The following is a 283,070-nucleotide window of genomic DNA, read 5'->3' as shown; positions in this document are numbered from 1 at the left end:
TTCATTCAAATTATATAAATAATTTAATACAATTTAAACAAATGTATATCGAAAATCAACATAACAAATATTATTTTATAAATAAATTTGATAAAGTAATATAGATTATTTAAATTATATAAACACCTATATAAATAAAATATTTGTAGTAAACATGACACGTGGTGCATATGCTATGATTAATCCAGCAGAAAATAAATCTTTAATTTTGTGAAGCAGCTAAAACTAATAAAATTAAAGATAAAATTAAAAACTCTTATCTGGTTAAATCTTTTGAAAGTGAATTTAAAATTTTATTTAAATTTTATTCAATAGTTGGTCCGTTTTTGAAATGCCACAATGAATCAACCGACTGTTAATAGAAATAATTTTAGAATAATAAAATTTTATAACAATTATTTTTTTAAATAACAGACTAATAATTTTTTTCATTTAGGAGATGGGATTTCAAGTGAAATATTTGGAAGATAAGAGATTTTTTGAAATGAATTCTTATAATATCTTTTATGACGAAAGTAAACAATAGGGTTCAGTTAAGTTTCGACCATTTTAATTTTTTCAATCAAATTAGTTTCTTAATTTTTATGAAGCGTAATTTCTTTTACCATGAACGACGAAGGCTGTAATAATTTGATGTAACATCCTGTCCATATAAATAAATATGAAACGGATGTACTCCCCCGTCACAATAGAATTGTTCACTTTAAAAAATATTTTTATCCCAAAACTCTTATCCACTTTTAAAAAATAACTAACTTTTTCTACTATCAATGGATCTCACTTTCAGGCAGGAACTATAGAAAACTCTGGGAAACAATTTGTGCACCGTTTGAATTGATGGATTCTAAACAATGCATGGATTTGGACAAAATCCATCGTTTGCCTAAAAAAAATTAATAGAATCCATGAATTTATAAATTCTTTCATTTTCTACAATCCATCATTTTTAAGGGTTTTGATTTCCCACCTACTAGGTGGGAAAGTTCAAAACCACCATTTTTTTTTATAGATGATGGATTGTTATACTATTTATTATTTTTCATAGATAATATTAAAAATCCATTGATTTTTTATCTTGAGAATTATGGAAGACAAGAAACAAAAGGATATTCAACAACACTGAAATCGACTCAGTTGGTGGATTACTACAAGATTTACAATCATGATTTCTCTTATTCAGGAAACGATGTTTACAGAAATTTAAGTTTCTTTTGTAATAATTCAGACCTTGTTTAATCTTTTTTAAAGGTTTCTTTGCTAATCATGTTTTTGTGATTGAGCTAATATATCCATTATTTATCAAAAAAAAAAAACTAATTTTTATACTCAATTTTTCTATATTAGCTACTCCCTCCGTCCCATTTAAGAAGGGACATATTCCATTTTTATTTGTCCCATTTAAGAAGGTCATATCGTGTTTTTTGTGCCAATTTATATGATTTTTCCTTTTTTATCCCCTTTTCTCTTTCCATAATTAATGACTATTAGCCTTTACACAAAATACAACACTATCATAAATAGGGGTAAAATAAGAAAACACTATAATAATTAATGCTTTCTTAATACTCCCTCCGTCCCGTAAAGATAGAAAAAGTACCACCTTTTTTTGTCCCATAAAAATAGAAAAAGTGAAGTTAGTTAAGTTAAAAATTATCAAAATACCCCTACATGCTTATCATAAAACATTAAATGCATATTTTGAAAAGATAAATAAATGAGTTGTAAGTGCTATAATTAGTAAAGTGATTTTGGAAAATGTGCATAACTAATTGATTACAAAGGGTAATTTAGACAAATTATCACAAGTTACCTATAAATAACTATTTTCTTAATTCTTGTAAAATGGGTGCTTTTTCTATCTTTACGGGACGGAGGGAGTATATGTGAAAAAGTCATTTGTCCCTTCTTAAACGGGACGGAGGGAGTATTTAAAATCCACTAATAAGTAAATTAAAAATAAATTGCAAGTAAACTCTATATTAAATAGGTGTATGACAAGAAAAATAAGGAAATTTTTACAAAATCCATAAGTAATAATTGTTTTTCTTAAACTGTGTGATAAAGGCAAAGTGGACAATTTTATTGGGACGGAGGAAGTAGTATTTTTTAGTTAAATAGTACTTTTTACTTTCTTATATTATTTGAACTCAATCAGATTTAATTTAGAGAGAAAACATACCTAGAATGTCAATTTTTCTATTGAAACAAAAAGAATTCTGAGAATATAAAAAGGGTTATCAATATTAATTCCAACAGCATCGGAAAATGCTAGGGTTTAAGAAATGGGACAACAACAACAGTCGTTTTAATTAAGACATTCTCTATTTTTTTAATATTTTTAATAAAAATTTTAGGGCAAAAGTTGTAAGAAATAAAATAGAAAAAGCTGAAAAACTATTGATTATATGTTTGCTGACAGGATCTCTTCTTGTCGTTAAAATCTTCAATTTCTCTGTTTTGGCGTCTCCGCCTTAATTAATATCCCAAACATCTTCTTCTACAATTTCATTACTGATACTTTAGGGACTAAGCCTGAAGTGACTACATCAAATACTTTCTTCTTTAATTTTGTATTTTGTATTTTGCATTTCAATTATATTTTCAATCCGGCTCTCGAACTTATGTTTCAGAATCAAATAATCATTTTGATTTTTTTAGTCAATTACACCTCAATCTTTCTTAATTTAGATCTAGTAATTCATAATCTCTATATGTTAAATCCGTGACTTATTTGATCCAAGACACGAGTTTTATAATTTAATTGACTAAAAAAGGTAAAGGTGATTTAATTAATCCCGAAATAAAAAAATTAGAATTAATTTATTTAACTCTAAAATACAAATTTAAAAATGAAAATATGGATGATTAATTTAAAAAAATTGGGGTCATTTTTTTTTTGATTTTTTTAAATACATCAAAAGTTTTTAAAGTTTAAAAATCTATAGTAATTTAGAAATTTTATTATAATTCTGTTCAATGTTTTTATTAATTTAAATGTATCAATTTTCATTTTAGTACAATATTTATTCGCTTTTATTCGTCTTTTCTATTCATTTTTAGTTTTAAAATATGCTTCTTAGTTACTTCAACGTCCACCGAAACTTAGAATTTAAAATTAATTTGTGATGTTATTTATATTTTTTTAATAATAAGTTAAAATTTTGTAATTCGGAAAAATGAGTCTTACTAAATAATATAGAAATCCAACTGAAAAATGATACATATATAATTAAAAAAATATATAGAACTGTGACGAAGTTATCAAATTAGAGTAGATTTACAAATTTAAACTTTTTCGAAAAATTAATAAAAAAATAAAAAAAATTGGTTTTTGACACCATAAAATGTAAAATTAAAAAAGGACTAGTGAGTCATAAAAAAACAATTGAAATAAAACGATAACAGAAAGAAATAATACCAAAAAAATAAAGAGTAGTTGAAAATATTCAGCGACCGATGATATATTAAAATAATTGTTAATTCTTTTTTTAGTTTTGTCTTCGTGTAAAATGCTAGACTGTATAGAAATTTGTCAAATCAAAAACTTGCATGAATATTTTTCTTTTGGTTCATGGTAAATAAAATATTCTAAACGAATTTTATTTAGGAGATGACACTTTTAAGCGTTTTATATTCAAATTTTTTTTATAAAAGAAAAAACTATAATTTTAAATTATAAACAAATTATAAATTAGAAGAATGTCTATCAATTTACACGTTAGCCCTATGAAGATTCAAAAGAATACTTTTAAATACTTAAATGAAAAGTTCTATACTATGTTTAGGAAGGCAAAGATGAAATAAATTTGTTAGTTAGAATTCGAAGCTTAGTTAGAGGAACAATTTAACCTAAAAACTAAAACCCATTAAAGAAGAGCTACAATAAATCACTTTTTTGAAAAATGTTAAAGCCCTTTATGAGACAGACAACTCCATGTGATCATCAAACTCATTGTTTTCAAACCCTAACCATCAATTTATTGCCCTAAACAATAATCCATCTATAGAACTTGCACAAATATTACATGTATAAAACTATAAATACATATCCATTGACGGAAATTAAAATTAAGAAAATCCAAAGTTGGAAAAACATTTTCTGAGTGCCGCCAGTGCAATCATTCAGAATTATAATTATAAGACACAGAAGGTGTTTATATACTCTTCAACTTCCTAGAAAATTTTACAAGAAAATTTATGCTTTAAATCGAACCGGTGGTCAAACCGATATGGCCACCGGTTCATAATTTTAACCGACGATTTAATTAAAAAAATATACAACATATTTTCTTAAAATATATAGATCTAAATATTTAAAATTTAAACTTATACATAAAATTCAAACTACTATATAGCAAATGGATCATTCACCTGTATATTATTATAATTTAACCGGTTTAATAATGATCTTAATGTTTTCGATTTTTTTACGGTTTAAAAAGACTGAGCTACAAATTTGATATTTAGAGAAGAATTAAATCGAACTTACAATTTGCAATCAAATTATATGAATATTAAACAAGTATACATTTTTACTCTTAAAATTATGAAAATTAAGCTCGAGTCTTTACAACATTCTCTTGATTAAATGATTGTTTATCATTTTTAAAGCGATTTTAAAGAAATGAGTTATTCCCAAAGCACATTAAACTTTGAACCTAATAAAAGAAAAGATCAAATTAGTAAATATAATTACTACTCCTAACTGTATCATTAAAAAACTTACATCAATCATATTCTGAAGAACCCAAAAACACTCTCAAATCTCTACTAATGTTGACATTCTAAAGAACGTAGTAATATTCTCTCTACCCTTTGATTGCATCTCGGAAATAGCCTACACCCATTACTCTGATGTGTAAGCTGTCATCACTAGCAATTTACAAAAACCAGACATTTCTCATACTTGAATAGTGACAAGTAACTAATTGATACTTAATTTTATCTCGACTAAACCACATTTTGCTTCCTACTAACATTCCTCCCAATTTATGCCCATAGTAATTGGGCTGATTTTGTTTATCATCATGCCAATTATTTTTTTTTTCTTAAAGAAATATGACGTGGATATCAAAATAAACATTGTTACAACGTTCAAATCAATATTTGTTTTCAGAAAATTGCTTGGTGTAATTTAAAATTACGAAATTTCTAAAGTTGATGTCCGGTATTGCCAAACTTGAGATTTTCATGTAAAAATCGCAAAATACTCTAAAGTTCATGTTTTATTAAACAAGTAAATCTTAAAAATAATAGATTATATAGTTAGAAGATTGTTTTAGTAATACCCTTAATTATTCATAGAATATGTTTCTTTTCTATAAATAGTACTCTAATTATAAAATACGTCAAATGCATGCTTAATACCAATACAAATTAGATAAAAATTTACATCATAGTTTAAAAATTAACATTCATTTTTTTTAGAAATATTTTTTAAAAAATTTCTTTAAATATGAAACTAGAGTAGTTTTTACAAAAAACAAAAAGAAAACGATCCATGCAGTAATGGATTATTCACTTTCCAGCCCCCACAAACTTTTATTAAATTATTATATGTCAAATCCTATAAATACCATAGACAGTCCAGAGGCCATATAACCTCAACACTCTCATTCTTAAATTTAAGAAACCCTTATTTTCTTGAATTTTTTGGCCTCATTTCTTCGTAAAAATCTTGTTTCCTTTCTTCTTTCTTGAACATCTATCAACATTTTAACGTCCCATAATGGAAGAAGCACTAAGGAGGCTTAACGGAACGACCCAAATTCAAGAACCCCTATTCCCAACCATCACCGACAACCCTAGAAAAACCACAACCACACCCGTCACCACCTCCACAAACAAGCGGTCACTTAAAGAAACCGCCACCGCCGCCGCCTCCGCCACTACTATGAGGTACCGTGGAGTCCGTAGAAGACCATGGGGCCGTTACGCAGCTGAAATCAGAGACCCCCAGTCTAAAGAAAGACGTTGGCTCGGCACATTCGACACTGCAGAAGAAGCAGCCTGTGCTTACGATTGTGCAGCTCGAGCCATGCGTGGAGTCAAAGCTCGCACTAATTTTGTCTACCCGTCGGCTGATCCTCCCTCAAACCCTACAGATTACCACCATTTTCTTCCACCGTTTAAACAATCTCGTAATTCTTCTCCAAATTGGCCTTCTTTTAGCAGCAACCCTCATGAATTTTCTGCCCCTGCACCACCCAAAAATTCTTCTTTAAACATGCTTCTGTTTCGTGATTTTCTCAACCCTTCTCCCGGATCATCTTTATACGACCCGTTTCATCCAAATATAAACGGGTCTACTGCTTCTTTTCCGGTCAATCCTTCCAATATTTCCGGCAGTTTTACAGGTTCAAACTCTCTGAATTCTTTACCCCAAACTGAACACCATGGGGTTTCTGACAAGACTAATAATGTTCAAGTTGACAATTTCATGGAGTTTTTTCCTCAAGAACCTTCTGATTCAGGCCTGTTACATGAAATCATTCAAGGTTTTTTCCCAAAACCCTCCTCTGACAAGATTCATAACTCATCAGTGGTTCATAATCATACACCAGTATCTGAAATACCTTCAAATTCTGGGTTTAGAACCATCAAGAACGAGCACTTGGGTCATTATTATGATCATCACAATGGAGTAGCAGTTCCTCCTCAGTTTCAAAGCTTTCATGGAGTTAATTCACAATATGTTGATCCGTACAGAAATGATTGTCAGCTGCCACATCATCATCATCAGATTATGAATGCAGAGTCCATTATAGATGATATTTTTCAGTACCCAGATCTTATGAGTGCCTTTGCTGCTAGAGTCCAGAATGCCTGAAGACTAATTAATTAACTCTTTTTCTTAATGTTTTAATTTCATTAGCTCTGTGTTTTAATTTAGATAACCATATGATGAAATTTAGGGTTTATGAATCAAAAATTTAGTTATCTTAATGAGATTTAAGCTTGTTATGTTCTAATTACTTGATGATATATATACTAATATTTCAGTTTTTTGTTATGTATAAATATTTTGTTCATGTCCTATCAATCTTTATGTAGCTTTCCTGCATGTATATATATGTGTAAGCCCTAAAAAGCATGCTTTGTCTCTGCATGTAAATCAATTTTCATATATATATATGCTAAAGTGCTTTTCAATTTTGATCATTTTATTAAAAATGTCTCTAAAATATAATTTAAATATTTTGATCTACAAATTTTGTAAATTGAAATAAATATATTCAATTCTCAATTTAAATTCATTTTAACTTATTTTTTTAACACAATTTTCATTTTAACCCCAAATAATCTTTGTTAGACTAAATTTAATGATCATTTGTGTAAGATAGTAATTTGTAAAATCAAAAACTTGGAAAAATGAATTTTAAAAACAGTTATAATTTTTTCTCAAAAAAAAGCAGTTATAATTTAGAATTTGTATATACTTATCACAATCAAATGTCTAGATTATATTTTAAGAATATATATAAAGCTTTTTGGGTTGACATTTGAAACTGAAAAAGGTTTTATGTTTGTATTTGTTTGGCATGTACACTTAAATAGGTTCCTCTTTTCATGTAAGAAAAAAGAAGAGTACATTGGCTAAGGATCTTGTTTGTACAATTGTTTTTTTTTAAATATTTTTGTTCTGATCAGCTCAATTATCAAAGGAAGAACCCTAAAAAGGTTAAAAGTGAACCTTTTAATTTCAGTTCAAAATGCCTTTAATTTTAATTTTCTAGGGAAGTGATGATTTTGCCAGGTGGGTACTGGATATTGTCTTTAACACAAGACAAAATATTGCACCTCAATATCCAGTGGTCTCATCCATTTACAGGTTTATTCATATGTGATCGTCTGGTATTGCAAACCATTCTCTTAATAAGAAGGTTTAATCATTCAAAAGCGCCCTTTAATTTTTATTTTTTTCAATTGCATCCTAACATTGGAAAACTCTCTCAAAAACTTCCCATTTTTAACACTACTAAAATGTTTGCTTTTAGCGACGGATTTTTCCGTCGCTAAAAGCATGAAATCCGTCGGCAAAATCCTCGTCGCTAAATTTTTGGCGACGGACCAAAAAATTTGGCGACGGATTTTTCAGAAATTGCCGACGGATTTTAGCGATGGATTTAAATCCGTCGCTAATTACCGACGGATTTTAGCGACGGATTTAAATCCGTCACTAATTACCATAAAAAAAAAAATCGTAAAACAAATTATTATTATTTAATCGGTCACACACCCGTCACACTCCGTCAACCTCCGTCCCCCACCCGTCCCCCGTCGCCCTCGGTTACCCATCCGTTGCCTCCATCACCCACTCGCAATTTTTACAAACTTCCCAGTAGGTCACCCATCCTTCCCACTGCTCCCACTCATTGCTCTTTAACTTTGAAGTTCTCCCGCGCGTATCTCCACCTGAACCAGCTCAGCTTCTTGTTATATATATATATGTATTGTTATATTTAAATGTAACTAAAAATGACAAATACTTCCTCCCACATTTTAATATAATTATTTTTTATAATTAATAGTTATTTTAAATAATTATTAATGAATAAATAAATAACAATATTTTTAATATATATATTTATGTTATATTTAAATAATATTATATATAATTAAAAAAATAATAATTATTTTTTCTTTAATAATTATTTTTCTAAATAATTTTTTGATAAAAAATTTATTTAATTTAATAATTTTTTTACGATTTTTTTTATTTTTTGGTAATTAGTGACGGATTTAAATCCGTCGCTAAAATCCGTCGCTAAAAACAGATTTTGCGACGGATTTGAAATCCGTCGCTAAATACATCAAAATAATTGGCGGGAGTGTTCCCGCCAATTTAAATGACAATTTAGCGACGGATTTCAAATCCGTCGCTAAATCCGTCGGTAAAAAAAAATTAGCGACGGATTTTGAATCCGTCGCTAAAATCCGTCGGTAAAACACAGTTTTTTAGTAGTGTAAATTCTTTTTCAAGTGTACCCTAAAATATTAAAATGACCTCTTTTTCTTATGAAAAAAAATTAATTTTTATTTTATTTTTAATCTATATTCTAATTAAGCACTAATATTATTAATAATGTAAAAAATCATTCTTTCTAAAATTATATTCAATAACTTTTTAAAATTAAAACCATAAAATTGTCAATTTAGGGTACAATTAAAAAAAAAATCTAAAGGTGGGAGGATTTTGAGAGAATTTTCCTACGTCAGGGTGCAATTGGAATGAAATTTAAAGGTGTGAGGGTTTTGAGAGAGTTTTCCAACGTCAGGGTGCAATTGAAAAAAAAGTTTAAAGATGGAAGGCTTTTGAGTGATTAGGCCTAAAAAGAATTGGATTACTTATATACTTATTAAATTGAGTTTTATCTATACTATATTTAAAAGCACGGATGGGGGGAGGACAGACAAATTTACCGAATAATCATTTTCAGTTTTTACTAAATAAAGGTTTTATAGTTATTAACTAATTAGTTATTTAATTAATCACTATTATAATTAAAGTCTTAATTAGAATATGTAGCTAAATTATTTCCAATTCAGTTTTAGTATATAATAAATAACTAAATTGTCTCCAAATTATTAGCAATACCTATCTTTTAGTTTGATTTAACTAAAAAATTAAAATACTGTATTTGGTCAATATATTATTATTTAAATTTATATCTTATTATTTTTAAAGATATTATTAATAAAATTAAGTTAATTATTTAATTATGGTTATTATAAAACCAAAAGAAGAATAAATTCAGCATGGAAAAAAATTTAATAACCGAATAAATTTACTAATATGTTTATTGACGAGTTACGTTACGAGACACGTGCATAGCGCGTAACGTAACGTAATAACTCTTGTTGATTATTAGTATAGATAATTATTTTTGGATTTTATAGAGTCGGTTGTCGGAGTGATAGATATTTCAGAGGTAATTGTGTTTATTGGTTGATGTGTATTTATTTTAATTTAGTTATAGTTTTTAATTAGTTTTTAAAAATAAAAAATTTATTTGTATATTTTAAATGGAAATGAATGTAGTTTTATCTTCAGACTTAGTTTATTATTGAAAGGTTCATCCTTTAAGTAAACAAATGTCAAAAATTGAAAATTGGAGTACAATTGAAACAAAAAAAATATAAAATAGAATAAAATTTACCAGTTTTCAATGTTAGGTGAAAAAGAAATAAAAAGTCCGAATTTTTTAAGACATTAGACCATTTTTTAAATTAGTTGATGCTAAATTGTTTTGATTGCTATTATAAATTATGAAACTACAGTTTGTTGTTTTACATTTGGTAAATTTACATTTGGTTATTCTGATTTGAACTCTCATAGAGCTACATATTTATATTAATTTTGAATTCAATAAATTTTCTTTTTTCATTTAAATCTTCCATGTCTGTGGTGATTTTTTTCTTCCTAAAATTTCACAGACATCAATTGACCTATCTTTTCTGCATATTAATTGTTAACTCTACGACCATGCTTAAGTTTAATAAATTATTTTTAATTATAGAAAATTAATAATTTCATCAATTTTTTTATAGGTCATTCAAATTTTATATTGCGACCCAAAATTCAAATTATTTAAGCAATTAAAATGTTGAGTTTCTTTATAAATTTATGTCATGTTAATAAAAATCAATGTGATCGGATTTTTAAATGTAAATGAACAAAGAGAGAATATACTATTTTTACTATTGAAATCTATACATATTTGTTTGCAGAAGAATTAGTACAATGACCGCATAATTTAAAACAGTCTTTTAAAAAGAAAAACAACCATGCAATTTTTGTCTCTGCAGCAATTCAACACATATTTTACAATAAAAAGGGACTGATTTTATTGGCAATTGCCAAAGAACTAGATCGCACAAAAATATTTGATGAATATGGTAACATATAAGAAATATGGTATCCGCATTTCATTACAAGAAGTGAAATAGTTGCAGACAAATTTGTAAAGAAATAAAAAAGTTCATTAAAGAGATAAAGAAAAAATATTGGTACAAAAAATGATTAAGAAAATATAACGTAAAAATCGAATTGTGGGTATTTATTATTTGGATTATTAGAATAGACGTTAGTTCTTTTTGTTTAGTTAGTTCATAATTATAAATTAAATTTTATGACTTATTTATATTATTATTTTTAAAATTTAGTCATATTTAAAATTATATTTAAATTTGATTCCGCGCAAATGCGCGGGCTTTCGACTAGTGACTGTATACTACACAATATTTATGCCTCTTGTTTTGCACGAGAAACGAACAGTAATTTGTATAATAAAATTATTAATGATGATCATAATATATGGTCCTCAATACCAATAAATTAAGAGCATGGAAAATTATTATAACTATGACAGAAATGGAATGAAAATAATGTTTGATCGGTTTTTCATATATTTTTAATTAAGGTCAAATTTGTTTCAATTGCAAATACATTTAGCATATACATGATCAAATTCTATAAATATTAAATGAAATTAGACCCTGCACTTAAAAATAAAAATATTTAAATATACACTTATCCATAAAAACATTATATACATATATATACTTAATTAACTTTTTCTTGGATAATACTTGTCTGACCAAAAATATTTACAAAAGTACATATTTAAATTTTTGTTAAGAATTTAAATTTTTTGGATTTAGTTTTTATGGTGGTTGTGGCGGTTGTGGTCCACAGTGGCCCAAGCTGAGATCGGTGGTCAGATGGCAGAAATTGGGGGTCAATGGTGACAGACGATTTCTGCTGGTAACTATCATTGTACATAGAATAAAAATAAATCTTAAGTGGAAGAAATTTTCAACTGGTAAATAGATTAGGGAGAAAAAGTTTGAGGCCCTATGAAAATGGCTCTCTTTCACTAAAAAGACGCGGTACTCATTAGCGAGTGTCTGGTGACCAACGATTCCGGATTTTGTTGTCTTTCTTTCATAGTCTACATTTGTCCGCCCAGATGGTTGATGTTGCCATCAAGTTGGGTCACTCGATCCTTTAGGTGGCGTATTTGTCAAAGGTTAAGGTGGCAGCGGGGTAGAAATTGGGCTGGCGATCGGAAGTGGTCAGAGTTTAGAGTTGGTTTATGATCGAATTGTTTGTAGTTGTTTTAATTTTTATATATTTAATTTTTTTTATTAATTATATATTTTTCATAAAAAAAAGTCTATCTGTATTTCATAATTATATTTACATTTTTTGGAATATTCTTCAGAAAATTCCTACATTTAATTAGTATTCGGACTTTAGTATTGAAAAGCATGTCCAAACCAGATTGGGCCAAGCTTGAAATTGTATATGGAGTAGTAAAACCAGATTGGATTTTCAATTCGAATTCCTCCAAGGTCCGGCCCATGATTAAATCTAATTTTGACCAAGGATGGATGCTTTGGTCCTCCAACCAAATGTATATATTATTAATTTTTTGTTTGCAAAGTGTAATATAGTGCCTAAATTTAAAATTTCTATCTTCTAGTCCCTCTCAAATTTTGAAATATGTATTTTGCTCACTTCTAATTTAATTAAACATCCCCGATATTTTAATTAAATATTTTTGTTTATATAAAATTTATATTAATTGACATCCACGAGAATGTCTGCCATGATAATGAGGGCCCTCTTTGGTAGCTTTTTTTCCCCTTCTTCTCATGAATCATGATTTAAAGTTATAAAACAAATGAAGATAAATAGAGTTATTGAAGATATATAAAAAGAAAAGATAATAAGAGATAGAAGTAGTACCTTGTATTAATTGATGATTTCTTTTTTTTTTCTTTTCTAAAATATATAGTGGTTGAAGCATTAACAAAAGTGGTAAAGATGTAGGTAGGATGTTGATCGATGGAGCTAAGATTATTGCACCCGTGAAAGAAAGTGATATGCATAATTCATTATCCTCCACCTTTTGATATATACATATATTAATATTATTATCGTATGATATCCCGAGTCACTATCTCGGTTAACCTGATTGGAACCGAATGAATTCTGTGTGACGGTAAAATTTTAAATTTGAGAGGAAATTGTTTTTAATAGATTTAAACTTTATGGTGTCAAAAAATTAAACTTTTAGACTTTTTACAAACTTATCCAAAAAAATTAAAGTTTGCATCTATCCCAATTTGATAAGTTCATGGAAATTCTATCCAATATTTTCAAATCAATTTAATTATTTCAAACTTTTAGTTGATTTTTTATACTAACTCCTTAATTGGAAAAATATATTTTCCAAATTTGTAAAATTTAATTCCTATTCCAAAAAAAAAATCAAAAACAACGTCTAATCAAACTATAAATTCTCTAATTTTCAGTTGTTAGAAAAAGAAAATAAATTGCAAGCTAAAAATGAAAATACAAGTAAATATAGCAAATATGTATCATATTGAGACGAAAATTTAATACAACTAAATTGATTGAAATAATTGAATAAAATTACAACGAAATTGTCGAATTTATTAATTGCAAATTTTGAAATAATTTGATAAATTTACATAATGACGAAAAGATTTAATTTCTTGGCACATTATGCTAAAAATTTGAAGTTGTTCCGTATTTGATTAGTATTTATATTTAGATCTGTAATCACGATCTTTGTTAAAAGAAAAGAAAAGTCCTCGTCGCTCCATCCCAACCCGTTAGTATTATCAGTTATCACCACTATATTTAAAAGGCTTTACGTGCCTTTTTTCATGAGTAGATTTACCATTTCAATCTCTTTAATAATGTCACTATACTTATATATCTACCTTTCTAAAGGTCACAAACTTTAACAATTTTCGCCAATCTTGATATCCTATAAAATTTTTTATGAAAAGGAATGGAGAGCAAGGAGATGATGAACAACAATAACATGAAGGTAGAGATACCAATTTCTGATCAATCCGAAAGTGTTACCAAGTTTCAACTGACTCCAACTCATCAACTTACTAGACAAACAAGTGCTACCAAGAATTCCTGCCTATGTTCTCCTACTTCTCATGCCGGTTCATTCCGGTGTAGGCTTCACCGCTGTCCGAGCCTCCAACGTACGAAAAGCAACGACTGCGACTCGCTCCGAGACTCCGGTGCTAGTAAGGTTAATATTGCCATACCTGATGCTACTGCTACTAGTTGAACTTGAAACCCGACTTCACATAATTGTGTGTGAAGTTCAAATAGTGTGTGCGGGTGTGCGTGTGTATTTCGAATCCTAATTTCTACACAATTATATGCTATTTTCAAGAGAATATAAATTTTATGCTGTATGATCATAGTTTATTAATTGTTATAATAGTATTGTTGCAGAAATATTTATATTTTTGTAGTCTTTTCTGAAAATGTTATGCAATAAGATGTTAAACTTTTAAAGTAGTTGAATTCCTATATCTACTGTCTTATAAAGAAAATATTAAATTACTGAGTTACCAAACAAGTAGTGTTAAACTGATTTATCCGTGGACTTGACAATTTTTGTAGACTATAATATATAGTATAGGCTTGAATTAGTTTTTAATAATTAATGATTCCAGTAATTAATTTTGGACCCATTTCTTATTGAACTCTATGAAGGTTAGTCTTGCAATCAAATAATTAAATAAAGGCCATCAAAGGCAAATTTTAAACTCCTACCATTTGATTTATATTTGGAAAAAGAATCAACTCGTTTTCTGATAAATTGATAGCAATGGTTCAATTAGATCACAAGGGTTTGAAATCTTTATCTTGAAACTCGAAATCAGTGTTTGCACAGTCGTTGTATAATTTTTCGTTTTTCAAATGAAGCTAACACTACTAAAATCCTGTCATTTATACGTTTAGCGACGGATTACCGACGGATTAAATCCGTCGTTAAATTATTAAGCGACGGAAAAAAAATTAGCGACAAAATTTTAAACATTTAGCGACAGATTTTAGCGACGGATTTAAATCCGTCACTAAATGTTTTAAATTAAAAAAATAATAAAATAATAAAATAATTTTTTTAATTAAACCATAAAATGAAAATTATATTATTTAATCTACACACCATAATCAAACCACCCGCGCTAGGTCATCCACCGTCACTACTCCATGAATTTTAAACATTTAGCGACAGATTGACAGATTTAAATCAGACACTAAATGTTTTAAATTATGAAAAATAAAAAAAATAATTTTTTTAATTAAATCATAAAATGAAAATTATATTATTTAATCTATCACACACCATAATCCAACCACCCTCGCTAGTCATCCACCATCTCTATCGGATGATTTTTGCAAACTTCCTAATAAGTCACTCATCCTTCCATTGCTCCCACTCAATCCTTTTTAACCCATCCCTCCATTGCTCCCAGTAACTTCCCGAAGGTCTGTTCTTGAACAAACCCCCGTTGGGTCTGTTCAAGAACAAACCCCCGTTGGGTCTATTCAGATCTGAACAGACCCACCACGGTGGGTCTGTCGTCGGGCCGATTAAAATAAATTATTTTTTTCAAAAAATATTTAAAATATTTATTATGTAAAAAAATATTTTAAATATTTATTTAATTTTTGAACGGATAATTTTCCGGCAATAAATGACGGTGGCCGGAAAAAGTGGATGGTAGTGGCCGGAAATAATGAGTTGCGATTTTCGGTTGAGTAATTTGATTTAGTTGGGTGGATAAAATTATTTGATTTTGTTTAGGTTGGTTGAGGTTGATTAAATAAAATAAAAATTAATTATTTATTTAATTTTTAAACGAATTTTTTCGGCGATGGATTAGTGTTAGTGGCCGGAAAAAAGGTGGCAGTGGGTGGCGGTTTTCAGTTGAGTAGTTTGATATTGATATTTAAATTTAGAAGATGGTGAAATGTGTTAAAAAAATTGTAAATATAAAATTGATAAAGTTTTTAAACATTAAGGATTTTTATTTGCACTTTAACCTAGTATCCGCCAAGATGGCATATTATGTGGTATGCCTTGTCAGCGCCACATCAGCAAAATCAATTGAAAATTGAGAGTTGGACAAAATTGAAACGAAATCTTGCATTTCATGATAAATTGGATAAAATTGAAAGGTTTGGATTTTTTTGAAACTTTCTTCAAAGGTTTGGCCTTTTTTGGTGATTTGGCCTCTACAATGTAGCGACGGCTACAACAGCGACGCACGTGAGACGGTTATAAAAACCATCTCTAACTTTTGTAGGGGCGGTTAAACCGCCCCTACACTCAATTTATGCCGCTGCTAAAAGCCAGGTTTGTTGTAGTGGTGGTTAGAATGACTCAATTGAAAATGTTAAGTCCGTTCCACCATAATCAAGATTTAAAAAAAGCTTTCATATAGCCTACAATGCTAGTTTTTTCAAAAGGTAACCAACTTCACATTCGGCCAAACGTGCAGATAAACACTATTTTTAGTCTTTTATAGTTTCAATCAAGTTCCAACACAATTTGAACTCGAATGCTTCTAAAACATCAATATGATTCTATAAAAAAGGTAATTGCAGTCAACTAACTAAACAAATGAACCTCGAACTTTTGAAACAAAGTTGTTAATGGTTGGAAACATTGATAGCTACTGTACGAGATCTTCCTCAGCTTGCTTTTTCATACTTCTCGAAAGTGAAGTAGAGATTACAATTCGTTTCAAATGCTTAGCATTTGTGAGCATGTAGTCAAGGAGTTCGGTGGATTCTGCATTGTCTCGGTAGTACTCAAACGTGAAGGATCGAAGGGATGATCTAAAGCACTCTGGAACTAACTCTTCTGAATTAGAACCTTTTGGAACCTGACAACTGGTCTGGAGATGGAGTTTTTCTAATTTAGGCGGCATTTGAAGAATTTTAAACATGTCAAAGTGCTGCGATCCAAAACGCGCCTCCACTAATTCAGTCAGATTATCTAAACATGATATTTTCTGATTACAAGTTACAAAGCCTGCAATGAACAGTTTGAATATTGTAAGCAATAGTTATAATCACAAGATTTTATTAATTCAAACTTATTAAAGCAAATAGGCACGGAAATAGAAAATTACATGCACCGTAGGTGCTGTAAAGTGCCAAGCTTTAGCCTTGCATATCTAATTGAAAAAGTTCCACAGATTACGTCTAAAGTGATCATCAACGTTATTTTCATGCCTTCCAATATCTAGACACACAGTCCCTTGAGGTGTTAATCCGTTAACTTTAACATTAACATTACCAATATTGCTAAATTTCAATTCAAGGAATAAGAGTTATAATGAGAAATAGATCACAATGTTAGTTTTATTGTCTTCACCAAAATGACCTTTGAAATATTTAAGGAGCGGCAAGCGGACATGCAAGGTACTCACTTTAAGCCTGATTAATACTAATTCCACAAGTCTTGGACATCCGGCTAAGAGGCTCGATAAACATGCATCAGGAACAAAATGCCCCAGATTTTCCAGATTAAGCACTTCTAAATAAGGCAAACAAAATGAAGTAGGAATGTTCTTGATGTTAACTCCAATCCCTAGCTTTAAGATTCTTAAAAATCGGAGCTCAAACAAAGAAATTGGCATCTGAAAGTTTCCTGGGAAACTTATGAACTCAAAATCTTGGAATGAGTACGTGATGGATGTGAACTGAAACTGCTCAACTTAATGGGTTACATCACACAAGATCAAAGACTCCACATCAGAATGTTGATGATTTTAGAAGAGACGCAAACGAAAAGATTCAAATGTTGACCAATCGTGAACCTGCAAAGCCCTTTTTGCCATATTCATGAAACGACTCTCGAAAATCTTTCTACGTCTGGGGTTGGCAGTTGGACGAGATAAGTCAGTCAAGCTTATTGTACGAGTTTTTTTCTAGATATGTCTCCACTTTCTTGAAATTAAACTAGTTGTTATCCAGTGGCATACCTAGAAATATTTTATAAGGTGGTCAAAATTATATTGAAATTTTATAAGATAAGTAAAATTGACAACAAATAAATTTTAAGATTGGAAAACTATATAATTTAAAGTGAAAAAAATCATATTTTTCAATTCCATATCAACAGTTTTTAAAGGGACTCAAAATTATAAGGTGGGCAGTTGCCCACTATACGCTCTTCCTAGGTCCGCCCCTATTGTTCTCGCTTCTTTAGTTTTAAGAAACGATAGTATGTTGTATAAAACTAGTTCCGGTAGATTATTCAGTCTATCTTCATTTATCACTGGCAACAGTTTTGGGTTTTCTGTTTCTTCCATAGATGGCCGCTGATGAAAAAGAAAGAAAGTGAATTTTTGAAGGTAGAAGATGATGAAAAGAAAGAAAGAGAGGGTTTTGATTTTTTTGTTTCAGTTTTCTTGATCGATTTTCTGTTTATTTGCTTGTTACCGTTAGATATAAACCGTTTTTACGGTTATAGATTTGTAAACAATACGGCATCGTTCAATTTTATTTGCGATTTTTTTTTATATTATCTTCAATTCTGATTTTAATTTACAATTTTGACTTGCACTATAGTCAAACATGCTACAATTTGATTACCTCTATTTGTATCCATAAGCCCGCCTTAGGCATAGACTTTAGGGCCACAAATGTTAGAGAGCCCAATATTTATATGGGATCATATAAAATAAATACAATATTAATTTTTTTTAAAATATATTACTATTTTTTTTAATAATGGATGTTATGATTTTTATTTTAGCGATTATTTAGGCTCTTTAGTAATTAGAGAAATAAATTTCAAAAAACCCCATTTTCTAGTGATATGTATTTTAATTTTATATTTTAAAAATTAATTGACCTCCTAAATAATAACTAGTAATAAAAAAATATATAATCTATATATTTTTAATCGTTTAGGATCTGATCTCTGTCTATTTATCTATCTAATAACAAAAAGTAGATTATGTCATATGCATGTTGTTACATTTTTTTTATGAAAGTATGTTTTATTTTACAAAAAAACATTATGAAAGTCTAGCAAAAATCTATCAACGATCTACTAAAAATATACTAATATCTACCGAGAACGTGCCTTTGTAAAACAAAGCATGCAAGAAAATAGCGTATGTTTGTGAAAAAATAAAGCCAGCATATTTTTGCCAACAATTAAACGAAAATACTAAAAATTTGCCTAGAGCCTCATTTCGTCTAAGGCCGGCCCTGCGTATCCAGATGTATAGCTAAGAATCATGAGTTATGATATGTTTATGCTTTATTTTTTATTTTTAAATAATATGTATATTAAAGTCACAAGAAGTTGCAAAAAAATCGAAACTCAAAAAATTGCTCGAAAAGACTTTACTGTTTTTGCACTTTCAGATTTTCCAAATAATAAGATACCCAAGAACTTGCCAAAGCGTCCAATAGCGAGAATAAAAAGGTGTGCCTATGTTTAAACTTCGTCACAGATAAAACACAAAGAATCTTCTATCGGAATGATAGAACGTCTCAACAAGAAATCAAGCGTGGGCACTCTTCCATGAACTGCGATGCACATAAAGAATTTAATTCTCGAAGGAGCTTTCGATTTCCAAATAAGCATGAATGGATTATGGATATGAAGCCTATCACCAACTCCTCTATTATTCAGAAAAGAGGCTAAGTCATTGTTCAAACCTGCTGTTGCCGAATTGCCATTCCCCAAAACTGAGACTTGTTCATCACCCAAAATCGACAGACCCAAAGCTGGGGCAGTAGGCAGCTGGTCAGCAGCCATATCTGAAGAAGAAACGACAACCATTGCATCTGACGGAACTAGAAGTGTGCAAAAATCGATCGAAACCGAATTTCCGAACCGAACCGAACCGATTTTGAAAATTCGGTTCGGTTTTTTGGTTCGGTTCGGAAAACTAATTTAATTTAGAAGAAAACTTTAAGGATTAATTTTTTTTAAAGGGACCTAATTAAGATTTAGGGTGACCATAGCCCCCTCAGGTTCTAATATAGGTACGTCCCTGGCTAAGGCCTTCATAGTGTGTGAGGTCGGAGTTTGACCCCGACTCTCCTCCAGACTATAGTTTGTGGTCTTAATCAGAGTAATTTTTTCTAAATATTATTACCCTAATCAGTAAAGCAAAGGATTTTGATTTTATAAATTATCACTATAAAAAAATATTTAATGAAATAAATATATATTTATTAATTTCTGATGATAAATATGATAATATAATTTCTAACTTTATTATATAATTAGAATAACCATGATAATACAACCATAATTAAAAATAGAAAAAGAATTTAAAAAATTAGCATTGACTATAGTAATTTTTTAAAGTTATATTAGTTATTTGAATAAGATTACAATTTACTTTACATATCTCATATAAAAGGTAATGATTAACCAAAGATAGGATATCTATAATAAACTTTAGAAATAAATTACAGGAGAGACAATCATTGTCTAAAAAAACCATGTTATTTGTTAAATAAAAAACAAAGGAAGAAAATATCAAAAATTAACTTAATTGTATTTTTTTTAAATTAGAGGAGAGAGAAAGCAATTGAACGAATTGAATTCACGATTTAACATAGGGTTTATATCATAAAAAATTTACCAATTTTACACGTTTTCTCATTTTAATCACCCAGCTGAAATTTTCTCATTTTCATGCACGAACTAACACTTTTTCTCAAATTCATGCTCGGTGCTGAGGTGTCACGGCTTTATTGGTATAATTCGCTGATGTGGAGGTTATTTTACACCAATAAATGAGTGTCACCTCAGCACCGTGCATGAATTTGAGAAAAAGTTGCAATTCGTGCATGAAAATGAGAAAATTTAAACTGCGTGACTAAAATAAGAAAAACGTTTAAAGTTCGTAATTTTTTTTGACATTAATCCGTTAACATATTGATATTTAACGTTTATAATATTTGAACTATAATTCATTGGTTTATAATATTTATTTAAAAAGCAGAAAAAAACTATCAAATAAAATAATATTGTTGTAATTATACGTGTACAATAGTTTAAACTGAACTTTTTTTAAAATTGAAACGACTTAAATTTTAAAGAGTTAATCTTTTATATATATTGAACCTAATTTTTACAAAGAATATTTTTATAAAAAAATTATTATAAATAAATTATAAAAAGTATTTTATTGAATTTTTTTTAAATTATGACTCAAGAAAGAAAAATTGAAACGATTCTTTTTTCAAGATAGAAAGATAAATTGATATCTTGAAGGTTTACATGGTAATTAAAGTCATAAGAAAGATTTAAACATATGATCTTTTCAAATACAAACCAAACAAGATAATTATAAAAACAAATGAAACTATAGAGTACAAGCAAAAATCAATTGAAAGAGAGTGATTGAGCCGGAATTTCACCAAATTTGCCAACACGGCGCTCTTTTCCAAGAGAGTGGCGTCTTAATCCAAGAAACCCATTCGATTTTGCAATGAAATCGCTTGCTCTTAAGCTCCATTCGCTATTTCAAAGTGGATCCACAAAATTAGATCTAACAAACATCATTATTAGGCACCAACACAAACTTTTAAAGAAAGTAAACTACAACATTTTTAAATACCCAACTCAAAAAAATTAACACAAATTAAAGCTAGAAGGTTGTTTTCAACTCCCAAAGAAAAAAACCTTCTCTAAAGAAATTAAATTTCTTCAAAATCAAAAGAAACTTTAGGTTTTAGAAGAAATTTACAAGATGAAATTAGGATGGGGTTTTTTCCCTCTAAAATAATATACTTCTTCAACCTTTAAAAAAAAGAGATCTAAAAATGAAGATTTATTAAAAAGATCATCTAAATAAACTTTATTAAATAAAAAATAAAGAACAAAAAGGAGTGGAGGAGGTGGTTTTCCGGTTAAAGAGACCGGAAAGTTAATGGTTTTAGTGTATGATTTTTAGGGAGAAGGGAGAGAGATGAACTCTCGAGAGAGTGAACATGTGTATATTAACCGAATCAATCAATTTCGGTTATTATGATTTAATTATTTCAATCCGAATTACATTGAATAAACTAAATTTATTTTTTATTCAACATTTAAATAAACCACAAAATAAATATATTTTTTATAAATTTATCGATTCAATTTAATTTGATTTTTTGATTTGGTTTCGAATTTGTAAATTCCTAGTTGTAGTGGAGGAGTGCCAATATAAGAGACATGCAGGTGCTTGTAAACAGGAAATTATTTGAGGGAACTTATGATGACTATAATGACTGGCAATGATGATGACAACAATCATGGCCACACTAACAATGATGTTAACTAATGCTTTATAACTGATTAATATTTCATTTTTTTATGGTCTAAGCTCTATCTCTTAATGAAATATAATTAATTAGATTATCTAAAATTTTAAAGTTATTTATATGGTACAACTATGATAATTACGAAACCAAATAATCATTCACCAAACTCAAATTTTGATAGATTTTGAAGAAGATGCAACTCCAGTACTATTAATTGTATTGACCAAGATATATGCTTTAATTAGGGTTAAGCTAATTGCATAGTTAGTAACAATCAGAGAACCTTCATTTCTTCTTAAAATTTTGATTATATGCTTTTTAACAGGTCCTTTTTCCTGGTAATGCAGAAATTATTATTAATCGAAACGCGTTGAATTGTCTTAAGGATAGATCAAATATTATTATTGGATCGGATTGTTTTGACGTCATGAGGAAGTTTAGGGAGGTGAATAAGGGAGATAGAGAGGAGTTAGTCGAAGATTGGCTGTTTGTAAAGAAATCTGGAAATTAGTCGGTCTGTGTTCTCGCGCAAAATACCCGTTTTATGTTAAGTCATGGTCAATAAGTTTTAAACTATCCTAAATTCCTTTATATAATGTACTTCTTCCGGATTTAAATTACTGTTTTTCATGTTAATATTACACCATATAGTAATTACATATTATTGTATCAAAATTCTTTATGTGATATCAGTTATTTTAATTAAAAATTCAAGATTTGATCACATGAAGAATTTTCATGACCCAACAAGAAATCAGGCTTCATGATTTCACAACTCATATACCAAATAGAATTGTGATACAGTGGAATTTCAGTGACATCTGAAATTATTAGCTTCAAAACAAAGGCATAAGACAAGAAAATATTCCAGCATAACAGCACTGCATAATGTCAGACAAAAGTCATAATAAGAAATAAATAACAAATAATAAATAATAATAATAATAATATTACTAATTACAGTAATGAAACAAGTGAAAGAGGATCCAGGCAGATGCAACAAAGAGACAAAGGCAGGTGCTTCAGATTTCTAGACAAACACCAAAGAATACTTTTAATTTGGTCCCACAAAAAAAAACTACAAGTACCGTTTGATATCCGAAGTCATTGTTCCGACTAATCCAACTCGAATTGAATAGAACTATTAAATTTTAAAAAACCGCTTCATATTCGAACTCGAACTTCCGATTAGAGGAAGGAACTCTTGTCATTCCTTCCGGCCCTGCTGGTGGTCCCATAGTATTTTCTCTTTTCAAATTGTCCTGAAAATCTTCATTCTTATTATCTTAGATTACATCAATATTGCACATTAAGATTGTTTTTTTCTTCAGCTACAAATTACAAATTACATGTTGAAATTGAAATGACCATACAAAAATTTCAGTTCTTTTCACTGGCAGCAGAATTTCTATTGATTGACAATAGCTTACTGAACATTCGTTTAGGCTGAGCCGGAATAGCCCGAAAAGCTTTAAATTTAGAGTTTCTAGCGGTTCCATTCGATTGCAGATCGCTATCATCCAAATAATCATCCTCAGCTAACTTCATCCGTAGAGTCGAGAGCCTAGAGCGAGGCGATTTAAGTCCCGAGACGCTCCATTGATCCTCTGCCGGAATGCTAGCAGTGGTGCTTAATGCTGCTGTTGATCTTGAAGGATCAATGTTGTGTGTAGCTAAAAGTGCCTTGATGTTGCTAGGCAGATCGGCGAGTTTGCCGCCGCCCGCTGTAGCCGCTCGTGCTTGCTCGAAAAATAGAACTTGAACTACTACTCTTAATGGGAGTAACTCATTTTGTGCAGCATGCATACAGGCTTCAACAGTTAGTTTCTTGCAGTCCAAGGTTCGACACAGCCGTTTTCTTTCGGTTTTGTTTAGGTCTGGATGTGTCTGAAACATTGGAATAGTTAAAAAAAGGACTAATGCTGTTAAAAAATAAAATTAAAGTAACTAAATTATAACTAAATTTGTAAGGTCAGCCTAATCCTAACTGCCATCAATTTAAGGGTGTGATGAGTACTTAGTAGGAGTGTGCATCGAACCAAACTGACCGGAAAATCAAACTAAAAATGGTCGGTTTGGCTTATTTGACATTTTATACTATCAAAACCGAACCAAAATATCAAATGCACACCTAGTGACAAGATCCTGATGTGAAACAGAGTTGGTTATCCAACTAACAATGGTGAGCTACATCCTGGAATATGATAGTGAAACAAAAAGGTTCATTTCACCTCTCCAACTTTGCACAATAGATTAAAACAGTCGATGTTCGTAATTTTCGACAAAAACACCTGCAACTTATCAATTTTAGGTCAGTTTACAGACATGACATCAAATTAGGGTGTAAACTGACCTAAAATTGACAAGCTGAATTTGAACTCTTTTAATCTTTTATGCCTAGTTAGAGGGCCGAAATGAACCTTCCTCGGATCGTGAAATATGTAATAACATCTTAATTATGGTAAAAAAATTGTTGCAGAATCAAAATTGTATAATTTTATGTTTTTTTTACCTTGAGATAAATGTCAATAGCTCTGTATAGGTCATCATGATCAAGCCTTGCGAACTCCGGAATGGTCTCGGCAATGGTAATAAATTTCGAAAGAGGCAAATTCAAATCTTTTGCAATCTCTTGAAGATACCCATCCACTAGCTTTGCTACTTTCAACTTGGAGCTGTGGGATGCAGAAGAAGATCTTCTACTTTCTTGAAACTCCAAATCTATATTCTCGGCGGAACGAGACCTTCTTCGCCTTTCGTACCCGAACTTGGATCTCGGAGGAGTAGTCGGAGGACTTTGCCCTTGTAACATGAACTGCTCCAATATGGTCATCACCATATCTACATCATATATAGTAGCATTTGCATATGAAAAGTTGGGTATTAATAAATCACTAACAGTTGCTTCCTCTAATTGAAGCCCTACTCGTTTCGCCAATTCAATCTTCGAAGAACTCGAAGCGTTAAGAATATTTGCAGCTTTCAGTAGTTTCAGCAGGAAACTGCAAGATACAGAACCCTTATCTGCCGGTAACAAACTCACTATTGACTCTAACAGCAACCTATGCTTTGAACTCATCTCATTATTATCCGAGTCAGAATTCGAATCCGATCCTTTTGTGCCATTACTAGCATTTCCTGGTCTCGAAATGTTAGGGAGCCATCTCGCGGCATAAAGTTTCAATGCGTCACCGATGAGATTAGACGGTATCTTCCCACAAGACTTAATAGCAATCATAGTCCTCCAATACAAATCTATCCCTAATTCCGCCATATCCTCGGCCCACCAACCGTTGCTCGTCGGCTTATGCCTCCGACTCTCGGTTCCATTACACGACACATCATCTCTTACCCTTCTTGAATAACTGTGTGACAAATTTACTTTCGACGGGTGATTCACGACTTTAGAGGCAATCGCGTCGATGCATCTACTCGTAATTCCAAGGTCTTCCGACCATAACGGAAACGCTTTCGAGGTTTGTAAGGTAACAATTGTATCTTTCCAACCTTGAAGTATGCAAGAATTGAAGAAAACCTCAATCTTGTAAATAAGATTACCCTTTTCGACATCTTCCGTCATCTGCAAATACTCAGCAGCACATCTCGCAGCTATAATGTTATAAGCGCTGAGAGTAATTGTTATACCGTAGCAGAACTTTGCACAGATTTCAAATGCCTCAATTCCGCCCGGAAAATCCGGTAATTGCAGTATCTGATGCTGCGACGATTCGGGCGATTCAGAGCATAGTCTCTGTAATCTCAAACACTTCGAAAGCAGAGGAAACTGCATAATGTTAAAACCAAATTCAAGAAATCAAAATCAAGATTAAAATTAAAATTAATAATTCTTCTCTTTTTTCATTAATGACATGAAAAACAAATAAAATTTTACCTTATGTAGCAAATATCTACTTCCTTTCACTTGAATTATAAGGTCACTAGAGACTTCAGAGGAGACAGACCTGCATTCAAGTAATAATTCTGTCATCATTTCAAGAAAATATTCAAGAAACCTTAAACTTCACCAAGAAAATTTTCAAGAAATCTTTCACCAAGAAAATTCTGAACTAATAATCATACCTAACAGCTTCAGCAGTGTAGAAAGTATCCGGCCGAGATCCAAGTTTCATAAACTTCATCACTAATTCTTGAGTTTTTTTGTGCCCTTTCAAGAATTATAACTAATTTTCCAACATTCTTGAATAAATAAGCTTATTTTTTCTCCTTATCTTCAAGAAACAGCAAGAAGCAAGAAATATTTTCCTGCATAACAATTTGTTCAATATTTAGTAGAACCAACAAACCCTATTTAAAGCTGTAACTTTCACTCATTAAAGAAAAAAATATATAAAAAAAGCTATCAAATCCAATCCTTATATAAGTACAGACAGATAGAATTGGTGACATAAATTATGAAAATGAAGCAAATCCAGAAAATCAAACCACTAAAAAAATTAAAAATATGTCCTATCAGTCAAATTCCATAGGATTTGGACATGCACAAACCATCAAGATCAGATAATACCTTAACCTTATAAAACCTCCCACACCAACTCATCAATCAAACAAAAAATATTTAAAGAACATGCCTATAAAATAAAGAAAATTTTAAATACTAAAGAATGGTGATAAATAAAAGATTACAAATTACACCACCTTTAAGTCCAAGATTCTTGATATGCGTAGCAAATAAAAAGAACACTCTCTAACTGAAGTGCAAGAATCTTGCTAAGTATAGTAGTAAGGGAAATATAAAAGTAACAAGGAAATTTAATTGTTTTTTTTTAATGCATAGTTGAATAATGAAAATAAAAATGGGGGCTATAAGGGTTAAGGTTATATTTTCATTTTCATTTTGCAATATTTACATGGCAAAGTGGCAGCGTGCAATGAGAAAGGAGATGCCCACGTGCTTATCCTGCGCCCACTTGTGACCTTCACAATCATCTAGCGTTTTAAGAACCGGACTGGACTGGCCGGTTCAACCTGATATAAAAAATATTTAACTTAATCGAAAAAACTGTATGAGTCGATAAATTATTAAATCAATTGAACCGTAAAAACTGTTATTTTTATTAAAATTTGATTATTCATTTATTTTAACCATACGGCCCCAATCTAGTATTATTTAATTTTATCAATTTAAGTAGTATTATATGTAGTATATATAGATGTATATATTTCCAAACATCATTTATACTTATTGTACACAATTATAACTATGTTTGTTTTTATTTAAGAGGTTCAACCGGTGATTACCCGATAATTGGTACAGCCACTGATCCGGTTTTTAAAACACATCACTCATCATGATTACATATTGTAACTTTTTTTAATTAATTTTTAGTTTAATTTACTTTTCTATATCACATTTCAATCTTTGGATTATTTTAGTCAAACGTTATATAATACCAAACATCGTACGCCTCTCAAATTCTATATAAAAATAACAAAAGGAGAATCCTATTGAAATTTCTTTATGCAAGAAAAGCAATAAATAAAAAAAGCAAAAAGTTAAGGTGATGATCAATTATGTTTGTATTTTTAAATAAGAGCCAAAAGATTAACTAATTATATGTACAAAAAAGAGAGAAATTAAAGTAAAGGGTAGCTAAAAGAAGGAATATAAAATGTGTATCACTATCAATGTTGGCTTACATGTCAAATTTTTAATATATGGGTCTAAATCATTTAAAATATTTAAATATTTTTTTCATCCTTTTGGCTTGCATTTATAGGCATATGGTCCATGCCCTTGAAATTTTATGATAAATTATTGGTGTGAAATGATGAAAATACTATTCCATGCAAGAGGGAATATTTTTTTTCTTCTTCTTTAAATATTGAGATAATATTTAATTTTAATATAAAGAAATTATATGAATATTTCAAGCTCTTGATCTATACTTGAAATTATTACAGGTGTACCAGCTGAATTAATGATCAATTACGAGAATTATGAAAAATATGAACTAAATCTTATATGTGAACAAAATATGCTACAGTCACTTTCAACTTTTCTCATTGGATTCTAACAGCTAACTAATCTTTTTAATTTAAGAAATCCGGAATGTACCAAAGAAAAAAACTTTTGATTTTTTTAAAATACTAAGTTTTTTTAATTATTTTTCGCCATTTGTGTTCTCATAACTTTTGGACATAATAAATAAACTTCACGGTTGAATAAAAATCACATAATTAACTAATTATCAAATAAAAGGTCATGTCGAAAGATTTTTAAAAATTAAAAATGTTATATGCTCTTTTAAAAAATTTAAAGGGATTATTTTCACACGGTTTATTAAAGGTCTAACTGAAACAAAAAAAAAAACTTATAAATTCTTTCTAAAAAAAATTAAATTTGTTTTTAACCTTTGGCCATTAAAAAAATCATTATCTTATCAATTTAAGTAACATAAAATCTTGAAATACTATTTAACCCAATATTCTTATACTTTACTTTATCCCTTTTTTTTTATAATCTACTTTATTCCATTAATGATATGCAGCTCTCCAATTGACAATTTATACTAACCTAATTACCAGAAGTATATACTAATTAGTGTTTATTTATTTATTTCTATAAGCTATAAAGTTAGCAATGAACAGTGATATATTGATAGGTAAATACTTTAGATTTAATTTTAAAAAATGGATTATTTCCTAATCACTTCTCAATTGTTGGCTAAGCTAGGGCAAACCCTACATTTGTGAGAGCTAAGCTGGATTTCCAGCTAACTTAATGTGTTCAAATCACTTAACTTATTGAAATCATGATTGCTCTTTTTTGTGGCTTATTGATTTTCACTTTTTTTCCTCCTCATTTCTTTAATATTAAACTTTCTATGGGGTTCTTAATTAAATTGAAGTGATGGGTAGCATGAATTTAAAAAAATTTATATGAAATGTTTTTTAATTCATAATTTATATCGATTTTTTATTCTAATTGAATGATACTACTGTAATTTATTGTTTAAAATATATATTATAAATAAAGAAAATTCACTAATTATATACCATCATTATATAAGTACGTATAATTTTTTAGATTACCTAGCTCTTCTCATAAATTTTTTAATAGATTAAATTAAAGAAGAAAGCCCCATAATTGAAATGAATTATAAAGTATATTTATCTAAGATAATCTAGAATCTTTATCCCTTTTAAAAGCCTTGCCTATTAATCTATAACGGTCCACCCGCCAATTTCTTTTTTCATAAGAAAAAAGAAGCCGCTTAGTTTTAATAAACTACTTAATTCATCTCTTTATAAATACTTATGTGCATAATGTTGTTTATGCTCTAATCAATTCAGCCATTATTGTTACTCTCGTGAGTTGTTTGAACTATTAGATGAAATTCATGTCGGTGAGTAATTCTTTCAATAATTTTATATTAATTATAACCTCGGCCGAATTTTAAATTGAATTTGATTGAAGGCGGTAGTTGCGAATTATAACTATTTTGAATGAAAAATAATAATTTTAAGTTTAATTTTAAACTTTAAACTTTATACTTTTTATGTTAATTACTCCATTAATGAGTACTTGATTCAAAAGGAAAATACAAGCACTAAATCTAAACATTCAATATTATCAAAAAAATTAAAATGTACTAAAAGAATTGAATAAAGAAAGTGAAAAAAGCAAGCAAGAAGAAAAAGATAGAACACAAACCTAAGAATCAGAATGGCATGTTCTCCTTGGATCTTAGTGAGAGCAAAATTATATAAAAAAACTCTAAAAATTCCTCCAAAATCTTTTAAAGCTAGGCCAACTATGAATCAAAACAAAATTTAAATATTTAAAGAGAGAGAAGGAGAGAGTTAAGTTTGAGATTATAATTTGTCGCAAAGATTGTGTACCAAAATGTTAGACCAAATCTGGCAAAATCAGAAGATACTCCAAAATTACATATGTATTGGCTCAATCAATGTCCACTATAAATCAAGAACTCAAGCTTTGAGTTGGCTGGCTACATCGTTGTTTGATTACAACAAGGGTGACCAAAACGGTCCCTTAAACTAAGTTAACTCATTTATTTTTATTACATTATTATTTTTACTAAAAAAAAAAATCAATTTGGTTGCGGTTAATAGTTCTGAAATGATAAAATATATTTATCCATCAACAACTATAGCTCGTTTACTAAACATATTGTGATTTTAAAATTGCATTAGTTTAATCCATTATATTTTTAAGTGTTGCAAATACATTAATTCTAAATTATAGCTAAAGTGAAGATATGTTATATTTGTCAAGTATGGACAAATTTTTGTACATTTAGTAATGTGCTATATCAGCGCTAAACGAGCAGTTACATTGATATAAATTGAAAAAAATGATGGATCAAATTAGTAAAATTTTGAAATTATGATATATTTGACAAACGATCTCTAATTGTGGATAGATAAATATATTTTACCTTTTTAAAAGTTTAGCTAGTGGAATTAAATGTTTTATATATCTATTATTTATTTTTATTATTTTAAATGAAATAACCGATCAATCGATTTATAACCGAATATTCCTTGTTGCTCACTCATAGTTAAAATCCAAAATTGCAATAGATCTCTCGTCTCTATTAGTTAAGGAGAATGGCAAAATCTTTGATAATTTCATAAGTAAAGGGGCAAAATCTTGAAAAAAAATGAGTGGTAGTGGTGAAGTGAACATAGTTGAAAAAAGTAGGCAGCAAAGTGACAAGTGGGCATAAATTTGATGTCAACTTAACGTGAGATGATCCACAATTGCTGTAATGGTCCTTCTCAACTCTGTTACCTAACGGGGTAGCCAACAGACAATTGTTGCTTTTGTGGGTCCTATTCAAATTGGCCCACAATTTTTCTATTCTTTCTTTTGTGGGTCCATTCTGCCTCATAAATTGCAATTCAACCCTTGTTATTCTTCATATCTTGACCTAAATTTGATCATTATTTCATTTTCATCTTAATAGCAAGTTTGATTTGATTATTTTTCTTCCCATTCCATCAATAATGTGAAATACATGTTGGAAAATAAAAAAATTAAATATGAAGGAGAAAATAAAATGAAAAACTAATGATAGGGAAACAAAATAGGACTATGTCGTAAAAAATAAATGGTAATTCAATACAATCCTGATAATAACAATTTAAAAATAAAAGGTAATGTCGAAAGATATAAAAGAATATTTATGGCTGATGATAAAAAAAAATTGGCTACACACCGCATTAGGAGTGATCAAACGATCAGCTTAAATAAAATTGATTAATTTAATTAAAATTAAATTAATTTTATATTTTTAACTAAACTGATCGAATTAACTACTTTATTTAAGTATTATACAATAAAATATAACCGATCAAATTAAAGATTCATATAATTAAATAAAAATAAAAATATAATTATCAAAAAAATTATCGCTTAATCTGACTAATTTAATTAATCAAATTTTGAAGAAAAAAATTAACTACAATCGGACTAAATTTTTTATTAACTGAAATAATAGAATTAACTCAATTAATCTAAAATCTTTGACCAATTTAATTATAGTAGATGAACTAATCTGATTTAATCAATTTTTTACTCACTCCTGCCCTACACCTTGATTATACCCCCTAAAATAAGTAAATGATCAGAATTTGATCACACAACCTTTATTCAAAGAACATATTTTGTAAATCTTTATAGAAGGTTGCTATTAGTTTCCGCAGTCCGAAAAGCTAATGCCATAATGCCATTGCCAGAGTCTTTATGTGTTTCTTATTTTTTTTTTCTGTGGAACTTTTTAGTTTAAAAATAATTAACAAATTAAATAAAAAATACTCTTAAAAAAAAGAGTGAGTTTGGTATAATCAGATAAATATTTGGAGAAGACCTAATGAAAATATAATTTATGTAGTGAAGATCAAAACGGGTTCAATATGTTTTTTTTTGTTAAAACTAAAGAAGTAATGAATGCATGAACAGAAATATGATAGTTCGATTGTTTGCGATTGATACAAAAATTAAAATTGATCAATTATATACTATGGCATATGCCGATATGTGCATCCGTCCTAGGAGTTAATCGAAAACGTTAAATTATTTAAAAAATAATTATGATTCTAAGCTCCGTCGTGATTAATATTGACAAATTGTCGATTATAATTTTTATATTTACAGTTCACTGTCTTAGTAAAATTTCATGGCCAAACTATATATACAAATACATTGTAATAATTATAAAAAGGAGTATTTGTTCAAAAAAAAATTGAATTCACGATCTAGCTGATTGATGTCTAACATTTATAGTGCCATTTATACTATAATTTATTAACAATATTTATTGAAATAATTAATAATGTTATCTCATGTGATTTTTGAAGAAGAAAGCTAAATAGAATCATGTCGATCCAGATCAATCTTTTGTTCCTTGGCTTATTTCTATCTTTGTTCTAAGAGAAATAATTAAAACTTATAATTAGAGACAGCATACAAACTCAAATTATTGCACTAATGATACATATGTAGGGCCAAACCTAATCATCATAATAAAATTCAATTAGTTAAAGATCTTAATCTTCCTGTATATATATATATATATATATATATATATACATATATATATACATATATACATATATATATATATATATATATATATATATATATATATGTACATATATATATACATATATATATATATATATATATTTTTTTTTTTATATATATATATATATATATATATGTACATATATATATACATATATATACATATATACATATATATATACATATATATGTACATATATATATGTATATATATATATATATATATATATATGTATATATATGTATATATATATATGGCCTAACTATAGTAATAATCGAAACATACTTTTTATTTTATGACTAAATCTATTTATTTTTCACCCGGATGATACTTATCGAAATAATGCTACAAATGATGAAATTAAATGGTTTTATCATATATAAAAAAATATTTGGCATCTAAATTTTTTGAATAATTGGTTTTATCTAAAATATATCTATCAAAATTAGATTAAAATAAACATTTTTATTGTTTATAAATTAAAAAATTAAAAATATTTTAAAATGATCAGACCTAATTTTACTCGCACTAGAATAGAAACAAACAACTAATGAATTATAGCTAAGATAAGATAATATGTTCCTTAGACATCATTTTATCAAAATTATAGAATTAAATTCACCCACAAATGTTAAGATTCTTTCATCTTTAATTTAAAAACGGGTTAATGTCATAAAAATTCACTAAACTTACGTGTTTTTTCAATTTAATCACGTTCTTTAAACTTCTCATAACAATACATCAACTTTCATTTTTTTTTCCAAATTCATACACGGTGTTGACGTGTCACTCATTCATTGTTTAAAAATAACTTACACCTCAGCAAATTGCACCAATGAATGAGTGCCACGTCAGCACTGTGCATGAATTTGGGAAAAAATAATAAAAATTTACAATAAAAAAACTCTCTAAAACCGAAAAAATTGACAAAAATAAATAAAATGAGAGTTAATAGTATAAGAATTTTTGAATGAATTTAGCCTATTTTATATTATATATGTTTCCATTTCTCATATAATCCTCTCATTTTCTCTCTTTAGTCTTTACAGCTCAAAATTTTGTACTTATGTATGAAACATGCAAAACGCTTTTGTGGAAGGGTTACTATACCCCTTTTTTAATGAATTCATATTTTCAGGATTTTGCAATTTTTCTCTGGCCACAGATGGATGATTTTGTATAAGAAAAGTTATTTTCAGCTTTTCCAATCCAAATGTGGTACCCAAATTTATTTATCTTAACTTGCTTGCTGTGTGGGGTATTTGTGTTGCCTAATGAGTCTAAAATTCTTAAGATTAAAGTTGCTTCATTCAGCCCCACCACTTACTTCTTACACCTTCCATCTTTTTTTTAATGACCGGATTTAAACTATAAAATGACATTTTTAAATCTTTCATATTCAGACTAATTTTCATTCGAGTTGGGTAGATTTTTTGCGGGAGATAAAAATCTAACCCTAAATCCTAAATGGCTACATATATAAATACGGTTCAAATCTGACCTCACTTAAAATAAGAAATCGCCTTACCAACCCAACTGAGCATTGAGGTTTACACCTTCCATCATTTAGTTGCTCCCAACTCCACCTATATATATTTAAAAAAAAATAGACTAAACAATATTGTATTATATGTTTGAGTTACTTAAATAATAAGAATATAATTTATTATATATTGATAGTTTGGATTTTGTTTTTCTGTTTTTTGCTCTTTTAAATTAAAATCAAATTGAACTAATTTTTTTAAAATTAAAATAAATTAATTAAATCGTTCATTTTTAGTTGCATAAGATTTTATTTTTAGATAATTCAGTTTGGTTTAAACTCCAACTTCCAACTCCACCTATATGGTACCTAAACTAATTGATTTTTGACTCCATTTTGCAAAATGTCAACATTCAAAGACTTTTGCTAAATTTTGCCCAAGAAAAAGAGTTATGCTAATTAAATGAAAAAATTCTAATTGTTGCATTAGTCTGGAATATAAAGTAGTTATGCTCTTCTACTACTTGAGTATGAAAAAAATAGTGCAGCTAGAAAATGTTGAGTTGGAATTCTTGGAATTGTGATTAAAAATAGTATTCTTTTTTAAATGGAGATTATTGGTTTTTTTACTGGTTTTGAAAAACAGATTAAACATTTTTTTCATAAAAATGAAATAAATTAAATGACTTAAAAAAAACATTATTTTTACATCAAATAATAATCCCAAACATCCCCCTAGCTTCTGCAAGCATGAGCTGATGATTATGGTGTGCCCACCAACTCAAGTTAGAGATGAATTAACCCAAAAATTGATTAGACATCAACTAACTGTTGGACTGGTTTAACATTTTATTTTTAGTAATATACTTTAGTTACTATAATTATTATCTTTAATATATTTCCACATTTACCAATTGAATTTAAAGTATGAATAGCTGATCATGATAGGTGTGCCCACCAACTCAATTCAGAAGATGAATTATCCCAAAACTTGTTTAACATATTAAATCTAGTTATATTACTAATTATAATTATTTAATTTTATGTGCTCATTCATTAAAAAAAATGTGCTCACAACTCAATTTAGAAGATGAATTAAATTAGTCCAAAAGTTGATTTAGCTATCAACTAGTTGAACTTGTTTAACATAAATTCAATCTAATTATATACAGTAGTAACTAATTATGATTATGATTATAATTGTTTGTAATAGTTTTTTGTTAATTAGAGGTAATGGTAATAATTTAAGTTAATTTTGTCATTTTCCCACCTTACAAGCAAAAATGATGAAAAATTGACCGTAAAACAGTAAATTGTTTGGTTAATCATATGGAAAATCCATGCATGTCTTTTGGTATATTAATGACAAGTAACAGTGGATTTCCTAGGACAATTAGTCAAAAACTATTCTAAAAGAAGCTTAAAACCAAATAATTAAATTAACAGATGTTAATTAGTTGGTAAATGATGATCAGATAAATCAAAATCCAAAACTCATCTTCATATTTTTTTTGTCAAAGATTCGCGTGCAAAGCATGGATGGGGCACTATGAGTGTGACTCGACAAAATGTGTCTCGGCTTTACTTTATTCTTGACTCAGTAAAAAAAGAAAATTTAAAAATTGATAATTAATCAAACAAAAATATTTTAATTTCTTTAAATGGGTGATGTAGTAACAGTCTATTAGAGGTTATGCATCAATTAGTTTGTTTCAGTGTAGTAAAATGGTTTGGTTATTGAAGAAATAAAATAATATTGAATTAAATGATACAATTCATTTTGCTTCAGGTTGATTTTAATTTAACTAAAATACATGAATTGATTTTCTTGTAAATATAATAAAGATAAATTTATAAAAAAATATATATTTATGAGTCATTTAAGCTAATATAATATATCATACATCATAACCATTTAAACTTATAAAAAGTGATATTATTCTTAAAAAGATTAATTACTGATTTATTTGATTGTTCAGTTGGTTCGGTTTGATGTACTCCCATACTGAGTACTAATTATACAATTATCAAACTGGAATCTAATTTGGTTTTCTTTTATGCATGTTCAGTGATATATTTATTTTGAGATGAAGTATATACACTTTTTATGTTTTTAAAATAAAGGTATATACTCTTTTTTTTTTGTTATCTCCTTCATTCTTTGAAAGATGATGTTATGCATCATTATACTTTTTTTCTTGTATTGTGATTTGGATTTTACGCTTTAGCTGTTGTAGGCTGCAAAAAATTCTTTCACTCTACAAGAACTACTAAAAAGAATATCCCTTGGATATTTTATTCTAGTACCGAAATGGTATAATAATCTCGTATATTCTTGTTATTTTTTCAGATTAAATTCTCTTAAATTCTAATGAATTCGAGTACAAGTATTTCTAATTTATACGCTTGATAAAAAATAAATAGTAAGTATAAATTAAAAGTGCATAGAATAAAAAATAAATTTGAATTAGGATTTTTTCAAGTTTATTTCAACTTGAAAGTTCATATTTATGATCTACACCATTCATAGTAGGGATGACAATGGGGCGGGGTGGGGGTAGGGGTGTAACCGAGTCGAGCTGAGTCGAGTACCGAAAAGATTGAGATTGACTCGTTTAATTTCGAGTCGAGTTTCGAGTTAATTTATCGAGTATTTATCGAGTTTATCGAAAGCTCGCGAGCTTAACGAGTTTAATCGAGTCTTATTATTATTTAATAAATTTCAATAAAATATAAAAATTTAATAAAAGTTTAAATACGATATTTCTTTTTATATATAAATAAATTTATATTATCTATTTTATGCATATTTCTTAACGAAAGATATATGAATTAAATATTTAAGGTTTAAAATTAAAATAATATCATATCAAATTAGCATAGAAATATATAAACGAGCTTACTCGCGAGGTTTCGAGTCGAGTATCACTGAAATTGAGATTGACTCGTTTATTAAACGAGCCTTAAAAATTCGAGTTCGAGTCAGCTTTATCGAGTCGGGTTTCGAGTAGCTCGCGAGCGAGATTGACTCAGTTACACCCCTAGGTGGGGGTGGGGAAGCTATCCCCATCCCCGTCCCCACTTCTATGAGGAATCCCTGTCCCCGTCCCCATTTATTTGATGGAGTTTAATTCATCCCCATCCCCATACCCGTGGATTCCCCATCCCCATGGGGATCCCCACATCCCCGTCTAATTCTAATATAAATATTTAAATATTTTTATTATTTTTATGAAACATTTAAGAAAAAAAATGATCTGTTCAATATTAATAATAATAAAAAATTATAAATTAAATTATCCAAAAATTAATTAATCATCTAAAATATTCAGCAATTTTAAATATTAAAATAATATAATTAAAATAAAATAAAAAATCGTTAAAAATCATTACTTAATTTTCTGATAATTAAATAAAATTATTAAAAATTATGACTAATATATTAAAAAGTGTAATAAATTATATAAAACTAAATCGGGTCCCCATGGGGACGGGGATGGGGATCCTCATGGGGTGGGGACTACACTCCCCGTCCCCTCCCCATCCTCGTGGATGGGGAATAATCTTCCCCCATCCTCGTACCCATGGGGACAATTGGTGAGGATTCCCCGTCCCATTAGGAGCGGGTCTCCATGGGGATCGGGGAATCCCCTCCCCATTGCCATCCCTAATTCATAGGATGGTGTAGATAAATTTAATTAAAATTATACTTTTTTGATCTACACCATCTATTTGATAATGAGTGGTGCATATTTATTGAAAATTAGCAACTTAATTAAAGAAAAATACAGAACAATTTTTGTTAACCATTGCATCTATAAGTCAAATATATATTAGTATTGTAATTAAAAGAAGGGTTAAATGCAAATTCATACACCAACTTTGACCTAATTTGCAATTACAACATAAACTTTGAAACTTGGCAATGTCAGTAACCAACTTTACACTTTTGGCAAATCGATACACCAAACTCAAAAAACACTAACGTGGACACTGTAATAAACCGCCATTTGTCGTTTTATGATTGGTCGGTGTACCAATTTGCCAAGAAATGAAAGTTGGGTACCGACATTGTCAAGTTTAAAAGTTTATGTTGTAATTGCAAATTAGGTCAAAGTTGGTGTATGAATTTGCATTTAACCCTTAAAAGAAAAGGAGAATTTGTTCAATGAATTCATCTTTTGCAAATCCCAATGGCAATATTTAGACATATAGTCTAGTAGATTAATCTCAAACGCAAGTAAAAGAAAGATAATCATGGTGATCCAAAAGAGATTATAATTAACACCAATTAAATAAATGCCCATCAACTTTTGGTTCTACACATATAAAGATGAGGCAAATAAAGTAGAAATTCGTTTATTATTATAAACCCTAACCCTAAACCCATTCGCATGAAAAAAATTATTAATCCAGATTGATGTTTTTCTTTTTTTGTTTGGTTGATAGATGGAAATTTAACTTTTTGCAGCAGGATAACTTTTTGCTGCAGGAGTTAATTGGTAATTGGCAATTGATGTTATATTTTTAAATATTTTTATGCTATTAGTCATTTTCATTTTTTGTTTCGACTATTAGCTTCATAAGATAAAAGGATGTTTTTTTGAAAAAGAAAAAATTACTATAAAACCTCTCACATTTATCATAATTCAAACTTTACTTTCCCCTATTTAAAAATCAAATAATATAATCCCTCACTTTTATTTTCGTCAAAAATTTAGTCCCTCCATCTTAGTTAACAGAGTTAAACGACTCGGGAGTAAATTAATTTTCAAATATGAGGGACGAAATCGCTAATAAAAATAAAAATGATTGACTAAATCGTCGAGAGAAATAAAAGTGGAGGACCATATAGTTTCATTGACTTGATTGGCTAACACCAAAAATGGACGAAATAACTAAATTATTGACAGAAACAAAATTGAGAAACATATCGCTTGATTTTCAAATAAGAGGGACCATACTGTGAATTGTGATAAATACGGGAGACCTTATAATAGTTTGCTCAATTTTTTTTATTACATTCATGAATCATGTACTTTTTTTATGTAAAATCTTTTTTTAAAAGTATTGAAATTTATGTTTATACATTGCATTCAAAAATTAGTTAATTTTAACACAAACTATAATACTTATGCCCCTCCCATATTAAAAACATAAATTACACAAAATAAAATCTTTTATTTATAGTAAACTGAGTTTATATTTTTTCACAAATTCCCCCTTTTCTACTTATTAAAAACAGAAAAAGAAATTTTCTAAAATCACAATTTAAAAGGCAAAACTTAAATCACATGCTCATATAGTGACATAAAAATAGGTTGATTTCTCATTTATTACATGCTAATAAATGATGAAAATCGAACTTCATAATAAAACAATCAAGTCGTACAAGATTCACTCGCCAGAGCGAATTTAAAAACTCATACAAAGCTAGTTGTGTCCGAAATCATAAAGAACTCCCTGTGACTAAAGACTATTTAAAAGGATTCGCCCGAATTCTCAAAAAGGTCGAATTCTATATGATTCGATAAATCTCATAATCATATCCAAAGTGTGTTGCAGCAGATATGATTGCAAGAGAAACAATATAAAAAATTTAAAAGAATAGATCTTGCGGAATTATTTTTCAACTTGAAAACATATTCATAATCTTATTTAGGAAGATACTCCTAAATTCTGAATAAAAATCTTTTTCCTATTTATATTTATACAACTAATTAATAGGAATCTCTTTCCTATTACAACTTTAAAAGGTATTCATCGTAATTAGTGTATAAAGGAGTTAAGGTATGTCTACAACACGATTATATTAAATACAACTCTCTTAATTTGAAAAACTGATTTGAGCGTCTGAGCGCTAATCGAACAAACATCGTCCGATAAATCATCTACTCTTTTATACAGGTTCAAATATTATGTTGAGAAGGGAGATCCATCAATAACCATTTATAATAATTTAAAACAATTATCAAATATTAATTTAAAAAATATAGAATAAGTGAACATTTAAGTTGATTTTAAATTGACATAAAATCAATTTCAGATTAATAATGAATTAATCTTAAATTGATTTAGAATAAAATATAACAAAAATAAAAAAAATACATTAATTTTTCATGAATTATTAATATTAGTTATTTATAAAAAAAGTGAGTCATATAGTGTTTTGTTTTTAGATCCAAGAGGCAAAATGAAGCTATAAGAAAGCAAGATGGGTTGGGTAAAGTAGTTAATGGACCCTTAGTAATGGGCATAAGGACAAGACAAAACCCCACGAGACAGAGTTCAAACCCAAACATGCATGTGAGCTTTGTCTTTTTTATTAACTTTCACAAGTAACCTTTTGAGCCCAATGTTTTTGTTTTAGTATTGAGATGAACCTAGTCCGCTAATTCTGCTAGCTAGTTTGTAAATTATGGCCAGTTGGTGAGGAGACATTCATCAAATTACCGAACCCCACACTAATAATATTGAGGTCTTTTGATTGCACTTGCACACGGGCAAAACTTGTTAATAAATATTTTCCAGGTTGTCTCCATCAATCCATTTGCAGTTTGCCACCTGTACGATAAATCTAGACCAATGGTTTTCGGATTTCGATATTCGTGCAAAAAATAAATTTATTTGATAAATATCGGACTCTTAGATCCGAACTCTATCACTCGTATTGGCAGGCCAACTCTTCGAAGATTTCAAATCAAAGATTGAATTTTTGAGGGTCCGTCTATTTGAAGTGAATCGCTTAAAACTCGTCTTGAACTTTATTCTATTATTCAGATTATTCGAATAAAGCTGATCTTATCTAGACCAAGACTCCTTTTCTTAATGAGATGCATACATTAATTTAATAAATCCTCTATGAATAAAATAGGAAACCTAATCCTACTTGAACACAACCAAACAAACAAAATAGAAAACCTAATTTTATTCGGGTGCTATTGGATATTGTCCTACACTCACTCATTATGTAAAAGTCTTAAGATGTGCCTATAAAGTTATTGGGTATCATCTTTATTACTCTATGAGGTTTTAAGTTAAATTGTAAAGTTTAAATCAAATTTATCATTAGAATACTTATCCGACAACCATCGTCCAATCATCATTCTAACCATTATCCGATACCCATCATCCGATCAGCATTCTAACCAATTATATTGCATTATACTGTTGAAAAATCAGAATCCATTATCTTATTGTTTACCATTAAAACACCATACTCCATCAGAATTGTAAAAAATAGACTTAATCTTTATGGACGGAGGGAGTATTATAGTCTATGTTAATACTTTATAACAGTTTCAAGTTATTAAATCTGAATTGAAGAGTTTGATGTTTTATTTCTTATTAAATTTACCTACATTTCTGCCCACATAAATGAATTTTTAAATATTTTTAATATTATATTATAGTCTATGTCACTTTTTTAATAATATGCTTAAATTGGTATAATTACAAAGACCAAATTTCAGAATTTAATATATAAATACCTCTCTTTTTATACACATATTTTAATTTATTATTTTCAAGTCTAAGAAATTCAGAAACTTCACTTGTCTATTGGGTTGAGATTATCATGGGCTGAGCTACTTAATATTGTAAGCAAATCATATATAATAAGCCCATTTATCAATAGGTTTGATCCAAATCTAAAATTGAATGAATTCTGATGATCTGTTTTCTCATCCATCACCTATATTCAACTTGTGGCCTATTCCATTTCTTTTTGTTATTATTATTTGGAGAGAGGGGATTTTTGCCGCATGAGGAAAAATTTGATCCCACGATATAAGATTGTTACTCAGCACAAGAAGCATTTGACTTATACCTCATCGGTATTTTTTTATGTTATTCATCGTAAAAAATAGGCGTACACAAATTGAACTAAATTAAATAATCGAACAAAACTGATAAAAATTGATTCGGTTTAGTTGCACACAATAAATAAAAAATTAGTTTCCTTCGGTTTCAAAATAAAAATATATTAAGTTTTAGTAAAAATTAAGTTGAAACTATCTAACCATAGAAAAAAAATAATGTATTGATCGGTTCAATTTAACATTTTCTGTAGAAATTTAACATATTTTACATCCTTATAAATAATTTTAGTTAGTAAAAATTAATTTAATTTATTAAGTTCAATTTTAATCTGTCCTAATACTAAATGATGTATCCTTCGAATCTATTAGAAATTGCAAATGGCAAAAGGTATAAATAAGCCTTGTGATCGGAGGTTAGGGATATTTTAGTTCATGTGGTCGATGCCGGTTCACTTAGCCCCAAAATTTACTTAACCTCTATATTTTTAATTTAATCCCTTATTATTTGGTTAAAATTAGATTACCAAAATATAAAGAAATTAACTTAACGTAGACATCTATCATACTCTTATTGGTCTATAATTTGAGTGAGTATTATATTAACAGATTGACAAACTGGTTACTTTGAAAAGTTAACAGAAGGTTGAATTTGTGCCATTTTTTACAACCACAAGGACCTAAATGAACCAACATTGACTACAAAGACTTAAATATTCTTGGCCTTAAACTACAGGAGCTTACCTGTACGTTTTACCAAATGCCAACCCTTCTCCTTTAAGTATTATCATAAAGAGAAAGCAAGGAAAAAAGGCAACTTATAAAAAAGACCTTGTTCATGTATTTTTTTCTTAGTATTCCTTTAAAGTCTGTTATACATTAAATTTATATATTGGTCATCTTTTAATTTAATAAATCTTTTATGTTCGGAAATTATAAATGTATGGTTAATAATTTTCATAGATAAATAATAAAAAAGTTTATATTTTCAAATTTTTATTTTTCTAATCCTTTTTAAAGTTTTTTATTAAATAGATTTTTTATACTTAATTTCTTAGGGTTAATTTCATATAAAATCATGACATTTACAAGAAGTTTTATTTTAATCACGACTTTTAAAAGTTGGCATTTGAAAATACGGCCTTTCATTTTATTATCTATCACTAAAATAAATTCGGTGTATTTTTTCTGAACAACAATTCATAATCCTACATACTATAACTGAAAGGTAATAATATTTGTTGTTGATTTATAATTTGGGTTTTTTATTAAAGGTTTAATGAAGAATTTAATCAACGTAAATATATTGAAATGATAGATTTAAAAAATAAAATGAAAGGTCATAGTTTTATATGACAACTTTTAAAATTCGTGATTAAAATGAAAATTTGTACAAATATCGCGATTTTTTATGGAATCGACCCAATTTTTTGTTTATCCCGTCTCTCTACAATTTGACGATGTATCCCATTACGCCATCATATCGAGTTTTGGTGGACCTTTCAATCCGATGTCATGCGTGTTTAACAGCGTGTGTAATGCACGTTATTTTTCGTCCCGGAGAACCAAAAAAATTAAAAAAACTAAATATAAAAATTAAATAAAAATATATTATTTCAAAAAAAAAAGTTTAAAAATAAGAAACTTGAGTTTGGCAAAAAAAAAAAAAAGGGAATCAAATTACACATGATATGTTTTTGGAAAGCTGAGCCACAAAAAATGGTTTGTTTTTGCTTTGGAATTGGAGTCCTTCAATAACTTTGCCCACTTCCTACCACGTGGAGCCCTGAAACTTCAAGACTGCTGCCTTTTTATTCGCTCGCGGCCGGCTACATCAAAAACGTTTCCCTTTACTCATTCTACCGCCACTTCAATTTATACACAATTACTTTTTAACTCCTCAAATTTAATTTATTATACTAATCAGCCACTAACCTATTATAAATATATCAAATTGATTTTACTAATTGATATTATTGTGAGATTATGCTCAACAAAATTAAACATAAATTCATAAAAAATGATCGGTAAACATCAAAATAAAAACAATAGTCAAATGAATATAAGATATACATTGTTTGGCGAATTACGACGTCCACAAACGAAATAAATGAATACTAATATTAAAATAAGAGAATGATTATGTGTTCATTAAACAATCTACCGTCTAGTAATTAGCGACCAAGTAATTTCTAACATTAAGTTTAATTGTAAGAATTGTATTAAAAATAGATTATTATATTTTAATTAATCCATTACTCATATTGCTCATAATAATCTGGATTAAGTGAATTTATCTAAACATTAAAAAAGTAATTTGCAAAAATAAAAAGAGAAGAAAAAATATCTAATGTGATTGTGGCCGAAAATAATCCCTCGAAGAAACTTGAAAAATTCACATTTGCTTGAATAAAACTACTGAACTAATCTAAAGCAAAAAAAATTATACCAGTCTAATAATTTTTTTACATTATGAAGTCTTAAGCTAAAACTACTAAACATAAACTACAACTAATAACCTAAATCTAATGAAGAATTATATCAATAGCCTTGAATTCAGTCTTCTTTATAGAGATTGTAATATCTGAAAATCATCGCGGTGAGTTCTAAATGAATTAAGAGTAAACTTTTTATATTTGTGTGATTTAGAACAGTTTTGTTTGCTACTTTGTAGAGCTTCAACCAGATTATGAATTTATTGGTTTATTGTACGAATGACGTGGCGCAACCATTACATTGTATAATTATTTTAGGATAATCTTCCAATATTTGTGCACATTTAGAGTGATTTTTTCCTTAAGTTTTTAAGGATCGGCCCGACGAGCTAATCCGTGTCCATGAACAAATCAGCTTGAGGTGAGACTCATCTCGATGATGTTGGGTCCAGAAGTCCGAGTACATTAAGTTGTTTTTGAAAAATAGCCTCAACTCGATGAGCTGAGTGCCGATAAAAGAGAAAACAGCTCAAACACTTGGTTGGTTCATGATTAGCTTGGATGCATTTCCATTCTCTCATTGTTATATCATTTAAATGATTGATTCTTGACGCGAGACATCACATAAAAATTTCTTACAAAATCAATACCTTCACAATCATATAAATTGAGCACATCAAATACTCCACAGTTTGTCTTTAAGCAAAATATTTCAAATATCAAAAGCAAATTTGATTTTTATTTATGTATTTGACTGTAAATGGGTAAACATAAATTTTGTAATATGTATAAATTATTTTCTCTCTTAATGGATAATTATCTTTTTTTTTTCTCAAAGGCTAAAACTTCCATTGATAAAATGAAAATTACATAAAGAAATATCTTCTCAACAAATTGAAAAAACTAATATAAAATAACGATGAGAGCTGTTTGACACAGTCATCGAATAGGGCTTTTTCAACCATCAAAAAGTTACCCAAATACATAAATATTGAAACTACGATCTTGAAATCGCTTGATTCTTGAAACTTCAATCTTCAAACTTTTTAAGTCCTATCTTCAATATAGATCCAAAAATTATCTTCAATCCGCTAGATCTGTTGAAAATTCATGTTTTTCGATCTTCGTTTTCAAAGAAATACTAAAAAAAATAAATTTTTACCTCACAACACCTTCGATTATCAAGAATATTCAACAAAAACTACAACAATTCTTAATAAAATTTTAAATTTAAAAAGATTTATATTTAAAAAGACATAAATATAAAGAAAAACGTAGAGATATTAATAATTTGGGCGGAAAGAAGATGATTTTCCGATTTAGAGTCGGAAATCACCTTCTCCCACCCTTCACAAGATTAAAATGGAGAGAGTTTTTAGAGAGAAGGTAGAGCTTTTTAGAGAGAGAGTGAAAGGGTTATAGTTGAAGTAATGTTTAATGGATAATTCTCAAAATATATATTTCATAATATGATAATGTATTTCCTATTTATTCAACAAAAAGACAATATAAGACCGGGCCAAATAAAGATTAGGGCAAATGTGGCGAACCAAGGAAGGGTTCAAGCTCGACATTTTCAATTGACCGGTTGAACCCAAATCACACGTTATTTAAACCACTAGCAATGCATGATCATGACCACTTCTTTCTTCTTCTTTTATTGCTCCAAATAATTATCGCCATTAACTTTATTTATTATGGGTTTGTTGTCCACTTGAGAGTTGACCCATTCCTATAGAAATTTATAAATTTTTCAACGGCTCTTTAGTAATAAGTTTTGGAAAATTTATATAGGTGTAGAACGATCATTTCTATTTATCATTTTGGAAAAAAAACATAAATATAGGTAGACCAGAGTATCATATCTTTTCATTAAATTGAAATACATTATTAATGAAATATGGCTTAATATTTAATGTAATCCTTAAACTATACCACTTCAATCTATAACATCCTTTAACTATACTTTTTTTATAACACATTGTAATTTTTATTTTTGCTAATTTAACCTTTGGACTTGGAAACACGTGTTGGGATCCGTTGGCTTAATATATAATTTAAACCCATAAATTATACCATTTTAACCAATAATATTCTTTAAACTATAATTTTTGACCTAGTGTCTAAAAGAGCACTCTTTTTTAGCTCTTTTTCAATTATATTATGACCTTATAAAATCGCCAATTTTATCCAAATGTGCACCTTTGAGGTTCAATTGTACCGTCAAACATTAAAGTGATCTCGTTTTCATTCGGAAAAAATTTAAATAAAAATCTATAATATTTTTCATATATTTTAAATAGCCTTTGATGTAAAAAATAGAACAAAAAAGCCCTTCTTCCACAAATTAAAAAATAATTAATAATAATAATTTTTTTAAATATAAATAATGTTATTAATTTTTTATATACATTCTGACATTTGTCCGACTCTTCCGCCGCTTTTCAACCCGTCATTCGTCTTCCTCAAGACGAACACAATATGATTCGTCTGCCATGAAAAAGAAGAATTAGATTTGGTTTGTCTGTCATCCTCCATGAAAGACAAAGAAGACGAACTTTCATCTCCCATGGAGAAAGACAAAACTTCGAAGACAAACTTGGTTTGTCTTCATCTTTCAACCGGATTAGGTTCGTTTTCTTAAGAAGAACATGTTTGGCTGTTCGACGGGAGACGTGGAAAATTTTAAAAAACAATAATATATCTAATAAATCTATTCAGATTTAATTTACTTAATTAAAATTTTAAATTAGTTTTAAATTAATTAAAATTTAAAATTAGATTCTAAAAATGAATATCTTATTTGATTTTTTTTGAGTGGAAAATGATATAATTATATCATGAGATTTAGTTTTTCTTAATGAATTCATCCTTTAACTAAGAAAATCATCTCAAATTAAAAATTATGGGCACAATTAAACCTTAAAGGTGCACATTTATGTAAAATCGATAATTTATAAAAAAATCAGCGTGTAGTTGAAAAAGGACTAAAAGATGAGTGTTTTTAGAGACATTAGACCAACATTTTTTTATTAAACATCCAGATTGTTTATCTACTACCATTATAACCTCTCGAACACTGCATCAATTTAAGAAGACAAAAAATATAAATATGTCCTTCATATTTACACCAAAGAGAATATCCTTTATGCGTTGTCTGATAATTTTTTTTATTTAATATTATCAAAGTGGAACAAATTTACTGTTTTGTAAATATCGTTAAAAAAATAGATAAACTCTATTCATCATTGCTAAAATAAACAAAAATATACTTACATATATAAAAGTGGCCCATCATGAAATTAATTGCTTAATTTTAATTTTTTTTTTTATTGTTACTATTTTTCTTTCTGGTTTTACCATCAACAAAATTATAAAAAATTTGTGTATCGGAGTTTCGATACAAATTTGAAATAAATAATTCTATTTTTATTAAATACCATGTAAGTATGCATAAATTATTTACGTGCTTTTAAGCGTTTAATTGAATGTGTTTAGTCACGTTAGACACGATATGATTGTAAGTTCAGTAATTGATGTATCAAGAGATTAAATTGACAATAAATAAAAATCCAAATGTACAATAGAAATAAATAGTTAAGTGATTCTATAGGCTAATGTGGTATAGTTTATAAGTTATATTTTATATTTTTTTTCAAAATTTTATATTATGCGCTTCAGCATATTTAAATGCACACGTTTAGCCACATGGGATAAAATGGACTGGAGTTAAAGAATTGCATAGTTGATGTTAAATTGGCAAATAAAATAAAATTAGATATGCCATAGACAAAAATATAATTAAGAAGTATTATAGATAAAAGTGGTATAATTAGGGGTTAATTTTGTATATTAAGCCAATAAGATATATGTTATAATAATTACATCAATTGTATCATACATTTTTAGATATAATAGTTTAATGCCCAGATTAATTTTTAAATTTGATTCCCTTGCTAAAATATAAAATTAAATCAATTGAAATACAAGAATAATTTTATGGAACCTAATAATATCTGCATGTGGCAACTAATTTAGAAAGTTGATTAAAACATTTTAGAATTCAGTTTTATACAGTAAACTACTTTTTTTTTAGAGAATATACGTAAACTACTTGGTGAGGTTAAATATGTTTGAAATATCATTTTCTTATCATGTTTTCAAAGTTCCAGGAACTAATTGCTACAAAATAAAATAAAATTGTGCAGATAATGAATTATAGATACAAAAAAGTTCATATATTATATATACAATTCTGCAATTATTGATGCATGCACTATAAAGCAAAATTTATAATAAACACACCCATCATTTTGTTTCTTTTTTGGCCTAATCACTCAAAAACCCCTCACCTTTAAACTTTTTTTCAATTCCACCCCGACGTTGAAAATTTGTCAATTTTACCCACTTTTGAATTTTCCGTTTTCAATTGTACCCCAATATTTTAATTTTTGTTAATTTTTTTACTTAAATGATGAAATCATTCAGTTAATTAAGTCTAAACATGAAATTAAATTCTTTTTTATTCAAAAAAGTACAAATAAGTCCTTTATTTTTAAAAATTAACTACAAACCATAATCAAATTAACACTAATTTAAATTCTTAATTAATTTAACTAAATTTAAATAAATTTTAAAAATATACAATTAATATATGCGAGACATGCAGAATGTTTTAAACAAATTTCCAAACGCAAAAGACATTAATTTAATTTTTCAGGGTACAATTGAAACACAAAAATGCAAAATAGGGCAAAATTGACAAATTTTCAACGTCAGGGTATGATTGAAAACGGGCTAAAAGGTCGGGTTTTTTTTAAGACATTAGACCTTCTTTTTTCCCATTCTTTCTTTTAGTTGTTATATTGATTTTTTTTTTCCTTAAATTAGAACGTATTCATAAAAGTGAAAGTCATATAATAATAATAATTAAACATATAATCTTTTAATTTTTAATCTAATAATTATGTAAAAACAACCCAAAACGGTGGCGTTGAGTTTTGTTGAAGTTATATATTACTACTTTTGAGTCTAATTTTACTTCAAAAGAAATTTGGTTAGCCTTTATTTTCAAAACGACGCCGTTTATAATAGCATAGGCCTCTCATACATTGCCGTCCATACTGCCGTACTATTCTGCTGGCTTGTAGTTGTAGCCTAATTGTATTCCTAAGCATAACTGATTGCCCATTTTATCAGCTTTTCTACAAGCTCAATCTTCTTTCCAAACAATACGCGGTTCTTGTTATCTCATATCTACCGAGTCGGAACTCCAAAGAATACGAAATTTTCCGTAGACATAACATCGTAAGCCCGCAACATCAAACTCTGAATAGTACAACTTCTTTCCGACTGCATCGTAACATCCATGCCACATTCTAGCTCTTCCATACAAGTTTAGCTTAAGAGCAGAACCATCATAACATTCTTTCTGGCTGCATCATCAAGTTTTGCTATTCTAAATGAATGCAGCATTTCTACAACATGTAGCTTCCATAAAAGAAAACCTTCTGAAGTGTTCGTATTTAAAGCATTTTTAATGTACTTTTTAAAAATGTCAAACCCTTTAATTTAAAGAGTCTGACAATAAATTAGAGCTCCGATGAACTCTTATAATCAAATTTAGAATAAAGAGTGAATTTGATTTTTTACATAAAAAAGGGCAAATTCACTCTTAATTCATATCTAATCAACTAAACTCAAATTTCAAAATAATTTTAATTATTTTCTCTCTTAAATATATTTATATTATCCATTTTCCAATGAAAAAACATTAAAAAAAATAAACTAAAAAAGAAAACGAATTAAATTAATAATATTTAATATTAAGAAATATGAATTTAAAAACGAGTTATAAATTAAAGAATTTATTGAAATAAAATTAAAAATTCTGCTTTTTATTTTTAATATATTTTCCATTTTATTAAAATATTATTTACTATAAGAGATCATTGAAGTTACTCTTATACACTGTAGCTAGCAAAATTTCAGCATAATTCATAATTTTTCAGCCTTAGTTAGAAGGAAGCTTTTGTTTTATAGAGTTTAATTGTAGTTAATTTACAATATGTACATATGGTTGGCCATACTCTATTTTATAATTGCTTAATCTATTATTAGGTTTTTAAATTATACAATTTATGATTAACTTGTCCCTGAATTAAATTATCTTTATATGGTATATATAATTATAAAAAACATAATTTTAAGTCCTTCTATGAATTTTAATTGATTAAAAGAGGGATTCATGCTTCTCAAATGGATTACTTGTTTAGAAAATGACACAGAACTAACAAAATTTATAACGGTGATCTATCGAAGAATTCAAAGACTTTTTTTTTGAGTTTAACGATAGAAAAACAAAATTTAATTAAAGATCAGTTAAATATAAAACGTTTAATTTAAAGACCAAATAGTATGATTAAATTTAAAAAACGGTAATAGTCATATCCAGCACTATAAGCTGCCTTTTCTCCATGTTCATTGGAGAGAGAGCATAACACAATAAAATATGACCCTCTTTAAAAAGTATAAAAAGAAGATACAAAAGCTAAAATTTTAACTATCAAAAGCTAAAATTTTACTTTCTAATTCTTATTAAAGAAAAACAATAAGTCCTTTATTCATCTAATTTTTTTATATCACTATTTTTTACTAAATCAAAATTTTGCTTGTCCATGAGTTAATGTCATATTTGTTAATGGAGATCAGGGGTGAGTATTCTGTAGGTTCCGAACCAACAACTTCTTAATCGAAATAACTGAATGGCCAAACTAAACCGATTGAATAAATTTTTTTAACTGAAAATCAAACCGACCAAATAAAAAAAAATTCAAAACCGAACTAAGTGAATAGGTCGGGTAATTTAGTCGGTTCGATTAAAACCGAAAAAATGTAAGATTTTTTTAATGTTTGGTTAATATAATCGATTCGATTGATTTGAATAATTTAAATTTCAAACCAAACTGATAACCAAAACCGGGTTTTTAATATCGAAAGCCGAACCGATCGAGCCTAAACTTATAACCGAAACAAACAAAAGTCAATGGTTCTGTCGATTAATTCGGTCGTTCGATTTTTTTTGCTCATCCCCGATGGAGACATCTAATTGGAAAAAAACATTAAAGTTAAAGTTGAGATCCAAAATACATTAAGTGGTTAAATAGGATTATTTTTGTACCTTATGGTGGGGAAAAAATATCACGTCAAACAGTTTAACGGGAGTGATATTGCCGTTAATTTGCGTGTTTTTTTGTTAAAGAAAGAAATACAATGGTCCAAATTGAGATCCGAAAAACATAAAAGGGTCAAAGTGGGGTTTTAAGTAAACATTAAGGTCATTTTTGTACCTTATCCCTTAGTTAAGTAGCGTCCTAAAAACTTTCTTATTCGACTTAGCCACGAGGGACAGTTGTCTTGAGCGAGTCGTAGACGCGTAGTAACACCTAATTACCAAATCATCCAACCGCAACTTCCCTTAACCGAAACAAACTATAAGGGCAGATTAGTCAAACTAAACTATTTTGCTTAATCTATATAATATCAACGTAAACGGCTATTTCTTTCTCTCTCCTTCATCATAAGCAAAATAAAAATTTTAGAGAGAGAAACAAAGAGACCCATATGACACCACAGAGTCTTTAGTCTTTACATCTGCTACCCATTAACAATAGACTCTTTTTATTCATACCCTAATAATTTAATTCATTTTTCAGCCCTTTTTTCTCTGTTAATTTTCAAGTTTTTCAGTGATTGTTTGATAGAAATTTGTGGGTTTTTAATTAGAGTGAGAATTAACGGCTTAATTTTTCTGGGTCGGCTTAATTTTTTGGTAATTTATCTGGGTTATATTGGGACTCGTGATCTGGTTTTGATTTGGGTGAAAATTTATTTTGGGTGGGAAAATGTGGTGGATGATGAGTGAAAATGGTGGGCATTATTGCTCGAAGAAGACTGATGATATATGTGGTGATGTTTGTGGCCAGGTAATTTTTTAATTAATTTTTGGAATTTTTTTTAATGGGTTTGATTATATTTTTATCATTTGAAGCTAATTTGATCTGTTTATTAGGGATTTTAGTTTCTGAAAGTTTAGATCTTTTGATTGAATTTATGTTTTATGGTATAATGTTAGTTCATGGCTAACTGATTTTAATTTTCAGTTATAGACTTGTTTGAGATTTGAAAATCTGGACCTAATTGATCAGTAAACTCATAAATTATGATAACTAGTAATTTAACACACTCTGCTGATGACTTTAGGTTGTTTAGGATCTGTGTGTTTTTATTTGCTTGCTGAAAAACTATGATTAATCATAATCTCTAAGCATTAATTTTGTGTCGTACTGGAATTAAAGATGGGATATTGTTGTTTCTGAGGTTTATAATTTCAATTTTGAATCCTGAAAATGAATTTTCGGAATATGCAGGACTCGGGCAAGGTTTTGAGTATGAACAGACTTCGGTGTATCCTCCGCGGCATTGATTTAAAGACGTTGTTATTTCTATTTATTCTCGTGCCTACGTGCGTTTATGGTATTTATGTACATGGGCAGAAGATTTCGTATTTCCTTCGGCCACTTTGGGAGAAACCGCCTAAAAGCTTCAACGAAATCCCGCATTATTATCATGAGAATGTGTCGATGGAGAATCTTTGCAAGCTCCATGGTTGGAAGATTCGTGAGTTTCCAAGACGTGTTTATGATGCAGTGTTGTTTAGTAATGAGTTGGACATTCTTACGATGCGATGGAAGGAATTGTACCCTTATGTGACGCAGTTCATTCTTCTAGAATCTAACTCTACATTTACGGGCACTGAAAAGCTTCTTGATTTTGCCAACCATCGAGATCAGTTCAAATTTGTTGAGCCGAGATTAACTTATGGAACTATTGGAGGGAGATTTAGGAAAGGAGAGAATCCATTTATTGAGGAAGCTTATCAGCGAGTGGCGTTAGATCAGCTTATAAAAGTTGCCGGGATTTCTGATGACGACTTGCTGATAATGTCAGACGTAGATGAGATACCAAGCAGGCATACTATCAATCTCTTGAGATGGTGTGACGACACACCTCAAGTACTTCATCTTCGGCTGAAGAATTATCTCTATTCTTTTGAGTTTTTCATGGATAATAACAGCTGGAGAGCTTCAGTCCATAGATATCAGACTGGAAAGACACGCTATGCTCATTACCGCCAGGCGGATGACATTTTAGCAGACGCAGGATGGCATTGCAGCTTTTGCTTCCGACGAATTAGCGAGTTTATATTCAAGATGAAAGCTTACAGTCATTACGATAGAGTCAGATTCAAGCGTTTTTTAAACCCCGAAAGAGTTCAGAAAAAAATCTGCGAGGGTGCTGATTTATTCGACATGCTTCCAGAAGAGTACACATTCAAAGAGATCATCGGGAAAATGGGACCTATCCCGCATTCTTACTCAGCTGTTCATCTGCCAGCCTATTTATTAGAAAATGCCGATGAGTACAAATTCCTCCTGCCAGGGAATTGCATAAGAGAAAGTGGGTGACTGAATTTCTCAGACAACCTTAAATTATCTGTTTTATGTAAAGCTTACTCAGAGAGGTGAGGATCGTTTGACTCCATCTGAAGGTCCGAAGGCGTGACGGCTGCTATGCATCGTCACTTATGCATCGTCATCGGTACAGTACAATCGAATTTGAGAAAATGTCGAACTTTCTGGATTTTACGGGGTCGGATAATGTAAATAGTTTTCTTCTGGATTAGGGTTTGATTGATATCCATTTGACCTGGTGCAGAGGACTGTAGTTTTGAGGTTCCGATCATATTTCCCGACTTGGTCGGGGAAGTTTTGTTCTGAGACAAACTTATTCTTGTCATTAACACCATTATTCTTTATATTTGATTGCGTTTAGATCTGTTATTGATCACAGAATTCTTGGCTTGTGGTGTTCTTATTATGTGACATTCTGTTAAGTTGGATATTTGATGAGTACATTGTAGGAGGAGAATGGGAGGACGACACCTCCATGTCTGTCAGCCACTGATTGGAGAGAAGAAATTATTTGCAAGAACATGCTCTTAGATTCCTTATGTCTGGTTGTCAATAGCTTACTGAGTTTGTTATGTCTTTTACGATGTTGTATCTTACTATACTTCTCTGATTTTTTTGTCATTGTGGTCCAATGGCGGAATCAAGATTCCGATTAGAAGGGCGTAATTTCGATGGTCGACTATTTAAAAAGAAAAACGTCGTTCGGCTATTTTTTGAGTTCAAACGACATGTCAATTGACTATTTTAAAAAAAAGTCAAAAAGATGTGTTGTTTAGCTATTTTTTTGTAAAATTAAATGATAATGGTATGTCTATTAGAAAAGAAATAAAAGCTATGTTACTTCTGATTTTATCCCTAAAAACTTAAAAATAATCTAATACATTGGTAACTGTTGAACAAATTGGGAGGGCGACAGCAAAGGACAAGTTCATGGTCCTTGCCACCTTGCCGGCAAGGAGGGCCGGCTAACCCTCCTCAACCCCCGAGTTCCGCCATTGTAGGAATCAAATTAGAGTTGTAAAATTCGGTTTAGTTCGGTTTTTTCAAAATTTAAAAATTTGTTAAAAGATAAAGATTAGAGATCATATTTAGACGACTCTCAGTATATTATACGTTTTAATTATTTCAAGAAATATAATATTATTCTTTTAGAAAATCAAATTATATACATGTAATTGATCAATTTCTACTCGGTTTGAGTTTTCTTTTTAGTTTGTTTATGGACCATCTACTTCCATAATAAATGATTATTTTTTGTTTTTCTAAAATTGGAGAAGTAGGTAACTGTCTATCTGGCAATGAAGCTGGCAATGGATACCAAGTTATTATTCCTCTCTTTGCATGATCAACATCTTAGCTAATTAATGTTGCCATCTGGGCCATATTAATTAGTCTTATTATTAAGTTTTAATTAACTTTTTAATTACCCTAAATAAAACAAATTTTAGGCAAGAATATTTGGATCTCTATAGATATTTTTGGCTGGCAGGAATAGATTGGCTGGTTGGATTGGCATTTAACAAATACTGCCAATTGGGTCCATAGCACGTTTCACCAAAAAATCACCATATTTTTTAATTGGCGAAAAGGACTTATGTGGAAGAAATAGATGCCTTGAGGACAAAAACTGTTAAGAGAATTTACTTATCAAATGCGTTTGGACAATTATTCTTTCTGAGAAAAATATACCTTAACCTATTTAGAGTTCCATGTACTTTACACTTTTTTTTCTATAGATTTTTATACTTTATTTTTGTATTATCTGATCCTTTTACTTACCTATTTTCGATTTTCATGTCCTTTTTAAGTTCTTTCCAATCCCTCTATTTACAATTTTTTTCCCTCCAATCCCTATACTTACAATCTTTTTTTCTTTCAGTCACACAAAAGGAAAGGAAAAAACTCATAAAGGATCTGGAAAATAAAAATAGGTAAGTAGAGGGATCAGATAATACAAAAATAAAGTATAAGGACCTAAAGAAAAAAAGTGAAAAGTACAAAGGTCTTTAGATGGATTTGGCCAAAAATATATTAATATGGTGATTTTTTTCAAGTTATTTTCCGTCCAGTTATCATTATTAAATGAGATATATTTACTTTTATCAATGGTAAAATTGATAAAATATACTATAAAAAAAGCTTAACACTTTATCATAATAATTAATAACCCTAAAAATGCCTAAATAGTATCTGAAATTTTCAAATTTTTTCTATTGCGGCAGGAACTTTCTTTTGTTGAACTAAATGTTTGAATTAGTCAATTTCTTTATGTATCTGTATCTATTATCTATTTTATATGTTATTAAATCAAATGATTTAAATATGTGTTCTTTTTCATCATTTAAGTCTTTCTTATTCTTTTTTTATCCTTTAGATTTCACATCTTCTCAAATGTCTTTTTGATAAGTTAGTTGGTCTTTATAGTTAGATGGATTTATATTTTATTTTCTTAAAAAAACAGCTAACCTATTTATTTTTTTATTAAAAAATTTATTGAGTAATTTTCAACTTCTTAAAAGGTAAAATGATTAATAATGGACTTGAAATGTACATAAAAAGTTAAAGAGAAATAAATATATATTTTTGTTCCTTTATTTAAATGATACAAACAAATTATTATCAATTTTAAGTCTATCACTGTATTTATAAATACCAGCTAATAAAAAAATAAAATAAAAAATAAGATGACAATATACTTAAAGGAGAAATAAAAGAAACGAAGTAAGAATAATAAATTAGAAAATCAGGTGTATATTTATGTCATTTTAGTATTAAAATTTATTAATTACTTTAATCTATAAAATAGGTCATATACATCAAATTGTTGAATAACTGATAAATTTATACATTTGATTGAACAAAAAATAAGTTCAGATACTAAAGTAAAAATATTTAAAAGTTCAGATACCTATCTTATATTTTAAATAAGTCAGAAAATAAATAAATGAGAGGTTGAATTGTTTTATTGTTTCTGTCATGAAACTAATATATTATATATACTTTTGTTCTTCTTTACTTGAGATCCATTAACTATAAGGCTGCATAAAGAAACTGGTCTAATGTCTCTCATCCTCTAATTTTATTGTTTTAAGTGAATTAGATTGATTTCATTTTTGGTATTTAAGTTCTAAAACATCACAAAATATTAAACATTTTTTATCAATTTGCTAAGATTCGTAGTTCAAACTCGAGAGTTAACATCGTTTTAAACAATTATACCAACTTAACTTAACTTGACTTTATAGTTTATACATGCACTTTTGTCACCATTTTAAGATGAAATCGAGCGATATATTTTTTAATTCTTCGTTGCTAACGAGCTGAGCGGAGCCATGATTAAAAGTTAAGGGGGGTTATTCATACAAATATCAAAATTTTACAGCCATATTCTTTTGAAAAGAAAAGTTGGAGGGGTCAAAAAATGTTGATGCTGTTATACTATAGAATATTGATTAATATAAAATGAAGGCCTTACAACTTATATTAATCAATATTTTATAGTATTAACTGTTATATATTGATTGAAGTCATTGGACGACTAAAATACCAAGGGTGTCTTTTTAATAATTAAAAGTATATTTAAAAGTAAAAAATAGTTAAATCCATTAAAACAAATATTCCCCTTTACTGTATATGTTAATCGGCACATGGAAGAATCATAAGATACCACTGACAGCAATGGATATTCCAGAACAAGAAAAAGCATAAAGACATGTACATATATGCTATTTATAAAAATATCTCAAATAGAGCTCAAGTTGGTCTTATTTGATAGGGATGATATTATACATTAATTATATATGGTTGAACTGAAAATAAAATAAATTTAGGATTAAATGAATTTTATGTCTAATAATTAAATTATCGATGAAGTCGATTGACATAAAATCAATTAGAAGCTTGATTCCATAAACCACATTAAATTCTATTAGGAACAACTGAGTTAATTTTTTTTCAAATAAAGGCAGAATGTGTCAAACTGTCCAAATCTTTATCATGTTTGCCAATTTGTCATAATTTTTAATTTGTCATTTACCTATGTTTTTTTAATTTTTTGCCAAATATATGCACAATATGTTTGAAACTATGTGCCGTGATGTTTTATATATGATTTATTTTATACACTAAACACATAATTAACATCGCGCTACAGTATGTGAGCTCAAAATAAATAGTACACATATTTGGCAAATGTCTAAAAGATAATTGTATATATGACAAACTTTTAAGTCTTAGTATATTTGACAAGAGCTAAAGTTGTAAATATATAAATACTATATTTTATCAAAAATTAAAGTTGTTAATGAATCAAAACCTAATTTAATTGATAGTAGTAATTATTTCAAATAAATAAATGATCAAGCCTATATATTCTTCACTTTTCATATTCTTAATTTCAACAAAGCTGGCCAGCAAATTGGCATATATTTTAAATATTTGTCAAAAAGTAAAGAGAATTAGATTCACTCTTATCAAATATCAGCAACACTATTACTATAAAAACCCAACTCAAGAACCTAACAAAACCCTAAAAATCATAACATACATCTTCAAAGCAAACCAAAAATACTATCAGAAACAAGAAATTAATGTCAGGCCACCACCAAAACCACCACCATCACGCCGAGCACCGCCACTACATCTGGGAGTTTTCCGACAGCTTGCAGAGCTCATCGCTCAACAACAATGGTGCTTATGACTACTGTGTTATCGACCGTCCGATGATGATGAAGAAGAATCAAGCGGCTGTAGTAGAAGATGAAAGATCAAAGTCTATTCATGTTAGGGTTGGTGGTCAAGATATTCATAGCAAGAATGTTGATGCTGTAACTGAGGAGTTCATTAAGTTGGAACACAAGATGTTTAGATATTATTAGTACGATCATCATGCCCTAAATTAAAACATGCTTTTCTATGTATTATTAAAATTACAGTATGCATCAATATTTAAGGAAATTTTTACTTAGACCGGATTCATGATACACGAACTCGACCAATCGAATGTTAGAAAAAATGTGTACATTTTTTTAACATTAAAGTGGTTTGGTTATACATCTTTTACGAATCCGGTCTAATGAAGAACTGTTCCAGTATTTATATATTAATTCTATCCCTTAATTAGTTTATACTTCAATAAATAACAACTTTTGTTTTAGTTTTGTAATATCAATTTTACTTTTGTAAAGCGGTATGTGAATAATGCTATGCATGTTGTCTATGTTTGATTATTAAAAATGATTTTTTTTTAAAAAACAAAATTACATGTGTGATTGCTTGAAATCCATAAAAAAAAATTATATAAAAAAAATTGTGTGCAATTAGAAAGACACATTATATCCAATTATGTTGGAGACTTTTATTTGTATGGGTTATGAGAGGTTTTAAATTAAAATTTTAATATCTTATAGATACACATTTTACCTGATTTAACCTTCATCTGGGTGTTTTAAAAGACCATAATAACCTTTTGTGGAAAAGTATAAATTGCAAGTGAACAATATCGATAAAACAAGTAATAAAGTGATAAATACGAGTCGAATCCATAAAGAATTGAATTTAGTACAAAATAGTTAATTAATTATTATTTGAACTAACTAATTTTGATCGATTTGATTTTTAATTAATTAAACTAAAACTGTAAATAAAATAAGGAATACAATGATAAAAAACAAATCTAGAATATTGTTTTCATATGGCAATCCTTCAAATCTTTATTCTAATCTCTAACAATCCTAATTTTAATCATTCTTTGCAATGGCGGATAGATCTAACTTCGTTAACCCCCTATTTCGTAGACGATGCTAACCTATTGTTATAATCTGATTACTCCGAATCGTCATTACTGTCACGGCTTAGAGGATAATAGAAACTAACCCGACAATTATAAACAAAGCATTATAAAAATAGTTATCCACACATGTCACGCAACACAAACATAGCAGACGGACTCATGTTTTGTAGTTACGTTCTTGTTATCTCTTCCAATAAATTTACTTTAGTGACGTAAACATAAATCTTTTTAGTATCATATAATTGTTAGCTACTCAATTATAAGCATTAAACTTAATAACAAGAATTGCAAGAATAATGAAAGATAGAATATTAAATTTCAGATTTGAATTAAACTCATATTACTCACAATATCCTAAATTTAAAAGATTTAATAAACATAGTTGATGAAATCAATAACTCAAAAGTAATAAACATAATTAAATAATATGAAAGAAAAATACTTGAATTAAAAATCTGGAATTATTCAGAACACAAGTCTTCGAATCAAAGTTTCGAAAAATTAAATCTTTAAATAACTCTAAGGACTAAAACAAAATTAAGTTAAGATAAATTGTTTGTAAAATAGAAAATAATGAAAAACTACAATACATAATCTTAAGATGTTTTTATATGGTGGAAAAGTCCTTGAAGTAATGTAAGAGTTGTAACTGAATCCTAGTCCAAAACCGCTTTGAAAAAGAATTTTCAGCTTTTAAGCTCGTAATGCAAAAGTGCCGGATTCCTCAATAGTGCCGGATTTGGGGAATCCGGCACTTCTTTGTAACTCGGCAGGATTGCAGTTCAGTAGGCAATTCTGCCGAGTTCTCCAATGCCGAGTTCCAAGGAACTTGACAATAATGGGAAATTCGGCAATTCCTTACTGATTTCTTCAAAAACTTCCAAACTTTGTCGATTTCGCTCGGCGATGCTCCACTTCACTTCAAACGCATATACCTGCAAAACAAACACCTTTTCAAGCATAATATCCTTAAAAATATGCATTTATACTCTATTAATTACTTGGAAAAACCTATAAATAAAACGCGCATCAAAAATACATATTTCACCCATAATATACATATTTTATATAATTTATAGATAGAGACTCTAAAAAAATTAAAGATTTTTTCTGTTTGGTTCAATTTTTCAATGTTGGATGCATACTTAATATTATAAATTTTATTAAGATTTTTTTAATTTATGTTGGTGATTTTTTGTTCTATTTAGTGACCGAGTCACTTACATGAAGAGTCATGCGTTTGTCTTGGGTCAGAACTGGCCGGGGACGCAAATTTTTCTTAAAAAAAGAAAATAATTTTAAACTTTGTTCTAGTAGATATAAAAAAAATTGTTGATTAAATTTGTTTCTTTACATTTCGCACCCTTCCCCCTCTCGCCCGACTAAATTTTCTCGTTGTATCACTGATCTGATCAAATTTCTTTTAAGTTTTATTAGGTTGCATCTCAAAAAAATTCTAAATTGGCCAAAGATCCTAAAACATAATGATGCATTTTTAAAAATTATTTTGATGCTAAATTTTTTCTATCAAATAATTATTGAAGATGACAATTTGATGAACATGAATCCACATGGTTAAACGATTCAACGATCTAATTGTAAGAGATTATAATGATGATTATCGCACTAGCTAAACTTTGTCCATCGTTTGTGGTTAAGATGACACTCGAATGTTTATAACTTTCATGTGTGTATTTTATTTTATAAAAAATAACATGTTCAAAAAGGTATCAATAATAGAAGATTAGAATAAAATATTCATTTTACTTCTTTTTGAAAACAATTAATAGATAAATAAGCAAAAGTGCTTAACACATTACAATTGAATTTGAAAGGATATCCACTAAAACTAGACCTGTTGATAGGTTTGAGTATCTGTCGGGTCGTTCAAACCCGTCTACCTTGGGCCGAATATGAACAACAGTGCCAAGTCCAGCCCGAGATCTGATTGATCCCGAGAAAAATTACTATTTTATAGACGACTTTGAATTTTTATTGCTATATGAAACTCGTTTCAGGTGCAGTCGGGTTTGAACTTACATAAAAATAAGTAAGCCGGCTGGCCCGGCCCGAGCACAGCCATGAACAAGTCTATCCAAAACAAAGAGCAAGAAATGAAATTAGTGACGTAATTATGATATAAGTAATCAAATCCATTGATTACTTTCTAAAGAACAACTCTTTTTTTATATATATAAAATGTGAGATAGCCGTTGCCGATTAATTTATTAATCGGAGGGCGGGTTTTCTTTTATTACTTTTTTTTGTTTTTTTATTGATAGTTCATATTATTACTATTAAAATTTTAAATGATAGATCATTTTTTAATAAACAATTTAAAAGTTATTTTTATATATATAATTATTTTCAAAATAAATTAATTATTTTAAATTTTAATTTAAAAAATAAGACTAGCTATTTTTTTTTATCACAAATAGAGCTTTGAGAAAATCGGAAGTCGAACTCCCGAACTTGTACAACTTGGTCTTCAAGAGCTAGACTAGTTAACTTATTTGATATTACGTGTGACCATTAATTGGTTATGGCAACAAACCGAAGAATTCTTAAATGTAAAAAACAACTTTAATATTTAAATTGCAAAATTACGATCAATTTAGTGTTTTATATGTTGAAATATATCGATTAGGAATGAAAAATGTGAACTGAGAGGTGGTGGATAATCCATTTGGCAGGTTTAGGACCCATTAAACTTTTAGCCCGGTAAAGGCTTCTTCATAGCTCAATATCATTAGCTCTCTATTATAGAACAAAAACCAAACCAGATTAAAAAAACCAAACCGGTTAAGCTGCTGGTTCATCCGATTAGACACTAACCCTATCTAAAATTTATTTCTTTTACATAATTTATTCAACAAGTCAGTTTTCAGTTCAGTTCGGTTTTTAAAATACTGCTTCGATGTTCCAATTCGAGTGGAATCAGAAGTAAATGCAGTTAGCCAAACAACTCTACAAACATATGTTACAATACTTTAATCCATTCATCACTATGTACAACATTTAGACCATGAAATGCTATTATCATTACACACTCAACTCTCAAGTGGCATAATAACTATTCATAACAGTTGTACAAACAAATGTAGCAACTCATGCTCCACTGCTCCATAAAAAGCAAGATTCACATCATATTTTGCTCAAAAATCACACCCAAAATATTAAAATCTAACAAAAAAAGTATATCTATTTTTAGGACAAATTAATATCCCAACTTCCCCATAAGCCTAACTAACAACAAAATCTAAAGAACAGATCTACAAAGAGGACAAGTAGTATGCTTATAATTATCAAACCACTTGTCCAAACACTTCCTATGAAAAAAATGCTTACAATAAGACAACTCACTAATCTCCTCTTCCTCCTCAAACCCACATAAACACACACAACACTCCACTCTATTATTATTATTACAACAAGATTTGAATTGGGTAATTGAAATTCTCCTCTCTTGAGATACATTTTCTTGAAAAAACCCATTAGTTTGGTCATAATCTTCAACTTGAATCCAAGAATTAGCACCCATCAACACAAAAGCCAAAGACCTTACCATGTTCTTGAAATAAGCGACTGTTAGTAATGTGTTCATCACCAAGATTGGTAGCACCCCTTCCGCTCCACTAGGAAAACTCGAAATCCCCATCTTTAATTTCCGACGAGTTATAAACGCTCGACAGCAATCTGCTAATGCTGTAGATTCAATTTCTTCCACAAACGCTCTCGTCTGATATCCTTTTTTTTTGGTTGGGAAATGAAGGATGGGTTTTGCCTCCAAATAGTGGTACTATGAAATTTAAAGTGGGAGTGGGCTAAGGCTAAATATAGATATGATCCTATGTTGGGTTAACCATGGTTAGACCAAATGGAGGGGTACACGTGTGAGATACGTGTAGAGTTTGTAAGAGATGATTGATGGTTGTAATAATGGGAAAAAGACAAGGATGGGGACTTTATTTAAGGAAGAAAATGAAAGAAGAGGACACGTGGGAGATGTTGTATAGTGGTGGTGAAGGAGGTGCTGACTGGTGGCAACCTCCAGTTTTCAATCGAAGTTTCTTGATTTTCTTAGAGCCGCGTGAGGTGCTCACTTTTTTCAATGATTTTGTACTGCTATAATCATTTTCTTTTTCTAAGGTCGGGAACACGACAAATCGTAACGGATACATGTATGACTAGTCGGGATCACAACCTCGTCGGTCGACTGTTTTACTTTAAGATCTTTTAGTTCGTGTCAGTTTGTTTATCGCAAACTGTCGTTGGTTTTGCTAAATTTTTATGATGGTTTTAAATTTTTAAGTTGCTGTTATTTTGAAGAATTAAAATTTATATTAGTATAAAAATTTATAAGTTTAATTTACAATAAAGAGGTTTATCATTGTAATAAAAATCTTGTTTTGGCCAGACCATTAAATAATGTATCCTGAATTTGCTAATGTATAGCTTTTATTCTAGCGCTAATTTAAAGATCTTTATATTGATTTTTAAAGGATAAAAATAACAAGACCTAAATTTAGTTCCACTTTAACCCCATCTTTATATGTTATATTATGTAAACCGTTTGTAATATAGATGTATCGTGTTTGAAATTTATATATCAAACGCGATTACTAATTGTATTGTTTTTTTGTTTAGCTTAATTGTATTTGTATAAAATACAAACGATCTACATATAACCACAAATAAGAATTAACCAGGTCTAGGTTTGATGTTGTTAATTTTTCTTGAAATACATTATGATGATTATGACGATGATTATGATAAATTCAAATTCCACGGCAAGAAAACCTTAAACTAAGGTGTCTATAATGTGAATTGAAGTATGTTGCATACAATTGTACATCTTATTAGAATTTTGGATTTTCTTTCTCATAATTGGAAGCAGTGTTTTAAGAATAAGATCACTAGCCTCAATCAGTTTGATTAAAAATTAAAAATCAGACCATTTTAATTTTTCATTTAAAATACAACTAATTTTCTATGAATAAAAAAAAGCCACAAAATTATTGAATCAATTAAACAATAAAAATCATTTATTTCTTTAATTACTAATTCAAGTTATCAAGAATATAAAATTTAAACACGTAGATGTAAATTTTCCGGAGGCAATTGAATTACGAAAAGGTTGTTTCAGTAATTTGAAAGCAAAATATATAGATCACAATCATAAGGACTAAATGAAGAAACAAAAAACACAAAAATTCATTTTACAAAAAAGGATTATTTAATCTCTTCCCTATTGACAACTCTACAATGGGATTTAAAATGCATCAAGATTCATAGGTGGAAAAATTATCATCATTAGTGATTAATAACTACTAATGAGTAATTAACAGTAACAGAAATTCTACAAGATATATGTGTGAACCCTTAAGCTGTGCTGTAGCCTGTAAGGATGGTAGTGTACATCAGCTTCTGCCGTTGCTGCTTCCTCTAATGAGCTGTCGAATTTGACGAATCATTCGTCAATGCCTTAAAATACGCATTTTCCGCATACGTCATTCGGTTTTGGAAAATTGTCCACTCCTTCCTACACCTCTCCCTCACCTGCAACAACCGGAAAGAAAACTCAGCATTTTTCATCACATCAACAACTTGCGTCTGCGACTAATATCAAATTACGAAGTTTTGATGAGAAAGACGTTCTGGAATAACGGCACCAGGAGACACGCATAAGAGACACTCTCAATGTAGCATGCTATTGTTGCGGTAACTCTTAGACCATACTAAAATGAGTTGCACATAATATCTTTCCAAACACCAATCCACAAACTCTCTATATGATGCAAATGAGTGTTTGATGCAAAGCTATGTTGTACGGAAACTTGTTGAGTTCTATGTTTCGGCGTTTCAATTATGTTTCCGGAAATGATTCTCAAACTCCAAAACGTTAAAATTATAGCCTATAGTTGTAAAAAAAACTGTCAGTTTCCCCGTTTTCTATTTCAGCATTTCTCATTTCAGTATTTCTGTTTCCATGCAACATAGATGCAAAGGGAGAAGCAGGCAGAAATAAGATTCAGCGCAAATGAGGAAAAAGAAAATGTGCTTTGCATACCCCTTGCCATGGAGCCTTTCCATTATTTGATTCACCCTATCAAAAGTAGTGATATGAATATCAGTTCAGCGTGTTTTAAGAAGGAATAAAGAGGAAGAAATAATTGACTAAGGCCTCCGGTATCTACTTACCTGGTTCCCGAGCGAGGGAACAGTTTGATGAATTATCCATTGAGAATCTACAACTCCTATCTTCTCATGGGCCGGCTGTTTAGAAGACATTAACTTAGTATAAGAGTCTGATCATAAAAAAGAAACACTAAGAATGCAGTAAATCAGCGGAGGAGAAAGCGGGTCGTTTACCTCTACACATTTTCTAAGAGCAAAGTCAAGACCCCATCCATGAACCAAGTCATTCTGCAGCGTATTGCAATCAAATTTTACTATAACAGACCAAAGGGAAGAAAGAGAGCAAAAGAAAGCTAATAAGTGATGAAGAGAAACAAGTTGCACACCTGAATCATATGCCACACACAGCGCCATGCATCTCGTGAAAACACAGGAGCCATGATCTCGATAAACCTGCTCGCACAAGAGGTCATGCTCATGAGATATTAATATAACACTAACAGATGAACATCACGAGATCCAAAGTTATAAAGCAACAATAGACACAAAAATACTCAAAAATTCATACGCTGCACAGGGTGGTAGAAGTGGATCACTGCACCAGCCTGGTTTCTCTTTCGTAATTCTGACATATATTCAAAGGGAAAGATATAATTATTAATTCAAAAAACAATTACTCTTTAAAAAGAATTATACATGAACTCCAATAAATACAGTTCTTACTTGTGAACTTCACGATCACCTCTTCTCTTTGTCATCTGCCAAGTTAACCCTTTGTTAGGGTCCAAACCAGGCTGTGAAATCTCCAGGCCGTGCTTCTTCACAATTCTTACATATCTTAAATTGCATAGTAATAAATGCTTTTAGTCGAATAACTTTATATAGAAATAGTAGATGTGTGACTTTATTTACAGAACTTACTCATCAGCATTAAAATGCTCAACTCCAAGATCTTCATCCCATATAAAAATGTAGTCATATGGTGCAACAATATCAGGATGCAGAAAACGCTTGGCATACCACCTGGGAAAATGTCGCAAAGAGCTTATCTCTCAAGCATCATTCAAGGAAACCATACATAACGAAATTCACGCTAAAGTTTGCAAATGTGCTTTACCATTTGGTCTGCTTTCTAACACTCACATGAATAGCCCGCTTGGACCACTCAAATTCATCCCATTCACTCACTCGTCCATCATAATGGAATAGAAGGATGGTGAAGTCACCTGAAAACTGCAAAATAAAAACAATTAGATCCTTTCTCACACATGCTAGGCGTGCTCATTAACACAAGCGTCAATTTGCACATAGATACGTCTGGTACTTCGTGACAACTAAGGAAAACTCACCTTTTTAACATTTGCATCAATATTTTTTCTTTGATCATAACCAACAGTGAATGTTACAAGATATTTCGGTGCGCTGGTCAGGTCCTGCAGAAGCCAACATGTTCAAACATCTTAACCTATTTAATTATATATTCACTGAGTTTTTTTCAGATAAAAGACTATTTGCTATTTTGTTTCAAGTTCAACCATGGAAAGTATTCGTGAAAATAATAATAAATAAAATAGATTAAAATGAAACAGCAATCATATTTGTATTAAAATGTATGAAGAATTTTTTAAAAAAAAAGTTAATAACAGTTCTGGCCCTGTAGTATTGTCTATACGAATAAGAAATAAGCATGAAAATTACTGGCAAGTTGCATGCACACATTGACAATGTATTTTCGGATTCTGGATTCCCTCTTCATAGTTGTTTTTTTCCCTTGAAAATATCCCATGAAAAAAGAATTTTCTTTTCTTTTTTTCCTCAACTTTGCTAGAGTAGATTATCAATACTACTTAGTTTACAAGTGACCTATTTCTTGTCCCTCCTTTTCCCAAGCCAAACTGTAGCATCAAGTGCACGGGAAAGATGCCAGAAACTGTATACCAACAGGCATGTTAACTATGGTGAAGCCATATAATGCAAGTACCAGTCCACACATATTACACTAAAGCAAATCTGATAGAAATATGAGTTACGTGTATTTCAAAATCCGAGTTCTGTGCCAAGTTATCCAACATAAAAGACAAGAGACTAAATACCTCACTAGGATTTCCCCACAACCTCCGCAAATAATAATCGGACTCAGCTTCAACAATTCCTGGAGGAAGTCTTTCTGCACCACGTGGATTCATAGGGACCCAAATCTGAACAGTCATGAAAATGCATGCAAAAAGTTAGACATTTTGGTCAAACATCATATGTATTTCTCTTGGTCAGAGAGCCTTTTCTTCATTTTTTAACAAAGAGAATACTGCAACTCAGTTCATGTAAATATACACAGAAATCATTTGACCAACTTAAAGGCACATACCTTTGATGTATCATTTGATTTTTGCTCTTGATTAGTGTAGTTACTCTTCTTTGAAGTCCAACAATCTGTTTTCTGATTAATGTATGAGATATCAACAGCGGGAAGGAGACTGGATGAAATATTGAGCTACCAAATTTAGAAAGAATGCAAAATTGTATCAGATAGCTTATTTATCGAAGTAAATCAAAACTATGGGCATAACCATGTAAATACATGAGAAAGAAACTAAAATGAAATAGATTTTAAGCACAAAAATAACATGGAAAAGAGCCTCTTCATTTGCATACCCTAGAAAGTGACAATGATGGAAAAGATACCCCTATCAAGAAGCCCAAAGCTACTCCAAGAAAAGTTGTCACAATAAGCCTCATTGACTCATTTGGTTTTCTGCGAGCCGTACTGCAGGAACAATGTCTAAAAATCAATTACAGCGAATACCATATGCACAAGACAACTAGACTAGAACTATCTAAATTTTCTAAAATAGGGATAGATATTTCAAGCATAGGTAAAATGAACGAGATGTTTCGGTAAAATGGAAAAAACCACTTGAAGATTCGAACCTTTGAGGAAAGTTTCCCATTCTATTTGTAATCAACTGACTTTATATGAGCAGCAATGTAGCATGTGAGCTGTAAGTTGCTTGCTCAACACATTCTAAGTTGACACCTCTCTATAGAGCAGATAGAGAGATTCAGGTGAGCAATATCAGACCTGTTTAACAGTAAATGGAGTATCAGCATCATAAGAATTATTACTCTATTTCAGGATTCCAATGTACAACAAAATCAGAAGAGAAGTTCTAATTGAAACGATGCAGCACGGCGAATCAGCTTGCACAAAATGATCATAAGATGCACACATTATTATAGCTGAACCAGTTTTTTTTGTCACTTCTAATAAGATTGTTGTCCATGACAAAGAGAAAACGTTAGCTCCTGTATAAATGTGATGAGGAACTGAAATTAAACAAAGATGATCAATTTCTTTCGGTCTCCTTTCCAAATAAGAAAGTTGCTTATTCTCAAGCTCACAATATATCATTCCCACAGCACAAGTTCAAAACTCCGTATCAATAACAATATCTTACATTCCAATCCCGATACACGAATCCCACAGTACAAATTCAAAACACCGTATCAATAACAGTATCTTACATTCCAATCCCGATACACGAATCCCACAGCGCAAATTCAAAACTCTGTATCAATAACGGTACCTCACATTCCAACCGCGATACATGAATAACAACATTCCGAACTATACTCAATTTCATGAACTAAACATCACATCAGACACAGACATACAAACCCTCTACACGAAGTTTGGAGGATTAATCATGTAGCCCTTTCGACAAATAAATAATTCATCAACTAAGCCTATTGGCCCTCTTTGACTAACTCATAAACCTTAACATTTAATCAACCAAATAAATAAAACCCAGATCCCCAGTTAGCTAATTAAACTACTCCCCCCAAAAAAACAGCAATACAACAAAATCTGTTAACTGAATCACAAAGATTAATAATTAGAAAATGACCACAAAACAATGCAAAAACCTACACAGCTTCACCTGATTAAGAAAATTACTAGAATTACTTGTAATTGAACCTAATCTAATCACTTCAATTGCTCAATAAATAAACTCAAAGCTAAAATACACAATTTGAAGCTACTGTTCCTAACTGCAACTATAACTGAATGAAATGAAACGCACCTGAATTTAACAGATCACGAGATACCCAATTCAAATCTGGGTTCTAAAACGAGTCAAATTGAGAAAACTCGTGACCCAGTTTTCAAATTAAAAGAAAAAAACCGGTAAAATTCGATACAAAAAAGGGTATTAATTGGATTAATGGGATTTGTACTTTTTTGTTAAAATATTTCAAAACATTAAAAAGAAAGTTCCTTTTTAGTAGTTTTAAATGGAATTCTTTATAGTGAATTAAGTGAAATTTGTGATTGAACTTTAAATTAATAATTTACCAAAAAGAAAGAATCTGGTTTGAAAACTTGACAATTTTAAGAAAAATTGTCCTTGTTTTTGTTTCTTGGTTGTTTCTGTTTATTTTTTTTGTTGATTTTTGGAATTTAATATTTTAGGTCTTGAGTTGGTGGACTTTGAAATTTCAGCTTAGACTGCAGCATAGTTGAGTTATAATATGATCATGCCAATTTAATCTTTATTTACATGTTCATTAAATATGCTATTAATTTTTGATTAATTAGATTATATTAATTTGGCAAAAAAAATTAGATTATATTAATGATTTAATATTTAAAATAAAATTCTAAAAGTGGACTTTTAAAAAGTTATTATAAGATAAAAAAATATCTACGTGTAACGTGGTGAAGTATAGTTATTGAATTTATTTTCACTAAAATATCAATATAGTTCAAATGTTATAAACGTTGGATAACAAACTGTCGAGTTATGATTTTAAAGCTTTTTCCTTTTTTATTCATATACAGAAAGCATATCTTCCACTTTCCAGCTAATGAAGGAAGAAAAAGCGCAAATGTTAAGGAGAGTCTGGTAGGAGTAAGTCGAGTGAAACGTTTGGGAGGATTCTTTTCGCGAGTATCCCCCTTTTCTATTTATAAAAATATACTGAATATATTTGTCATTATTAAAGATGTGAAGTGATTAACCTTAATTTCTAAATGGTGTTTTATGAGAGACCGGCCAGGTCAATGTTTGTGTCCAAATCGACCCAGCCAAACCTGCTCGGTGGGGGATCAATCCAACCAAGCTAGGACCACAGATATTAAATCTTATGTACCCAATTCAGGGTTAGGGTTAGGGCCCAAGGCATAGGTCAAGAGTCTCAAAGCCAAGTGATGTAAAAAGTAAAACCATCAAAATTTAATTAGACTCATAAAATTATGTAGAGAATGTTTTGATGTTCAAACTCGATTCGATAGTTAACTTTAATAATTCAAACGTGATTAGTATCAAATCAACTTTAAATATTTCTCGAATCAATCACGAATAATTTGTCGACTAACTAGACTTGATTATATTCCTTATATTTCAAATTTTTGAAGTCATATGCATCGGACAAGTGTCTTAAATTTAGGTTAGCAAATTTATTTTTATAATTCAAAAACTATTACATTATGGTAGATATGAACATGTCTAAGTTCAAAACCTATTTGAGTAAAATTAGAAAAGAAAAAAATTGAGCTAAATGTAAGTTGGGCAAGTTTTGTCAAAGTTTATATTGATGATTCATTTGTTTTTTTTTTTCAATGAGAAATGGATAATTGCTAGGTATTGTTGACTTAAGTTGTAGTTGAAAGGGGCAGATGAATTTGGTGACGAGAACTCTTCTAACATTATTAACACGACGAAACCTTCTTTGACATGGCTAAGTAAGTCTGGTCGTTGGGCACTAAATTAGTAGGTTAAGGGCATCATTCAGATAGCTATGCTTAGGTAGGATTGTGCATTTGTTCAAACCGAACTGAGCCGAAACCGAACTGATCTAGTCGGTTAGATTATTTCAGTTCAATTTGTACTCAAATTTATTTGTCTAAAATTAAACCAAATCAAAAAATTAAACATTAAAGCAAACCAAATTTATCAATTAAATAACTAAGTATAAATCAGTTTTCATCATATGACCCTTAATGTCATACAATTACACCCCTACCGTCACTCGAAAAATCAAATGCTTTAGCTCATATTGTACATTGTGTTGACAGTAATTACAACATTCTATAAACAAGAGGTGCTCATACATACACTATTATGTTCTTTATCTACATTTACATAACTGCATATGCAGTGGAAATGCAATCAAACTATATAAGATTTATATTCCCGACCTCGGAGAAAGCGGAATTTGGCTTCAATGGCTCATTTGATTTTCTATCTTCACAAGCCTTGCATATTTAAAGAGCCAATTTATTCTATGCTTTAGGGCCGATGCCATTTAGGTCAGCGTCAGATAATGCATCGAAGGAAGGAAGCCAAAGTTCTATCCGTGTTCCCCCAGCTCCAAGGGCAGCATCTGCGATCCGGGGTGATATTACACGGACAACGCAGCCATAACTCTCGAGTATCTCACGAGCAACAGTCATTCCAGCGACAAAATTCCAAGTCATGTTGTCTTCAAGCATGTTGTCTGAAAGATGCGCTGCTCCAAATGGTTTGAGCGAATGCGTCTGAGTCTGCAAGTGCATTTTGTCAACATTACAAATTATTGGTAACAGAGAACATAATTGAAGTATAAAGTACTCGAAATGTTTCTACACGAGCATCACTTATCTGTATGACATGGATGTTCTTTTGCTAAGAAAAGAGTTATGGAATATTCTAAAAGGGTTAGTGCACATAAGGAATAAAAGGGCAGTCTGTCTCATTAATCATTACTAGCCAAATTTCTTGTATAGCTGAGCAATGAGTTTGCTCACTTGTGTTCTAATCCTCCAACAAGATCCAAGAAATGCATTTGAGCAATGTTTAAGTTCATAGATTAGTTTCAACAGAAAAAGGTTTATAGATTGTAAACTCAATTTCTCAGTCAGTCGCTCATTCTTGGGGCTTTTACCTCAATAAACGACAGAGAAAGAAAAATGAGTTGCCCTCACATATACAAATTTAATACCCTCAAATCATAATAAAAAAATTGTCACAAAATAAGCTAATTGAAAATGGCAACAAAAATAAGATGCTATTTCAAAAGAAGGAAAAAAAATCGTTACAAAGAAGTTACGACTTAAGAAGCAATTTGCCCCCTCAACTTGTAAGCAATGGGCAATTAACACATAAATTAACTTTGTGGGCAAATTAATCATCAACTTGCTGATTATGGGCAATTAGCCCCATTTTGAAAAATTAGCTTAAAATTTGATGGGGAAAATTGCCAATTGAGGGACAAATAACTTACAAGTTTAGGGGGTAAATTGCCAAAATGGGGCTAATTGCCCATAATATGCAAGTTCATGATTAATTTGCCCACAAAATTAATTTATGTGTTAATTGCCCATTGCTTACAAGTTGAGGGGGCAAATTGCTACTTAAGTCAAGAAGTTACTATAGTTTTCACATTGGAGCTGTACTACTGCAAATAAATACCATTTACTTTACCACAAAAGACTCGGAAGATTAAAAAAATGGAATACCGAATGATAATTAACACAAACAATGGGCTCAATAATTTAGCTAACATCAGCCAATTGCATTTAGCACTCTGTTCTCCTATTACTTCACCAAATTATGAATTTCTCACTTCTTTAAGCCTCAAACTTAAAAGATCTTCACAGATGATACCTTAGATAATATGGCCAAACAATTTATATTTTAAGCCTCGGTAGTGTCATTACCGGTCACCTTTTCTTATCAATATGGCTCCAGAATTATATGACTTCACACTTTCACAGTATTCAATTTCTCAGATAATGAAGCTATCTTATGTCAATTCTTGGCATGTCTAGGTATAACACTCTAAATATTGCACAAGGATGTGAAGAAAATTACAGAGGTCTTAAATACTAAGTTGATTAAAGAAAAGCTAGCAGAGAGAAAGACGCCATTCTTACCATATAATGCATATCAGGGCCATCATCATCAATAATTACAAGAGCCCCACCAGCAGGTGCTTCAGTACACACAATTTCAACCTTGCCACTAACATGAGAACGCAATAACGCACCTTCAATTAAGTTGCTTAAAGCTTGGCGTAGAGATGGCTCTTCTACAGCAACTTGTAAAGTTTGAGAGAGTCCACAAAGAACCACATCACGTTGCTGCATACGTGCAAGAGGTTGCACAGCCCCAACCAACTCTAACAACACTTCAGTAACATTGCACGGTCTTCCTGACATGAATACAAACATAAGCAAAAAGATATTTCACTTTTCATTTTGAATATGTGGATCAACACAAAAATGAAGAGTAAATCCAAAGAAATCTACCTTATTCCATCTTGTTGTAGGGAAGCAAGGGCCATAGGTGGCATGGGCATCTCTGAGTCGCCAGACGGAGCATTAAGAGAAAATGGTTTACCAGAATTTTGCGTATTATTGGCGTTGTCTGTGTATCTAGGAATGCTATCTGATAACTGAGATTCATGATGATAAGTCGAATTTTGCATTTTCTGTAGTGCCTCTTCATTGTAGCGCATTATATTGGCCTAAAGATAATAATATTACAAAAAAAATGTTAGGCATCTCATGCCAGATTTCAACTTAAAAGACATTATTTTTTTCTCATAGCAAGAAGTTTCAATATTCTGACTTCAGCAGAAATTCTGTGAAATTGCTAGTCTGAACAAAGTGGGTAGGGAAACAAGATAATGGTTTAATTCAGTGGGTAGAGTTGGTTTTAAACTAAAGGAAGTATAAAAAGAAAGCCTACACGACACATTAATAAGACATGACAAAGCATATATACAGATAATGCATGCATTACAAAAGAAGAGAGAGAGTGCCTTTGTCAAACGAACAGCATCCTGGAGTTCTTGAAGAGTATCTCTCAACCGATCACCCTGTACCAGTATGTCTTCCACAATGTCATAAGAAATCTGCACAAATCACATTATTCCTGCATGAATATGAACAGAAAATAAAGAGAGGAATTAGAAAATAAATCCAAAAACCTATTTCATATACCTCAGTTTTCTTTATGTGGGTAGATAACATTTTGCTCAGAGTCTGAATGCTAGAAAGAGGGCCACGAATCTGTCAACAATGGTGCAAAGGAAATTAATATATGAAAAAAAGGTCACCAATGATCAAAAGGAAAACATCCCATGTTGACTAGTTTACCTGTTCAACAAGATTACTCATTCTGACATTATTTTGCCAAGATGATTGCTGCAGTAACATTGCTTTCTGTGGAATATAACCATAATACCAAATCAGAAATTCCATTGGAAGTCCAAAAGCACCATCAACTGTTCTAAGATATCCAAACAAAAACTGCTATAAAACATAGAAAAATCAAAATAAAGCAGAATGTGCAGACCAATGGGAACAGACAGCCAAGAAGAAATTGATGAGGATAAAAACCGAGATAGCAAGTAAGAATTAGATTTTATGAGTAGGAAAGCTCATCCTGAAAACTACAAATACAATGTGAACAATGGGATTCCGTCCTTGTATTGCCACTTAATCTTTGATCCCCCAGCACGAGAAATAGAGTTAGACACATCATTTGAATAACATGCAATAACTATGCAACAAATAACAAGCATTTGAGCAAGCAACTTCTAACATTCATAAACTTATATTATGCAACTGCAGAAATAGAAATCTTAGGCATTTTAGACAAATTAACATTAACAAAAAGGCTACATCATTTTTCAATTGAATTGACAGCGTAAATATAAAAACTTAGACTACCTGATCCATGACATAAGCCATAGCTACAGAGCAAGAGATATTAATTGCATTCAGTCTTTGCTCCGAAGTAAAGTTATACATTCTCGATGGATGATCATCTAGTGTCTGAATTCCCCGAGATAAAAAATTGTTATCCGTACTTGAAAGTAAACTCGAAGGTAAAGCATAATTTTCCTCCGGAGATTGAAAGCGAATCAAACTATGTTCATCCACCTTAGTCTGCACATTCTCATGTGATGTTTCAGTTTTCAATATAGGCAACTCAGCAACCAGGAACCCGACAACAAATGGATGTTTCACCATAGGAAACACAACAGCCTTATGCTCCGGCACGAATTCTACCTACAATAATTCGAACACAGCATATTCATTAATTACCCGTCAAAAACAATCCGTTGTTCATACTGGCATGTTCGAAATATATGGCTAGAGTTACATACTTGTTGACTAGAGAGAGCAGCTTCAGCAGCACGCAATCCGGCAGGAACGTTAAAATTACCAACTAACATTACCACATCAGACGCATTCATTCCTGGAAATGATGTTACTCTCCGTAATTCCAAACGGTCCATAACATAACTCCCTGCTGGCCTAACATAAACCTGAAAAAAGCACATAGGAAATTAAAACATCAATCTCATCAAAATAAAGTAAAAATTGATCAATTTAACATTTTGTTGTAATTTTAATTATTTTTTTATCAATGTGATTTTTCAATCTTTCATACCAATATAATACCTGTATGTATACAGGTTAGTATTATTTGGCTAGTTTTATTTGGATTATGTTAATTGGCTTTTTCTGTAATTTTTAGCTTTAAATTCATTTTTTTTGCCACCGAACAAGTTAAAAATTTAGAATTAAATTCTAACATTATTTTTATTTTTAATATTAAAATTTAAGTTCTAAAAATCTGAAAAATAAATTTTGTTAATATTTTTTTATAATTTGAAAAGGAGGAGCGCATGTGAATTGATTTAAAACTCACGATCTACTAGCATTAAGCTATTGCTTATTAATAGGTTTTGCTAATTATGGAATCAATTTATAAATTCAACTAAAAACAAAACAGTTAAATATAAATTAATTGGACAAAAATTAGCTAGAATTATAACAAAATAAATGTAATGGAGATAATATTATAAAAATTAAAAGTTTTGGATAAAATTACAACAATCTGCAAAAATTTGAATCTATTTTACTATTAGACCAAGAAAAAAAATAACTAACCGATAGTATGGCATCGGGATGGACAATTCTGCGAAAGAGGTCTAATTGTTGGACGCAAAGCCTGCGAAAATCGAGACTCGGCAGTACTAACTTTGCGTTATCGGATTTCTCAATTTCTTGAACGAATTCAATCGGAGAGTTTGAGGTTTTACGAATGGCGGAAGCGATCGCCGAAGCAGAGGACACCATTTCTTGCTGTTCGGGTTCTTCATCGGGAAGAGAGCGGCTCACTTGATGGATAAGAGTCTGGTTTTGTTGAGTGTGAGTAGTAGCAGTGGAGGTAAGTGGAGAAGAGGAAGAGTTTGAAGAAGAGGAGGCGTTGGTGGTGGTGAGGAGGAGTGGTTTTAGTGAGGTGGAGGAAGTGGTGGTGGTGGTGACGGCGGCGGAGGAGAAGTGGAGGTTGGCGGGAGAGAGCGCTGTTATGTGGAGACGAGTGGCGGAGAGAAGCATTGTTTGATGCTCTGATGATGAGAAGCGGAGAGGAGGTTTTAGTTTAAACTAGAAGCTGAAATTATGACACGTTGGATACTTTTTGCGTTTTGGTTCGTTATACGGCTGTGTTTCTTGTCTTTACGGCGTCGTTCAGCTTCTACCATCTAGTCATACATTACATCTAATTAGTAGATGAATGATAAATACTTCTAATTAGTAGATGAATGATAAAGTTAGAGAGAATATTACTTTTTTGATATAATTTTCTAAAAACTTAATTATTCTAAAAAAATAATTTCTAATGGAATAGTCACTTTTTTTAAATAAAAAAAAACCTCACAAACATCGATTGCAAAATTTTATTTATAAATTTTAGTATTACCTACAACTAAAATAAATTATCATGTATTTTTTAGCTTGTTGTATGATAATAATTACATTTGATATTTTATAAATCTTTTTATAAGAGAGAAATAATTTAAGTACATACAATTATTTATTTTTATTTTTTGATAATTTTAAATAAAAAAAACGCTTGTATTGAAAATTAAATTCATGATCTTAGTAGAATATTGTTCAGTATTTATACCATATGAGTTATAGGCCTCGCTTGGTTCGTTTTATATCAATTCTTGGAAAGTAACTTCCCGGAAAGTGTAGTTCCCGGGAAGTTAACTTTCCAGGAAGTTTGTTAAATGTTACTTATTTCAATTTTTACTTCCCGGAAAGTACAAAATTAATTTCAATATAATATACTATATTTTTAACCAAAAGACATAAATATCCTTTGATAATTTTTATATTGTTAAACAAATAATTTTAATTTAAAAATCAAGCAATAAATAATTTAATTTTTGCTTATTATCTCTTATTTTACGATTCACGTACTATTTAGGAGAGTTTTAAATATTAAAATTTAAAAATTATATTTTTTTATTTGAATTTTACATAATATAAAATATTTAATAAAAATATTTACTTATTATAAATAATAATTATAAAATAATATAAGTATATTTTTTGAAATAAATAAAAATATTTTATATGAATTTTAAAAGAAAAAAAAAAGAATTAAGGTTAAATTAGGAAAAACCAACAAAAATGCTAGGGAAGTACTACTTCCTTGGGTTTTGCTAGGGAAGTTACTTCCCTAGTCAAAGGAAAGTCAAACGTCCAACTTCTCGGGAAGTAAAATGTAAAAATTGAACCAAGCAAAAAAAATTTGCTACTTCCCGGAAAGTGCAACTTCCCTAATTTATTTACCTCCAACCAAGCAAGGCCATAGTTCGTTGGTCAATTATATATAATTACATTAAATTTTAATATATGTTGATAAATTAAATTACAAAAATATAAAAATATAAAATATGTTATGTGATTATATTTATATATAAAAAATTTGAGCTGTAAATTTTATTTTTAAAATTTGAAATTTAAATATATATTTAGTAACGAATGGAATATGTTTTTTTTAATAATTTTATAAAAATAATTTTCATATCCAATTTTATTTAATTTTGCTTATTTTATTTAACTAGTTTCGCATTACACGTGGCTCGTAACGTAACTTCTCAATGAATATATTAGTAAATTTATTATAATTATATCAATTTTTTTATTTATAATTAATATTAAATTAGCTAAGAATTTTTGTGAAAGTAAATATAATACATTCGGTTATTAAATTTTCTTTTTTTGGTTTTATAATAACTATAATTAAATAATTAACTTAATTTTGTTAATAATATTTTTAAAAATAAATAAGATGGAAATTTAAATAATAATATATAGACCAAATACAGTATTTTAATTTTGTAGTTTAATCAAACTAAAAGATAGGTATTCCTACTAATTTGGAGACAATTTAGCTATTTTTTACATACTAAAAATTAAATTGGAGATAATTTAGCTATCTATTCTAATTAGAACTTTAATTATAATATTGATTAATTAAATAATTAATTAGTTAATGATTATAAATTTTTTATTTAATAGTAAACTGAAGAGGATTATTCAGTAAATTTGCTTGTCCTCTCATTTGTGCTTTATACGTAAGTATAGATATAGTTCCCACTTCCCTCCATCTAGTAACAATTATCCATTCAAACTTTTGACCAAATATCTAACGGCTCGTTATTAGAAAGATTCTTTATTTGACCCAAACCCTAACCAACATTTTCAGTTCTTTATTTTTTTCTCTTATTAATTTTCCAGTTCTCTTTTCATTTTCACTTATAGCCGTTACAACTCACGGCTCCCTCTTCTCCTCTCGTCTCCCTTTCTTGTTTTAGCAACAAAAATGGCGACGAAATTAGCTACAGAATTGCCTTCTACGACGGTTATTTCTTGCTCTTTGAAAAGAAAAAGACCGCCCAGTCTTGAAATTCCAAATGTACTTCAAGAAATTCAGTCTGATAGGCTTAAATTTAAAGATTTGACTCCGACGAACGAACCCTTTTGTTTTAGTGACACTGGCGTCGCGGTTTCCTCCATTAAAGGCAAGAAAAAGTTTATGGAAGATGCCCACAAGATTGTTTCTCGTTTAAACGGCTGTTCCAACTCAGTAAGTTATATAACTCTTGATTTCTTGATGGATTTGCTTTGTTTTTAGTTTGTTTTAGTGTTGTTTAACTGAATTTTTGGTTTCTTGGGGGTGATTTTGTAGGGTTTCTTTGGTGTTTATGATGGGCATGGAGGGAAAAAAGCTGTGGAGTTTGTTGCAGAGAATTTGCATGGTAATATTCTTGAAATGATGGTGAATTGTAATGGAAATGAATCCAAAGAGGAAGCTGTTAAAGCTGGGTACTTGAAAACAGACCATGAATTCTTGAAGCAGGTGAATTTCAAGTTATTTTATTGATTGATAAGTGGCAAAAGATGTTATTTTTTCTCTAATTGGTAGTCTAGGTAGAACGGACACGAATATGGGAAAACGGGACACAAAACGGTGTTATTTTAAGGTTTTCTATGTAAAAAATGAAGTTTTGTGTCGAAACGTCTAATGTCCGAAACATTTCTGAAACGGGACATATTGATTGAATGAAGTTTATGTGCTACCTAGTTGGCAGTTAGTTTGTTGATGATGTTTTGTTGACTTATATTATGTGTTTTATATGAGGAGACGATGATTGATTGTTCATAATGTGAAATTTAGGCTTATAGTAAGTAATGTTTGTGTCAGTCTACAAGATCTGCTACTATATACTCCCTCCGTCCCACTTTAGAACTCCCATTTGACTTTACACACAGATTAAGAAAACATTAAATTATTCTTGTCTTTTCATGTTTTTTCATGTTTTGCTCCTATTAATGATAGTGGAATTTTCCATAGAACTCTTTTAAGATAACTAAAATAAGGGTAAAATAGGGTATTCAATGGAAAAATATCCTAAAAATAGTAATGGGACTTTTTAAATGGGACATCCCAAAATGAAATATGGGACTTCTTAAACGGGACGGAGGGAGTATATAGTTTTCAGAAAGCAGAACATTTACAATATCTTGTTCATGTTTATCTATTTCTGTTTTCGTGTAATGGTGAAAAAATGTGAAAAATGCAGGGTGTAGTAAGCGGCGCCTGTTGTGTGACAGCCTTGATTGAAGGACAGGAGGCTGTGGTGTCGAATTTGGGTGATTGCCGAGCTGTTCTATGTAGAGGAGGAGTGGCAGAAGTGCTTACAAAAGATCATAGAGCAGAGCGGGAGGATGAACGACAAAGAATCGAGAACAAGGTATTATCACACACTTGAACAAGGTACACTGAGAAGCCATAGATAATTACTGATGATTATATGATATAGGGAGGATATGTAGAGATCCACCGCGGAGCATGGAGAGTTCACGGTATACTTTCTGTTTCGAGAAGCATTGGAGATGCTCATCTCAAGGACTGGGTGCTCGGCGAGCCTGATACAATAATCTTGCCTCTGACCCTAGACACAGAGTTTCTTGTCTTAGCTTCCGATGGACTATGGGAAGAGGTATGCAATTTGTTTTATCTTTTATGCTCTAACATGAACATTAACAGAATCCAAAATCGGGTTTAATGATTCAGTTGATTCAATTGTCTAATTTTGCGGTGTAGATCGGAAACCAAGAAGTTATTGATACTGTGATAGCATCATGTATGCCTGAGAAGAAATTGGGGTCCAAAGTAGATGTACAAAAAGATGATGTTCTTTGTGGCATTGTAAATGTAAGTCCTTCGCCAAAGTTCCGACGAGTTTCCCTAGTCAAGCAACAATATGGGACTAATAAACAGTCCCCAAGCAATAATAAAACGATACTTGATAGCTGGCATGATGACTTTGCCTGTGAAAATGAAAGTCCTCCGTCGAAGTCTCGAAGAATTTCATTGGTCAAGCGAATAAACGTCAAGAATGAGTCACCGAGTAAAGAGAACAGTCCGCTTAAGAAGAAACCTTTGTGTACAGGGCTTGTGGCTGCTTGCAAGGAGCTTGTGAATCTTGCAGTGAGTAGAGGTAGTTTAGATGATATCACTGTTATGATTATTGATTTGAAGCACTTCAGAAATATCAGTTAGAAGTGTGATTAATCTAGATAGGATGAGACAGTCTCTAATTACCATTCATCTCTTGTGTGTACATACTACATATTTGAATCTAATGAAGATAGCTGCTTAAGCATGTGGCTCTCAGTTCTAACAAAATAAATATCCATATTGAACACTGGCGTAGGGGTACGGAAACGAAAATGGAAAATGCCCGAGAGATAACTTATCAATATTTTCTACATGAATAGATTATAAATTTAGAGTTTCGGAGTTTTAGAAGTAAATGAAATGTCGAAATGTAGTACTCAAGAAGTTCTCATGCAACATATATGTGATAATTTCGGTCAGTTCTCTAGTACTTCCCTATCTGTCTGTTCTAGATTCCTTCCCTAAATCACATTCCTACTAAACTCAACTGGAAATTAATTAAATAGTTAGGGAAAACAACAGGAATATGGTTACAAATTCAACCGCCTGAACTAACTGTAATTTCTGCAAAATTAGTATCTTGCTTAATTTTATCCCAGCCCGGAGCATCCTTTGTTATTTCGTAAAAGTACACTTTTCGCCTATTTAGCATGGACTTCATTATAGGACACGAAACTTCATTTTCAACATAAAAAATCTTAAAATAACATCGTTTCGCCGTGTCAGTATGCAAGTGTTCCGTTTTCCTGTATCTGTGTCTGTGTTGCATAGCTTTTCACAGAAGCTCCAAAATGATTAAAGCCCTTGTTTCTTTTTCACCATGAAAGGAAAAAAGAAAACAAAAGATTTTGTTATTACAGCCAATCAACTTTTTGAAAACCTTAAAAGTGAAATATATAAAGAAGTAAAAAAGGAATAAATAATACTAAAAAAAAGCTTACACGTTTTGCATATAATTGAGTATTAAAGGGTGTTGCTTTTCCCTTGTTCCCACTCCTCTCTTACCATCAAAACTATCAAAAAATATATATTTTCTTGATAAGTAATGCAATTTTTTTGATAAGAACAAGCTTTCAAGTTCAAGAAAAACGAAAACTTGGGTAAGAAGTTATCTCAATTCTCTACTCAAATCGTTTTTTCTTGCTTATAAAGTTACCCATTTTTAAGCTCTTTTCAGAGTCTTATATAATGCAAATCACCAATGAACCATCATCAACCATAACCAGATCAGGCCAGAGTGTGTTCATGTCAGTATACAGAACAATATTAGCCAATCAATGTCGTTTAATCACCATAACATGGTGCAAAAATCTCTTACTTCATGGCTTATCTATTTCAGTTCAACCAACCAACAATCAAGATCATCATCAAGAGTGCAAGATTGAACTAAAGCCATGGTGTTTTTGGAGAAAACAAGGTGGTAAGCAATTTTTAGTAGATGGTAAGGCTGTTGATGTCGTTTGGGATCTAAAACAAGCAAAATTCAATGGAGAAACAGAGCCACAATCAGATTATTATGTTGCTGTCGTCTCTGAAGGTGAAGTCGTTTTACTTCTTGGTGATTTAAAAAAAGATGCATATAGAAGAACAAAATGTAGGCCTTCTCTTAATGAACCAATTTTAGTGTCAAGAAAAGAGCATGTAGTTGGGAAAAGGAAATTCAGTACAAAAATTAAGAAAGAACCGACAAGTTATAGCTCAAACTGTATAAGCGTCGGGCAGCATTCTGTTAACGTCGTGGGTTCATTTTCTCCCATCAGCGCTCCTCTTTCTCAATTATCGAAAAACAAAATTCATGAGAAAGATACAAAATTTCATGAAATTTCAATTGAATGCATTAATGGTTTTGAATTTGATCCAAAACTAGAGATTAAAGTTGATGGAGAAATAGCATTTGAAGTCAAGCATCTTCAATGGAAGTTTAGAGGAAATGAAATAATTGATGTGAGTAAAAGAAAAGTTGAGGTTTATTGGGATGTTCATGATTGGTTATTTGGGTCTGGTCCAAGGTATGGGTTGTTCATTTTTAAGCCAGTTTCATCATCAATACCATTGTTGAATGATCAAGAAGTTGCTTGTGCACCAAGGGAAGAAGATAATGCTTGTGGGTCATCTAGTTTTTGCTTGTTTTTGTACACTTGGAAGGTAGAATGAAGGGTAGTTTTCCCCGTAGTTCCGACTTTTAAATGGTACAACGAAAATATTATGATATCGATGTCTATAATGTAATTTCTTTAAATTCATAGATCTCGGCTTTTAAATGGTATAACGAAAAAATGTTGATCTCAACGTCTATAATGTAATTTTTCTTATATTCTTAGCTCCCGGCTTTTAAATGGAATAACGAAAACAAATGGTCTCGATGCCTACGACATTTCTTTATATATTCACGGCTCTCATTTATTAAACAAGCTACATTATAAGCATTTCGATCTCACAACAATTTTTTAACGGAAAAACATATTTTCAATATGACATGATTTATCAAGTTTTATAAATCGTACTTACATTTCTAAAAAATATAAAGGTTAAATTTTTAATTTGCAAATAACTCATAAATTGAAACAAAAGCAATTTGATGAAAAAGTGATGAAGGAAATGTAGATGGAAATTTTATGAATGGTGGATATGGTTTTAAGTTTTTTTTTTGTTTGTCAGAGACGGAGATCGACTTTTTAGAGTCTAAATTGTTAGACTGTTAGTTACCGAAACGTAGTTCGAACACACAACCTCTTTATGCATTTAGAAACGCCTTAACCTTACAAGTTAGGCCCACAGCGGCACATGGTTTTAAGTTGGTTAGTTATATTTTGATGAAGTGGATAAACATATGGGGCCAAGAAAGAGGTGAAGGTTTGCCATATGCGAGCAAGTCCAGATAAGATTACATATACACATCTTCAATTATTTCCTCTTTATAATATCTATCCAATATATTGATAATGTCATAATAATCATATCATGACTTGTTTTGTTATTTTTATATTTTTTAAAGTAACTTGTTTTGTTGTTTAAATTGCATTTATTTCATAGTTTGCTATTTATATTTATATTTATGAAGAAGAAAATGTTGAATAATATTTGTATGCTTATTTTAGGTTAAGCTCTATAATGTCTGGGATAACATATAACCAGGAAATAATGTCTGTGGTTGCCATGATCACATCTTCTGCTAAGTCATAGTTACAATTCTTATTTTATCCTTAACACTTAAATTTTCTAAAATTATTCTCCTTCCATCTCAAATTTGACAAATAATTTAGAACTAACACAAGTATTAATAAATTTTAACTTATCTAAATAGAATAATTAATTTCTTACAATAATACTACATTACATATACTCTTACTTGATTGTATAATACTTTGTGTCTTTTAGTGAATTTTGTTTACTTACTGCATTTTATATAATTAATAGGATTAATATATACGTCATTTTATTATTTAATAATAACTAAGCGCCAATAGTTTAGAATAATTTTTTTATAATAGTGACTAATTAATTTAAAACGGAAAGAGTAATAGTTATATCACATCATCAATTCATTAAACTCTTGTCTATTAAATTACTTCCAATCAATTAGTTAAACCTCCATAAGGAAATAAACAAATAGATCATGCTAAAGAGAAGAAGGATATAAGAAAGTTGTGCAAAAACAAACTTGTCATGTGCATGGAACCTCAAAGACAATGAAATTAAATTTTAAATAACCTCAGGGCGTAGATGAGTTGGTAAGGCGCTCTTGTAGTTTAAGTGAGGTCGCGGTTTCGAACCGTACTCATGTATGCAGCCATTTAAAACTTGGGGACAGAGCTTTGCCTCCCGTAAGGGACCTACCCGGCTCGAGTGGGGATTAGTATGAATGTGGAAGGTTTAAAGGTGCTGTTTCATAGTTGGAACTCGTTCAGGACACCTCATAATCAGATCAAACAAAAATTAAATTTTAAATAATATTACATAGTTTTAGGCCTAGCAATGGACCATACAATTAAAAGTTTGCTTCTTGAGGCTCAGCAATACAACTGCCTACTCATCAATTTAACTAATACTATTAAAACCAATGAGTTATAACTCAAATGGTATAAGCATTATATAGCAAACTGTTCGATCGTGAATTTAAATTCTCCCACAAACGTGTTTCTTTTTTGTTTATTAAAAAAAACTATTAAATTGTTGTGTACAATTAAATCAAGAATTGAGACAAGCCATGTTTAATGGAAGTGGTGGGTCTGAAAATGAGCCATTAAAAAATTGGTGGAATACCCAATTGTTAGCTGCCTCAGTGAAATGGACACCATCCCATATTATGCTAAGTGATGGATCTTTGCAAGAATTAGCAATCAACTCCTCCTTTCCATTCACAATCCTCTTTGCTCCACATCTAGCATTTGTATTGTAGTTATACTTCCCACCATGTCCACAACATGCTACAAAAGGGTCCTTGAATCCTGTAAAAAGACCCCAAAAAACTACAAGGTTAAATGAATTATAAATATTATTTTGAGTCAAATTGCATTAATTCATTTTTTTTAGATTAACTATGTGATAAAAAAAAAAATTACTCCCTCCGTTTTTATTTAGTTGTCCATTTAGTCAAAATTATACATATTAAGAAGTAGGCTTTTTGTCTTAAATCATAGGAGTGTATACTAATATAACCCTACTATAAAATTATTTATTAGTGAGGGATAGATTTGGAAGATAATATCTAATGTTATCTTAAAATCCTAAATGGACAACTAATTATTGACAAATTCATTTGGCTAAATGGACAACTAATTATTGACAAATTCGTTTAACTAAATGGACAACTAAATAAAAACGGAGGGAGTAATAACTACGTAAATATGAAAAAATAAGACAGATAATTATTATTCTTCTAAAAAAAGAGGTTCAGACAATTGAACTATTCAAAGAGGCTTCTAGCCGGCAGAAGGGGTGATCGCCTGCTCCCGCATCGCCTCCAATAGCGTAGTTAGGAAATAATAACAAGAAAGGCGAATTGTAAGAAAGAAAACTTTAATCGACATATTTTTCATATTGCAACATGATTCAAAAAAAATTAGAAAAATAAGTCTCCAATTAATTTCAGTCAGGGCGGGCGTACGAGTCTGCCTGCGAGTGGCTCTGTTACTATATTAATATAAACTAAAAAATAAGACAACGAAAAGGTGGACCGATTGATGTTTTTATTTTATAATGTTTTTTTGAATCGGAATATCTATACAAATATATTTTTAAGTGAAAATTTATTGTTTAATAATGAATGTAAGGAGAATGAGTTAATTACCAATTTTTTTGCCTTGGGTGATTAGAGTATACTTGAGAGAGTAGATATCAACATAAGTAATGGCAGCTTGAGGAAGATCTTTCCTGAGTTGAACTACTGCTGCTTTCAGTTTCTGGTTGAAATACTGAGCCACCTCGTTAAATGGGCTAGCACATCCATATTTATCTATTTGGGCTGCTGTGATTAAAAACCGGTCCAAAGAGTATGGAAGGCAGCCCACTGGGCCTGTATTGTGTATCCAAAATGATCTTCCTCCTTGACTATAAACAGACTGCACAATCAAACACATTTTTAAGATTAAATGGCCGATTTTTATATTTTTTGGGTTAATTACTGTGCGTGATGTTAGATTTAAATTACTATTTTTTTTCATAAACATATTAAAAATAATTTAACTAAAACCTTCCTTTATAAAGTGATTTCTGTTATTTAAAATATTAAAATTAAAAGAAAAATAATAATTTTGTAAAATTAAAGAAAGAAATAGTAGTTCGAACTTAAATTGATGATGAGAGTTATAATAATTAACCCTTATTTTTACAGATTTTTAATAATCAATTTATGATTCAACCGATTCAAGGAGTTAAATAAAAAAAATATGTATACAACAGACTTCCTGTTCATGATTGAACCAGTTGAACTCGGTCCATTTCGGTTCTTAAAATACTTATTTTTTTCTATGAGGAATGAAAACAGAAAAATGTTTAATTACCTTAATAGTGCTGGATAAATGGGACATCAAATCAGGCACAAATGCTTTAACTTGGTCAGTGGTCATGTTGAGTTTATAACCAGCAGTGAGGTCATTTTGGCCAATATCAAAACTATATAATCCATTAGAGAAATAATCTGGCTCAGGCAACAATCTCTCAAAAACACCACCTGACATAAATATAATTTTTCAATTATGCCCCAATCTCTTAAAAATAATTCAATTTAGTCCTAAAAATAAAGATATTGAAAAATCAAATAAGAGATCACCTTGATGTTGCAATTTTTGGATTCGTTTCTTAAAATCCAAGAATTGGATTAATTGAACATCCAAAGAAATGGGACTGTAACCACTTTGAGAAATTGTAGTGTTCTGTGGTCTAATGGTTGAACCAGCCGTTGCAAAATTGGCTCCATGCCTGAAATTTGAACCCACCGAGTCTAAATATGCACTAAGATATGGTAACCCCAAGCTTTCAGCTAAAATCAAAATAATAGTTAACATAAAGTTTAGCGTACGGAAACGGAAATGCCGAAACGAAGAATGTGAAATTAAAATATGACAAAACTGATTTTTTTATAAAAATAATTTAGAATTTAAAAGCCATTTTATAAACAAAAACAAAATGCTAAAATATAGAAATCGAGAAGTTCTTTTTTTGCAAAATAGACAAATTGTAATGTGTATTACTATTACCTATGAAATCAATGATGAGACGGCCATCGCAGTAGCGACCGGCCGGGTGGTGGAAGAAAGTTTGTCCGTTAGGCGGCGGAGCTTGGCCAAATGCTGCAGAGAAGCCACCGGTGTCTGAATTCGAATCTCCGAAGTTGAATATTGCCGGAAATTCACATTTTCTTGATGCGACACTCTTTGGAAGTGATGTTAATGAAATTACAGTAAAAATGCTAAAGATTACACTTCTCAACAGCTCCATGTTGAGGGAGAGACAGAATTTTGAGCAAGTGATCAATTACTGTTTTTCTTTCAAGCTTTATTTATTTTGAATTGATTTGTCTTTGACAATAGTTCCATATTTTTATTTATTTTGAATGTGGGGGCAACGGTCACATTTGCTAAGATGGCACATGCCTCATTTGCAGATAAAAATAGTACAATGTATCAATTTTAAACTTCTCGTCCAAAGAAAAAGGCTGCCTATGACAATGGAATAAGGGGATCTGAAAAGAACCAAATCAAATCAAATTGAACAAAAAAAATATAAATTGTGATTAACTGAATCAATAGTTTATACAAATATTTGACGAAATTTTTAATTTGAAACCTCTCACTGTCCCGACTAATTCGGACTGAATCAGATAGAACCCGTTAAGACGACAAAACTCTTGCAGATGATATTCAAAATCACTTTTATATTTAAAGTTCGAATTCGAAACCTCTAATTAAGAGTGAATGAGCTCTTACCTCTCATTTTCAACTCCTGATAAAGTAATCAAATAAATCAAAATTCAACCGAACACTCAATTTTATTTCCTTAAAATTGTTTTATAGGTCATAAAAATGAGAAATTACATGAAAATAATTATTGCAAAGGCTGCCTATGGCAAGCCATGGTCAATGGAATAGGTGGATCAGAAAAAGAACCATCAACAATTTGATGAAAAATCCATTGATTAGCAGCTTGAGTGAAATGAACTCCATCCCAATTGATCCAGACCGTTGGATCATCACATGGTTTCCCCACCAATATTTCTTTCCCTTTCACTTTAATTTTTCCTCCACATCCAATGTGCTTGTTGAAATTATACTTTCCACCATGCCCACAACAAGCCCTCAATGATTCATTAAACCCTGCAAATTGCAAATAAATTTCCATCCTATAATTTGTCAATTATTACATAAAACTTCTTCATTTTACATTTTAGAAATGAATATTTTTACAAAAAAAATATATCGTTTTAACTTTTAAGTGTGTGTAAATTGATTCATGTATAAAATTTTGATAAGAAATAGTAGATTCGAATTGGATTCGAATCAAACTTAAATTTATATGTAAAAGAGTTAAGTCTGGTTAAATTAGACCGAATCTGTCTAAATATCCGGCCATAAAGAAGTAAGAGTCGAGATTGATCATACCATGATTTCTTGTTTGAATGAAGAGTTTATATTTGAGCGAGTAAATATCGACGTATGTTATGGCGGCATGTGGCAATTTCTTTCTCAATTTGATAACAAGTTTCTTCAATCCGTCATTGAAATATTGAGCTACTTCATTATATTGAATCCCGCATCCAGCATTATCAATCTCTGCTTCTGAAAGGGGAATTCGATCCAAAACATAAGCTAGACAGCCGAAAGGTCCTGTATTGTGAATCCAGAAGTTTCTTCCTCCTTGACCATATATATACTGTTACAAAATGTAGGAGTAAATCAACCTTTTTTCCAATTTAATTATCAAAATGAAACTAATTCAGACCACTGACCTACTTATTGTACAAACGAATTTATAGCTACATCAAATGATAATATACTATAATTCATTTTAAGTTTTTTTTATTTAAGTGTAATGGAGTCAAGCCAAGTCTCGAAATACTCAGAATTTATGAAATTTTTCAAAATTGTTTCAATTTTAATCGAGTCAAACTGGAGTTCGAGTTGTTAAATTCGAATATGAAAATACTTGTAGAGGCAAAATGTATTTTTATATACCAACAACTGTAGTTTATTTGCTAAATCCCATAATTTTAAAATTTTATTAGTTTGATGCATTATTTTTATAATTTTTGCCAACTATATATATGCTTAATTTGTAGATGACGTGACACAATCTTATATATGTCAAGTAAGATAATTTTGGACACGTGAATAATAATAATATGCTATGTTAGTTCTAAACAAATTGTGGGTATATTTGGCAACAATTGAAAAAAATTAATTAACCAACCTGAAAAGTATTTATAATTATATTATATCTAACAAACAAGCTATAATTGTAGACATATAAATACAATTTACGGTTAATAACATAGTAATATCTATATTTTTAAATTAACCGTTAACTTTTTAAAAAATTATGTCAATAATCGAACTGATTTGAATCAAATCGAATGAGATTCTCAATTATTTCACCGAGTCCAAACCGAATTTCTAAACTGATATTCGATCAAGTTCTAGATGAATTTTGCATTCTAAATTTTAGAGTCTAGATTGAGTTAATATTTACTAACCGAAATAATGTTCTTGAATTGGTCGAGCACTTCAGGAACATAAGCTTTTACTTCACTAGTAGACATGTTCAAGAAATAACCAGCGGTCAGATCATTCTGTCCGATGTCAAATGTGTATAAAGCACGAGAGAAATCCTTAGCCTTAGGCAATATTTTTTTATAGATTCCACCTACACATCAAAAATCATTATCTTGATAAATGTCATTAAATTAACTAAAATACCAACGAGCTGTGACTCAAATGGCATAAAAGTTGTACATCAAACTGTCAAAAACGTGGGTTCAAATTTACAGTTTTTTACCTTTACTGCGAACAATTTGAGATCTGCGGTGAAAATCGAAGAATTCATTCCATTGAACATCCAAAGAAATGGGACTATAACCACTTTGATGAAGAGTTGTGTTTTGAGGTCTAATAGTAGACCCTGCTGTCGCAAAATTAGCTCCATGTCTGAAATTGCTGCCGATTGAATCAAGGTATGCACTTAGATATGGCAATCCAAGCCTTTCGGCTGTCACAAAATCACATTTATTAGAAAAAAAATTACAAAAGTGGTTTAAAATCATTCAAATATTTTCAAAAATATCTTTTCAGTTTTTCATGCTTTCACTTATAACTAAAAGTACATTTTGTATTAGAGATGTATTAGTGATATATCAGTCATGTACTTTTAAGTATTTAGTATATACACAATATAGTTTTTATAGGCATAATTAAAGAAAATTTGGGTTTAAAATGCATCTTTGAAATTTAAGAGATTTGTTTTGCATGGTTTTGTGGTTTCGAATATATTTTTCAACAACCCTTTTCTTATGAGTAAAACATATATAGGAAAATAATAAGGGTTTCAAGTCGGATTCGATTAGAAAATATTATTCATGTGTCGGGATAATTTTGGGATTAATATTCAATTATTGCACATAAGGTCAAGAATGTAACCATGCATGGTGGACCCAATTGCTAGATATCCATGAATTATTAATTGAAAAATTATAATAGTGGAGAATAAACTTTTAAGGATATACTATTTTAATGTGTGTATTTTTATTATTTTCCAATCATTGTACTACTAGTAAGATAAAATCATTAAAAGTATTATTACTTAAACGTACAATCATTTTTTTAAATACCAATAAAATTTAAGTAAATAGATGATTTATTTTGAGTGGCGCTATTTAAAGCAACATTAGAAGGGACATGACAATATTTTTTATCTTGATATAAAAATCAATTAAAAAAAGGTAATTCTGTCAAAACACACTTTTGACATTTTTTTCTGTCATTATCAATTGTTGCTGTAACAATAGCGTCATTCTTTATTTTTATCTTTTATATATATTGATTAATTTTTAAACAAAACAATTATAAGAGTGTAACAGTAAACTGCTAGGTCGTGAATTTGTTCTTCCCACAAGCGCTCTCCGTCTCCAAATAAAAAAAAATGGAGACAAAGTACATTGATTAATAATGAAAATAATATTAGAAACACTCATTTGATATATCTTACAAAGTTAAATTAATAATATTAAAAAAATAACAGTTTAGATGTAAAAATAATAGATTTAATATTTAGACAACATTGATATATAATTTATGCATTATCAATTCTAAAAGTTGTCTGGTTCATTTTACATATAGTGTCGGTGGATATGATTCTTAAAGATTTGAAGCCATAACCATATGTAAGGATAAAGACAATGAGGCTTACTAAGCTTTTGGTTCACATGATTTATAAACTTTGCGATTACAGACGTCATAAATAAACCTAGTGGTGATGATTGAACAAATTTATAATCAGCTTACATAATACATAAAATATTTTTAAAGTATTTTTTAATTAAATATATTATTGAACTAATGAAATATTTAAATCATTTAATTAAAAAATCATCTAATATAATACAAATAGATATAATAATATCAATTAAGATATCTAATTTAATAAGCACATATAATATAAAATAATACAAATTTAATTTAGAGTTTAGAATTATATAGTATTTAGTTAAAAGTGTGTAATCATATTAAATGAATTAGGCATAATTTATTTTAACATAAAATTAATCGTACTATAAATAAATTAATAAATGTTTTACTATACAAACATATTAATATTAAATTTAAATTCACTTAATTAATTTGGTGTCATATCTTCTACTATGATATATTGATATGAGTAATGTTATATAATCCAACACTTTTTTAATCCACCTTTTTGTACCGCATGACGTGGCAATCAAAGAGTGAATTGGCTAAATTTTATTTTTTGAGATATATACTTTTAGGTGAAAATTGAATAAATAAAACCTTGCCACGTAAGGTAGGTGAAAAGAGTTTAGTTAAAAAGATGAGTTATAAAGTATTTTTCATATTGATATACATTACAACATGCTAAATTGTAACATTGGTTCCATCATTTTCCTTGGTGTAACTTATGTACATTTGATTAATAGCATCAATATTTCTATCATTGTAAATGAATATAATGATAGAAATAGTTATATTTACATTAAATAAATTATAAAATGAATTTATTTACTAATGAAATGAATTTTAGATCATCCAAACAAGGCTAAATTAAAATGTGTAGGGTATCTTAGGCATTGCTATTAATTTTAAAAAGATTTATGTCATGATAAAGTTGCTTTCATAATAAGGTTATTCCAACATATATTTATTGTTCATCACTAAATAAAAGAATCTTAATCTATCCCACCACATATATATACACATTTTGTTTTTGGTAAGTATATAAATCATGAAAAAAAAGCATAGTATAGGAAAAATATGTACCAATAAAGTCCACAATGAGGCGGCCGTCGCAGTAGCGGCCGGCAGGGTGGTGGAAGTAAGACTCCCCATGAGGAGGAGGAGCTTGACCAAAGACAGCGGACAAACCACCGGTATCAGAATTAGAGTCACCGAAGTTAAAGATTGCCGGGAAATGACAATGAGAAAGATTATAAGTAAAGCATGAATTGCAAGTTAGAAGTAATAAAAGAAGTATGAAGAATGAGTCCATTATTGAATGTAAAAAACAAACAAAATATGAGCTAAAGATAAGATTGAAGAAAAGGCTAAATATTTTTTGAAGAGAGAAATTATTGGGTTATGGTCTTATAAAAAAGTTAGAGAGTGAGAGACAAAAGCCTTAAATATATAAAAGTCAGATTCTTGGCCCTACTAAAAAAAAAGTTAAATTAGAAAATGAAACTAATTTTTAATTATATATTTTGAATTTTACTTTCATGCAATGAATTTTTTTTACTTTGCTTATAGACTTGTTCATGGGTCAAACTCTAGACTATAGTGTAAATAATTATAAGGTTTGAATTTCATATTGAGTATTTAAATCATGATTTAGTATGGCACTTATAATTAATAAAAATAAAAATTGAGTTTTCTTGAATGGTTATATATGGATATTGGATTTTAAAACGATTTTGATTTATAAAGAAGATGATAGAAAAATTATCAAATTTGTCTTTTAATTATATTTATACTACTAATTTTTTACTAAATTAAAATTTTGTATGACCATAAGTTCTTAAATTGACGTCACATCATATTTTAATGAAACATCCAATTCCGTCAATTGTTGTATTTAAAATATATATTTTATCAACATTAAGGTCATAATTGAGATTTGAAAAATATTAAGTGGCTAAGTGGAAATTAGAGTAAACATTAAAGATGGGGGTCACAATTAAGATCCAAAAAAATATAAAGATGTAAAATGAGATTTGAGATCCACATTAAAGTCATTTTTGTACCTTTTTCCAATAAAATAACATATGAATATAACATTTTTACTACAAAAGAAACAACTTTGTATTAAAATTATTTTTCTTTTCAAATAGGATGAGGGAGAGGGAAGTTGCTAGACTAATTCTACTAAATAGTAGCTCATAAATTATAAGAAATGATGAAATAAATAATAATGTAATGTCAATTCTTGGTAAGACAAAATTGTCACACAATTGGACTCCATGGCCCAATGGATAAGGCGCTGGTCTACGAAACCAGAGATTCTGGGTTCGATCCCCAGTGGAGTCGTTTCTTATAAATTTTTAGTTTTTTTTAACGCTTCATGCTGATTTACAACATTCCACTCTAAAATAAGTTTATTTTTTCCAAATCAAAATGAAGTTATTTTTATTCCGTCAAATAAGTTGATTTTAGATTTAAATCAAATTGAGCTGAATCGAACCATATTCATCCCTAATTTTATCACCCTTTATACAATTCTAATTAGGAATAAGTTTATATAGTCCAATTATGGATAACCAAACCGTCAATTCGACTAAGAAGAGGTCAATTTAATCGAAATTAAATTATATTATCTTTTTAACCTACTCACTAAATTAATTAAAATTACAAAATCGAACATACTAAATTAATTAGTCAATTCTATTAAACCGATAAAAACGAAAAATTATTAACAATAAAAAATTAAAAAAATTATTAATTCAATTGACCAAAGTTATAAAACTATTAACCGTAACCGAATAAACTTTCTTAACTAATTTATCAAAAACTTTTAACCAAACTAACCGAACCACATCGGTTACTTCGGTTCAATCCAGTTTAAAAACAGTATAATGCTTGTTTATGTGGTTTCATTCTAGTTACATAGCTGCTTCAGTCAGCAAACATCAATCCAAAAAATAATTTCTATCTCATTGCATTAGTGCTATGCAGCCTATGATGCTGTATACATGCTTCATCAATGGGCAGTGGAGGATCTGACAAGGAACCATCAACAATTTTCTTGGCCACAATCTGATTTGCAGCCTCAGAATAATGTATGCCATCCCAACTAATATACACTTCAGGATTACTACATGCATCTCCTGAAATTTCTGTCCAATTTACCATCGCCTTTTCGCCACATCGTACTTGATAATCTCCGTAATGTCCGCAGCAATATCCGAATGCATCAGCAAAACCTGCAGAAGCAATAAGTGTGCTGAGTCATACTCGAAAACAGAAGCTCAAAAACCGAACAATGCACTGGTTCGATAACATTTTCGGAAGTTTTTACATACTAAAAGAAGTTATGTTTTCGAATTGCGTAAACGTTGATTGAATGAACTGAAGCTTACCATTCTGCTTTGCTTCAGAGATTAATGAATATTTCGCTGTGTAGATATCGGTATAAGTAATCGCTGCATCTGGCAGTTCTCTCCTAAGCTCTGCCACCTTATCTTTCAACTGCCTGTTAAATTCTTGAGCAATATCATTCTGGGACTTGACGCAACCAATTTGGTCCGCGTTTCCAGGTTTCGGAGGATAGTTTATTACGGAATACGGTAAGCAGCCAATGGGGCCTGTATTATGTATCCAAAATGTTCTTGCTTCCAGTTGATACAGTTTCTGAAATAGCAAATGGCAGATTTTCTGATAAATCAAGAATGCACGCACGATTATTGCTAAAACATTGCGAAAAACAAAAAGAAAGTTCATTAACCTCTACTGCCTGAGCAAACTGATCAATAATATAGGGTATAGATCCCAGAATTTGTTTCTCAGTCATTGACTTGAGTCCGGCATGAAGATCATTCTGTCCGATATCCAATGTATATAGCGCCTTGGAGAAATCCTCAGGTCTCGGAAGACTATTCGTAACATAAGAGCTTCTACCTGAAAATCAAGAATCCAAACCTGAAGGTCCTGAACATCAAAAACAGGATTAACAATTGATCGTTACCTTGATTGTATAGCTCGACAGTCCGTTCTTTAAACTGTTCAAACTGCAAAAGCTGCAAGTCAAGAGAAAATGGGCTAAAACCACCTTCAAATATTCTAGTATTCATTTTCTCAATAGTAGACCCTCCAGTAGCGAAATTTGCTCCATGTCGAAAATTAGTCCCAATAGAATCTAAGTATGCACTCAGGTAAGGCAATTCCAATTTCTCAGCTGCAAAGATTTGGAAACAATATCAACAAACTTATAAAATAAAAAAGCCAGCTTTAACATACACTAACCTATGAAGTCAATGATGTTACGCCCATCGCAGAACCGACCAGATGGCTTATTGAAGAAAGAATAGCCATTAGGATGATGAAGTCTATGAAACGCAGCAGATATACCGCCAGTATCGGAATTAGAATCACCAAAGTTGAATATTGCAGGGAAGTTACAACCTTTTAAGTGACCAAGATTGTATTTTCCTCCTCTCATTATCATAAAAACCGATAAGGCAAGTATTAAAGAAAGCAGGATTACCACTACTTGCAGAGTTTGTTTTAGCCCCTTAAGATTATTCCATCTTCTGCTGATCATAAAGAGTAATCTTGACAAATTCATGACTGATAATTCGAGTTCTCTAACAGAATATTGAGTGAGATCGATGACTTGTTATACAAGTTCTGATCGAGATTTTAGTTCACGAAAACTTAGTTTAAAAATACAAGATATATACATGTAAAACAAACAAAAAAACAAATAGAAAAGGATATGATGCAATCAACAATAAAATCACAAAATGTTGGCTTTCCTTTTCAAGTTGGATAACAATGATAAGTTGACATTTGAAGCAAAGCATTTAGGTAGATGATTTTTTTACTATATATAACTCATAGCACTTCATAAATGAGATTTTTTCTATAAATAGGAACTCTTTATCTTTAGAGTGGGAGATCTCTTTAGAATGGTCAGTATTTAGCAAACACAATTCACTACTGATCCATTCTTGTACAAGGTGAAAATCAAACGTTGTTCGACTTCTATCATTGAAGATAGTTTAACGAGGATAAAATGAAAAGTGCGTAACAACAGATAAAATACGGAGTTGGGAGTGAGTGAGGTAATTTTTCGTTCATAAGCATTATGCTTCCTCCACATTTTGGCTAATGAACAAGTTGCGACATGCTTCGTTGATGGGTGTTGGAGGATCTGACAGGGAACCGTCAACAATCTTGTCGGCTATGATACGATTTGCAGCCTGGGAATAATGTATTCCATCCCAACTAATATCGAGTTCAGGGTTGTTGCAGGGTTTCCTAGAAATTTCTGTCCCATTCGCCTTAGCCTTTTTCCAACATGGATCTCCGTAATGCCCACAACAATATCCAAATGGATCTGAAAATCCTGCAGGACCATCACATAAGTAATACATTTGAAGTTAATGTCTAGAAAAGTGAAGCTTAGAAAACAAATTCACTGGCTTAGTTGCCTCAAGAGTGTTATAAGTTTTTGAACCATTTCCTATTGGTTAGCAACAAGACTAAAACAAAGCTGAAGCTTACCCTGCTTCTTTGCTTCGGAAATTAATGAATATTTAGCGGTATAAATATCAGTATAAGTAAGCGCAGCATCAGGGAACTGTTTCCGAAGCTGGAACACCTTATCTTTCAGCTGCCTGTTAAATTCTTGGGCGATATCATTCATGGAGTTGGCGCAACCATTTTGATCCAAATTCTCAGGCTTTGGAGGAAACTCTGAGACAATCATAGGTAAGCAGCCAATAGGTCCAGTATTGTGTACCCAAAACGTTCTTGCTCCTAGCCGATACAGTTTCTGAAACAGCATTGTCGAATAACTCATTGTAAAGCAAGAATTAGTGCTGATAACATAATGGATGGTGTTGCTAACACTATTAAGCTTCAGAATCATCATTGAAAACATACCTCAATGACCTTAGCAAGCTGATCAATAATACTTGGGATAGATTCGAGAACTTGCTTATCTGTCATCGACTTAAATCCAGCGTGAAGATCATTCTGTCCGATATCCAACGTGTATAGCGCCTTAGAGAAATCGTCAGGCATTGGAAGACTATTAGTAACATACGAGCCTCCACCTGAAAATAAAAAACAAAACAGGATTACATACTAAGACTCTTTCTTTCCAGCAATAAATGTATCATTACCTTGATTGTATAGCTCGAGAGTTCGTTCCTTAAATTGTTCGAACTGCGAAAGCTGCAGATCAAGTGAAAGTGGGCTAAACCGATACACGCATAATCTAGTATCTACTCTCTGTATGGTAGCTCCCCCAGTAGCGAAATTTGCCCCGTGTCGAAAATTAGTCCCAATAGAATCTAAAAAAGAACTCAAGTAAGGCAATTCTAACCTCTCAGCTGCAAAGAATCACAAGCAAATTATGATCAAACGAATAAAAACAACCAAACTTTAACTCTTCTCACAGCAAGTAAAACCCAAAAACACAAAGAAAAAACAAACATCAACTACTGAAACTAACATCAATGAGTAGCCAAATTTAAAACATAAACCAAAAAAGAAACTGTAATCATTAAAAGATAGCACGAACACTTCACTCAAAGATAGCACGGACACTTGGCGTTTTGGACATAAAACTTCAATTTTAAACCTTATAATAACGCAGTTTCGCCATGTCCGTCTCCAAGTGTCCCATTTCCCCGTGTCTGTGTGTACTAACCTATAAAGTCAACAACGACACGCCCATCACAGAACCGCCCAGCCGGCTTACGGAAGAAAGAGTAGCCATTCGGGTACGGAATTCGACCAAATGCTGCGGATTTGCTGCCCGTGTCCGAGTTAGAATCACCAAAGTTGAAAATTGCAGGGAAGTTACAGCCAGTATTCAAGTGACTATGCTTATTTATGCCTGTACTTGCAGCAGAAACTGAGAATGCTAGCGTTAGAACAAGTAGGATTAGTACTGCTAGCAGACTGTGTTTTCTTTGCATCCACTCATCTTTCAATCTTATGCTCATTGTTGTCATAAGTTTTGACCAATCCATGATCATATATTGCTAAAGAGTACTGATCCTTTTTTCTCTCAGAAATTTTATCAATACTCACATCAAATGGATTATTAGTCTACAGTTCTTTTTTATAATCGAGGGAGATGGAGCGCTTGTGAGAGGAATCGAATTTACGACCTGATAAATTACTGCTCAGGGTTTGTATCATTTGAGCTATAACTTATCAGTGGATTAGTAGAAAGTTGATTATTTAATTTTTAATCAATTTATTATCATCAAAATTCTTTAATGTTGCATGATTTTACCAGCATGAAATTTTTGTCGGTGTCTCTCATAATATAAAAGGGATAAAATATTATTAATAAATTTTTCTAAAATCCTGAAAAAGAAATAACCCTCTGATTTCCGGACAAAAAATTATTGTCTTTATTTTATATTATGAGATGAAAAGCCCCTGATTTCACAATCTATCAGACTATCACCATTTCTTTGGCGACATCATAATTTAGGGGCGGACCCGTGACAACCCAAGGGGCCCTGGCCAAAAAGTTAATTTAACTTTCAAGGGAAAATTATAAAAAAATTCAAAAAGGGGAAAATTTATAACAAAATGTATTTTTCCAAAAGTTTACATTTCATACCTAAAAGTTTATAAAAATATAAAATATGTTCATTTTTACGTACTGTATTAAAGATATATTGATAATGTATCAACTATCTATCAAACATGTATCAAAAATGTATTTTTTATAATAAAAAATAGTACGTAAATTATGTAACTTTTCTTATTTTTAGGTACAGTTGAATTTTTCTGACTAAGTATGTATTTTTATAAATGAAGTGATTTTTAGAGTTGTTTTGTAAGTATCCCTTTTTTAAAATACTAATTTTGCATTATAAGCTATACGCATGTGTCTCATAACGTGACTCATTAATTTATAAATATAATTATAATTATACCAATTTATTTTATTTTATTTATAATAAATATTAAATTTATTAGATTTTTATTAGAAATAATTATAACATTTGAATTTTTAAATTTTTAAAATAATTTGACGTCAGTAACATTTATTTATAATTTATTATAACTATATCAGTGTTTAAATTAGGACTAGTGACAAAAGTCCAATAAAATATTAGAGAAATTTAGAAAAAACACTCCAAATTTTAAAATATTTGTAAAGTCTACCTCACGCTGAAAAAGTTAATAAAAATACTTTCCGTTTTTTTAATATTTTATGTTTTTACTCTAACATGTATTTTATTTATTCTTTTACCTTTTTAAATAAAAAAAATACCATGTGTCAGTGTAAAGTTATATCTTTTACTCTGTTTATCTTTCACCTATCTCTTCTCTGTTTTTTTCTTCATTAGCTTTAATGTCGAAGAGGAAGAAACGACGACCTCACTGGGAAGGAAAGGACGACCCACTTTCGCCAATCGTCAAAAGCATTGAAATATCTTCGGCGGTAGAGGCGAACTTCTGTAGCGGAGGGATCTTTGCCGGCAGCGGAGGCGATCTTCAGCGGTCCAATTGAGGTGATCTTTAGCGGCAGTAGTCGAACGAGAAGCGGCGGATCGGTGGTAGATTCAGTTATGTTGGCAGTAAGATTCTTTAGATTTTGTTACGTGGATTTGTGGCTTCTAATTAATTTCATATAATTTTGATGGAGAATAGAATTTGAATTCAACAACCCAAAAGTGAATGGGTATTGATGTGCAGGTTAATCTTTTGATTTTTCTCCAAGTTAGTATTTTATCACATCTGCATCTTCTTATCTCTTAATTCGGTAATTATAAAAGTAGCAGGTCAAGTCTCTTTCCCATGAAAGAGTTATTTTATTTCTTATTTTTGTTGTTTTTGTATATAAAAATGTAAGCTTTTTATTTTGATTTATTAGAATTGTAAAGCTAGTAAATTTGTTGAATGATTGTAAAGTGATTAACTACTAGCTGTTGTGATTAACAACATTTCATCGCGACTCTCTATTTTTGCATTAACATGTTAACATATGATACTAAATCTCAAAAAAATGACACTATGTTATGGGTGTTAATGCGTTTTTAGGTGATTTCTAGTGATTATGTCCCACGTGCATATTGTATCTATACATTATTAATTAATTTATTGTTGTTCTAAACAATGTCAATCTCAAAAATTTAAGCAATAGTATGATGAAGTTAACTTAAATGTTTGATGTAGGTTAATTACCTTTTGATAACTATGAAAAAGTGATAAGAAGTTCATGAAATTATAATTAAACTCTTATGATAATATTATAATAACATTATGATAAGCTAATGATAAATTTATGATAATAGCATGATAAATTTATGATAATATCATGATAAGATTTTGATAATATTATGATAATGTAATGATATAGTTATGATAAATTAAGAACGTAAAACAAATTTGCGCAATAATATTATGATAATAATATAATGATATAGTTATAATAAAGAACGTAAAATAAATTTGCATAATAATATTATGATAATATTATGATACAGTTATGATAATATTATGACAAGTTCATGATAAAAGTTATGACAAGGTTATGATAATATTATAATAAGGTCATGATAATATTATGATAAAATTAAACTAATATTACGATAAATTTATTATAAAGTACGTAAAATGATTTTGCATAATTTTATTATGATAATATTATGATAAAGATATTGCTATGAAAATATTTTTAATTACGTAAAATAACTTATGCAACAAATTTGAAAATATTATAATAAAGTTAATGGTAATATTATGATAAGGGTATATTAATATTCTGATACTATTATGAAAATATTGTCTAATTATAATTAGGTTGTGATAATAGTATGGTAAAATACGTAAAATATTTTTCTATAATAAAATTATTATAAAATTATGAAAAAAATCATTTTTTACAAAAAATTTTATAGTTATACTGACATATATTAATTATAAATTGAAATTGACATTAAATAATAAAAATATTTTTTTATATAGAATGACTCTTAATTATAGTGATAATTTTGATATTTATATACACTGCTAAAGTAAAACAGTGTGTATAAATAGCATCACTCTTTTGTTTAATTGATTTATTACCATAAGGTCCATAAGTTTGATGCATTGTCAGCAAAATAAATTTATTTAATTTTAATTATTGCATTGTCAGTAAATGAACCATTATGGAATTTGCAATTGTGTTTTTGATCATGCGTGCACGTGTGGAGAGAAAGAGAGAGGGAGTGAAAGGGAAAGAAAGAGGGAGCGCGTGTTATTGCCATTAGAGTAAAATAATAAATATTCAGGATATAAAGAGTAAAACAATGAAAAAGCTGAAACGGTGATGTATTTTTTGTATGTTTTCCGCGCTGAGGTATTATTTACAAATATAATTTTAATTTAGGTAAATTCATAACTTTCTCTAAATATTAAAGAAATAGCCCTTTTAGTTTTCGAACAAAATAATACTATTTCTTTATTTTTGCCAGCATCAAAGTGCTAACGGGTGTCTGTCAAGCATGAAACTCTAAATTGCAACTGCAAAAATTTCGTAAAATTCTCAAGAACCTTCAATTCCATGCAAATTTTGTTTTTCTTTTCTCCAATCCAATTCATTTCTGCAAATTGCCGTCATTTGCTTCTCTTGTCAACATTCCATTACATTGCACATGAAACTGAAAAATTACAGGGTGGCATACACAATTAGATCACAAATCTAACCACACCAAAAAGCTAACAAAAGAAGAAGAGCAAAGACGACTTTCCAATGTGTCTGAAAAAGAATTGATCGTTTAATACATTATAAAATGATTGTCACGAAAATAAACTAGCAAAGTCCGATGGAGTTCATTAAAATTTGAGTCCTACAAATAATCCAGCCTCCTTCCGAAACAAATCCGAAATGGCGATTGTACAGAGTTTCAAAATGTAATACTAATGCAACTGTTTGCAATGCTAGTAGTACTCGGATAATCCTTGCTCTTCTTCCCAGAGCAAAAACAAGAGAACATAGAAAAATTTGAAATAAAATAAAAATAGAATAAAAAGGAAAGAAACGAAACGGTGGAGAAATATTATTTGATCTGGTTGTCAAAAGCTGAAGAGAAACTCAATGAAGAATCTACAGGATCAGTAGCTCACCATCTATCCCCTGAACTTGACCTATCAAACACCAAACAGTATAAACATTAGCAATTCCTAGTAAAGCCGCACCAAATATTGAATTTGCACATTGCTGAAAACATGTTACTGCAACTAATTATTCTGAAATAGAAGCGTATATACATCAGCTTAGAAGTGATTTTGATGCTAACCCAGACAAAGAACTATCAAGTTTCAAGAGCAGACTGGCTGACCTCATTTGTCAACAATTTGTAATTACCTAGGAGAGTATTGTCCATTCGCGGTAATTTGCTTTCAAGTTTTAAAGCGTACATTAACAGTTTTCCTAAAACCTTGCACTTTCGAATCTTAAAACAATTTTCGTACAAGAAGCTACTGTTTAGATAGAGAGATAGTGTGGCTCGAAAGCAATAGACAGAGAAGGGTTGAGCGGAATTTCTCATGGTTATGTTAAATCTTACTTGGATGTTTACAGTTCAGGGATTTTGTTTATCTTGGACATCAATATATAATATTCATCATTAGCTAAAACCTAAAAGGGGGAAAAGATTAGAAATTATCAATTGCATCAATCTCGCAGAAACAAAACCTCCCAAACTTAATTAATGAAACAAACAAAATTCCATAAATTAGGTTTCAGCTCGTGTTAAAAAAAAAAGAGAACAGTACTATATTCTGCCATTCTGGAACATTTTATAATTTCAGAATCAAGAGACAACTCCACCAGCTCATAAATACGTTTTTATATAGGCATGCTTCCTATCCCCTTCACCCCCTATTCTACAATTCAAGAGGTCTAAAATGTCGAAAAAAGAAACAGTGGCAACAAGCCCTTCTATCGCATCATCAGATAATGGAAGACTGGAATAAAAGAGAGAAAGCAATAACTAAATTATTTTTACCTGTCAAAGTCCCTGCTACCAGGAAATCCTCTTTCCCTGCCACCATGAAATGCTTTTCTCTCATCACCAGGCCTTGACCATGTATCTTGAGTGCCACGTGATCGGGGCCTATCCATATACTCCATACCAGGCCTTGTCCATGTATCTTGAGTGCCACGTGATCGGGGCCTATCCATATACTCCATACTTCTGGACTCATCAAATGAACCAGACTGAGACGGTGGTCTCTCAGAGAAACTGGCAGCCCTACCTGCCCCAGAACCTGGTCTTTCAACGGCTTTCTGCCCAAATCGAACTTTGTCATCCAAATCACGAATTATTTGTTCTAATTCCTTTTCTTTCTGAGATATTATATCTTGCGAACTGGGTTGATCTCCTCCAGGCAATTGAACAGATCCCTCTTTCTGTGCTTCCTTTTTTAAATACTCTATCTCTTCTCTCAAAAATTTCTCATCTTCGGTTTCAGACCTGAAAGAATTTTTATGGTTAGCAAGCAAGCGAGTAAGGGGTATATGTGTTTGACTACATTCAAATGACCCAGCAAGGAAAGTTTAACAGGTGGATCAGCCAATGTGTGTGAACAAAAGTAATTAAAAACACCTATATATAACAGAAGAACCAAATCATGACAAACCAAAAAAGAGAAGTCCTCAAGGGTAACAGCTATGAAACTGAAGTAAGGTGCTTACATAAAAAAGAGTGAAAGAGACAAGTAGACAACAGTACTCAGGAGGTCTATCCAGCAAGATGCAAGTGAATATCTATCGTATCAAATCTACTTTTTTGGAACAACAAATATTACGTAAGCAACCTGCACTTGTAATAGCATGCAGGCAAATATAAGGTCTATAGCACCACCAACAGCACCCATATTTTTTCTCCTATGACAGACACACTTAATTGTGCAACAAAAATACAAACCATATAATGATAAATATGTCAAACAAGTACACAAAGAGGTAATTAGATAGGGCAGAAATGTTGGATCTATACTCCATATAATAATGAATTACAGAAATATGAAAGATAGACACTCACAAAAATATGATGAAAAGAATGAAAAAGAAATCCATTAACCATATCAAAGGTAACTAACTCATAATTAACTCGTCTTATGATATTAAGATATCAAAGGTAACTAACTCATAATTAACTCGTCTCATAATTAAGGTAACAAAGAGGTAACGAAAACGCTGAAATTCTTAAATCTGGTGAGGTGTGAAAAATGGGCTTCCTTTATCAGCTGAGTAGCTAATGTCACATTATTCAGGCACAAACGAAACAGTTTCGATTGACAAATTACATCAGTTGAGATGCACCTAATTTTATCCAACTCTTCACTGATTTGTAATCCCTCCCCATTTTAGAAGTCCCACACTTTCTATTTTGGGATGTACCATTTTAGAAGTCCAATTTCCATTTTTAGAGTAATTTTACATTAAATTCCCTTTTCTATCCTTCCTTTCTAAACTTAAAATAAATTCTATGGAAAACTCCACTACCATTAATAAAGGTAAAGTAGGGAAAAACATCATAATAAATGCTTTCCTAATCTTTATGTAGAATCATATGGAACTCCTAAAATGAGACGGAGGAAATATTATTTATGTTCAAACAATCTAAAGCTTATATGAAAAAGTAACACATTATTGTTTAGAGATATCTTTGTGTGTTTGGATAACTAGACAAATATCAGTCAACTTAAGCATGACAGCACCATTGTAAGACTTAAGAAAGATGTAGGTTCATAATTAATAAGCTAATAACTATAAATTAACAGCAGTGTGGCATATGTAATACTAACACACAGTATGTAGAGCACAGAGAGGATGTTTAAACCTAATACAGGACATATTCTTTTTGTTACCGTGCACAAGAGTAGTTTGAAGGTCACCAAAATTGTTTTTATTCTTGCCTACTTCAACAGAGAATGAATGAACACCTTATCAATATAAGTTATAGAAGGAAAGTTCACCACCACATATAAGATTTACCAATTCAAGACATGCAACAAATAAAGAAATAACAGAGTTCAGTAATAAGCATTCTATCGTGCTATACTACCAAAAATAAATGAATTCAAACATTTAAGATTGCAATCTAGTAAAACTAAAGCATTTGATCAAGTGTATTATAAATAGTGATCCTATTTTGTTAGAGGGCATCTCAAAATATTATTGAACTAGTATGTATGGCCCAGTGACTAGTATGATCTAAACCCCCCTTTTATCATCCAAAACAGTTTTGGTAATAAGTATTTGTAGCTTTTAAGCACTCCCAAACTATATATAAACAAGCAAATGCAACTAACTCACAAGATATTGTTCTATGAATAACTTGTTACTCTATAGACAATCAATACATCATAATGACAATGAAAATATCAACAATATATGGACCTGTCAACTCTGCGATGTTCCAAATCAAGATCAATTTTCCGCCAATCCTGACCACGTTCCTGCAATAAAACTTCCCTAGGCTTAGCATCACCAAAAGGATTCACTTTTGGTCTTGTCTTCACTACCACATTCTCTAATCCCTGCTGCAACCCTAAGCTTTCGGACCTAACAGAATGTGCACTTGAAGGCCTACTAGAATGTGCACTATTAGGCCTGCTAGAGTGGGAACTAGTCTTCTTAGCTTCAATTTCCAAATCAAGCTTTTTCCAGTCCAATCCTTTCTCAGCTAATACATCTTCTCTCGGTCTAGCAGCCCCAAAAGGATTCGACTTATTTGTTTTAACAACCACCTCATTACCAGCACCACCAGCACCTAAATCCCCTTTAGGTGCATTCAACACCAGTCTCGGTCTCTCCCTCTCCGGCTCTCGAATTCCACCTCCTCGTGAAGTCCAACGATCATTATCCGGCCCACCACCTACACCCGAATAATCACGAAAACCTGATCCAAACGTGGAAGATCTAGCCCCAGACATCGAAGGAGTAGAACTAACAAATGGTTTCTTAACACTTGCCCAGTTATCAACCTCATCAGCTCTAGAACTCCCACCACCACCTCCCAAACCACCACCGCCTCCCAAACCGCCACCGTAACGACTCTGACGGTTACCGGAATCAAACGAAGGCGTTGATACCAATGATTTCTTAGCCATTGCCCAATTATCAACCTCATCAGCACGTGATGGTTGATCATAATCAGAAACCCTAGCTGGTGCAGGACCTCTCCGCTCGTCATCAAATCCACCATACTGTCTCCTGCTATTATTATTATTATTAGCCCAAGCTCCATCCGTTTCACGCGTCCTACCCGACCCGAGTCCCTTACCACCGTAATTTGAAAACCCGCCTCCATGTCTTCCGTACTGCATTTCCTCAGCGGACCGCTCTTTCGGACCAGTCGGCAGACGGAACATTTCATCCGGTGTTAAACCACGGCTACTGCTGAACGCTCCTCCTCCACCATCGGCCGGTGACGATGTGTGAAACTCGGTGAGAGTCATTTTTTTCTTTTTAGGTTTTGCAGTAACTGCTTCTCTTAGACTAGGAAAACTCTGAGAAGAAGCGGCGCCGCTTGGCGCTGCTGCGGCAGCAGATGCGGCTTCTTGCTCTTCCCGTTCGACATCGGCGGCCCAGTCGCCGATGGAGCCCCATGGTTTCGACATTTTATGTAAATATAATGAAATTAAAGGATCTAGAAATTAAAATAAAAACTAATTAATGAAAACTGAACGGAGTTAAAAAAAATGTTGTTTCTCGGATCGGAAAAATCAGCCGGGGCTCCGATAAGGGAGCCAGAGCTCCGAGAACATGCGCAGAAGATGTTGCCGTTTAGGGATTATTTTGTTTTTGTTTTTAATTTTTCAAAAACGAAATTTAATTTACAAGATTTTGAATTGTGTGTATATAAAGATGGTGAAAAAGGTGAGGAGTTACAGTAACGAGCAGGTGATCGAAATGGTTATGACAGTTAGATCGGATGGTGAGTTTTAAAAGTGATGTGGAAAGTCATTGTGATCGACGGTTGGGATGGTCTTGAGTAAATAAATGTATACTTTTAGGCTATTGAGTGGAGTAATGTTGACTTTTTAAAGAAACTTACTAGTAAAGGGCTAAAGGCTAATTAAACACCTAATTCCTCCTCCACATTTTCCTAGAAAAAGTTTAAGGGGTACTACTAGTACTAATTATTCCATTCCCTTTCAATTAATAAAATAAAATTTGCACATATATTAAAAAATAAATATTGATTAATTACTTTTGATATTTATTTTTTTAAAAAATCACATTTCATTTTGATAATATTTTATTGTCAAAACATTTAGGTCTGTTTGATTTGAGTACTTTTAAACTCATGAATTTAAGAAAATTTATATCTTTTTCGTCTCAAAATAAATGTCTATTAGTTTTTTTCAAAGGACTTTGCTCATTTTTAATAAAGTGTAATTTTTCAAATTAATCTCTTTATGTTGTTTTTATTTAAGATCCATTATTTATTGTCATTATTGTAAGAAAGTGAATTAATTATAGTATTTAATAAAAATATTATAGAAAACACAAAGATAAAATTATAAAAATTGAGAATGATAAATTAAAAAAAATTGAGACTGGTGAATTTTAATTTTACAAATTAAAAATTTAATCATTTAAATTAAATATAAAATTAATAAATTTATAACAAAATTTAAAATAATAAATTATAATAACAATCCATAAGCTATTATAAATATATGAATTTGAACTTTTCTATATAAGAGATGATGAGATTTTAAATGATATTTTAACAAAAAATGTTAATTTTCAATTATTTTTTAAATGCGTAATTTTGTTTAAATAAGTTTTCTATCCATTCCAATATAATGTCCATTTTTTGTCCCAAATACTTACCCAATTTTAGTAATTATAATTTTAAAATTAATTTTTATGTATTGTCTTTATTTAAAATTTATTATTTATTGTATCTGTCCCAAAAGTGAATTAAGGTACAGTAAAAAAATTAAAAAATTAAATTAAATTTTATTGTGTCTTACATTATAGTCTTTGTACTTCGCAATTGTTGGTGGCTCCAGCCGAGCGAAATGGGAAAAGATTATGAGGCAATCATTGGTGAATATCAATATAGTAGTAGCAATCAAGAATTGCAAAGTACATAATTTAATGTTACTTCATAAATATTCCTAATTATAGGCTTCTAGCCAAGCATTCGAAGGAGTAGGTCAGATGTTGAATTCATCCCATAAATAAACAAGTGAAAAACAATCATAGTTATGTTGGTTAAATATATTAGTGGTAATCTTGAGTTTAAAACATAATCATTCTGAAATTATTAACACCACAGGCTTCAATTTTTTTCCAACAAAGTTCATTTTATCCCTTGGAGTTGGGACGAAATATTAAATAAAATAGCTTTAAATAAAAACACCTTCAAAATAAATATTTTAACTCATTTTATTCCTCCAATTTTAAATAGTCCATATAGCTATTATCAGATGAGCTCTAATTGCTCAAATCATTTTTTTGCCATTTCAACTAAAGGGATAAAATGAATCAAAAAAATGAGTCAAGTTATAACCAATTTATGGGCATTTTTATCCAGCCACGAACTTATCATTATCTAATATTTTGTGCCTTGAGGAAGTAAAATGAATCTTTATTGTCATTTTCTCCACCTACATATTTAGGAGTGTTCTTTTTATTCAAATCAAAATTTTACTTTTTTTTCCCTTTCAATTCGGTTGATTTTTCAATTCGGTTCAAATTTTTCTTTACAAAATCCACCAAATCTAAAATTAAAGGCTTAATCACCAAAAAATGTCAAACCTATACGTTTTGTGTCAATTATAGTCAAACCTTTAAAAATCACCAGATTTAGCCAAATCTTATATGTTCTGTTTCTTTTTTAGCCATTTTTGAATCGAACCGGTTTTTCTGACACCGTGTCGTCCACGTCACCGCCAACTAAGCAATTGGCTGGCATGTGAGCTGAAATATTTAAATAAGGTTTGGCTATAACTGACACAAAATGCATAGGTTTGGTATTTTTTGATAAATAAAACTAATTTTAAAATTAAATAATTAAATGATTAATTATATTATAATAAAATTCATATATATTTAAAAAATAATATTTTTATTTAACGCTAATTAAAATTAATTTATTTTTACTAAATATAAATAATTATAATAATTTTTTTTACATATTTGAGGGATATATAATTAATTTAAATTCTAATAAAAATAAAAAATGTCATATTCATCTTAAAATTTAATTTTTTTTAAATTCCAATCGTCGGTTCTTTGACACCGCCGCCGTTTGAGACCCAATTGTTCGTCTTCCGACGAACAATCTGAGAGTAATATACACAACAAACATACGACAGTGTTCATAAGTCAACTATACACACATAAATATAAAAATAATTACTGAATAGACTGTTTATTTAAAGGACGAGTTTAATTATTTTCTCATTTTTTTTCTTTAAAAAGTGAAGCTCATTGCGGTGTAATCAATATATATCATGATGTTTATAAGCATAAACGCATATGTCATTTTACTCGGCATAGCCAAAAACTTATCTTAATTTATACATAACTATTTTATTTATTACCTAAATCCAGTCATAACAAGATCTCAACAACATTAAAAATACTAAATCAAGTTCAAAATCATCATAAACATTAAATCCTTTCGCCAAATTTAATTCAATATTAATTTCTAAGTAATACGTTAATTCATTTTTTTAATTACATATTCATTAAAATATATTTTAATATAAATTTATTAGATTTAATTAGGTTTAATAAAAAATTAAAATTAATTTTAATTAGTATTAAATAGGAAATATTAATTATTTTTAAATATATATAAATTTTATAAATGATATAATTAATTTACTAATTATTAAATTGAAAAATTGGCTTGAATTTAAAATTAGGTTTATTCACCCAAAAAAATACCAAACCTATATTTTTTGTGTCAGTTATACCCAAACCTTATTTAAATATTTCAGCTGCCATGCCAGCCAATTGCTTAGTTGGCGGTGACGTGGACGACACGGTGTCAAAAAAACCGGTTCGATTCAAAAATGGCTAAAAAAGAAACAGAACATATAAGGTTTGGCTAAATCTGGTGATTTTTAAAGGTTTGGCTATAATTGACACAAAACGTATAGTTTTGGCATTTTTTGGTGATTAAGCCAAAATTAAAATTTATATAGTGTCAAACCAAACAGAACTTTTTTTTTTCAGTTTTTGATCCAATTTTTGCACACCTCTACATGTTGACTCCATATATAGATAATAATGTAGGTATCATAACTTAATTAATAGTAAATCAATCACTCAACCAAAATGCAAATTGTTAGGTAAACTTCGCTAATGTGAGCCTAGTTTGGATGGTTAAGGCACCTCTAAATACATCGAGAGGCCACGTCTCGGTAACTAACAAACTAACAATTGTCGATTACCATCTTTGACAAAAAAAAAAGGTAAACTTCTAATAATAATTTTTAATTAAACTAATTAAATAGAAATTACTAATGAATCAACCATAAATCTTTTGACATTCTACAATATTAGTATCATATAAACATCAATCCAAATAAATAAATTACTACATAAAACTACAACAATTAATTTATATCTCCACATTGAGCAATCTTGCACACACAAAGACACAAAAAAGAACATTTCTCTAATTGCTAAATCCCATCAGACAAATCAGAAATGCTTACTCTGCATAACTTGCTAGGCCCCGTGGTGTTGAAGAAGAGTTGAAATAAAGATTTTGAACTTCTAATAAACAGATTATCTTTATTTATTTGCCCCACAAAAAGAATAATTTTATCAAACTATGCATGTTCAAGAAAATAGAATCCTGAAGTAGTAGCTATGAGAACACATACATGTGAAAAATGGTTCTATTTCTCCTGAACAAGCGATTTTTACCGATATCATACTGACTCGGAGCTCAGTTTGGCTTAGCTTGTTAAAGGATTGGTTAGCATTGCCGCGGGATCTTGTCGATAAGTAAGTTTATCAGGTAATCATTATGTTAACTGCAAAATTAAATCCTAAGAATCTGTGAGAGCTATAAAGCTGAACAATACAATTTGTGTGTTTAAGCGTAAAAGAAAATGAGATGTGCTTGCTTCTGAAGAAACTAACCTGAAATCGATCCATCTTCTTGCACCCATCCCATGCTTGCATACAATTTCCCAATTACTGTATAAGAGGTCAATTCTGCAGCCACAAGCTATGAAAGAAAATTTTCTTTGTCGAGAAGTTTGTGACAGACTTCTAGTAAAGTGCTAAGAGAATCCATCTGGCATATCAAAATAGACATATTTAAGAAGCCAAAGTTACAGCATTTATATTTTAAACTTTCTGCACATCTACAGGGACTCGAACTTGCACTTATGACATCTCAGGCAAATGAGGCTTGATACCAAACACCAAAATGATATCACTAAGAATATGTTTAACAAGGCATTTTAGATTCTTTCCGTGATTATCTATACATAATTTGATCATACGACATACAACAATGACGTTTTTCAAATAAAATACAATACACATTTACCTTCATATAGAACAAGACACAGGCTAATAGGAAGGGATACTTGACCAAACTAAGAGTCCATGAAACTGGAATGACAGTTTAAATGTTGATATTGCCGTCTTGGAACAGAATTTAACAAATTAATAATCTAGTAGCTGCTTTAGCATCTGTAATTCCTAACTAGGTTTCCAACACAAACTGAAGGTAGTCATCGAGGTTTCAATCTAAAGCCTCCACAACCAGTTTCATACCATTTCCTCATGCTTCAACTGCTGAGAAAATAATATGTTTTTCATAAGTTCAAAATAAGCTGCCAGGTAGCATCAGACGACATTTCCCTTAGATTCCATATGAAATCTGTCTATGATTCTGCCCACACATGTTCTTATATTAATCAAAAAGAATTAACATCTGATGCAGTTACATCATAAGCTGCATCTGAAAGTAAAAATTCACGATGATACATATAATTAGGCTAATCAGTACTAGTTTGTGAATCAAAATGGCTTCAAAGCACGCATCAAATCCAATATCTAACCCCGATTTGCAAGATCTCTAAATGGAAATGGATGGAAGAATCCAGAAATTAAAAAAAATGAACTTATGCAATTCAAACCGGCATGATAAACAGCAAAATTTTACAGCACCTGGAGCAGAAACAAAAACAAACAGTAGGCCTTGTCTGAAAATACGTGCAATATTCAAAACAAAAATCAATCATGAGCAAGAATTTAATTCAATAGCCACATATATTTTTGGTGACAAGGACTCAATGCCCCGAGCCGAAGCCTGGGATCATTGTCAAACCCTGGTTTAATTCACACTCCATGTTCTGGCAAATATCTACACTCCAAAAAGATGAGGACCGCCTACAAGGCCACATACCTGGAAAAATCCGGCTAAAACACCCAGCGGCCCAGTCTCAACCATTCCATTTATAAGAAAGGGCGTAGCTAGGGTTTGAAATTTGAACCCTTAATCATGACGCCCAAATGGCTGAGGTTTAGACCACTAGACCAAACCAGCATAACGCTACAATTCTATGCTTAATTTTCCTCTTTTCTAAGTTAAAAAATGTAAAATTAAGGACTAATTAAAGTGATTTCAATCAAAATCTGCTCTCATACACACACATTATCACATAATTAAAAACAAAAAACAAAAAACAAATTTCATTAATATTATTTACAAACCTGAGATTTAGCGGTTCTTCTTTTACAATCTGCAGTCAAACTCTTAGTCCTATTCTGCATGCTAATCAATACATTATTCCAAGTATTAATCCTCGACTGAGCTTTACCATAAATCCCTACATTCATCGCCGCTAAATCCGCCGCTTTCACGGCGAGAACATCCTCCGCTTCAAGTCCGTCCAGCAACCAAATCAAACACGATATAAAACCTTTCGTTATCTCCGAATCACTGTCTCCTCTAAATCTCATTCTCCCGTTCTCGTCAATTCTCGCCTCTAACCACACCTGAGTCGTGCACCCCGTCACTCGGTTCTCCGGTAACCTAGCTGACTCGGGAAACGGAGGAAGCCGCGCCGCGTAGTCTAGAAGGCGTTTAACTCGGTCTATCGGTTCGGTTAAACACTCGAATTCGGATACCAGCCGGTTTAGCCTGGATATCTCGAAATCGGCGGTTATCGGCGGTAATGGAGGCGGCGATGGTGGTGTAATTGTGGTCCCCACACAAGAAACTGAAACATTGCTATAATTATTATTACTATTTGATAATTGAACAGGCGGAGCGCTTTTGGAAGAAATTGAAATGACCATCTTATCAGTTTCCTGTCGAGCGCTTATAGATTTAGTATTATAATTATTCTCTTTATTGTTATTTTTATTATTTAATTTTAAGGTTGATGAGGAGATGTGCTTAGTACTGTAGAATTTGTGAAAAGGAGGAGTTAGGAGGGGAGATTTGGAGGAGGAAATCATGTTTGGATGGAGAGAAAGTGAAGGAAAATGAGAGAATATTTGGAAATGAATTGATAACTTTTTTGAAGGAAATGGAGATCCTTGAAGTGCGCGCCGTTTGGGTGGGAAGAAAATGGTCAAGAAAATGAGAGAAAATAATGGAGAATTTTGGATTGGAGAGAGTGTATTTATGGGCAAGTTGCAGAGCAAATTGAACCAGTAGTGCTGTGGTGGAGTAGCTTCTCTTCAAATTTTGCCACCAGACGAGGCGCCAAATTTTTCATGGTAATTAAATGTTTAAGTAAAAAAATAATAATTTATCATTTTTAAAAAATTAAAATTACTCTTTCTATCATATTTTAAAAATCTATAAAAAATAAAAAACATTTATTATGATTCTTTCTATTTTTATTAAAGATAGTAGAGTTTTTTATATAATTTATTTAAAATTTAAAAAGTGATAAAAAGAGATTTTAAAATAATTAACCATGAAAGTTCATTAACAAAATGATTTGTATTATACAAAAAGGTTCAATGAATAGTAAATAAAGATTAGTTCATTTACAAAATGATTTAAAGTCGATAACTTCACAGTTCTTCAAACTTATTTGGTATTCGTATTCAAATTGAGTTTTATGATTTTGCACAATTCTGAAATCACAAGTATTACTCTAAAAATACTTTTGGATCAAACAAATTATATAAAAATTGAAAAAAATTGTAATTTTATTTTAAATTTTTTTTTTTGAATAATAAGTATATTTTTCATATTTTGTTTAATTGATCATGTTTATATCGTATAGATTATTAAATAAACTATTTTTATAAAATAAAACATAAAACTGAATGAAAAAAAGATTAGGTGAAAGGTGTGTTAAAATAATATTTATAAGTAAAAATAATTATTCACATAATTTTATAATTATAAGAGTGAAACGTGAAATTTTTATTGATGTTTACTTTTTTTTATTATATATATTCATAATTACATGAATATTTTTTATCTGAAAAACGTGTAAGTTGAGTGCGACATATGGAAATCTTTTTAATTAAAATAATATATAAATGGATCACTTTTAAGTTTTTTTTAATGATAAAATCAATTTAAATTATTTAAAAATTATTAAGTGGAATTATGTGATTCTAGCCACAGTAAGGCAACTTCTCTACTGATTCCTTCATATAACTAAAAATAATATTTCTACATTGAACAATAAAAATAAAAATATAAGAATCAAATTAAATTTTAGCCGCCACCTTATTTGATGCAATCACTTACGTCATGCATCAACATATGTTTTTCATTTTTTTTCATCGTTAAAAATGTCCATTTTACTAACTTAACAGTAAATTCAGAGATCAATAATTAGTTATTTTTTTAATAAGATTTAATGTGCAAACTACAAACTACAAACTACAAACAAACTATAACATTTACATTTATTTTAAAAAAAAAATTATACCACTCAAACATTAATATAATAAGAAATAATTTATATGTAAGATGCTGATTAACAAGAACAATTATATGGTTTAATTTTGTATTTTTATGTTTTTATATGGTTTTCAAATCTTTAATTTGAAATTTATTTAATTTTTAAATTTAATTATTGATAAGAACTACAGAGTAAACTACTAAGCTAATTATCAAATATAAAATAAATTACTTCTACTACTATTGTATAATAATGTATAAAAATACAGCTAAGTATTAATATATTAATAAAGAAATATCTAACATTATTTTAATTTAATCATTCATTAAAAATCATATTATTGTTAATGTCTTACATGAACAAACGCGTGAAACACGTAAAGTAACATTAAACAAAAAGCATACAAACCCAAATCTAAGTAAAAATAAGTTAGATTGTAAGTTAATTATTTAATATTGTTTTCAATTACCATATGCAACAACTACAAGTATATTGAAAAAAAAAATATGAATGATTGGGAATTAAAATCCTCTAAGAATTAGATCAATGAGAGAAGTTAAGAACACCCATATAAAATTTATCATTTCATTACTCTGCTCTTCAACCTTCAAGAGGCATTACAATGTTTATTTTTTTTAAAGCATAGCAGCTCACTTCAAGAACAATTTCCTCTGCATCTATTCATTCTATGCTACGAACAATGAAGCACGAAGAGTGCACTACCGTGTATTTCTACTGTCGTTGACAATGACCCTCGAATTACTCCAAAATCTTTTCCACTCCAAACTTCTCTGCCTCGACACGAAGTTGTGTTTAGATTTTTCTGAGGAAGTACCTTAGCCATATCTGATATCTTTGCAGATATTACTGCCTTCTCTTGGTTTAGATTGAAAAATGCAACATATATCTCTCCTGGATAAACAACAAACCTGAAAATTAGTATATAAAACCAAATTTCAACCTTTCAAATGAATTAGTATGAGTTTTCGAAGGAACCAATTCCAAACCTTGTCTCCCAGTTGCAATCCAAGAGCGAATTCCGATGGTAGTGGTTTCGGCTGCATTTAGAAAAGTTTAAAGTAAGGGTAATGAAATTGGTCTTATTTTACAATAAAAGCTTCAAGTTCAAGTATGTTACTTTTACCTGAGTTTACTACAGCACAGAGACCCGAATAGTTGCTGATGAGTGCCCCATTTTCGTTCCATTTCCACATCTGTTAAGATCAAAACAGAAAATGTTATAAAGCTTCATTTAAACTAGAAAAATAGAAAGATACCAACTTTGTTAACAATCAGAAGAAGTCATACTGCATGACATTCTGATAGAAACATAATTATAAGGACTGCGTAGAAGACGAGAATTTCCACAAAAACCCACAAGATGCTACTTTTCATCCGCCTAAACTAGTTATTGATAGCTTAAATATATGTGTAAGTTGACAAGAGAAATATAAATGGTATTTTTGTGAAAAGAAAACTTAGAGAAAAACTATGGGCAGTAGCCCATCTTTTGGCTTGTGATTAAAATAAACCATATACCTGGTTGGCGTCCCATCTGCAAGGTGAGAATGGGGAATCCCACATTTCTTTTGCAGATAGTTTCTTTCTTGAAGAAGCATCCAAGCAAAACTCCAGTCCGTCACTTGCAAAAGAATGGAGCTTCGTTTGCTTATAAATAATATCTTCGTCCCTACATTGCCATTTATAGTGTCAAAAGCAAAAGTGGAAGCACTAGAAACGTATTACTACCAACTATGAAGCACAAAAATAAAAATGCTAAAATGAGAAACGTCAAAACAGAAAACAAAGAAACAATATTATCTATAAGAATAGGTTATAAATATAGAGTTTCGGAAGCGTTTCCAAAATCGAAAAATGAAATGCTGAAACATAGGATTCGAAATATTTCCATGCAACATAAACTGCGCATAACATGTTTTAAGGAGAAGTGTCTTTACGAATTCAGAAGAGGCTTTCTCTTGTACAAGCATAAAGGTTCATGACTTCCCAAGTTCTCCATCCAGCATATCTGTTTTTCATCTTGGTCAAAATCCACAATTGACCAACCATTTGCATCGGGATCTTTGCAGCTAGTGCGACCTAAAACACGTGTCGGCAAGGTATTCACATCCATCTGAAATCTTTTTGACCGTAATGTGAAAGCCATATGTTTGTTACTGCTACTGACATAAGGAAACTACAAATACAACAAAATAATACATCAGAACTACTATTTTGACAGTTAAATTCCAGGTATAAGAAAAAAAGATTTTATTTACCTCTTTATTATTTGAACTAAAAGAATTTATTTCTAGAATGGTAGGATTAGTGATCAAATTATAGGTGGTCTCGTCCAGCTTTCTAACGTCTCCGCCAAACATGAGAGGAGACTTGGCCATTGCCCACAAAGTCATCTATAATTAGACGTACGTCAAAATCAAGAAAGTAGCTCATTTAGCAGGTAATAGAATAATAGATTATAGATGATATATTCATATATGGATGCCTGTCCGTACCTGAGTTTTCTGCTCATCCAAATTAAGGTTACATCTTCGATGAGGACCTTCATTAGAGCCTAGAAAAGACATAATTGTGTTGAATTTACTAAGAGATTTCCATCTCTTCTAGAAAGAGTCGTAAAAAGCTTCAATGTACTCATTTTTGCATAGCAACATATTCTATGTTGCGGGAACTTGTACCCTATCTCCCTAATATCTGTTTATATCACAAGTGCCAAAAAAATAGTATGAAATAGAAAGACAATCTCAAAATTTGCTTCACCTTGATCGGTAAGCCATCCCAAGGGTAGCATATCTAAGTCGGGCCACGATTTCCCCAACAAACCCTCAGCACCAATCATATTAGCAGTAGAGAAATCTCTGAGACAAATAAAAGTAAGGAAGAATCAAGCACTAGATGTTAAGTAATCAAACTTCAATATTTAATATGAAATCTAAGCTCGTGGACTATAAAAAGTTCACTCCACCTTGCAACATCAAAATGAGATGCTACATCTCTCCAATTATCCCAATCATCTCCTGTTATCCTGTACATGTTAACTAGCCCACTTATTTCCTTGGCCATGGTAGGCGTCACGCTTGTTCCAGGAGACAGAGAATAAAGAATGGGGCGATCTAGACTTTTCAGAACCTGAAAAATTGCTTCATGAAACATCTTGCTCCATTAATTTGGATGTTAAATCTCTTCGCTACTAGAAACAACTCCATACCTCTGATACATATGTTATCTCCTCGATATCCAAGTCATCACCAAATACACAATCATTTTTTACTGCAAAAGAACAGAAGAAAAGAGCTCCATATGTTAGATTAGATCGAAATTAAGCTTCTAAAGAAAAAAATGACCTGATAAAATTGTTTGGACGTGATTCATAGATGGTGCTATAAATCAAAAATGTCACAAGTCAATACTCAGTGTTATCTTTGAAACAAGCAAAATGTCAACATAGCTGAGGTTAACGTGTTTGCAACCTCGTGTTTGGCAAGTAAATTGGACATAATCCTTGCTTCCAACTTAACAAACCAGTATAACATTATAGAATAAGTTCACATGTGTTGATAGATACATTGTAAGTACACTATCTAGCTCTCTAATTACATCTGACAGAACCTAATGGAGCTCATAGTTCAGAATGTGGTGACAAAAATAAATAATTACCGAAATCAACACCCCACTCAGCATACTGCGAATAAAGCGACCGCAAGAAAGTTCTTCCTGCTTCCAACTTTGGATTAACACTCATGAAACCATGTTTCATCCACGCACAAGTTCTCTCCTTGATCCCTATGTCCTGTGCCCTCCATTGTCGACCAGAATCTTCATAAGCGCCTCCCTACCGAATAAGTCAAATAAAATAAAATAAAAAAATCTTAGACATGTTCTCGTAAATTCTACTTTTGGAAAGGAAAAATGGATTGATTTACGATAGATAACAATTGATTATTGAATAGTACCTTGGTAATATCGAGAATGGGGGTATTAGCATTGTATGCTTGTGTACTTATTCCTCTCATGATATGGATCCCAAACTTCAGACCCATGCTATGAACTTTCTTGGCTACTTCTGTGAATCCTTTTCCACCTTTTGAAGAAGGCCATCGATCTGGGTCGGGAATCATCCTTCCCCATTCATCAATCACATCGAACCCAAGCGAATCAACATAAGCACCTGGCACTTTCCTCCTATACCAAAGGTAATCTACAACAACATACTGCACAATAAAGCACGAATAAAGACGGAAACAATTATATTGTATCCACAGAACACATATTCATTCTCATTCTTCAAAAAACATGAACCCCCAAAAGAATTTATACCTCATACCCATGAGGTTTTAAACTTTTCGAAACAATCTCAGCACTTTGCAAGAACTCATCCTCAGAAATAGTCCAGCAAAATGAATCATAAGAATTCCAGCCTCTAGGCGGTAAGCTTGCGTGTTCCGTCTCAGATGAAACCCTGATATATTTCATTAGAAAACACATTGTCACATAATAGACACAATGAAAGAACTAAATACTGTTCAATTCAATACAAACGCTCTAGGTAGCACAGACACTTCATTCAATCGACATATCCCGTCTGGGAAACATGTCGGGATCAGACACGAAATTCATTTTTTACATACAAAAACCTTAAAACAACACTGTTTTACTGTATACGTGTCCACGTGTCCGTTAATGTGTCCATGTCCATGCTACCTAGCAAACTCTTCAATGCCCAGTTATAATGTCTTACAACACTAGGGTTAGGACTGTAAGAAGATTAATGAGACACTATGATCAACCACTGAAAATCATCCGAGCTAAGTTTTTTTTTTCCTTTTTTCAAGAAACCCTCTTAATTTCTTTGTCAAACAAGCTAGAAATTTTAGCAAGATATAATCTTTATTTGTGGTCCTCAAAAGAATTTAATAGTTGCCACAATTAACAATTTTAGCAAGATGTGATCTTTACACTGACAAACTACAGAAGGTGAGCTAAAAATCAGATTATTCAGATACGAAAAGTTGCCATCGTTATCACCAAACAAACTAAATCAATCAAACAGCACCCACATAGATACTAATGAAAACAAAATGAATTGAAACAGAGAGAAATACAAGAACCTGTAGAGAGAAACAGCCAAGAAAATTAGCAGAGAGCTCAAAAATTTGATCTTCATAATTATTTCATATTCATATCCAGTAGACTGAGCTTTATCCAGTCTTCCTTATTATACATACAATACAATTCGTGCAACAAATTAATAATATGTTATCTATGATAGTAGACAGAGTTTAGATTTTTGTTTATTTGATGTGTTTAATCAAACTTCTAATTTTGCATACCATTAGCATCATAATTGGGAAAGAAATTGATTAGCTAATATTTCTTAAATGTGACATAAATCTTTAATGGCTCATAAACTTTATTGCCTTTTGTAAATTTGATATCAGCTTTTAATTCTTTAAGATGCTAATTTTTTAATTTTTACAATTTCAAACATCAAACAATTATTCGCTCAAAAATTGTTGTATGAAAAGTGTATATTCCGGTGGCCACATAAGTATTTCAATCAAAATTAGTCAGCGTTTACAATTGCAAAAATAGTGATAGTTCATGGTTTAAAGTGCAAAAGTTAAAAAATTGTGTTAAAAATGTAAAATACGTTAAAATTAATTAAGCTTTCTTTAATCCAATTGATTAGTGTCTCTTCTGTCTGCTGATGTGATCCTAAGTACGAGAGATGTCGATGTCCAAAAATTTCATGTTTGGACCACTTTCTACTCTTACCATATTACCTCTATTAGTCAGCTACTGATATCTACCAGTAACCAGTGTACAAAAAACTGAACCAAATCCAATAATTAAACAAATAAATTTGGTTCGATGTCATTGAAGTTATGAAAAAAATAACTTTATTCGATTTATTTTGACTTCTAAAAAAATTAATTATATTTTAGCATAAACCAACTAAAAAATCAACCAAAACAACTAATTTAATTCAAGTTAATATGAGAGAGTTTACATTCATATAAATTCAGTTCTGTTTAATTAAAAAAAATAAATCTTGATTTAACTTCATTCCAATACACATCCCTACCTCACTAAACAATTTGGAAATATTTTCAGCCGTAGTAAATTAGTGATGATACATTTCCATTGATAAATAAATCATTCATAAAAAACCAAATAATTTGCACATTTCAATTAATAATTTACAGTATCTAAACAGATAAATAAATGTCTAGTACGCAACTGCTATATTTTTATCTATCGTTTTTCAGACAACATTGCACAACATCCCAGCACAAGAAAAACAAAAATGTGGACTAGTTACCGTATAAATCTTCCTGTTACCAAGCCATATTCTGCTAATGCACAACATCTTCTGTAGAATTCTAACCATTCCTATCGACCGCTCTTCAGTTTCTTCCTTCCTAGTACAACAGTCCATGAGCGGTTTTTTAACAGACAATGCATCATTGTCGCAATAAATTAGCGGTGAAACTTTTAGCTAGGTGGTCAAGCTCTACACATACAAGGGGTCAGAGGGTTTTCCCAGAGGTCGTAATTGGGGAAGGTCTCTTCAGGCAGTCCAGTTCGTGTTTGGTGGGTAACGATAACATCTTCTACAAATGTTGCCCAACCCATATAGGGGTCTCCGAAAGATTTAGACATTAACCCCTTGTCTGGTTTTATGGATTTCTGGCGGTGCCCCATGTATCTACGTGCTCCAATTATTAATTTAGCAAAGTTGCCACCGTGAGTCATCACAAAAACATCAGACTTGAGGCAAACCAAGAAGTCTAGAGCTGCCAAGCTGGTTACATGCTTCCTAAAACCATCCAACTCTTCCTTGGTAGCCAACTCCTCCTTTGTCGCCTGCGATTAAGCCCCAAACAAGTCAAAAACGATATAAAACGATAATTTTTAAAAGGAATTTCCATAGTATATTCTTTCTTATATTCTGGTTTGCATTCCGTGGTAGTTCAACCAACAAGAAAAGCTAAAAATGAATTTAGGTTCAACCAACAAGAAAAGCTAAAAGTGAATTTAGCTTCAGAATTTTGAGTCTACCAATCAATTACAGAAACAAACAATACCACTTTTATTTCCTATTCCAGTATGATTTCCTTTTCCCAAATACCACTAATGTTTGTGAGTAGGTGTCTGCATGTTATTTGGGGACACGCAATTTTTATCATCTTTATAATATTGCTACGCATCACACAAGGCCGAATTTGTAAAAATGATAAATATGAGAATTATTTGTTATGTCCTGCACATAGTACTAATCTTCTTATTTAGTCTTAGTAAACACCCATAGATGTATTAATTGTAAGAAAACATATGTTTTCTTAATGCCGAGTCACTGCACTTCGTAAATAGGGAATGGTATAAAATCATTTCAAATAATAGGACAAACAAGAACTCAGGCCTTACCAGATTTGGGAACATGTTCCTCAGAGGAGCCATTCGATTTTGTCCACCATAGACCTGGCCAGAAGCTACATATATCTGAGTTTCCTTAGGATACCCCATTGCCCGAAGAATAACTGCCACTTCCTCAGGTTCAAGAGGGCACCGACCTTCTTTTCGCTTCATAAGGGCAAGTTGCCAGAGATGGCTACCATTCTGCAAGAAAGATCATCAGAAAACACATAATATATCCCGGTTCAAGCTGGGTTTGAATCATAAGCAGGAAGCTATAAATTTAGTACCTTGTATCGCCTAGGCCATTCTTTCTTTCTGTACTCTGCCATTACAGCTTTCTCCTCTCTAGTCCCCACAAAATCACAAAATGACAGACCAACCATCCCTTTCTCGAATCTAAGATGGAGAGCCCTGTGTTACAAATAGGAATTATTAGATACATAAATTTAGAATAAACAGCTAAATCATGTCAAAATCCGATACTAGTGTCACGTACATGTAAGGATTTGAACTTCCAGTACGGTTTCTCATCCTTGATACTAATGAATCAGCCATCTGCTCTATTTTAGGAAGAAACTTCAGGGCGTGATAATTCACCCTGCATCTCAGCCTGTTGATTTCTTGAGGAACATTATCATATCTGAATGCAGCACAATACATAAATAAACAAATTAGAAAAGAGAATGAATAATCCAATGCTTATTTTTTAAGTAAATCTAAAAACCTGTTGTTAGCATAGCATCCCAGAGATTCTGACAAACAGGTCTTACCCAAGTCGATCAACAAAAGGCTTTAGGGCCATTATCTTCTTCTCCTTGATTCGAGGTAGCACATTATCAATGTAGAATTGAGCAGGTGCATATTTTGGAATGTTTTTCACCGTCCGCCTATAACATATATTGTTAGATGTTTTCGGCAATGGATGCCAATTGCAATATATTCAGGTTCATATATCTACAGCTCTGAAATATTAGATGAGATCGGGCCAATAAATCCTAATCTTGATTAAACATGGAAGTGAAAGTTTAAAGAATCAAACCTGATGCTCGAGAACAGTTCTGATTTGTCAGTAAACCACTCTGGTATATCACGAACAATTTGTACATCATCCTTCAAATAGTCAATAAAATGATCGACATCAAAAATGTCTTCAAATTTCCTGCACATGTAAATTAAATAAGTATTAAAAATATACAAGTATTTGAGTTCCAAAATCATTATATACAAAGGAACTTGTGAAATGTAAGCTTCATCAGTATTAACAGTATCATAACACGCTTAAACAGACTAGCCATAATATCTTACGTTTGGTCTTTCCAGATCTGGTCTTGTTTCAAAACAGGCAAAATAAGGGTGGCATTCAAAATTTTGGCAACAGCCACTGCATTGCATATCTGCACACCAATTTACAGAGATTCAATTAGTCTGAAGCTTATTAAATGAGTAAATAAAAGACATAATTTCTAACAATCATTGAAAGAAAGTTCATTTAGCTCAAAGCTGAAGAGGCATATGAGAACAAAGAAAAGTTAAACTAGCATATTTGTTAAGGTCGGGCATTGATGCATTGCATTAGCAAAAGACACTAGCAATTTGAAAGCCAAACCCACATCACCATAACAAGTTGATTGCAAAAAAAATAAAATTATTCCAACAGTTAAATGAAACGAGCCTACATATGATACACTTGTAATAACAGTACTATGGTAGTCACCTAAAATCCCCTATCTAGAATATGTGAGCTAGACAACATTGCGTGAGATCTTTTTTACTACTTGAGATATCCCAAAAGACGCAAAGGCTTGCCTTAGATCCAGAGAGCACAAAAGAAGTTACCAGTGATTCTTCTTTTCCCCAAGGGATTCTGCCAGTTGCAGTTATATTCCTATTTAAATCAAGGAGAAAGAAACTGTACCAAATCCAGGACATATAGTATAAAACACTCCATATCTTACAGCAATTTTATGAGGCAACATAATTAATAACAAGTTCAAGACATCTATATCTTTGAAAAGGTAAAAAGGTGTACATGTTCATAGAGAGAGAAAGGGACGGGCCAGATAGAAAGGGAGGAAAAAAGAGAACTAAAAAAGGAACATAAAACACTAGAAATATAAAGGAGAAGAGGAGAGAAAATCTCTCAAGAGATATATCTAGAATATTGGCTAAAGATGCAATGCACTTTTATTAGCCACAGCTTCACAAAATTACAACCAGAACAAAACTTAAACAAGAAATTTCTCAATAACACAGCTTGAAGTACAGATTTCATACAGCGATTCTTTGCTGATTCAGACCACCCTCAGCATGGATAAAAATGTAACCATTTGTTTCATTCTCTGGAGGAAGATCTGCAAAAATTTAAGAAGAGTTGAAAATCCAACACAAGATAGATAAAGGAAACAAATAAGCTAGAGCATGAAAGGAACAAGTTACTTTTCCATTAGATGCGTTAAGGGTCATGCCTGTCTTTAGAATAGAATCAAGAAAAAAAACTACAGATTCTTGTTTGGAAAGATATAAATCGAAAACATAAGAATAAGACATATTACAATTGCATAAACTCTAAAATTCATTCCGCTACTATTCACATCATTCCCTAGAGTATGGAATCCAAAAGAATGAACTATGAACTGACTCAAGATGGAACATCAGCACCAGTTGAAATCATAAAGCTGTGAACCAAAATCGCACTACTACTACATAGCATATCAAAGTAGATAAAACATAAGTAAAATTCTATAATCACAAAACATTTATGTATTCAAATAACGCACATCATCCATGCATTGTTTGTTTTGGCAATATGCAGAAACAAATCACCTGAGATCGCACCATCCCGCCGCTCAGCACAAGGCTTCCAAGAGGTGGTTGCAGAATACGGATTCTCCCATAGCGAAGCAGGTTCCTTAACCTAACAAATAAACAAATTATACGAAAATCGACAAATAATAATAATAATAATCAAACACTGCACAAATTGAGATGACATAGTAACATACTTTGGGACAATGAAGCACAATCCCTTCCTTTTTACACAAATATGGAGCATTCTACAGATACATTATCAATCAAATAACAAATTAGTACACATTCACAATAATTATACACAAATTACACAAAATTGATAATACAAAGGACTTACTAATCGATGATATATTGAAAAGACGGAGAATAATGCGGCAATAAGGATAATAAATAGCAGAAATAACGAGATCCTGGAGTTGTACGGAGAATAAGCCCTAAGATCGTCGCTAAAAGAGAGAGGTAGAAAAGACAACCAAAACGGACGGTCACGATCTCTCGAGAAAGAGTGACGAGAGTAATGGTCGTCGTCGTCGTTGACATCGGCGTTGTCGTTGTTATGAGTAATTAGAGGCGATGCGTCGTCGTCTTTTCTCATAGGCGAGTTAGTAGCAGAAGCGGCTGCTGATCTGGCACCGAGTGAACCGGAGTGTCTCAGCTCCGCCATTGCTCGTTTTGGACTGAACGACATTTCTCCGACTGTCGTTTTGTTCAGATCGGAGTTGCTTTGTGTGAAACTATTGCTTCTACTGAGGATATTTTAGTCCATTCAGAAGAAATAATATAAGCTTTCCGGCGCCGATTCAGGCCAAAACATGACCAAATTCAAGCGGACTCCATTATAATGAACTGAATTTTTAAATTCAGAGCTCGAATCTCTACTGAAACTCGATTGTTCTTCAGTTTTAGGAGCTCAAGAGCTTGAACATGAGTAGATATAAATAAGAGCATCTCCACTCTAGTGCCAAAATACCTCACAATGCTATAATTTAGCATTTAGTATAAAAAACACATCTCCATTGCACTTCTATTTCATGTGCTAAATTTAGCATATGCTAAACTTTGTGCCAAATTTGTTAGAAAGTTTAGCATATGCTAAATTTTATTATATCTAAATTATTTACAGATTTGCCATTAATAATGATAATCACTTATAAAATTATAAATTTAGCATTTAGTTTAGCATTTTGCAATGGAGTAAATTTTAATAATATGTGCTATATGTAGCATTTTATCTTATTTTGTGCTAAAAATAGCATAAAAAATACAACATGAAATGGAGATGCTCTAAGGGGTTTTTAATGTTTCCTTATTAGCTATTGTCTTAACTTAACCGATTATTAGGTCCTTAAACTATCTATCTTTCTATTATTTGATTCCTAAACTAAATTTCGTCTGCTTTTAGTCCATAAACTCGGAAAAATCGTATGTTCAAATCCTTCGATGAATCTTTGTTGAACGGTACTTTAGTTATGTGTCTTAACAAGTAACTCGCCATTTTTTAGCGTGAATCACATGCTCTCTTAATGGAAGGATTTAAAGACACGTATTTTATAAATAGGCCTAATGTCTTAAAAAAACCCGACCTTTTAGCCCATTTTCAATTATACCCTGACGTTGAAAATTTGTCAATTTTACCCTATTTTGCATTTTTGTGTTTCAATTGTACCCTGAAATATTAAATTAACGTCTTTTTTACTTGGAAAAAATTAAAAACATCCTCCATGTCTAGCATATATTAATTGTATGTTTTTAAAATTTATTTAAATTTAGTTAAATTAATTAAGAATTTATAATACTGTTAATTTGATTATGGTTTTTAGTTAGTTTTTAATAATAAAGGACTTATTTGTACTTTTTTGAAGAAAAAAGAATTTGATTTCATCTTTAGACTTAGTTAATTGAATGATTACATCATTTAAGTAAAAAAAATTAACAAAAATTAAAAAATTGGGGTACAATTGAAAACGGAAAATTCAAAAGTGGGTAAAATTGACAATTTTTCAACGTCGGGGTGGAATTGAAAAAAAGTCTAAAGGTGAGGGGTTTTTGAGTGATTAGGCCTTATAAGTATATCTATACTATATATAAAAGCACGTATGGGGGGGGGGGGCAGGCAAATTTACTGAATAATCCTTTTCAGTTTACTAATAAATAAAGGTCTTATAGTCATTAACTAATTGGTTATTTAATTAATCACTATTGTAATTAAAGTCCTAATTAGAATAGGTAGCTAAATTATCTCCAATTTAGTTTTTAATATGCAAAAAATAACTAAATTGTCTCCAAATTAGTAGGAATATCTATCTTTTAGTTTGATTGAACTACAAAATTAAAATACTATATTAAGTCAATATATTATTATTTAAATTTCTATCTTATTATTTTTTAAAGATATTATTAATAAAATTAAGTTAATTATTTAATTATGGTTATTATAAAACCAAAAGAAGAATAAATTCAGTATGGAAAAAAATTTAATAACTGAATATATTATATTTACTTTCACAATTTTTTATAACTAATTTAATATTAATTATAAATAAAAAATTGATATAATTATAATAAATTTATTAATATGTTTATTGACGAGTTACGTTACGAGCCACGTGCATAGCACGTAATGCGAAACTAGTAGATCAAAAAGAGACTAAATTTAATTTAAAAACCGATTAGTCAAAAGATACTTATTTATGGACTTAATAATCGGTTTATCCTTAACTATTTAATTCCGTCTTCTAAAATTTACTTTTCACATTTTAATCGTTCAAATTTTGGCATTATCTAGCCTATGGCCGTTTTTATATATAAAAATATTAAATATGTATAAAATAAACAATAATTTCTCTGATACGACGCCAAAAACGATTTATCAACTGCAAAATGCTAAAAAATTAAAAAGTTAAGATATACAATGCATTTTAAAAAATGAATTTAAATAGTTAAAAAATAAAATGTTGGTATTTAATATGCAAATAATTTGAGAAATTGGATTCAAACTCCATTGCAGCCCTGACCTCTTTTCTCTGGGCCGGTTACAGCCCAATACCCACCAATAAAAGAGCCAAAAAAGCCCTAGAAATCCCAAACACAATCGGAAAAACAGAAGCAAAATGAACACCATTACAGCACTAAGACAAGCGTGTTCTTCAACAATCTCAAATCTCAACCCGTATCGGATTCAACAATGGCGGGGGATCCGAGTGAAGGTATACGACGGGAATTTGGACAGAGCGTTACAAGTATTGCAGAGGAAGATGCAATCCAGCGGAATGGAGCGGCTGATAAAGCGTGAACAGCTTCATCATATCAGAAATTCCGAGAAACGCGTTCTGGCTCGGAAGCTTTTGCAGCGGAAGATTCAGTCTCAAGAATTGGCTCGTAAACTTAAGGCTATTCTCATCAAGAAAGTCAGGTAAATTATTATTAGTGTTCTTGATTAGAAGTTGAGTATTTAGGGTTTAGAGAAGTTTAAATCGGGAGATTTTTGGTTTAAAATGTAATTGTAATTACTGTACTAGGATTGTTGAATAACTTAACATGCTATATTATATATTATATATTTGCATCATAACTTTATAAGTGACATTTTAGTGTGAATTGGATGAATAGAACCTATATAGCCGCCGGTGATTAATTTGGAATTGAGGGTTAGTTTAGTTGAATTCTGAACCTATGACTAGCTAGGTTGCACGGCGGAACGGCTTTATTTTAAGGTTTCCTAAATTCCTTTGTTAAAATTGAAGTTTTGTGTCCAAAACGCCAAGTGTCCGACACGTTTCCGAAACAGGGTATGTTGATTATGTGAAGTGTCTGTGCTACCTAGATGACTAGTATTGTCTTTGTCGTTTTTTAAGTATTTATGTACAAGTGCATGTATATTAGTACTTGAGGATGGTGTTTTCCTGTATTGGAGGAAGTCCTTATAGTGTTGTGTTGTTAGGTGGTATTTTCAGATCTTATTTTTGCTGTCATTGTTGTCAAATTGCTCTGTGTAAATAACTAAATATATCTCATTATCAGTGCGATATGAGAAAACATGTTGCGTAATTCAAATACGCTTGTTGCAAAAGCCTTGACATGTAATTTATTAGAGATATATGAACTAGAATTGTTGTTTGCGCCGCTAATGGTAGGTAGAGATAGCGCTTAAACTAAAGTCGGTTGCCTTCTACTGGTCTTGATGAAGATGTTTGTTGAATGCTGTTTATTAACCTTAAGGAAGTAAAGAAAATCTCGTCTTTGTGATGTTACTTAGAGGCTTGTTACAAATCTTGGAATCATCAGAAGATAGTCTACTGTTTTTTCCCTTTTGTTTACTTAATCTTTTTCATATAGCTTTGATAGTTAGTCTACTTGTTTTTTCCTTTTGTTTACTTAATCTTTTTCATATAGCTTTGCTTGTTGCTGTTTTTTCTGTAAGTCATTTTATTGTATGATTCTTGATTGATTACAGTGTAATTTGTTACTGATTTGGTAATTGATTTTGCAGGGGTCTGTGAGCGCAGCTTCAGATTACTTTTTTTGTTGTGACGCTGACCACGGTAGTTGATCTTTTGCAGAACTCAGAGGTTACTTGCACATTCTCTTTTACTTGGCAGATGACATTGCTCTACAGTTGATACACACTTGAGTTTGCTGTGAACTTTTGATAAATTTCATGTCGTTTGAGACTAAAAGAGCTAGTATTGTAATTCAAATTGTTTTGTGGCTGCAACATAAAGTTAGCATTAGGATCATAGAGCGGAGTTGAAATGCGGTAAATCATCGAAAGATAATCGCAAAAGACGCCTCGTTTTCTCCTTGTGGGGAAGCAATTTCTGCTGAATTAAGGCTCAAAACTATAAAATGTGTTGAGCAGATGATTTATTATGAACCTTTGGGAGAAAGTAAATCATAGTGAAAATCTGCAATTATTGGTTGTATTGCCTGTTTCTAATTTGCATGAGCTACCGATCCAGGAAAAGAATCTAATTACTGCTTATGTTCATTAACAACTCATGTTTTAGATTTTAAAATTTTACACCAGAACTTTCAAATATAAACGACTTAAGTGGCAATTTGCCTCCTCAACTTGTAAGCAATAAGTAATTAACATAAAAATTAACTTTGTGGGAAAATTAGTCACGAACTTGATATTTATAATTTTATGGGCAATTAACCCTATTTGGGCATTTGTTTACAAGTTGAGAGGGCAAATTGCCAATTTAGGGAACAATTAGTTTATAAATTGTGGGGGCAAATTGTCAAAATGAGGTTAATTGTCAATAATCAACAAGTTCGTGACTAATTTACCCACAAAGTTAATTTATATGTTAATTGTCCATTGCTTATAAGTTGAAGGGGCAAATCGACACTTAAGTCAAATAGAAACTATGCAGTTAGAAATTTTGAAAATAATGACCAATTTACCAATCTGCCATAATGTTCTAATAAAAAAAATGTTTCAAATTAATTGGCAATTTAAGACAAAAAAAATTAACAGAAAATTTAATTTAGTTAGATAATACGAGTTAATTTATAAAAAGTACTACATTTATCTTTTAATGTTTTTACATTCTTTTAATATATTCAACTATAATTAATGACTATATTTATGAAAATTAATAGGTCAATTAAATAATTGTTTATAATTTAGAATCAAAAAATTAAACTAATACCTAATAATTTGAGATAAAAATAAAATAAAATAATCTCATGTCTATTAATTTGAAACGGTGATGTAATGGAAGATTTTTGAAATGGTTTTAAACAATTAGCCATACTGAAGTTCAAGATCGAAAATCTCATAAATACACGGGAGGGCCTTAATACTTGAGATAGTGACGGGGGATTTCTTCCATTTCAAGCCCCCGCACTCGTATCTTAAAAAAATTAAATTTTTTACGAGCTACATAAGCTCCACTTATAATGTGATGATATTAAATTTTTAACTATTACCACCCGAGACTCTAGCAGTCGATTTATATTTAAGGCAAAAACAAAACGTCAAAACAAACTTAAATAATAATAGTAATATATAATGTTTATTTTACCAAAGAAAAAGTTATATACTATAGTAACCATGTGTTGGAAGGCCACCGCCATGAAAGCCCAATGGCGACACATTCATAGTGTTCTCTCTTCATGAAACCCATTTGAGCCGAGGGTTTAACACTCACCTGAAAACACTCTTCTCCTCCATCAAAAACTCCCCCTTCACCATACCCACTTGAAATAATGGAGACAGTACGGCTCCGTTTAGTATTCGATCACATTCTAAGCAAATTACAAGACACACAGGGTCTCAAACGTTGCTGGGTTCTCCTTAAACCCCAACACCAGACCATCTCTGACCTCTCCTCCTATCTTCTCAATGCTTTCAGCCTTCAAAATCACTGCCCCCGTGGCCTTCTCCTCTCGGTAGAATTAGCAAATTTGTGAACTTTTCAGTTCTTTTGGTGTTTTATGTGTTGGGTTTGATTTGTTTTTGTTGAATTTTGTAGATGGAAGGGTTCGCTTTGCCTGGGTTTGAGTCTACTTCTATTTTTAAAGATAAAGATATTATCAGGTTAGTAGTCATTGAGTATAAAAGTTCATTTATTTTAATGCAGTGGCGGATACAGAAATTAGATTACAGTAAAAGTTTATAAAGGTGGTCAAGATTGGCAAAATATAAATTTTTAAATGGGTGTACTATAAATATTTAGGAGGCAAAACTATATGAAAAATTATACAACATCAACAAAAATGTTGTTACCTATATGGAAAATTTAATGATAAAAAGAATAAGTAATAATAAGAAGATTTCTTATTGTAAATGCTCATTGACTTGGTGTAAATATGATATGGCTCAATGGTTTTATGAGATAAACACGCAAACTATACTATTCAATTTTATGTTAATATTTTCAAAATGGTTCAAAGTTATAAGGTGGCAATTGTCCATCATACGCTCTTCCTAAGTCCGCCTCTGCATGCACCTAGATTGCTTGTTTTGATTGAAGCTGGTGTTTTTGTTGTTGTCAGAGTGGAAAAGAATGGTGGGCTGGATTCTGAAATGGTGATGCTAGGTGATGAAGTGAATAATGCATTGGAGGTAGTTGAGATTGTAGAGACACAGCCTGTGGCTACTACGGGTATGAATCTTTTAGCTAATGAGGAGTTTGAGAAGGAGTGTGGAGGTTATTTAAGTGATGAAGAAGAGGATGAGGTGAAACAAGAAGATGAGCCGCTGCGGGAGGAAAATGGTGGTGAAGTAAAAACTGTTTCTAAGAAGCGAAAGGCAGTTAAGAAACTTAAGAGCCCAAAGTATGTTCAATATTTTGCATTTTAGACATGTATATCAATATTTATAGTTTTTTGGTCTAATTTTTTAAGATTGTGCATGTATTACTTGTTTTTCAACTTCTGAAAAAAAATTGTGTATTGCAGGAAGAAGAAAACTAAAAAATCTTCTAGTTCTGAGAAGTGTGTAACCCCTGTGAAAGATAAGGGGAAGAAAGTTTGTTGTGAGCAAAATGGAACTTTGAGCATTCCGGAAGTTGGTGAAAAAAGTCAGAGGAATAAAGCTCTATCTGAAGCAAAGAGGTAGAGTTCTAGCATTTTTGTAATAGTTATGAATGTTATCTCGTGGAGTTCTAACATTTCTAGTTATGAACATAATCTTGCAAGTTTATTGTTCTATTTCTTTAGCTGATTTTTGCTTTTGTTGGTTGCACATTTCCATCCGTGTGTTAGGTTATGTAATGCAACCTTGATATTTTATTGATAGGTTTGATTCATTCATATGCACTTAAGTAAACAATTTTTCATCATTTTATCATGTGATCAAGAGTCCTTTGGTGTATAATGTATAACTTTGAAACATTACACCAAATAAGATGCCAGGCTGCTCGCTTTCCATTTAATATTAATGCATATAGAATATTGCATGTTGATGCAGGCATGTCCTTTTGAAGCCTATAATCCCTTATCCCTATCTTGATTAACTAAATACTGTTTTTGCCCATATCTCTGTTTTGTAGCTTTTCTCGGCCTTTAGAAAATGGTGATGCAAGTATGGATGGATCCCCTTCTACTGGAGCGATTAAAAAGGTTTTGCTTAATTTTCAAAGTTTATACTCAGCCTGTAATGTTAGATCCATCTGATAATTATAGTGATAACTGAAAAATACAATGTGTTATGTTGATTTAGATTGCGCCATCAGATTTATAATCATCGTAGGCGTGCATTTGATTTAGGATTTTTCATGTACCTTTCTGTCATTCGTTGAAGCTCTATTGGTGTCAAATATTGCTTTGCGAGTTTTGCGCTCTCCTGAAACTTTTCTGGCTCATATAATGATAGGCATAAAGATGTTGAACGGTAACAATTAATAACAAGGCAGGCATTCCAGTTTGGTTGTTCTTTGCAAGTTAAATATTTAAATTAACCTAATCCAAGATCCGCTATGTGCCAATATCTACTCAAAAATGATTGACTGTACTTTAAGATCCTCAGATGCTATTTTGCATAATATGAAAGTGATGGTCAAGTTTTCTTTGAGATTCATTCCCACGTATCCAATTCTTTAATGTAAATAGGTTATATTGTTTTCTCCTTTGAAAGAAAAATATCAGTCATATGTTCCTTTCTGACAGAATCATGCAAGTTTTCCTGAATGCAGCAAAACTTTTACTCTCTCTAATATGAAAACTGATAAGTGTTTGCATTTGGAACTTAATGTCTGCAAATTTGTCACTTGCATATATCGTCACTTTTCTCGGAGGACCATATTGGATGAACAAGTTTTTAGCTATTGGTTGTCTAGGGTGTGGAGTATCGATAGCTAGTGATTCTTATATATTTCTTGTTGTGTAGACCACAAACAGGTAAGTATATTTAATAACTGATTGTAAAGCTGCCTATACCTTGAATCTTGGTTCCTGGCTAGTATGATCACTGAACTGAACTCAAATAATCCAAGCTAGTTAAGTGTGTTTTCACTTCTGTATTTCCTCTAAAACTTTCTTGTTTACAGTGCCATAATGTGTACTTCGTTGCATCTGGGTTCAGCCGTATAAAATTAGCTTTTTATTACCTTATTATCAAGTGTGATTTTATGATAATCTAATTTTAAATTTTGTTTTACACGATGTCCTCAGTCCAGTAGAAGTGCTCGACGTAAACAAGCAATTAGGAGAAGGAAGAAGGAAGAACGTATAGCTATGCTTAAAGAGGTAAAACAGTGTTTGTTCTCGACTAAATTACTCTTATTTAAATGTTCCTCGTCTTAGCAATTCTTCTCTTAAGCTTTGCTCAAATGATAATGACGTGTTGGGGTGGGTGTAGATTCTAGAATGTATCTCATGTGCACAGATACACAATGACTAGGTCAATATGTAGAGGAGATTGAGAGGAGGAGGGAGAGAGAGGTGGGGGGATGTTAAAATTTGGGACTAGTATATCTTTTCCGAGTGTCTATTTTCAGTTTCTACTTTTAATCTATTTTACTATATTGTGTGCAGCAACAACAGAGGGTATTACGTGGAAACTCTCCTCGGAAGGCATCTGAAAATGATAACCAGAGCCTCTCTCAACCTTTGGCTAAAAAAGTAAATCAAGAATCTCCTAAGGAATCTTCTGATGAATCTTCTGAGGAATCTTCTGAGGAATTACCTGAAAGAGATGGTGAAAAACTTCAGGAAGATGGTCAACAGACAGAAATTGATAGTGATTTGGAGGATGATGTTGTTCCTATTGTGATAAGGCCAGGACATATTCGCTTTGAACCTCTCAGTAAAGGTTTGATGTTTTCTATCTATCCGTGTTTGTGTGTGTCTGCGTGTTACTTATAGGGACTGTGAGTTTCTGAAATCCTTGACATTCAAATGTAATAAAAAATGCAACACTTGTTTATTTAAGAATTGCCTTAATTCAATAATCTTTGATGTGTCGAATACATTTATTGTTCCAGTGCATGCTGCTGATCAGACCGTGCAGCAACCTCAAATCTCTGTGGTATGTTTCTTTGTTTCAATTGCTTGCTCCATCTACTCTTCTCGCTTGATGTTTTCTTTGTAAATGATTACTTGAGAATAGCAAAATATTTATCAAAATTTATTTCTCACCCCTTTTCTTGTAAAATATTTGGAGTTTGTACATTGTAGCAAATATGATATATTATTCCTTACACTGTGATTATTGTCCGTTGATGTAGTTTGCCTCTTCCAAATAACAAACTGTGGCATTACAAGCTTTTGCTTAATTAAAATCTTGTTGAATTTTGAGTCAATTTGGGAAGGGAACATTCCAGTTTTTTTCCCTCTTTCTGAACCATTTATATTTATCATTTTGTTCACCTTCCTTGCCACCCTCATACAATTGTACCCTTGCTTTTGGGATGGTGAAGCTTGGGGACTGAGGAGAACTAGATGTTGGACACAGGTGACTTCTTTTAAAAAAAATTAAGCATACTATCATGAGATATTTTATTTTAGTTTTTATTGAATTATTTAGATGTGGATGTCTCAGCTTATAGTGCCATCTACATTCAGCTCTGATTAGTATCTAAATCATACTTATGGTTCCTTAGGAGACATTTCAATGGAATGGCATAACAAGCAAAAAGAAGGGTCAGAAATGGGGTACAGAAAAAGCAGCATCTTACAAAAGGAATGATTATAGAAATTCCAATCAAGAGTGTGCAGTATCTTACAAAAGGAATGATTATAGAAATTTCAATCAAGGAGAGTGTTCTAACTCTAAGATGTGGCATGATGGAGCAAAACCTGCAGTTGATCGTATCGACTTTGAGAAGCTTGAATTCTATACGACGTCACCTAAGGTTTGTTTCTATCAAAATTTCATTGTTAATTTTTCATGGTTAAGATATGTGGCAACTGTGGGTTGTATGGTTTGAATTTCAAAATCTATCAATTCTTTTTAAATGGCTTCACTCAGACAGCAAGCAGATATGCATAATCATAAGTATGGTTCTTTATCATTATGTGTTTATACATTGTGCAGGTAGGAGACGTGATTGCTTATCGTTTGATTGAACTGTCATCGTCCTGGACACCTGAATTGTCATCCTATCAAGTATGATACTTACATCGAAATTATAACGGAACTTGGATTATTAAGACAATGTTCTACTTATTATGCACCTCTGTCTGTAGGTAGGGAAGATATCAACATATGACATGCGGGCCAATAGGGTGCGGCTTGTGCCCGTACCAGGATATCCAGTGATTTCTGAGGAGCCTGATGGCGATGCATCTGCTATACAAGGGACCACCCATTATGCAAAGGATGGCTCTTTATGGGTAGGATTCCTTGATATCTTTCTTTTTGCTTTTAGTTTGATTCTATTTTTTGGAGGATATGCTGGAAGGGCAGCTGGGGACTGTATTAATATGCGAAGGTTTTGTTTATTTATTGGCTCGAAAACCTATGTTTTACATGGAAACTTCTTGAATCCAACATTTCTGCGTCTGTTTCAGAAACGCTTCTAAAACTCTGAAACTTTACATGTATAACCTATTCTTGTGAAAATATGTTCGCCCATTTCCCATTTCGGCATTTCTGTTTCAGTGCTAAAACTGAGGGAATGAGGAACATGGCCTTTCAATGCTAATGACACTTTGTTTTGATTTTGTCTGGCCTGCTTTCACCCAATATAACTTCTGTTGGATCAATTTAGCTACACAGTTTTTTTTTTTGCTGCTGCTTCTGGTTATTCTTGATAATAGCAACGAATACTGCTTCATCTCCAGATAGACTTTTCATCACTTCTTGAAGTTCGTCTTGTCACCCAAGTCAACTCGAATTCAGTAAAACCAATCGCTGGTGGAGTTGATGAAGTCTCTGTCAGAGAGCAGGACAATGCAACAGGATCCCGATCCAACAATGGCAATGAATCTCATGCTCCTGTCCAAGGTATTACATTACTTAAATCACCCTACTCGATTCCATGAAAACAGTCAAATCATTGATGAACTGCTACAAGCATGAAACGATTTTACGTAAATGAGTACTCAATGCTAATTTCACTCTATTTTTTGTTCCGCAGAGAACGGGAAAGTAAATTCATGGGAAGATATTAGCCAGGCTTTGGATGCAAAGAAAGCAGAGCTAGCTCAGGAGGATAAATGGAACAAGGCGGAGAGTTCGGGCAAGAAACCATGGTCCTACCGGGCATTGAGAGGCAGTGCACTTGGTCCAACAATGGCTTTATTAAGATCACAAAATGAACTATGACTTTAAAACTAATATGATTTTGGTAACTTTCAGACTTGTTCTATGAGATTTTAAGGTTTTTGAGCCTTTGAAGGTCCCAAGTATTGGGCTTAATAACAGAGAGCGTAAGTTTTGTATATAGTGCTGTTATGTCTCTATATTCTTTCAGTGATCAGTAAATGTAGGCTCCCCCTTTCTTGTTCTGCTCTTGTTTATCTGATTTCGCATTCATGCATCGTATCAGTGAAGTTAGGGGTGAGCATTGAAGCAACCCCAACCGAAAATGATCATTCGGTTTACTTCGATTTGCTACTTATTATAAAAGAAATTTATCTCTTTTGGCTTTCAATTTTGAAAAACTAAAATATATATATAATATTTTTTATATATATTCAAATGTTTAAAATGTAAAATTCATTATAATTACATAGATTTAGTTTCAAACTCAATATCTTTAACTTTCATCTTTAAAAAATTTCTAAAATATGAACTATTATTATTGGTCAAAGGTATAATTTTTTTTTTTTATGTTTTTCAGTAGAGTACATAAGCCTTTTGAATCATTTTTTGCTATTTGGGTTCTCAACGTATTTAAACGGTGTAAGACAACCTTTAAATATTTTAGAAAAAAATACGTAAGCTCTTTTAGTTTATTTAGTTGCCACTTAGCCTCTCATGAATTTAGTTTTTTCTGTGGTTTTTTAAGTATAAGGTTTATTTGCATTGTTTAAAAACGTTGAAAGCTCAAATAGCAAGAAATGAGGATTTATATGTTTTTTTCTTTAAAAAATTTGAAGAATTTTTTTATACCTACTGCCATTATTAAATTTTGGTAAAATTGAAAATCAAACTTGACCATTTTAATTTTAATTTGGTTCGGTTTTTACTTTTTTATAAAAAGAAATGGATTTTGATATTCTTACTATTGAATCAGACTGAAATAGGAAATGCACAAAGGTTAGAATACAGTCCATATTCATATTCTCATGCCAACAATTGGGTCAAAAAACAATTCCCAGTCAAGCCAATGACTTCAACTAATTGATTTGCAAGGCACCATATTGATTATAGAATTGAAGAAATCAGCTGCTGAAGCAAGCATTTTTCCAAGCTATCATGTGACTTCTTCTAGGTTCTACCCTTAAATGTTCAGTCAAAATTAATGCATCATGCCAATTTGCAAGATCAATCACCACCACTCAATTTCACCTCTTTAGTCAATGGTGACCTCAATTAGCTTGCCTAGGCAATCATGAATATATGCCTTCTTGTAGTTTCGGAACAATCCGGCTACAGAAAAATCGGGAACATAAAGTTCATTTTTCATGCTTACGCTATCTTCAAATCAAAACATCGAAAATAACATCAATTACATCAAAAACATCAAAAGATACATTAATATTTTCATATCCAACCGTTAACTCTATTTAAAACACCGAAAGAAATATTCAGAAGTTTCACATTGATTTAATGTGAAAAATGGGATTAGGTTGGAGATGTCCTTAGTAATCAACTTAACTTGCTTACCACGGCACTATGAACATTAAAGCTAGATTCTAAATAGGAACATAATAATGCTTACTTGAATGGAAAGTTTCAGAAAACAAAACACTGACTCGTGATAATTGATGTGGGAATAACTTGCTAAAAATTTCATTATACTTTTAACTGAAATTGAATGGAATCTTTATTCCAGTTTGGTATTATTTACTTCTAAGTCCTATTAGTGTACAGCGAGCTTGCTTTCTGTACATGATTGGCCCTAGCCTTGTAGTAATAACTTGCTTCCTCTTTCTAATACTCCACCAGAATAATGCTTACAAGATGTAATCAAATCAAACTCTCGAGAGCAATCGGCATTTTTGCAGAAGTCGTCTCATTTCTCGCTGTTGTCTTCCACCTTTTGAAATGAGAAATTATTGAAAAGGTTCACGAATTGCTCTGGCTCCTCACCTTCTCTAACAATCTGCAAATACCATGTGCATATGAAATTAGCCAATTCGACCGGAACTCGAGAATGCAGAATAATGGCTAGAAAAAAATATGAATCAACAATGAAGAGAGAAGAGCGGACCATATTTAGCATATTTTTATTCCAGACTAGGAAATAAGGCTAATTCGCTAAGCATGATTGGTTAATAAGGCTATTTCTCAACGAAAACCGGATGCATACTGTGATACTAGTAGCATTTTCATTCATCAAAATCTTGTTCAATCATCTTCACTACCAAAAGAAACAAATTCTAAGATTCCACCTCTCTCATGAACAACAATGCAGCAACAGGAAAGAGTTTTTATTTACATGAATTTGGATCAATAAGACGATGAATAAGCACGCACACCGAGATAGAGTAAAATAAGTAATTAAAGTTGAAGATGTAAAGATGCCTCTTAGGGTCTCTGTTGAATTTGCTAGATTCCTACTCAACATATTTAAAAACAAAGGCGGGCAAACAAACAAACAAACATATCAAAATTGTTTTGGACTGTCAGACTGAAAGTTTGTCACTCATCACCAACATGGGCATTTCAGTATTGTTAATTTGCCATTGCACAATTTTTTTACAATTACACGAGCTTTCAAAGGTACTTTACTTACTATGTTTCCCTCTTTATCATTACTATGCTAACTCTACAAAGGTAGGAACAAATGCACATAAAAGTTTATGATATATTAACAGAATAACAGACGTGCAGTAGTTACCTGGATAGGAATATTGTCGGGGAAATTATGTTGACTGAGAAAGCTGCGACCAATCTCCATGCAATGTGGATGGCTATCTTTGTGAGACTCAGTTCTGCTTATCAACTCACTTTGCCCTTCTTCAAATACTATTTCCCGCCCTAGCCACACATATAGAATTCCAGGACTACTTGAGCCCAAAGTTAAACTTGGAGCCAACAAATTGTACACGGATCGCGAATCAAGGATGCGAAAGCAATGCAGGTCGACTTTCTTCATGCTAGGCCACAGATACAAAACTGCGGTGGTGATTTGTGAATCTTTCCCGATCCAACTATAAGATGAATTATATAAGTTATCGGATACTCTTCCCTCTTCAGTTTTACTTTGCGAACCATTGCCTAGATTACTAATATCCGCATCCGGCATTTGCTCTTCTCTACTGCCTCCATGCTCAAATAGCTCATCACGCATATCTTTCATCTCATCATCATCCGAATCAGTTAAAGAGAAGGACCATGATCTTACCAGACTTCTGGAGACTTGAGATGATTCAATAATTGAAGGTAAAACCATGCAGGGTGGAGGAATATTTCCTCTGCGCTCTGCAATAGAGGGTGAAGTCCCTGTTAGCGGTAAAGAGGTTTTCTCTGATTTCAAACCATGATTACCAGAAAACTCTTTTGTAGGCGATGTGGGAGTTTCTTTGTAAGGTATGGAAAGTTTATCCAGCAATGGGACATTCTTGGCATAAAATGGATCTATGGTCTCCCAGCCAGAAGGTGAAGGCTGTCTAGAAGACAAGTATGACAGGTCAGACCAATTAGAGGATGATGGTGAAAAGGCAAATGAACTGGACGAGTAGTCAGAGGTTGAAGGTGAAAGTGTAGGGGACTTATTATTGAACTTTGGACTGATATCCGGAAAACATGGAAACGAATCCGTAGAGCTACTACTAGGAGTGGGTGGTGGCAATGAAGGATCGGTGAGGCAAAGAGATTGTTCTACTCCACTAGAATTCTTAATCCTATATGGACTACTATTTAAGAAACAATCAAAGGAATTTGGAGAGCCGCACGGAGAGGCTGATGATGGAGATGTCGAAGGAGAACCAACCAATGAAACAGGATGTTCAAGTTCTTTACGGCCATCTGCACTCGTTCTTGATTCCCTAACATACGGAAAAAGGTCCTGGTTTAGTTTGGTTGACGTCAAAAATTCTTTCATTATACCACTTGCAAACTTCTGCCTTAGTCTTCCCCATCTATTTTCCCTGGCAGGGAGGCAAGTTTCGGATTCAGCATTTGATACTGAAAACGGAGGAACTACCCCACCAGCAAGCGCCTCTCGGAACAGTTCAAAATCTGAATCATAATCATTAACCTTTCTTTCATTAGACAAAGCTTCTTCCTTGTTTAGTTCTACTTGTTGGCCATCATCTGTTGGAATTTGTCCAATGGCAAAACCATCCCAAAATTCAGACGGTTCTTCCCCTTCTTTGATGATCATAGTCGGACCTTGTGCCTTTTCATATTGTATGACCTGATTCGCAGCTATTTTTGCCTGATTTGACATCGCTGAGCTGCACTTGTTCCCAACCCAAACAAAGATGTTAGTAGGAACATGAACAATGAATGCACCCCTTGAGTCAAGTCCTCGAATATCTGGCTGGCTCAACATCTTTGGCACAAGATGAAGAGGATCATATGGTGAGTGTGGAGCCATCCTATATATCCTAAGCACGGAATTAGGGCTAGCAGGAACTGCATGTACCCGCTTCTGGCACTGAAGAAGTTGACACGCAAAACCCATATTCGGGTTAGTTACTCCTCTGGCTGCCTTCACATATTGAAAAGCGTCTTCAAAACTTTGGCCTTCCCTCCACATAAGGTAAGCAATAACCAAAGAAGTAGACCTCGAAACTCCTTGGCAACAATGTACAAGAACCTTCCCATCATTTTCTCTAACATCTTCAAAGTAATCAAACACATCATATAGAATACTCGTAATATCCTCAGAAGGACTATCCTGCAACCAAAGTGTCTTATACACAAGATCACTCTTGAAATACTCAGGACAAACAAAACCAACACAATTCAACACATGAGTGATCCCATTTTGCCGCAAAATTTCTCGATTCTTAGCTACAGCATCACTCCCTAAATAAATATGATCAGCAATCCTCGAACATTCCTTATCGAAAAACGCTAACTTATCTTTCTTAAACTGAAATTCCCTAACAGGCTGTTGCTTTTCCTTCTCAAGATCCGACTTTTCGAGGGGTTTATCAGCCACAGGTCCTCTTGGGGTTTGAGGATGAGGCCATACACCAAGATCATCAGAACCAGCAGTAGGCCACTCCTCAACAGGGCGGCGGGCTATCGAAAGCGGCTGGAGAGGTGGCAAACAAGACCTTGCCTTGCTATTGAATTGGTGGGCTCTAGTCCTAGGAATTGGCTTAGTAGGTGACCTATCACTCCAAGAAACAGACCTCAAATATGGTTTCCGGGGGAAACCTCCAGTATCACCACCACTGCCACCACCAGTGGTGGTGGTGACAAGGTCATTTTTATCTTGTTGGCTAAACATATCTCAAGTTTTGACACAATTTAATGAATCCCCATCAAAGGTTACTTCTTGGAAATGCCATTAAAAGAACAAAGTTGGTTTCTTTAACTAATTATGAAATCTCAAAAACTAAAAATTCTCTCTTTTTTCTAAAGTCTGTGCACTTTTTCTTTACCTAAAACTCTTGACTCTTCTTCAATACATCAAATATGAATAAAGACCAAGTAAAAAAGCAAAATAATTCAAAAAAAAAAAACAACAAATAAGTTATAACTCAAATGGTATAAAGGCTCGGCGTAACTGCTAAGTCGTGGGTTCAATCCGAACAGACAAAAAAACAAAACCCCACAGATTTTATGAAGCTGAGATAGTTGAAAAGAGACTGACTTACCGGTTGGTTATGGTTTGGTGAGACAAAGCTGCCATTTTTAAGAGAAGGTGGACTGAGTTAGAAGGAACGAGTTAGAGTTGTTTTTAAGATTTTGTGGAACTGAGTCAGTCAGCATATTTGTTGAAGAGAGAGAATGGGTCAACTGTGAATGTGATAGCTATTTTTGAGCAATTGCATGTCAAATCTTGTGATGACATTTAAATCATTGTAATATTTTTTTTATATTTTTTTTGGTTTTATTGTTATCAACTTGTTGTATTTGAAAAAACCAAACCATTGGTTGAGACTTGAGAGTTGGTCGGTGATTCAAGCGGTTCTGATGGATTGAATCGGTTGGTTGGATTTAATTGTCAAAATAATCCCAAACTTTTAAGTGTTTTCCGATTTTAGCATAAATTTTTATATTTAGTAAAGATAACACTAACCTTTAATTGTGTTTTCAAAAATAGCATGTTAGTTATTTTAAAGAAAATTGAGTAGTTGAAATAAATCTTTAAAAAACTAAATCAATAAACAAACCAATATGGTCATTGGTTTAACTCAACCGGTCTAATCACTTGTTAGACTGTTTGAATAAAAATACAAATATCTACAATATATTATAAATTTATGTATGTATTATATATATAAGCCGCTCTAACAATAATTAGATTTATATATGGGGCTTTGTAGTTTTTTTTAAATCAGTTAATTATAATAAAATTTGCAAATTTATTCATTTTTACGGCTCAATAGTTCATTGACTCGTACATTCTTTTCTGGTTCATAATGGTTGAACCATATCTTCAATTTAAAAAAGAAAAAAGAAATCAGACTAGCATTCATTTGAGGTCGAACCAATTCAATAAACTATATTGAACTAGTTAAAACTCTAGTTGAAATTAAGATAATAATAATAATAGTATCTATTCCTCAAAAAAAAAAAAAAAATAATAGTATCTTTTGGGGAAAAAATAACACATATCACTGGTACATATTTCACTATTAACAAACTAAAGAATTAATCGCTTTATAAATCACGAATTTTCGCCTATTGTCGAACACCAACTTTTAAATTTTTATAATTTGAAATACCGAGTAGTTTTTTTATCAAAAAAATATTAATGTGGACGCCGAAATAGAGTTTGTTCTGATGCCCACATCATCATTTTTAACATAAAATTGTTCAGCATTTGAAATTATAAAAAATGATACTCCAAATATTAAATTTCAAAATTGAATGTTCGTTTTAAAATTACAAAACATGGTAAAGATCATGATATTTTAAAGTAATTAAGCCTAAATTAAATACGGGTGGAAGTGGAATTAAAAACAAGAAGACAAAAAAATTATATTTTTTAATCATTTTAAAGAAAAGATTGTTGGTGCTTGTAGTACGATTTGATCTCACGGCTTTAACAGAATTATGGTCATCGCACATACTACTTGAGCTACAACTCATGTATAAAAAAAAATTCCGTCGTTCGACAAAAATAACTAGTGATATTATATATATATGGACAAAATTAATATACTGAATGATTTAGTTATGAACAGCCCATCCAAATCCATAACATTCTTATTGGTTTCATGTTTGAAGTTGTTGTTCAAAATATAGGTAACAATATTGGAAAATTCGTTGCCTCATATTCCAACAATTTACAAAGGGGAATAGAAGGAATACGTCTGGGGAAGATTGGTATTAGATAGATTTTAAGTTAGAAAGACTTCCAATCTATTGCTTCATTTGTGGAAGGATAGGGCATCAAGACAGTTTCTACGATAAAAATCTTCCCTCACGACATAAGCATTGCTGAAAACCATTATACGGCAGGGCTAATAGTTGTCCGAAAACAATTTCCAAACGCATGTCGGCGGCAGATAGTTGAGAGACTAAGTGCTAGAGGAGGGGGAGGAGGAGAAGGAAGAAGGATTTAATGTTCGAATAGATAGAGATGAATTTGTTTATATCATTTTTTACTTAGCACCACATAAAATTATTGCAATCGGAGAAGCATTAAGTTGGCTAAAAGGGAGTTCAAATGTTATCATTGAGTCGGATTTTGTAAAAATTGTGAGCAAACTTAGAGAGTCGGATAGGGAGGAAAAGATGAGTTGATGGTGATTGTTTCTTATCAGCGAAATAACACTTGAATTTATCTTTTGTATTCATTGAAAGATCTGCAAATTATACTGCAGGTATTCAATTTATGTTGGGACATCATGAATAGTTCTTAGATTATATAAATTTTATATAAATGTGATTATTATATATATATTCATATATATTTTTATAATTTATAATTTTTTTACCAATATTAAAATATTTATAGAATTAAAATTCATTACTGTACAAACATTATGAGAATTAAAATCTAATTAATAGTGTTTTTTTATTTAGACCTAATTACTTAAAAACCACCCACCTTATAATTATTTTTTATTTATACCATGACCTAGGAAAATTTTCAATTGTACTCTATTTTTGATTTTTATGTTTCATCTCTACTCGAATGAGTTGAATTGACCTATTTTCTTTTTAAAAAGAGTTTAAATTAGTCCTTCATTGTTAACCTATATTCTAATTAAATGTTAATGTTAATTATTTATGTATCTTGTTTTTAATATTTTTATTTTTAAATTAATTAAATTATCAAAAAATTTACTTTTGGGATACAAATGAAACATAAAAATCAAAAATAGGATACAATTGAAAATTTTCCTAGGTCATGGTATAAATGAAAAAAAGTTATAAGGTGGGTGGTTTTTAAATAATTATGCCTTTTATTTATGTAATATTTAGACTTGTATTTCAACTTTTGTATTCTTATAATAAATATTGAGTATTGTTTTTAATTTTTATGTTTAATAATATTTTAATAATTATTATAAAAAAATATGAAATTGTATTTGGATGTATTTTAAAATTGAATAAATTTAGACGATGTGACAAATGAGACTTGTTAATAAAAAAAATAAAAAACTATTCTAATTTTCTTTAAAATGTATTTATGAAATTATTTCTCTTAAATATAATAATTTATTTTTTGTAACTTTAGCAAATACTATGTAATTTATAAATAGGTAACATGAATAGTTATTGGAATTACTATTTGTTTAATATTAAGTATGAGTGTTCAAATGACCAAAAACTTATAACTCGAGGATTTAAATATGTATCTACCCTAAAAGAAATTAACAAATAAACTATAGAAGATTAAATGGTCATGAAAGGTGGGCGGATAATTCCCATCAACATGGATGCGTTCAGACAAAATGAATTTTATAACTTCTCTTGTGTTCTTTGACAAAAAAAAAAAAGAGCTTCTCTTATGTTCGACGTTGTGGGCCTTTAATTAATCATTCATTTTTGGAAAGTTTATATATTTACCCAATTACGGAGATAGGGAGAGGTATGGGAATGTCATAACTTCCTTTAAAATTTTAAAATTGTTAAAATTAGCATTAATTTTTATAATTTAACCCCTCTTAATTTTTAAAATTGTCTATTTCATATATTACATATTGCAATTTGACCCTCACTATGTTAAAATCTTGGCTCCGTCACTGATAAGAAATAGTTAGATTTATATGCTCTATTTTAATACTGAAAAAATAAAAAAGAACACCTCACGTTTTTTCTAATTTTTTTATACTTACTCTTTGTATCTAAAAATCAATGATTTTGCTCCGCAATTATATTATTATCATATAATTTTATCATAATTTTATAAGTATCGATTTGCCCCTCAATTTATAAGTATAATATATTTGTGGACAAATCATTTATGAATTATTGATTATGAGCAATTAGTTTTATTTGATATTATTAATTTACAAGTTGAGGGAACAAATCACCAATTGAGAAGATAATTAATTTAAAAATTGAGAGGCAAATGATCATAATGGGACTAAGTAAAATAATTTATTATGACTTGATAATTCATAAAATAATAGTACCTAAGTAAAATAATTTATTATAACTTGATAATTCAAAAAATGAATTAATAATAAATTTATTTTTTCAATAAACTAAAAGTAAACTGTTAATAAATTTGTTTTTTTAGTAAATCGATAGTAAACTGAAAATTGTTTTTTATTTGAAAATCATACTTAAAAAATGATAACTTTTAATTTTTTAATAATCAGTTTTTTGCAAAAAAAATTCAATAACATCGAAAATATAACTTACAACATGAGTATTTATTAAAAAAAAAAAACTCAAAATATAAAATTAAAGATGAATGGGCTTAGAAAAAAAAAGTCTCAAAAGACTAGCCCAACAAAAAGCTACAAATCAAAGCCCAATTTCTTTACTCTTCTTCTACCTCTCCCTCGCCTTTCCCCCCTACTAATTTTTCATCAATCGCCGAAACAAAAACCAAGTGGGCACTGCCTACACTCACCACCCGCCCCCATGAGCCCCTCAATCACTACATAGCTATGCATCTCAACCTGATATGTTTCAATCTCTCGGCGCCCACCGCCTTATATACCGCTCCCGCATCGCCGCTTACGTCAAAGCCGGCCTCATCGACAATGCAGTTCAACTGTTCGACGAAATGTCCCAATCAAATTGTCGAGTTTTCAGCATCGATTACAACCGTTTTATTGGCGTTCTAGTACGCCATTCCCGGTTTGATTTAGCTCACCACTATTATTCCCAAATGGGCACTCTTGGATTCTCATTATCTCCCTTTACTTACTCTCGTTTCATTTCGGGTTTATGCGAAGTTAAGAACTTTAGTTTTATTGATAAATTGTTGCTTGATATGGAGAGGCTGAATTGCTTGCCTGATATTTGGGCTTTTAATATTTATTTGCATCTTTTATTTGTTGAAGGTAGAGTAGAATTAGCTTTGGAGGTGTTTGAGATAATGCTCGAACGAGGGCGCGAGCCGGATGTTGTAACTTATACTATTATCATTGATGGGTTCTGTAAAGTTAGTAAATTTGATACTGCTGCGGATTTTTGGCGCGATATGGTGAAAAAGGGTTTTGCGCCGGATAATAAAGCTTGTGGCGCGATTGTTGTCGGGTTGTGCGGCGGAGGGAAGGTGGATTTGGCTTATGAGCTGATAATTGATGTTATGAAGAGTGGTGAAGTTAAGTTAGGTACATTGATTTATAACGCGTTGATTAGTGGGTTTTGTAGATTGGGGAGGATTGATAAGGCGCAGGCGATTAAATCTTTTATGAGGAAGAATGGATGTAATCCAGATTTGGTTACGTATAATGTGTTGTTGAATTATTTTTGTAATGAGTTGATGTTGGATGAGGCGAATAAGTTGTTGAAGATTATGCAGAGAAATGGGATTGAACCGGATTTATATAGCTATAACCAGCTTCTTAAGGGGATCTGTAATACAAATAGCGCGGATAAAGGTTACTTGTTTATGACGACCAAGATGGGGCCAAAAGGTTTATGTGATGTTGTTTCGTATAATACTATTATTAAAGCATTTTGTAAGGTGAGTGATACCAGAAGTGCTTTTAAGTTGTTTGAGAAAATGCAGCGGATAAAGATTACACCTGATATTGTGACGTTTACTATACTTATAAAAGCTTTTCTTGGTAAAGGTAGTCCTGATATAGCAAAAAATCTGCTAGATCAGATGACAGAAATGGGCCTTTCACCTGATCGTATTTTTTATACGACTATTATTGATCATTTATGCAAGAGTGGGAGAGTAGAAGCAGCTCAAGAAGTTTTCTCTGATATGGTAAAGCGTGGAATTTCCCCTGACGTGATTTCATATAATGCCCTTATTGATGGGTTTTGCAAATCCTCTAGACTAAGTGGAGCCTTAGACTTATACGAAGAAATGCAAAGTACAGGGTCATATCCAGACGAAGTCACTTACAAATTGATCATTCAAGGGCTTATAGAGGACAAAAGGATTACAGATGCTTCTATGGTGTGGGGTCAGATGATGGATAAGGGCTTTACTCTTGACAGAACTATTGCTGAGACACTTATTAGATCCATTTCTAGAGAAAATGCATCTAAATAACAAATGGTAGTATCTCATAATTGTCTTCCTTCCCCTATTACTATCTTTTCTGTGTTGCTAAATTTCTGCAGTATATGTGCTCTACATCTATTGTCAGGTTACAGCATGCTCTTTCTTATTATGAAAGCTATTGGATAGTGCAATAGTAGGTGTCCTTGGGTTTAAGTACCTTCCTTGTGCAATCATACAGCATTTGGAAGTATAAAAGCACGATATTGCTTAATTTTTAAGGCTCTGGTATAATTTTTCTGCATCTTTTAAAATAATATTCTCTCTTTTCAGACTGAAGCCGTGGGCATCCTTGTTGTTCATTGAATCCGTCCAGATTTGGTTTTTTTTGGTCAGGATACTTCTCCCCAGGGTGATGTTGTTGCTAAATAATTGCCTTGCTGGTGAAATGCAATAGTGCTGCATGCAGGTTTGAGAACTAGCTTTTATTAACTCCTTTGAGATGAAATATTTAATTATATTAACCACAAATGTCCACTAATTAAGTTAAAATGTCAAATAGCTCTAGAAGAAAATATTGCTTTAGAGAAACATTGTGCTGGTAGGATTTTTGGATATATCCAGTTGAGATCTTATTGAGGATGTGATGTGTGTTTTTGCTGTGTATTTGCAGTAGATGATGCTTCTTGGAGCTTTAAGGCTAGATAATCAGAACATTCAACCCATCCTTGTATGTTTTTCTTTCTCATTTTGAAACTTTAGTATTGCAAGAAACTAGATTATCATTGTCATTTGTTCACCTTTTCAGCCTGGTAGTATTCTTTGGACTACTAAGCGTTGCAAAGGGTTTTGCTCTCTTCGGAGTGAGATAGGGAAACTGTAGTTATGTTTTCAGTGAGTTCTTAATTTATTGCATGAATACTATAATTTATAGGTATAATGAAAAGCAAAAATGCAGATATGCTCCATTTTTAATTTTCTAAATGCAGGGTCACATTTGAAATCTTAGAATGTTCAGAAAGTCCAGTATTTCTGGAGAATGGATGTGACAGGAGAATGCTGCTTCAAGATTTAAAGTTCGGATTCAAGAGTACAGCTTCTCAATCTACAAGTGTCACTGCGTACTATCATTTAATCTAATTAGACCTTTAAAGTAGAAATAGAACCAAATGCAGATTTATTGGATTACTGCTGAGTTCCGGATGATCTTGCTGAGGATAAGCTAATGCAAAGGAATTGAAAGCAGACAAGGTTTCCTGATGTTCAACATCCATTTTGAATATCGATTGGAACTCCAAATTTAAGTGATCATGACTGGTTTCCTACCTACATCTACAAATGGGTACCACCAAATCTTACAAAGCTGACAAGGAATTCAAAATGCAATAACAAGGCTCCATAAAGGTGCTTATCATTTTCAATTACTGTATGCTTTTGAGTTGATGGTTTTGCAGCTTAGAACTCCTGAATCTCAAATTGAGACATTTATATACTGGGTGGGTGATTTATTGTTGATTGCTAGCACAAAGCAAATATTCTTTTCTCATACAACTTTGCCGGGTGAAGTTTTATTATTTGTCAGAAGAGATTCTTTGCATGTTGGATCTATTATTTTCCAGATATAAGTCTACTTCCTTGCTTTTTTACCAATTCCTAAAACAACACCTAGAGAAAAGTTTCTTTATCAGATGGTTGAATCTTAAATAGGGTTTAGTTGATATTGCTAGGTGACAATTAAGAAATTTGAGGTTTTTAACAGCCCCTTGTAAAAGGGAACTGAGAGTTCTATTTAAGGACTTATTGTCCTCATATGTGCATACATGCTGTGTTAGAAATCAGTCAGGTGGGCTTGTAGATCCTATATCTTGTATCATACAACTTAAAAGTGAAGGAATCATCACCAAAGAATTACTTGCCTCCCCTAATTAGCATATGTTTGATTCTTTGCCTTGGCATGAATCCTACTTGAAGTTCTCATGAAGTAATCCTCCTTTTCTTACATTCACTTAAAAACAAGACTTCATATTGTGCTTATTTTCTATTCTTCATTTGTCATTTTTTTATTAGTGATATCATGTCTCATGCAGAAACTAACCCTCATTTTATAGTAATTCAGCAGCGTGAAGGCCAACGTGCTCGGCCTCCAACTTCGTCTGGGATAAAACTACCTAGTTCTAGTGGGGCACCAGTTAGTCCAGATGCAGCACCTCTGAATCGTCGGGACCAACGAAACCAGCCACTGGGGTCACGGGGAACAAGACATCAAGGCGATCGTTACAAGCCACAGCGTCCACGGGGAGGGGAACTGCAAGGCGATGGCACATTACAACCTCCACGGAAGCAATCTGCCCCACGTCAAGATCAAGATCGTCAGCCTCATGATCCACATTATGGTGGTGCCGGTGGTGGATACTCGACCCCTTGGTTGTTTCCACACCCTACGGATGGAGCTCGCCCTGTTCATGATCCACAGCGTGATGGCAGATACCATAGTCCGTGGATACGTCTACCACACTATCAAGGAGAAGATCAACACCATCGCCAACCTGCTCGACCACAGCATCAAGGAGACGATCAACACCATCCCCAACTTGCTCGACCACAGCATCAAGTAGAAGAGCAACACCATCCCCAACTTGCTCGACCACAGCACCAAGAAGAAGATCAACGCCATCCCCAACTTGCTCGGCAGCCTGACAGTACCAGTGTCACAGAACCACAGCATCAAGAAAAAGACCACTATCCCCTCCACCCCCGTGATTCTAGTCTTCAACCAGCACACCAACAGGAACGCCCTCGCCAATCAAGCGGCTTGCGGACTCCAGCACCTCAGAAAACTAGGCCAATAACATGGTTAGCTGCAGCCGCATGTGCCATCTTCTGGATAATAATTTTTCTAGCAGGACTAATTGTGCTCATTGTTTATCTAGTGTATCGCCCGCATAGCCCACGGTTTGAGGTGCCCAGTGCCACCTTGAATGCAGCCTTCATTGATGCTGGCTCTTTGCTGAATGCTGATATCACCGTGCTAGCAAACTTCACCAATCCAAATAAGAAAGTGGACGTAGACTTCACTCACATCATCCTTGACCTGTATTACGAGAATACTCATATTGCTACTCAATATATTGAGTCATTTTCAGCAGCAAGGGCTGTCTCAACATTTGCTTATGTTCATTTGGTAACTAGTCAGGTTCGGCTTCCCTCTAAGGAAAGCGTTCAACTCCAAGAGCAGAGTAATAGAAACGGAATCCTATTGAACATAAAAGGAGTATTTAGGGTACGATCTAATCTGGGAAGTTTCCTCAGATACTCTTATCATCTATACGCTCATTGCACCATCATGGTTTCTGCTCCTCCTAATGGTGTCCTGCGAGCAACCAGATGCAGAACAAAACGTTAATGAATGATTTTGCACAATCATTTCTTTGCCATAGCTTTTGCTTCCTTTTCATTTTTGAACCTATTCATCACTTTAGAATTAAAACACTTCAGCAGTTCAGCTTTACTTCATTCCATCTTTATTACAATTGCCTCTATGAATTTCTGCTAACTTCATAAATAAAAGTGTTGAAGTTTTAGGCGTAGGCCTACGAGTGAATAGTGTTAAACCAATCCGACTTCACAAAGTAAAATAGAAAATTTAAAAAAAGAGTCGGTAATTTGACATTTTCAGTGACTATATTTTCTCATACATCAATGCTAGTAAGGTAAATTCAAGTTCACAGAAGCAACAGAGAAACAGACTACTGTAATAATACTGACATTATAATCATGGAATAAAAAATGGAGGACAAACTTCTCATTACAACAGATTATATACAAAGTCTCAACATGATAGATATACAAAATGCCTCAAAAACCTGGCTAGCCCTCTTCAACCCTTCGCAAAGGGTATGTTTCCCTCTAGTATTCTTGGGGGATGAAGACCGTAAGGTAAGTAACTCGGTGTCCGTTGGAAACGGGTAACTCAGAGGTGAATCCTTAAACATTAACATGAATTGTATTAATAATACAGTAATACAAATATAATCCAGGAAACCAAACCAGCCAGTTAGCTCATTACCAGTTGTCAGATAAACCAATTCATCATCAGCAAACATCATGTAGTATGTTCAGAATCTTCTGTAATGATCCCTCGTAAAGAACGGATGCCTTAGGGCTTCATGTGCCGTTAGTCTAGTGGAGGGATCGTACCTAAGGAGACCTTGCAAAAGATCAATGATATCCCCAGCTGAGTGATCTACATGCTGCATTACTATATTCTGCATAGAGAAATACAAACAAAGCACAAAATGAGAATAGAAGGATGAAGACCGGCTTATCATACGGTGGAGAGTTCCGAAACATGTCAAATCTAACATAAGTAGCACAAATGCACCTGAAGGCGAGGTAGCTTCATAACAGCTTTGATACTTTCTCGAGAAGTTGCACCATCTGGCCAGTCCAATCTACCCCTTCTAACATACTTCTCTGCATGCCGACTGAAACAATCACAATCCAACACCCCATACAATAAAGAATGAGATACGAATAAATCTTAATTAGTTGCATTTTCTTCACCAAAGTACAAAAAAAAGCCTAACAGCAAAAAATACATACTCTGATCTTCTCAACATGTGCTGTGGCAATGGTCCCAAAACCCTCTCCATCATGGCCAAGTGCTCTAAGTTTTCATGAGTCTGAAATAATGCTTCTCCCTAGAAACATTTAATACAAACTGATTACCATACTCACTGTTGATATACGAGCACAGTTTCTAAACTTTAGAGACTTTGTAAACGTACTGAGCAGAGTTCAACTAAAATACAACCAGCACTCCATATATCACATGGGTAGCTCCATCCGAGCCCTGATAAACAGAACAACTTAGTGATTAATTTCAATCAATAGGGTGACGCGAAAGATTCATGAAAAATAATCAAAATGGCATACCAAGAATAACCTCAGGTGCACGGTAATGCCGAGTCGAGACAATATAAGTGTGCTCATGATGCCCATAAGCTGTGCTACCAAAATCAATAACCTTGATGGCACTTGACTTTGGCAACCTCTTGTAATAGGTCCCATCAGCAAGCAAGTTTGATGGAACCTGCAATAGTAGAATGGAGCCAAAACTTTAAATCATGACAGTTAAAAAGCAAAAGCCTTCAACAAAAAGCTAGTAGATGGGACAAACAGATATTTGGAAAATTGGAACTCCATCACCAACACAGCATAAAATGTTGCAAAAACATATGCCAAAAGTGTTACCTTGTAGTCTGGTATTTTAATATAGTCTGGAGACTCAAAAAGTATGTTCTCTGGCTTCAAATCAGTGTGGATGAGGTGTAAATCATGCATGACTGCAAACAAATAGCCAGAGTCAGCAGAATAAATTTATTTCCCAACCTCAACAGCAACATCACCTTACGTAGAAAAAATGTTTCTTCATGAACAAGATAAATAAACAAGCAAAACAGATAAATTAAACCAGATCCACTGAGCAGTTTTTTTGGTTCATGCAACTTCAAACAATAAAGGGGGGAAATACAAATTTCCATTGGACGAGAAATAACAAGAGCAACGACTACACACATGCTACACATTCCAATAGTTGCCTGCCCAGCTCGCGGACGAGATCAACTGGAAATGGGCGATAATTATTTTTGCGAAGAAAATCATACAAGCTTGGTCCAAGCATCTCAAAGACCTGTTAAACCATTTAAATCCACCACCAAGACTCAATCCCCAGAATATTTGTAAAAATTGAGAATGATATTATATACCGTATTGTAAAAGGTGTTCATACTTACAATGCATATATGGTTACGGTAATCAAACCAGTTTCGTATTTGCACACAACTGCAATGAATAAGCACTTAACAATCAGCATAGAGCAGCTTGAAGTCCACTAAGAAGCAAACTGAGATTATTCAGATACACTCACCGAACCCCATTTCTGTCGTACTTCCCAAGCAAGTGGAGCACATCAATTTCCAACATTGCTGCTTCACGGTACTTCTTTATGCTTCGCACAACTTTTATGGCAACCATCTCCCTTGCCTCCCTATCCCAACATTCCAAAACCTGACCGAAGGTTCCTGTAGATTAAAAGCAGCTGAAAGTGAGTTCATAATGTAAGAACCAAAATGCCTCAATAGACAGAAAGAAGCTGGGCAGAAAAGGAGGTATCAATTGATTTAATTTTTTGTAGATATCATAATGTTTATAGACGCTAACCTTCACCAATTTTTCTCTGGATCTTATCTGCAGATATACAAGGAACAAACATAAGAAAACTTCAAAAAGCAAATCAATTAAAAACCAAGAAAGAAGACTAAAAACCTTCAAGCTTTTCAACTTAAATAAATCTATGTTTCAAAACCAGTGATGAGATGGAAACATTTAGAGATAGGAGATGTCTGAGGGTAGGGAAGTTGTGAATATTTATTTGAAAGCCATTGTGTCAGCTCTTAAATATATAAAGTAAGTGCAATTTTGGAGGACAGGACAGAGACTTGGAAGTTCAAACACAATTCAGTGAAATCCTAAACCGCAAGGAAAAGATGGACTAAATCAAGTGGATTTACTACATTATTAATGAGCAGCATCCAGTTTTCTGCAGTATACTTAATACGCACCATAACAACTTTATATAATGTAAAAGCCTAATCGATGGTGATTAAGTGTAATTACAGCGAGAGGTTAAATTCTCCCCGAGAGCAAACATGTAATGTCCATCTTTGTCATCGTCTCGCCATGGGGGAGAGCCTTTTTGAGCCAATCCCTTTACAAATAGATTAGAATGGTCCGGGAGTACCCTTGAAGGTCCAGTGCTTGTTCCATTTCCAATCTCTTGCCCATAATACAATCCTGACTGAACCTACACACAGCCATTTATTCATTCTTCGCAACACAAAACTGTAAATAAAATTTAACCCTTCCTCTATTATTCACTTCTTGGATTTTCCCTTAGCAACTCCATAATTTTTGAAAGAAAACATCAGAGAATCAACTCAAAATCATCATAAGAAACAAAAGAAAAACCGACATAAATCCAATCAATTTCAACATCCATTTGATTATATAGGAAAAATCTAGATCATGTATGCTCAACTCCACTAAACCGAACTAAACAAAGGCTCAGTTACTCACTACTTGGACCCTTCTCTCCAATCTGTTCTATCTAATGCTAAACCTTCTACAAACCGACGTGATGCTAAAAACGAAAACCAACCAAAAATTCAGAAAAATAAAACTTCCAGATCCAAATAAAAATCATATTAAACAAAAATCTAGACAATTCAACAATGAACGTACCACCCCGTATGGTTTACCAAATATATGATTTCATCAAGCTAGCTAGATTAGCATAATATACTCAATTGATCTAAATATCTAATATAGCTCCCAAATATATGTTATTTCCACATAAATAAAAAAATCACTGCCTTTTTTTCCCTCATACTCAAATTTCCAAAAATTTATTTTTACAATTTCCATGCAAATTAAAAAAAAACATAAATTTTAAAAGGATGAAACTTTATGCTAAAATTTAACAAATATCATATTTTTCCTAAACAAACAAGCAGATCATTAAACAAGCAGATTCATTTCAACAAAAAAAGAATTGAAAAGGAAAAAAGATTATACCTTTGGATGAGATTGAGATTGGGGAATATCCCAAGCAAATCTTGCCCTTTTTCTGGGACGACGATCCATATGATTATGAGGAAATTGAGTAACGTAATCCATCTCCATCTGATAATAATTCATTAAAAAAACCCCTAATTTAATTGATTGATTGATCTTGATCTTGATCTAAACAGGAATGATTTTTCAATTTCCCAACCCTAGCTCGTTCTTTGGAGTTGATCTAAACCGTTCATTGCTTGGTTTACTATACCTGGTTAGATAGACCCGGAATCTAACTATGGTAAGGTTATGAAATTTCTTGAACTGCGTTATATTTTATTTATTAATTTTAATTTTTTTTCATTTTCTAACCGGAATATACTATTTATGTACGTTAGTATGCGTTATGAAGGGAAAATGTGTAATTACATCCTTCATGTTTATAGGAAAGAACGGATGGGCGCTTTACGTATCGAAGCTTTAAATTTGGTGAAAAACGACTATCGGTTGCACGACGTAAAAGTGCGAAAGGTTGGGATGTTGCGATGCCATGCAATGTTTTAAAAAAATGAAATTAAATCGCTATAAAAATGAAACATCGAGATTTAATATGTAAATAATTCATAATTCAACTACGGATTGGTGCAGATGGACCAAGCGAAACAGTTGAGCTCGCCAAAAAAATTTATAGTTGGAGGCCACTGATCTATAATATTAATCCAATATTTTTCTCACATTTCACAGATTATGCATTTATCCAGTTTTATATTTTGTTATTTGAAGTATATTTTATTTAATAATTTTTTATCACTCTTTTCGTCTCACGTCAGAAGTCATATTGTTTTTATAAGATTTTGCAAAGTTGTTCACTTTTTATTTAGTATTTTTTAAATTTAAACATTTTTTTATATATTTTCTTATTTTATTGTTTGAATATTATTTCAGATTGATTTAGTTTTTTTTTTTTAATACAGTTAGATTTGTAAAAACAAAGACAGTTCGGGCCAGAGTTTGGACTGGTTCAGATATCCTGATATAGGCTATAGTTGGACTGGTAAGGAACACAAGACTCATGAATAAAGCCATAGCCCCCATTAGTAATGCAGAAAATTTAGATATGTATTACTTTTATTACTTTTAATTATAATTTATTATTTTGTCATTTATTATCCGGTTTACAAAATTATTTTAATTATGGTTAAGTCGGGTCAATTAAATATAAATTTATTCACATAACAGTTTTTTTTTTATAAATGGTGATTATATTAGCACTACTACAATCCGATAGACAAAAAAGAGAGCGAATGCTAGAAACTCCAGAAAAGGTCTATGCACCGAAATACATCGTTACCACCAAAAATAAAATGAGTGTCTATAATGAATTACACCCTATCAGTAAAGCGGAGAATTGATTCGGTCGATGCGAGTGATTTGAATTATGAGTTGAATTATTGTTCTAAGTTGAATGTTCTTTCAGCTGTACTTGAGAAGATTTGGTATTGGTCATGTGCAATTTCTTTTATCTATGTGGAATTATACTGGCTTGATTCAAATTCTCAAGAAGTGATTGATTTTTTTGTGGGTAGCATTTTAAAACATAATGGATTAATTGATAGTTCATGGGACTTCACATATGTCATGTGCTGTTCAATTGAATTTTAGTCTCTTAAATATTGCTTGGTACGGTTAGGTACCATATGGAATTACATGAGCTAGAGATGCCAATACAAGACAACAAGATATTTGAATTGGATTATTGTTTGAACAAAAGGTTAACACACCCTCTGAACTTTAAACACGAGATCATTTAATTTAATTTTAACTTGTTTGAGCAATTAATCCCAAATCTCTTCATTTTTTAATCAGATAACCCAATAATTATATTTTAAAAATGCGTAAAATACAAATCGGAGGTGAGGAATGCGAAATAGAAATTAAAAAGTTTCCTAATTGTTGCGATAAAATTATTCTAAATTTATTTTTTGCAATAAAAAATAAATTATGGGGTTATTTGACCCAAAAATGAAGAATTTTGGGATTAGTTGCTCAAACAAGTTAAAACTGGATCAAATGACCTTATGTCACAAATTCGAGGGGCGTGTTAACCCTTTATTCATTATTGTTTAGGTTGAATTTGTTTTTTGCTTGAGGAGAGTTGTTATAGGAGCATCAACAAGCTTCTTATTTTGAGGTCTGTAAAAAGTCCATATCTCATGGTGCTTTTTTTTTTTCTAGAAATATTAGAGGCACGTGATGGAGCAAGTAAATAGAAATATATAATTAGATTTCGAACAGAAGATAGATAATTGAGGTTTTACTAGCAATTTTTGGCAAAAATCAAAAATTGCATAGTATTGTGGCTGATTCTGGTTTTACTAGCAATTTTTTGCAGGCATGTTTTCAACAATTTTAAACCAAGCTGGTCATATTTATTTGATAAATATGTACCAGTTCGAGGGGAGGTAATAGAGATCAAAAAATGCTCATGAGGTTGTTTTGTTGTTGCTTCCGCTAATTTTTGTGCTGCTGCTCCTGGTGATTTGTTATTGCCAGCTAGATTACATCTGGATTACAGTTGTAATCCAGCTGGATAACATGCTATAAGTGTGTGTATTAAGAGTTGGAAATAATTGTTGTTTTTCTTCTATAAATACAACTTAATAGCTCTGTATTACTCTGTAATCTACAAACTTCGTCAAAATTCTAACAATATGAACACTAGCTCTAAAGACCAGTGAGCTATAATTCAAATATTATAAACAGACGATATTTTATTAAAGTTGTGTGGGCTGAATTTCTTTCATAAATGTTATCTATATTCCGATTATCAAATTTAAAAAAAAACAGTGGTTCTGAAGCAAAATGTGAGTTGAAGCTAATGTCTTAACACCCTTTAGATTTTGTGGTTGTCGTCCAATTTGGTAGGATGGTTCTCCAAGCCAGAAACAGTTGAACTACTTTTTATTTTCTTTACAGTTCATGCCTCTGGCTAAAACAATGCTGCCCATCAAATTATTTGCAGACAAAAACAATAATAGTATATTATATTATTGAATTTATAAAAAGCTACCTCAAAGAATTTATAAAAATGTAAAAGAAAATTGAAAAATATTTATAAAAGTAAGATATGGATTTATAATTAATATAATTTCGGTATAATTTGATATACTATTTTAAATAAAAATTTAGTATATATTTTGATGTATAACTCTAAATATATTATTAATTTAATTTTACATACCAATATAAATTATCAATATAATATTGATCTAATTTTAGTGTGCTTGTAATTTATACAGTATCTCATAGATTGGTTATTTTTATGTGTATTTTATATACTTTTGTATATTATTAATATAATTTCATTTATATCTTAGTATATTGTGGGTACATTTTATTATACCTTTTATACATTATTTTACGAATTTAACATATTTTCATGTATAGATCTTTTTAAAATATTATGTATTTATTTTTAGTATACTTTTAATACATTATTATTATTATTATTATTATTTTAACATATTTAAAATGTTCTTGATATATTGTTCGTATAATTTCATTATTCATTTAGTTATATAAATATTAAATTTTAAGTGTCATAAATAAATATATTCTATTTAATTCTAATGTTAAGAGATTCAAGTAGATGTCAGTGAATTTTTCAATCACCAAATTGAACTTTTTTTTTTTCAGTCTGAAATATGGAATATTTCACATTTTCATTCTTAAGTAGACCTATTTTCTATCATTTTCCTCTCTTTAATCCTCTAATAATGAACAATAACACAATCATTTCTTCACAGTACAAATCCAACCAAATCACCTCAATTGACAATTTTTTTTTTTTTTATAAAAGTCTTCCTTCCCAAACTTTTTTCATAACTTACTTTTGCATATTAACCACAAATTGGTCGATTTACAAATAAATGAGTTAAAGATCTATCTTCAATTTTCTTTTTATAAATATATCAGTCTCGGCCACATCTTACATTCTCTATAAAAAAAAGGCACAAATTTTTGATCAGACTTAATGTCTTATTTTATTTTATATATTTTTAGATCTGTAAATGTCTTTAAATTGAATCTCAACTTTGTAGGGTCGTCACTACTCAATCTCGTTTAAAGTTAAATATATGGTGCTGGAGATTTTAAGAACATTGTCACTCCTAATGTCTTCTTGAATATTCACTGCATATAAATATACTTTAAACATGCTAAATAAAAATAAATCAAGTTGCATGTTGAAAAGTTTAAAATTACAAAGTGAAGTTTTTGATAATAGAATCGTAAATATTATAATTTTGAAAGTAAGCTAATGGTCTATGTTTTCATCGATAACTTATAATGACGTAAAGAATTGATAAAATATAAAGTAAAACTAATCATTCACCAAAGTGAAAAAGCTTACCAATGGGAGTTGTTCCAAGTGGTAAGCGGTTTGGTATCGCTTAAGCAAGGTTTTGGGTTCGAGTCCTTGTGAATGCAGAAAATTCCCACTGGCAGACTCACCCATCATGCCAGGTGCGCGACGCGGGTCGGATCCGGATTAGTCAGGGCGAAGCCTTGGAAACCGGATGGGCTTTTTATTTTTGCGGAATATTCAAGAGCTAAGACCATTTATTATCAAATCATGCGCCTATTGCCACGGCTGTTGATATCGGTATTTTGAGATTTAAAACGAGAGAGAATTTCCCATTGGTAGCAAATGATTATCCTTTAAAAGATTGCCCGCACAGACTCACACTCGGACTCATCTTTTCAAAGGGCCGGGGACACTTTGATGGCTCGATGAAAAAATAAAAAAAGTGAAAAAGCATAGTCACTCAATTTTGGTCTGTTTAAAATGCACCTTCCTACCTTCTCATCTTTTACATGATTCAACCAATGAACAATGACTTTATAGTATAAACTCTTAGTAGCGATATGTTATAATGGCGAATTTAATTTCTTCTACAAACATTCATCTTCCGATGATAATAATGATAATAATAATAATACTTGCACATGATTCAGAGGTCAAAATAAGGAGAAAACAAATCTTTAAAAAAATTAGGGATTAGGTTTATTATTGGGCGTAGGGTTCTTTTTCTGATAATTGCATGGCACGTCACCTTTATAATGCCAACAAAATTGGCTCATTTTTCACAATCAATCCTCATTTTGCTCTGGTCTATATATGTTTGTTTGTTTTTGGTGTACAATCGTAAATTCCAAACCAATTAATAAAGCAATCACCAACTCTTCCACATGCTCATTTGTTAGGTAGGAATGCATATATATATAAAATTATTAGAAAAATAATTATACTTTAAATAATAAATTATAGTTGCATTATTTTTAACTTCTTTCAAATAATATTAGGATTTAATTGATTAAAAATAAACAATAAAAGATAAATTATTTCAAATAAAAAATATAGAGACTACCCGAAAATTATTTTGGTCGGAATTAAATGTGTTTATACTCTATTATTTTATGGAAAGACCCAATTTTATTAAAATTACAAGTGTATGGATTTACTATTCACAAATAAAAATATAAAGACTATTTTTTATGAATAAAAATATAAAGACTTAATACCCAAAATAATACAAATACAAGAATTAAAATATGAATTTTGCCATTTAAGATTCCTGACAATTTTTACCTATAATATATAGAAAATAATGGATGAGAGCATATAAATGTATTAAATGACTCTTTCTAATTTATTATTATATGATTATTTAATTATAAATCTACGATTGTTAACTAATTTACTATGAAATTAATAATAAAAAAACTAATTTATTATGAATAATATATTTATATAATTATTTAAAATAAAATGCAATTTAATTTAATTTAAAAGTAAATGATAAATTTAACTTGAATAAAAAATAATAATTATTCCCTTAGCCTTACTTATTCACTTAGCCTTTATATTTTATGATTCATTAAATTAGTGAAATTGAGGACAATTGGAACAACAGTCTACTCAGGCCTTGACTATATTAAGATATCTTTTGTACTAGCATAACATATCATACTCATTTATGGTTGGTTCAGTCTGTGGATCGGTCTAGTCAAATTTGCTAAAATCGGTTAAATTTTAACCGGGCTAAAACCGGTTTTAAATCATGGGAAAGTTAGGTTTGAGTCGGTTTCAAATCATTTGGAACCAGAATCGACGATTCCAGTTCCAACCCTTTTATTAAAAAAAGAACAACTATATTAGTATTATCAGTTTAGGTAACAACCATAATTGTTTGGAATAAGAATTTTTTTAAGTTCACTTGAATATGAGAGGTCAAGTTCGGCAAATCTACACCATTCGTCGCCAATAAATGGTGTAAATTAACTTAAGTTAATTTAAATTTTAATTTGATCTATATTTTCATTTGTAATGAATGTTGTAGATTTATTGAACTTTACCTTTGATGTTCAAGTAACCTTAAGAGGACCTTAATAGAATCTTTGCCCAAATGTTTTAGTGATTAGATAGTTAGCTAAAATTAAATACAAAGTCTAATATCATATTTCAGTATTTTAGCCATCTGAAAAATTATACTAATTTTTAATTACTGTTTGTATTTTGTACAATCAAATTTGATTTAGTCTTTTAATTTTAGCCACTTTTTGGATAAGTTTTAAAAAACCATATTTATGTTAATACTTTTAGTATTATTTTAATTATCTATATATCAGTCAATAAAATTAATAATCATAATTCAATATAAGATATTTTTTAATCCAATAAAAATTATAACTAATCTCTAATTTATTTATATTATTCCGACGAATTCAAGTGATAATATTTCACGAGTACTATTTTCATTTTTAAAACTTCCATCATCACCGTGCTCTATTTTCAACATGACATCAATGAACACAATATGACCTTGATTCATCAAAAAAATTTGCATTTAAAGTATGAAAAAATGTCAAATAGTCTCAATGATCGGATCTCAAACAACAATAAAAATAATTTATCAAAACTTCACAAACTAAACTCACCGAAACTCATTTCCTTGTCTTATGTTTGTATTTCCTATGTTTATTATTTTTTTTCCAATAAATTACTCTGTTGTGAAAATTTAGATGTATTTTGGCGAGTTTAGTTTTTCTTATTAATTTTTTTAATGTGAAATTTTAGATGACTTTTTAAATTAAAATACAATATGACTTTTGTTTAATTAGGGGTACAATTTTTGTTCCACTTAAATTGTGCCTTCCATGCGTTCTCAAAATAAACATAAGATATGGAGATGATAAAATTCCGGCTAAAGGCCGGAAGCCATCACTTTCTCACCCCCTACAAACAATTGTTAGTGGAAAAAAAATTTAATTTTTTTAGAGACCCATCATTTTAATTGAGAAAGTGACTGTTTATTTAAACCAAATCAACTCTCATATAGTGATTTAGCATATTTATTTATTTTGATGAATGATGGTATTGGTATTATAAAGTACATTAAAATAATTTATCTTAATCTAAATATTAACAAATCAATACAATTGATCTGAATTAGTACATTAGTATTAAAATATTAAAAATAAAGTTTGCGCACTCTTAATAAATTAAAAGTATACACTTGCAAAATTTTTTTGCCTTGCATTAGGAGAAACGACATAAATAAAATCAAATAATCTCATTTCAAACTCTAAAACATATGTGAGTTGATAAAGTGGTCTTTTATATTTAGAGAGATTGCAGGTTTGAATCAATTTATGTATGTAGCCGTTTAAAATTTGGGGTCCAATCTTTATCTATTATAAGAGATCTATCGGACTCAAAAAAAATTAGTTTGAATGTGAAAAATTTAAAAATATCGTTTAATAGTTGGAATCCGTTCATAATATTTTATGGTCATACCACCAAAATCCGATTTCAGAATTATGAGCCATACATAAACCCCACTATATATCTTGTGTGGATGTCCGAAACGGAGGTGTTAGTATCATACCATATATTTCTGTCGGCCAGCACAAACAATAATAATTAACTTTCTCATAATTGTCATTTTCCAAAATGGTCCTGCATTGGTAGATACAGCATTTACAAACGTGCTAAATATTGGAGATGTATTTATTTTTTCAATATTTATATTTTTTATGCTAACTTAGATAATAGATTGGGGTGAGTATGGTTCGGTTCGGTTCGGTTTGATTTAATAATCTCTAAAATCAAATCATATTTTAAGGAAAAATATAAAAATTAAACCACGCCAAATATTTATGTAAAATGTTGATTCGGTTAACCAAACTTTAGCATCGGTTTTGGTTTCGATTTGGTTCGATTTGGTTAATATAGATTTCGATAAAAATTATATATAATTATACGTAATAATTAAAATTATATATAATTATTTTTACTTATATGTGTGTATTAGTTTATATGTTTTATTTTCATATATGTATCTATACACACATATTATATTTTTGTATAAATATTTCAATAAATAAATTTTATATTTATTTAAACATATATAAATATTAATAAAAATAATATTATTGGTAAACTTTGGTTTTTCGGTCAGTTCGGTTAACCACTAGTTGAAACCAAACCGAAACTAAAAACCATACTTTTTTATTATTTGAAACCAAAGCAATCCATTTTAACCATTTTAACCAAACCAAAATTAATTTTGGATTGGTTTGGATCGGATTAATAATTTGGTTTGGTTTTCGCTCACCCCTAATAATAGAGATAAAATATTCAGTACATTTTTTATTTTACAATTATTGGATAATATATTATATTTATTTTAAATTATTGATAATATATTTTATTTTGAAACGGATAATAGATAAAATGTAAACATATTTTGAGCTATTGTCACTAGAAATTCCTAATTTACAAGTTTTTATTATTATTTAAGCACATTTAATCAAACTAGTTTCGCATTACGTGCTATGCACGTGGCTCGTAACGTAACTCGTCAATGTACATATTAGTAAATTTATTATAATCATATTAATTTTTTATTTATAATTAATATTAAATTAGTTAAAAAAAATTATAAAAATAAATATAATATATTCGGTTATTAAATTTTTTTCATACTGAATTTTTTTTTAGTTTTATAATAACCACAATGAAATAATTAATTTAATTTTATTAATAATATCTTTAAAAATAATAAGATTGAAATTTAAATAATAATATATTGACCAAATACAGTGTTTTAATTTTATAGTTCAATCAAACTAATAGATAGATATTCCTACTAATATAGTGTTTTAATTTAAATAATAATATATTGACCAACTACAGTGTTTTAGCTACCTATTATAATTAGGACTTTAATTGTAATAGTGGTTAATTAAATAATTAATTAATTTAATAACAAACTGAAAAGGATTATTAAGTAAATTTGCTTGTCCCACCCATCCGTGCTTTTATATATAGTATAGATGTGGCAATTCACTTCTCAACTTTTTATTTTGTGGCATACAAATCAAACCTTTCATTTTTTGCCTTTTTGCAAAAAAACCCTAAAATGGCACTGGACTATAAAATGAAAAGTCTAAAAAGATTGAAATATGAGGTGTGAGGTTTGATAAAATATGCTTAAATCAAAAATAAAACTCAATTTTAATAAATTTATTTTTAAAATAAAAATTACCAAAACTTTAGTCCCGCCGTCATCGGCCACCGCTATGCTCCCCCACTCCGGCCGGCCGCTCACCGGAAAAATCATCTTCTCTGTCAATGGAGAAGATCTCAGATATGTCTTCTCTATTAATTGAAAAGATAGATCTGAGCATGTCTTTTTTATTACTCTTCTCCATTCATAGAGAAGACGAGCTCGTCTTCTGCAAAATACTCTTCTCCATTAATAGAGAAGACAACATGTCTCTCCATTTTGGAGAAGACGAGCTCGTCTTCTCTATGAATGGAGAAGACCAAGCTGCTGTCTTCTCAATAAATGGTGAGGACAACAAGTTCTCCAAATCTCCATAAATGGAGAGGAGAACATGTCTTCTCCATTAATGGGGATGACATTCTCAGAAGATTAATGGAGAAGACAGATCTGAGGTCTTCTCCATTAACGGAAAAGACGAGTTTTTCAGCGGCCGGCCGGATTAGGGGAGGAAGGCGGTGGCTAATGGTCGGCGACGGCAGGATTAAATTTTTGGAATTTTGTAATAAATATAAAGTTTTGTGATAATTATGGTTTAATTAATTTACTAAAACTGAATTTTATTTTAATTTAATTTAATTAGTTAATTGTTTTTAAATATATGAATTTTATATTAATTTAATTCAATGATTGAGTTTCAATTTGATTTTTTTGTCATGTGGTTTGGTTAGAATTTTTTTTTGTTTGAGTTTGTTTGGTCATCATGGGTTTGATTAAATGAGTGGGCGTTGTTATATCAGCAATTTGCTGACTTGGCAGTGATATAGATGTCAAGTTGGCAAAAATCTGGTTCGATTCAAAAAATGTCTATAAAAATTACCGAATATGTTAAAATTGGCTAATTATGAAAATTTTAAAATGTTTAGCTCTACCCGCAAACGTTTGATATTTTAATAAAATTAACCTGTAATAAAATTATATCAGTATTTATTTGCGTAATTTAAAACAAAACACCCTCTATTTTAATATGTACAATTTTGACTAAATGGACAAGTAAAAAAATAGAGGGAGTAACAAATTTGAATAATTATTGATAATTTAATCCATACAACTTGCAGGAATAATTCCTTTTACCGATAATAATAAAAATAAAACTTTTCAAATTTATCCTAATTGTGTTTAATTAGGATAAATTATGATATAATTAGAGTTTTGAATAAATAAAATATATTTAATTGTGTTTTATTAGTTTAATTAGGATATAATTAAAGCTTTGATTAATTAGAATATAATTAATTATGTTTAATTAAGTAAATTTGATTAATTAAATAAAATTAAAAAACTCACTCTCCGAGAGGTTTTTTTTGATACGAAAACGCAAGTTTTGGGTTTATTTGTACCAAAAGCGGCGAAAATGACTCATTTGATATTTCGTGCCAAATTGAGGGGGTGAATTAATCCTTTGTTCATTATAGATCCCACTGCAGATTCCATTCACATTAAATTTTTGATGGCCCCTCCGTCTAATCATTTTGATGTACAAAGTGTTTGATTCTGAGTAAATTGTTTTTAATAATTTGTTTTTGAAGATTCACTTTGTATTATATAGATGTAAAGTTAGCATTTACCTCATAATTATAGTTAAATATTGAAAATTAAATAATAAATAGGTTATCAAAACATTTTCAAAGATGTTAATTAGAATTTAATATCTAGACTTAATAAACTAAATTTAGTTAAAAATTATTTATTGATTTGCACTTCAACTTAATTTGGCAGTCTATATTTTTTAAAAAATTCAAATGTTTGCTCTTTTTTTTTTATCAATTTTAATGAAAATATTAAATTATTAATTATAATATTTGATAAAAGTTTATTTCAAAAGTTACATTAAAAAATAGTGAGACAATAATGTTTATAAAAGATAATCACCGATTGACCGTTCATCCTAATAGTGAGACATTAAAATATAATCATTAAATGACTATTTATAATGTTTTCTTAATTTCACATATGATTATATATGTATAATAGTAGACGTATTCGTATATGGTTTATAAAAGTAACCTTTATTTAAAATAATTTTATTTTTTGATAATTTGGAAAGGAGGCAGTGCTTGTGGGAAAAATCGAACGCACGACCTAACAGTTTGCTGTTTAGCGCTTAAATCATTTGTGTTATCGCTCATTGGTTACGCTAAAGTATATTGCAGGGAAGAATTGATGGAAAATCAATATAAAAAAGGATTAGTTAATTAATTTATATCAATTTACTATATATAGATTAATTCTATATTTGTATGAAATTATTAGCCGAAAAAATTAACAAATCGGGAGCTTTGTCAGTAACTGCCATAGTGGTATGCATCACACTAATCACATAATGCTATCTTTTCAGCATTATTATCCCATGCATCAATAATTGCTCGTCCAATTGTGCAATATACAATTCGAATTTAACATATAAGTTTAAAATATAAAATATTTTAAAAATCATAATTGCTCCAACAAAACTTTTTATATAAACTAGTGTAGATTATTTAATTAATTTTTCATAAATTTATCGACGTGTTGTAATATTATTGGTCTGTCGGAACCGATGATATCGAAAACAGAGTCTAGGTAATAGTTTGTATTGCCTTTATTGCCCGCCATTGTCTTTAAATATGAAGATGAATCTCCAAGATTTGCACAAGAAAAAAATAACTCATAGCATAATGGATTTTTTTGCTCTTCCATTATGGTCATCTCTTCTCATACTCATCCCATTATTTCTCATCTTCAGAAGCAAAAAAGATGCTAAAAAAAACCTACCACCAAGCCCTCCAAAGCTTCCAATTATTGGAAACTTGCACCAACTTGGCAGTGAATTACACCATTTATCATACACAAAAATGTCCCACAAATACGGTCCGGTTATGCTTCTCAATCTCGGAAAACTAAAAACCGTAGTCATTTCCTCTGCCGAAGCAGCAAAAGAAGCATTCAAAGTTCATGATCTTGCTTGTTCGAGCCGACCGCTTTTAGACGGTTCCGGTCGTCTCTCATACAACTACTTCGACGTTGCGTTTGCACCGTACGGTGAACATTGGAGGAACATGCGAAAACTGATCATTCTTGAGCTTTTTAGCTTGAAAAGAGTTCAATCTTTTCGACCTATAAGAGAATACGAAACCGGAGTGTTGATGGAGAAATTAACCGAAGCAGCGGCTACTTCGACTCCGGTAATTCTAACCGACATGATATTCGCACTTATAGCGAACGTGACGATGAAAATGTCGTTTGGGTTCGAGTATAGAGGTAGCGATTTTGATAAGGCGCAGTTTCATGAAGTTGTTCATGGGACAGAAGCAATATTAGGAAGCTATGCTTATAGTGAACTAATTCCAGTGATAGGGTGGTTGCTGGATCGAATCGGAGGCAGACATGCGAAGACGGAACAAGTTTTTCGTGATTTGGATAAGTTTTTTCAGCATATTCTTGATGATCATATGAAACCAGGAAGGGAGAGGAGCCATGATGATATGATTGATGTTCTTTTGGGTATTGAGAAGGAACAAGCTGCTAAAGGTGGTCAAGTCGAATTCACTAAAGTCAATATCAAAGGAGTTCTCATGGTAAGTTATTTTCTTTCTTTATTTTTTTTTGCTTTTGTAAGGTTATTTTTTTTATTATTATATTTAATTCTCGACCACGCAAGGCCTCTCCCCTATAGGGGAGAAACTTTTAGGTGAATCAATCTCAACACGTAGAATAATAAGCCGTTTATTTAAAGTGTGAGACGTTATCATTCTTGCTCGAGCTGAGGTCGAGCAAGGTGGCAGGCTTGAGCCTAACTCGAGTAGATCTCGAGCCAAGGCAGATTTCTTTGCCTTTTCAATCACTTTCATACAATATTAGAACACTTGACAAGGCAGATTTCTTTGCCTTTTCAGTCACTTTCACACAATATTAGAACATTTGATTTAACACTCTAAATACACTCCATTATCATCGATCAAATATATCTATAAAAACTAAAACTATCATTTAAATTTTTAACTGCTGCAAAATTTCTTGCCATCTTTTTCATCATCTCACATAAATCACAGAAATTTTAATTGGGGTAATTACATAGAAAATCACGAGCTTTAAAATATTTTATAATTTCAACACTAACTTTTAATTTTAACAATTTTTAAAAATGAAATACCAATTTTTACAATTCGGAACACCAAATACTTTTCTGGCAAAAAATATTAATATTAACTTCATATATGCGGGCAGCATCATCAGCTACCTAGAGTTTGTTTTTGCATATCTCAGAATTTGGCCCTACTCATATAATTAAATGAATATAGTTTCTTTATGCATAGTGCCAATTTAAAGAAAGACAATAGCTTTATAAAGAAAAGTATTATGACACAAGAAAACTTGCTTTAATTGTCCTTTTTTTTAACCTTAGTGAAGTGCAATAATTGTAAAGATTACTCATTACAAACATTGGGTGTGAAATTATTTTTCAGAATCTGTTTGTGGGAGGAGTAGACACATCAGCAATTACTCTGAACTGGGCCATGGCAGAACTGATGAAGAATCCAAGAGTGATGAAGAAAGCACAGGATGAAGTAAGAAAAGTAGTTGGAAACAAAGGAAGAGTAACAGAATCTGAACTCAGCCAGCTTCCATACATAAACATGATCATAAAAGAAACTTTCAGGAAGCACCCACCAGTCCCACTCCTAATTCCAAGAGAAACCATTTCAGACATCACACTCAATGGCTACAAGGTTCCTGCCAAGACAATGCTACAGGTTAACGTATGGGCGATCGGACGAGATCCGAATAACTTTAAGGATCCTGAAGAGTTCTACCCCGAAAGATTTGAAAAAAGCGCGATCGATTACAAAGGAAGTCATTTCGAGTTGTTACCGTTTGGGGCGGGTCGGAGAATGTGTGTGGGGATGCATGTAGGGGAAATGAACATTGGGACTGTACTTTCTAATCTAGTGTATGGTTTTGATTGGAAGTTACCTAATGGGATGAGTATTGAAGATCTTAATATGGATGAAATGGATCATGTGGCTCTTACTGTTACTAAGAAAGTACCTCTTCAGCTTGTGCCTGTTAAGTGGAATCCATGATGATGATCACTGCTAGAAGAAGAAGAAGAACTGAGATGTGATGATATTAACTATGCATTTCAATAAGAGCATGCATGTGCATCTGATGGATGTGTACATGCATGCATGCAATGCATATATGTATGTTTGTATTGTTGTTATTGCTGCTACATGATGATTATCTAACGTCATGTAATGTTTCTTCAAGTATTTTTGTTGCTTCAGCAATTTATCTGTCTTAATAGCAATTGAACTTCTATAAGCAGAATAAAGCATTTGCTGTTTTACTTAGCTGAGTGCAAAAACCGAACCAAACTGAAGTATTGGACCGAAAAATTCAGTTTGGTTCGACTTGACATAATAATTTGGTATTTCAGTTCAGGTCAGTTTTAAAAGTAAACAATTTCAGTCATGTTTTGATACTAACAGAACTGAACAGAAAAATTAATTGAACCACTAGTTCGATTTATTGAACTTTTTTAGATCCTAGTAAATTTGGTTTTAGTTTATTTCGGTTTGAACAGAATACATATCCCTAGTCATATCTGAAGATCAATTGCTAATATAATCAGTTCAGAAAAAACACATTTCAATGAATGAATTGTCAAATTGTGATCAACAATGGGTTTTTTAACAGTTGATGGATATGGAAATTCAGTTACCATACCTAAACGATGAGAATATAGGAGGATAACAGGCTTGGAAATCCCCTCCAAGCGAGGCTCTTATGGAATTTGTGGAGCCAGACTGCATAATGCCAAGAGCAACCTGACGATCACGCAGACAATAATCAGAAACTCAGCTACTAGACAATTCTTGATAAATTATTGACAATAATTTAGTGTACAGTAGCAGCATGGGAATTTTCAGAAACATTCTGCAGGCTAAAGTACAAGAGAATTATTCTTATCAACAATGCAATTATGCAAATATTAAAGCACCTTTCCATACCACTTTCATTTAATACCATATTATATGAAACAAGTGCAAAAGACATGTAGATGTATAACCACAACTGAACAACAACCGACTCATATAGTTGTTCTGTTTCAAGTCTGCGGGCGCCCACAAATTCCAGGCCAAGCCGCTGCCATGGCCAGCCTACATATCTAGGACCATTTCGGCCTCTTGAAGCTGATGGCTGAGCTGCTTTACTCTATTCCTCAGCCTGGATGCTCTCAAGTTGGCCAATCTCAACGACTTCTCAGCAGCCACTCTTGCTGCCATGGCAGCAGCTGCTGTCTCTTCTTTGAATGTTAGCTTTTTCTCTGATTCTAACATGGCTAGCCTTGCTTCTTCAAGTTCCTGTGTTAGTGCAGACGAGTGACAACTACATGTACATGGCCAAGGACATAAGAATTAGGCTTAGAAACCTTAATAAGAACTCCAGAAAACAATCGAGTATTAAAGCATGTTGGAACCACTTCATTAGAGATTTTTGTCAATTTCACTAACTAACATAAGCCTAAAACTCTGAGTCTCCGGTTCCAATCTATCCCTTACTTTCATGATATCATCAAATTGTTTCGCAATTTCATCTGTTTGCTTATTCAAACCGCATGCCTAATACAAGCTTCAACCCCTTATGATCGCACTTATTATCATACAAAATCTTTTTTTTCTTCCGTGTAATGCTGCCCTCCCCAACATCACATTCTGAATCATCATAGTCACTTGCATATCCTACATTCGCATCTCGACATTCAGATAAATGTCTTTTCATGCTCGACATCCCAACTGCTTCATTAATTATGGGCTCCGACAGACGTGTGAACCTCCTACAATTAGCTCTATCATTCCTCGCCTGAATACATTCTTCAGTATCTAAAAGTTCATTATCGTCAAGTCCATCGTCAGTCTCACTTTCACCTAACGGTGCAACTCATGTACATTCATCACAGTAACATTACTCAAATCCCTATCTTGATCAGTTGATTAAGTTTCATCATCATATCTAAAATTATGCATTATTCTACCATCAACATATACCATATATCATCACCAAATTTAACAACACGTCCATCATAATTGTAATACACTGAAAAATCCATGTCATATACACAGAATGAATATCACAGACATGAATTAAAAAGAAAAATAGATTTGAACTCACCTAGAAAGAATCAGTGGAGCCTTTATATGATTTTGTTGATGCACACCAACTGCTTGATAAAATTACTTCTTCAATTCTAGCTTGTGCAAATCTAATTCAGTTTTTTAAACTCGATTAAGATTACTAAATTAGCTCGTATATGAGTTCGATAAAGAGTTCACAAAAAGACTCATATAAATACTCTATTAAAACTCTCGAACTAGCTCGTAGCTAATTAAATATTAAACATTCTATGAAATTATTAAAACTATTTAGTTTTATATAAAAATAGTAAATGTTTAATTGTTTGTGTTTGTTTGTTTAGCTGCTAAACTAACAAACTATTGAATGAGCTCGTTTGATGACTTTATGAGCTAGTTTGCAACCCGGTTCATTTAGCAATTAAATGAACGAATATGAGCTGAAAGCGAACCGAATATAAACACTATAAATTTTTAGTGTATCGAACATGAACACTTCGTTCAGAATTCGAAAAAACATGAACTGATGAACACCTCATTCATATAACGAACCGAACATGAATACTTTAAAATTCGGCTCGACTTGATTCATTTACATCCCTAGCTGCAGTATAATTTTTGAATGGATGGCTTGATTTTTTATTTTTTGAGCAAATTATTATGAGCCCTAATATATGACATAATTCATACTTTCGTTCCTCTTATTTGAAATATAAACAATTTAATTATTCTGTTCATTTTTGATGAGAGTCAGCTTACTCAAAAGATTTAACTAAAAATTTCAATTTAATTTTTAAAATTTATTTGTGACACAACTAAATGGAGAAAATAATAAGTATTAAAAACATCAAATTAAAGTAATTAACTTACTAAATTCCATAATAATATGATTTTATTTAGATATAATAAAAATATAAATTCAAATTTAAACTAATTTTTTTAATTTAGTATTTTGATTCAATTGACTAATAGTAAAAATAGACGGAATAACTAAATTGTTAACGGAATAAAAATGAAAAAGTGTTCGTTCTTCTTTTGCTTTTGTAGTACTGTTGATCGAAACTGTGCATTTAATTTGAACTTTCATGACAATATGTACATGTCCAATTCTTTTTCAAAAAAACATGACAACATCTATACTGAGGTTTCTTAACTTCTAGCATCTTTATTAAGTGTAAATCATGTTTAAATTCCAATGACAGTTCTTCATGCTTTCCATAACAAATAGTCAGAAGTTACAAACAAATATTAAAAGGAGAATTTTTATTTTAATTGATATGAAGTTCATACTGACTGTTTATTATACAGAATAATTCATCTGGAAATGAAATGACTTGCACACTAAAATTGAACCGAACATATTCTTGAAAATGAAACGAAGTCCACATTAAAAGTGAACGAAACACAACTTAAATTCCACTCTAGAATTGAACGAAACTAGGGAATTTTTCACTCGGAAAAATAAGTAAAACCAAATTCGCCTAGTTTTTCCCGAGTTATTTGATCCAAACGGCGTGCCATCTCCTCCGTAAGATGATTCTTCCAATCCCCGGCTTCGCCTTTTCTAAAGAAAGAAGTTTTAGGAAGACTAAAGGGAATAAACTCATTATTGGACCATCGCTCTCCATTTTTTACAACATCCATGTTACTCAAAGCATCAAAACTCGAAGAAGATATGATTTTTTGCACCAAATCTCGACTCTCTTCGTCAATGCTAAAAGGATATCCCATGAACTCGGCCAGCTTTTTAACGACGGAAATAGTATCCTTCTTCATTTCTTCATACACCAAAAACAAAACTCTCTCCGGAAATTCTAAACTCGCTTTCCAGTACTCTAAAACATGTTCCCAAAACGGCCCAGCGGAAACAAATCCGTCGCAGAATAGCTCAAACCCTTGCTCTAGACTAGGATAATCTTCAACCTTAACGTAAGAAAACTGTTTAAAGAAGTGCCAAAACGATACAAACACATCCTTCGGATCCCTACATATGTAAACAATTTTACAACCCGAATCCGCAATGGAAGGTGGCAAAGAAGAGTAGCTACTATGAGTAGCAACAAGTGGAATTCTCCTTGGATTCGGAACTTCATCAACTTCTATAAACGGAACAGCGTCGTGTGGAAAGCTTTTACGGCCTGCGAAGTGATCATCGGAGCGTGTGACTATGGCGAAAGCGAGCGCTTTAAGCCAAGTTGTGCCTGATTTAGGAAAGGAACATAGGATGATGTCGGAAGGTTGAGCTTTGAAAATGTCTTCAGCTAATAATTTGCCAAGAACATAACCGTGGGGGTACCAGAAGCCTTTGTATTGATAAAAAGTTGTTCCCCAGCCATTTCTTTTCGGAAGTGTTGAGCTGATGTTCATGTATTTTTCGATTTCATCACTGTCGAGCTTCTTCTTATCTTGTTCTTCTCTTTTAATGTCCATTGCTTTAGTAAAAGAAATGGTTGAATTATGGCTTATCCCCTTAAAAACCCCTCACCTTTTACCCCCAATTCATTTGCACCCTCACGTTGCAAAACCACCAAATATACCCAAATTACGACCTTTCACTTTCAATTGCACCCTCAAGCATTAAATTGATCTCTTTTCACTTGAAAAAATAGGTTTATTTTTATTTTAAATAAAATATTAAGTCCTATTTTAAAATATATGCTAAACTTTAAAGTATTGATTTGAACATTTTTCAAGTGAAAAGAGGTCAATTTGATGTTTGAGGGTACAATTGAAAGTGAAAGGTCGTAATTTGGGTATATTTGGTGGTTTTACAACGTGAGGGTGCAAACGAATTTGGGGTAAAAGGTGAGGGGTTTTTAAGGGGATAAGCCTTGAATTATTATGAGAAGTATTATTTTCTGGCCCTATATACAGGTTTAATGGTGATAAAATAAAATGAAAGATTACCCATAATGCGTTGTGGCGTCTCTCACTTATGATCAAGTCTTATCTTATGGGTAGTGGGGCCTCTCAATTACTCCCTCCATCCCACTCTAATTGACAAAATATGGAATTTTTGATGTCCCATTCTAATTGACAAAACTAACATAACTATAATTTTTTTCTTTAATTTTCTATTTTTACCCTCATTTAAAGTCATGTATTTTATGGAAAAATGGTGAATATTTAATGAAAATTTGACTAATATACTAATAGCATTAATTAGCTCTATTATCAATAGAAGGATATACAAGTAACTCTCTATGTTATTTATTAGTTTGTATTGATTATCGTAATTTAGTTATTTTGTCAATTAGAGTGGGACGGAGGGAGTATTTGAAAAAATAGTTTAAAATTATAAATAAACTAGGTCAATGCCAGCGCGTTGCGCGGGTTTGATAATAAAGTCTAAAACAAATAATTTTTTTTATAATATCATATTTGATACATGAAAAATTTGAATAGTAAAAAAGTTAAATAATTCTTTTATTACATGGTCATATATAGTTGTAAAGTTAAGAATACACGTAGAATATGATTCATGCACATCACCACCAAGCAAATAAAGAAAAATAATATCATTCATATAATGCTTTCTAATTATAAATTAACAATATGCATGTTTTTTTCTCTTATAATAAAAACACCAATTGAACACAAATATAAAAAATTAATTATAAGTAATTTTATTTTTTGAAAAATATAAATATGTTTTGTCATTTGAAAAGATGAAAAATACATATTTTTTTTTAGTATACAAGTGCATACATGTATATAAGATAAAAAATTATATATATGAAATTTAGTTGATGTTTCTTATTTATATATAGAAAAATAGTCTTTTCATATTCATAACTTACAAATATTAATAATATAAAAGATTTTTAAAATTTCATAATAAAAAACTTACAAGTAATTAAATTTATAACTAATTAAGAATAACAATTGATTTCATAGTTTGTAACATTAATGATGTATGAAAAAAACTCTTTAAATTTAATTTTTTTTATATCACAATGGATTTAAAATTTTATTTTTTAAATTTAAATGCGTGTTTTTTTCTCTTATAATAAAAACACCAATTGAGCACAAATATAAAAAATTAATTACAAGTAATTTTATTTTTTGTGAAATATAAATATATTTTGTCATTTGAAAAGATGAAAAATACATACCTTTTTTTTAGTATCCAATATAAGATAAAAAAATTATATATATGAAATTTGGTTGATGTTTCTTATTTATATATAGAAAAATAGTATTTTTATATTCATAACTTACAGATATTAATAATATAAAAGATTTTTAAAATTTCATAATAAAAAACTTACAAGTAATTAAATTTATAACTAATTAAAATTAATAATTGATTTCATAGTTTGTAACATTAATGATGTATAAAAAAAACTCTTTAATTTTTTTTATATTACAATGGATTTAAACTTTTATTTTTTAAAATTTAAAATTATCTTTTTAATAAAATTTCTTTCTTTAAATTTTAATTCCATAATTTTAATTTTTTTAAAATGCAATGGATTTAAACTTTATTTTTAAAATTTAAAATTACGTTTTTAATCAAAGTACATTTTAAAAAAGTAAATAATTAAACAAAACTCTTCAAATTTTATAACTTATATTAAACTCTTTGAATTTCATAACTATAAATTTATTGTGTGTTTAAGACATAGTTAATTAAATTATATAAATAAGAATTAAAATAAATGTAAATATAGTTGTACACGTGGATGAAATATAAAAAGACACTTGGCGAAATTATGTGAAAGCTCTTTTGGAGTTTAAGATTATAATATATATATATATATATATATATATATATATATATATATATATATATATATATATATATGTTAGCAATAAAAGTAAGCTTAACCTATTATAGGGTCCCCGTCCTTTTATTCGTTTCTAAACGTTTTTATTTTTTGACTTGATATTTGTATTTTCAAAAACAATTTTATAAAAAACAATTATAAACAAAAGCGTACAAATATGACAGATTAAAAAGTACATAGACTAAGTAAAGAAATAAAAAGATTTTAAAACTTTATTTTCGAAAATATAGGGATCATGTAAAGAAACAAAAACACCTAGAGTTGAAATAAAAAAAAAAGTACAAGAATCTTAAAATAGATTAAACCATAAAAGTATTTGTTTATATAACGCTTGCGTCGCGTTATTTTTACAGTAAAATAATCAAGATTTGCGGTATTTAAATATTTTAATAACTTTTTTTTATCATTAAATGTCTAACATTACAAACGTTTTATTATTTTCTTATATGAATGACGTGGCATGATCGATATGTTGTATATTTATTCGAGCGATAAGTTTCTATTTCACAGGACAGTTTTCATGCCATTTTTTAAAGTCATCCAATGTATGTTTATAATACTGAAATATTTAATTATTATTTACTATATTATCATTAAATATCTAATATTACAAACGCCTCATCGGTTTGTTGCACAAATAACATGACATAATTGTTATATTGTATAATTATTTTAGCAAAGAGTATTTATCGTAATGGTTGTGCCATTTTATTTTCACAACAAATCAATAAATGTGGAGTTGTTGGAATAGTTTAAAATTGTAAATAAATATATTAGCGATAATGCATATTGCATATGAATAAAAACTTATTTATATAAGTTCCATAAAAAAACAAAACCTTATCAACGTCGTGTAGGCTCTAGGGGTGAGCACGGTTCTGGGGAATCCGGAAATTGACAAATCTCCAGAGCCAAACCAAAAATCGGGGATATCAAAAATTGGATCTCCGGATCCGTACCAATAATCGGTTCGGTTCGGAGATTTTATATTTCGGTACGGTTCGGTTCGGGGATTCGGTCCTAATGATTCCGTACGGATATCACTAAAACCACGGATATTGTTTTATTTAAAATGTGATTTCTACTATATTATAATATATTATTTTGACTTTTAAAATTAATTAGCTACTCATTCATTCATTTTTTATATATTTTCAACTATCACAAGTAAATAATCATCAATAAAATAAAGGGTTAATTACATATAAAATCATCACCTTTACACGAAATTGCAAAAATAACACGACCTTTAAAACGTGTCAATTCAAGGCATCACCTTTCATTTCTTTTTAAAAACAACATGGCCACATTTTTAGATAAAATTTTGCTGACTTGGACATCCGATGGGAGTGCCACGTGTCATGCCACGTCAGCAAAAACGCCACTAAAAATGTGCTCATGTTGTTTTTGAAAAGAAATGAAAGGTGGTGCCCTGGATTGCCACGTTTTAAAGGTCGTGTTATTTTTGCAATTTCGTGTAAAGATGGTGATTTTATATGTAATTAACCCTAAAATAAAAAGGCACAACATGTATATTATCGTTCGATTTAATATTAATTTTTTGATTATTTGATAAGGGTACTTTTATATATTCTCAAGTTTAAAATTATATCATTTTTGTTAAAATTATGTAATTTGGTCAATGATAGAAAATAATGAATATATGCTGTTCATATTAATTTATAAAAAATACTTTTAATAATTATTAAATATTTGACAAATTCATATAATTTTTCTTGAAATATATAGGTATTTTGTTTTTATGTAAATTAATAATATATATATATAGACTAATATTTATAATATATATTATTTAATTTTATAAAACAATTTTAATTTTTAGTAATTCAAAGTTAATATAAATATAATAACAAATAAAAAATAGAATATTATATATATATATATATATATATATATATATATAATTTCGATTCTTCGGGTATAAGTTCGGTATTTCGGTTCGGTACGGTTCAGTTCGGTTCTCGGTACGGTTATTTATAAAAAATCTAGAACCGTACCAATAAAATTTTCGGTACGGTTCGGGAAAAGTCAATGGTCAACGGATATTTTTCGGTCCTGGATATTTTCGGTCCGGTTTTCGGTTTGGTTTTGAAGATATCCAGGATCCATACTCACCCCTAGTAGGCTCTACCACTAATTCGAAATGTTTTAAAAGTTTATTTTTGAATTAAGTAGATAAGATTCTGAAAATCTTGAAACGTTATAAACATTTATTTTTTAATAGTTAAAAAAAGAGCTTTTTTTTCTAACATTTCAAGTTTTCTCTGTCCACATGAATTAATGTTGGCCATTGTCAATAAATTTGAAGATGAACATCCAAGATTTGCACAACGAAAGAAAACCATACCTAAATGGATCTCTCTACTCTTCTTCTTCTCTTACTCCTACCATTATTTCTCATTTTCAGAAACAAAAAAAATGGTGAAAAAAACCTCCCACCAAGCCCACCAAAGCTTCCAATCATAGGAAACTTGCACCAACTTGGCAATGGACCTCACCATTTATCCTACAAAAAAATGTCACGTAAATATGGTCCGGTGATGCTTCTTCATCTTGGAAAGCTAAAAACTGTAGTCATCTCTTCTGCTGAAGCAGCAAAACAAGCATACAAAGATAATGATCTTGCTTGCTCAAGCAGACCGCTTTTCGAGGGTTCCGGTCGCCTTTCTTACAACTATTTCGACGTCGCTTTTGCACCCTATGGCGAACATTGGAGGAACATGAAAAAACTCATCATTCTTGAACTTTTTAGCTTGAAAAGAGTTCAATCTTTTAGACCCATAAGAGAATATGAGACTAACGTAGTAATGGAAAAATTAGCCGAAGCGGCAGCTTCTTTGACTCCGGTTAACCTAACCGACATGTTATACACACTGATTGCTAATGTGACAACGAAAATGTCATTTGGATTTGAGTATAGAGGTAGTGATTTTGATGAAGAGAAGTTTCATGAAGTTGTTCATGGAACTGAAGCAATTCTGGGAAGCTATGCTTATAGTGAACTAATTCCGGGGATAGGATGGTTGCTGGATCGAATCGGAGGCCGCCATGCGAAGACCGAACAAGTTTTTTGTGATTTGGACAGATTTTTTCAGCATGTTATTGATGATCATCTTAAACCAGGAAGAGAGAGGAGCCATGATGATATGATTGATGTTCTTTTGCGTATGGAGAAGGAACAAGCTGCTAAAGGTGGTGAAGTTGAATTCACTAAAGTCAATATTAAAGGAGTTCTCCTGGTAAGTCATTTTATTTCTTCACTTCGTTTTCTTCATATTTGTGACTGCACAAATATTAGTATGCAACTTTTTTAAGGGTTATTGATATATTAAATCCTAACATTTCCAGTTCGTAATGATTTAAGCAAAACATTTAAAACGTCACATCACACATTCTATCCTTTCAATTTTGGCATTCCATAGTATATTTTTGTTTTTTTGACGTTGTTTTATACAAACAACGCCATTTTAGTGCACATTCTGTAGCTTCATATTTTGTGAAAAACAACTATGAGTTATACATGCCAAAAATTGACAGGTTAGAATGTGTGAAGCAATGTTTTCAACGTTGTGCTGAAATCGCTACAAATGGAAAATGTCAGAATTTAATATGCAAATGACCATTTTTAGAATATTGTGCCAAATTTATAAAGAAACGACAGTTTAATAATGAAAAGTGGCCCACATTTTGGACCAAAATAAATAAATTATCACATCACAAGAAGTTTGCTGTACTTATTATCTTTTTCCAGAATCTGTTCGCGGGTGGAGTATCTACATCTTCAATTACTCTAAACTGGGCCATGTCGGAACTAATGAAGAACCCAAGAGTTATGAAGAAAGCACAAGAAGAAGTAAGAAAGGTGGTTGGGCATAAAGGAAGAGTAACAGAAACTGAACTTAGTCAGCTTCCCTACATAAATATGATAATAAAAGAAACTCTCAGGAAACACCCACCAGCCCCGCTCCTAATTCCAAGAGAAACCATTTCAGACATCACACTTAATGGTTACAAAGTTCCTGCCAAGACAATGCTGCAGGTTAACGTCTGGGCGATAGGACGAGACCCGAATAACTTTAAGGATCCTGAGGAATTCTACCCTGAAAGATTTGAAACAAGCCCTTTTGATTACAAAGGAACTCATTTCGAGTTATTACTGTTCGGATCGGGTCGGAGAATGTGTGTTGGGATGCATGTAGCAGAAATGAACATTGGGACTGTACTTTCTAATCTAGTGTATGGTTTTGACTGGAAGTTACCTGATGGGATGAGTAGGGAAGATCTTAATATGGATGAAATGGATCATGTGGCTCTTACTGTTACTAAGAAAGTACCTCTTCATCTTGTGCCTGTGAAGTGGAATCCGTGATGATCAGTAATCGCTGATTATCTAATAAAGTACCTCTTCATCTTGTGCCTGTCAAGTGGAATCCATGGTGATCAGTGATCATTGATCATCTAATGTCATGTTATATGGTGATATTAAGTATGCATTTCAATAAGAGCATGCATGTGCATCTGATGGATGTATATGTATGTCGGTATTGTTGTTATTTCTGCTACATGATGGTTATCTAATGTCGTAATGTTTCTTCAAGTTTTATTGTTGCTTCAGTATCTAGTGCTACAGCCGAACCAAACTGAAGTACTGAACCCACAAATTTGGTTTGATTCTTGACACAATAAAAAATTTGGATTTTCAGTTTGTTTCAGTTTTATAAGTAAAGGACATAAGTTACATTTGTTAAAGTGGGAAATCCCACATTGGTTGTGTGTGTGAGTGGACATGTGTTTATATATTGGTTGGGCACCTCCACTTAATACCAATTGGTTTTAAGATGGAATCTAACATGGTATCAGAGCCTTGTCCATTCACACAATTTGAGTTTGGCCCGGCCCACGTGAGATTTACGTGAGGGGGGACTTTGTTGCTTGGCCCATACACGCTACGCGTGAGGGGGAGTGTTAAAGTGGGAAATCCCACATTGGTTGTGTGTGTGAGTGGACATGTGTTTATATATTGGTTGGGCACCTCCACTTGATACCAATTGGTTTTAAGATGGAATCTAACAACATTCTGATACAAACCGAATCGAACAGAAAAATTAACTGAACTAACTAGTTTGGTTCGTATTGAAATTTTTAAATCCTAATGACTCTGGCTTGGTTCGGTTTACTTTTGAAAGAAATCAAAATTTTGGTTCAGTTCGGTTTGAACAGAATGCATAGTCCTAGTCATATATGAAAATCAAATGACTAATGTAATCAGGGCAGGGTGCAACTGAAATAAACACATTTCCATGCATGAATTGTCAAACTGTGAATTAACAATGCCTTTTTAACAATTGATGGATATGATATCATTTCCTTGAGTTATAGCTAGAGAAATAGACAAGTAAAGTGAAAATTCAGGTACCAAAACGATGAGAATACGGGAAGCAAACAGACTGGCAATCCCCTCCAAGTGGTGACTATGCTCTTATGAAAAGTGTGGAGTCAGGATGGCATACTGTTATCCACTGCTTAAATGCCAAGAACAACTTGAGGATCAGGTGAGGGAAGTAGACAATAATCAGAAATTCAGTTACTAGACAATTCTTGATACATTGACAGTAATTTATTGTAAAACTCAGCAGCATGGGAGTTTGCAGAGATCATTCTAGGCTAAAATACAAGAGAATAATGCTTATCAACAATGCAAATACCATTTTAATAACAACATAATGCATATCATGTTAAATTAATTTAGCTTCAATAAACAAACACGATTTAATAACACTACTAACTTTTACCTGCTCAGGATACCAAAACAAAAACAAAAAAAAATTGAGGAAAAAATTCTGAGAGTTTTAAATAGATATACCAAATACGCACCTGTCAACCTGATGGAGAACTGTAGATAGATATCGCTTCTTGACCCCGTCTGAGAGAAGTAGATAATTAGGTGAAATATGAGAAAAACAAAAATCAACTAAAAGGATTTTGTTTGTTCAAAATAAATAAATCAAATGACTATATTCAAGAAAATTGACTATCTTGATGCAAATTACATCATGTTATGAAATTTCTCAATTACAACAGTACCACGCCAGCTAAACTATGCCCTCCAGAAGGGTGTAATAAGCTACCATTTCTTAAATATGAAATTTTTGAAAGTTCAAAATAGATACAAAAAAAGAATAAAAAAAGGGAAAAGGTACAATCATAAGAGGGGTTCAGAAAGCGGTTCAGAAAGCTCCATCTCATTTGATCTCTGTTGTTCTGTTTCAAGTCTGCGGGCGCCCACAAATTCCAGGCCAAGCCACTGCCATGGCCAGCATACATATCTAGGACCATTTCGGCCTCTTGAATCTTCTCGAGTTTCAAACGCTTCAAGCTGACGGCTGAGCTCCTCTACTCTATCCCTCAGCCTGGATGCCCTCAAGTCCGCCAATCTCAACGACTTCTCAGCAGCCTCTCTTGCTGCCATGGCAGCAGCTGCTGTCTCTTCTTTGAATTTTAGCTTTTTCTCTGATTCTAACATGGCTAGCCTTGCTTCTTCAAGTTCCTGTTTAATTGCAGACAACTACAAGTACAGGGCAAAGGACATAAGAATTAGGCATAGAAACCTTAATTGGAACATTCCAAAAAAAAAAAAGTATTAAAAGCATGTCGAAACCAATGACTTTTGCCTCGCATATCGTATTCCTCCGATGCAACATAAAGATCACAGCCAGGGTTGACATGTTTTACTTTATGGGTAGTTCAAAATCATAGCACATCTTGTGAATTTTGGACAGAAGTTTAACACTGAATCATGATACTTATGGCTGAATTATTGGGCATACCTGAGATGCAAACTCTTGCTCAACAGCTCGGCCAGCAGCAGCCTCTTGCTCTGCTGCTACTTTCCATCTTGTAATTTCTTCTTCAGAGGCAGCAATGTCCATCATCAGCCCTTCAACCTAAAATGTCCCAGAGTTTATAATTAATTTAACAAGAAGCGAAAAATATTAAAAACAACATTCACTAAACTAGTCAAACAAAAACCCAGTGCAGGCTAAAAGCAGCTATGTTCGCTACTTAACATTAACACAGGTTCAAACCATCTATGAAAAACACAGTACCAAACATCGACTCTTGACCAAAGAAATAATGGCTTACACTTTCATTTGCTACTCTCTCCTTTTCTTCAAGTTCCTCTATTCTATGCATTCTATTAGCCAGTTCCTTTGATTGAGCCTCAACATGCTCTTTCAGTAAATGAACTTCTGCCCTTAATGCAGTAACATAGCACATAAAACACAAAAACATCTGATAAATATATAAAAACAGATAACACACTTTATAGCCAGTACGAGAATTTCCGGTGAAGACTTCAAAGTACCTCAATTCATCAACGGTATGCTGCAACTCAATAATCTCAAGTTGAGATGCCTTGACAATGTTCTCCAAAGCACCAGCCTATATGAAATGTATAATGCAAGGCAAAATTAAGATATAAATTGCACAAACAAAAAACTGCAATAATTAGACATAAAAAGTGTAGAGAACAAATACCAAAGTGTATATTTCATCCTCATCTGTGTCAAGAGAGCCACCTTTATCCGGAGAAGCTGGAGCTTTATCCCCAAGAACCTTACTAAATTTGAAATCTATCCCAGCCTCTTTTAAGCCATTCTCTGCAGCTTGAAACAATTCATTTGTTTTGGAAGATGGGACCAGTTTCATCCTCTTTGAAAAAGCACTTCTAAGTAATGAACCAATATGTTCTTTTTCCTTAACCAACCGACCCACTGTTTCATTCAAACTCTTCACTTCATGACTCTTATCCTCCAACAAACTCCTTGTTTTTTCAGAAACAATTCTTGTCAGCTCATAGATTGACTCCATCCCAGCTAAAGAAGCACGGATATTTTCCTCCATATCAGTTTGTTGCGGGAGAAACAAAGACTCAGACAACTCCGAATCCAAATGATTACTATCAACAATCTTAATAACATCATAAAGCCGATCATGAATTTTTGCAACTAAACTCAACTGATCAATCAACAAAGGCCTCTGCGACTCAATTTTCGACTCAAAACTCTTCAACTTCTCATCATACTCCCGAACAACCTCCCTCATTTCCAAACCTTCCTTCTCAACGGATTGAGTCTTCTCTTTCAACTCGCTCTCAATCTCAAAAACCTTCTCCTCCTTCTCTGCTAAGCTCTTCTCCAAATTCTCAATCACCAAACTCTTCTCACCCACCTCATCTCTCAATCCGCTAATCGCAGCTTCAAGCTGCGAAACCTCAATAGCAATCTCGTAATTCCTCTGCTCAACCTGTTCTCTCGCTTCATTTCTAGACTTAGTAACAATATCCATCTGCTTAATCATCTCCTCAATGATCTCATTAGTTCTCTTAATAACACCATACGCCGCAGCCGGCAATCCATTACTATATTTCTGTGACCTAGGTAACCCTAAACCCGAAAAATTCTTATAATTACTAACTTTATTCGATATTTTTTCGATTCCACTAACTAACATATGCCTAGAACTCTCAATCTCCGATTCCAATCCATCCCTAACTTTCGAAATCTCATCGAATTTTTTCGCAATTTCATCTCTCTGCTTACTCAATTCACTCAATTCTAAACTAATTCTCTCCTTCTCTCTCAATGCCTCCTCTCTCTGTCTCGACCATTCGTCGCGTTTCTTAATCGCCTCATGCGCTAACGCTTTCAACCTATTGAACGAAACTTGCAGCTCCGATTTCGCCGTCTCGGCCGCTTCTCTGGCAGATTTCTCCCGATCAAGCTCCGCGAGAAGCTGGCGGTACTTATCTACAGTTATTTCTTCTTGTTCTAAACTTTGAGTTCGTATAACGATTGGTACCGGATCGTCGCCTTCAACGTCGCTCAAAACGGCGTCGTTGTCGTCTCCGGTACCACTCGCCATTCTAAAACTCGAAATTCACAGTACTAAAAGGATCGATCAATTGAATTATGCAATTTCACTTAATAAATTCAAATTGAAAATTAAAAATAGAGAATTGGATCAGAATTGAAATTACTTTACATTACTGTGGCTGTGGGAAAGTGATCGAGCAGTCTCTTGTCAACAAGAAAATAAAATTGAATTATTTTGTCAAATTCTGTAATTGGGAAGAAATTTTGGTACGGCGCGGGTATTAATATGCATTTAGCTTGTTTGAAACGGCGTCGCGTTGGGATGTAAATGGTGTTGACTGTTGGTTTAGAGCTTTGTTATAGAGGTATGGGAGAAAGAGAGAAAAAAATGGAATTAAATTTCTTTTAATTTGATTAAAATAGTTAAAAATTAATTCAATTTAAATGAATAAAGAAGGTTAATTTTTGGTTTCTAATAATTATTATTGGGATTACTATACTTTTGGTGTCTCAATTTTTTACAAAATGACGATATGGTGTTTGAACTTTATTTTATATCAGCCTGGTGTCGCAACTTGTTGAATAATTACGAAACAATGTATTTGCCAGTTTCTGACTTTAACCAGTTTTCAAATTTTTTAGTTATTTCAGTTTTAGTCCTTCATCTTTAAAAACGTTCAAATAAACCTTAAATAAAAAATTAATTTAATAAAAAATTGATAACATAAATATCTAATTTGTATATAGTCCGTAATCCGGTTTTAAATATTTTTATTATAAATTGAAAAAAATAATGTTTTATTTATTTTTCGCAGTGTATCCGTAAATCGTCCGTGAAACGGTAGACGATGTTGGGTCGTATTGAATATCTTTAATTTTAGTAATTAAAATAAAAAATAAAAAATTGTTTAATTTTGTGATGAAAATGGGTTTTTTTATAATTAATAACATTAATATCTAATTTGTATATAGGATAAAAATAAAAGATTATTTTGAAATTTTTTCTAAATGAAAAAATGTCAATTTAATACATTAGGGTAACCTGTAACTTGTTGGTGACCTGCTAAAAGTATCAATTTGTAATTTTTTAATAAGTTCACACACCGATTCGTGATAAATTTTTGTTCAAACACTAGCTTGTTATTTTTTAAAAAAGTTCACACACCAAAAGTACAGTAATCCCTATTATATTCCATTATTAAGATAGCGTTTAAAAGGCAATAGCTCACCCTAAGGGATCCATTTAGAAATGTGGAATGTTGGTACCAATAATTTATTACTAAATGGTTCAAAATAAATAAATTTAAAAAGATGTTATTTTGATTAATATATATATATATATATATATATACACACACACACACACATGTATAAATAATAAATAAAGTTTACATAAATTAATATGTATTAATCAAATTAAAACAAAATAATAATACATTTTAGATAATCAAACCGGGCATCTATAAAAATATTTGGTGTAGTTTAATTTTTAATTTATCCATTAAAATAAATATATATTTATTTCACTCAATCGAAAAGAATCAAATTGAATCATGCTCTCACCCTTAGTCAGAAGAGATTAAAAATACGATCAAATAGCGGTAATAAAAATACAAAATGAAGTTATTAATGAAACTATATATTACTAATTATATTTAATTTCATTTAGTTGTTTCAATTCAACATCACACAACAACATAACTAAAAGGATCAAATTACAACAATGCTCATCAATCTGAAGTGATTATCAGCAATGGCACCTAAAGACTCTGAAAAAGATCATCCTGTCATTGTTTATGGACAAAGCAGAGTAGGAAAGTAAATTAGGTTCATGATTTCTATCTTAACATGCTCATCAATCTGTAAAAAAACTCCGAAATCAAACCCGAATCAATTAAACGATTAATCCAGTTCCAAACTAGCTAACCGAAAAATGAAATAAAAGACGAAGATTACCTTCTCCGAGAATTGAAATATCATTTGCACCCAATTACAAGGTCTTGTATTTTTTCACTAGCAAAAAACCTGAGAATTTACATAACAGTATACGTACTGTCTTAGTTTGCTGTGATATATCAAACAGGGAAACTTTCAAAAATACTTCAAACTTGTAATCTTGTAGTATTCCTATCTTCATTATATCACATTCTTTTCTAAGATATAATTTGACATCTTGTAGGCTTGAAATTTCAATGTAATTAAATTACAACAAACAAATACTGGAAACTTAATCAAACATTTATAAACAGAAACTAATTAAACATTTTACAGAAGTATTAAACAGTAACAATTTCAACTGAATAATCAACTCAAAACATTGTAATTTTTATAACATGTTTAATCAGTTAACTACAATTACATGAAAAAACCTTCTCTTCTATGAAATTAATGAATCCAGCAAATTACAAGGAATTGGATCTCTGTCCATGCAAATGAAAGGATGGGTCAGCAACTGAGAAGAAGACCATCTCTTACTGGGATCTTTCTCCAAGCAACACCTGAAAAAACTCAAGAACTCTTCCGACGCTTTCTCCGGCAAGAATTCATCTAACTCTCCATAACAAACCTTCATCACAATCTCCACCATATTAGGTTTCTGATCAGCCTGAAAGAATGGAAAATGCCCTACACATAACTCCAACAAACTAACACCTAAAGACCACACGTCGCCCGCAAACGGAAACCCTAACCCAAAGGTCCCTGAATCTAACCTCTCAGGACTCATATAAGCGTACGTTCCTTGGCTCCCAAGGAAGTCACAATCTGCATCCTTGTCGACAATCTTGCTGATCCCAAAGTCGCTAATTTTGACCTTCAGATCCTTATTAACCAGAAGATTAGCAGGCTTGATATCCAGATGGGCTATGTTACGTGCATGGAGATAACTAAGGCCGTTCAGCACTTGGTGAGCAATATGGCCGAGTACATACTCTGGGAAAGGACCATGGTTTCTCAGTAGGGTTTCGACCGTTCCGGCTTCCATATACTCCATTACAATTGCTTTTTCCCCGACTTTACGGTCGAAAACTCCGTAGCATTTGGTAAGAAAAGGCGAATCGGAACCCGTTAAGATTTCTATCTCTTGTGAAGTATTAGGGTTTAACGCAGTAGAATTCATCATGATGTCTTCTTGGATGACTTTCATTGCGTAAATTTCTGAAGTTGAACGGTGACGTACCTTGTAAACGACTCCGTAATTTCCACGCCCGAGAACACACAATTCTTCCAAATCTTGTTGACAGATGCCGCCAGTACCATTGTTGTTGCTAGATATCGGCAAGAACTTGGACTGAACTTTCAGAACTTCTTGAACGGAGATACACAGATTTGTTTTTCGTTTAAGTTTTGTAATATAATTTGGTTTCAGGATCTTTGAACAAACTCGTAGACAGGTTTCACTTTTAGTCATATTGCTAATCTTTATGAATGAAAATAAAGAAGAACAAAGCACTGAACGGAGACTGAGGTTTAGGGTTTAGGGTTTAAGTGAAGAAACTATACTTTATATAGTTTTCTTGGGGTGCATGTAAGTAGTTAAACACTGCTTAAATCAAAAGCTACAACAATTTCGAAATTCTAGTGTTTTATTTAGGAAAGATTTGTTGTAATTATCAATAATCTAGATTCTGTAATCTTACGGTATAATTTTTTTAAAATTTGATTGGTCCAAAAATGAATTCATACACTTCAATAGTTATATACACGTACTTGTTTGCCAAGTTAATTAATTATGATTTACTGTCAAGTAATTATATTCCTAATATGCTTAGAGCTAGATAAGCATACGGTACACAACAGACCATGTACCGCGCGGAGATTAAAAATAGTTTCACTCTCATAGATAAAAAGAAATACTGAAAAACGTATATAGTTGTGATTAATTAGTGGTTTTTTCATAGATTAGTATCAATTGACAAATCCAATTTTTTTTAATTAATCTAAGTAGAATCTAGTGAATTTTTGTAATCCAACAAATTTATTTTAATATATATTGTCCATATATTTTTGATAAAAAAATATAATTCACTAATTATATATCATAATATCACAAGTATATACAATAAAAGATTAGATTATGGATTAATATTTTTTGGTCTGAACTATAATTTGTTTCAAAAACAGTTTCCGAATTATAGAAAAACAAAATAGTCACCGAATTATAGTTTTTTTTACAAAACGGTGACCAAAATTCTGCAGCACACAACTGGGTTCAAGAGGTGAAATTTTCATTTCAAGAGTGAAACTTATTAGCAGCTTTTATGTTGTCTGTTTTGTAATCATTTTCGAACAATTGTGTGTACCTTTATTTTCAATAAAATTTCTATCTCTGTTAAAAAAAAAAATAAACGAAAAAGTTGCACTAAACCAATAACAACCCACGTGTTTACTTTCTACTAGTTTAAACTTCCTTGATTTTATAACTTTACAATACTCTTTTCATCTTACTAGTGTCGTTTTACGTGTTTCACACGTGGCTCGTAGTGTAACTCGTCAAATTATGAAACAATATTTGAAATAATAGTTAATTAGAAATTGTTTATCTTATTTAATATTTTAGATGATTATTTTAATAGTTTAACATACAAATCCTATAATTATAAAAAGTTTAAATAGAAAATATTAAATAATAATTAAATAGTATTTATTGAAAGTAGTTTACTTTATTTAGAATTCTATATGCTTAAAATAATAATTAGAACAATAATTATTAAATATTTAAAATAGCCGTTTATTTTAATTATTACTCTAATTTTAATAATCATCTAATAATTTTTAATTAATAATTAAAAAAGTAATTTATTAGACGTAATTTACTTTATTTAGTATTTTATTTAATTAAAATAATAATTATTTGAAACTTGTTTAGTTGTCATAATTTTTTAGAAGAACATATGGTGAGAATTCTAATAATTTGCATTAGGAAAGTGCTGAATTTAACTCAAATAAGAAAACTAATGAAAGTCAACTTTGAATAGGAATTTATGTGTTGAATTATGTTTTTTTTTCTCAAATATAATGCTACAAATTAGGCTAGAGTTTTCTGATGGTAATCAACTTCTAATTATAAATAGTAGTTTATTTTAGTTAGTATTCTAATTTTAATATTTATCTCAATAGTTTTTAATTAATAATTATAGTGAAAAGGTCATTAGCGTAAATGTGCCTGTCCCCCCCCCCCCCCCCATCCGTGTTTTTATATATAGTATAGATAAAAATTACTAGTATATTTTAACAAAATAAAAATATTACCATATAATATTTGTATACATTTAAAATCAACAAATACATAAATTTGATTTTAATTATAAAAAAAGTTATTAATGTATTTTATTATATACAACTACTTTTATATAATAAGATAAATTCTATAATTTCAAATAAAATACAAATAAATATAATTTGATTGCCAATAATATTTTATTGTAAAAAAAAAAAATTAAACTCAATTTTCTTTTGAATAAGAATATATTTTTAAATCTTATATATGGAACAATATAAAAACAATTAAAAGAAATAATAGTAATAAAACTTGTTTTAATATTGCATATTCTTTATTGTGATTTTTTTTATTTAAATATGAAACGGTTTTATAAAAAAATAACAAATATTAAAAGAGATTTAAAAAGTGCACAACGATTTGGGAAAAGGCACTTGATTTGGGAGATCCGATTATTTTTAAAGAAGATTCATGGCAACCGTATCAATCTAAATTTTTTTGAACAATAAACATAGCTTATAAATATAATTTTTTTTATATCTTAGCTTGATAAATATCATACTTATTTTGGACCCCCTAATAAAAAAATCTGTATCCGTCACTGCTTATTATAGATAAATGTTGGAAGTTCTATACTTTTATTGATGAAGAACAAAAATAGATAAATAATGAATGTTTCAACTTATATGGCCGTTTATTTTATTTATGAAGTGTAAAACTTAATTAATTAATTTATCATTCATTAAATATTTATCTATATAATCCTTTAATTTTGTCTATCAATTTTGTTAAATTAAATTATTTATCACTAATTAAATTAAATTAATTTTATTTATGATGTGTTATAATTAAATTAAATCAAATGACATTATCCTTCAATTTTATTTCCGTTAAAATTTTAGTCCTTCCGTTTATGTTAGGTAGTCATCTCTTTTTGATGTTCCTTTAATTTAACTCATTTTTAACCGTTTAAATTCAATTTAAAGGCATATCAATTCCTACAAGAACTGTTTCAGAAATATCTATGCCTCAACCAAGTCAACATATATTTTGATAAGAACTAAAAACATTACAATTTGTAAAAACTAAGAACATAGTGAAGGAAACGCTATAATATGTGCAAGCCCTATTTTGATCTCTTATTAAACATGCAGATATTAACCTCAAAAAGAAGAATAAAAATAAAAGTAAGCATGAAGAAACAAAGCAAAATATTTAAAGACGATATCCTTGACTTCTATTAGGCCATGTTTGGTTCATGGAATAGGTGCGGAATGAAATAGCTATTCCGTATAAAATGACAATTCTTTACTTTGATTCATGGAATAAGTGTTCCAAAGAATTGCTATTCCATAATTTTGTGGAATAAACACTCCTCTCAAAAACTAAAGAATGGCTATTTCATTTCTAATGGAATAACTATTCTATTTCATAATATTCTATTCCATGAACTAAACATGGCCTTAATGTAATGTTGAAAAAATTACTAGTGCATTTTCGTTTCCGTTTCTGTGCTAATTAGACAACTACAGCTCATTTTAATATCTCAAGGGCCACTATATGCTATCCAAAGGCTTTTATAAGAAATAGAAAAACCTGAATCGAAGACAGTTGCACTGATGCTGCACAACTTATTGATCTATTCTACACAACTTATTACTAAACGAAGTTCTAAATAAACCAAACACAACTCAACAACAGAATAATGAATAATTTTTTTATTAAAGAGCTAAAACCACAAGAAGTGGTTAAAAAAATCACTACTCCAAGAGTTAAAGCCTACTTCGAGCAATGAATACAATCAAGCTTAGAAAAAAGGATGGCATCCGAGTTTCTATACAAGTCTAAATCCGAATAGACATACGAATGATGCTCACATTTATAAAGAAAAACTACACTATGTAAACAACGAAAGATCACGTCCTCCACATATGACTCCTTTTGTTGAAATTTTTTTTGTTCCGACCAGTGGCGGATTCAGGACAGTTGTAGGGTGGGGTCCGTATATATTAATATTATAATGTTAACTAACCAAAATTAATATAATAATAAAAAATTATAATATCGTGTATCGAATAAGATAATTTAAAAATTTAAAAATTATTAGATTAATGATTGTTTATTTGAAATATCTCAGTAGAATTTACTAGATAAAAAATATATACATAGATTAGATTATAAATTCTTGAATTAAATTTATATAAATAATTGAATAAATAAATTCTTAAAATTTAATAAAAAAATTGTTATTAATAGGAAGGAGAAATTTTTACGCTCATGGAAGAATTTAATACTAAAATTTGAATATAAATTTACATATATCATTTGAATTGGAAATGTAAATTTTTCTTTATTTCATTATATATTGGAGACGTAATTTACAAAAAAAAAAATTCAACAAAAGGAGTCATATGTGGAGGACGTGATCTTTCGTTGTTTACATAGTGTAGTTTTTCTTTATAAATGTGAGCATCATTCGTATGTCTATTCGGATTTAGACTTGTATAGAAACTCGGATACCATCCTTTTTTCTTAGCTTGATTGTATTCATTGCTCGAATTGTATAAAATAAAGAAAAATTTACATCTCCAGTATATAATGAATTTGAGCTCGGCCTAGTTCTGAGTTGAATATAACTCAGAGCCCGGATAGAATTCTTGGTCCGACCTTATCAGGCATGATTGTCTCGGATGATGTTTGCATTCCCATCGATCCGGTGACCCCCCAAGTCATGTGCTCTATGATTTCAAGAAGGTCGGATATTGTTACCAGGTCAGTGAAATGCTTGACTTAGTGATGTTCGTTCCTGGCGAGGTTGCTTCGCCCCTACTAGACGTGCTACGTTATCAATAACTAATAGTATTAAATGAAAAAAAACAAGTTGGTTCAAATGTTTTATAAAATGGATTAAATAGTTAAAAATCTTATTATATTTATAAACTAATGCAGCATATTTATTTAAAAAAATTAAAAATTAATTTTATTATAAAAATATCATATTGTTTTTAAATAAAAGAAATTATTTTCATATAATAAAAAATTTTAAGAATAATACTTTAATATGTTTTAATTGTGTATGTAATATTTTAATTTTATAATTAAATCAAATACAAAAGTTTGAATCGTTTTATTTATATATATATATATATATATATATATATATATATATATGAATTATAAATTAATAATATATATAATTATTGTTATATAACAATAAAAAAAAATTAATAATTTTTGACTCTTAATTTTCTTTAAAAAATCATATGCAATGGTCAAAAGATCTAGTATGATATACTACGTACTAAAATATAAAATAGATAAAAATCAATATGCTATATTTACTATTGAAATTTATAAAAAAAGTTCTATAAAAGTGTACGAAGACTCTGTAATCTAAACTAGTTTATAAATGAAAAACAAATACAACCGTGATAATTGAGCATACATTTTAGAATTGAAAGGGACGTAAATTTTGTTAAAAATTGCAAAAATATCATATCACACGAGAAAATTTGATGAATATAATAAAGTACTAAAAATTATGGTACTCGGTGCATAATTCATTACAAGAAACAACTGTGTACAAATGTGCAAGGAAATTAAAAAACGTCGGAGTGTAAAAAACCAGACTCCGACACAAAAAGAATATGGAATATAAAATGCAAAAATTATATAATTTTCTGTTATTTTTTTAATATAGCTATTATTTACAATTATATCAATTTGATTCCGCATAAATATACGTGCTTATGACTAGTAATAATAGTAATAAGGAAGTGATTAGAGATAAAAGTATAAAACTAATTTTATTGTGGGAGGAACGTAGCAGCTTCAAAAGAAATATTAGTGAGTTTTACTATTTGTCGGTGACTCTTAACCAAAACATCGTTTTTTTGTACTTGATCGCATTCATCAACTTTCTTGAGTCCATATTCGATGTTCTTCACAGCTCGGCTAATAACCTGATCTCTTGTATTATTCATCGCGATAGAAAACGATTTGCCTGCTTCTTTATACTTTGATTAGCAGAGTTTTACTATCATTAGTACTACAGGATTTTTTTCAACATTTCGGACGAGGGTACTTATTCTAAACGAAGTTACTTGTGCTACATTTCTAGTTAATTCACATGATATATATAGTAATGCAAACATATCTTTTCCCACATCTTTTCTTTCGAATTGGTGTTCAAAAATGGAATGACAGTACCCTGGATCCTTAGTACCACTGCACACTTTTATTGATAATAAAGAATAATGAAAGTAGATAAATAATGAATGGTTCATAAAAAAGAATTAATGTCAAAAAAAATCACGAACTTTACACGTTTTGTCATTTTAATCACGCAGTTTAAATATTTTTATTTTCATGCACGAACTACTGTTTTTTCTCAAATTCATACACGGTGCTGAGGTGCCACTCATTAATTGGAGTAAAATGACCTCCAACTCAGCGACGTCTGGTTTTATAATATTATTTGGTTTCAGAATTGTTGTTGATGGTGAACAAACTCGTAAACAGGTTTCACTTTTAGTCATATTGCTAATCTTTATGAATGAAAATAAAGAAGCACGAAGACTGAGATTTTAGGGTTCAGGGTTTTAGCAGTGAGGTTTAAGTGAAGAAACTATACTTTATATAGTTTTTTAGGGGGTTAATTATACATATAAAATCACCACGTTTACACAAATTCTCAAAAATAACACGACCTTTAAAACGTGTCAATTTAGGGCATCACCTTTCATTTTTTTTCAAAAACAACATGGGCACGTTTTTAGATAAAATTTTGCTGACTTGTACACTTAATCGGAGCGCCACGTGTCATGCCACATCAGCAAAAACGCCACTAAAAATGTGTTCATGTTGTTATTGAAAAGAAATGAAAGGTGGTGCCCTGAATTGCCACGGTTTAAAGGTCGTGTTATTTTTGCAATTTCGTGTAAAGATAGTGATTTTATATGTAATTAATCCTTTTTTAGGCGGTGCATACATGCTTAAATCAAAAGCTGTAAAATTTCGAAATTCTAGTGTTTTATTCAGGAAAGATATGCTATAATTATCAATAATCATAGATTCTGTTATCTTATAGTATATCTTATATCATATACCAGATCTTAAATTACACTTTCTTAAATATTTTGTATAGTTACTTAGTTAAAGAAGTGGATTTGAACTCAAACACTTCATAATGACCAGCTAATGATTTCTTGATGGAGAATAATATAAATGCACGTATTTATTTTCCAAATTAATTATGAATTACTGTTGATTAATTGTATTCCTAATATGTTTAGGAGTTAGATAAGCAAGCATGAAGCTTAAAAGTAGTTTCACTCTCAAAATAGTTAAAAAGAGATACTTTGTGATAATTAGTGGTTTTTTAATATATTCTCTCCATCCCAAAAAAATTGTCCACTTTGCTTTTATCACACAGTTTAAGAAAGCAATTATTGTTTATGAGTTTTGTAAAAAAAAAATCTTACTTTTTTTGTCATACCCCTATTTAATATAGGGTCTACTAGCAATTTACTTTCAATTTATTCATTAGTGAATTTTAAATAGGGGTAATATAGAAATATTGAGTGTAAAAATAAGTTACTTTTTGAAAGTGGACAAAAATTTTGGGACAAAAAAATTTCTCAAAGTGGACAGTTTTATTGGGACGGAGGGAGTATGATATATCTACTCCGAAACTTTTAATTGATCTAAAGTAGAATCTAGTGAATTTATAAACCAAGAAATTCATTTTCACATATATTCCCAAATTTTATGTTCAAATTACTTTTTACAGATATATTTGATCAATTATTTGGATTATATTTATTTGGGAGATTTAAAAGTGTCGTAATTTGCGAGTTTTTCAGTATAAAGATTCGACAAGGATGGAGGTGATTTTCAGAAATTTTACTAGTGCTGTTTTTTATTATAAATATAAACGTCCTTCTTTTATTTACTCCGGCTTAGACTTGTACTATTGAAAATCGGGATTCAATTTTTTTGTAGTTTTCTTTCTTCTCTTTCAGAGTCGTAGCCTTAAATGGCATAAATAAAATCGAACTGTGGTAATTAACAAATGGAGAATTTTCTAGATAATAGTTGCAAAGAAAATTGCCATGTGAATAAAATGAAAGCCTTATCAATTTCTCGGGAGTTGCATTCATAACAAAATGTTATGTTTATCCGGTAGCTAATTATCAAAGAGCTCTTTCAAATTATCAGACTTTTTAATTTAAAAATTTGATAATAAATTAAGAATTTAATAAAAATATTTTGATTTAGAGTATAAAATAATAATGACTCTATTGAAAATTTCTATAATAATATATTTATTCATTTTTATAATTCAATTTATACTAATAAAAATAAAATAAAATAAATCTTAATACTTTATAGATTAATATGTTAAAATTATAATATAATGAATAACATATATATATATATATATAAAAGTAATATATGCACATAAATCGAATCTCCATGAAGATGAGAATGGTGATTTTATGAAATATGCACAATTTTTTTTGTCCTCTTTTCATTTTGGTGGATGAAAAATGAACTTCTCTCACTTTGGTATCCATAGGATTATTTAATGAGAATTGTTGCTCCAATCGGGATGTATCCCTAGGGAAAATGAGCAATCTCCTTGTCATCCATAGTTTTAGGACTTAGGCAGCAATATGTCCTCTCAATTTGTTAACAATTAACATATAAATTAATTTTATGGGTAAATCAGTACACGAACTTAATGATTATGAGCAATTAGTTCTATTTTAATAATTTGCCCCCTCAATTTATAAGCTAGTTGTCCCTCAATTGGTAATTCATCCCCTTAACTTGTAAACTAGTTTGATATAGTGGGGCTAATTGCTCATAATCACCAAGTACGTGTACTAATTTTCTCATAAAATTAAATTATGTGTTAATTGCCTATTACTTACAAGCTGAGGAGATAAATTGCTACTTAAGTTATAGTTTTAGGTAGTTAAGTCTTTACTGGTAGAGGAAGTTGGCTTATTAGTGTATTACTCCCTCCGTCCCAAATTGATAGGCACTATTTGCATTTTTTTTGTCCCAAATTATAGTCAGTAATTTATTGTTTGAATGTTTAATTGTCATATATATCCTTATTAATTATAGTTGAATGCATTGAAAATAACACAAAAGATGTTAAAAGACAAAATTGTTATTATAATAAATGAGGGTAAGTGTGGTATTTATTTATAAATTTACTCATTTTATTTTGATAAGTACAATTTCTTAAGATTTGTATTTATCTTAAACTGCCTATCAATTTGGGACGGAGAGAGTACAACTTTGTAATTTGTATATTAAAATGATTTTTTTATATATTTTCATCTTTTTAGTATCATAGTTATTACATTTTGTACATTTTTTATATCAAATTTTATATATTTTATATCAGATCAAATGTTTTTACAAATTTAAGCTATTTTTTATGACGTGATAATCAGAAGAAACTCTATATCATAAAATAATATTCGTGCTCTGGTTGCCATATCATAAAAATGCTCTGAATTCGTAAAAAAAAATCAATTTAAAATAAAATATAAAAATTATAATACCAAAAAAATACAAATTAAAAAAACGAATACTACTTTGATATAAATTACAAAGATTTGGTAGCATTTTAACTAATAAGTCAGAGGAAGTTACAATCAAATTCAAAGCCTGCATATTTTTTCCTTTTATTTTAAATAAAAACTCTAGTTGTTTATAACTTTTTTCTTCGAATGTCGTTAATATTTTGTTATTTATTTACATTAGCCATCTCCTTTTTATATTATTTAAATTTTATAAAATATAATAAGTAATTAATTTTTTTAACCTTTTTTAGCGTAGTTGGTTCATCGGCATTACTACATATTAAATTTGATTTATATATGAATCAAAAATTATATATAAATCAAGAACTTTTCAATAATAAAGATATAATTGCTTAAGGGTTATAGTATTTCTAGTTTTCAAAATAATTTATTTTGTTGTATGTTTTTTACGAAAATTTTATTTGTTATTTTCTATAAAAGATGTGTTAGTTTTTTTTTTTTTTTGAGGTTTGTCAAGTGGTGGTTTTGATCGTATGTCATGATTATAATTTCTTATATCAAAAAGTATATAGTACTTTATTTGATAAAGATTATTGATCGATTACTGCATTTTATTAATGAAACAGTTTTATATTTTTTTTGTTAGAAAATATATAAATCAGACAGTACACGTGTTAGTGCAAAATATCCATTTTATATTAAGTTATTGAATATAATTTATAAAAGAATTCTAAATTTTTATAAGTAATTGTCTTTTTTTTTTTAAAAGTAAATGTAACTAGTTCTGATTCAGATTTAATTAAATTTGATGAATAAAAAATAATCTCTGATCACCTAACGATATCACTTTCTCCAAAATCCTTACCAAATTCAATTATTAAATTTAATCTCATAGACTTTAAAGTTGTCACTGTACTTGGAAATCTTTGATTTATATCCAATAAAAAAAAGGGAAGGACATTTCCTCCACTCTTTCACAAAAGAACCAAACATTACAATTTACAATATTATATAATATTTCATTAGTTTTTATATTTCTTCTAATCCCACAATAAACTTGATTTTATATAAATAAAATGTAATTTCTATAGTTAGATTCTTGTACTGTTTATAAAAAAAATTAATAGTTCAAAATTTATCAATTTTAATAGATACTTTATATAAATTAAATAAAGTATAATAAGAAACTAATAAATAAAGTATAGTATAAATTTAAATTTAGAAAGTATTATATTTGTTTTGATTAAAGAAATCAAAAATTATGACTAATATGCAACGGTTGTACTACATCTTTTTTATAATAAGTCAATGAATATTTCTAATAAAAAACATCACTTATTGTTTCTTTTTTATTACTATATATTAGCACATGATTAACGTCTTATTAGCACGAATGACGTAAATCTGAACCAGCCCAACCTGTTGAATTGGTTGAACTGAACCCGCTAGTTGTCCGGTTCAATTTATTTTAAAATTTAAAAATCTGGTTGAATCAGGTTAGACTAGTTGACCAGACTAAACCACCTATTAAACTCCAATTGACTTGATGAACCAATGATTGAATTGGTTGAACAGCTGGCTCAACCGATTAGATCCTAACTCATGTGTCTAAAATTTATTTTTAGACGTAATTGACTTGATCATCTAAAATTATTTTACTTTTTTGGGTTTTTTTTGTTTATGGCCCACCCTTTAAAATACTCAATTTTTGGTCTATTGTTCAATTTCTAGATTTAATTGTAGCAATTTATTTAAATTGGAATGGAGTAAAATTCAAATGTATGTTTTAATTTTTAAATTCAATTGTATATTCCTCATGTTTAAATTTTGTATGATAAAATTATAAATTATAATAATAGGAAACAATATAAAATGTACATTTGAATATTTTCCCACTCCAATTTGAATAAATAACTAATTGAATTTAATTTATGAAAATTGAGGATGTTAAAATATAGGGTCACAAACAATAAAATCGAAAAGATGGAGTATTTTTAGAAATTAAGCCGATATAATTTGCACAATGATTGAATTCACGGTTGACTCGAAAATCAATAATTTTACCGGTTCAACCACTAGTTCTATCTTTAAAACAATTATACTATACATTAAAGTTAAGAAACAAACGACATGATGGCTGAACGACATAAATTATACTAGAGTAAAATGCATATGTGGACACGCTCTATGATAGAGAACAACATTAGTTGGTGGGGTTTTTGATATTTAGGTTCCTCATAGGCACCCAAATTTCCATTGCTGTGCCTCTTTTAGAATTAATTTCAAAAAAGTGTCTGGACCCACATGTTCCGTATTCTAGAAATGCGGAACATGTGGTGTTCCGCATTCCTACAATGCGGAACATGTGGGTTTAGGCACTCTTGCGGAATTATTTCCGAAAGAGGCTGATCCAGAAATTTGGGTGCCTTTGAGGCACCCAAATATCAAAAACCCTAGTTGGTGAATAAAGGTTGCAACAATTTTAACCTTTGTCTATAGCCGCCTAATAAGTTAAAATAAGATGGAAAAGTAATTATTAACCCCCAAATTACTCTTATGTTCTGTCAGTAGAGATGCATTATGGTCAACAAATGTAAATATGTGTAGGGTTATTATAGGTCAAGGAATGCATGTAATTTTGTTTTAGAAAATAAAAAGTGAAACATTTAAAATTTTAAGTTAGAGTATAATAAAAAGTTAGAGTGAGCATTTTTATAGTTTTTTTTATTTTAGTACTCTATAATTAATTTTTAAATTAAAATAGAATTTTATAAATTTTAAATATTTATTTACTTATGAAAATGACTCAATTTTTTTTATAATTTTAAAATAATAATTATTTTCTTTCTTATTTTAAAACCGACATATAATTTATACTTCCATAATTAAAAAAATCAATTGTCTTTTTTTTAACATTCAATTAAATCCTTTAAGTTCGTCAGTTGACTTGGTTTATGAGTTTGTATCCTTCAATTTTTTTCTTTTTTGAAAAGGTTATAAATCGTTTATTTTTTAAAAATAATTCTAAATTATTTATTAAACAATAATATATTTAATAAAATTAAAATTATCGAAATAGAATTCAAAATAAAAGAATACATTCAATATATTTTTGTTTATTTCCATTTAAAATGTAATATATTTTTAGCCCGATTCGAATTTTAAATAAAAGATAAGATACTTAAAACCGAATAAAAACATTTGAAATTTATATTTTTTTTGTAAATCAAAATACAATTTTGTGTTGAATAAAATTTAATTATTAAAATTATTTTTAAAATAAAAATAAAAACAGTAGAAATAATGATAAACAGATATAGATAAATACATATTTATAAACTATTTTTAAAATTTATTTGGATTTTAATAATTTCTTTAACTTATTTATTTTACAATCTAGACCCTTTAAATAGTCAACTAACAAATAAACTGGTAAAAAAAATGATAATGAATTTAAACGACATTAGAGGGTAATAATTGATTTTTTTTAAAATTATAGGAATAGTCGGATTTTTTACTAAATTGAGAAGCTGTATAGTAATTATTCCTAAAATTTTCAACATTATTCATCATTTTTATGCTCTTATTCATCATTTTTTTTTCAATTTTTCGTGGACAAAACACTGTTATCAAATTTACATCAATTGTGCCAATCATGTGTTCTTTTAAACATATTTTTTTTAGCAAAGATAGAATTACACTACGTTAGATATTAGTTGTTAGTATTAATCTTAGAAATTCATTATTCAGCCCACTGGCTGGCAGAGGGAGGATCGAACTACAAAGTACAAATGTTAGTATGCCAACTGGACCACAACTCACTTGCTTCTTTAAACATAATCAATAATATTTTATTACATCATTAAATATACCTAAAATTACATCATTATTATCATTTTAGTGGTGTGATAAAATATAAACTCTATCCACAAATAATATGATGGATAAATATAGTTACTTTTTATGAAATATGTTTTTTTATATAATCAAGTTTACATCAATAGTTAAATAACATGACCAATAAACTTAACCAATTTTTATTTTTATGCAATAGCCCAAAGAGAAAATTAATTAAAAAAATAACTAAATTAGATTGTGTATAATATTATAAATTTTACCATATAACAATTTTTTTAATTTTTTATAATACATTTTTATATTTATTTTTGTTCATCCAAAATGAGTTTGTTTTTTTTAATTTGAATATTATCTACATATAGCCACCATTCAGTGGTAAATATTTTTTTTTCACAAATTACCATTTAAATAAACTAACTCAATTATTTATTTTCTGCAGCCATGATTTTTAAAAATAATAATAATAATTATAGAGGATAATATTGACCAAGTTGTCATCATATATATTTCATAAAAATCTTATTATTTTTTAAATAATTAAAATAATTATAAATATATGTCAAAATATTTCTATTAAGAAAATAAATAATAAACTTAAATAATAAAAATATCATTAAACTTTTACAATAATAATTATCATTGAATATGTAGCAATAATATCAATTATAATATTCCGCTGCATCGCGCGGATAAAATGCTAGTAATACAGCTAACTGAAAGGAAATCGTATAATGCAGTTTGTCAGCAATAAAATCAGCAACTGAAGACATAAAACAGAAGTTAATTAATGGTAAAAAAATCAATTATTTCTAATGATTGATTTACCTTTTTATTTTATTTTGGTTGGCCAACAAAAAAAAGTAAAAAGTCTGTATCTTTTATCATTATCAATCTGAATTGTGATTTTTTTGAAAGTAAAGCATTAATTTTAAACTGATAATCGTTGTTTAGTTTTGAATTAGAACATTAGACAAAAAAAGTTTAAATTTTCAGTTGACCAATAAATTAATTTATTATCTTTGTTTGCTTGGTTTTAAAATTTAGTGAGCGTTTGTGGGAGAAACCGAACCCATGATCTTAATAGATTGACGCACAGCGTTTATGCTATTTGAGTTATAGATGGTTAGTTTTTTTTGTTTGGTTTTGGGTTGAACTTTTTACGCAAAGATTCAATCTTTTGCTTTCAATTTTAGTCCAAAGTTTATTATCTCGATTCTTGCGTGGTTATCACATAATAGTAATACCCACTTGATTTAACCATTGATTTACAGGTAATCTGCAGGAAAAAACAGTTTCTAATAGTCAGTGGTGAGATGGATCTTTGAATTGGTCATTTTAAAATTAATAGTCTTTGTTTCATTCATATATTAATTGGTTTTAATTTTCTTGGTCCACCCTGAAATTTCACTGTAAATTTCTTGAATTTTGAACACATAAATAGCTCTAGAACACCATTTTTATATGCTTAAAGATTGTACAATTCTGAGTTTTTTTAGTGTTTCAATTTATTTTTGAAGGAATTAATCTAATGGGAGGAAGAAGCTCAAAAGGGTCAAGTGGGAGAAGTATTTCATCTCATGGTTCAGCAAATTCATCATCATGGAATCAATATAACTATGCAGAAGCAACACCATATCCATCAACTTCTCAGCAAAATCCTTATTACACACCTCAGCATCCTCAAGCCTCTACTTCTTATGGATATGAGCCAGAGAGGCCTCATCCTCAGAAAAGATTGGATAGGAAATACTCCAAAATTGCTGATGATTACAAGACTTTGGATCAGGTTGGTTGGACCCTTAAATTATTTTTGTGGTTTTGAAATTCTAATGTAATTGTATTCAATGCGCAATAAGATATTTTGATGATGTTTAAATTGAAGTGGTGTAAAAAGTATGATTTGCTAATGATTGTTTGACAAGACAATCTTGAAGTATCACTTTATGTTAGAACTATTATTCCTTTTCGATAGGGGTTCGATTCGCTACAGTTTCTGAGTATATACGCAGCTATATCATTAACCACAATAATTGCAATTATAACACAAGGTGAACTATTGTGATTTAAATGATGATGTAGAAGTATTGACTTTGTGACAAAAGTTAGCAGACATCAGTATCATGTAAGAGATTTTTGTGGGAGCATTGAGATGGAAAATACTTGGCGTTGACATTTCGAATTGGAAAGAGTCCCGAACTTTGAAAGAGTCGTCTCAAGTTCAATTCTTGAGGATTATCCAATTATGATCATACTTTATTTCTGTATATGTAATCATTTCTACCTTATTTTATACAATCGATTATGTCATTTCTATGTTCTAAAAATATGTAAGAAAAATATATCTATTCGCTAGATACTTTTAGTGCTGGACTTATAAAGATAAATAATTCAAATCGTTGACTGCAGGTCACTGCTGCTCTTGCTCAATCTGGTCTAGAGTCTTCTAATCTCATTGTTGGCATTGATGTAACAAAAAGCAATGAGTGGACAGGTGCAAGATCATATAATCGGCGAAGCTTACATCACATCAGCAACGGGCAAAATCCATATGAACAGGCGATATCAATTATTGGCAGGACTTTGTCTGCATTTGATGAGGATAACTTAATTCCTTGTTATGGATTTGGAGATGGTTGGTTCATTTAGAGTGTTTTTTTTTTTTGCGTTCTATGTAGAACTTATATGTGAAATGTGGACATCACATATTTCTTCTAAATCTTGCAGCATCAACTCATGATCAAGATGTTTTTAGTTTTTACCAAGATGAAAGATTCTGCAATGGATTTGAAGAAGTCTTAACACGTTACAGAGAGATTGTTCCCCAACTTCGACTTGCAGGTATGGCTTCTAGTTATTCCATAAATTTTTATTTATGTTGTTTTTACTAATTCAATACCAATTCCTAATGCACATCTGTTCCAGGACCAACATCTTTTGCGCCCATTATTGAGATGGCCGTTACAATTGTTGAGCAAAGTGGCGGACAATATCACGTTCTGCTAATAATCGCTGATGGTCAGGTAATTCGCACCTTTTTTTCCTTAAATAGATCAGGCTCCCGACTTGTGAGAAGCTATTCATTGTCATGATTGTAAAACACTGAGTGTCTCTTTCTCAAGAGAAGATGCTGCTTTTAGAAACTCTTATAGACATCATTTACAGGGCTTATATGAACCATAAATTCTTTTTCTATGATCCATTGGCATGATGGTATAAAATTTATAACTGAAGAATTAATGTTATAGATTGTTGTTTAAAGGAAAAAAGAAGTGATCCTACTTAGTTTTGGGGACTATCATGTTCTACAATGGAAGAATGGCTTCTCAAGTAGGTCCTTTAGAGTCACTATTTACCTTTTGCTGAAAGAAATATATGCTTACTGTCAGAAGCGAGAATGCAGGTTAATCAGTTGTCCCAGGAAGCTGCAGTGTTGATGCTCTTGTATTTTTTTTTCTATTGAATAAACAATCTAAAAATATTTACGTGGCATTTTTGGTTGACTTTTAGTTTGATCTGTTGAAAATTTCCCACTGCCTTGGATGTCAATTTCCGAGGCATCATTCTTCTACATTGTTTTATTTATGTATTCAGTTGCTCTTGTCTCACGGAAACCACTTGTTGTGATAGGTGACAAGGAGTGTCGATACACAGCATGGTCACCTCAGTCCCCAAGAGAAAAATACGATTGACGCAATTGTCAAAGCAAGGTAATCCAGGGGTTCATAAATGGAAATTGAAAATTTTGAAATTGATTTCAAGATTGATATGACTGTTACTCAATATGCACTTGGATTTTCTTATCTTCAATCTTCATATGCTTTCTTCACTGCAGTGAATACCCTTTATCGATAATCTTAGTTGGTGTTGGCGATGGGCCATGGGACATGATGAGAGAGTTTGATGATAACATCCCTGCTCGAGTCTTTGATAATTTCCAAGTAAGCGTCATATTTAAATTTTCTATAAATGTCAAGTTTTCTTGCAGACATCTTAAGATATGCTCAAGCAATTCTTCTCTTTGTTTTCTTAGTTTGTGAACTTTACAGAAATAATGTCAAAAAACATAAATCAATCCAGAAAAGAGACAGAATTTGCTCTTGCATCATTGATGGAAATACCTGCTCAGTACAAAGCAACTATTGAGCTTGGGATGTTGGGGTTAGTACAACTACAAAGTCATAATGTTGACATTAAGGTAAATTATGTTTTACTTTATGATATTAATTATGTTTTCCTTTCGCAAAGCAGTCGACGGACAGGGAATTGTCCAGAACGGGTTCCTCTGCCCCCACCACTTCGTGGAGCATCTTCTTTCAGCAACAGCCCGAAAACTTCCCGGTCAAGCAGTTTTCAGCAACGTATACCTTCTCATTCTGGTCATGATGCATCGATGCCTTCTTATTCCCGATTCAATGCATCAGTTCCTTCTTATTCTCCCGAGCGTGACAACCCGCTAGTTGCTCGATATGATACGCCAGTCAACACGACTCCATATTCAAGTTCTACTTATGATAACCAGGTGGGAAAATTGTTGTTAAAAAAGTAAAGCAATTCGATTCATTCTGATATCTTCAAAGAATAACCTATCTTGTTTTCTGTGCACATTTGACAGGTTTGCCCCATTTGTCTCACTAATCGAAAGGACATGGCATTTGGCTGCGGACATCAGGTAAACTATTTTCGATATCTTTGCTGTTTCGCGAATCATCAGATTCATAACTTAAAGCGAGATGTTGACACATATTAAGTTTCAGACTTGTTGTGACTGTGGAGAAGACCTTCAATTATGCCCCATCTGTCGAAGCTCGATAGAGACCAGAATCAGGCTCTATTAATCATCTACATTCCAAATATCTGAGATTTGTCTCTATGGCTGTTGAAACTTGGTTCAGTGAAAACTGAATCGAAATCTCTAATTTTCGATAGGCAAAGACAGGTTAGGAGGCTGTTCCACAGTGTGAATTTCTGTCAGGACTCAGGAGTGTATAATATTTTGGAAGATACATTTCCTGGCATGGAACAAGAGGAAATTCAAGCTGCATTGAAATTTCATTTATGTACATATCTATCATGTTCAAATTTTTGAGAGAAGATTTGATTCAACATTATGACTGATTCTTCGTCACCAAAGCTTCTTTTTAATGGTTTACGTGTATCAGAAGTTATCTGTTGAAAATTCTTTCCTTGAGAGTTGAGATTGTGATTAGGTTTGAATTTTTGAATTTACTTCCTTTTTCGTATTTTAGAAACTTTCAAGTATATATTTGTTTGATTTGTAATACTCGTAGAAAAGTCAAGTTGATTGTGTTTCTGGCATTTAATTCGGATTTAATGTATGCAATTCACCTGTCTATTTCTCGGGGTCTCTTTATATTTTAGACAATAAAGGTTCTACACAATGTTTTTGTTGTAAATTGTTGTTTTGTAGAGTTTATAATGGATACAAAAATGCAAATATAAGAGGGGAATCTAAAATACAAAAAGAAAAATATAGCTTAAACCATAAGATCAAGATCAAAATCTCATGCTCCATAAGTACTTGATCTCAATTCAACTTCGAGCCTCGATCCTTCTGGTTCTTGAAGAAACTTCTTGTCTTCTATGTAGTATTGTATCTCCATTATAGTTGCATTCAGCTCGGAATCTTGCAGCTTCCTCAGCGCCGCTAAGAAATCGGTGTAGATGTAATTCAGCATCTTCCCAAACTGAGATTTGTATTTCTTGAAAAGAACAAATCCCGCTGTCTGGGACGCGAACATAAAACATTTCAGCTCAAGTTATCCTTTACGAATCTTTATATTAAGTATGTCAAAACTGCGTATCAACTTACCGTCAGAAATGCCTTCAATGCAACAGCAGTAAATATATTGGCAGGAAGGTTATTTAAGAATCTTGCAAGCCATGCCCAGCCTTCTCTCGGACCGTGAGTATTCTGGACACCCCGGACTTCTGTCTGCCAAAACAATCATTTTCCTGTCAGCTACATCTATGGATGATGTTACATTAGCAATCTACAATTTTTTTGGGGTCATTAGGCCATCTAATAATGCATACTGAACAACTAACGTAGAAACTTTCTTTTAACTATGATGCGTGGCAACAAACCTGAACTAAAGCGCCATAGAGTCTCATGTGGCATTCTAAGCGACTCAAAAAATCACTAGTACTTTCAATCTTTCCGTCCCGTTCTTCATATCCAATGGTTTTCTTGTAAGCCTCTCTCGATTCAAATGCTGACTGAAGGTTTGAGGAAAGGAAATATATATTAAGAACGCAGCTGTTTAAATGAGATGGCAAAATTGCTATTATGGTTTTTAATTGCAACAGGGAGGGGGAGGTTTGATGAGGGACAGGTTTGAACAATACGTCCTTACCGCTAGGTTATGTTTGATGAGACGACAAGTTTTAATAATTCATTATCGCTAAAATGATTAAAACGCAAAGGTATTAACATAAAACATAAATTGCACAGTTAGTTACCTTTGAGTACGCTATATGCTTTGGGACTGTATAGATGCAAGCTTTGTGAAACTCAGCCAGAAGAAGATCCATTAAGTGTGGAACCTGATTCACAAATCATTCATGTACTTGAGCGGACAAGAAAAATCCAAGAATTTGGATATATCAGTTGACAAAGCACAGGAATAATATCATTTCTCAAATCTCTCAACCACCAAACCTAACCACACATGAAATACATCAAGAGCCAATCTTAGCGCTCCCGAATTAAAATTAAATACAAAGTTACTAGTAAAAATAAAAAATTATGCACATGGGAAAAACGCAATATGGTCTGTTCTCTTCAAACAATCAGAGTTAAAGCAACATCAGAAAAGTTAATCAATAAATCTACAACTCAATAACCCCATCCCCCGTTGCAGCCAAGTTAAAAATTATTCAAGACTCGAAAAAAAAGCCATACCTGTGAGGTAACTGCAACAATGACATGCGCAAACGCAAAGACAGCACTAACAGGTATTCCAGACTGGGATCCAAACTGCAAATTTTTTGAAGTGACAGTATAACTTAGCAACAGAGTACATAAATAATTGCTGCAACATCAGTGTGCATATATGCAAGTAGGAAAGTCACAGCCTATTGTTGGCAAAGTGGTGAATCACTTCTACTAGTCTTCCATGAAAGAAGTGTTTCATCAAATTCTAAATGCATTATGCAGATACTAATCAAAATAATGTGCAAGGATGTGAAAATGAGGATGATGTTAACATAGATACTGGTAAACAAGACTGGATCATTGAACAGGGAATGAAACATTCATCAGAAGGAGGAAGTGGAGCATAATAAAGAAAAGTTAAATAAAAAGAGACAGATCGAGATGGTTTGTTTAAGTGCATCATAGACTAACAACGTCCTTGCATTAAAAGTTGAGAACATTGAAGTTGGAGGCTAGAGGTGAGGGGGTCAACCTAAGATGACGACATGAAGTGGAACGAAAAAGTGTTGCAGCCAGCCAAGTCTTTTCTGGCAGATATAGGTGAAACAAATCCATAAATCTGACCCCAGATAGTTTGGGATCAGAATTTACTCGAATTAATAATAGATCAACCACAGCAATGAGCACTCAAGAAAATTCAAGACTGAACCCAATGTCCCTCATCTCTCAATTATCAAATAAAGAGTGTAAACAAACTATTAAGCGATAATGAAAAAGAAGCATTTTTTTAAACCATTCAAGATTACCTTCGTTGCATATGTTGCAAATGCTGCAAGGCTGATTGGTTGAGGGAATGAAGAAGTCTTGCAAATCCCAACTAGCTCACTTGACCTCGTACTGCAAATGTGAAAAAATAGAAATGAAGATACAGGCAAAGATAAAGTGAAAGTGAATTGATTATGTATAAGAATTCCAACTCAAAACAATATCAACCAAACAAAGTAAATGATGGTCCAGGCTGAAACTAGAAGACCAAGCTGGCTAAAGCACGTTATGACCTACATATCCATATAATTGCATGACATATGTGGAGCTAGACACATGCAAGGAAAATATAATGAAGGCATTCTGTGTTTGTTTCCACAAAAGACATAGTATGGCGTGAAATTGAATAATGTTATCTAAATATCAAGACAACATCTTAAGTTAGAGACATATACATGCAGCAAATCAGGAAATATAAATTTTCCAAGGAAGCGATGGAGCCGGGTACTTGCATGGAACCCAGCTCCATATTGTACTAGCTAAAGAAAGACAACTAACATACCGAACATTCTCTTGTGCCCCCCGTATTGTTTTTATCAACCTAGCAATATGCCTTTCATGACTGCTGAAATCCTGTTAGGGCAGAAAGAAAGTCAGGATATACATTTGGCAATAAACATATCACAGAAAATGATGCAATATCTGATATACAATACAACCTATGAAGCACCGATACGGGTACGGGTACGGGTACGGACACGAGTACGGGTACGGGGAACGGCATTTAAAAAAAAAATAGGACACGGGTACAGCGGGGACACAGCAATTTTTTTATTTTTAAAAAATATATATTTACTCTTATATAAGGTTTCAAGATGCAAAAACAATAAATATTATGTCACAAGATGCATAAGTAATACATAAGTTAGTTTAATATAGGGCTGCTGTAATTTCTTTTAATATAGGGCTGCTCTATTTTTTTTAAAACAAGGGCTGCTGTGTTTATTTTAAAATAGGGGCTGTTAATTTTTTTTTTAAAATTAAAAATAGGGTTTACTTTAAGTTATTATCTAATTGTATTTGAGTTTGGGCCCATTTATTTTTATAAAAGAAAATCCATAAAAAAAATCTAAAATTAACTAAAATGCCACTAGAAGTGTCCCCGAAGTGTCCCCGGTGTGTCCCCGAAGTGTCCCCGGCGTGTCCCCTTGTTTGACTTAGTCAAAGGTACGGGGACACGCCACGTGGCGTGTCGGGTACGTATCCCCGGCGTGTCCCCGTGTCCCCGTGTCGACCCCCTAGATACGGCACTCCGACGGGGTGTCGGTGCTTCATAGAATACAACCATCAATAAAAGAAAATAGCAACGGATTATGACCAAATTAGTAAAGAAAATGCTCTTCTATGGATGTCCAGGAAAGAGTATAGAGAACACAAAACCCAATCCGGTGCTAGAGCAATGAAACTACAATATCAGAAACCACTATCATAAATCAAAATATCCACAATCAATGCCAAATGATTGCAGTATAGTCTACTACACATAGTTACAAGCATTAATTTTCAGTAAAGATATAAACATATTGGAAGAGCTTGCAGAATGTAAAATCAAAAGTGTCAGCTATACCTCGTTGAATCTCAACTTCAATGATTGGTTTTGTTCCTTTAATGCTTTAAGCTTGTCTAGCCTTTTCTGCTCTATACTAAGAACACTTTGTGCAGCCATGACAGAGTTTCCTGCCATTAAATTGTCAGTAAGATATCAGCCATACAAAAGAAACAACCAAAGAAGATGACAATCCTATAAACACATAGATGTCTATGAACCAGAGTCAACATAAAGACAAATTGTTGATGAAGAATAGGCTAATAAAAGGTACAAGCAGTTAGTCAACCCATCTGCAAATGAACTATTGAAGAGAGATAAAAGCACAGAATTCTAGCTGCTAACTTCAGAATTATAAGCATTCATGACTATAATTGAATAGAAGAGCAAGCAAAGTAATGAATTCAGAATATGAGGAATCAGCAAGATATATAAAATCCATTCACTCATTAGCAAATTATACTTTTGTTAGAAGATTAGGCCTAATAATGAAATCAGAGCTCAATGAAAAAATATGTTGCCCATGACCAAGAAATGAGAGAAGTATAAAATGAAAGAAAATAAAATAAAAAGGGAAAGGCAAAAAACGTCTTTATTTCAAGAGAAAACTCTTATGCAAAATCAAAACTAGAGAAAAATCTTTATATGAACTTTTCTATGAGAACACACAGAACCGAGGATACCTGTTAATTGCGATTTTTTTGTTTCATTAGATATAAATCCTTGAGAACTAACATCCTGATTTGATGAACTTGCATTTATTTTCTGTCCAGAAATATCCTGTTGTGATACTGCTGCAGCTTGCTTTTTTGAGGCTTCAGCAGCTTCCTTTTCAGTAGCTTCCTTTGCTGCTCTTTCCTCTACTTCTAAAGAAGCCCTTTTTGCTTCCTCAGCTTTGCGTTTAGCCTGCATCAGAAAACGCGATCATCACACTAACAAATTGTAAGAACTCTCAAAATAAGAAAAACTCAGAATTTAAGTAAAAATGAATGTCGGAAACGTCTTTTAATGTCTACTTTTTAGTACATATCCATAAACATAGTTTGAATTTATTTCATTGTATCTCCATTCTTTTCTTTATTTGGTATCATCCTTTTCAAATCTTGGATCTTCTCCATTTAATCTCCGTATTCATTATCTACTTTATAGTTATTACAAACATTAACTTATTCAGAATCTGTCTCCTAGCCATATGTTTGTAAATGAGAAAGACAATTAGCAATAAAACATAAACAAACTGAAAGCCAAATAAGCAAACCTCTGCTTCTACTCTAACTCTCTCTTGACGTATCCTTTCTTCTTGCAAGGCCTTCTCCTTTCTTTTAGCGTCTTCCTGAGCTGCATCACTTCTTAATCTCCTTTCTTCCACTTGTGATTTCAATTCATGATCCCGCTGGATACTGGTTAAGTGATTATCCAGCGCTTCTGCACTAAAGTAGTAAAATGAAAGTATAAAAATGCGGTCCAGTCTAAATTTCTCAAGTAATTAATCATAGAGTGGGTCGGACCTAAGCCAAGTCATTAGTTGCAATTTGCTTCGTATATGCATACTCCAACAACCTTGTGTGTACAGGCACAAGCATTTTCAAGAACATACAAAGAGAGCACGTCTTTGACATCAGCAACATCCTTTTCACAAACTCATAAAATTTACAAATTTATTATTTGTTCAGAATTGAAACCGCCAAATTGAAAAAAAGAAGACGTAATCTCACATTTTACGCTGATATTGTGCATGCAATTTCCGGTCAGATTCTCTTCTTGCCTCTTTATACTTCTCAACTCGGGTCAATGCAGAACTAAACTTTTCGCCATCTCTCACTAATTCCATCTCCAATTCTGAGATTTTATTCCTGATTTCCTCCTGGTAATCAAGCAACTCATCACTACAATATAATCAAAATAAAAAAGGATTTCGCATCTCTATACTTCTGAATCCAAATATTTTGATGCTAATCTTATATAACTAGCAACTAAGATACAATCCACAAACCTTAACTCCGAGCTGATGCTCCTGACTTAGTTCGAACAGGGAACTTTCCACTAATTCAGCTCCATCCATTAAATAGGTATGAGAATCAAGAACGAACTCATAATCAGAATCGTCACTTTCACTGAAACACCCATATCACAAAAACACATAAATGATGATAATAACATTAATAAGTTAATTAACAATGAACACTAAAGACCTAAGTAGCACGTACACTTCATTCTATTAACGTGTCCCATTTCAGAAACGTTTCAGACACAAAACTTCATTTTTTACATAAAAAAACCTTAAAATAACACCGTTTCTCCGTGTCCATGTCCAAGTGTCCTGTGTTTCCGTGTCCGTGCTACCTAGCTAAAAACAGCTAATCTAATAATTCAACATTTCACACACCAAAGATAAATATCATCATAACGAAACCCTTTCGCCACTCCCTTCTCTTCGTTCTCGACTTCACTATCAGAATCCTCGATCTCATCATCCGAAACTCGCATAACAAATGCACCTCTCGAACTCTTATCCGCGGTCGAAAATCCTCTAAAAAGTTACAAACCAATTACAGAATAATCAGCATAAAAAGTACAAGAACTAACTAATTAATTAATCAACCAAACAATTTTATTCAAAAATTGTATACCTTGATTGTGATGTTGAGAAATGAAATGAAGATTGGGAGGAGCTTTTAAGCTTGTTTTCAAGTGAATTGAGCTCCGATAACAACGAATCAAAGCTCCAATCCGGGTCTGGATCGACTCCGACTTCATTAACCGTTTGTGGACCTGGAATTTCCAATTTTAAAGCTCCCCTAATTGTACACGATTAATCAAAAAATTAGAATTTATCATTAATGAAATTTGAATGAAAATAGTTATAAGAAATTAATTGAAAACTTACATTTTGCATAAAATTGGATTGATCAGTGAAATTTTAGTGTGATTGAATTGAACTCTCTAAAGAACCCTAATTGCCTTTCTTAGGTAGCGATTTAATTTGAAGAAAGGGTAAACAGGGTCCTCAAACTTGTGTATCGAATTCAAATAAGTATACTTTAATCTTTGAGATTCAATTAGATCTTTAAATTTATATTTTCAGATCAAGCAAATCATTTTTCATTCTATCAGTCAATTAGAATTTCAAACTTTCTTTATTTAGGATAAATAACCTTTTTAAATGCATGACTTATTTGATCTTCGAGACATAATTTTGAAAATCCGATTGACTAAATACGTTAAAAGTGACTTTTTAGTTCCGAAACACAAGTTTAAGATCTAATTGACTAAAAAAATTAATTTTGATTTAATTGATATGTGACATAAGTTTAAGGGGGTAGATAAAAGTAACTTATTTAACTCTAAAACACAAACTTAAAATTTAATTGACTAAAAAAATTAAAAACTAATTTATTTGAGCCGTGATATAACTTCAAGGACCGCGTTGACCTTTTCTTCAATTAAATTTAAGTTTTTATCTTCCGCGCAAAAATGTAGCGTTATTCACAGGCTGTGTTGGGCCTTTAATGTATTGGGCCTGTCTCTTCGCTAAAGCCCTTTTAAGATTGGACCTGATCCCATGTGGTTCTTTTGGATGGGCCTTTAATGTATTGGGCCTGTCTTAGCATTACATTTTATCTAAATATTCGCAATAAAAAATAATTTTTCATTTATAATAATAAAAATAGCTAAAGAAAATTTTATGTGCATTGGCTTGTAAGTTCACCAAACTCCCCAAATATGGAAAGAACATTCATATTTCATATCTTAGCCCTAAAGTTAATAAAAGTGGTTTAAAATGGCAATGATGTTAATTGTTTTTCTTATATACATTTTACTAGACGTGTTTCCAACAGTAATGCATAAAATAAAATGTGCTTGTGTAAATTAAATAGTGGATATTGGATACTAATTTCTTCATAGTAATTTCATCAATATATTTATGGATTCAAACGTAATAAATTAGTTGACTGAAGTGATACATCATAAAAAAATTAAGGGAGATAATTCTGCAAGAGAAAAGATAGTCTCACCGTAATTTCATATTTAAATTGTTTCTTAATTTTTATTTAATTGTAAACTGTTTATTAATAATGTACCATGTGTAAATTTTTCAATTAATATAAAATATATTTATAATTTTATATTTTAAATTAGATTCATCCAAGTATTTCTCGCGTTGATACGTATCGATTTGATCACTTGACGCCACTTGTCAGTTGTGGCTAAACTGATATAACTGCATGGCATATTGGCATGCCATCAATTATTTCCACGCCACATAGTAATTGCTTTCAATTTTTACCAAATCCACATTCATTATTATTACCCGTATTTAGATTTAGCTTAATGACATTATACTACTCCCTCCGTCCCACTTAAGAAGGGACATATCCCTTTTACACATAGATTAAGAAAATAATAATTACTCTTGGCTTTTCTTATTTTACCCCTATTAATTATTGTCTTGTAATTTGTGTGTAGAGTATTAGCTTTAATTAAAGAAAGAGAAAATGAGGGTATAAAAGAGAATTCCTTATAAAATGGCACAAAAACCATGATTTGGCCTTCTTATGTGGGACAAAAAAAATTGAGATATGTCCCTTCTTAAACGGGATGGAGGGAGTACATCAAATCTAAATAAACCCCAAATACTGATTCATAAAAAAAAACATCTTATTCGACATGTATGCGTACAGTAACGAAATAAGAAATAAAATGAATGAATACAATAATAGTGACTATGATCGACCTATGATTCCTAAATGCCAAAAACATTTTTTTGGTTGATCTTATAGTTTTTACAGATGAACGAAGATAATACGTTAAATTATTCGTAAACGCGAACTTGATCATTTTTTTCATGAATCTCATATGAAAGAACTCTAGGAGAGCTGCAGATCTCAATTATCGTTCATAGCCAATTTAATATAGAAAAACATTTTAAAAATGTTAATATAAATATAAAAATAATACTAGATAATTGACGGTCAGAAAACGACCGTCTGCCCGTATATAGAGAGAGAAAGAGATCTATAAAAGCTAGAAATTGGAAATCTGAAAATCTAACAACCAAAATCCACAAATGGAGAAACTCTCATCTTTCTCCTTAACATTTCTCATCCTAATCTCCATCACCATATCAACAACACAACCAAATAGCCAAGTGACATCATTGCCCCTCTCCACAAACTCAAGATGGATAGTGAATGAGGGAGGGGAAAGGGTAAAACTGGCATGTGTGAATTGGGTGACTCATCTACAACCAGTTGTAGCAGAAGGGCTAAGCAAGCAACCAATGGAGATGATTGCCAGGAAAATAGTTTCAACGGGATTCAATTGTGTTAGGCTCACTTGGCCACTTTTCTTGGTTACTAATCAAACCGTTGGTTCTCTAACCGTTAGACAGTCATTTCTAAATCTTGGTTTGGTTGAATCCATTTCTGGTGTTCAAGCTAATAATCCTTCTATTATTGATCTTCCTCTCATCAAGGCTTATCAGGTAATTATAATATTAATATATCAATGTTGAATAATTCATTAGAGACCCTACATCAAACTAACAAACATTTCTAACAATTTTTTTAATTTTTATTTTTAGCGATTTTGTGAGTCAATATGGAACGAAAAATGTGGCATGAAAATAAAAACGCAGAAAATTGTATTTAGTAAATATTAAAATGAAAAACAATGAACAATAATATACAATGTAATATTTAATTGATCGACATAATACAAATTTATGATGCATATCATTATATGATAACACTCTTATCTTACTATCAAGAGTGTAAAAACCGAACTGAAGTGACAAATTCATTTTAGTTCGAATTGATATTATAAAAAAATTAATTTTTCAATTTGGTTCGGTTTTAAATATAAAAAATAATTAACTTAGAATTAAAATCATCAAACCGAACTAAAAATTGATCGAATCGACTAGTTCAGCTCAATTTGATTTAAATGTATTCAATTCTATAAAATTTTAGTTCGGTTTAATTTCTTTTGTTTTTCTAAAAGAATTCGATTCGGTTCGAAAATGTATACCCCTATTTTTTATGTCTCAATTTATTTATGTGGTATGTGCATATATAAGGAAATAGTTAATTAGTTTGTTTGATGTGACTTCATGATGATTTAATTTCATATTATCCAAGAATGAAACAAAGACAGATAAACATATTTATTTTTGATATAATATTATGTTAGGATTCGTGTTTGAATTTTTTATATATCTTTTTAAAGAATACTTATAATTAACTTTTCTTTTCATTTTTCTTTAATGGAACAAGCCAACAATTGAGATAAGAACAAAGTTAGCTAGATGATGATGTAAATGATATAATATTTTTGGTCACATGTCACTTTTTTTTTTCAAGTGTTATTGTATGCAACTACACGTTACACTTTAATAAACATATTTAAAAACATATTGCAATATTTTAAAATTGTCTTTCTTTTTTCCTTAATTATCTAAAAATACTCTACGATTTTAGCTTTTTTTCGTTTACGGTCCAAATTTTCAAATGGCCAATTTTAGCCGATATCGTAATTTTCACCATCAACTTAATAGAAAAACATATTATTTTAGGCAGTGGTGACTAGCCTTGGGGACAACAATGTGATGGTGATACTAGACAATCATATAAGCAAGCCAGGTTGGTGTTGCAGTAGTTTTGACGGCAATGGTTTTTTTGGCGACGCATACTTTAACCCAGATCAATGGCTCATTGGGTTAACCCAGATGGCTACCTTATTCAAAGGTGTCACTAATGTGGTTGGCATGAGCCTGAGGAATGAGCTTCGAGGCCAGAAACAGAATGTGAACGATTGGTACAGGTAAAATGTCTTTGTAATGCTTTACAAAAATCGAGCCGAACGGAATAACCAAACTTATAAATTCGGTTCGATTCGGTTTATATTATAAAAATATTTCAGTTTTTCGATTTATTTTTGGACAAACAACCTTTTTACTTAAATTTTAGTCCAAACCAGACCAAAATAATTATCCAAATTTAAAAAAACAGAACTAACTAGTTTAGTTCTGAAAAAAGCAAAATTTTTGTTGGTTCATTTTGAACTCAATTTATCAAAATACAAGAGCAATGATTCCCTTAAAAAAACAACTTAAATTCATTAAAATTAAGGAACAAATATCTAAACTAAATTATAATATATCATACATCGTAACCACCTGAATATTTAAAAGAATCACATAATACACGGATAGTTCAGTTTTTCCGGATTTCGGTTTATCAAAATTGATAATCGAACTAAATGAATTTTATACATTTTAACCACTTGAACAAATAAGAATATAATATATAGATAGTTCGGTTTTATTTGGATTCTCACTTTACCGCAACTGAAAATCAAACCGAACAAATTTTTAATAAATGATAATATAAAAGAACCGAACCGACCATATTCAGTTCGGTTCAATTCAGTTTTCCTGTCAGTTCAGTTCGGTGTACAACTATATTTCTAAGTAATCCTAATGTGGTAGTGACATGGGACAGGTACATGGAGAAAGGAGCAGAAGCAGTACATTCAGCAAACCCTGATATTCTTGTAATTCTATCAGGACTGAATTATGACAAAGACTTCACATTCCTACGCAATCGTCCCGTAAACCTCTCGTTCACCGGAAAGGTAGTTTTCGAGGTACACTGGTACGGGTTTTCCGACGGGCAAGCATGGAGTGGCGGAAACCCGAATCAAGTTTGCGGAAGAGTGGTCAATAATATGATGAGAATGTCAGGATTTTTACTAGACCAAGGATGGCCGATGTTCGTGAGCGAGTTCGGAATTGACCAACGAGGTACGAATGTGAACGATAATCGGTACTTGGATTGCTTCATTGGTGTAGCAGCTGAGCTTGACTGGGACTGGGCATTGTGGACATTGGTTGGAAGCTATTACTTGAGGGAAGGAGTCATGGGGCTCAATGAGTATTATGGGGTGTTGAATTGGAATTGGTGTGATATCAGAAATTCAAGCTTCTTGCAGCAAATTTCTGCTCTTCAGACTCCTTTTCAAGGTAAGATTTAGACAAATATTAAATCAAAGCAAATAGGATCGTAACGAAAAGTAAATTTGACATAGCAATAAGTTCAAAATCATAAAAAGTATAGATCGACGTATAGCAATAGATTTTACACACGAGTCGTGAGTAAGATGAGCCGTGTTTTGACCCTACCTACAATTGGTTACCTTATACGTTGCACGCAAACTTGTAGAGTCTTATGTTTCGGGTTCTTTTCTTTTTTTGAACCGAATCGAATTTATCGGTTAAATTATAAGTTTGGTTCGGTTTCCGCGCAGTCCTAGACTATATTCTAAAGGTTGGTGTTTATGCAGGGCCAGGTCTATCAGAAACTAATCCATATAAAGTTATTTTTCACCCATCAACCGGTCTCTGTGTCACAAAAAAATCATTGCTAGAGCCACTGAGGCTAGGCCCTTGCACTGACTCTGAAGCATGGAGATACACACCTCAGAAGACTATAACCATCAAGGGCACATATTTCTGCTTACAAGCAGACCAATTGGGCAAACCAACAAAATTTGGAATAATTTGTACAGACTCGAGTTCGAAATGGGAATTTATTTCGGATTCGAAAATGCACCTCTCATCGAAGATCACGAATGGCACGACGGTTTGCCTTGACGTAGACGAGAACAATTCTGTTGTTGTAAATAGTTGTAAATGTTTGAGTAGAGATAGTACATGTGAACCAGGAAGCCAATGGTTCAAATTGGTTAACAGCACAAGAAGTTCAACCACGAGAAAACCTGGTCGAATCAACTCGGTTTTGGATTTCCCAGTAAAGAAACTCTTATGGAAGTTTTTCAGCTTAGCATAATTAGTCTATGAAGCAATTTGACAGGGGAGCAAACCTGTCTTCAACAAGTTTATTGAATAGAAAAAAACCTAATGTGTACCTAAACAAACAATTTAATGGTCAAAAACATTATATTATAACAGCTTATACAAAAATAAACAATCAAATTAAATTAAAGCTTATAATAGCTACTATTAGTTCATCTAGCACAAAACTTGATACTACATCACACAATAAACTTGCAAACAAACTATCCCCAAAATTCGAACATTATAATTAATTCGACCCGAGAGTTTTAGATTCAATTCGATTCGATTCCATACTCTAGTAGAAAAACTTAAAAACAAAGCAAGTTTTTGCTAGGCTAATTAATTAACCAAGCCATTATGCATTACCATTTTGAACCATCCTAGGTTTAATATTAACCATTAAACCATTCTTCATGTAAAGAGTAGTAGTAATCTTTGGAACAACATTTTGACCTTCAACTACCTCAACACAATACCTCAACAAGATTGAAGCAGCCACCATCTTCATTTGCATGTATGCATATTTCTTCCCCAAGCACAACCTCGGACCGCCGTTAAACACCGCGTATTTGAATTGATTTTCGCTAATAAAATTCCCGTCTTTAATCCATCTCTCTGGCTTGAACTCCAAACAATCTTTTCCCCATATTGACTCCATTCTAGCCATTGCATATATGCAATAGAGAATTCTAGCTCCCCTTTTTACCTCAGAGCCATCAGGTAAAATATCATCTTGTATTACTTCTTTTATTTCATTTGGTACTGAGGGGTATAGCCTCATGGATTCTGATAATGCAGCTTGGAGATACACCATTTTCTTTAATTCTGATACCGTAAAAACAATGTCGACGCCTTTTCGGTTTTCGCTAGTTCGATGACTCAAAATTTGATTGATTTCGGCCAGAATTTTGTTTTCGACATCTGGATTTTCATGTACTAGCCAGAAAAACCATGCTAATGCGACGGAAGTTGTGTCTCTTCCTGCAAGAATGAAACTTACACAGAAGTCTCTGAAATACTCGTCAGGAAATCGCAGTTTGTTCTTGACGTTTTCCGAATATGCAATGTCTATGAGCCTCGACAAGAGATCGGAATGGTCATTTAAGTTGCCGAGTTTAATCAATTGGTTCTTCCGATTCTTCACTGTTTCATCAGCGAATTCCTGAACAATATCGATTGCTGACTTTAGCTTTTTCTCAAATCCGATTCCGAGAAACTTCATAGGTTTCCACACGAAAGGCGGAACCAAGAATCTGAACAGAGTGAGTTCTGTTGCTTCTTCGAAAGCTTTAGCGAATGGAACTTCAGGCAAATCGAGGTTCAAACACCCTGGATCAACCCCGAAAGCTGCAGTGCAAATATTATCAAAGGTAAACCGAAGCAGCAACTCCTGAAAATCAAAGCTATTTCCAGACCTGACAAACTTTTCCGTTAGCTTCAACAGTTTCAAGTGAACTAAGTCTCGCATTGTTCGAAAAGAATGATCAACGAACCTACTCGAATGCATCTCAATTTTCGCTATTTGTCTATGATCCTTCCACAGTTCACCATCAGCGTTGAAAATGCCATCTCCAAGCAAATCCTGAAACCTGTTCCTATAATATTTTCCTTTCGGAAAATTCTTAAAATTCGTCCTCAGGATGTACTCAACGTTGACAGGATCAGCCGTCATGACTCCGTAAGCTCCACCCATCCACATTCCTCGGTAACGGAATGTTCCGCCGGCTCTGATCAAAGCTCCAGTGGCGAAATTGAGCGTGTCGTTGATATGAAGAAGCATGGTCGGAATAATCCCGAACACAGGCCATAACATCGGGCCATTGTTCGCGATTCTTTCTCGTACACAACTAAAAACAAAGAATCCTATCAAAGCAAAAGCTAAATCCCAAAAAGACAAGTGATTAAGCAATGATTCAATTGTCATGGTGGCTTTTGTTTAATTTCTGAAAGATGAGTTCTTTATTATATACAAGAATTAATAATTCTCTGCCATTGAATTAGGATTAAAGAGAGCAATTATAACAGGACCAACATCTTTGACAAATCATGAAAGCTAGTAAAGTAATTATGATTTTATCTTGAAATAGTAAGAACATTGAACAGAATTAAGAGCTAAGATATATGAAATTAAAGAAACATCACATTAATTATAGTTCTAATTAGATGAGATTTGTCTTATATTTCTGAAATTATTTTTACTATTTCATTGTTCTGATATTACAAGGAAAGACTATATGTATATCTACTTGTAGATGAGAATCAGGAGAGGCTTACAAGAAAATTATAAAACTGATTTTTACTACTAAATAAAAGTATTAATAATAAAAATGTGTTAAAACCAAGAATTTATGCCACATGAAAACATATACATAGAAAATGGTATATGAGCATAACATAACATGTTAATTATTTTATCAAAAAAAGAAACATGTTAATTATTACCAACTTGGTAAGACTCAAATTTGTAAAAATATATTTATAGCTAAATTTTAAGTACCAAAATTGGGAAATTATTGCATGAACCCGATTCGTGGTGGACCACTCCCACTATATATCTTGTAGCTATATTGAATGAACAAAGAGTCGTCCCGGTCACCAATAAGTTATAGCTCAAATAGTATAAACATGGATTCAATTCCTTCCACAAGCGTTCTCTCTCCCCAAATTATTAAAGGGTTAATGTTAAAAAAAATTACGAATTTTAAGGTTTTCTCATTTTAATCACGTAGTGTAAATTTTTTCATTTTCATATACACACTACCATTTTTTCTCAAATTCATGCACAGTGCTGAGGTGATACTCATTTATTGGTGTAAAATGACCTCCACCTCAGCGAATTACACCAATGGAGTCGTGACACCTCAGCACCGTACATAAATTTGAGAAAAAGTGATAGTTCGTGTATGAAAATGAGAAAATTTAAATTACGTGATTAAAATGAGAAAAGTATAAAGTTGGTGAATTTTTATGATAATAACCCTTTATTAAAAAAAAGTTACCGCGGTCTCTAAACTTGTGCATTAGGTCAATGAATTTACACTTAACCATTTTAATCAATTAAGAACAATACTCTACTCTCTATTTTTAGGCAAAATAACTCTCAAATTGGATCATTGCGGTCTTTAAACTCGTTCATGCTATACAATTTGGGAGTTAATTGACTAAAAGTTAGAGATTATTGTCCTGAATTGATTAAAATGACTAAATGTGAGTTAATCAATCTTGACCACAATTTCAAGAATCAGAATGACCCTTTGCTCTATATAATGAATTGATGCTGTTATGTTTGGTATGATATGATACAAAAAGAAACTGAGAAGGGAATTAAATGTCGGATTCTTCTAGATCTTTAAGAACAAAACAAATTGTCAAAAGGTTCAATCTAGGGTATGAGCAAAAATTCGATTAGTTTGATCGATTCGGTTTGGTTAATAAAAATTGGTCCTGTTGCAGTTTTGAGTTTTAAAATTTTGGCTAATCGAATTAACATATTTAACCGAATAATTGTTTATTGTTATCTTTTATATATATATATTATTTGTTTAACCAACTAATTCGATCTGTTTAGTTTTGTATTTTTAAGACTGTAGTTAATGGATTAATATGGTATGTTTGATTAAAGAGATAAAATAATCCGGTTATTTCAGTTTCGACTAACTCCGTTGTTTTTTAACTAGACAGATTCACAATCTAACCAAATCTTTCTTTATTTAGAAATAAAGACTTAGCATAAACTATTTTTTAAAATAAAAAAATTGGCTCCCACAGAATAAGATGCAAAGAAAGTTGAAGATGAAGAAACATCTCTTTTATCTTTTTCTTTTCAAAATTTACCCCCCACTTTAATTAATTTGTCATTCTAACCCAACACATGCATGCAATAAAATGATTTTATCTCTATAAAGAACTCAAATTATTATCTCCATGAGGTTAATTTTGGATGCTTATTCCTAGTTCCAAGTTACTCTCAGAAAAAAGTGTCAGAAATTAAAAAGAATTGGATGAATTTGATTCTTGTAAATAGTACAATTTATCTTTAATATCAAGAACCACTTCTTTTAGTGAACTGCAAGCAATTTTTTGTCTAAAAGTCATAATAGTACAGCTCTCCAATTTACTGTTCTTGGATTTGCTCAAAGTTCCATTCCATATTTATGTAGCTAAAGATCATTGTATAGATCAGTCAGGATGAACTTCTTTCGAAATGACGGGTTTTTTTTGAAATCGGCATCTTTAGATGAAGATATTGTGATAAAGAAAATCCTACTTATGCATGATCCTGATGGTCGTCACTTTGATTCTGAGCTACTACTTTCTGCAATGGAAAATGTCATGTGTTACTCTGCTTCATCAGAAGTAATCTCAATTCTGATGCTTGCTAATTGCCTGTACTTTTATGCTGAATTTCATGCATCTATGTTTTCAAAAAAAAAAAAGGATTGAATAATTCTGCAAATTGATTCAGAGTCCCATGTTGCGGCGTTTTAATTGTTTACATTTTTGGAAACGCTTCTGAATATACTGATAACTTCGTTTGTGCCTATAAGAAATATAATTTCGCGGTTTTCCATTTCAGCATTTTCTCGTTTGCGTAAATTGGTAATTCAATGTGACATAGAAGTTTGATTTTCAGGTTAGCCGCTCTCAGATTGATGCCATTGCAGTGAATGATATAAGCAACATTGATATAGTTGGGGCACAGGAGTCATTGAGACAGATTATCAGCAGAATATCATGTGAGGTAAATCCTGACTTAATTTCGCTTTCCTACGAAAATGCAAGTGCATGAACATTGCACCTTTTCTGTAATTACAGATCAAAAGCTCGAGTGAAGGGGATCTACATGCGAGGACTATGATCTTGTTCGATTTGCTTGGAAATTACAGATGGGATGCCAAATTAGTACTAATACTCGCAGCATTCGCAACAAGCTACGGTGAATTTTGGCTGATAATGCAGCTATACCCTTGTAATCCTCTCGCGGTAGCAGTTGCAACAATTAAGCAATTGCCTAACGAGTTAAGCGCGTTGAAGCCTATATTTAAGGCTTTGAGCTTGTTGGTGAAGACTATGGTAGCTGTCACAAAGTGCATTATCAAATTTGAAAGCTTGCCATTCAGACATGTAAAGCTTGATGATGAAGCAATGTCTAAAGCAAAGTCACATATCTATATATCCTCCTATTGGGTGGCAAGAAGCACCCTGGCTTGCTCTTCCCAGATTGCAGATCTTGCAGCAATGTCGCCTGAGCAAGTGCATGTTCCTTCCCGTAAACTGTAGATTAATTGCTTCTTTCAGGGTTACTGGCTACGTTGCACGGAAACTTCTATAATTTAGTTTTGTTCCAATTTTCATAAATGCTTCTGAAAACTCCAAAATTTATGTTTATAACATTTTTAAAAATGTAGCTTCGCCATTTTTTGTTTTGTTGTTTTCCGTTTCCGTGTTTCCGTTTATGTGCAGCATAGGTTGTTAGTAATAATACCGGATTTTTTCCCTTCAGGCACTCAAATTCAGCAGCAGTTACAGCATGGAAGCTATTAAGTCTGGTATACAAGCTGAGCAGTATGTGCAATCGCCTGATTCAGGAGGTGGATTCGTGTCATCGACAGATAGGTAATTTTTCCGATCTTTCAGAATGGTTCAGGAATATTTTCTCAGCATAAATGTTATGTATAATCGCAGACACAAAGTTGCATCAGAAGCTGTTGAACATTTTCCAAGAAGAACATGCTGATAACCAAGAGGTCCTTGGCTTGTTATTGGCTCTGAAGGATGACTTGCCACTCAAGCAATTTTCTATGGAAGAAAAGGTGATCAATATTTGTATAAATAATGGTAACAATCCTATAGCCTATGTTGCACGGAAACGGAAATGCTGATATGAAAAGTGATGAAACATAAAACAATAAAATGGAAAATGGCGGAACATTTTTGAATTTGAAGTCTCATAATCTCGAAAGTATTTCCATTAAACGTAGATCTCAATTAGTTTCAATGCAACATAGATCTCGACAAGTTTCCGTGCAATATAGCATGTATCAAAAGGGCGCTTACTGTCTCACTCGCATTGGCAGTTAGGTGTTTCTGAACTGAAAGACAAGGTAGTTATACTTTTGGTCTCAAAGCCAGTGCTTATTCCACTAGAGGGACTATTCCTGTTGATTCATCAAGCACAAGATTATTCTCAACACAAGGAGTTAGATAAAAATTATGAAATTATTTGGGTTCCGATCTCATTTTCCGATACATGGACGGATTCTGAAGTAGAAAGATTCAACTTCTTATCAAACACTTTGCCATGGTACTCAATCCGGCAGCCTTGGTTACTCCACTCAGCTATTGTGAACTATATCAAACAAGAATGGAACTTCAAAGATGACCCTCTTATGCTCGTGCTGGATTCGAAAGGGGTCGTTACGAACCCGAATGCAATTGATATGGTAGTGATCTGGGGTGCCAAAGCATTTCCTTTCTCATCTTCAAGAGAAAAACAGCTGTGGGAAGAACAGAATTGGACTCTGCAATTTTTGATTGATGATATTGACCCCTTGCTAACTAGATGGGTATGATAAGAATAGATATGCAAATAAAATCATGAATTTTAGCGTGTGTTTTGTAATTTCAACTCGAACTTCCGTTTTTTGCAATTCAAATTATCCACTAAAAATCTGATCAATCGGTGCTAATGCAGAACGCTGACACCCAAAAACGAAAGCATGATAAGATGAGTTTCAGCATGCATATCAGCACCGATCAATCGGATTTTGAATAAGTGATTCGAATTGCAAAAAATAAAATCCGTGTTGAAATTGCAAAACATACTACATTTTGTTGTTTTTATTTGCATTTATCCCTATAAAATAATTAATTTCGCTATTGCTTGTTTAAGTAAAAACTTTACTTTGCTCTAAATTGCTTGATTTCAGGTAGAAGAAGGAAGAAACATTTGTATTTATGGAAGTGAAAATATAGACTGGATCAGGAAATTCAATGCAAAATTTCAAGAAATTAGAAATTTTGGTGTGCAGCTTGAAATGGTATATGTTGGCAATAAGAACCTGACAGAGCTTATCAGAAATATTCTAGCAATCATCAATGTAGAAATGCATAGCAATGTTCTTTCTTTCTCAAAATTACATTTGTTTTGGCTTCGAATCGAAAGTATTCAAAGATCGAAACTCCGAATGACGGAATCTATCGGTTCTGATCATATTCAGGAAGAAATATCAGAATTGCTAGACATTAACAATGAGGGATGGGTAATAGTAGGAAGAGGGAGTAGTAGTACTACAGGAGAAATAGTAAAGCTTGAGGGAACAAAAATGACCAAATGTTTGGATCGATTTTCGGAGTGGCGAGACAGTGTGGCGAAATTAGGGTTCTTGGGTGCACTCAGGAATACCCTGGATCCACCGCCTACGCCAACTGAGCATTGCAGCCACTCGAACATTTTGCCTTATGCCGAAGGATTATTAGAGGGAATTGTAGTATGCGAAAACTGTAAGCGTCCGATGGAGCAATTTATAGTATATGAATAACTTTGATAAGCATTTTAAAGATGATTTCTGACAGCTAATCAAACAATCATAGAACAGATTAGTTGTTATGTAGCTTTTTTAACTGTTTTAGTTTCCTTATCAGACAGAATGTTGCTGGTAATCTTCCATGTTTCGATACAATTTTCGTGCATACGACTATATAGCCTAGTGGTAAGAACGCTCTATCCGGTTATCCGGTTTGAACCTCCCCTCAACATATAAGTGAGAGAAGAGTGTCACATGAATTACTACAAATTTAAAATAGACGAAAATGGAAACAGAAACGGATATGTTCAAATGGAAAACGATGAAATATAGTTCCAAACTTTATAAATATAAAGTTTTCGAGTTACATAAGCATTTCGGAAACGGAAATTGATAACTGTACAACTCATGAACAACTATAAAACCCCTAAAGAAGTACCAACTACCAAGCTTGGATAGATAAAACCCGATTCACATAATCGGGTTTTATGGTGTTCGTGTGACGTTTGTTCATCTTTGACTTGGCCTAATCCGTTCTACAGATCATCATAGTTACTCAGTGATTTATCAAAAATAAAATGAAGAAAGAAATCGACAAGTTTTCATGCGATCTAATCGACAATCAGTCACATTCATACAGACATAAGACTAGTTTAGGGACTGGGAAATGGATTATTCCATGATTTTATCACGTTTTATCCTGCATTAATTATTTCAGCCCAACTTGGCAGTATAAGTTGTTAAAATATCATCACTCTTTTTGCTTTGTCGGATTGTGATAACTTTAGTTTTTTCTTTGTTCGCTTTATCAACTTTACAAATTCTCAAAGCAAAAACCAATATTAGCCGTTCTCAATGATTAAATTCAAACACATAACTAACGAGCAAAGGATCAATTCACCCCCTCAACTTGGCACGAAATATCAAATGAGTCATTTTCGCTATTTTTGGTACAAACAGACCCAAAAGTTGCGTTTTTAGCTCAAATCAACCCCTCTGACACAAAAACGAGAGTGGAATTATCTAATTAAAAAAATTAACTCTAATTAACCTTAATTAAAACCCTAATTCATTCTAATTAACTAAAACTCTAATTAATAAAAATTTAGGGATCTCTGCTCCCCGTACAAAACAGCTCCTCGTTCAACACCGTTTGCCATCATGCTGCTGCACTTCATATTTTTTCGCTCGTTCATCTTCTTGCAGCAGCAAAGGCGACTCTGACTGGGTTCCTTTCTACTTTTGCGAGACGAACGAGCCGTTCGTCTCAACAGCCGAAATGAACCCAGATCGGTTCGTCTCCGCTGCTGTGACACATAGATGGACTTGACTGCGAATACGACGGGATGAAGCTCAGGTGGCTGCCGGTGGAAGGAGAATTTAAGAAATGGAAAAAAATCAGTTGGCGGCGATGATTTTGAAGAAAATGGGAAGATGAAAGGTAGGGTGGAAAAAAGGTAAAAAGAATCCCTAAATGTTTATTTAAAAAATTAAATGATTTTTGAACTTTTAAAATTATAGGGATATAATGAATTTTGCAAATAACTATGGGTCAATTTAAATATTAAATAAAATGTTAAGCATCTTTTTAGATATTTTTCCATTTCAAAATGGAGAGTGTTATACACTCACCGGGTGCGACTAGGCAAGGGCCGTTGAGGGTCCTTTTTGAGCTGAAAACGCAACTTTTGGGTCGCTTTGTACCAAAAGCGGCGATAATAACTTATTTGATATTTCGTGCCAAGATTTATTCCATAACTAATGGTCAGAAGATTTAGATGGATGGATGAAGTGTAAAATAACACATCCAAATATGGAAAGACTAGGATTAGTCATGGTACAACATGAGATATGTTACTTTAAGAACTTATGGATAATTTATGGGTCGAATGTAAATAAAAACATTAACTATACCTTATTTTACAGTTTTCACTTTTAACATAAATTTGTAATTTTACAATTCAGGATAGGGACTTTTTTTCCTTATAATCCGAATCACCGATTGCAAATCTGTTAGTCGTAGTCGGTGATGATGTTGACGCCAAACTCATTCCGATTACTAACGTCTTTGTTAGTTACAGGGGTGGGGTTTGAACCCACTTGGAGACGCTTTAACCAACCAAGCTAGGCTCATAACTAGCCTTAAAAAATAGATTAAAGTGCATAATTTCTAGACCAAACGATATGTTATATGACTTTTTTTTTTTTGGACCAAATGGTAATGTCGTTTAATTTTTCAAAAAATATTATTCGATCATCTTTAAGATAATTATTTGGAAAACTTTGCCTCTGTAAATATTTTTTCAACACAGTGAATCGAATTATAAAAAACAAAATCATATCTTTTTGAATGTGGAAACACTTAGTATCTCATGAATTACATACTTATTTTTTATGCAAAATTGCTTGTATCACATAGGAATAGAAAAATGCAATGCAATCACTTTGTAACCCGAATCTGGGACCAATTTGTAGCTATAAAAATTTAAAAAGAGCAACTAATGATTGAGACATTGAGACATCAAATAATAATAATAATAATCTCTTATCCAAAAATTCTTAACCCAAATCAGAAGCAAGCTACCCATTTTTAAATTGTCATATTCCAATTTGCATCAACTATTTAAACGTTAGAGCTAACTGAATCTTAACACACAAAAATTTCTCTTCACTTCTAATTTACTCTACTACACTTATTTTCTTTTACTAAAAGGTTAACTTTTTGCCTTATTCTGCAATGGAAATTGTACCTCACAGGCAAAATCCTAGAGGGGAACGCAGTCATTTTTCGTCGTCCGATGATAATGCAATGCTGAAACAAATTCAGGCAACTCATTGTCCCGACGGCCGCGAATTCGCGACCAAGCCTCTTCTTCATGTTGTTGAAGATATTTTTCACCGTGCTGCTATGCCCTCTGGATTTGCTGACATTGCTCAGCATCAAGTAAAATGAGCTATTTAGATTTTTTTAGCAAAATGAATCTATCGACCTACAACTTTAACGCTTTTTCCAAATATACTACGATCTTTAAATCTTGCCAGTTTGATTTATCATCTTTTAAATCTTTGTCAAATATACTCACTACTCATTTGAAACTGACATGGCACGAGGTTGTATAGGCCACTAGGATTAATTTTGTACGTGTAGGCGAATAACATTGCACCACATCAGCTTAAAAACGAGTCATGAGTATATTTGGCAAATAACGAATAGAATAGTTGATGGACCAAACTAGCAAGATTTAAATATCGTGATATATTTGAAAATCTAAAATGGTGGTAGATAAATTAATTTTGCATTTTTTTCTAGTCCAGATTTTGTTTATATATTTTTGCTTTCCTCAATTTTAATTTTAAGCTAACTTAACTGCACTGCAGGGAATTCATCAGGAACCGGAAATTGATACATTGGATGAGAAAACTCTCCAAAATGGATTCTTTGAAATGTTGGAAATGTTGTCTTACACAATCAACAAAATATCCTGCGAGGTAAAGGATTACTATTGCTAAGGATGTGCAAAAACCGAACCATTCATTTTGTTATCATAACGGAATTTTAGTTTTTCGTTTGGCTTTGCACATAAAAGTTTCCCTTCGTATCCTTCTTACAGGATTTTGATGAATTGATAATATATTTTTGCTGCAGCTAACCTGCAAGTGTTCAGGGGGTGGAGATGCTCATACTACAACATTATCAATATTTAACCTTATATCAGGCTACTCTTGGGATGCAAAAATTGTGCTAGCCTTATCAGCTTTTGCAGTGAACTACGGAGAATTCTGGCTAGTCAATCAGCTTTGCCTTACAAATCCACTGGCAAAATCAGTTGCTCTTCTGAAGCAGTTGCCGGACATGCTCGAACAGTCCAACGCGTTGAAACCAAAGTTCGAGACGCTGAACAACCTGATGAGGGCTAGTTTAGATGTTGCCAAATGCATCGTTGAGTTTAAGGAGCTCCCGTCGCATTATATCACTCATGATATGCCGGAAATGTTAACTGCTACTGCTCATATTCCTGCAGCTGCTTACTGGACTATCAGGAGTATTGTGGCTTGTGCTTCTCAGATTATTGGCCTTATTGGCATGGGTCATGAGTATGTTTCTATTGCTCTACATTTTAGGAGTGTGCGTCCGGTTTAAATCGAATCAAACCAAACGGAAAGTAGATAATAAACGTCTAAGATTCTACCTCTGACCGCAGGTACATAGCATCAACAACAGAAGCTTGGGAGCTATCAAGCTTGGCACATAAGGTCCAAAGTATTCATGAACATCTCATGAAGCAGCTCACGCAATGTTACCATATAATCGGTGAGTTCTATATCATATCTGCCGTTCAAATTTGCAGGAATTTACATGTTACCATAAGATGATAAATGTGAATCCAAATGCTACAGATGAGAAAAGACACATTGAATCTTATCAGACGCTGATACGCCTTTTCGAAACGAACCATGCTGATAACATGAAGATCCTTAGAGCTCTGATTTATGCTAAGGATGATCAGTTACCACTTTATGATGGTCATGCCAAAAGAAGGGTTTGATTACATTTTCCACTTATTCTTTTAGTTTCTGATGTAATTATGAATTATCATAGGGCATAGCCTCGAATCTTTTAAACAATTCTTGCTTGTTTCAGGTTAGTCTCGATTCACTGCGGAGAAAAAATGTTCTGCTATACATTTCAGATCTTGATCTTCCTCATGAAGAGCTGTCAATACTTGAACAAATGTATGCTGAAGCAAGGCAGCACCCTGACAGGATTGAGAGTCAATACGAGGTAGTGTGGCTACCGGTGGTGGACCGATCATCATCATGGAATGATATAAAACAGAGCCAATTTGACACTCTCCAGTCGTTGATGCCATGGTATTCGGTTTATCACCCTTCGCTGCTCGACTCAGCGGTAATTAGATACATCAAGGAGGTCTGGAAATTCAACAAGGAACCTTTGGTCGTAGTGTTGGACCATCAAAAAGTTGTGAATCAAAATGCTATTCACATGATGTGGATTTGGGGTAGCGCAGCTTTCCCGTTCACTAGCCTCCGCGAGGAAGCGCTCTGGAAAGAGGAAAGCTGGAGAATTGATTTATTAGCGGACGCCATTGATCCAAACATCCCCCTCTGGGTAAATATTTTCATTTTCAGAAACGCTTCTGAAACTCCAAACTCTAGTATAACTTAAACCTATAAAAATTGTCATTTCAAAGTTTCTCATTTCAGCATTTCTGTTTCCGTATTGCAGATACAACAAGGGAAGCACATATGCTTGTATGGAGGAGAAGACATTGATTGGATCCGCAAATTCACGGTAACAGCAGACGCATTGGCACGAGCTTTAGGCATCGAGTTAGAGATGCTATACGTCGGAAAGAGCAATCCGAGAGAGAAAATCCGGAAAAACAACATAATAATTCAACATGAGAATCTGAGTCATGTACTTCAAGATCTTACATTAATATGGTTCTTTTGGGTACGACTAGAAAGCATGTGGCATTCCAAGGTACAACACAACAGGACAGTAGAGAACGACGCGATAATGCAAGAGATCGTAACGATGTTAAGCTTCGATGGAAGTGATCAGGGATGGGCTGTGATCAGCAAAGGATCGGGAGGAGGTGGCGAAGGACAATTGGCTAAAGGTAAAGGAGGTGACATGTTAAACTGTTTTGATGATTTTCAGTCCTGGAGACAAATTGCTGAGGAGACAGGGTTTGTGTCTGCTTTGCATGAATATCTGCGAGGACATCATAATCCACATCACTGCAACAGGTTGATTCTGCCGGGTACTACCGGAAGCATTCCTGAAATGATTGCTTGCGCGGAATGTAATCGTCCGATGGAAAAGTTCTTTATGTACCGCTGCTGTACGGATTGATAATCAGGCTTCAAAATTGGTTGCTTTTGAGTTGCTTTTGTATTTCTGTTTGTTTCATTTCATTTCTTGCAAGTGTAATTAAGTACTTATGTCTCGGTGTTTCATGTAAGTACTTATGTTTTGATGTTTTGTTTATGTATTTATGTTTCAGCATTTTGTTTATGCACTTATATATGTTTTAATATTTGTTTTCGAATCCGTTTTAAAAACTCTGAAACATCTGTTAGGTGATTACGGGTGAGCATATATTAATCGAAATCTGTGGAAACAAACTCATATTACCATCATTATAATGAGGTGTTATAATATGATTGCTCAGTTTACGGATGACGTGGTAAACTCTGTCTTTCTAAAAATTTCTCCAAAATCATCTTAACCTATCTGTTTCAGTTCATTTAGTTGTAGGTTTTCTGTTAATTCGTTTATTCAGCAAGCAAAAGTATTAACCGAAACCAATTTAACAGATTTAGTACGATTAGTCGGTTAAAGGTCTTTCATTCATTCAATAATTCAGCCGCTTCAGTTTATGAAAAATTTCAATTCGTTGAAGGCTAATTTTTAAAAAAATCAACTAACCTGAATTAAACAAAATATTGTTTTTATCAGTTTAATTGATTATTATTTTTGTCAATTTAACTGAATTAAACGACTAATTCGGTCGTATTTTGTAAATTTCAGCAATTTAGTTACATATGAAGCCTGGAAAACCGATGGCAACAACAGAAAGAGGTCCATATATTAATTTAACATAAATAATTTGGATTCGATTTTAACTGGACCGACTGAATGCTCATGCTAATTTGTTTTTTTTTTTATAGTTTGAGAGGGAGAGTGTTGACCTGACAGTTTGTTGCTCGGCACTTATACATTTGAGCTATAACTCATTATTTTTAGCGCTTTTTTTTATCAATTCTTCCAAAACTATTACGCAATACTGAAATCTCAACACGAACCAATTAACTTAAAGATGATGGGGAAATTTGTGGAAACACTTAGCATCTAATCAATTAAAGTCCTTCGTAACTTTTCCTTTTGATGATGCAAAATTGCTTGTACCATAAATTAATGGGACAATGCAATGAAATCACTTTTTTCATAAACCTATTTTTTTTTTTATTACAATAGGATAGGAGTGAGTATTTGGTTGGTTCAGTCACTGAATACTCAAAACCGAACTGAACATTATACCTTAAGCGAAACCGAATTGACCGAGAAAAATTTTCTAAAACCGAATCAATTAAGTCGGTAATTCGGCCAGTTTAGTTAAAACCAACAAAATACAAGGAAAAATTATAAAGATACTATAAAAAGAAAATATTTGACGTTCGTTTGGTTTAGTTAATTTCAATCAAAGCTCAAATTGAATCGATAACCAACTAAAAATATTATTAAAATAAAACTTATCACCAAACCGAATTGATTAAAAGTCATTAGTTTGATCACTCTAAAATAGGGGAAGAAAAATCAAACCTAAAACTCTCAAGAATAACAATGTGGGGACAATGAACTCACTTGTATCCCGAATCTTGGAACAATTTCTAGCTATAAAAAAAGAAAAGCTACAAAACAATAATTAATCCATTATCCAAAATTCTTAAACCCAATCAGAAGCAAGGTACGTAACCCTTTTTTAAATAGTCATTTTCCAATTTGCATCAACTATATAAAGGTTGGACCAAACTAAATCCAACACACAAAATTTTCTCTTCACTTCTAATTTTCTCTACTACAAGTCATTTCTTGTACTACAAGCTACACTTTTGCCTCATTTTGCAATGGAAATTGTACCCCGAAAACTAAACCCTAGAGGCGAGCGCCACCAATTTTCATCGTCGGATGATAATGCAATGCTGAAACAAATTCAGGCTACTCATTCTCCCGACGGACGCGAATTCGCCGTTAAGCCTCTTCTTCATGTGGTTGAAGATGTTTTTCAACGTGCTTCTATGCCCTCTGGATTTGCTCACATTGTTCAGCATCAAGTAAAATAAGCTATACTATGTCCATTTAGTCAAGAACTTTTTTATATATTTTTGCTTTACTTAATTTTAATTTTAAGCTGATTTAACTGCAGGGAGCTCATCAGGAACCACAAATTGATGGATTGGATGAAAAAAATCTCCAAAATGGATTCTATGAAATGCTGGAATATCTGTCTTACACTATCAACAAAATATCCTGCGAGGTAAAGAATTACTAGCACTAGACTGAACCAAACCGAATAAATAAAGCGAACCGACAAATTTGGTTTTGTTTGATATTATAAAAAAATGGATGAAGTAAACTGAACTAATAACCGAATAAAAAGTAAACTAACCGGCTAGTTTGGTTTGGTTTGAATTCTTTTTATTCCTTGAAAATTCAATTTTGTTTGGTTTTGAACATTATTAGTGCAAACTGAACCAAATTACAATACTGATTTGGTTACAAAATTTTTTGCAGCTATCCTGCAAGTGTTCTGGCGGTGGAGATGCTCATTCTACAACACTCTCAATATTCAATGTGCTATCAAGCTACTCATGGGATGCAAAAATTGTGCTAGCCTTATCAGCTTTTGCAGTGAACTACGGAGAATTCTTGCTAGTAGCTCAGCTTTACCTAACCAATCCTCTGGCAAAATCTGTTGCTCTTCTGAAGCAGTTGCCCGACATACTTGAGCGCTCCGACGCGTTGAAACCGAAGTTCGAGGCGCTGAACAGCCTGATGAAGGCTAGTTTAGATGTTGCAAAATGCATTGTGGAGTTTAAGGAGCTACCGTCTCAGTATATCAGTCATGATGTTCCCGAAATGTTAATTGCTACTGCTCATATTCCTACTGCTACTTACTGGACCATCAGGAGTATTGTGGCTTGTGCCTCTCAGATTATTGGACTCATTGGCATGGGTCATGAGTATGTTTCTAGCTCTCTACATTTTAGGGGTGTGCATTCGGTTTAAGTCGAATCAAACCAACGGGACGTATATAGACAATAAACGACTAAGATTCTACCTCTAATTGCAGGTACATAGCATCAACAACAGAAGCTTGGGAGCTATCAAGCTTGGCACATAAGGTCCAAAGTATTCATGAACATCTCATGAAGCAGCTCACTCAATGTTACCATATAATCGGTGAGTTCTATATCATATCTGCCGTTCAAATTTGCAGGAATTTAAATGTTACCATAAGATGAGAAGTGAGAAATTTGAATTATACAGATGAGAAAAGGCATATAGAAGCATATCAGACGCTGATACGCCTTTTCGAAACGAGCCATGTTGATAACATGAAGATTCTTAGAGCTCTGATTTATGCTAAGGATGATCAATTACCACTTTATGATGGTCACACCAAAAGAAGGGTTTGATTACATATTCCACTATTTTTTTAGTTTCTGATGTAATTATGTAATATCAGAATGTGAAAAAGTCGAATTTCTGAACTTTCTTTTTGCTTGTTTCAGGTTAATCTCGATGTGCTTCGGAGGAAAAATGTTCTGCTATACATTTCAGACCTTGATTTACCTCATGAAGAGCTTTCAATGCTCGAACAAATGTATACTGAAGCTAGGCAGCATCCTGCGAGGACCGAGAGTCAATACGAGGTAGTGTGGCTACCCGTGGTGGACCGGTCATCAGCGTGGAATGATGTAAAACAGAGCCAATTTGACGCTCTCCAGTCATTGATGCCATGGTATTCGGTCTATCACCCTTCGCTGCTCGACCCAGCGGTTATTAGATACATCAAGGAGGTCTGGAAATTCAACAAGAAACCATTGCTGGTCGTGTTGGACCATCAAAAAGTTGTGAATCAAAATGCTATTCACATGATGTGGATTTGGGGTAGCGCAGCTTTCCCTTTCACTAGCTTCCGCGAGGAAGCGCTCTGGAAAGAGGAAAGCTGGAGAATTGATTTATTAGCGGATGCCATTGATCCAAACATCCCCCTCTGGGTAATTATATCTCGAGTCCTACGTTTCAGCATTTCATGTTTCAAAATTTCTCGTTTCAGCATTTCTGTTTCCGTACTTATGACATGTTTTGGCATTACAGATACAACAAGGTAAGCACATATGCTTGTATGGAGGAGAGGACATAGATTGGATCCGCAAATTCACCGTAACAGCAGACGCAGTAGCACGAGCTGCAGGCATCCAGTTAGAGATGCTATATGTCGGAAAGAGCAATCCGAGGGAGACTGTCAGGAAAAACAACATAATCATTCAAAACGAGAATCTGAGTCATGTACTTCAAGATCTTACACTAATATGGTTCTTTTGGGTAAGACTAGAAAGCATGTGGCATTCCAAGGTACAACAAAACAGGACAGTGGAGAACGACCCGATAATGCAAGAGATCGTAACGATGCTAAGCTTCGACGGAAGCGATCAGGGATGGGCTGTGATCAGCAAAGGATCAGGAGGAGGTCCCGAAGGACAATTGGCGAAAGCAAAAGGCGGTGATATACTAAACAGTTTTGAGGATTTTCAGTCATGGAGACAGATTGCTGAGGAGATTGGTTTTGTGCCTGCATTGCAAGAATATCTTCACGGGCATCATAATCCGCATCACTGCAACAGGTTGATTCTGCCGGGAACTACCGGAAGTATTCCCGACAAGGTTGTTTGCGCCGAGTGTAACCGTCCGATGGAAAAGTTCATTATGTATCGCTGCTGTACTGATTGATGAGGCCTGGCAATTTGTTGCTCTAAGCTGCTTTTGAGTTACCTTCTGATTTATATGTACTTCTGTTTGTTCATTATATTTCTTGCAAGTGTAATAAGTACTTATGATTCTGCAGTTCGTGTAAGTACTTACGTTCCAACGTTTTGTTTATGTAATTCATGCTTCAGCATTTTGTTTATGTATAATTTCAATTCAATAAAACTATAGTACAAAATTTAAATTAACCTGAATTAACCTTTTTTTAATTTCAATTCATAAAGATTAAAGCATGGATTCGTCCAATCAAAAAACCCTATTAGTCCAATAAAATTAATGGATTAATTGAATTCGAAAAAACAATTAATGGATTAATTCAGTTCATGAGGTTATACATTTCTAAAATTTAAGCAAATTAGTAAATAAGGTTAATAAATCTTATTAATTTAATATGAATAATTTGAATTTAATTTTAAACGAACAGATCAATTAATTTGAATTCAACTTAAACCGAACCAACCAAATCACAAACAGAGCCAATTAAATAACTTATTCAATTTTTAGATCTAACTATGTAAAAAATTTAATTAAAAAAATATACCAGGAGACAGGTAACACAATGAAATTAAAAAATTCATTGAGCTGTTTAATACTGGCAAAATTTAATTTATGCTTCGGAAACTTGAATTTCTTCCACTAATTAAGGAAGAGTTCACCATATGAAGCAACACAATTTTCAACAATAAATAAATTAACAAAATGACACAATCCAACCCTTAAAGCTACGCCGTATTGAATAAAACGCAGCGATTCGAATGCCAGAAGATCGTTAAATCTTCTTAGGGATTGTAATGTAAAACATTTGATTTATGCTTCCGTTGACACGTTCTTATGGAAATTGTATAATGCCATTCAAAGAACGCAACGCCTATCGAAAGCAACTGCCGATAAATAAATTAAAAAGAAAGCAACTAATGAGCGGCGATTAAGGATACGGCGGCGGAGGAAATTAGGGTTTGTTGCTGTATATTTGAGCGGAAGAAAATATAGAGATGGAGTTGATTTATATAGAGACGGTAATGTTTAATTTGTATATAATTACGGAACTGCCATTGGTGTTAATCGGAAATAAAGCATGTGAGTTTAGTATTGGGCTTTTGGTTGAATATTAGGCCCAATGTATTTTTCTCTTTCAGTGAAATCAGAGCCCATGAAGTGTTGAAGGTGAAAGATCAATGGGCTCTTATGGTAGGTCTCTTACAAAACTAACTAGCCCATTTAAATTAGTTAGAAGGGCTAAGTACATAAATCTCCTAAATAGTCTATTTGTTTTCACAAATACATCACCAATTAAAGAAATGCAGAAATCTCTCAATAAAAAAATTAGGTTTTCATAAATATCTCAAATCCAAAAACACGGAGATTTGCTATTAAAATAAGACTATTTTGCCCTTCCTTACTTTTAAAAGAGGACATTTATGCCCTCCTTCTCAACATATCTGCTGAGAATAACATTACGGCAGCCTCCGGCCGACACTTCGACCACCTCTAGAGATACCAACTCCTAGACCACTACCAAGCTATCCAGTCCCACCGCCTCCAACTCCTCTGCCCTATGTTCTACTCCCACTACAATGAACACCGTCGCCTCTGCCGCCTAATAGTTAGAACATATCAAATCACCAGTTTGAAGAATTGTTAGTTCATCGGAAAAAGAACTTGTTGCGTGGAGAAAGTGGAGTTACATATGAAATCGTGTGTGAGGAAAGAGGAGCTGTTGATATCCTCTAGTGCTGTTGATCGTCTTCAACCTTCATTCTACTAGCATCTTCATCTTTTCAATGTCTGGTTCATTTTCTCTATTTTTTTAGACAGAAACGCAAAAAGAAATGTGAATGAAAAACAGATCTTCAAAAGTGATTCCATTTTTATACAGAGCGTTAATTCATAATTAGTGGAATCTTGTTTGCAATTCCAAATTTGTGGGTTTTGTCTCGTTTTGGTGTGAACCGTAGGATCAAAGATAGAGGATGTCATTGCACGGGGATTCGGACCTTCAGATCGAGAACCTGATGGAGTGAAAATCGTTACCGGAAGTGGAGGTGAAGACTTTATGCGATTACTAGTAGAGGAATGGAACGTGCAGCAGTCAAATGTCCGGTGACTGTTTGCGGCGATATTCATGGACAGTTCTATGATCTCATTAAGCTTTTTAGGATAGGTGGGAATGCACCTGATACTAATTACCTCTTTAAGGGAGACTATGTAGGTCTGTTTTTTATTTTGATTTTCATTTATTTATTTATGTATGTAATTATTGTTATTCTTATGTGTTTTTGTAGATTTTTGTAATCATTAATAATTCGTGGTGTTGTGATTATAACTGCTTGTGTTTATGTTTGATCTATTGTTTTGTTTTTAATCTATTTTTGGGTTATTTTAAGTTTGATTAATTTATGAAACAATTTATATCGAGTTGACAATGGATTGATTTGGGGTTATATAAACACAAATAAAACTAATAAATATATTATAGAGTTAACAATGAGACAATTCATGACTATAAAAACACATGATAAATTAATATATGTTTTAAAACGTAAAACTGATATAAGTTTTTCATGTTTAGACAAAAACATGATAAACTAATAAATATATATTTAAAATATAAATTTGATAAAAAAATTGACTTATGGTTATAAAAACACATAATAAACTAATAATTTTTTATTTAAAATATAAAATTGACAATAAGTGAATTTATGGTTATAGAAAACTTATAAAATATAAAGTTGACAATGAGTTGATTCATGTTTACAAAAACGCTCCCCTTCTTCCTTACCACGGCAAGTCTTTTTGAAATAACTCCGATGAGAAGAAAAATTATAAATTAATAAATATATATTTAAAATATAAAATTGATAATATGTTGATTCATGATTACAAAGACACATTATAAACTAGTAAATGTATATTTAAAATTTAAAGTTGACAATGAGTTGATTCATGGTTGCATGAACACTATTTATGTATAATATTCTACAGTTGACGATGAGTCGATTAATCGTTACAAAAACACATGATAAACTAGTAAATTTACATTTAAAATTTAAATTTTAAGTCGATTCATAATTATATAAACACTTGATAAAATAATAAATGTATATTTAAAATTTAAAATTAACAACGAGTTGATTACACGATAAACTAATATATGTATATTTAAAATAAAAAGTTGATTACACAATAAACTAATAAAAATAAATTTAAAATCTAAAGTTTACAATGAGTTGATTTATAATTACTTAAACACATGATAAACTAATAAATGTATAGTTAAAATATAAAGTTGACAACTAGTTGATTCATGATTACACGATAAACTAATTAATGTAAATTAAATTTTTTAAGTTGACAATGAGTTGATTTACAGTTACTTAAAAAATTGATAAATTAATAAATATATATTTAAAATATAAAGTTGATAACGAGTTGATTCATGATTACATAAACACATGCTAAAATAACAAAATGTTTATTTAAAATTTAAAGTTGATAATAAATTGATTTATGGTTACTTAAACACATGATAAATTAATATATATATATATATATATATATATATATAAAGTTGACTACAAGTTGATTTAAGATTACATAAACACATGATAATATAATAAATGTACATTTAAAATATAAGGTTGACATGAGTCGATTTATGATTACTTAAAAACATTGGTAAACTAATAGAAAAAACTCAATCTAAAACTCAAATATCATTTGGTCGATATTTGGTTGACATTTGGTTGATATCTGGTTGATTTTCACTTTATTTCGGTTGACATTCGGCTGACCTTTAAATGACATTTTGATGATCTTTAAAATTTAGTAAAATTATAGAATAAGAGTTTCAGGAAATTAAAGCAAACTTGCTAAAACAATTGAAATCAACATTTGTCAATATTAAAGAGGGAAAACATGGTAATTGATGGAGTCTGCCTTCTGAACCGGTGAGTGAACCTGCAAAACAGGGTAGAAGCTAACCGGACGGTGGTTGTCCGATTAACTCTCCGATGCTAAAGTCAGTTTAGAGCTTTGAGCAGCGTTTTGAGTATATGAATGTAATTGTGATTCTAGGCATACCTCGTGCTCCTTTTATAGTAATCGAATATACCTAGTAGAGTTGTATTAGGCAGGTGAATCCTACTTTGTAGGGATTCGGCCGTATCGTAGATATTCTCCTGATTTGTCGGGATCTACCTTAATCTGATAAGAGTCCTATTTAGGAACGTCTTCCTAAATAGTCTTATCTTCCTAAAGTAGAGCTTATCTTTCCATATGTAGTGTTTGTGTCCGAATAGGACAATATTTCCATACTTAGTCGTTTACCCGAATCCCGGACCTGACGCGCTCTTGGCGGATCATATGGGATTCGGTCTTTATTAGCGTGTTACCGAATCTTAGAGATTCGGTATCTCCTTCATATCTTTCGGTCTTCAGGGGGAGTCCGGTATCGTCTGAGAGTGGATCTCCTGCGACTCGGCTCCATTATATTTACAATAGGATTCGGTATCCATCATTAGCCCCCCCCGCAAGTGAGCTGAAGTAGTTTGGCATTTATGCCTTAGTGGATTTTAGCTCTTTTGGAGCTGAGTTCTTTTATACGGGCGAGTCGTTTTATATTCCGGGCGAGTCGTTTCATATGTTTGTGGGCGACGTTTCATCTTTAGTAAGATTCTGCGTTGCCACGTGTTGTCCATCAGTAGAGGGTTATGACTGGATGAAGGACAAGTGTCTTCGTGCGCTATTAGTTGGTCCTTATTTGTAATTATGGGATCTCGTCTTTTCAGTTTCTTTGGTTTAGGCTATATAATTGTTCATTTTCTTCAATTTTCTTTCTTCTTTAACCTTTGCTTTCTCTGCAACTGCTTAAACCTTCGATTTCTTCAAGCTTTCTGTGGGTTTTCTTCTTCTGCTGTCAAGATTCCTCGTTTTCAAGTTGCTCCTTATCTTTCTTTTGATCCTGCGTATTTGCTTGCGAGGTATTTTACCTTTTCTCTAATTTAATTTCTTGGTAGTTTTTCAGTTTTCATTTTATTCCTTCTGTTCTTCTTGTTCTTCGTCTTGTTCTTCTTCTTTTCCTTTCTTTTGATCTTTTAGAGTTTTAATTTCATCATCATTCCGTGTTTCCCCCCCATTTTAAAAATTTTAAAATGTCAGAAGTAACTGAGGGGGCGAAGGGTGCTCGTGACGAGCTAGAATATACCCGGAGCTCCTTGTCAAGAGAGCAGATACTCGGTTATGCCGAGGAATTTAGCTTTCCCGAGTCGTATGTTATTCTGAGGCCGGCAAAATCGTATCGGGCGAATCTTAGCACCGATTCGCCTTCCAAGATAGTAATTTTTCACGAACAGCTTTTAGCGGGTCTTAGGTTTCCCTTAGAGTCTTTAATCGTAGAGGTCTGTCATAATTTAGGTGTTCCTTTGGGTCAACTGCATCCGAACGCGATTCGCCTTCTTTGTTCTTTTATGGAATCGTGTAGGGTTCGGATGCAGGAGCCTTCGCTTGCTCTTTTTAATTATTTTTATGTTTTCTCCCGCCGAAAGGGTGAGGAATTTATTTTTGCTGGTGGTCGACCGAATCGATCTCTTTTTAGTCTTCCTTCTTCTTTGAAGGGTTGGACCCCTAAGTTTTTCTTGGTTCAGCACTCTTCTTTCTCCTCTTTTTCGCGGAGTTTTACTTCTAGTAAGGTTTCGCTTACTAATGTACCTGATTTGGATGATGGGGAGAAGGACTTCGCCCTGTCTTTGCTGTCGGATTGTCGTTTTGATAAGCCCAAGTACAGCGTTCTTTTAGAACAGTATTTGAGTCGCCGTGAAATACTTTTGGCGGGTCTTCCTTTAGAAGGTATTATTCTAATCTTTTGTTGTTATGTTTTTGTTTTGTAGGATGTCGACTTCTCTTGAACATTTGCTTGACAATTTTCATGTCGATATGACTGTAGATATGGGCGAGGTGACTAGCGGCGCTCCTAATCCCTCTACAATCGCCGTGCCGAATCCGACGCCTGATTCGGTGAATCCTGATCTTGATCCTGCTTCTGGCGATCAAGTTCCTGCTGCGACTTCCGAGTCGCCTCTGCTTCCTTCGAAGGAGTCAGGTCCTTCTCTGAAGGGGTTGCCTACCGCCGGCCAGAAGCGTCCTGCTGAGGACCAGGCTGGAGCTTCTACCAAGCGTCCCAAGAAGAAGAAATCTTCTGGGGTGTCTATTGAGGAGGCACCTCGGTTTGCTGCTTGGACGGACGCGCAAAATCCGCCTCGTCTTTCAAATGTCGCCATTCTTCATGCTTGCATGGAGAATATTATGATAAAAGAGGACATTGAGTCCATTGATCGCGAACATGGCGATAATTTGGCTGAGTTCGCCTGTCTCGGCGGTTTTTCGGTATGCTTCTTTCTTTTTTATATTATGATTTGTTTGCTCTTTTTTCTTTTGTTTTTCTTATTTGTTGTTTTCTTTCGCAGGTGGTCCAGTCCATCGCTGTTTTGGAGCGCCGCCGAAGGGATGCGGTGGATCAATTGAAGAAGCTCCAGAGAGATTCCGAATCCTGGCTCTCCGAGAAACAAAAGATGGAGGAGGAGGCTGGCGAGGCGACTGGTCTGATCCAACAGCTGAGGTCCTCCGTATCTACCAAGACTCGGGAGATTTCCGCTTTAGAGGCTCGGGTTCGAACTTTGTCCGAGGAAGTCGAGTCTCTACAGTCTTCTTCAGGTGCTCTCACTAAGGAGAGGGATGATCTGAAGAAAGAAGAGGAGCGTCTCCGCCGGCGATTGGGTGACTCTGGGAGCTTTTATTCCCAAGTCATGACTCAGTACCGGTTGGCGATCGGGGCAAAGCTGCGGGAGCAGAATCCAGGCGTCGATCTTTCTGGAGTCAATCAGTTGGATCCTGCTTCTTTGGCGAAGGAGGTGAAGGCGAAGCTTGATAAGCAGAAGCAAGATGCTCTGAAGAAGGCTTAATTTTTATTTTCTTCTTTTTTGTATTTTTTGCTTTTGCCTTATTTTTGTATTGGATCGTAGGCGGATCCTTTGTAATTTTGCTCCTGTTAATATAATGATCTTTTGACCATTGCTTTTCTTTAGTTGTAGAGTTAATCTAAACTCGTTTGTTATTTTGAGAAGTTAATCTAAACTTCTGCTGGTGTAATTTATTTGTAGGTCCGAATGGATCCTTTTATTTATTTGACTCGGACGAGTCTAAATTATTTTTTAACTAAGATTCAAACGACTCTTGTTAAATTGTATGTATTAGGTCTCGAGCGAGCCTATAAGATTTGTTTCGCCAAATCGCCTTTTATTTCAAAAATGGAAATAAGTACAAGCCATGAATTTATTGATAATACTTTCTCAGGTGTTCTACATTCCAATATCTGGGTACCATGGACCCAGTTATTGTCTTTAGTCTATATGCGCCTTTGCCAGTAGCTTCTTCTATGATGAAGGGGCCTTCCCAATTAGCTTGCATTTTCTTTACTCCTGCGTTTCCTCTGCCAACTTCCGCGTTTCGTAAGACCAGATCGCCTCTTTGAAATTCTCTAAAATTCATTCTTTTGTTATGGTATTTTGCAGCTTGCTTTTTGTATGTAGCGGCTCGGGCTGCCGCTTCATCCTTTCTCTCCTCTAGTAGGTCTAGACATAGTCTTGTTCTAGCCTCATTGGTTTCTTCTTCTAGATAGTTTACTCTGATACTGGGTATACCAATTTCTACTGGAATTACTGCTTCAGTGCCGTAGGCGAGCCTGAAAGGTGTTTCGCCAGTTCCTTTTCTAGGAGTTGTTCTGTATGCCCATAGAACGCTGTATAATTCTTCTGCCCAGTTCTCCTTGTACTGAGAAAGTCTCTTTTTTATTCCTTGTGCTATGGTTCGGTTGGTGACTTCTGTCATTCCGTTTGTCTGAGGGTGCGCCACCGAAGTAAATTTCAAATTGATCATTAGTCCTTTGCAAAATGCCTTGAACCGCTTGCAATTGAATTGTTTGCCGTTGTCCGCTATTACAGTGTGGGGTATGCCGAATCGGCATATTACTTCGTTCTTGAAGAATTCCTCTACTTTGGCTGCAGTGATGGTTGCGACAGGCGCTACCTCTACCCATTTTGTGAAGTGCTCTATTGCGACAATTAGGAATTTCACTTGGTGTTTTCCCGTTTCAAACGGTCCAACTATGTCAATCCCCCATGTGGCGAACGGCCACGGGCTTTCCATTGATCCTTGAGGTACTGCTGGTACACGGCTGATGTTGTCGTGTCTTTGGCATTTATCACATTTCTTGACTAGTGTTTTCGCGTCTTCTTTGATGGTCGGCCAGTAGTATCCTTGGAGTATTGCTTTTCTCGCTATGGTGACTGCTCCTTCGTGTGCTCCGCATATTCCTTCGTGGATTTCTTTTAAGATGGATTCTCCTGTCTGAGGCGAGACGCACCTAGACCATGGATGAGTCAAAGAGGTTCGGTAGAGAACTCCGTTATAAAAAGAGTAGTTGGCGGATTTTCTGATGGTGCGAATGGCTTCGACTTTGTCTGTTGGTAACTCGCCGCGGTCTAAATATTTGATCAATGGGGTCATCCAGGAGTCGGCCTCCTCGATTGCCATGACTTCTGCTTTTCTGGTGCTTGGTGATTCGAGAATTTCCTTTAACTGCATTTTAGCGAATAGATCTCCGAGTTCTGACGCTGATTTGGCGATGGCGTCTGCTTCGGTGTTTTCCTCTCTCGGGATTTGAATGATTTCCCATTGTCCTCCTTGTGCCTCCAGCTGTTGGAGCTGTGTTTTGACTTGACTCAGGTATTCGATCATCCCTGTTTCTTTGGCTTGATATTCTCCCTTGACCTGATTTACCACCAGCTGGGAGTCGCTATAGATCTTTAGGATTTCCGTTCTTATTTCTAATGCGAGGCCGAGGCCTGCGATTAGGGCTTCATACTCAGCTACATTGTTGCTGGCGGCGAATTGGATGTTTACTCCATATTCGATTCTGATTTTTTCGGGTCCTTTGAGGATGGCTCCTGCTCCAGCTCCTTTTTCATTCGACGCTCCGTCTACGTGGAGTTCCCATACCAAGGCTGGTTTGGGTTGGCCAGTCTCGGTTGGAGTTATTTCTGCTACGAAGTCCGCCAAAGCTTGTGCTTTCAGAGTCGGACGAGGTTCGTATCTTATGTCGTGTTCGCTGAGTTGGATGGACCAGTGGACTAATCTTCCGGAAGTTTCTGGTCGTTGGATCGCCTTTCGCAATGGTTGATTTGTTCTTACCACAACGTTGTGACTTTGGAAGTAGTATCTCAGCTTTTTAGCTGTGGTCAATACGGCCAGTGCCATTTTTTCGATCTCGGGGTATCGTGTCTCCGCGCCCTTCAGGACTCGGCTAATGTAGTAGATTGGCTTCATCTCATTATCTTCTTCCCTCACCAGCACTGTCCCGATGGTCTCGTGCGTGGTGCTGATGTATAGGTATAGTGTCTCCCCTTTCAGCGGTCTGCTTAGCAATGGAGGGGTGACGAGGAACTTCTTTATTTCTTCAAAGGCGTTCTCGCAGTCTTCATTCCATTCAAATTTTTGCGTTCCTTTGAGGGCTTTGAAGAAAGGCAAGCATCTTTTTGCTGAGCAAGACATGAATCTACCGAGTGCTGTGATTCGCCCGTTGAGTTTTTGAACTTCATTTATGCTTCTTGGTGCCTTCATGTCCATAATTGCTTTGATCTTCTCGGGGTTCGCCTCTATTCCTCTCTGAGATATCATGAATCCCAGGAATTTCCCGCCTTGTACGCCGAACGTGCATTTGTCGGGGTTCAGCTTCATTCCAAACTTATTCAGTATGTTGAATGTTTCTTCAAGATCTCTTGCATGGGTTTCTTCCTTCTCGCTCTTGATGATTAGGTCGTCTACATACACCTGGACTCGCTTTCCTATCTCGTCTTTGAACATGAAATTCATAAGTCTTTGGTATGTTGCTCCAGCATTTTTCAAGCCGAAAGGCATTGCCGTGTAGCAGTAAGTTCCTCCCTCCGTGATGAATGAAGTTTTTTCCTGGTCTTGCTCCTTCATCTGAATTTGGTGGTAGCCTTGAGCTGCGTCGGCTAGGCTATACATCGCGTGTCCAGTAGTAGAGTCCACGAGTTGATCGATATCTGGGAGAGGGTAGCTATCTTTAGGACACGCTTTGTTTAGATCGGTGTAATCCACACACATTCTGTTTTTCCCGTTGGCTTTCTTTACGATAACTACGTTAGCTACCCATTCGGGGTAGTGGACTTCTCGTATGAATCCTGCTTTCTCCAGTTTTTCTACTTCTTCAGCGATTATTTTCTGTTTTTCTTCCGAGAACTTTCTTTTCTTTTGCTTCACTGGGTTCGCCGCTTCTGCTACATTTAGATCATGAGTAATGACTTGGGGGTCTATTCCGACTATTTCTGATGCGTTAGCAGCGAAGGTTTTGACGTTGTTTTTCAGCATGGCCGTGATTTCGCTTTCGATCTTTGGGTTCATGTTTGCGCCGAGATTTACTCTTTTCTCCTCGTCGAGTTGGAGTTTCTTTGTTTCGCCTTCTGGTGCTGTTTCTTTTTCTTCGATGTCGTGATTAAGGATTTCTTCTATTGCCATTGCTTCGCTTGATTCTTTTATTGCTTGCTCGTAGCACTTTTTCGCCTCGGTTCGGTTTCCTTGTATCGTGATAATTCCTTGTTTCGTCGGTATCTTCATGGTTAGTGCCTTTATGCTTGTCATGGCCGCTGAGTCGTGGAGGAATGGTCTCCCCAGTATTGCGTTGTATGGCAGGTCGATTTCTACGACGCTAAACCGTGTAGGTAATTCCTCGCTTTTCCTTGTCCTTCCTAGCTTGACGTCGAGAGTAATTGTTCCGTTGGGCTTAATTGGCAAGCCCCCAAATCCTACCACAGGCGTGGCATTTCTTTTTAGTTCCGCTAGGTCTCCTCCTAGGCTTTCGTAGGCCTTTTTTGTTATTAGGTTTATTGCACTTCCTTCATCGATCAGGATTCTCTCAACGTTCCAGTGTTCGATGATCATGGCCACTACCAGAGCTTCGTTCAGCTATTCTCCCGAAGTCCTCCCCGTCAAAAGTTACTGGAGGAGGAGTTGAGAGTTCTGTTGCTTTTCGTTTTCTCTGTGACGTTTGATCCTTCAGGTTTACTCTTTCAGAAGTCATCTTCTTCAATGAGATTTGTTTTTGAGTTCAGAAAAGCTCCTTCTTTTGAAGTTTAGTTAAGCCTTTCCCACAGACGGCGCCAATTGATGGAGTCTGCCTTTTGAACCGGTGAGTGAACCTGCAAAACAGGGTAGAAGCTAACCGGACGGTGGTTGTCCGATTAACTCTCCGATGCTAAAGTCAGTTTAGAGCTTTGAGCAGCGTTTTGAGTATATGAATGTAATTGTGATTCTAGGCATACCTCGTGCTCCTTTTATAGTAATCGAATATACCTAGTAGAGTTGTATTAGGCAGGTGAATCCTACTTTGTAGGGATTCGGCCGTATCGTAGATATTCTCCTGATTTGTCGGGATCTACCTTAATCTGATAAGAGTCATATTTAGGAACGTCTTCCTAAATAGTCTTATCTTCCTAAAGTAGAGCTTATCTTTCCATATGTAGTGTTTGTGTCCGAATAGGACAATATTTCCATACTTAGTCGTTTACCCGAATCCCGGACCTGACGCGCTCTTGGCGGATCATATGGGATTCGGTCTTTATTAGCGTGTTACCGAATCTTAGAGATTCGGTATCTCCTTCATATCTTTCGGTCTTCAGGGGGAGTCCGGTATCGTCTGAGAGTGGATCTCCTGCGACTCGGCTCCATTATATTTACAATAGGATTCGGTATCCATCAGTAATGATAGTTTTTAAATGTGTCGTTGAAGAAAAATAAAAAAATCATTTGGTTGATATTTGGTTGAAATCTGGTTGATATCTGGCTGATTTTTAATTTATTTCGGTTGACATTCGGTTGACCTTTAGTTGACATTTAGTTAATTTTCTGTTGACATTTGGATGATCTTTAAAATTTAGTAAAACTATAAAATAAGAGTTTCAACAAATTAAAAGAAACTCGCTAAAACAATCGAAATCAACGTTTGTCAATAATAAGAAAGGGAAACATGATAATAATAATTTGTAAATGTGTCGGTGAAGAAAAATGAAAAATCATTTAGTTGATATTTGGTTGACAATTGGTTGATATCTGATTGATTTTCAGTTGATTTTTAGTTGATTTTTTTGGCTAACGAATGAGCCACTCAATTACCGGAACGTCTAATAACACATGATAAATTAATAAACGAATATCTAAAATTTAAAGTTGACAACGAGTTTATTTATGATTACAAATATACATAATAAATTAATAAATGTACATTTAAAAATTTTAAAATTGACAACGAGTTGATTCATGATCACATAGACACTATCAATGTCTATTCTATAGTTGACAATGAGTTGGTTCATAGTTATAAAAACACATAATAAATTAATAAAATATATATTTAAAATTTAAAATTAACAAAGAGTCGATTTATAATTATATAACACACAACAAACTAATAAATATATATTTAAAATATAAAATTCATATTTATATAAATAAATCAATTTAATATTTGATTAGAATAAACAACGGAATATGATTTGAAAAATCAATCATCCTTATACAAATAAAGCATCCAACTTCTTTCAAAAAATAAATAAATAAATAAATAAAGCATCCAACTACTAAAGTTATTATGACAGCTAGTACACTGATTAACCTTTAATTATCAAAAAAATCAAACTAATCCTTTTTGTCTTCCATGGAAAATGAAGTACCCATCTCAAAAGCACCTACAGAAAACCAAAATCAAATTTATTAGAATTAAACAAAGACCTTCTGGCATATGGGTTCCAGAGACACCACAAAACAAAATCAAAAAGTGACGACGAGGTTGCTTGTCCGATTTGTGGTTCCAAAACTCGAACCAACTTCACCACCATACATCTGCTCACAAATTCTTCCACCTTTAATGATTTTTTGCTTCTAATACTGCAAATCTCAGTTTTCAGTCTGCTACTTCCTTTGAGACACTGCATAATCATTTTTCATTTTTCTATTTAGGCTTACATCTGTAACATCTCCGCTTATGTTTACGTTTGCCGGTTGTCTCCGTCTATTTTTTATTATTTTCTCCAACAGTAGAAATTACGTGCTCTGCCTTAAAAATCTTGGAAGTAGATGGACGAAAGGTCGAGCTATTGAAGCATAAACGTTGTCAGAGCATAAACGTCGATCGTCGGAGCATAGGCCATGGATGGAAACCATCATCTCCTTCCCCCGGTGTCGGCGCCTCCGCCATTCTCCTCTGGCGTTATATACCGTTGCTTACAGAGATATTGAGATTCAAAGAAAATATCATTCATTTAATAGCCACAGGGTAAAATGGGAATAAATATGTTTTGAGGTATAGATGAAAAGATAAAAAGCCAATTGAGAGATTTTTGCACTATTTTTTCTTTTGAGTCACTAACGTATGCTTTCATAGAAATTGAGACATAGAGTGTAATTTCCTCTAGTTAGAAAGGGATGCATTTTATGTTTATTTATAGGAGAATTGTATAACACAGCCGTGTTGCCGTGTCATTTGTTAACAACTCAATAGTGTGCTAGTCATATGAAAAATTAAATAATAAAAAAATAAATATCAATTACAAAATTCTTTATGCAAATGTTCATTGGTGTATTATAAAAATGACATAACGCAACGGTTGCATGGGATAAACATATTTATGAGAAATTACAATCTCTGACTCAGTTTTGAAATTGGCAATACCCATCAAACCAGTCCATGCATGAATCAATTGAATTCTATCATTATAGCAATCAAACATCGAATTCCGAAATTAAATACAGATGTATTGAACTGTCTATTTAACGAGTTTTGTGAGAAATAATAAAATTATGTGGGGGCCGCCATAAACTGCCACCTCATAGTTTGCAGGAAACTTCTACCGCTTAGATAGCATGAAAATTTTATTCATTTTATTATGTGTGATTTTAAAACACGTGAACATATGTCAAATTTGAAATGTAACAAACACAAATATATTTTATTTATATTCAAATATTTGATTAACTAAATGTAAGTTATCAAAGTTAAATATATTTTTAAAAATATTGTATTAAATAATCAATTAATTTTATTTAAAACCAAACATATTTGTTTTAGAAAAGGCAACATGTGTATATCTTGTTGGCAAGTTGGTGTGGGGAGACTTTGTAGATTGAGATCACAAACTTACTTTAAATGCAAGAACGAATGGTAAGTTCCAAATCTTGGATTGTTTGATATTATACCTTATCTTCAATTCAGATTCCAATCTATGTATAGAGAGCTTCATTCTAACCCAATAGGCCAACAAAGGGATAAGTTGGCACCACAACACAGCACCAAACCCTAAAAGAGATGCACGCTTGTTGAAGACAGTTCAAAAATGTATATCTCATCATTTCAAAACGCATGTTAATTGATAACACGCTCTCTTAATTTAGTCGTTTATCTTCTTCAAATGATATGTTCGGTTCGAGTGGAGATCAATATGAATATGATAGTTGAAATGTACCGTTTCATAATTGAGACTCATTTATAATGCTTCATATATCCTGTATCAAAAAATAATAAGATTGCTCTCATGACTTAAGTGAGATCGCATGTTCAAAAGGCGATGCATCCGTTTTAATTTTAAGATTAGAATTTTGCCTCTCGTTAAAAAATCTATCCGATTTGAATAGGGATTACTATGGATGTGAAAATTTAAAGTTTTATCTCATAATTGAAACTCATTCATAACATCGCATTTACTCTATATATATAAAATAAAATTCCATTAATGTTCGTAATTTGCTCATTTAAAAAAAAAACAAGTTATTTTGTTTTTTTAAATGTATAAATTTTCAGTGTAATTGAGAGCACTAAATTATTGAGAAATGCTCTGCTTTGGTAGCATTTGATTAATTATTTGTACCCATCAAAAATAAAAATTATTAATGAAATCTATCTTCTCATGATCATATAATTAACCAATATTCAAGAAAAGCTGCTGATCACTGAACTTTTGCTTGATATATATAGTCATATCATGAAGAAGATAAACATACAACTTGTCAACTTGGGTTTTTTTTTCTTTTTGAAGAGTGTATCTACAGTAACATTCAAATCAAAAAACTATACACTATAGTAGTTCCTGTCTGGTCCATATAACACACTTTTATATATTTTTTATAATTTTATTAATGAATTTGATAATACTTTGCTTTAATATATGCTACTATAATTATTCCTAAAAAGTGGTTTTTGAAGTGTGAAATAATCAACCTAGAAGATAAGCAAAATCAACATTTCAACTCCCTTTATTATTCATTGAGATAAATTATTGAACTCGATAATGTGGGGATAATGCTAATTATATACAAATTTCGTATTGTCATCCGAACCTAGTTTCGAACCAACATTTCTATTTAATCCCCAACTTTTTATTATGGCGATTAATTATTTTATCTTCTGCAAAAACATGATCACTATTGTTAAATTTATGAGCTGAGAAATAATAAGGTACGTGAAACTTAAATGTTACTACTATTTAATTTTGTAAAATGGATTAATTTCCGACTTATATATCAATTTGACCATGAACTTAAATGTAAATGAGTTAAAAAATGCATTTTGTATCAATAATCCATTATGTATAACGCTATTCAGTGGGTTGACCTTAATTTTCGTACCAAGCATTTGTGGTCTGGCCTTAATTACTCCCAATATATAGTCTTAAAATTAAATTTAATTAATTTAACAATATTGGTCCTAGTATATAGCTCGTGTAATTAACAATGAACAGAAAAAACGACAGCTTCATGTGTTTACAAGAACTTTTGGGTTGGATAAGACAAGAAATTAAGCACCACTAATTTATTTAATTAGTAGTTGTAATTGGTCGATTCTTTCTAAATCATGCTTAGTTTATGAAATTAATTATTCACACGAAGTAATTAAATATGACTACTTTATGAAGGTGACAGATTACGTACGTAAGCAGTGAAGTCATTTACTCAATTTATAAATTAATTTCACCATCACATAACATATTTTGCCGGAAAATGGCTGAACCAAAAATCGACCAGGTTAAGGTCATTAAATTTTTATTTAATTGCTAAAGTTTATTGAGTTATTTTGTCATTAAATTTCAATTTTTATTTTCAAATGAAAATATAATCAGTTTTGTAGATATGACCACCTATAAATCTATTTTGGTAATTTTTTTCAAATCAGCAATTCAACAACCGTGATGTTAATTAAAATGTAGTTTTTTTAATTTAATTACATTATATATTAATATTAACACTTTTTTTTTAATTCTTTCTTCTAATTAGATTTCAAAACTCTATCCGATAAAAATTAGATAAATGTTATGCCTGGCGAAAATAATAGCTGGCCAAATTTATAAACAAATTACTGGAATTAGAAAATCTGATTATATAGAATATTACGCACCAAACGTCATGAAATGACTAATGACTAATGAGTATTATATAGTATAGTTTAATTTCATGAACTGAAAGAGTGTGCTATGCAGATTATTAATTTATAATTCAATAATTAATATCATTATTCATTCACGAGCATGAGAAATTTATATTTGCTATTTGCATGGGCATCATCACCACTTGAAATATACGCTAATATTATTAAGAGTTGACCAATTTTAACAATTTAATCAAAGTTCGGACAGATTGTATAACTCGATAAAAGTCAAATTTTAATAAAGAAATGATTTCAAAAATTAGTCAAATCAGCTGGTTGGAACTATGAATCAGTAACCCTTTAGGTTCAGCCATGGATTTAATTCTTCAAAAGAAGTATTAATACTGATCCGAATTTTTCACATTATACATTAATGTAACAATATGTAGCATGATGCCCCCGAACATACTATAAATCAAATGGTATAACTGTTCATTCTGTCATGATCGTGAATTTAATTTCTTTTAAAAACACTTTTCCTCTCAATTTATATATATAAAAAGAATTAGGTGGCGAAGATGGACGACCGGCTCTTTATCCACCAAAAAAATATATTCACGAGTTGTTATTTTTTTTCAAACAAAGAAGAAGATGATCCGTAGGGCTATTTTTTCTAAAAAAAAGAATACACTCTGGTTTTTTAATTTTTATGAAAAGAATATTTAAACCTTATAAAATTGTGAACTATCAAAATCACAAAGTTTGAAAAAATAAATTACATACAAGCATTAGTTCAAAAAAATTATTAATTATTTTAGTCATGTATCTTTTATGATATAAAAATATTAAAAATTGGTATAACTGATAGATCCTTTTAGATAAATGATTGTTTAGAAAGGTAATAAATAACTAACTACAGTTTTGCTTCCGTATTACTTTTAAAAAATTAAGTCGCATTATTTATTGTTTGGTGTAAAAAAATTGAAAAAAAATAACAACCAAACGACAATATCGTTTGAACTTAAAATTAAAAATGTTAAATAATATATCGTTCAATTACGTCAAATTTATTTTCTTAATAATATTTCTGATTCCGCCACTAGTTGTCGGGCAAGCCATAAGCTTTGTGGTCTCATAGACTAGTCTTGCCAAAGACTCAAAATATTATCTTCATGCACAACTTGGCCAACTTGACCTCACCTCATTATCATCAACCTCTCTTTATTTTTATTTTAAATTTTATCACAAGAAATTAAAAAAAAGGTTGATAATATTGAAATGTACTAAATTAATATACGGACTTCCATTTTTAGTGCTGAAGAAACAGCCAGGAATAATTATTGATCGTCATTATAACTTTGCCTTGTTGAATGCACTTCTTTTTGTCCTCAATTGTACATTTTGTTTTTTATTTAATAATTTTTTCGATAATTCTAAACAAATTAACAAGAAAAAATGGAATCATTGGTCTGTCATTCATGCATTTTGGTATCACTTTTGTGCTGTCTTTGGACAAGTCTATTGCTTTCAATGTTTGAATATTACTATATATAGTTGAGAAGAAGCTTCTTGGATTTTGTTTTAATTCTAGGGGTCCCCATTGTTATTTTCTCAAATTTCTTTTCACTGGACTTTCTTTTTTCCATTAGATATAGATAATGAAGGTGCACTATATCAATGAGTACAAAAAATAATAATTTAAAAGATATACTTACTCTTCACAATTGTATTTTGATATAGAATTAATATATTATTATTACAAAAATTACAGTACTAAAATAACATGTTATTCCCGACGACAATCTGTCCAAAGATCAAAAATAATTTCCCCCCAATTTTCATCGCTAATTGTTGAGATTGACGATGGATTTGTTTTCGTGAAAGAAAATATTTGTTTATGGTTCATCTAAACCTTTTGTGGTGATTTATATATTTCATATAGTTAAAGAATAGGTTTAATTATTGGAAAATACTCCATTTTTTCAGCATTTTTTGTTTATGGCTCAAACTTTCAAAATCTTCAATTTCAACTCATTTTTAAATTTTCACTTTTCAGTTTAAATTGGATTGGAAAAAATTTAAATATACCCTTTAATTGCTTAATGTTTAAATTTTTTAATGGTAAAATAATAAATTTGGAATAATAAAAAGTGATATGAAACATATTTGAACTTTTTTCTACTTCATTTTAAATATATGACTATATAATTGGAACTGAAATTGAGAAGCGGACGAAAACAACGATTTTGGAATTTTGGACTAAAACAAAAAAGCTAAAATGTGGTGCATTTTTTAAATAATTAAGCCTATATGGTACCAATTTTTTTCCTTCCATATTTGAATGCTCGAGGTGGTTGAGGAGTAAGGACAGAAGACTTGAATAAAAATTTAGTTGTGCTGTCTACTTGTTTCATAACAAAAAAACAAATTAATAAGATTTTATTTTTATGGGACCAATTAACTAAGAATTAGGATAATATAATTATGAGAATAGTTTTCTTGAGTTAGTTACAGTCCCACCATTTTATAAAACACAATGGTAATGATTGCATTCAAAGAATTTTTAGAATTGAATTGACAAAAGTTAATGTAAGAATTTCTTCTTAATTAGTTCTTTGAGAACGCCTTCGATTCTTCTTTCACCATCTCTTACGCAAAACAAAGAAAAATTTAGGGTTGGAAAAAATAAGGTAGGTATATTCTAGGAGACTAGAGTTGAACAAGTCATTTAAATGGTTGTTAATTAATTAAAATATAGTAGTCGATTAAGAACAAAGAATAAGCTATTTGATTAAATTAAACTGCAAAAGCAAAAGGTAATTTGTTAAAAAAATCAAGTAAAAGCTGTTGGATATGGCTCATTTTAGACTTGTCCCACATTGTTTAGAAAAGGGACTTGTAATTGTTGAGCTATATACATATAGTGTAGAAATCCCACATTGCTTAGGAGTGGAGGGGTGAGGACTTCCTTAGCCTATAAAAGGGAGTCTCCTCTACCCATTGAAACTCATCCAACAACAAGCCTTATTAACTCCTAAGGCTTAGTTGGTTCTCTCTCGAGTTTGTATTTTGTTACAAACAATTAGTGGAGTATTTTGGGCAGTGCCCGAGGATGTAAGCCGGTCATTTCTGGCTGAACCTCGTTAAAAGGTTGGTGTTCTCTTTATTGTTTATTTATTAGCTAACGCTCAGGCTAGTTGAAGTTATATATTGTGAAGTTATTTATATCGTGTGAAATTCTGTCTAAGGAGTTTGGTACTTAAGTGGTCCGCCTGTGACCCACCATTATTTCCTGGGAATTTTCCGGTATAATTATTTAGCACAATACGTGATTCGCTAGCGTAATCGATTGAGCTTCCGCAACAATTGGTATCGGAGCTAAGGTTCTATCCTTGGCATATCGGTTAGCTATTAAATAAAAGTTGGAGCAGAAATGTCTGGAAGCAAAAGTCTATCCACGTTGATAGCTTCTTCTTCGGGAAGAATGGCAATGTCAAATGCAAGAATTGCGGTGGAGATTTTTGATGGTACAGGACATTTCGGCATGTGGCAAAGTGAGCTTCTAGACGCTTTATTTCAGCAAGGTCTAGATATCGCTATTGAAAAAGAGAAACCAGCAGATGTTGATGAGAGAGAATGGAGTAGCATCAATCGTTTAGCATGTGGTACCATTCGGTCATGTCTTTCCAGAGAGCAGAAATATCCTTTCTCAAAGGAAACATCTGCAAGTAGTTTGTGGAAAGCATTGGAGGAGAAATTCTTGAAAAAGAACAGTCAGAATAAGCTTCACATGAAGAAAAGGCTGTTTCGGTTCACGTATCTCCCAGGTACTACTATGAATGAGCACATCACAAATTTCAACCAATTAGTAGCCGATTTGTTGAATTTGGATGTGACGTTTGATGATGAAGATTTGGCTTTGATGTTGTTGGGATCACTTCCTGAAGAGTTTGAGTTTCTTGAAACTACTCTACTTCATGGGAAGGTTGGTGTGTCTCTTAGCGAAGTTTGCGCTGCATTATATAGTTATGAATTGAGAAGAAAAGATAAGAAAGAAAATACTAGTAGTGCAGCAGAAGCTTTGATTGTTAGAGGCCGTTTGAAAAGCCAAACAATTGGAAAGGAAGGGAGATCAAAATCCCGACCAGAGAAAGATGAATGTGCCTTTTGTCGAGAGAAAGGGCATTGGAAAAGGGATTGTCCCAAACTGAAGAATAAAGGCAAGACTGATAAAGAAAAAGCTGAGTTTGCTTCGAATGTAGCTGAGTGTGACGACGAAGATTCAGATCTTTCATTGGTTGTTGTGTCATCGGTAAATACTCCTATTGAATGGCTTCTAGATTCGGGTTGTTGTCATCATATGTGTCCCAATCGGGAATTGTTTGTTGACTTCAAAGAGCTAGAAGGTGGAGTTGTTTACACAGCAAGTGGCAATCCTTGTTTGACCAAAGGAATTGGTTCAATTCACTTGAGGAACCATGATGGGTCAATAAGGATTCTGGAAGATGTTCGCTATGTACCGAGTTTGACGAAGAAGCTCATTTCTGTAGGAGTCCTAGAATCAAAGGGCTTTGTTGTGACTACAGTAAATGGAGTTATGAAGGTATTCTCGGGTGCACAGGTTGTCATGAAAGGAATTCGGAAGAACAATAACTTGTATTACTATCAGGGTAATGCAATTATTGGGTCAGCTATAGTTGCTTCTAGTGATGATAATGAGCTAGAAGAAATCAGTCTTTGGCATTGGCGTTTGGGGCATGATGGTGGAAAATTCTTGACGGTTCTTGCAACTCAAGGATTATTGGAGGGACTACGTCCCTGTAATTGGATATATGAAGAAGGATTTCCGAACAAGAATGATATTGGCTATAAGGCAAAGTTGGTAGCTAAAAGCTACGTTTGGACGGAAGGAATTGAGGCTATCTCTCGAGTTGTTAAACATTCTTCCATTAGAATTTTGTTGGCCTTAGTAGCAAATTTGAATATGGAACTAGTTCAATTGGACGTAAAAACAGTGTTTTTACATGGATTCTTGGATGGGGAAATCAATTCGACTCAGCCAGATGGACTCAAGGTGGCTGGAGATGAAAATTGGATTCTACAGTATACTTTGAATACTGTGGATATTGGTCTAATATTTGGGCAGGACAAGAAAGATGGTCAATATGTAGTTGGGTACAATGATTCAGACTACGTTGATAAACGACGATCGACTATGGGTTATGTGTTTACACTAGCAAAGGCGTCGTTTAGTTGGAAGTCTACCTTGCAGTTAATAGTTGCTTTGTCTACCACGGAGGTAGAGTACATGGCAAGTGCAGAAGCTGTTAAGGAAGCAATTTGGCTTCATGGGTTGCTTGGTAAATTGGAAATTGAAGATAAGGACCAAGTTTACCATGCAAGGACGAAGCACATTGATGTTCGATATCATTTGGTGCCAGAGGTTATTGAAGAAGGTGGAGTCCTACTTCGGAAAATTTGGACCATGAAAATTCCTGCTGATATGATGACAAAGATTGTGAAAGCAGTCAAGTTCAAACATTGTTTGAATTTGATTAGTGTTCTCAGTATTTGAGATTTGAATGTGGCCCGGCCCACGCGATGCGTGAGGGGGGATTGGTTGCTCTGCTCGGTCATGCTATGCGTGAGGGAGAGCGTTGAAGTGGGAGCATCCCACATTGGTACTTGACTGTTACAGTTGAGAGTTGGCGCTTTTGAAGCGCAGTTGAAGGTACTATTGAAGATAGTCCAAGATGGTAGAGAGAAAATTCGCCAAGGTGGAGATTTGTTGGATATGGCTCATTTTAGACTTGTCCCACATTGTTTAGAAAAGGGACTTGTAATTGTTGAGCTATATACATATAGTGTAGAAATCCCACATTGCTTAGGAGTGGAGGGGTGAGGACTTCCTTAGCCTATAAAAGGGAGTCTCCTCTACCCATTGAAACTCATCCAACAACAAGCCTTATTAACTCCTAAGGCTTAGTTGGTTCTCTCTCGAGTTTGTATTTTGTTACAAACAATTAGTGGAGTATTTTGGGCAGTGCCCGAGGATGTAAGCCGGTCATTTCTGGCTGAACCTCGTTAAAAGGTTGGTGTTCTCTTTATTGTTTATTTATTAGCTAACGCTCAGGCTAGTTGGAGTTATATATTGTGAAGTTATTTATATCGTGTGAAATTCTGTCTAAGGAGTTTGGTACTTAAGTGGTCCGCCTGTGACCCACCATTATTTCCTGGGAATTTTCCGGTATAATTATTTAGCACAATACGTGATTCGCTAGCGTAATCGATTGAGCTTCCGCAACAAAAGCTTTCATTTGTCATGGTTTCAGACTTATATAAACCTTTTGCTAGTCTTGTTAAGAATGTAAATAAACCGAGTTGAGCAAGTTTTTTAAGGTACCATGCATTGGTTGTACCATGTCATAATTACAACAAGCCAATGAGAATTTGCAATAAGGAATCTTTCATTTATTACTTAATTTTTTTATTATGAATTTTTCCACATGACTAACACACCATTAGTTTGTTGCACGAATGACATGACGCAACGGTTGCGTGTAATAATTTTTCTTCTTGCTGAGGTTGTTATATTTGATTCGAGTTCAATTTGAACTTTGAATACTTAACTAGAGTTCAGTTCATTTAATTTCATAATATTCATATTAGCCTCGGACCTTGTTCATTTCACTACAAAAAATACTAGAATTAGCAACAAATATTTTTACTGCTAATAGTGCTAAAATTGTTACTATTGACATATAATAACAACGAAAAATTGTGGCATGTTGCTGCTAATAAAACGTTGGCTTAAGTAATTGGTAACAAAATTTGCTGTAAAATGCTGCTATAACTTAACTAATGGCAGGAACTTTCAAAATTAATGCTGCAAAATATTTTTTAGCAGCAAAAAAAATTAGCTGCAAAAGTATTTGTTGCCAAAAACAGAATTTCTTGTAGTGTTTAGATGCTAAACGAAACCGAGCTCAAACTTGTTCATTTAAAGTGCAAAACAAATTGAGTTCGAACTCGACCAAGCATGATGTTTATCCAAAATTTACTTAAGTTAAATAAAAATTAAATTGTTTTATTTATATATAAATTAGTTCACGAGTCCTTAATTTAATTGAACTCATATACGAGTCAGGTCATGAACTCATAATCAATCTCATATATGAATTTGTTTGTGAGCTCATCATCGAGCTAGCTCGGTAGCTAGTTACGAGCCTTTATGTGAATGTAAATGAGATGAAACACCCTGAAATTCAATTTTGATTATTATAAATAAATAAATAAACATATATTAGAGTTCGAGCTTGTTCATTTAAATTAACGAATTAGCTAGAGTCATGAGTTCTTATCGAGCAGATCGCTGAGTAACTCGTAAGCGGTTTGGTTCACAAATTTAAATCTAGTCGGTCAAATTTATAAATCCTGAAAATTATCTGTAAGTAGAAATAAATATAATGAAAAATCTGATTGATTAAATAACATATCTTTTTAGTCCCTTGATTTATTTTTATGCTAAATAAATCCATAATTGATAATTAAAATATAAAACTGTAAGAGACTATGTATATGATTTTATGAAAATATATATATTAGTGTTAAAATAATTTTACTATTGTAAAAAATATATAAACTATTTCCTCAAATATTGATTATTTATCATAAAAATAACTTAAGACACCGAATTCTATCATAATACTATTTTATTTTATTTTTTTAATAATTGGAGAGAGAGAGCGTTTGTGTGAAGAATTGAACTCACAACTTAAATAGTTTGATGTTGATTACAATAATTATAATAGTTTTTAATTTGCCTTTTCAATATAAATATTGTAACTCATAATTATAATAGTTTTTTATGATTATATAAATCCATTTTTCTTATTATAAAAGTAATTTTGAAAAACTACTTTGATTTTTATATTATATAAAATGATGATTAAATTAAGAGAAGATAACATGAATATCCAAAATTAACAAAAGATAAAATTTCTATATTTTAAGTTAATTATTTAAAATTAAAATAATAAATTTATCTATATTTTAAAACATCTACAATAAAAAAAATTATTTATATTTGTGTGAGATAGAGTAATAATAGTAAAAACTAATATATCTATGTTTTTTGAGTTCAATTAATTCTTTATTAATCGAAGGAAATGCTTTCCAATCCACAAATTTGTTGAATTTTTATTTTGGGTTACAAATTTTGATTTTATTCTTAGTCTCTACCTTCATTTTCTTTTTACTTTTTATTAACACTTCTTTTCCTTGGATAGCAAGATTCAGCACCTAGAATTTTGCTTTAAGGTCCACAATTTTGGGTATTCAATTTAAATCTGATGTGGGAGAAAATTATTCCTCTTCAAACTGGAACTACCACTGAACTGGATTTTCAATTCAGAAGTGTCAGATCTTATTTCTAAATATTGATTTCTGACTATAGATTATATACTTTTTTTTAGAATAATATTATATATAATACTTAAATTATATAACTATGCCCTGATAAGTTAAATTATATAACTATGGTTATTCAATCACTGAACTAATAATACAAGGAGTACTATATTTTTTTCGTGTGTTATGTTAATGGTTAATTTTCAATTACAATATCCTCTGATATGAATGTATTTTTTATAGCCATTATTTGGATTGATCGATGGATCTGAGGTATAAAATATAAATTCTCAAAATCAATGTTATATTGACATAATGTTTTTTGCATAATAAATTTAACAGCAAGATCTAATAATATTATCCAAATTATCAACCGTCAAGATCTAACATTAATCAATTAAAAACCTCTTACATTAAATTCCCCAAATACCCTAAAAATCAAAACAATCAAGAAGTGTAATTCAAAAAAATAGTATGAACTACTGAACACTCATAAATTATATACAAAAAATCCAATTAAATCCAAAAATTTAGAGAGCTTAATCTATTTTAATTTAATTAATTTTAAGTGTTTGATATGGAGAAACAGGACTGCAATGTCTAAAAACCGACACCTTCCATGCCTTAATTTCACCGTCTAAACTTCCACTAAACACTGAAACGACGCCGTTGTTTCCATCGTCGCCACCATTTTCCCAAACCGCTGCTAAAGACTTCACCGGTTTATTATGCCCTTCCAAAACAGACAAGCAGCAATATTTCCCATCATGTCCTCGTTGCCAAATCCTCACCGTCCGATCAGCTGACCCACTCAACAACAGATCACGGACGTTCACCAAACTCAAAATGGCCCTACCGTGGCCTCTCAAAGCACCAATCACAGCCATATGATTAGCACTGTCTTCTCTCTCCCAAACCAAAATCGAACGGTCACACGCACCGGAAAATAATACTGATCCGTCGTCGTTTAAAGCCAAAGCATTAACAGCTGATTTATGTTTCTCTAGCGTCGCTACTAACATATGCTTCTTTTCATTCACCGGTTTAGCCCAAACCCGAATCTTACAATCCGCTGACCCGGTATACACAGTTCCGTCCGGCGACACCGTAACGGCGTTAATAGCATCGTCATGCGCTTTAACACTCTCTAAACACCGTAAGTCAGAAGCTCTCCATATCTTCAAACTTTTATCCCACGAAACGGAGTAAATAAGTCCTTTATTAACGGCCAGACTAGTAACGGCGTCAGCATGTTCAATCCACAGCATCTTCTTATGACGCCGGACGTTAACGTAGTTTTTCGGGAGAATAAACTTACGTAGACGGTCGTTAACGGTAGGTAAAACGGTTACCAGCCTATGCTCTTTGTTGTTGACATGTGGCGATATTTTCCAGACTCGGATTTTACTGTCTTGATGAGCGGTGAATATCTTCCCGTTACAGAAGCTGACGGACTTGACGGATCCCGACGATGAGTCATTGGCGTTGAACGTGTGGATGAGTGTCCACGTGGTGAAATCGTAGACGTTGATGATGTGATTGGAGGCGGTGTAGAGGAGGTTGTTGTGGAGTGACAGAGAAGTTATATGGAGATTAGGGTTAGGTTTCAGGGAAGCGGTGGAGTTGTATGATATTGAGAGATTAAGAGATTCCGGCGTGATTTTCTGGAGGGACGGGACTGACGGGAGTGTTTGTAGAGAGAGGTTGCTTTGAAGGCTAGACATGGAGGAGAAGGAGGAGGTGGGTGGACTGGAGTCGGAGGTGCTAGTGGTGTCGGAGTAGAAGTGTTTAGAGGCGGTGGATGCGGCGGTGGAGGTGGAGGTGGAGCAGGTGGTGGAGAGCCATGAACGGACTTTCATTTTGTTTTTGTTTTGGTTGTAGAGAGGAGACGATGAAAATGTGCGTTGTGGGGGAGAAGATTAAATAGAGAAAGGAGGGAGGCAGATTTGAAAAAAAAAAACTAATAAAATATGAAATAAATATAAAAAATGAATAATAGAAAATAAAATAAATATATTGTCCACTTGGAAGGAAAGGGATATTGTTTATCTAATGAAACGGTCCCTCCAAGGTTGATAAAGCCTGTAATTTTCAATAGTATTCGTGAATTTATTTTTTTATAATCCAATCAATACACAACTTGTAAATATTTAATAATATTTTCTTTCACAATGTTTTAAATTCGATATTTCAACCTTCCTCAAGACAATTTTAGTGTTAATAGCTTAAAATTAATGGACGAATATTTATCAATTTTTACAATTCAAATTTAAAACTAAAAATAATAATCTATAGGATAAAAATTAATTGATTTATAAAAAATTACATATTTTTATTTAATAAAATAATAATTTTAAATCTTTAAGTGATTTTTAGTGTATCTACTGTAATTAATAAAAGTACACGTGAGATTTAATAAGTTAATTTTGCAATGTGCCAATTTTTATTTTTATTTCTCTGAAATCCAACTTGAATTTTACTAATAATGGTTACTAAATTTAGTATGAAAGTCAAAGGAAGACGATGGCAGCTAGAAGATAAGTAAGGGGAGCGGCTATAGAGTCAAATGGTATTTCTACTGATATAGACGCACGGCAACTTGCTTGATTCCGAGTAGACATGGAAGAAAATTATACTACTAGTGTTTGAATTTTATAAATATATTTTTTTGTTATAAAACTTATATTTAATTTTTAAAAATACAAATAATTTTTTTTTATTATTGTTCAACCTCTAATCCACTAATGAAATTAAAAATAAATTTAAAATTTATTGATATAATTTATTATATTATTTTTATATAGATAAATATATTTTTTAAGTAATATGACATCAAAATTGAAGATAAATTTATTTAACTACCCCTTATGATATAATTGTCTAGTAGAATATATATAATTTTGCTAGTCAAATCTATTGAATGACTTAATTAATATAAATAAAATAAAATTTGATCGCTAGATTTATTTTAAATTTAAATTAATCTAAATATAAATTAATAAATTAAATTAATTTTTAGTGATTTAGTAAATAAATATAATTCTAAATAACTAAAGATTCTATTTTGTTCATTTTTTTATAATTCTATTTATTGTTGAACTGAAATAAATTAAGCAATTAAAAAATGAAACCGCTACAAAAATCAAAACTATAAAATAGTTAAATAAATTTGTTCTTTAAGTTTAGATGAATAATCCAATAGTTTAATAAATTTATTTTTAAGTTTAGATAAATAATCCACAATTTATAGCTCATATATATGAATATTTTGGACAATATTATGTCAAAGTCGTAAATTTAATTTTTGTTCATAAACGTTTTTATTTTATAATTGTATAGAAAAAGTAAGATGAATAATAGTATGAATTTAATATTTGAGCCGAAAAAACGCGTTGAACTTGAAGGTGCATAGAAAGTGATTGTGTTTCCTAGTTGATGCATAAATGGGGCCTGGGGTTTCATTCTTTTAGAACTTTCCGCTTTTATTTACTAGCAGCAGCTAGCTACTGTTGCTGTCAATTCAAGCTGTTTCCAGTTTCCACCCTCCACTAACTCGTCGCTAAATGTCATGTTCCTACCTGTAAGCCTCAAATGGGTCACCTAAAGTCAAGCAGGTAAGAGTATTTCTCCAAATGTCAATTTAGTATATAAATTACTTAATTATAATTATATGCTATAATTTTTATTAATTAAATTTTTCATATTCGTTATGTATGTTTTATATATAATTGATACTATAACATTTAAATTACTGAACTGAAATATTAGTATTTAAGATAAATTTATCAATTTTATCATAGTTGTAGATATAATCACTTTATAGGCTGAATAATGTTACAAAATAAAACTTTTTCGACTTTTTGAGAATTTATTCAAATTTTTTATAAATCGTAAATCTATCTAAATATGAAAAATTTACTTAAAATCTATCAATTTTCTAAACATGATTTTAATTATGTCTATAATAGTAATTCAATGTGTAGGGTTCAGGTAAATTAATTTTAAAAAGAATATCAAATCGAGTTTCAAAATTTGGATAGCTTTTCAGTGAATTGACCAAGTCGAGATAGATTTATAATTTTTAAAGATTTTGATACATTTTCAAAAGATTTTTAAAAAGAGTAATGCTATATAATTCACCTTTTTTAACCCACCTTTTTGTACCAGCCGACGTGGTAATTAAAAAGAGAATGTATATAGTTTTATTTTTTGAGATATACACTTTTGGAAAAAAAATTGGACGATTGAAATATTATCACATAAACAAAGTTATAAAAGGTGGGATATAAAGCATTTTTTAAAAAGAAAATTAACTTTTCAATACTATTAGACCTAATTTATATAGTTACAAAGGCAAAGGCCGATCTCTTTCTATTTTCCGACTATTTTCCGATAAATATTCATGAGCTTCAGCCAGCACTCTTTTCTAACTCAGAATTCGCTCAAAACCCCTGAAATGATTGGAACTATTAATTAAGTAAATTTTGAAAAGGAAATAATTGCATGATTCACGTTAATTAACTTCATGTGAGAAGAGAAAGAAAAATATGGCAAAATAAAAGTAAAAGAGACTCAGAAGAATGGAATATGGATAAATTTTTAGGTAAACTCTGTCTACCACGTTATCCGTGAGATAAGACAATCATATTATAACATCTCATTAAAATGAGAGTATTTTTGTAATTTTGTTTGTTATTTGCATACACTTTTGAATAATGATATTATAAAAATACCCTCATTTTAATGAGGTGTTGTGATATGATTGGTTTAATCCGCGGATAACGTGGTGGACTGAGTTTATCTAAGAATTTATCATGAAATATAATGCAATGAGTAGACTGTAGCTAGCTTGGACCAAGAAATTAAATGAATAAAGACTACGACATTAATTATTTTACATTTTAGAAGGATTAATTGGTAGCCGTCGACCAGGAAAATGCAGCTATTTAAGCATTTGGTCTTCTATTGCATAGACAAAATTAAAGATCAAGGACCACTTGGTATTGTGAGTTTTTACCTAAGTTAATTAATCACATTCAACAAATTAAGGTATCAAACAAAACCTCTACGTCAAACTTTTAATTTCGGATAATTATTGTAAGGGGTGTTTTTTACTACCATCTAATGCTACTTTTTTATTCTCTTTTGAATGTCAATTTTCAATAAAATAGACATATTTAAAAAAGGGGAATTATCTTATACATATAACTGTTGTGTTATGTAATATTTACAATAAGTTAATGAATATTTACAATATAAAAATATCTAGATATCATTTATTTTTTATTATTAAATGTCCTAACATTGCAAACATTACATTGATTTCTTGCACGAATAATGTGATACAATTGCATTGTATAACTATTTTTATAAAATTATTAAATATTATCTAAATGACAAAAATAATCATACATATATGTATACGAAAAATCAAGATATTAATTTATTCCGCTGATTAAAGTAACTTGCATCAATTAATATTTCAAAAATTTATTCTTGAAATTTAAAATGGACATGTAAAAGGAATCAGAGGGATAATTAATTTCAGTAAGGATTAAAAAAAAATGTGTTAATAATATAAACAATTTAAAAAACATACAAAAAATGACAAAAAAAATAAGATTAAAATTATGTATATATTCATATACTCCCTCTGTTCCGTTTAAGAAGGGACAAGCGACTTTTTTATATACATTAAGAAAACATTAACTATTATAGTGTTTCCTTATTTTACCCCTATTTATGGAGAAATTCTTAGATAGACTCAGTCCACCACGTCATCCGTGGACTAAGCCTATCACATAATGACACGTCATTAAAATAATGGCAATCTTGTAATATTACTATTTAAAAGTGTAAATAAGTAATAAACGAATTTATAAGATTGCCATCATTTTAATGACGTGTCATTATATAATAGGCTTAGTCCACGGATGACGTGGTAGACTGAGTCTACCTAAGAATCTCTCTGATTTATGATAGTGTTGTATTTTGTGTATAGACTAATAGTCATTAATTATGAAAAGAGAAAAGAAGGTAAAAAAGAAAATTTCATATAAATTCGCACAAAAAATACGATATGACCTTTTTAAGTGAGATAAATAAAAATAGAGTATGTTCCTTTTTAAATGGGACGGAGGGAGTAGTTTCAATCAGCAAATTTAAACAAAAAGCGCTTCATCTTGTCATTTAAAATGATGAAAAGTACACAATTAATTGTCCATAAGCAAAGTAAATAAATAAATAAACTATGTACGTGTATGCCTTTGATATGTACATATAGGTTGTCATTTTGAACCAATCACAGTTAAATAAATTATTAAAATTTCCAATTATGATTGGATATATTTTACATCAAAGACAACTCATTATTTCTTTACATATCTTTGTGTGTTAGAAAATGGATATAATAATAACAATAACAAAATTGAGCAGGTCAATTTCTTAGTAAAATTTTTGAAAAAAGAAGTTATCTATATATTGTATAAAAAGATAATAAATTATTAATTTATCAAGCAACTTGCAAAGTGACTCTTTCGTCTAAATTTAAAATAATTTGGTTGCTAAGTTCATGGAGATTTCCATAGGATAGACGGCAGAAGACAAAAACGTCATTAACAAGGACAGAGGAGTGGGATGGAAATTAAATAAATTTATAACATATGATCTTTTTTTTTTTTTGATAAGCCCATCCGGTTTCCAAGGCTTCGCCCTGACTAATCCGGATCCAACCCGTATCGCGCACCTGGCATGGTGGGCGAGTCTTCCAGTGGAAATTTTCTGCATTCACAAGGACTCGAACCCGAGACCTTGCTTAAGCGATATCAAGCCGCTTACCACTTGGACCAACTCCCATTGGTTTATAACATATGATCTTTTAGGGTTAGGCTTGGATTAATATATAGTTGGTGTATTGAAATATAAGTCAGCATATATATATTTATATCTGGAGCCAATATCAGTCCGATTAATCCGGATTAAGCCGAGGAGGATTCCGTAAGACGAAAAGTTCTCCTAATTAATTTTTAAAATTATTTTATATTTATATCTCGAAACTAATTTAACTAGTTAAAAAAATAAACTTTTACCATTTATCGTATTCTTATTTGTAAAAATTTGATTACATTTGTTTTAAGTATATGATACATGTTATGAATAAATTCCAACTATAAAATGACACTTCTAAATAACATTCCATATTCAGATTAATTTTCACTCGAGAATAGGTTTTTTGCGAGAGGTAAAACTCTAATTTTAAATTTTAAGCGACTGTGTACATAAATATAGTTTGAACTGCAATTTCATTTAAATTAAGAGATCGTTTTATCAATTCATATATATGTCTTCAGAATAAAATTTGCACTTTGGAATGCTTGTTCATTTTTCTTCTCAATATGAAGATAGAGTTGGTCCCCTCCCATGATTCATGGAAAAGGGTATTGACTATGTACTTAATCAATTAATTATGATAGAGAGATTAGGTTTCAATTAAGCTCTAATTAATTAAGAGGGACTAATTTATCAACATGTAAAGAAGAAACCATATGTTTAATTATTTATCAAGCTTAAGCGGAGTAGGGATAATAGGCAGCTAATTGATATATGCATTAATTTCCTAGAGTGATGTCCATGATCATTATTGGTTATAGTTTACTTAATCATGATTAGTTAAATATTAATTCTTCATGCATAGGACCAGTGAAAAAGTGATGTTGCAACTTGCAAGTCATTTTCTCATGCATAAGGCCTGTGCAAGATTTAGCTGTAATTTAATTTAAGCAAGATTTAGCTGTAATTTAATTTAGGGAAAAGGCTCAAAAATGACCCTAATGTTGCCACCCAGTCTCTTGTAGCCCCCTCAAGTTTTCTCAAGCTCAATTATGACCCTTATGTAACGATAACCTAAAATATGACCCCCTCTACTTAACTCTGTTACTGTAAAGGTTAACGTTGCTTATGTGGCACAAAACTAGCCGTTGTCAGGCTGATGTGGATAATTTCACGTCATTTAAGAAAGGAAAAACGTGAATATAATTGATTTCAGTTGTGAAAACCCTAAAATTGAAAATTCCTTACAATTGAAAACCCTAAATTCGAAAAGGAAAACTGAATTCTCTAATCCATCAATATGCCTTCATCCTCGTCTTCTTCTTCTTCTTCGAGGAGATACACATCAGTGGGGAACGAATTTGAAATGGAATATGAAGGACAAGAAAGGTACTGCTACTGTTCAGCGAATGGTTATAGGCTTAAAGCTCCAAGAAGAACGGCATGGACTGTTGGTAATCCAGGCCGACGATTTTTCAATTGTCGTTACTCAGACGTAAGTTTCTTTAAATGTTTGTTAATAATTAAGTTTACTGGTGTAAAAAATGATTCTGGCATTTTGGGATTCTTCTTGTAGGGAAATCCATTTAATGTGCAAAAGTGCAATTATTTTCAGTGGTTCGATGGACCGATGAACGAAAGGGCTATAACTGTGATTAATCAGTTGAGAGATGAAAAGAAATTGCTGCTAGCTGAAGTGAAGTGGATGAAAAAGACTCAAACAAGGGATGAATTGAAGAAGATTGAGCAGTTGACATCAGTTAGGAAACTGAAGAACTATGCCTTTATTGCTGCTGGAATTGCTTGGTTTGCATTTGGTGTGAAGCTTCTGTTTTGATTAGGTTGCATTTGATGTGCTTAGATTAGGTTGTATTTTATGTTAAGCTTAGGTTAGGTTTATTGTTATGCATGGTTGTAGTTATGCTTAAAATGCAACCAAAATTGATGTTATGTATTGGCTTTTGTTATGAAATGAAGTCTTTTTGTTATCAAATTGCCTATTTGTCCTGTCTTATAATTTGAACTAACTGGAAGACAAACAAAATAATAATAGGTAACAAAATGAAACTGAAACTGACATATATATATAGATTCCAAATATTTGTTCAAAACCACAAGCAAAAAGGTGTTCAACCACAAGCAAAAAGGCCATTATCATATGGCTGAAATTCAGGACCAATAATGTTTAGCAAAGTAGCAATATATGTGGTAGCAAAATATGTGGTATCAAAATACAAAGGAGACAATCTAGCCTATTGTGTTTGTGGTCTCTTTCCTTTGTCCATCTGCTGGCTAAGCATTTGGTTCCTTTGTTGCTCCAACTGTGATGTGGTAATGCTAGGTCCTCCTTTCCATTGCAATCCAGGTGGTGAAAATGGTAAGTTAGTTGGATGCCTTATTGCAGTACCATCTCCAGTGTATTTGACTGTCCTTTGGTTAGAATTGGAGGTTGAGCCATTGCCTCTAGCTTGCCTTTTCAGCATGCGCAAGTCCCTCTCATTAGGTATTGGAAACCTAGTTTGTGGATCACTGATGACTTGGGCAGAAGGTTGAAAGGATGCAGGTCTCACCTCATAACCAGAAGGCAAACCAGGCTGCACAAAATAGGGAAAACCATTACAAACTAAGCAACCATGTCAATCAACAACAATTATAAACTAAGCAATCATGCCAAACCAAAAATGAAGCTTACATTATAAGTTGTTTGGCCAGTCTCTTCATTAATTAGAGTACCATATCCAGGGGTAGGGCCTTTTCTTTGATAAGCAGCAGCTTGCATCCTTTGGCCTTGTTTGGTCCTTCTTGTTGCAGGGCCTGTTGGTGTTGGGCATCCAAATGCAGGGCCTGTTGGTGATGGAGGTACAGGTGCAGGGCTTGTTGGTGGGCCTCCAACAGTAGGGCTTCCCCTTGGTGCAAGCCATGCTGGGGTCCTAAATGATGGGGGTACAGGTTGTGGTTCCTGGAAATAGACAAAAACACAATCACACAAAGTAAAACACAATCACACAAACAAAAACACAATCACACAAACTAAGGGGGTAGAATATACCTGATCTGGCAATGACATATTACAACAATTCTTTTGATTGTGACCTTCATCACCACACTTCCCACAGGTCTGGATATTACCTCTTTTAGAGAGTTTAGTTGAAGACCTTGATTCATTGGAACCTCTAATTCTCTTCTTTCTTGGCCTCCCTGTCTGTTTGGGAACTGGAGGAGGCTTCATAGGCAAGAATTGATCACATTTGAAAAACTTTTTCCCTGGTACAGGTTGGAAACAGTTCTGGTATGCCTTTTCAAACATTGATTTGTGATACCACTTGGCCAAATGCTGTTTTGGCTCAATTCTCAAATGGCGCATAACACATATTGCATGGGGGCATGGTATTCCAGTAAGTTCCCATGCCCTGCAAGTGCATTGTTTCTTGTCCAGATGCACTGTGTGTTTGTCATCCCCTTCACCCACTTCAAATCCATGATCTCCATTAAATATTGCTTCACATGATTGTGCCTCATGATCTTTGTTATCATGGAAAAGATCCATACATATGGGGCTCCATTCTGTCCTCCATTTCTCTTCAGTTCCTCTAGTTTGTGCTATTCTGGTCATAGTCTTAATCCTGATGTCCTCAAGCATAGACACAATTGGTTTATGCCTTGCTTCTTTGATCCATGAATTGAAGCATTCAGAGATATTGTTGTCCACTGACCATGAGCCACATCTGCTTGTGAAATATGCTCTTGACCATTTTGAAGGAGTATAATATACAAGGCCTTCAGCAGCTTTGACACTGATCTCACCAATTTTGTTTAGGTTGGATATGAATTCCTCTTCAAAAGAGCTCCAAGCACAAAACCAGAATAGCTTTTCAAGTTCACCTCCTTTCCAATTCTTTGACCAATTAGCTAGGATATGCCTAGCACACCATCGATGCTCAGATTGAGGGAGTATTTCATCCACGGCAGTAACCAGTCCCTGTTGCAAACATGCAAAACATAAACTTAGTGATTAGACAACATGTAAACAACTAATAGAAAATTACATAAACTTATAGAGATTACCTTTTGCATGTCAGACATCACAGTAAGTTCACTGCCTTCTCCAAGCTGAAGATCTGTAGCCAGCAACTTAATAAACCACCTCCAATTCCTTGTGTTCTCTTTGTCAATAACTGCCCAAGCTATAGGGTACATCTGGTCATTGCCATCTTTTCCTACTGCTGAAAGAAGCTGGCCCTTGCATATACCTTTTAAAAAGCACCCATCAAGGCCTATGATGGGTCTACAACCAGATAACCAACCTTTCTTACATGCATCAAAACAGATGAACATCCTATTAAAAACCCTTTTCCCCTCTCTCAAGCTGTTACCACATAACTCAATATGAGCTGTTGTGCCAGGATTAGTTCTTCTCAATGCATCAGCATATGCCTCCAAATAACCATATTCCACCTTATAACTTCCATTCAATTCTTGCATGACCAACTGTTTTGCCCTTTTACACTTAGCCATTGAAATTTTAACTTTCAAGTCCTGCTCTACTGTATATTTTAGATCCTTAGCTGGCATGTCAGGTTTCCTATATAATTTTCTTTTCATCTCCATTGCAATAAATTTAGCACTACATGCTGGATTTTCAAAGACTCTGTAACAGTCATGTTCCAAGTTTAGTGTCTTGACTTTGAGACCAGGATTTTTTCCTTCCTTTGAAATGAGAATCACAAATGGACAACCAGGATTGGACACACACCTTGCTCTAATCCTTGTGGTCTCATTAGGTTTGATCTTTAGCTTAACACCCTTACTGACAGCATACTTTGCCAATGCTACCCTAGCTTCTTTGGCATCAGCAAATGTCATAGAAAGCATGAACTGAGGGACTCCTTCTCTATGTTCAAACTGAACTTTTTCTCTACCCTCACCCTCACTGCTGCTAGAATCAGTATCCTCCTCCCCTGAACTTCCATCAATATCATAATTTACACCAGCTTCCACCCTTGTATTTTGATCATCTATCACCCTTTCATTTCCACCAACAATGTTCTCATCTTCACAACCAATCACCCTTTCATTTTCCCCTACAATGTCCTCATTTCCCCTATCAGTCACTCTTACATGATGGTCAGAGTCTATACCCTCATTGTTATCATCAGTCACTCTTACATTTTCACCATCAATGTCCTCATTTACAAGATCAACAAACTCATCATTTTCAATAAAGTCATCAAGTCCTTGTGGTTGTATAGGGGCACCATCCAAGCTTAAGAGTCTATTGTGGTAAATGGGCATATCCACATCATGATCAGCATATATATCTATTTCTGAAACCCAAGAAAAGTTCCTAATATAATCCAACATTTGCCTAATACCTTCATCATTCTCAACCAAAAACAATCCATTACTTAAATCCTCTCCTGGCTTCAAAAAGTATATAGACCTAATATTTTTAAACCCAAGCCTAATCTCATACCTTTCACGTATGTGATGGTAACACAATAAGTCAGGATCAATTCCAACAACTGTTTCTACATCACCATTCAGATATTCTAAGTGTGGGTCAAACGACCATTGTCCTCCAAAATGACAGTTCACTTCAATTGTATCAGCCATACTACATTAAAACCAAACATTGTATAAGTTGTTTGAACTAATTTTAAAGAAACCCTAGACCTAATTTAGTCATTTAAACAAGAATAGTAAACAATTACAAAATCCGTTACCCTAGAACTGTGGTCTGAATTTTTTAAAACAATGGTGGACCACATGGGTACCCATTTTTGTCAATACTAAATTCATACAACTACCCCACAACAAAGTACAGAGAATCTTACCTTTTCAGCGTTTTCCCTTTTGCTGCCGTCGCCCTTATGTGCTTCCTTTCTCCTCCTTTTCTCGTGTCTCTATCAAATAACTGCTACTAATGTTAGGTTTTGAGATTAATAATGAAAGAAAAAGAAAGATAACATTTTGCAGAAATTAGGTTAGAAATTTAATTTTTGGTAGTTGAATCGGTTAGGAAGAAGTAATTGAAGAGATTTCACGTTTTTCCTTTCTTAAATGACGTGGAATTATCCACATCAGCCTGACAACGGCTAGTTTTGTGCCACATAAGCAACGTTAACCTTTACAGTAACAGAGTTAAGTAGAGGGGGTCAGATTTTAGGTTATCGTTACATAAGGGTCATAATTGAGCTTGAGAAAACTTGAGGGGGCTACAAGAGACTGGGTGGCAACATTAGGGTCATTTTTGAGCCTTTTCCCTTTAATTTAAGCAAAATTTATACGGAAATCCCTTTATTTTACCAATTTTGTTCGAGAGGCTCCTATTTCAAAATTTTTTACATTTGGATCTCTGTACTTAGCAAAATTCTGATTTTCAGTTCCTTTTGAGTGATTAGAGGAACAAAAAATTGTATGTAAAGAGACTGAAAAAAACTAAAAAAGAACCTGAAAATTACAAAAAAAGAACCTAAAAATTAAAAATTATATAAGTAGAGGGATCGGAAAAATAAAAAAACAGTACAAAGATTTTTTGAACAAAAATATAGTACAAGAGCCTAGCCTTTAATTTACCTTGTTTTTCTTGACATTTATTTGACTGGATGATAAATTTTGATTGTCTATAATTTCTTCTTTATTATTTTTTTGATATTTTTTAGTCGCTAATAAAAAGCCTTTTATTTTTACCAATATCTTAAAGTGAATGAATTTAAGTGCAAGTAATGGTACACTATCTTAGCCAGAGAGTTTTGGCATGGTTGGCAAAATTTCTATGATATTCTTCAGAGGTTTTGTGTTTCACCCAAACTCTTGTAGCCAGTGAGCTGAATGTAAAATAAATATCTAAATTAACTCCTGTTGCTAAGTAAAAAAAATGGTACACTATCTTATATTTTAAGTAATGATACATTTTGTATTAAAAAAAAAAGAATGATACACCTCCATTTATTTTCCTTTTATTTTTGCCTTGAAGGGCTTGTATGATAACAAGTAATATTTGATACGGTCAAAATGTGCTTATTTTCAGCATTATTAGTCAGAAGAGGTTTCGGGACTCCAAAATGATTGATTAGCTGTGCCAAATTTGATTAACCAAATAATTCCTTTTGGAATTTTCTCGTGTGAATATATATACAGTCTAATGAGACACTACCACATAAGTCACTTTCAGCAACACTAACATAGCAACACTATCAATACTGTTGCAATAGTACATATAAGGCAACAGAAAGGTTACGGTTAAAAACCGTTGCACAGAAATTAACAAAACTCTAAAATTTACAAGATAAGACAACATATATGGAAAACGGTTGCATTAGCTTAAGAGTATACAACAGTTTGACCGAATCTAGCAACACTTTTAAACTGTTACTTTTTATTACGTTGTATCAAATTATATGTTTAACTTTATGAAAAAATCATTTTGCAAATCTAATTCGACTGTTAATTTGAATAATCTTTAATCAAGTGGAATATAATGTGTTGATGGATTTTGTTATATAGTATTGAGTTGGACTGGTCACTCAACACATAATTAATTGTTAATTTGTTAATTAACTACTGTAAATGTGCCAAAATGAATGTTAAAAAAAGCAACAAACTCAAAAATAATAAAATTGTCAAAAGAACTTCCAATCATTTAGGCCTATTTCATTTTCATTTTCAGATGAAATTCTCTCGCCGTTTAGGCCAAATAGTTTATGTTTTTCAATTTCATTTTCAGGTGAAAGTTTTTCTCGCCGTTTCTCTTCGCCATAGCCATTTCTTCGCCGTCTCTCTTCTCCATTAATCTCAGGTAATCTCCATCGCCACCTCTTCGCCGATTCTCTTCGTCATAGCCATCTCTTAACCAATTTTAATTTTAATTATCTCTTATTTTCGTTACTCTTTTCAATTTCTAGGGTTTACTGATAATTTGAAGATCTCTTCAATATCTTCGCATGCTAAGTAAGTATAATTTCAACTATAGTTTGTATATATGTTAGGGTTTACTGTTTTGAATAATTTTGCTATGTTTATGTGATTAGATTTTGTTATGAAATTTTGAATAATTTTGTTATGTTCATGTGGTTAGATTTTGATATGGAGTTTGTGTGGTTAAGACTAAAATATAACAACTAGATAAGATAGTACTTCTCTGACTTTAAAATGGAAACCTTATATTTTCTTGTTCTTCATTTTCTTACTTTACAAAATCCTTTAGTATTATAACATAGTTAAATTTTATCACTCAAATTTGGTTGTGGTTCTGTTTTATTTTTTTTCTGATGTGTAATGTCATGATGAGCAAAATAGTAAGCCATGGAAATAATTGGCTAGAAAGAGGGAAGACTAGAGAATTAGCAATGGAAGTGTCAATTTTTACCTATTTAAATTATGAAATTAGTTTAATTATTCAGCTAATAGATAATTAAAAAATATCGAATCATATTATATGGTTAAACACATTTTTTTTGTCTTCATAAAATTTTAGAAAACTGACTGCCTCACATTTGTTTTCTGTATTTACTTATATGTGAATTTGTTTGAACACCTAATTTTTTTTACTCATTTGATCTTTTAGTTACATTTGATAGTCCTGAAGGTATCAATTTCAGTTCTTTTCATGATTTTTAATCTGCAGCATTAGCTATATGTATGTATATTGTTCCTTTTTTATTTGTTTACTTTTTTAACTATCTATCTAGACTTATGTACTAACAGCCAATTCACTTCTTATGCATGATTAATTTAGAGATGCTTTCTGTGCATTTGTTTCAGGAAACTTTACAGGTAAAAGATGATCTTATAATTTTCTTTACTTCGTCTTTGATACATTTAACAAATTTAATCTTCTCTCTTGTGGCTCTACCAATCTCAAACCTTCATGTTTCTAGTAGCATCTAGACACCAACTAACTATAACACTAGAAATCTTTCTTGGTATTTAAATAATTATTCTGAATGTGATCTTAGGTTGTAACTTTTCACCATTATTGTCCTCTATTTTTATGCCGGTCACATCTAGGGAAGAAATGTTTTTCCCTGAATTGTGTTTATAAGTGTATTAATTTTGTTTGCCTAATAAAATGCAGGAGATGGACTCACAGATTCTTTGCAAGGGTTGCCAAGCACTGAGGTCTATCAGATTTAAGGTTGTGCGTCAACTTGAATCATTTTATTGGAAAATTCATGTTGTACTTCTTTTCATTTTTTCTGACATTGTGGTTTGCTGGATAGGTATTTAATAAATGAAACTGCGATTGTCAGAGTTATCAAGTTAGTTGCGGAGAGTATTGCAGTAAGTTTGATAAATTTGGCCTAAGGTTAATACTGTGAGATAGACGATGGGTCTGATGTTTGGACTTTAATATAAAAAAACTTTGTTTGATAGCCAGTCTCATTAAACACTGGCTTGCTGCTAGTAATTTTCCATGTGCCTATTTGTATTGTTATTTTTGCTTTGTCTAAGACACACATCGGAGTGCGGACATGTTTCTAAATTTATATAGTCCTTCAATTTTTGTTCAAGATTATTAGAGTAATAATATTAAATTCCATGAAATTTGTGAGCAATTTAAATCAAATAAATCATAGTTTTTTCATAGAAATATTGTAAAGCTTGAAGAATGCGACTAACATTATAGTTATATATGCAGGTAGCATCACCCTTTGGACTTTTTCTCTAATGTGAAAGACAATCTTTTGTAACTTGCCGGTGGAGAAGTTTCTCTACCATTTTTGCAAGGTTAGTCATCTAGTTTTCCATTTTCTTTGTGATTTGTAATGTCAAGTGTCTCTGTGTCCTTGACTAACTACCCACAGGGCGGCTAATTTTACAGAATTCAATTGGGTCACTGGTATGTTCTTAATCTGATCTATTAAACATGTGGTA

General features: G+C 31.7%; 35 protein-coding genes, 1 long non-coding RNA gene and 2 other non-coding genes across 61 annotated transcripts in view; 17 read left to right on the top strand and 21 right to left on the bottom strand.

The window, feature by feature from the left end:
- The first annotated feature begins 5,615 nt into the window (after window positions 1–5,615).
- On the top strand, window positions 5,616–6,908 carry LOC126656462 (ethylene-responsive transcription factor ESR2-like). The gene has a single exon (XM_050351039.2). It carries the CDS (start codon window positions 5,729–5,731, stop codon window positions 6,827–6,829), a length of 1,101 nt encoding a protein of 366 aa, XP_050206996.1. The 5' UTR covers window positions 5,616–5,728; the 3' UTR covers window positions 6,830–6,908.
- Window positions 6,909–23,401: 16,493 nt separating this feature from the next.
- Window positions 23,402–26,948, bottom strand: LOC126655888 (BTB/POZ domain-containing protein At1g67900). 2 transcript variants are annotated; one of them, XM_050350234.1, is made up of 5 exons: window positions 26,801–26,948; window positions 26,225–26,407; window positions 26,037–26,106; window positions 24,657–25,928; window positions 23,402–24,031 (listed from the first exon to the last, which is right to left on the bottom strand). In XM_050350234.1, the coding sequence occupies exons 2-5, from the start codon at window positions 26,281–26,283 to the stop codon at window positions 23,525–23,527; spliced, it is 1,908 nt and encodes a 635-aa protein (XP_050206191.1). In that variant the 5' UTR covers window positions 26,284–26,407; window positions 26,801–26,948; the 3' UTR covers window positions 23,402–23,524. The 2 variants fall into 2 exon arrangements, with proteins under 2 accessions (XP_050206191.1, XP_050206193.1); XM_050350236.2 differs by lacking the exon at window positions 26,801–26,948 and having other exon boundaries at window positions 26,225–26,647.
- Window positions 26,949–52,008: 25,060 nt separating this feature from the next.
- On the top strand, window positions 52,009–54,367 carry LOC126656357 (uncharacterized). The gene is made up of 2 exons (XM_050350902.2): window positions 52,009–52,438; window positions 52,883–54,367. Exons 1-2 carry the CDS (start codon window positions 52,358–52,360, stop codon window positions 53,978–53,980), a joined length of 1,179 nt encoding a protein of 392 aa, XP_050206859.1. The 5' UTR covers window positions 52,009–52,357; the 3' UTR covers window positions 53,981–54,367.
- An 8,388-nt stretch (window positions 54,368–62,755) lies between these two features.
- LOC126654928 (probable E3 ubiquitin-protein ligase XERICO) lies at window positions 62,756–63,583 on the bottom strand. The gene has a single exon (XM_050348930.2). It carries the CDS (start codon window positions 63,433–63,435, stop codon window positions 63,037–63,039), a length of 399 nt encoding a protein of 132 aa, XP_050204887.1. The 5' UTR covers window positions 63,436–63,583; the 3' UTR covers window positions 62,756–63,036.
- Window positions 63,584–64,967: 1,384 nt separating this feature from the next.
- On the bottom strand, window positions 64,968–70,226 carry LOC126656196 (uncharacterized). 2 transcript variants are annotated; one of them, XM_050350704.2, is made up of 15 exons: window positions 69,998–70,226; window positions 68,844–68,994; window positions 68,598–68,679; window positions 68,281–68,406; window positions 68,009–68,113; window positions 67,265–67,348; window positions 67,033–67,148; window positions 66,837–66,938; window positions 66,639–66,752; window positions 66,484–66,540; window positions 66,302–66,368; window positions 66,150–66,203; window positions 65,979–66,053; window positions 65,848–65,883; window positions 64,968–65,336 (listed from the first exon to the last, which is right to left on the bottom strand). In XM_050350704.2, exons 2-15 carry the CDS (start codon window positions 68,861–68,863, stop codon window positions 65,223–65,225), a joined length of 1,152 nt encoding a protein of 383 aa, XP_050206661.1. In that variant the 5' UTR covers window positions 68,864–68,994; window positions 69,998–70,226; the 3' UTR covers window positions 64,968–65,222. The 2 variants fall into 2 exon arrangements, with proteins under 2 accessions (XP_050206661.1, XP_050206660.1); XM_050350703.2 differs by having other exon boundaries at window positions 68,568–68,679; window positions 69,998–70,224.
- Window positions 70,227–71,850: 1,624 nt separating this feature from the next.
- Window positions 71,851–77,364, bottom strand: LOC126656260 (chloroplast sensor kinase, chloroplastic). 2 transcript variants are annotated; one of them, XM_050350779.2, is made up of 9 exons: window positions 76,864–77,361; window positions 76,074–76,235; window positions 75,634–75,975; window positions 75,058–75,123; window positions 74,902–74,970; window positions 74,721–74,813; window positions 74,206–74,423; window positions 73,831–74,104; window positions 71,851–72,459 (listed from the first exon to the last, which is right to left on the bottom strand). In XM_050350779.2, exons 1-9 carry the CDS (start codon window positions 77,311–77,313, stop codon window positions 72,199–72,201), a joined length of 1,935 nt encoding a protein of 644 aa, XP_050206736.1. In that variant the 5' UTR covers window positions 77,314–77,361; the 3' UTR covers window positions 71,851–72,198. The 2 variants fall into 2 exon arrangements, with proteins under 2 accessions (XP_050206736.1, XP_050206737.1); XM_050350780.2 differs by having other exon boundaries at window positions 72,265–72,459; window positions 73,944–74,104; window positions 76,864–77,364.
- A 2,073-nt stretch (window positions 77,365–79,437) lies between these two features.
- LOC126657296 (uncharacterized) lies at window positions 79,438–83,997 on the top strand. The gene is made up of 6 exons (XM_056103828.1): window positions 79,438–79,858; window positions 79,961–80,131; window positions 80,856–81,026; window positions 81,096–81,275; window positions 81,380–81,833; window positions 82,845–83,997. The coding sequence occupies exons 1-6, from the start codon at window positions 79,595–79,597 to the stop codon at window positions 83,888–83,890; spliced, it is 2,286 nt and encodes a 761-aa protein (XP_055959803.1). The 5' UTR covers window positions 79,438–79,594; the 3' UTR covers window positions 83,891–83,997.
- A 1,659-nt stretch (window positions 83,998–85,656) lies between these two features.
- LOC126654908 (GDSL esterase/lipase At3g26430-like) lies at window positions 85,657–88,898 on the bottom strand. The gene is made up of 5 exons (XM_050348912.2): window positions 88,435–88,898; window positions 88,008–88,217; window positions 87,739–87,908; window positions 87,027–87,297; window positions 85,657–86,184 (listed from the first exon to the last, which is right to left on the bottom strand). The coding sequence occupies exons 1-5, from the start codon at window positions 88,673–88,675 to the stop codon at window positions 85,925–85,927; spliced, it is 1,152 nt and encodes a 383-aa protein (XP_050204869.1). The 5' UTR covers window positions 88,676–88,898; the 3' UTR covers window positions 85,657–85,924.
- A 308-nt stretch (window positions 88,899–89,206) lies between these two features.
- On the bottom strand, window positions 89,207–94,036 carry LOC126654567 (alpha-L-fucosidase 3-like). The gene is made up of 5 exons (XM_050348474.1): window positions 93,721–94,036; window positions 91,229–91,438; window positions 90,927–91,096; window positions 89,836–90,106; window positions 89,207–89,550 (listed from the first exon to the last, which is right to left on the bottom strand). The coding sequence occupies exons 1-5, from the start codon at window positions 93,947–93,949 to the stop codon at window positions 89,282–89,284; spliced, it is 1,149 nt and encodes a 382-aa protein (XP_050204431.1). The 5' UTR covers window positions 93,950–94,036; the 3' UTR covers window positions 89,207–89,281.
- An 874-nt stretch (window positions 94,037–94,910) lies between these two features.
- TRNAR-ACG (transfer RNA arginine (anticodon ACG)) lies at window positions 94,911–94,983 on the top strand. The gene has a single exon. It is a non-coding gene; the product is annotated as a tRNA-Arg (tRNA).
- A 530-nt stretch (window positions 94,984–95,513) lies between these two features.
- Window positions 95,514–97,424, bottom strand: LOC126657369 (GDSL esterase/lipase At5g14450-like). Its single transcript, XM_050352043.1, has 5 exons — window positions 96,916–97,424; window positions 96,638–96,847; window positions 96,398–96,570; window positions 96,033–96,303; window positions 95,514–95,876 (listed from the first exon to the last, which is right to left on the bottom strand). The coding sequence occupies exons 1-5, from the start codon at window positions 97,235–97,237 to the stop codon at window positions 95,602–95,604; spliced, it is 1,251 nt and encodes a 416-aa protein (XP_050208000.1). The 5' UTR covers window positions 97,238–97,424; the 3' UTR covers window positions 95,514–95,601.
- Window positions 97,425–97,515: 91 nt separating this feature from the next.
- Window positions 97,516–99,823, bottom strand: LOC126657370 (GDSL esterase/lipase At3g27950-like). Its single transcript, XM_050352044.2, has 5 exons — window positions 99,332–99,823; window positions 98,802–99,011; window positions 98,560–98,732; window positions 98,179–98,449; window positions 97,516–98,020 (listed from the first exon to the last, which is right to left on the bottom strand). Exons 1-5 carry the CDS (start codon window positions 99,660–99,662, stop codon window positions 97,758–97,760), a joined length of 1,248 nt encoding a protein of 415 aa, XP_050208001.1. The 5' UTR covers window positions 99,663–99,823; the 3' UTR covers window positions 97,516–97,757.
- Window positions 99,824–103,443: 3,620 nt separating this feature from the next.
- Window positions 103,444–108,481, bottom strand: LOC126655231 (eukaryotic translation initiation factor 4B2). Its single transcript, XM_050349300.2, has 3 exons — window positions 107,045–108,481; window positions 104,646–105,113; window positions 103,444–103,782 (listed from the first exon to the last, which is right to left on the bottom strand). The coding sequence occupies exons 1-3, from the start codon at window positions 108,265–108,267 to the stop codon at window positions 103,758–103,760; spliced, it is 1,716 nt and encodes a 571-aa protein (XP_050205257.1). The 5' UTR covers window positions 108,268–108,481; the 3' UTR covers window positions 103,444–103,757.
- A 3,653-nt stretch (window positions 108,482–112,134) lies between these two features.
- LOC126654865 (sufE-like protein 2, chloroplastic) lies at window positions 112,135–115,325 on the bottom strand. Of its 3 annotated transcripts, none has more exons than XR_007632771.2 (3): window positions 114,356–115,325; window positions 112,769–112,925; window positions 112,135–112,674 (listed from the first exon to the last, which is right to left on the bottom strand). XR_007632771.2 is itself a non-coding variant. In XM_050348863.2 (2 exons), exons 1-2 carry the CDS (start codon window positions 115,103–115,105, stop codon window positions 112,857–112,859), a joined length of 819 nt encoding a protein of 272 aa, XP_050204820.1. In that variant the 5' UTR covers window positions 115,106–115,325; the 3' UTR covers window positions 112,135–112,856. The 3 variants fall into 3 exon arrangements, 1 of the variants encoding a protein (XP_050204820.1); XR_007632770.2 differs by having other exon boundaries at window positions 112,135–112,659; window positions 114,356–115,324; XM_050348863.2 differs by having other exon boundaries at window positions 112,135–112,925.
- Window positions 115,326–117,089: 1,764 nt separating this feature from the next.
- Window positions 117,090–121,776, bottom strand: LOC126656492 (uncharacterized). Of its 2 annotated transcripts, none has more exons than XM_050351072.2 (14): window positions 121,650–121,776; window positions 120,859–121,000; window positions 120,495–120,752; window positions 120,199–120,373; window positions 119,750–119,811; window positions 119,507–119,670; window positions 119,302–119,399; window positions 119,037–119,095; window positions 118,800–118,934; window positions 118,479–118,717; window positions 118,060–118,210; window positions 117,665–117,734; window positions 117,528–117,578; window positions 117,090–117,432 (listed from the first exon to the last, which is right to left on the bottom strand). In XM_050351072.2, exons 1-14 carry the CDS (start codon window positions 121,703–121,705, stop codon window positions 117,212–117,214), a joined length of 1,881 nt encoding a protein of 626 aa, XP_050207029.1. In that variant the 5' UTR covers window positions 121,706–121,776; the 3' UTR covers window positions 117,090–117,211. The 2 variants fall into 2 exon arrangements, with proteins under 2 accessions (XP_050207029.1, XP_050207028.1); XM_050351071.2 differs by having other exon boundaries at window positions 117,659–117,734; window positions 121,650–121,772.
- A 928-nt stretch (window positions 121,777–122,704) lies between these two features.
- On the bottom strand, window positions 122,705–127,704 carry LOC126656009 (protein PECTIC ARABINOGALACTAN SYNTHESIS-RELATED). Its single transcript, XM_050350443.2, has 11 exons — window positions 127,106–127,704; window positions 126,963–127,013; window positions 126,784–126,874; window positions 126,235–126,311; window positions 125,266–125,354; window positions 125,000–125,119; window positions 124,731–124,847; window positions 124,457–124,600; window positions 124,248–124,371; window positions 123,970–124,161; window positions 122,705–123,408 (listed from the first exon to the last, which is right to left on the bottom strand). The coding sequence occupies exons 1-11, from the start codon at window positions 127,454–127,456 to the stop codon at window positions 123,049–123,051; spliced, it is 1,716 nt and encodes a 571-aa protein (XP_050206400.1). The 5' UTR covers window positions 127,457–127,704; the 3' UTR covers window positions 122,705–123,048.
- A 2,134-nt stretch (window positions 127,705–129,838) lies between these two features.
- Window positions 129,839–131,704, top strand: LOC126654676 (uncharacterized). 2 transcript variants are annotated; one of them, XM_050348613.2, is made up of 2 exons: window positions 129,839–130,180; window positions 131,328–131,704. In XM_050348613.2, the coding sequence occupies exons 1-2, from the start codon at window positions 129,879–129,881 to the stop codon at window positions 131,368–131,370; spliced, it is 345 nt and encodes a 114-aa protein (XP_050204570.1). In that variant the 5' UTR covers window positions 129,839–129,878; the 3' UTR covers window positions 131,371–131,704. The 2 variants fall into 2 exon arrangements, with proteins under 2 accessions (XP_050204570.1, XP_050204571.1); XM_050348614.2 differs by having other exon boundaries at window positions 129,840–130,180; window positions 131,258–131,704.
- Window positions 131,705–132,833: 1,129 nt separating this feature from the next.
- LOC126656187 (coilin) lies at window positions 132,834–139,170 on the top strand. Its single transcript, XM_050350693.1, has 13 exons — window positions 132,834–133,167; window positions 133,251–133,315; window positions 133,774–134,055; window positions 134,179–134,334; window positions 134,772–134,841; window positions 135,892–135,966; window positions 136,255–136,531; window positions 136,704–136,747; window positions 137,322–137,573; window positions 137,756–137,827; window positions 137,908–138,054; window positions 138,505–138,667; window positions 138,801–139,170. The coding sequence occupies exons 1-13, from the start codon at window positions 132,985–132,987 to the stop codon at window positions 138,986–138,988; spliced, it is 1,974 nt and encodes a 657-aa protein (XP_050206650.1). The 5' UTR covers window positions 132,834–132,984; the 3' UTR covers window positions 138,989–139,170.
- Window positions 139,171–140,592: 1,422 nt separating this feature from the next.
- Window positions 140,593–144,786, bottom strand: LOC126655792 (protein-tyrosine-phosphatase MKP1-like). Its single transcript, XM_050350093.2, has 2 exons — window positions 141,672–144,786; window positions 140,593–140,933 (listed from the first exon to the last, which is right to left on the bottom strand). Exons 1-2 carry the CDS (start codon window positions 144,237–144,239, stop codon window positions 140,844–140,846), a joined length of 2,658 nt encoding a protein of 885 aa, XP_050206050.1. The 5' UTR covers window positions 144,240–144,786; the 3' UTR covers window positions 140,593–140,843.
- Window positions 144,787–148,922: 4,136 nt separating this feature from the next.
- On the top strand, window positions 148,923–152,804 carry LOC126654851 (pentatricopeptide repeat-containing protein At1g13040, mitochondrial). Of its 9 annotated transcripts, XR_007632737.2 has the most exons (7): window positions 148,924–150,608; window positions 150,885–151,020; window positions 151,225–151,281; window positions 151,360–151,445; window positions 151,541–151,641; window positions 151,727–151,955; window positions 152,660–152,788. XR_007632737.2 is itself a non-coding variant. In XM_050348847.2 (2 exons), exon 1 carries the CDS (start codon window positions 149,049–149,051, stop codon window positions 150,600–150,602), a length of 1,554 nt encoding a protein of 517 aa, XP_050204804.1. In that variant the 5' UTR covers window positions 148,923–149,048; the 3' UTR covers window positions 150,603–150,608; window positions 150,700–150,878. The 9 variants fall into 9 exon arrangements, 1 of the variants encoding a protein (XP_050204804.1); XR_008789533.1 differs by having other exon boundaries at window positions 151,541–151,955; window positions 152,671–152,804; XR_007632736.2 differs by having other exon boundaries at window positions 151,541–151,955; window positions 152,668–152,803.
- Window positions 152,626–154,059, top strand: LOC126657295 (MADS-box MEF2 type transcription factor MIG1-like). Its single transcript, XM_050351961.1, has one exon. The coding sequence runs from the start codon at window positions 152,626–152,628 to the stop codon at window positions 153,952–153,954; it is 1,329 nt and encodes a 442-aa protein (XP_050207918.1). The 3' UTR covers window positions 153,955–154,059.
- A 239-nt stretch (window positions 154,060–154,298) lies between these two features.
- Window positions 154,299–158,489, bottom strand: LOC126654852 (serine/threonine-protein kinase AFC2-like). 2 transcript variants are annotated; one of them, XM_050348848.2, is made up of 13 exons: window positions 158,187–158,481; window positions 157,230–157,416; window positions 156,774–156,800; window positions 156,481–156,634; window positions 156,347–156,395; window positions 156,129–156,243; window positions 155,805–155,896; window positions 155,487–155,643; window positions 155,339–155,403; window positions 155,154–155,251; window positions 154,933–155,035; window positions 154,618–154,816; window positions 154,299–154,534 (listed from the first exon to the last, which is right to left on the bottom strand). In XM_050348848.2, exons 1-12 carry the CDS (start codon window positions 158,307–158,309, stop codon window positions 154,667–154,669), a joined length of 1,320 nt encoding a protein of 439 aa, XP_050204805.1. In that variant the 5' UTR covers window positions 158,310–158,481; the 3' UTR covers window positions 154,299–154,534; window positions 154,618–154,666. The 2 variants fall into 2 exon arrangements, 1 of the variants encoding a protein (XP_050204805.1); XR_007632742.2 differs by lacking the exon at window positions 154,299–154,534 and having other exon boundaries at window positions 154,679–154,816; window positions 154,933–155,024; window positions 158,187–158,489.
- An 11,931-nt stretch (window positions 158,490–170,420) lies between these two features.
- On the top strand, window positions 170,421–173,130 carry LOC126655171 (cytochrome P450 71B26-like). The gene is made up of 2 exons (XM_050349199.2): window positions 170,421–171,354; window positions 172,243–173,130. The coding sequence occupies exons 1-2, from the start codon at window positions 170,455–170,457 to the stop codon at window positions 172,858–172,860; spliced, it is 1,518 nt and encodes a 505-aa protein (XP_050205156.1). The 5' UTR covers window positions 170,421–170,454; the 3' UTR covers window positions 172,861–173,130.
- Window positions 173,131–176,361: 3,231 nt separating this feature from the next.
- Window positions 176,362–177,342, bottom strand: LOC126657294 (flavonol 3-sulfotransferase-like). The gene has a single exon (XM_050351960.1). The coding sequence runs from the start codon at window positions 177,340–177,342 to the stop codon at window positions 176,362–176,364; it is 981 nt and encodes a 326-aa protein (XP_050207917.1).
- A 4,717-nt stretch (window positions 177,343–182,059) lies between these two features.
- On the top strand, window positions 182,060–184,301 carry LOC130015747 (cytochrome P450 71B10-like). Its single transcript, XM_056106503.1, has 2 exons — window positions 182,060–182,962; window positions 183,475–184,301. Exons 1-2 carry the CDS (start codon window positions 182,075–182,077, stop codon window positions 184,090–184,092), a joined length of 1,506 nt encoding a protein of 501 aa, XP_055962478.1. The 5' UTR covers window positions 182,060–182,074; the 3' UTR covers window positions 184,093–184,301.
- A 1,418-nt stretch (window positions 184,302–185,719) lies between these two features.
- Window positions 185,720–188,858, bottom strand: LOC126655264 (uncharacterized protein At3g49055). The gene is made up of 5 exons (XM_050349373.2): window positions 187,263–188,858; window positions 187,090–187,166; window positions 186,867–186,978; window positions 186,551–186,667; window positions 185,720–186,288 (listed from the first exon to the last, which is right to left on the bottom strand). The coding sequence occupies exons 1-5, from the start codon at window positions 188,646–188,648 to the stop codon at window positions 185,926–185,928; spliced, it is 2,055 nt and encodes a 684-aa protein (XP_050205330.1). The 5' UTR covers window positions 188,649–188,858; the 3' UTR covers window positions 185,720–185,925.
- A 2,116-nt stretch (window positions 188,859–190,974) lies between these two features.
- On the bottom strand, window positions 190,975–192,008 carry LOC126657293 (mitogen-activated protein kinase kinase 9-like). Its single transcript, XM_050351959.1, has one exon. The coding sequence runs from the start codon at window positions 192,006–192,008 to the stop codon at window positions 190,977–190,979; it is 1,032 nt and encodes a 343-aa protein (XP_050207916.1). The 3' UTR covers window positions 190,975–190,976.
- A 14,207-nt stretch (window positions 192,009–206,215) lies between these two features.
- LOC126654458 (E3 ubiquitin-protein ligase RGLG5-like) lies at window positions 206,216–210,593 on the top strand. Of its 2 annotated transcripts, XM_050348315.2 has the most exons (12): window positions 206,216–206,362; window positions 206,512–206,548; window positions 206,758–207,026; window positions 207,647–207,872; window positions 207,965–208,078; window positions 208,163–208,260; window positions 208,868–208,947; window positions 209,073–209,178; window positions 209,271–209,398; window positions 209,489–209,759; window positions 209,853–209,909; window positions 209,995–210,593. In XM_050348315.2, exons 1-12 carry the CDS (start codon window positions 206,360–206,362, stop codon window positions 210,073–210,075), a joined length of 1,470 nt encoding a protein of 489 aa, XP_050204272.1. In that variant the 5' UTR covers window positions 206,216–206,359; the 3' UTR covers window positions 210,076–210,593. The 2 variants fall into 2 exon arrangements, with proteins under 2 accessions (XP_050204272.1, XP_050204273.1); XM_050348316.2 differs by lacking the exons at window positions 206,216–206,362; window positions 206,512–206,548 and adding an exon at window positions 206,369–206,511.
- On the bottom strand, window positions 210,582–217,537 carry LOC126654454 (mRNA export factor GLE1). The gene is made up of 15 exons (XM_050348312.2): window positions 217,394–217,537; window positions 217,137–217,304; window positions 216,893–217,036; window positions 216,500–216,620; window positions 216,222–216,370; window positions 215,765–215,936; window positions 215,190–215,412; window positions 214,528–214,637; window positions 213,463–213,533; window positions 212,942–213,032; window positions 212,163–212,237; window positions 211,721–211,804; window positions 211,346–211,477; window positions 211,071–211,193; window positions 210,582–210,984 (listed from the first exon to the last, which is right to left on the bottom strand). Coding segments are annotated over exons 1-15 (1,887 nt in total). The 5' UTR covers window positions 217,396–217,537; the 3' UTR covers window positions 210,582–210,762.
- A 1,990-nt stretch (window positions 217,538–219,527) lies between these two features.
- LOC126654455 (glycosyl hydrolase 5 family protein) lies at window positions 219,528–223,483 on the top strand. Its single transcript, XM_050348313.2, has 4 exons — window positions 219,528–219,991; window positions 221,081–221,328; window positions 222,009–222,529; window positions 222,850–223,483. Exons 1-4 carry the CDS (start codon window positions 219,575–219,577, stop codon window positions 223,353–223,355), a joined length of 1,692 nt encoding a protein of 563 aa, XP_050204270.1. The 5' UTR covers window positions 219,528–219,574; the 3' UTR covers window positions 223,356–223,483.
- Window positions 223,484–223,535: 52 nt separating this feature from the next.
- On the bottom strand, window positions 223,536–225,395 carry LOC126654457 (cytochrome P450 86B1). Its single transcript, XM_050348314.2, has one exon. The coding sequence runs from the start codon at window positions 225,285–225,287 to the stop codon at window positions 223,719–223,721; it is 1,569 nt and encodes a 522-aa protein (XP_050204271.1). The 5' UTR covers window positions 225,288–225,395; the 3' UTR covers window positions 223,536–223,718.
- A 2,081-nt stretch (window positions 225,396–227,476) lies between these two features.
- LOC126654453 (protein SIEVE ELEMENT OCCLUSION C) lies at window positions 227,477–230,916 on the top strand. The gene is made up of 7 exons (XM_050348311.2): window positions 227,477–227,719; window positions 227,997–228,104; window positions 228,179–228,618; window positions 228,867–228,979; window positions 229,049–229,176; window positions 229,441–229,929; window positions 230,293–230,916. Exons 1-7 carry the CDS (start codon window positions 227,552–227,554, stop codon window positions 230,902–230,904), a joined length of 2,058 nt encoding a protein of 685 aa, XP_050204268.1. The 5' UTR covers window positions 227,477–227,551; the 3' UTR covers window positions 230,905–230,916.
- Window positions 230,917–232,011: 1,095 nt separating this feature from the next.
- On the top strand, window positions 232,012–236,923 carry LOC126655389 (protein SIEVE ELEMENT OCCLUSION B-like). Of its 4 annotated transcripts, none has more exons than XM_050349563.2 (8): window positions 232,012–232,346; window positions 233,647–233,833; window positions 234,268–234,378; window positions 234,536–234,984; window positions 235,092–235,201; window positions 235,288–235,430; window positions 235,532–236,020; window positions 236,138–236,923. In XM_050349563.2, the coding sequence occupies exons 1-8, from the start codon at window positions 232,324–232,326 to the stop codon at window positions 236,768–236,770; spliced, it is 2,145 nt and encodes a 714-aa protein (XP_050205520.1). In that variant the 5' UTR covers window positions 232,012–232,323; the 3' UTR covers window positions 236,771–236,923. The 4 variants fall into 4 exon arrangements, with proteins under 4 accessions (XP_050205520.1, XP_050205521.1, XP_050205523.1 ...); XM_050349564.2 differs by having other exon boundaries at window positions 232,013–232,330; XM_050349566.2 differs by lacking the exon at window positions 233,647–233,833 and having other exon boundaries at window positions 232,014–232,330.
- A 1,540-nt stretch (window positions 236,924–238,463) lies between these two features.
- LOC126655390 (protein SIEVE ELEMENT OCCLUSION B-like) lies at window positions 238,464–241,655 on the top strand. Its single transcript, XM_050349567.2, has 7 exons — window positions 238,464–238,752; window positions 238,845–238,955; window positions 239,213–239,661; window positions 239,772–239,881; window positions 239,969–240,111; window positions 240,214–240,702; window positions 240,803–241,655. The coding sequence occupies exons 1-7, from the start codon at window positions 238,546–238,548 to the stop codon at window positions 241,433–241,435; spliced, it is 2,142 nt and encodes a 713-aa protein (XP_050205524.1). The 5' UTR covers window positions 238,464–238,545; the 3' UTR covers window positions 241,436–241,655.
- A 349-nt stretch (window positions 241,656–242,004) lies between these two features.
- LOC126658994 (small nucleolar RNA snoR137) lies at window positions 242,005–242,140 on the bottom strand. Its single transcript, XR_007634557.1, has one exon. It is a non-coding gene; the product is annotated as a small nucleolar RNA snoR137 (small nucleolar RNA).
- A 5,595-nt stretch (window positions 242,141–247,735) lies between these two features.
- On the top strand, window positions 247,736–248,484 carry LOC126657343 (uncharacterized). Its single transcript, XM_050352015.1, has 2 exons — window positions 247,736–247,855; window positions 247,936–248,484. The coding sequence occupies exons 1-2, from the start codon at window positions 247,763–247,765 to the stop codon at window positions 248,428–248,430; spliced, it is 588 nt and encodes a 195-aa protein (XP_050207972.1). The 5' UTR covers window positions 247,736–247,762; the 3' UTR covers window positions 248,431–248,484.
- Window positions 248,485–266,723: 18,239 nt separating this feature from the next.
- LOC126657403 (protein JINGUBANG) lies at window positions 266,724–268,269 on the bottom strand. Its single transcript, XM_050352080.2, has one exon. It carries the CDS (start codon window positions 268,223–268,225, stop codon window positions 266,921–266,923), a length of 1,305 nt encoding a protein of 434 aa, XP_050208037.1. The 5' UTR covers window positions 268,226–268,269; the 3' UTR covers window positions 266,724–266,920.
- A 12,559-nt stretch (window positions 268,270–280,828) lies between these two features.
- The window catches only part of LOC126656443 (uncharacterized), a 2,996-nt gene continuing 754 nt past the window's right edge, over window positions 280,829–283,070 (top strand). Inside the window, exons 1-5 of one of the 4 annotated variants that reach the window (XR_007633231.2) lie at window positions 280,829–280,920; window positions 281,958–281,969; window positions 282,271–282,330; window positions 282,416–282,476; window positions 282,835–283,070. The exon at window positions 282,835–283,070 is cut by the window's right edge and continues 409 nt beyond it. This is a non-coding gene — a long non-coding RNA (uncharacterized LOC126656443). Of the gene's footprint in view, window positions 280,921–281,474; window positions 281,970–282,270; window positions 282,331–282,415; window positions 282,477–282,834 lie in introns of those variants that run through there. The other 3 variants (XR_008789511.1, XR_007633229.2, XR_008789512.1) reach the window with 3 other exon arrangements.

Source organism: Mercurialis annua, linkage group LG7 (assembly GCF_937616625.2).
Source record: "Mercurialis annua linkage group LG7, ddMerAnnu1.2, whole genome shotgun sequence".
NCBI lineage: Eukaryota > Viridiplantae > Streptophyta > Magnoliopsida > Malpighiales > Euphorbiaceae > Mercurialis > Mercurialis annua.
This window is presented reverse-complemented; position numbering and strand designations above follow the sequence as displayed.

What these genes read in the sequence shown, in the direction of transcription:
- LOC126655389 (XM_050349563.2), top strand. Translation starts at nt 232,324, where the DNA reads ATGAAAGGTAGGGTGGAAAAAAG. An exon ending in CTGACATTGCTCAGCATCAA is followed by an intron (nt 233,834 to 234,267) that starts GTAAAATGAGCT and finishes ACTGCACTGCAG; the next exon opens with GGAATTCATCAGGAACCGGA. An exon ending in GCAATGTTACCATATAATCG is followed by an intron (nt 235,202 to 235,287) that starts GTGAGTTCTATA and finishes CAAATGCTACAG; the next exon opens with ATGAGAAAAGACACATTGAA.
- LOC126657294 (XM_050351960.1), bottom strand. Translation starts at nt 177,342, where the DNA reads ATGGACATTAAAAGAGAAGAACAAGATAAGAAGAAGCTCGACAGTGAT.
- LOC126656260 (XM_050350779.2), bottom strand. Translation starts at nt 77,313, where the DNA reads ATGCTTCTCTCCGCCACTCGTCTCCACATAACAGCGCTCTCTCCCGCC. An exon ending in TGAGTAATCTTGTTGAACAG is followed by an intron (nt 74,971 to 75,057) that starts GTAAACTAGTCA and finishes CATTGTTGACAG; the next exon opens with ATTCGTGGCCCTCTTTCTAG. An exon ending in GCCCTGATATGCATTATATG is followed by an intron (nt 72,460 to 73,830) that starts GTAAGAATGGCG and finishes ATGCACTTGCAG; the next exon opens with ACTCAGACGCATTCGCTCAA.
- LOC126657296 (XM_056103828.1), top strand. Translation starts at nt 79,595, where the DNA reads ATGGCGACGAAATTAGCTACAGAATTGCCTTCTACGACGGTTATTTCT. An exon ending in TAAACGGCTGTTCCAACTCA is followed by an intron (nt 79,859 to 79,960) that starts GTAAGTTATATA and finishes GTGATTTTGTAG; the next exon opens with GGTTTCTTTGGTGTTTATGA. An exon ending in CCGATGGACTATGGGAAGAG is followed by an intron (nt 81,276 to 81,379) that starts GTATGCAATTTG and finishes TTTGCGGTGTAG; the next exon opens with ATCGGAAACCAAGAAGTTAT.
- LOC126657370 (XM_050352044.2), bottom strand. Translation starts at nt 99,662, where the DNA reads ATGATCATGGATTGGTCAAAACTTATGACAACAATGAGCATAAGATTG. An exon ending in TGTCGTTGTTGACTTTATAG is followed by an intron (nt 99,012 to 99,331) that starts GTTAGTACACAC and finishes GATTCTTTGCAG; the next exon opens with CTGAGAGGTTAGAATTGCCT. An exon ending in TTCCGAAGCAAAGAAGCAGG is followed by an intron (nt 98,021 to 98,178) that starts GTAAGCTTCAGC and finishes ATGGTCCTGCAG; the next exon opens with GATTTTCAGATCCATTTGGA.
- LOC126654851 (XM_050348847.2), top strand. Translation starts at nt 149,049, where the DNA reads ATGTTTCAATCTCTCGGCGCCCACCGCCTTATATACCGCTCCCGCATC.
- LOC126655792 (XM_050350093.2), bottom strand. Translation starts at nt 144,239, where the DNA reads ATGTTTAGCCAACAAGATAAAAATGACCTTGTCACCACCACCACTGGT. An exon ending in CCGACAATATTCCTATCCAG is followed by an intron (nt 140,934 to 141,671) that starts GTAACTACTGCA and finishes TGGTATTTGCAG; the next exon opens with ATTGTTAGAGAAGGTGAGGA.
- LOC126657403 (XM_050352080.2), bottom strand. Translation starts at nt 268,225, where the DNA reads ATGAAAGTCCGTTCATGGCTCTCCACCACCTGCTCCACCTCCACCTCC.
- LOC126655888 (XM_050350234.1), bottom strand. Translation starts at nt 26,283, where the DNA reads ATGAAGTTTATGAAACTTGGATCTCGGCCGGATACTTTCTACACTGCT. An exon ending in TACACTGCTGAAGCTGTTAG is followed by an intron (nt 26,107 to 26,224) that starts GTATGATTATTA and finishes ACTTGAATGCAG; the next exon opens with GTCTGTCTCCTCTGAAGTCT. An exon ending in CTATTGACATTTATCTCAAG is followed by an intron (nt 24,032 to 24,656) that starts GTAAAAAAAACA and finishes CCAATGTTTCAG; the next exon opens with ACACATCCAGACCTAAACAA.
- LOC126654852 (XM_050348848.2), bottom strand. Translation starts at nt 158,309, where the DNA reads ATGAATTATTATCAGATGGAGATGGATTACGTTACTCAATTTCCTCAT. An exon ending in CACATGTTGAGAAGATCAGA is followed by an intron (nt 155,036 to 155,153) that starts GTATGTATTTTT and finishes TGATTGTTTCAG; the next exon opens with TCGGCATGCAGAGAAGTATG. An exon ending in TGAAGCTACCTCGCCTTCAG is followed by an intron (nt 154,817 to 154,932) that starts GTGCATTTGTGC and finishes TTCTCTATGCAG; the next exon opens with AATATAGTAATGCAGCATGT.
- LOC130015747 (XM_056106503.1), top strand. Translation starts at nt 182,075, where the DNA reads ATGGATCTCTCTACTCTTCTTCTTCTCTTACTCCTACCATTATTTCTC. An exon ending in ATATTAAAGGAGTTCTCCTG is followed by an intron (nt 182,963 to 183,474) that starts GTAAGTCATTTT and finishes ATCTTTTTCCAG; the next exon opens with AATCTGTTCGCGGGTGGAGT.
- LOC126656357 (XM_050350902.2), top strand. Translation starts at nt 52,358, where the DNA reads ATGTGGTGGATGATGAGTGAAAATGGTGGGCATTATTGCTCGAAGAAG. An exon ending in GTGGTGATGTTTGTGGCCAG is followed by an intron (nt 52,439 to 52,882) that starts GTAATTTTTTAA and finishes CGGAATATGCAG; the next exon opens with GACTCGGGCAAGGTTTTGAG.
- LOC126654453 (XM_050348311.2), top strand. Translation starts at nt 227,552, where the DNA reads ATGAACTTCTTTCGAAATGACGGGTTTTTTTTGAAATCGGCATCTTTA. An exon ending in TTCGTGTCATCGACAGATAG is followed by an intron (nt 228,980 to 229,048) that starts GTAATTTTTCCG and finishes GTATAATCGCAG; the next exon opens with ACACAAAGTTGCATCAGAAG. An exon ending in AATTTTCTATGGAAGAAAAG is followed by an intron (nt 229,177 to 229,440) that starts GTGATCAATATT and finishes TCGCATTGGCAG; the next exon opens with TTAGGTGTTTCTGAACTGAA.
- LOC126656009 (XM_050350443.2), bottom strand. Translation starts at nt 127,456, where the DNA reads ATGTCGTTCAGTCCAAAACGAGCAATGGCGGAGCTGAGACACTCCGGT. An exon ending in TTTCAATATATCATCGATTA is followed by an intron (nt 127,014 to 127,105) that starts GTAAGTCCTTTG and finishes ATGTATCTGTAG; the next exon opens with AATGCTCCATATTTGTGTAA. An exon ending in GAACTGTTCTCGAGCATCAG is followed by an intron (nt 124,848 to 124,999) that starts GTTTGATTCTTT and finishes TATATGTTATAG; the next exon opens with GCGGACGGTGAAAAACATTC.
- LOC126654457 (XM_050348314.2), bottom strand. Translation starts at nt 225,287, where the DNA reads ATGACAATTGAATCATTGCTTAATCACTTGTCTTTTTGGGATTTAGCT.
- LOC126655390 (XM_050349567.2), top strand. Translation starts at nt 238,546, where the DNA reads ATGGAAATTGTACCCCGAAAACTAAACCCTAGAGGCGAGCGCCACCAA. An exon ending in TCAACAAAATATCCTGCGAG is followed by an intron (nt 238,956 to 239,212) that starts GTAAAGAATTAC and finishes AATTTTTTGCAG; the next exon opens with CTATCCTGCAAGTGTTCTGG. An exon ending in CTCATTGGCATGGGTCATGA is followed by an intron (nt 239,662 to 239,771) that starts GTATGTTTCTAG and finishes CTCTAATTGCAG; the next exon opens with GTACATAGCATCAACAACAG.
- LOC126654908 (XM_050348912.2), bottom strand. Translation starts at nt 88,675, where the DNA reads ATGGAGCTGTTGAGAAGTGTAATCTTTAGCATTTTTACTGTAATTTCA. An exon ending in ATTTATCCAGCACTATTAAG is followed by an intron (nt 87,298 to 87,738) that starts GTAATTAAACAT and finishes TTGATTGTGCAG; the next exon opens with TCTGTTTATAGTCAAGGAGG. An exon ending in CACCCAAGGCAAAAAAATTG is followed by an intron (nt 86,185 to 87,026) that starts GTAATTAACTCA and finishes GTCTTTTTACAG; the next exon opens with GATTCAAGGACCCTTTTGTA.
- LOC126657343 (XM_050352015.1), top strand. Translation starts at nt 247,763, where the DNA reads ATGGAGAATATTATGATAAAAGAGGACATTGAGTCCATTGATCGCGAA. An exon ending in CCTGTCTCGGCGGTTTTTCG is followed by an intron (nt 247,856 to 247,935) that starts GTATGCTTCTTT and finishes TTTCTTTCGCAG; the next exon opens with GTGGTCCAGTCCATCGCTGT.
- LOC126654676 (XM_050348613.2), top strand. Translation starts at nt 129,879, where the DNA reads ATGAACACCATTACAGCACTAAGACAAGCGTGTTCTTCAACAATCTCA. An exon ending in ATTCTCATCAAGAAAGTCAG is followed by an intron (nt 130,181 to 131,327) that starts GTAAATTATTAT and finishes GATCTTTTGCAG; the next exon opens with AACTCAGAGGTTACTTGCAC.
- LOC126654567 (XM_050348474.1), bottom strand. Translation starts at nt 93,949, where the DNA reads ATGGACTCATTCTTCATACTTCTTTTATTACTTCTAACTTGCAATTCA. An exon ending in TCAAATTGTTCGCAGTAAAG is followed by an intron (nt 91,097 to 91,228) that starts GTAAAAAACTGT and finishes TTTGATGTGTAG; the next exon opens with GTGGAATCTATAAAAAAATA. An exon ending in AATTCAAGAACATTATTTCG is followed by an intron (nt 90,107 to 90,926) that starts GTTAGTAAATAT and finishes ATTTTGTAACAG; the next exon opens with TATATATATGGTCAAGGAGG.
- LOC126656492 (XM_050351071.2), bottom strand. Translation starts at nt 121,705, where the DNA reads ATGAAGATCAAATTTTTGAGCTCTCTGCTAATTTTCTTGGCTGTTTCT. An exon ending in AGAAAGCCTCTTCTGAATTC is followed by an intron (nt 118,211 to 118,478) that starts GTAAAGACACTT and finishes ATGGCAATGTAG; the next exon opens with GGACGAAGATATTATTTATA. An exon ending in TGTAGTAAACTCAGGTAAAA is followed by an intron (nt 117,579 to 117,658) that starts GTAACATACTTG and finishes TTCTAAATGCAG; the next exon opens with CCGAAACCACTACCATCGGA.
- LOC126656196 (XM_050350703.2), bottom strand. Translation starts at nt 68,863, where the DNA reads ATGGGAAACTTTCCTCAAAG. An exon ending in GTTAGAAAGCAGACCAAATG is followed by an intron (nt 66,939 to 67,032) that starts GTAAAGCACATT and finishes ACATTTTCCCAG; the next exon opens with GTGGTATGCCAAGCGTTTTC. An exon ending in GAGCATTTTAATGCTGATGA is followed by an intron (nt 66,753 to 66,836) that starts GTAAGTTCTGTA and finishes ATGCAATTTAAG; the next exon opens with ATATGTAAGAATTGTGAAGA.
- LOC126655264 (XM_050349373.2), bottom strand. Translation starts at nt 188,648, where the DNA reads ATGGCGAGTGGTACCGGAGACGACAACGACGCCGTTTTGAGCGACGTT. An exon ending in AGAGAGTAGCAAATGAAAGT is followed by an intron (nt 186,668 to 186,866) that starts GTAAGCCATTAT and finishes GGGACATTTTAG; the next exon opens with GTTGAAGGGCTGATGATGGA. An exon ending in AGCAAGAGTTTGCATCTCAG is followed by an intron (nt 186,289 to 186,550) that starts GTATGCCCAATA and finishes CTGTACTTGTAG; the next exon opens with TTGTCTGCAATTAAACAGGA.
- LOC126654454 (XM_050348312.2), bottom strand. An exon ending in AGCATCAGCTCGGAGTTAAG is followed by an intron (nt 216,371 to 216,499) that starts GTTTGTGGATTG and finishes CTTGATTACCAG; the next exon opens with GAGGAAATCAGGAATAAAAT. An exon ending in AGCATATAGCGTACTCAAAG is followed by an intron (nt 211,478 to 211,720) that starts GTAACTAACTGT and finishes TCAAACCTTCAG; the next exon opens with TCAGCATTTGAATCGAGAGA.
- LOC126655231 (XM_050349300.2), bottom strand. Translation starts at nt 108,267, where the DNA reads ATGTCGAAACCATGGGGCTCCATCGGCGACTGGGCCGCCGATGTCGAA. An exon ending in GAACATCGCAGAGTTGACAG is followed by an intron (nt 105,114 to 107,044) that starts GTCCATATATTG and finishes AAATTCTTTCAG; the next exon opens with GTCTGAAACCGAAGATGAGA. An exon ending in GGTAGCAGGGACTTTGACAG is followed by an intron (nt 103,783 to 104,645) that starts GTAAAAATAATT and finishes GGTGTTTGATAG; the next exon opens with GTCAAGTTCAGGGGATAGAT.
- LOC126654865 (XM_050348863.2), bottom strand. Translation starts at nt 115,105, where the DNA reads ATGATTTCCTCCTCCAAATCTCCCCTCCTAACTCCTCCTTTTCACAAA. An exon ending in GAAGAACCGCTAAATCTCAG is followed by an intron (nt 112,926 to 114,355) that starts GTTTGTAAATAA and finishes TTGATATGCCAG; the next exon opens with ATGGATTCTCTTAGCACTTT.
- LOC126655171 (XM_050349199.2), top strand. Translation starts at nt 170,455, where the DNA reads ATGGATTTTTTTGCTCTTCCATTATGGTCATCTCTTCTCATACTCATC. An exon ending in ATATCAAAGGAGTTCTCATG is followed by an intron (nt 171,355 to 172,242) that starts GTAAGTTATTTT and finishes ATTATTTTTCAG; the next exon opens with AATCTGTTTGTGGGAGGAGT.
- LOC126654928 (XM_050348930.2), bottom strand. Translation starts at nt 63,435, where the DNA reads ATGGGGATTTCGAGTTTTCCTAGTGGAGCGGAAGGGGTGCTACCAATC.
- LOC126657295 (XM_050351961.1), top strand. Translation starts at nt 152,626, where the DNA reads ATGTCTCATGCAGAAACTAACCCTCATTTTATAGTAATTCAGCAGCGT.
- LOC126654455 (XM_050348313.2), top strand. Translation starts at nt 219,575, where the DNA reads ATGGAGAAACTCTCATCTTTCTCCTTAACATTTCTCATCCTAATCTCC. An exon ending in CTCTCATCAAGGCTTATCAG is followed by an intron (nt 219,992 to 221,080) that starts GTAATTATAATA and finishes ATATTATTTTAG; the next exon opens with GCAGTGGTGACTAGCCTTGG. An exon ending in TCTTCAGACTCCTTTTCAAG is followed by an intron (nt 222,530 to 222,849) that starts GTAAGATTTAGA and finishes GTGTTTATGCAG; the next exon opens with GGCCAGGTCTATCAGAAACT.
- LOC126654458 (XM_050348315.2), top strand. An exon ending in TCCCCAACTTCGACTTGCAG is followed by an intron (nt 208,079 to 208,162) that starts GTATGGCTTCTA and finishes CATCTGTTCCAG; the next exon opens with GACCAACATCTTTTGCGCCC. An exon ending in TAATAATCGCTGATGGTCAG is followed by an intron (nt 208,261 to 208,867) that starts GTAATTCGCACC and finishes TTGTTGTGATAG; the next exon opens with GTGACAAGGAGTGTCGATAC.
- LOC126657369 (XM_050352043.1), bottom strand. Translation starts at nt 97,237, where the DNA reads ATGAATTTGTCAAGATTACTCTTTATGATCAGCAGAAGATGGAATAAT. An exon ending in TAACATCATTGACTTCATAG is followed by an intron (nt 96,848 to 96,915) that starts GTTAGTGTATGT and finishes AAATCTTTGCAG; the next exon opens with CTGAGAAATTGGAATTGCCT. An exon ending in AGTTTGCTCAGGCAGTAGAG is followed by an intron (nt 96,304 to 96,397) that starts GTTAATGAACTT and finishes TTGCTATTTCAG; the next exon opens with AAACTGTATCAACTGGAAGC.
- LOC126656187 (XM_050350693.1), top strand. Translation starts at nt 132,985, where the DNA reads ATGGAGACAGTACGGCTCCGTTTAGTATTCGATCACATTCTAAGCAAA. An exon ending in CTACTGGAGCGATTAAAAAG is followed by an intron (nt 134,842 to 135,891) that starts GTTTTGCTTAAT and finishes CGATGTCCTCAG; the next exon opens with TCCAGTAGAAGTGCTCGACG. An exon ending in CTTTGAACCTCTCAGTAAAG is followed by an intron (nt 136,532 to 136,703) that starts GTTTGATGTTTT and finishes TTATTGTTCCAG; the next exon opens with TGCATGCTGCTGATCAGACC.
- LOC126656462 (XM_050351039.2), top strand. Translation starts at nt 5,729, where the DNA reads ATGGAAGAAGCACTAAGGAGGCTTAACGGAACGACCCAAATTCAAGAA.
- LOC126657293 (XM_050351959.1), bottom strand. Translation starts at nt 192,008, where the DNA reads ATGACTAAAAGTGAAACCTGTCTACGAGTTTGTTCAAAGATCCTGAAA.